This window comes from Stegostoma tigrinum, chromosome 45 (assembly GCF_030684315.1).
Source record: "Stegostoma tigrinum isolate sSteTig4 chromosome 45, sSteTig4.hap1, whole genome shotgun sequence".
Lineage (NCBI taxonomy): Eukaryota > Metazoa > Chordata > Chondrichthyes > Orectolobiformes > Stegostomatidae > Stegostoma > Stegostoma tigrinum.
Window position 1 is genome coordinate 8061991 of NC_081398.1, and position 237888 is coordinate 8299878.

General features: G+C 47.7%; 5 protein-coding genes across 11 annotated transcripts in view; 3 read left to right on the forward strand and 2 right to left on the reverse strand.

Moving 5' to 3' along the window:
* The window catches only part of LOC125448615 (solute carrier family 12 member 9), a 33778-nt gene extending 16164 nt beyond the window's left edge, over positions 1–17614 (forward strand). The window contains 12 exon segments of the mRNA XM_048524021.2: positions 582–634; positions 636–726; positions 4313–4609; positions 6008–6115; positions 7589–7700; positions 8986–9143; positions 10407–10489; positions 11622–11746; positions 13086–13278; positions 14012–14186; positions 15498–15644; positions 16549–17614. Coding sequence (XP_048379978.2) covers positions 582–634; positions 636–726; positions 4313–4609; positions 6008–6115; positions 7589–7700; positions 8986–9143; positions 10407–10489; positions 11622–11746; positions 13086–13278; positions 14012–14186; positions 15498–15644; positions 16549–17357 — 2351 coding nt within the window. The 3' untranslated portion in view covers positions 17358–17614.
* A 6510-nt stretch (positions 17615–24124) lies between these two features.
* On the reverse strand, positions 24125–67941 carry LOC125448700 (ephexin-1-like). The gene is given in 18 exon segments (XM_059642693.1): positions 24125–24978; positions 24980–25000; positions 25002–25093; positions 26709–26813; positions 29857–29948; positions 30046–30198; positions 30760–30914; positions 33097–33189; positions 33714–33788; positions 35068–35197; positions 36240–36392; positions 37094–37254; positions 41250–41503; positions 48674–48729; positions 51922–51982; positions 55234–55947; positions 57288–57879; positions 67488–67941. Coding segments are annotated over 17 exon segments (2937 nt in total). The 5' UTR covers positions 57844–57879; positions 67488–67941; the 3' UTR covers positions 24125–24912.
* hdlbpb (high density lipoprotein binding protein b) lies at positions 67893–186696 on the forward strand. 7 transcript variants are annotated; one of them, XM_048524155.2, is made up of 29 exons: positions 67893–68165; positions 77054–77124; positions 99772–99853; positions 101453–101565; positions 102992–103140; positions 111087–111302; positions 114607–114813; positions 120275–120490; positions 134756–134962; positions 139838–139945; positions 140697–140801; positions 141554–141632; positions 142586–142725; positions 144964–145068; positions 146642–146755; positions 150856–150942; positions 155076–155207; positions 156234–156452; positions 158299–158520; positions 160662–160880; positions 164009–164147; positions 172141–172277; positions 172806–172910; positions 175677–175811; positions 178246–178389; positions 180717–180896; positions 182886–183002; positions 185458–185589; positions 186445–186696. In XM_048524155.2, exons 4-29 carry the CDS (start codon positions 101490–101492, stop codon positions 186535–186537), a joined length of 3783 nt encoding a protein of 1260 aa, XP_048380112.1. In that variant the 5' UTR covers positions 67893–68165; positions 77054–77124; positions 99772–99853; positions 101453–101489; the 3' UTR covers positions 186538–186696. The 7 variants fall into 7 exon arrangements, with proteins under 7 accessions (XP_048380112.1, XP_048380110.1, XP_048380111.1 ...); XM_048524154.2 differs by lacking the exons at positions 67893–68165; positions 77054–77124 and adding exons at positions 83518–83587; positions 96035–96199; XM_048524153.1 differs by lacking the exons at positions 67893–68165; positions 77054–77124 and adding an exon at positions 83486–83587.
* Positions 186697–196613: 9917 nt separating this feature from the next.
* LOC125448666 (uncharacterized protein DDB_G0292642-like) lies at positions 196614–214058 on the reverse strand. The gene is made up of 4 exons (XM_048524095.1): positions 213950–214058; positions 207901–207983; positions 203113–203262; positions 196614–197060 (listed from the first exon to the last, which is right to left on the reverse strand). Exons 1-4 carry the CDS (start codon positions 213987–213989, stop codon positions 196614–196616), a joined length of 720 nt encoding a protein of 239 aa, XP_048380052.1. The 5' UTR covers positions 213990–214058.
* Positions 214059–217553: 3495 nt separating this feature from the next.
* slc25a11 (solute carrier family 25 member 11) lies at positions 217554–237882 on the forward strand. Its single transcript, XM_048524368.2, has 8 exons — positions 217554–217679; positions 225937–226089; positions 227388–227594; positions 230985–231075; positions 235382–235472; positions 235657–235756; positions 236074–236125; positions 236665–237882. The coding sequence occupies exons 1-8, from the start codon at positions 217621–217623 to the stop codon at positions 236818–236820; spliced, it is 909 nt and encodes a 302-aa protein (XP_048380325.1). The 5' UTR covers positions 217554–217620; the 3' UTR covers positions 236821–237882.
* Positions 237883–237888: the final 6 nt, after the last annotated feature.

Below are 237888 nucleotides of genomic sequence, written 5' to 3' on the forward strand. Positions count from 1 at the left end.
CTGTCTCTCACCAGGCAGCTCAGTGGTTTAGCACTGCTGCCTCACGGCGCCAGGGGCCGGGGTTCAGATCTACCCTCGGGGCGACTGTCTTGTCTGCGTGTGAGGTTCGCACATTATCCCAGTGTCTGTGTGGTTTTCCTCCCACGGTCCAAGGATGTGCAGGTTGGGGTGGATTGGATGTTCCAATTTATTGTTTATGAAAGGTATGGAATTAAGAGTCTAATGACGACTGCAAATCTATTGTTGATCTGGTTCACTAAAGTCCTTTAGGGAAGTAAACTGCTGTCCTTACCCAGTCTGGCCTACATGTGACTCCAGACCCACAGCAATATGGTTGACTCTTAATTCCCATCTGCCTAACTAGGGATGAGCGAAAAATGCTGGCCTAGCCAGTGGGCCTCATCTGTGAATGAATCGGGGGCATAAATGGGCCCAGAGGAGCTGAGAACCAATTCTGGTCTGCCATTTTTTTTGTTCTGTCAAAAATATTGACATGAAATGATAACTGTCTCGTTTATCCGTCCCTGTTCTCTCTCATTTGCTCTCGCCAACTCGCTAAATTTCCTTCACGTGGTTCCCAGTTATGATCAGCCGGACGCTGGGCCCGGAGTTTGGGGGCAGCATCGGCCTGATGTTTTTTCCTCGCCAATGTCTGTTCGTGTGCTGTATACATCCTGGGCTTGGTGGAGGCTATTTTGGATGTTTTTGGAGAGCTCCCCAATGCAGGTGAGTCAATGTTGCGTTCCACCACAGCACCCCTGCCCCCCACTTCTCCCCCCCCCCCCCCCCTCCCCCCAAACCTCCCACCATCACCACGGCACAATGCCCCCCCCCCCCCCCCCACAATTTTCCTATGTTGGCAACGTGTTCCAGGCACCCACCACCCTCTGTGTAAAGAACTTTCCACGCATATCTCCCTTAAACGTTCCTCCTCTCACTTTGAACTCATGACCCCTAGTAATTGAGTCCCCCACTCTGGGGGGGAAAAAGCTTCTTGCTATCCACTCTGTCTATACCCCTCATGATTTTGTAGACCTCGATCAGGTCCCCCCTCAATCTCCATATTTCTAATGAAAATAATCCTAATCTATTCAACCTCTCTTCATAGCTAGCGCCCTCCATACCAGGCAACATCCTGGTGAACCTCCTCCGCACCCTCTCCAAAGCATCCACATCCTTTTGGTAATGCAGCGGCCAGAACTGTACACAGTACTCCAAATGTGGCCGATACCAAAGTCCTATACAACTGCAACATGACCTGCCAACTCTTGTACTCAATACCCCACCCAATGAAGGAAAGCATGCCATATGCCTTCTTGACCGCCCTATTGACCTGCGTTGTCACCTTCAGGGAACAATGGACCTGAACACCCAGATCTCTCTGTTCAACAATTTTCCCTAGGACTTGTCCATTTACTGTATAGTTGGCCCTTGAATTTGATCTTCCAAAATGCATCACCTTGCATTTGCCCATATTGAATGCCATCTGCCATATGTGCCCAACTCTCCAGTCTATCTATATTCTGCTGTAATTTCTGACAGTCCCCTTCACTATCAGCTACTCCACCAATCTTAGCGTGATCAGACCACCTAACACCTTCCTCCAGATCATTTACATATATCACAAACAGTGGTCCCAGCACAGATCTCTGTGGAACACCACTGGTCACAGATCTCCAATTTGGGGGACTCAATTACAAGGGGTCATGAGTTCAAAGTGAGAGGAGGAACGTTTAAGGGAGATATGCGTGGAAAGTTCTTTACACAGAGGGTGGTGGGCGCCTGGAACATGTTGCCAGCGGAGGTGGTAGATGCAGACACGTTAGCGTCTCAAGATATATTTGGACAGGTACATGGATGGGCAGGGAGCAAATGGACACAGACCATTGGAAAATAAATGACAGGTTAGACAGAGGATCTTGATCGCAGGCTTGGAGGGCCGAAGGGCCTGTCCCTGTCCTGTAGGTTTCTTTGTTCTAATGATGCCCCTCTTTGCCCCCACCCCCCCGGCCAGCTAATGCTCTTGGCGGGGGGAGAACCTAGACCATATCTCTTGGGAAAACAAAACTTTATAACCTTGATTGTCCCTAGATATTTATCATATTTTAATGGTTATATGATTACTCTCTAACATTGAAACAAAGCAGTTGTTTTTGAGAGCATCGCGCGAGCGACTGAAATACGCTGCCAGATTTGTGTCCATGTTTCTGTCTTGTGTGGGGGGGAGCATGAAACTTTGCACGGTGACAATATGATGATTTAACCATTTCCCAAGTCAAATAGTGATGGGGGCTGAATCTGGTGGAAAGGTTGGGGGAGGAGAGGGGAACAGAGTTTGTGCTGCTTTCTCATGACCGCTGTGACATGGGGAGGATAAATTTTAGTCAATGGCAATTAATGCAGAAAAGTTATGAAATCTAACATTGAACGCATAGATTTGCTGCAAATGGAATGAATGTGTGTAACAGTCTTGGGAGGACAAATATCTAGAGTTTTGAACAGTGGAGGACTTAAATACAGAACCAAAAAAGGAATTGATCTAGGTTGGGGGAAGCATAGATGTGGCAACACTGTTTAGAACCTTGGTCCCTGTGTGTGAAGCATGTGGGGGAGGTGGTTTCTGATGCTTTTAGGAGACTGTGGAAGTTGCTTTACCAAAGCACATGTTTTGCAGGGGAGTGGGTTAGGGTATAAACTTTTTTTGGTTGTCCGAGCTCTCCGTAATGCACCATTTTTGCAGAAGCTACCGATTACAAACCCAGCTGCTTCTGTTTGAAACAATTTTGCAGTATTCTTTCTCTGAAGATTATTGGTGTTTGAGGGATTTTGTGGGCCGGGGGGGGGGGGGGGGTGGGGAGTGGTGAGGGTCAAAGAAATGCAAGCAAATAAACTGCTGTTTCCTTTTCTAAAGCTGGCATTCTTGCATTTTGGTCCTGATGACATTTTATTTTAACCACATTTCTGTTCTAAGTTGCACCTCTGTTTTTGGACCAGTTTCACTAACATTAAAGGAAGCAACGGGAACTCTTGCTCCCCCTGATGGCAATAGGCTGTGCTGCAGGGAGAAGGTGGGGAAAGGGGAATGGTGCCGTTTGCTTGAGGTCAGCTATGATCTTGTGGTAAAGCAACTTCTGACGGGCTGAATGGCCTACTCTTGCTCCTAGTTTAGACTTATGCCTTTTGTATAGGGCTAATCCTTTCAGTGTTAAAAGTTGAGGGAATGAATCGGATCAGTATTTTAAGTTAAAGCAAAAACCTCTCAGCACCACAGTTTAGTCAAACAGGTTTATTTGAAATCACCAGTTTTTGGAGAGCAGCCCCTTTGACAAGTGAAGTGTTTAAGCGAGGTATTGAGGCTTACAGCACAGAAACAGACCCTTTTTTGGTCCAGCCCATCCATGCTGATCAGATATCCTAAATGAATCCAGTCCCATTTGCCAGCATTTGGCCCATATCCCTCTGAACCCTTCCTATTCATGTCCCCATCCAGATGCCTATGTACCAGCCTCCTCCACTTCTTCCTCTTTTTGTGTGTGTCTCCATCTCCTTTTCTCTTAAAGGCAAAAGGTGAAAGATTTTTGTCTCTTGTTTTGAACTCCCCATTCCACCCACCCAGGGCAAAAGATCTATTTGTTGTTCACGTTACCTATGTCCCCCATTACTTTTTTTTCTAAACTCAATAAGGTCACCGCCTGCCCCCACCCACAACCTCCTACACTCCAGTGAGAAGAGTCCCACACACTCCTTTAGAACTCCAGCCCTCCGTTCCTGCTACCCTCACTTCTGAGCTCCCTCCGGCTTAACATCTTTCTATAACTGGGGCGGCCAGAACTGGACACGGTGCTCCAGACGAGGGCCCTCGCCCTCGCCCTGTACAACCTCAACATGACATCCCACCTCCTACACTCCAAAGGTATGAGCAGTGAAGGGAAGCACGCTAAACTGTTAACAGGGCTCAGTGGGGGTTGACCACAGAGAAACCACTTTCCCTAATGGGTAAACTCCAATAGATAGGAAACTCTTTAAAAATTGGAGATGTGAATGCAGGGGCTGATTGGTGTTTCTCCCCCACTCATTATTTGAAGATCATCCAGTGGGAATTAAACTTATTTCTGAGAGGGGAACTTCTTGAGGTTGCTGGCAGGGTGGTGGGCCAGTATGGGTGCACATGATTGGCCTTGGGGAACAGAAGCTGAGCGAAGGCATTCAGTATGAGTATGGTGCTCTTTGGGAGGGGTGAGTTAGATAGGCTCGTTCCTCTTGTCCAGTTCCAAATAACCACCTTTCTGCTCTGTCTTTCCTCTGTCAATAGATGCCCTGTCCAGGGGTATTCATGTGCTCCCACAGAACTACCTCTATGATGTCCTGTACGCCTCCAGCATCCTGCTGCTGTGTCTCCTGGTGTGTCTTGTTGGAGCCCAGATCTACGCCAAGACCAGCTTCCTCATATTTCTGGTGGTGCATGTTGTCCTGGTCACCATTCTAGTCAGTTTCTTCGTGGTGAGCCCCAGGACCGTGGTCATTGTCAGGCAAGTGGGCAACGAGAGCCAGGCCATCTATACCAACTACACTGGCTTCAGCACCGCTACGCTGTGGCAGAACCTCCTGGGTAAGTGCGCAACGTCGCTGTGTGAGAGGTTGTGCTCCTGAAAGGGTTGATGCTGTAGGCTGTGTTAAGCTCCACCCCATCTCGGGCAGAAACAGGACTGTCTCTTTTTAAATCTGCTGTACAGTGTGGAAGCAGGTCACTTCGACAGTCACAAGCATCCCACACACCTGGCCCATCCCTATTACACTGTTTCTCCACCCCCACCCTGGACGCTATGGGACAATTAGCACGGCGATCCGGCCTAACCTGCACATCCTTGGGTGAAACCGTAGCAACCAGAGGAAACTCGTGCAGACTCGGCGTGGGATCTAACCTGGGTCCCTGGCTCTGTGCTAACTGCTGTGTCTCCCCAAATATATATATGCAGTGGAGACAGTCCTGGAGAATGTTTGTTTGTTTGTTTGTTAGTTATTTTTAACCTCGAGTATGGAGGGACTGTTGTAAGGAACCGGTACTCATTAGCATTAGGTCCCCCCAGGATTCTTGGGGTTGTGGGGCCTTGACAGGGTAGGTGTGGAGAGGAGGTGGCATTTCACGCGGGAGGAGTAAATCTGTAGGATTCCTTACTGCAGAGTGTGTGTGGTGTGGGGTTTGGAGGGATATGGTCCAAATACTGGCAAATGGGACCAGATTAATTTGGGATATCAGATTGGCGCAGACTAGTTGGACGGAAGAGAAATGAGACTGACCCTGTGACTGGTCTGGAATGTCTTGGGTAAATTCACTGCCAACAATCCCCTCTCCTGTGTTAGACCAAGTGGAGAAGGGCACCTGCTTGTACCAGTGGAAGAAGATTATCTTCTTGACCAGTAATTAATCACCGTTACACTAGGCCTGAGCTATGTGTTAGTTGTCATGTGTGGTATCAGGCTCAGTTTAAGTGTAAATACACATTCCTGTTAACTGTTTGGACATAACACTTGACCAATTGGATCTTTCCTGAATTAGCTACAGGCAGTCCTCCCATCCCAGGGTCAGTCTGTCCTGCCCTGATGTGTGCTGCGTAAATCTCCTCCTGATATCCATTAACTCCCTTTTTCAGGAATTAAAAATCTCTGGTATGGTATACTCTTTTTTTGTATTGTAATGACTAAGTCAATCTTTCAAAATGGTAACCATGGTGATTTTTGCTCCTGCCCAGGAATGGGAGAAGATGCCTGACTTTTTTGAGGCCTAGCTTTTGATGCAGCCTGGGACTAGATTATCTCCAAGTCCCAGTTGTTTGGGGGAGGGGAGGGGGAAACAGGGCACTGGTGGTGGCAGTGATGAGAATGTTTAGTGACGTGTTGGGAAGGGATGGCAGGGGAATGAAGTGCGTGTGTGAAGACAGTGTTTTGTCTCGAGTAATGTGTGTCTTTTTTGCCTCCCCCCCCCCCCCCCTCCCCCAAAATTCTCCAGATGATTACTCCGTGGACTACACCACCAAGTACATGATGACGTTTGCGACGGTGTTTGCGGTCATGTTTAATGGTTGTACTGGTATCATGGCTGGCTCCAACATGTCTGGTAAACATCGCCCTTTTTATCTCTCTCCTAGTCCAGGGAGCAACCCACTCTCTGGTGTGGGGCAGATACTGTCGCTGAACAAAAGCCCAGCATTCAACCCCCCCACCCCCCACACACGGGGCATTGGTCGGGGGGAGAGGTGGTGTTCAAATCCCAGCGAGCTGACAGGACAAGTTGAATTTGCGCGCTAACAAATCTGAAGCATGGCTTTATCTAACTTTATTTCTTGAAATCGGGATGCATCTCCGCCCCCAGTGGGGAATGTGGCAAGGGATGCAGCTTATCATCACCTGCAAACTGCAGAATTATACAAAACGCATACTGACAGATTGAAGAACAGCTTCTTCCCTGAGATTATCAGACTTCTCATTAGAGAGCTGGTCTTTCTCTGTAGCCGTAAGTCTGTTCTGTTATTTTGTACCTAAGCTATGATTTGTCTGGATAGCACAAAATACTTCTCAGTATGTGACAACCAAATCAAAATCGCACCTTTTCTGTGTAGCTTTTTTAAACTTCTTTTTCTGATCGATGACCGACTTACTGCCCTAATGTTTCTTTCTAATCATTCATGGGATGATGCTGTTGCTGCCCATCCCTAATTGCCCAGAAGGCAGATAGTCAGTCACGTTGCTGTGGGTCTGGAGTCACATGTAGGCCAGATCAGGTAAGATGGCAGTTTCCCTCCCTAAAGGACATTAGTGAACCAGGTGACTTTTTTGACAATGGATTAATGATCATAATTAGACTTGATTCCAAATCTTTTTAATTGAATTCAAATTCCACCCTCGGCCGTGACAGAATTCAAATCCAGAATGTTTCCTGGGTGTCTTGATTTAACGGCCCAGTATTAATAGCACTAGGCTGTTGCCCCCCCCCCCCCCCTTACTAATGTGGGCCACGGGAGTAGGGCGTTCGGCCCCTTTAAGCTTTTTCTGCTGTTCGCTCTCATCGTAGTTAACCATCTACCTTGGCCCTGTTTTCCCACATCCTCCCCAAAGAGGAATGGGCATAGGCCATTCAGCCTGCTCTCCATATCTAGAACTCTGGTTTCCCCATGTACTGTGACTTGAGCCTCTAGCTCCCATTCTGGAGCTGGGGTAACTCCTTTTTTTTTACCAAAGTGGAGAAATTTCTCTTCCTCCTCTGTCCCCTCTCTTCAATTGTGTCCCTGTTTGTGCGGGGCCCTCTCCCCAGAAAGCACCTTCGGAGCCCATGACCCCCATCACTCCCTGACCAACACTGGGGTTGTGCTCGCACACTTTCTAGAGCTGGGTCCCCACCAAAATCTCTTCAGCAACTGGGGACAGACAACAAACGTTGGCCCAGCCAGTGGTACCTACTTCCCTGTGCTTGACAAAGCTGCTCTTATAGGAATTGTGCGCACTTGTGTTCTGATTTTAAGACAGTCCAGTCTCTTAAAAATGACGGCCCATGGCTTGGGGGAGTTCTGTTTACGCCAGTGTCTCATTCCAGGGGACTTGAAAAACCCGAGCTACGCAATTCCCAAAGGCACGATCATTGCTGTCATCTACACATTCCTGGTCTACCTCCTGCTGTTCTTCCTCGTGAGCTTTACCTGCAATAGGTGAGGTCTTGGGCTTTCTGCAGTGGGTGGGGTGGGGTTCTGGGACAATATGTCCCAAGAGGGTCTGTGAGGAGGGTATTGTTGGGAAGTGAGGCAGGAGATTGCCATCGTGCTTTCCCCAGGAATGGGATGGGGCTGGAAAACATGGCTGACCCTTGTAGGTTTTTGGGCATTTACTGGTTACAGCTTCCTTCACTGCCCCTTGAGAAGGTGGGGGTGAGCCACTGCAGTCCACGTGGTGTTAGCAAGGGAATTCCAGGATTTTTGAACCGGAAGGAATGACCGATCTAAGATAACAAAGTGTGGAGCTGGATGAACACAGCAGGCCAAGGAGCATCTCGGGAGCACAAAAGCTGACGTTTCAGGCCTAGACCCTTCATCGGAGAGGGAACCGAAATAAATAGGGAGGGGGGAGGCGGACCGAAGATGGATAGAGGAGAAGACAGGTGGAGAGGAGTGCATAGGTGGGGAGGGGATAGGTCAGTCTGGGGAGGATGGACAGGTCAAGGAGGCGGGATGAGGTTAGGAGGTAGGAAATGGAGGTGCAGCTTGAGGTGAGAGGAGGGGATGGGTGAGAGGAAGAACAAGTTAGGGAGGTGGGGACGAGCTGGGCTGGTTTTGGGATGCAGTGGGGGAAGGGGACGAGCTGGGCTGGTTTTGGGATGCAGTGGGGGAAGGGGAGATTTTGAAGCTTGTGAAGTCCACATTGATACCATTGGGCTGTAGGAATGACCAATCTATTCCCAGGTTGGGATGGGGAGTGGTTTGGAAAGGAACTTGTAGGGTTGGGGGTGGTGGGGGGGGGGGGTTGGGTGCAGTGCTGTTCCCATGCATCTGCTGTTGCCTTCCTTGATGGTGGAGGTAGTGGGTTTGGAAAGTGAATTGCTGAGGCAGTGGTGTCCCAAACCCCTGCTGGAATGATACAGGAACAAAATTAAACAATTGTCCTGTGGCCAGAAGGAAGCTGAACCTTGCTGCTTTTAGCAAACGCTGCCGTGTTCGATTCGAAGTGGAAAATGGGCTCGGGGTGAAAGTGTTTGGATTTGGGAAGCAGGATTTGGGTGGGGCTGTGCTTGGAGACAATGGAGTAAAATCTCCTGTCACAAACAGGGAGGGATGCTTGAGAGCAAGGTGTGCATTTGAGGTGGGGGGGGGGGGGGGGGGAGGGGTGTAATTTTTGACATGGCCCTGGATGCTGTAACTAATCTCCCTTTCTCTCTGCACCACCCCATCTCCTCCCCGCACCCCCCAACTTCTCTCTCTGTTCTCCATCCCCTCTCCTCAGGATGTTGCTGAAAGAGGATTATGCCTTCTTCCGTCAGATCAACATCTGGCCCCCGTTTGTGGTTATCGGTGTGTACGCAGCCTCATTGTCCGCTTCCATGAGCACACTGATCGGTGCCTCACGTATCCTCCACGCCCTGGCCAGGGACGACCTGTTTGGTGAGTTCTCCCCGCCCCCGGCTGTAATACACCGAGATAACAGTTTACCGAATAGCCACCCTCCCACTGGCAGACATGGGGATGCGGTGCACAAATAGTGAGCAACAGGAGGCCACTCAGCCCCTCTAGTCTGCCTGCAACAGTATGACCGAGCTGCGTCTGATCCCCTTCACGTTCCTGTCTATCCCTGACTTTTATCCTCATTATTGAGAATCTCTCTAACCCCTTGTTGCTGAAATATTTGGCATCTGCTGTCCCTTTTTTCTTTTGAGGAAGAGAATCGCAAAATGAACCCTCAAAGGGGAAGAACAAATCCTCAACTGTTTTTTAAACACATGTTTTTAGTTTAAAACGAAACCTGGATTTTTTGCTGTGCTTCAGAATTTTTCTTTGCTTTCCTCTAAAGAAACAGTTGATCCATCCCTGACGCATGATTTAAATTATTGGACCATGAGCGTTAATAAGTCTGTGTGGTTAAATTTGACAGGGTTCAGAGAAGATTTACAAAGGGTGTTGGAGGGTTTGAGCTGCAGGGAGAGGCTGGGGCTATTTTCCATGGAACATCAGGGTTGGGGGGTGGGGGGACCTCTGTAGATCATTATAGAATGAGGGGGCATGGCTAGGGTGAATTTCCCAGGGTAGGGGCACCCTACTAGATACTAGAGGGGCACGGGTTTAAGGTAAGAGGGGAAAGATTTAAGGGACCTGTGGGGCAACTTTTAATAATCAAAGGGTGGTATGTGTATGGCATGAGCTGCCAGAGGAAGTGGTGGAGGATGGTAGTCATGTTTAAGAGATCGGGATGGGGACATGAATAGGAAGGGTTTAGAGGGATATGGGCCAAATGCTGCCAAATGGGATTAGATTAATTTGGGATACATCGGGTCGGTAATGACAAGCTGGACTGAAGGGTCTGTTTCCATGCTGTTTGCCTGTGACACTCTGTGTAGTCCCCCTCTTTGGAAGACAGGAATCTGATTGGTTCCCATGCCAGTCTCTGTCGGTCAGAGGGCGGGACTCAAGCCCTTCTGAGGTTGAGGTCCCACGATGAGCAGTGGTGGAATAGGCCAGGAAAGCCGCCACCCTGGGGATGAGAGGCAGAGGACAATGTTGGGAGCAGGCCTTGGGATTGCCCTGGGGATAGCAAGGCCTCAAACATAGGCCTGAGGGGTGCAAAGATTGAGAAGGCGACTGGATGCACAGGATCCTGTGAGAGCAGCAGAATTTAGGCCAGTAAACCGTGTTTTTTTTTTTTTTGGACAGGTGTAATACTGGCCCCAGCTAAGAAGACATCCAAGTCGGGAAACCCCTGGGTCGCAGTACTCTACACATGGCTAATGGTTCAGGTATGAAGTAGGCACTATGTTTAAAAGGTCTGTGGGACATGAGGAGACCACGCTCTCTCCTGTCCTCCCAACCCTGGGGTGTAATCTGATTTCCATCCTGCACAGCCTAGCAGTTATTTCCTGAAAAAAACATACCACCTGAGAGGCCATGGTATAGATGGAGGCCATTGAGCCCACATCAGTGTTGGCTTTGAGCAAGAGTCCCATTGCCTTGTCTGTCTCCATTTGGTTGGGCGAATAGTTGTGTTCCAGTAGTGACCCCGAAGCCTCTATTGGCACGTTGTCTTGGCGGAACATTCCAGACCCAAACTCTGTGTTTTGGAGACCATTCTTTGCTTCTGTCTGTTTGTTGAAAGCTTTCCCTTTATTTATTTTTCTCTCTTCTCCACCCCAGCCCCCTTCTTCTTCTTCTAGTGCCTTGAGCCTTCTCTCTCAACCTGTGTAGGCCCCGTGATCAAACTCCCCAGCCTTCTCCTTCACTGCAAACTAAAAGGTATTATTACAGCACCCCCCCGCCGCAAACTGAGTCACACTCCCTTGACTTTTTTTAAACTTACTCCTTCCCACCCCCCCACTTTTTTTTTGTGCTCTCGAAAGGCGTCTTATTTTTAAGAATTGTCTCAATGGCACAGAAGGACTGGGCCCAGGCTGCCGCCTCCCTCCTCTTCACCCCTGCCGCCCCCACCCCCCAAAAAAAACCCATTTCAAACCAGTCATTACTGGGAGCTGTCCACAGCCAGGCTCTCTTCGTGGTTTCAATAGAAAGGTCTGGCAGCATCAGGAGGTGGGTGGCTGGAAGTGTTTCGAGTGTGCTAGGCCCCAAGGTTCTGTCATGGCAACCTGGTGCGTGAATGCTTCCTCTTCACCATTAATGCTGATGGCCTCACCACAGCTGTTATGCTTGGTGGGGGGGGTGGTGGTGGAAGTGTGGGGTTGTTCTTGTGCCCCCCCCCCCCTTGCTGTGGTGGGGGCTGGCAGCAAGATGGTGTTGACTTGGGGATGGTTACTGTGTAACCATTTTGTGGGACACCCCCACCTTCTCAAGTGTGTTAACTATTCTTCCAGTTTATTGTCTTTTTTTTCTTTCTCTCTCCCTCCCTCCCCTATTCCTCCGCGGCCCCCCCACCCCCAGTGTGTGCTGTTTGCAGGGAAGCTGAACACAATTGCTGGGGTTGTCACCATCTTCTTCCTAATGGCCTATGCTGCAGTTGACCTTGCCTGCCTGGCCCTGGAATGGGCCTCTGCCCCCAACTTCAGGTAACTTGCCTGCCCATGGTGGGGGAGGAAATGGGCAAGGGAAGCGCGTTGTGTTCAGTTATAACTGCTCGGGAGTTACCATGATGACCACCTCTCCTGGAGAGACGGGCGTGAGGACAAACGAGTGACCGCCTCTGTTTGCACACAACACCACTCTTGGTATAGTGAACAGTGAAGGTGGTTATCTGGGATTACAAATGTTGATCAGTTGGGTCAATGGACTGAGGAGTGGCCGATGGAGTTTGTCTTTTTGGGTAAATGAAGCTTGTTTTACCAAAAATCTAATACGAGGGCAGGACTTGTACAATTAAAAGTAGGGCCTTGGTTAATATTGTAGCACAGAGACCTAATAACTCTGAAGTTTGCATCGCAGGTAGACAGGGTGCTTGAGGCATTTAGCATTTACACCTTCATTTTGCTCAATTACTTTGAGTGTGGGAATTGAGGATGTTATGTTGAGGTTGTACAGGATGTTGGTGAGGCCTCTCCTGGAGCACTGTCCAGTTCTGGTCGCCCAGTTTTCTGAAGGATATTATTAAACTGGAGAGGGCTCAGGAGAGATTCACCAGGATGTTGCTAGGAATGGAGGTGTTGAATTATAAGGAGAGGCTGGATAGACTTGTTTCTCTACAGTGTAGGAAGCTGGTGACCTTCTAGAGGCTTCTACAGTAATAAAGTAAATGGTTGGTGTCTTTACCCCAGGGTGGGGGATTTCAAAATTAGGGTGTGTTCTTGTAGGCTGAGAGGAGAGTCTTTTTTTTTTGAAGAAGACAAGGGGCAAATTTGAGTGGCTCATCTAGAATGAATTTCCAAAGAACTGGTGGACACGGGCGCAGTTACAATGGATAAGTACGGGAATAGGAAAGGTTTGGAGGGATATGGGCCAGGAGCAGGCAGATGGGATGACCTTTGGGATTATGTTTGGCATGGCCTGGTTGGACCAAAGGGTCTGTCCCTGCTGTGTAACTCCCAAAAGGATGAACCCCCACCCTTTTTTGTTTTTTTGCATAAAAATATTCAGTGGGAGAGCATTCCAGAGATTGGTGTCTTGGAGCAAACATTGAAATTTCTGTTTCCACTAGGATATCTCTTTTTAGAGGGTGTCAAGAGAGATGACATTGATATTTTTTCTTTTTAAGCAAACAGCAGGAGGTGTATGGCCTAATGAGGCCTAAATGTCTCCCCCCTCCTCCTCCTCCACCGACTTGAACCCAATGGGGAGCATGTTTTTCTATCAGTGTTTTGTCATGGTGCTAGCTTGCCCCCCCACCGTGCTGTTCTTTTTTCTTTTCTTCCCCTTTCTTTCCCCCCCCCCCCCCCCCCCCCCAAAAATCCTCAGGCCAACTTTCCAGCTCTTCAGTTGGCATACGTGCTTGCTGGGCATCGTTGGCTGCCTGGTGATGATGTTCCTGATCAACCCAGCCTACGCCTCGTGTGGGATCGTCCTCATGCTAATCCTCCTGGTGGTGATCCACTATCGATCTCCTACCAGCAGCTGGGGTTACATCAGTCAGGCCCTCATCTTCCACCAGGTGAGTGCGAGTGCCTCGTTTTTGGTGGGGGGGGGGGGGGGGGTGTGTGGAGCGCAGTCCAGCTTACACAGCAAGATCCCACTGGCAGTGATGCAACGGAGATATGCGGTGTATTTGTTTTGGAGATGTCTGCATCCCTGGTAAGTGCACAACTGGTGTCCCCTGGAGCTAAGGTGGGTCACTGGTCTTTGTTTTTTTTTGAATTTCTCTCTCGCGAGCTGGTGAGAGTTAAGTCTGTTGCAGTGGGTCTGGGACCACCTGCATTGGCTTTCCATCCCAGCCAGTGTCTGTTATTGTAGTCCCCAGTAGGGAGGCCGCCTTCCTATGCTGGGTCTCCCAGTTGAATCTGACTTTCTCCTAATCGTATTTGAGCCCACAGAGACCTCCTGGGGGGTGGCTACTAGTAATGGTAACATCTCCGGACGCCACTTTTTTTCCTCCTTCCCCCTCCCACCCCCAGGACACTGGCGAAATGAAATTTGGGGAGGAATCCCTGTCTTGAGCAAAGGGATCATGCTGCCCCTCTGGGGTGGGGGGTGGGGGTGCGGTGTCTGGAGCAAATGTTGATGTCTTGGTCTGGTCTGGTCTGGTCAGGCCAGGCCTGAGGATTTTTGGCCTGGATTACAAGCTCCAACCAATTGTGACCTTCTGACCTGAGGCCAAACAGGGCAGGAGTTTGCTCAATTACAAGTTTACTCTTTTTTTTTCAATATTCCACCCCCTCCATTTCCAGGTGAGGAAGTATCTGTTACTGTTGGATGTTCGGAAAGAGCACGTCAAGTTCTGGAGGCCTCAGATGCTGCTGATGGTGGCTAATCCCCGGACCAGTGCCCAGCTCATCACCTTCGTCAATGACCTGAAGAAGGGCGGGCTGTTTGTATTGGGGCATGTGCAAGTTGGGGACCTCGGTAAGATGGCATTTCGTTTCCAGTTGGAGCGGGGAGAGGTTGGTTTGAGGTGATGCTTCACGACTGGCTGTCCTGACCGCTCCTCTTGGACTGTGGGTGAAAAGTCAAGCAGGTCTGGCAAATGAACCAAACTGCAGGGAAGGGGGAGGGGGAGGGGGGGGGGTGGTGTGTAGTGTTGGGGAAAATCTGTGGCCTACTTGTAGAGTATTGCTGTGTTTTTTGTTTAGGTTTCCCTGCTGGATTATGTCATGGAGTGGGGCCTCAGGGCTCTGGGTTGGAGGGTTGAGGGGAGGGGAAGCAGGGCCTGTGCTGGGGCCTGGGGCCTCCTATCCGCTCACACCCTGCTGTAGTGACATCTGACAGTTTCAACCAGCTTTAAACAAAACCAGAGAGTTTGTGGAGGGGGGGGGTCCTGTTCCTACAAAGCCAAAAGGTACTGATCAGAGAGATTTTCTCTTAGGACGTGTTGGATTTTTGTCTCGTGACGGCAGTGTATTTTGGGGGGGGGGGGTGTGTGTAACATTCTGGCTTGGCTGCTGACTACCAGTCCCAGGAATGTGATCGAGGTACTGAGTCCTGTAATGTAACACCCCTGGGGGTGGCTTATAAATGAACATTTATTGGTTCGCCCCCTCTTCCCCCTACGACGCAACCACTGAGTTTTCATTTTTAACCCTGTCATGTGGCAGACCAGAAATCTGTGGCCTGTATTTCTGGACCGTACTCTCTTTAATAAATGTGCCTTTCTTGGTCGTCATGCTCTGCTTCGAACCTCCAGAGGTTTTATCATTCTTGGTGTTGCTGTCAAGGCTGTTCGTAATTGGCCCTTTTAAAGTGGCTTGTTTAGCCATTCAAGGGGCAGTTAAGAAGCCCCACCCATAGTGTGTCTGGAGTTACATGTAGACCAGACCAGTTAAGGATGGTAGATTCCTCCCCCTTTCCCTACAACGGCATTAGTGAACCCAATGAGGGTTTTTTAATGACAGTCTATGATTGAGAGCACTCTCAATATCAATTCCAGTTTTAGGAATGGAATACAAATTCCACAATTTTTGGGACTAAGCCAGGGGTCCATGGTTCATTAGCCTGGGCCACTGGGTGATCGCGGCAGTCACATTGCGATAGTGCACGTCTTCCCCTGATGGTTTGTATTAAAATACAAGACTTCTTTTGGATGTTTTAATTGAAGATGGGTTTTTCTATCACATTTTGAGTTGCTTTCTGGGGTGAGTGTTGCCCTAGAGATGTTTACACTCTGAGCTGCTAACTCCTTTTCTTCCTCCTCTCTCCTCCTCCTCCTTTTCCCTCTAGATGCTCTTCCAACTGATCCCATCCAGCCCCAGTACAACTTCTGGCTGAGCCTTGTGGACAAGCTGAATGTGAAAGCGTTTGTGGATCTGACCCTGTCACCGACAGTGCGGCAGGGCGTACAGCATTTACTCCGCATAACCGGCCTGGGTAGGGGTTAAACTCCTCCCTGGGGGGGGGGGCGGGGGTTGATGGGGTATCTGTTTGTGGGAGGGAGGGATCCCAGAATTGACTTTCGAGAAGGTCTTCCGGAGGGCTGAAACACCAGGAATCTGAGGCCACTTCTGGTTCTCTCGCTCTGAGGCTGGCTGTCCTGTCAGAGGACAGATATCTATTAAACCAGAGAGGGTTCAGAAGAGATTTACCAGGATATTGCCAGGACCGGAGGTTTCGAGTTGTAAGGAGAGGCTGGGACTCTTGTTTTCCAATGAAGCATAGGAGGCTGAGGGGTGACCTTTTTTAAACAGAGGCTTATATAATCAGGAGGGCCACAGATAATGTGATTGGCAGGAGTCTTTCCCAATAGGGTGGGGGATTCAAGACTCAGGGTCATGTTTTCAAGGTGAGGAGAGATTTACTAAAGACAAGAGGGGCAACGTGTTTACACAGTAGCTCATGTGTAGAATGATCTTCCAGAGGAAGTGGTGGATGTGGGTACATTTACAATGTTAAAGGTTATATGATAAGTATGTGGATAGAAAAAGTTTGGAGGAATATGGGCCAAACACAGGCAGGTGGGACTAGTTTAGTTTGGGATTATGGTTGGCATCAATTGGTTGGAGTGAAGGGTCTGTTTTCCTTGCTGTGTGACTTGAAATGAGGCCATTCATCCCCTAATCTAATCACTAAGGTGGTCGTGGGTGTAATGACACACTTGGGTGGATAGGAAAGGCTTTGAGGGATATGGGCCAAACAGGAGCAAATAGGGGACTCCTTCCAGTTATGAAACCCAGGTGGCGCGGGTGAGTTGGGCCAAAGGCCCTGCTCCTGGACTGTGTTCCCCTTTAGTTGGGGGGTAGGGTGCTAATGCATGGCTATGTTCTCCCTTTTGCAGGAGGGATGAAGCCCAACACACTGGTGCTGGGATTCTACGACCACTGTGTTCCCGAGGACTACTTCCTGTTGGACCCGGCCTTCAGGGATGCCAAGGAGAAGAACGACCACTTTGGTGTGGACATCGCCTCCCTGCAGGCCCACTTCCCTCCTGTCCGGGACGGGGAGACTCCCAAGAGCCTGACAGAGCAGGAATATGTTGCCATAATCTCAGATGCTCTGAAGATGCAGAAGAACGTGTGCCTGGCACGGTATTTCTTCACCATGGACCGGAAGGTCCTGCTGTCCAAGAAGAGGCTGGAGAGAGTGTCCATCGACGTCTGGCCTCTGAACCTCCTGAGACCCGAGAACACTGACTACGTGGACGTGTGCAGCCTCTTCCTGTTGCAGATGGCCTGCGTCCTGACCATGGTCGTCTCCTGGAAAGCGGCTCGCCTCCGCATCTTCCTGTGCGTCGAGCCCGGAGATGGCAGCTGGGTCCGGAAGGAGGAGAAGCTGCGCAAGCTCCTGGACCAGCTGCGCATCAAGGCCACCATCAAGATTGTCACCTGGGAGGCGGTGGGGCCGACCGCGCAGGCCCTGGCCGCCTCTTCGGCTGACCACGTCTCCGATGGATACCTGCGGGCGGTCAACCGTATGATCCTGGACCAGGGTTTCCACACGGCCGTTCGGTTCCTCTACCTGCCCAGGCCTCCTGCCGAAACCGCCCACTCCCGGCGATACCTGGAGCAGCTGGAAATCTTGACCGAAGGCTTGGGGCCTACACTCCTGATCCACGGCCTAACTCCAGTCACTTGCACTGACCTATAACTGCTGTGCCCTACCAGTCCCCTTTTTAAAAAGAAAAATAACCCTCATGGGCACTGACTCTGAACTCTTTCTGTCCTCACTGTGTGGTCAGTTACAAAAATGTGCCTCGGACACTCTATTTAAAAGGAGAGGGGGAGGGTGGGACTCTTACTTGTTGCTGTTATTTATATTTAAATACCTGAAGAATAGGGTTGGGGTTCAAGGGGGAAACAATTGTGTGTAATTTGGGTTTGCAATGGTTTTTTTCAGAAGGGAGGGTGGGGTTCTAACTTATTAAAATGCTACGCTGTTTATTGTGGTTTTTTCTTTCAAAAGTGATTGTCGGTCTGGGATCTCACTGTGTAGTGACTTGGTGAGGGGTTACCATTGTAATGGGAGCTCAGCCACCTGCTGCCAACACTAGCATCATGTCTCCCACCTCCATGCATGGCCCCTGGAAATAGACCCCCCCCACCAGCAGCAGGATGGCCTGGTTTTTTTTTTGACCTGCGGCCTCCTTTTTTTCACACTCGCTCTCCCACCAATCTGGGTATGGCTTGCTCAGCCTTTTAGAGGCAATCAGGGTGAGCCTGGAGTCACGTGGACCCCATACACCAGGTAAGAACAACAGATTTCTTCCATCTTTATTACGTGAAGGGGAATCCAGTGAACCAGATGGTGTGTATGTGTGATTTGAATCCTGTCCTGGTGTTAAGCAGAAGCCCCCGGTACAGACTGGGAGAGAAAGAGGCCGCTTGGCTGGCCCTGAGTTCACGGCTGACCAACCAGTCGGCCTTGGCGATGAAAGGTGATTGGAAATTGTGGTGGTTACAGTCGCGATCTCGTTGAATGTCCGAGCAGGGTCCTGTGCTGAATCTAACTTTGTAAGCTGGGTTTGACCCAGTCATAGTCATACAGCACAGAAACAGACCCTTTCATCCAACTCGTCCATGCTGATCAGACATCCTAAATTTAATCCAGTCCCATTTGGCCCATATCCCTCTAAACCCATCCAGGTGCCTTTTTAAATGCTGTAACTGTACCAGCCTTCACTGCTTCCAGCAGCTCATCCCCCTACACACACCACCCTCTGCTTGTGTGGAAAAAGTTACCTGTCAGGTTCTCTCTTAAATCTTGCCCTTCTCACCTTAAACCTTATACCCTCCAGTTTTAGATTCCCCTACCCTGGGGAGAGAAAGACCTTAGCTAGTCACTGACCCTCCAACCTTTAAACCTCTGTAAGGTCACCCCTCAGCTTCCGACACTCCAGGGAAAATAGCCCCAGTCTATTCAGCCTCTCCCCATAGCTCAAACCTGGCAACATCCTTGAAAAGGTTCAGAAGAGATTTACAAGTTAACATCCTTCCTACAGCAGGGAGACCAGAACTGAACGCAGTATTCCAAAAGTGGCCCTAACCAATGTCCTGTACAGCTGCAACATGACCCTCCCAACTCCTATACTCAATGCACTGACCAATAAAGACAACTGTATCAAACACTGCCCTGTCTCCCTGCAACTCCACTCTCTAGGAACCAAGAACCTGCACCTCTATTCTTTGTGCAGCAACGTTCCCCAGGACCCTACCATTAAGTGTAAGTCCTACCCTGTTTGCCTTCCCAAAGTGCAACACCTCGCATTTTTTCTAAATTAAACCCCATCTGAGATAACCACCCTTGCTGCCCACTACTCCTGCCAATTCTGGTGCCATCTGCAGACTTGCTAACCATGCCTCATGTCCCATCCAAATCGCTTTACAGAAGTGACAAAAATCAGTGGGGCCCAAAAACTGATCCTTGGGGCATGCTGGTAGTCTCGGGCCTCCAGTTCTAAACGCCACCCTCTGTCTCCTACCTCCAAGCTGAAATCAAGACCCTCTTGAGAGTCGACCCTTTCTGGTTCTGTACAACACACCAGCCACTGAGCAGTTATGTCACCATTCAGAGGTTAATGGATGGGCTTGGCAAACTCCATCTCAAATGTTGGGTGGACATAATCTCACCTATAGTTTTTTTTTGTTTTTTGGCTCACCATTCTGAGGATCCCAGACAATCCTTCCCAATCCCAGATTTCTCCAACACTACTTGCTTAAAGAAAGATGCTCCAGGCTACCACCTTATTTTTTTTTGCCAAGTTGCTATTTTGTAAATTCTTCTGGCTACTTTTTTAGGTTCCCTTTTCATAGTTTGTCCTCCTCATTCATGTGAAAACATGTACAAAATATTCACCTAATGATTTAACTTGCCTACTTTTAAATTATTGTCTTTTTACTTCCACAGTTGCAGTTCCTAGCTATCTGCTGGATTTGTTACTTTAGTTTGCCGTTCTCTCCTGTTAGACCAGGAGCCCTATCATGGTGGTAGACAGATGAGTGTAATATTTTGATTGAGAAGCCTAAATTTTGTGTACAGTCCAGAGAGAAGTGTGGAGCTGGAGGAACACAGCAGACCAGGCAGCATCAGAGGAGCAGGAAAGCTTTTTCTGAAGGATCCCAACCTGAAATGCCATAGTTTTCCTGTTCCTCTGTTGCCTGGCCTGCTGTGTTCCTCCAGCTTCACGCTGTTAGCTCTGACAGTTCTTACTATTGGACTGTTTGTTTATTCAGTTTTTTTTTTGTCATCAGGCAACCCATTAGATCAGAAATTTGAAGGATCAATCTGTTCACTTTTTTAAAATTATGAAAAACTTATGACACTAATATTGCACCCAAAAAATTGGTGTCTAAACATGGTCCACATAGACTAGTTGGACCAAAGGCTCTGTTTCTGTGCTGTGACTAATGCTGAGAGAGCTGTATGTCTGCTTCAGTCCAAGACTGTCTTGAAGTGGGCGTCCTGTAGGTGTTTTGCAATACCTTGTACTTTATTGTTTTTTTTTTAAAACCTGTGCCACAACTGATTACAAGGGCAGGGAGCTCATGTTAGTGTGTAGAATTGAGGCCACAACTAGAGTACTCTGTCCCCACGCTATAGGAAAGATGTGATGGTACTGCAGAGGATATTCACCAGGATGTTGCCCCGGGACGGAATGTTTTCAGTAATGGACAGAATGTATAAGCTTAGGTTTTCTACTTTAGGAGCGGAGAAGGTTGGGGTGGCTCAGAGGTTGGCGGGGGTGGGGGAGCGGTCTCAGAACCTGTATGATAAGTTTTGGTGGATAGGAAGCAGATGTTCCCTGTGGTTGAAATGTCAATCACTTTCAGTGAGGGGTGTGAGGAAATCTGCACTCACCAAGAGGGTGTTAGGAAGTGAAAACGCACTGCCTCTGAGGCTAGTCGAGGCAGAAGGAGTAGTCCTTGGATGAGCACTTGACATCAACATCTTAAAGCTATGGCCCAAGTTGGTACAGACTTGATGGGCCAAAGGATCTTTCGCTGTGTTCTGACTCTAATACACTGCCCAGGTTAGGGTGGGTTGGCAGTGTTAAACTGTCCTGTAGTTCCCAGGGTTATGCAGGCTGTATGCGTTAGCCATGGGAAAAGCAGGGCAACAGGAATAGGCTGGGATACTCTCCCTCAAGGGTTGCTGTACACTGTACAGCTTCAGTGTTTACTGACCAGTTGCCTCTGATACTGCAGTGTCAGAAATACCATCTCCTCACGAGCCTGGGCTTTCTCTGCCACTTCCAGGCAGGTGGCAAAGTTTACCACTTTGCTAGCTTTTGAAAAGCAGGCCCTGGGCGGGAGCCACTTGTTCTTCCTGAGCTCCCTGTATCCAGTAGGGAAACTGACGGTTAGTGTAGTAGGATCTTGCTGTGTGCCTACAAATGAAGGATGGGGTGTCTCTGTTAACTTGCAAAATGTTGAGTGCAGGGGAAGTGCCAGGAATTTTTAATTGAGGCAGGTGCTATATAAATGCTCAACACTTCCTCCCCCCCCCCCCCCCCGATTTGAGGTGCCTCACAACTCATGCAGTTCCACCTGTGCACCAGTGGATGGCGCTGGTTCCTCAAATTGAGCTCCCATGCAACAACAACTTAATATTTGTGTAGTGTTGTTAACACGGAAACCTGTCGAGTTTATGAAATGCATGATCCTGTAAGAATCTTAAAGGACTAAGGTTTACATTGGGTACAGGCTCTGTAATTCCCTAGATGAGAAATTTGCAACTGATGAGAATTGGGGTTATCCAGAGATCTTGGGAGGTTTATAGCCTTCTCTACCTGGGGTGGCACGGTGGCTCAGTGGTTAGCACTGCTGCCTCAGAGCCAGGGACCCAGTTCAATTCCAGCCTTGGGCAGCTGCCTGTGTGGATTCATCCAGGTGCTCTAGTTTCCTCCTGCAGTCCAAAGATGTGCAGATTAGGGTGGATTGGCCTGTAGTGTGCAGGCTTGGTGTGGTAGCCATGGGGAAATGTTGGGGTTTTTGGGATGGGAGGGGGTAGAGTGGGTGGGATGCTGTTCAGAGATTTGGTGTGCTCAGGGCTAAATAGACTGCTCCCACACTGTAGGGATCCTAGATCAGTTTAAGAACAGGAGAGAGAACTTTGGCTCCCAATCAAGCCAGGCTTTCAATTTTTTTTTTAATCTTTGCACTCCAGGCCAAGACACCAGCAACTGAATTTTGAACCAACTCAAGTTTGCAAAGGAATTGGAGTTGAGAAATGTATTTGCAATAGTTAGGTGCAGAAGCAACAAGTGATTTATTTTCTTGAAGCCTGCAGTAGCAGACAAGCTCAGAGTCTAGGTCAGTCTGAACACCAGGTTGTAGTCAAGGTTTATTTGAAATCGCACCAGCTTTTGAAGCCAGCTCCTTTTTTTATTTTGGTTAGGTGAGTGAGAAGAGCACACAGACACAGTTTATAGGCAGAGAAATCAAACGATCATACAGCCAGTGAGTGGAGGATCTGATCGGTCTTTGCAGGTGACCGAGCGTGTTAGACAGTGAAGGAAGTGTCAAAGCTGATTTGCCAGCAAACGGACAGCCTATAACCTGACTAAATGAGGCAGAAGTAATTATGAAAGTTTTTAAAAACAAGGTGGTGCTGGAGACAAACTCAATCACTGGAGTAACATGATTGATTAATCATGTTACTCCAGTGATTGAGTTTAAGTGTCTCCAGCACCACCTTGTTTTTAAATTGCTTCCATAAATACCTCTCTTTTTTAAAATCAGGTTATAGGCCATCCCTCTTAGCTAGTCAGCTGTTCACACTTTTTTTTTTTGGGTCATCTGGCTTTAGAGACTTGTCTGACACTCCTCATCAGTTCTATGATAAAGTATGAACTGTGTGCTGTGCTCCCTCTACACCTGATAATGGAGCTGAGCTTTGGAAGCTGTGGTGATTTCAAATTAAAGCTTTCTGGCCTAGAAGCTGGTGTTGCGAGGACTTGTCCAGCCCAATACCAGTACCCTCTCTCTTTTTTTTTAAAAGAGTCTTTGGTCAGGCACTGGTGTAGAGACAACCTCATTCCTCCCCTTTTTTTTAAATTTAAAAACCAGATTTGGAGTATTGCAGTTCTTCAGGAACAAGAACAAGTTTGCTGGAAAAGCTCAGCAAGCCTGGCAGCAGTGGTGAAGAAGTTGACATTGTGGGTCTGGTGATCCTCCCTCAGAACCAGACCTGAAATGCTAAAATCTGACTGACCCCCCTGCCCCCCTGCCCCCCCCCCCCCCCCCCCCCCCCCCACACCTCAGGTGCTGCCAGACCTGCTGAGTTTTTCCAGCAACTTCTGTTTTTGTTTGTCCCTCCCTCCCTTCTCCTCTTTTCCCTCCCCCCCCCCCCCCTCCACTAGAGTAAGAGATCTTTCTGTCCATTAGTATTTTTGAGTAGTGATACAAAGGGGTAGAGGTTTAAAAGGCATTTAGACAAGCCCCTGAATAGAAGGATGTAGGCAGATGGTTTAGGATCACACTGGGGCTAGCACAGACAGTGGGCTGAAGGGCTTGTCCTGCTCCCATTCCGTTCCTAAAGAAAGTCAGGAAGGTGAGCCCCACTGTCCTACCCTCAAATAAAACTGGTGCATTTTACATACAAGTACAATTCTAGTGCACAGAAAGAGGAGAAATTTCAGGGGGTGCAGATTAGGTGTAAGTCCTTTTAAACTGAGCAGAACAGGTTTAGAAAGTGGTTTAATAATAACTTTTTAGTTATAAATAAGATAGCATCTATATGGTGGAGAGTGTGGAAATATTGTTTTAACCACAGGGGCTTATTGTATCAGTCTGGGTCCTACACATTTTTAAGGGGAAACTGGAATATTGCAGAAGATAGGACTGATCTACAGCTAGGAGAAAGTCCAAAGGTAGGAGGAGTCTGGACACACACAAGTTTGTCTGCTGCATGGTGCAATTGAAAAGACAAGGAGAAACTTTCTCAGCTTGAGTAGTTGGATAGGGGAGCAGGCTGGCTGAGAGTACGGGGGAGGCCAGCTATAAGCAGGAGCAAATATCATGGAATCTTCACTCTGGAAGCAGCCCCTGATGACCCTCTGCAGAGCATCCTACCCAGACTCACTCACTCCTTCCTTTCTTCTCCCCCCCCCCCCCCCACAATCTTACATTTGTCATGGCTAATGCAGTAAGCCTGCGCAATAAGGTAGATCAGCTATGCTAAATTACCTAAACACCATCCCCCCCCCACCCCTTGGGACAGTGGGAGCAAACACAAACTCCACACAGACAGTTGCCTGAGGGTAGAATCGAACCTGGGCCCTCCTGAGAGGTACCAGTGCTAACCCCGGGCCAACCCCCGCTCCAAAAGAAAATAGGGGCAATGTGCATTATAATCTCAACAGGCAGGGTCACAAGCCTGGCACTTGTAGGTGTTTGCACCATTACCATGCCCCACGCACGCTGAGTACAGATAAGTCCCCAAACAGAGTTCCAAGTCTGTCGTCGTCATGGGCAGAAGGAGAGAGCAAGCAATGGCTTATTTAATGTACAATTCTGTTGCTAAGTCTTCCAACTGCTGGGGTTCAGAGCATATTTACTGCCAAATGCCTTTCTTAACAACAAGATATATAAAACACGAGTGAGTGAACAGCACAGGCACCCGTGACACACACACAGCAATCTCAATGCCATGTGTCAAGAGACATTCTGGGACAGTGCAATCCCATGCTTCTTTGCCACCCCACCCCCCATTCCCTGCACCCGCTTCCCGTGTTGACTGCGTCGTCCCCTCAGCTCTTGGAGGAAACCTTTCATTCCAAACGGGGTTCGCTGTCCACATTTTTCACTGCTTCCAAACATGGCCACCAGTGAGAGTGAGAGAGAGAGAGACTTCGCACACCAACCCTCACCACCAGCGGCTACGGGACCTTGCTCTGCATGAATCGAGGCTTCGGCCCTCATCTCAGTTCCAAGTTAAAAGTAACCAAATGGGCATGACATCATCAGAAGTGGCAAAACGGGTTGCGAGGGGGCCAAGAACAAATAGAGGTGAATTTACAGATAGTGTTTGTCCCCTTTCCCCCCCCCACCACACAAGCAGTCCAGAAAGACCAGCACCGTCCCATTTCCTGGTTGCCACGGCTACACTCAGTGGATTGGAGCCTGCCAACAGGCCTCTGCTAGGCCGGAGCGAGGGTGCCACTCACTCTGAGGCCCCTGCCCCACTGCGGCACCGTCCCGGCCTTTCAGACGGAGGTGGTGTTCACCTTGTTGGCTCCCTGGATTTGATGCTGCGCTGCCTGCATGAGGCGGGTAGCGTTCCCTCAGGTTTCGCCCTGCGCACGTGTTCGTTGGTGATCTCCTGCACACTCGCGCTCGGGAACCAGCCTTTCTGCCCAGTCGACAGCTTGCAACCTTCATACCAACCTGGTTTAAAAAAAAGAAACAGCAGCTGAATCATGATGCAGCCATTCAGCCTGTAGGTTGCATGATAGCCCATTGCTGGAACAAATTGCCTTACTCCCTCTCCGCTCCCTACGTCGTCGCAAATCCTCTCCCGTTAAATTTATCTCATTCCCCTTTTCTAAAAGGCATGGAGTGACAGATCCAACAACTAATAAAAAAAAAGACTTATTCCCATACTCACTCACACCCCAACTTGGATCAATTTACAAAAAACTGGCATCCTCTAGAACCTTCCGCCAACTGGAAACGTACAAGTCAGAATAAAAAAAATTCAGGGCGAGATTGTTTGTTTTCCTTTTATATTTACATTAAAAAAAAGCACACACATGAGCCTATTTAAATATTTGAGTTAGGCTGAGGCCTTTATCAGAATCTAAGATATCAGGGTTCAGGGAGCTCAGAAGCAGAAAATAGAGAAATATTTTGGAACTGCAAACAACATAAATAAAGTAACCCCAAATAATGGTACATAGTTTAGCGAGAGGTTTATGGAATTTATTCCTACCTGCCTCTGCACTGGCTTTTACAGCTCACTCTAAACCAACAGTGCACCCTGGTCACAGGATCACTCCTCCAGAAAGCTGTAGCTCAGTCCCCACTGATCAGCGACTGCATTAAAACTAATTCTGTTTGTAGGAGCCCAATGTTACAACCTGTTTTTCTCCTGACCGCCAAGCCTTTTCCCCCCCAAAACCAGAGCACGTGTGCACCGCAAATCGCTTAAATTTTGAACCTTACAAAACTGATATTTAAAGATTCATGAGGAGTGTGTCAGTATTTACAGGGGGGGTCCCTGGGGAGGGGGGAGACGGGTGGGAGTGTGTGTCAGTATTTACATGGGGGGTCCCCGAGGTGGGGGCGGGGGGGGCAAAGTGTGTCTGTATTTACAGGGGTTGTCCCTGAAGGAGGGGGAGGGGGGAGCATGTCAGTATTTACCAGGCGATCTCCCGGGGGGGGGGGTGGGGGGGCACGTGTCAGTACTTACACGGTTGGGGGGGGGGGGGGGGGGGGGGGTTTCTCCCTGAGGTGGTGGGGTGGGGGAAGTGTGTCAGTAATTGCAGGGGGTGGTCCAGGGTTGGGGAGGAGGGGGTGGGGGAGAAAGAGAGTGCTAGTATTTACAGGGGGGTCTCCCGGGGTGGGAGGTGGGTGGGGGAAGTGTGTCAGTATTTATGGGGGGGGGTGGGGTGGGAGTGTGTGTCAGTATTTACATGGGAGGGGGTCTCCCCGGGGGGCAGTGTGTCAGTATTTACATGGGGGGGGGGGTGTCTCCCTGGGGTGGTTGGGGCGGGGGGGGGAGGAGTGTGTCAGTAATTGCAGGTCGCGGGGGGGGGGGGGATATGTCAGTATTTACCCCCCTGTAAATACTTCTTCCCGGAGGGGGGAGTGTGTCAGTATTTACACAGCGGGGGGGTTGTCAGTATTTACAGGGGGTCCGGAAGAGAGTGTGTCAGTTATTTCTGGGGGGGGGGGGGGGGGGGGTCTCCCATGTGGTGGGTGGTTGAATATTTTCCCCGATGTGAATTTGTGGGGGAGAAACAGGAGGAGTCCTGATCAGAAGGATGTGAAGGCATCTCACCCTCTGCTGATTTCCTGGTGACATTGATGATGTCGGCCGGCTCCAGGCTCAGTTCATCTCCCTGCTGGGCCGTGTAGGTGACCAGACACTGCACCTGGGGACAGTCTGTATCCGAGAGGGACAGAGAGACAGACTGTGATGGCGAGCGGCAATCCCCTCGCGACCGCAACATGCCCCTGGTCGCTCCCTGACCGGAGTCCCCCAAAAGGTCCTGCATTCTAGTGTCGCCCAAGAAACGCAGTGACTCAGCGGGCTGTCTACTCTCGTCGTGGACCCCACCATAGGAGCAGGAGTGGGCCATTCAGCCCATTCGACCATTCCATACTAGCATGGAATAATTGAGGGGTCTGGTCTCGGACTTCAACACCACATTCCCACGAGATCAAATATCTTATCGATTCCAGTCTTAAGAGAGATTCAACAACGGTGGATCTTCTGCCCTGTGGTGAGGAGAGATTCCAAACACTCTCCAACCCCTTGAACTTTCTCCTCATCTTAATCCGGGAGCGATCAGCACCCTATCCCTCCACCCCCAGAGTCCTCCAGACCGCGGCAACGACCTCAGTGTCTATCCCATCCCACATTTCCCAGAGATAGTACGAACCGCAGAAGCTGGAGAATCCGAGATACCAAGGTGTAGAGCTGGATGAACACAGCAGGCCAAGCAGCAAAGGAGGAGCAGGTTTGCTGCCGTTTCAGGCCTAGAGCCTTCTTCAGAAATGGGGGAGGGGGAAGGGGGGGGGGCTCTGAAACAAATAGAGGAGGTGGTGATGATAGAAGGTGGATAGAGTGGGAGGAAACGGAGCTGGTAGAGGTGAGTGTAGGTAGGAAGTGGGGGTGGGGGGGTTGGTCAGTTGGGATGGGGGCAGGTAGGTGGGAGAGAAGATGGACAGGTTAGGGAGGCAGGGACGAGCCGGGCTGGTTGTGTGATGCAGTGGGTGGAGGGGAAGAGCTGGGCTGGTTGTGTGGTGCAGTGGGGGGAGGGGACGAACTGGGCTGGTTTCGGGATGCAGTAGGGGAAGGGGAGATTTTGAAGCCGGTGAAGTCCACATTGATACCATTGGGCTGCAGGGTTCCCAAGCGGAATATGAGTTGCTGTTCCTGCAACCTTCGGGTGGCATCATTGTGGCACTGCAGGAGGCCCATGATGGACATGTCATCTAGAGAATGGGAGGGGGAGTGGAAATGGTTTGCGACTGGGAGGTGCAGTTGTTTGTTGCGAACTGAGCGGAGGTGTTCTGCAAAGCGGTCTCCAAGCCTCCGCTTGGTTTCCCCAATGTAGAGGGAGCCACACCGGGTACAATGGATGCAGTATACCACATTGGCAGATGTGCAGGTGAACCTCTGCTTAATGTGGAATGTCATCTTGCGGCCTGGGATGGGGGTGAGGGAGGAGGTGTGGGGGCAAGTGTAGCACTTCCTGCGGTTGCAGGGGAAAGTGCCGGGTGTGTTGGGGAGTGTGGAGCGAACAAGGGAGTCACGGAAAGAGCAGTCCCTCCTAAAGGTGGAGAAGGGTCGGCGTGGAAATATACCTTCGGTAGTGGGGTCGGACTGTAGGTGGCAGAAGTGGTGGAGAATGATACATTGGATCAGGAGGTTGATGAGGTGGTACGTGAGGACTACGTGGAATTCTGTCTTTGTTGTTACAGCGGGGAGGGGGCGTGAGGGCCGAGTTGCGGGAAACGCAAGAGATGCGGTCGAGGGAGTTTTAGACCACTAGAGGTGAAATTGTGGTCCTTGAAAAACGAGGACATCTGGAATGTCTGGGAGTGGAACGGCTCACTTTGGGAGCAGACGCAGCGGAGGCGAAGGAATTAGGAATAGAGGAGGGCATTCTTGCAGGAAGGTGGTGGGAGTCGGTGGCTTGAAATGGATATCAGTTTCCAGGTGGTTGCTGGAGATGGAGACAGAGAGGTGTCAGCGATGGTCCAGGTGAACTTAAGGTTGGGGTGGAAGGTGTTGGTGAAGTGGATGAACTGTTCGAGCTCCTCAGGGGAGCACAAGGTGGTGCCCACGGAGGAAGAGGTGGGGGATGGGGCCAGTGTAGCCGTGGGAGAGGCAATGCCCCATGCATCCCGCATTTCCAAGCTGCCCTTAGGGGTGCATCAGTGCTGCCGAGCGCTCAGTGCTACATCAATGCAGGCCAGCTCTCCCCTCTCCTTTCAGCTGGGCCAGCACTGAACAGCCGTCTGGCAGAAAAACTGGCCAACGCTGCCGGAATTTTACCGCACTGGTGAGACAGCAAGGGGTTAGACAGGCCCGCACAGCCGAAACCGGTCAATTTAAACAGCGCACGGTCCTCTGGGACTGTGTTTGTTAACGGGCAGAGCATAAACTGCACTCACACACAATACAAAACTGACTCAAAACGTCGAAGGTCAGCTGCGACTCTGCAAGTGGGGGCCGAATAATTTTGAGCGGCCCGATAACGGAGCTAGTGACAGAGCTTCAGATAACCCATCGAGCTCATAAAGGCAGCTAATTCGCACAGGATTCTGCAACTGGATAGCACTCACCTGAACCATTCCAACTGTGCCAGAAGCTAAATTAACTACGGTAAAAATCAGTCAGGGTTATCTTATGCGCCATGGTGGCCCAATGGTTAGCACTGCTGCCTCACAGTGCCAGGGACACAGGTTCGATTCCAGCCTCGGGCGACTGTCTGTGTGGAGTTTGCTCATTCTCCCCGTGTCTGCGTGGGTTTCCTCCCACAGTCCAAAGATGTGCAGGCTAGGGTGGATTGGCCGTGCTAAACCGTTTGTAGTGTTCAGGGGTGTGTGGGTTATAGCGGGATGGGTCCGGGTGGGATGCTTCAAGGGGCGGTGTGGACTTGTTGGGCCTGTTTCTGCACTGTAGGGAATCTAATCTAAACAAGGTCCCATTCTCCGCAAATTAAAGGAAAACATTCTGATAGTCGAACCCATTGTTGCAGGAAATTTGTTCCTGGTTCTGGGATTACCGGCGATGTGAAGGTGGATGGGGGTCGATGTACTGTTGGGAGAGCTGAGTGAACACACAAGGGAGTAAAGAATGGGCAGATATGGCAGTGAGAAAGATGGAGAGGGGCTAGGAGAAGCAGCGCTGTGTGAAGATGGACCAAACGGCCCGTTTCCGTGCAAGGAATTCCGCAGCCGTTGGGATCACTTACCCCAACGTTCATAGATTTTGTCGTCGTCGGAATCTTCCAGAAGGTTCTGTTTGCCGGACGTTAACGCATCCATCCAGCGGTGCAGGTCCGAGCTTGGGTGGAAAGTGGGAGCTGCATTAGAATTGGGTCCGAGCTTCCGCAGAGGCAGGAGGAGGAGAGTGACGGAGACTAGGGTTGGGGGGTACTCACTCTGTCGAAGTCTTCAGCAGACGGTCACACTGTTTGCCCTGGTGGTTCTCCAGCAGGACGAGCCTGAAGCAGTTGGCCAACCCAGCTCCCGGGCAATCCTGGACCTCCACAAGCGAGCGATGGGCATGGTCCATCACCTGGTACCGGTCACCGCTGAGCGGAAAAAGAAAAAAAGTGGGCAGGGGGGGTGAAACACAGCTTCATTAGAGCAGCCAAGAAAGACCAGGCCAGAAGATAGTCAACCGAAGGGAGAGAGAGGGCAGAGAGACGGAGAGAGGAGTGAGGGAGCGAGGGCAGAGGGCGAGAGAGAAAGAGAAAGAGCGAGTGAGAGAGAACCAAAACAGAGGAAGGTGATGAGGAGACGGACAGAAGAGATGGTGGGGAGGGGAGGTAGGGACACAGCACCTGCGCGAGAGAGTGCGTGCATCCTGACCCCAGCAAAATTGAAGAGCCAACGGGTCATTACCATCTCGAGTACGGCTGTGGTGATGGTGAGGATGGTATCTGGATGTCTGAGGCTCAGTCAGGCATCTCTAAATGTATCTCCAGTTCCTCTACCCATCATGGCCAGGAGGCACTGATTGAAGGAGAGCCTGTTGGAATTGCTTCCAGCACAGGAGGAGGCCATTTGGCCCATCATATCAATGCGGACCCATTGAAAGAAGACAGCGGCAGGGTCTAGATGCGAGTCTGGGTAAGGTGGGAATTACTGACCTTTTCTTCGTGGTGATGAGCAGAAGGTCGTTGAAGAGGAAGAGGTAGAGAGGCGTGAGCTTGGGTTTCATTGCAAACAGGTTCCCCCTCGAGCCAATCTCCCACAATTCCCCTTGCTTCTCAAGATGGCGGAGCTGAGAGATGATGGGGATAGCCTGGGGGGAGGGAAAAGACATAATGGGGAATGGGAGCAAGAGAGACAGAAACACCATCTAAATGGAACCTACCACTGCAACCACCTGCTTTTAGATAGCGTCTCAAACCTGCCGATTTACAGAACGGCCAGAGACAAAATAGGAGGCCATTTGGCCCTCAGCATGGAGGACTCAGCCTGTCTTCCCTTTGCCACCGATGCCCAGTAGCAGCAGAGTGTACTATCTACAAGATGCACTGCAGAAATTCACCAAAGATCCTTAGACAGCACCTTCCAAACCCACTTCATCTAGAAGGATAAGGGCAGCAGATACATGGGAACACCAGCCCCTGCAAGTTGCCTTCCGAACCAGTCACCATCCTGACTTGGAAACAGACCACTGTTCTGTCAGACAAAATTACTGGGCGGTTACTTAAATGGTGAAAAGTTGCAGCAGCTGCTGTGCAGAGGGACCTGGGTGTCCTTGTGCATGAATCACAAAAAGTTGGTTTGCAGATGCAGCACGTAATGAAGAAGGTAAATGGAATATTGTCCCTCATTGCTAGAGGGAACGAGCGTAAAAACAGGGAGGTTATGCTGCGGCTGTACAGGGAGTTGGTGAGGGCAGTTCTGGAGTACGGTGTACGGTTTTGGTCTCCTTACTTGAGAAAGGATGGACTGGCACTGGGAGGGGATGCAGAAGAGGTTCACCAGGTTGATTCCAGAGTTGAGAGGGTTGGCTTAGAACATAGAACGTAGAACAGTACAGCACAGTACAGGACCTTCGGCCCACGATGTTGTGCCGTGGAATAATCCTAATCCAAAACTAAAATAACCTAACCTACATTCCCCTCAATTTACTGCTGTCCATGTGCACGTCCAGCAGTCGCTTAAACGTCACTAATGACTCTGCTTCCACGACTACCACTGGTAAACTATTCCATGCGCTCACAACTCTCTGGGTGAAGAACCTCCCTCTGACGTCTCCTCTGTACCTTCCTCCTAACATTAAATCTATGACCCAAAGCTTATGAGGAGAGACCGAGTAGACTGGGGCCATACTTTACACTGGAATTTAGAAGAATGAGGAGGGATCTTACAAAAACATATATAAATTATGAAGGGAATGGATAAGATAGAAGCAGGGAGGTTGCTTCCACTGGTGAGTGAAACTAGAACCAGGGGGCATCAACTCAAAATAAGGGGACCAAATTAAGGAGTGAGCTGAGGAGGAACCTCTTACCCAAAGGGTTTTGAATGTGTCAAATTCCTTGTCCAGTGACACAATTCAGGCTCCCTCGTTGTATGTTTTTAAGGCAGAGAGAGATATTTGAACAGTAAAGGGATTAAGGGTTACGGTGAACGGGCAGGTAAGTGGAGCTGAGTCCGTGAAAAGATCAGCCATGATCTTACTGAATGGCAGTGCAGGCTCGAGGGTCCAAATGGCCTACTCCTAATCCCATTTCTTATGACAGGAACTGCCCAGCAACAATGCGGGTGTCTGAATGGATGGTGTTTAGAACATAGAACGTAGAATGGTTCAGCACAGTACAGGCTCTTTGGCCCACAATGTTTTACCCTAATCCTAAGGTCTATCTAACCTCCACCCCTACCTTATACTATCCTCCACATGCCTGTCTAATAGCCTCTTAAATGCCCCTAATGAGGCTGACTCCACTACCCTCTCCAGCAATGCATTCCAAGCCCCGACCACTGAGTAAAGAACCTACCTCTGACGTCTCCCCTATATCTAACTCCACTCACTTTAAAACTATGCCCCCTCGTAATAGCTACCTCCACCCTAGGAAAAAGTCTCTGGCTGTCCACTCTATCTATACCTCTGATCGTTTTGTACACCTGCATCAAGTCACCTCTCATTCTTCGTCATTCTAAAGAGAAAATCCCGAGCTCTCTCAACCTGTCCTAAGACCTTCCCTCCATTCCAGGCAACATCCCAGCAAATCTCCTCTGCACCACTTCCAATGCTTCCACATCTTTCCTGTAATGACGCGGCCAGAACGGGACACATTACTCCAGATGTGGCCGAACCAGGCTTTTGTGTAGCTGGAAAATGCTGGAAAGGGCCAAAGCTCTGATTTTGGAGGATAGGAACAAAACAGTTATTGCAAACTTCAGTGTCCGCCAATCACCAGCTGGCACAGCGAGCAGGTTTACAGTTTAAAATTCTGTCTAAGTTGCAGTACCTTCAGCTTGTCAAATTCCAGTTTCTTTCCGATGTGGATCATTTCCTCCATTTGCTTCATTATCCCAACTTCCCGGTTACATTCTTCAATGATCTGGAAATAGATGCAAGTTGCAACTGAAAGAAAATAGGTCAGGACAGAGATCCCCGCTGCCTGGGTGGCATCCCTGGAAAACTGATTCAAAAACAGCCAGGCTCCCAGAGAAGACCATCACCAGCAAAATGCAACTTGTGATCTGACTGAGAGCAAATGGCACTCCACGAGAGCGAGGGGTGTTGGGTAGATGAGCTTTACTCTATCTAACCCCATGCTGTCCCTGCCCTGTGTGCGTTTGATGGGGGACAGTGTAGAGAGAGCTTTACCCTGTATCTAACCCCATGCTGTCCCTGTCCTGGCAGTGTTTGATGGGGGACAGTGTAGAGGCAGCTTTACTCTGTATCTAACCCTGTCCTGGCAGCGTTTGAGGGGGGGGAAAACAGTGTAGAGGGAGCTTTACCCTGTATCTAACCCCGTGCTGTCCCTGGTTAATGGTAAACAGTGATAGTTTTGGTCTGTGGCCGATCTGATGCGAACTTGTGAGTGTGGTTCTGGGTAGGCACTTTGATGCGTAGCGTTACCTTGGAAACGAGGCCCAATGCTTTAGAGGCAGTTTCCTCATTGACGGACCCGACTTCAGATCTTTGGAGTATATTCTAAAGGAGACAAAAGCATCTGGATCAACACTAAAAATCAAGGAGAGAGAAGCTACATTGGGATAGCGCCTTTCACAACCTCAAGATATATGTGCTTTGTGACCTGCTTCTGGAGTGTAATCACTGCTGTAAGTCAGGAAACACAAGGTAACCACTCTATGCATAGGAAGATCCCGCAAAACCACAACATGAAATTATGGCAACCTGGATAATTCGAATCTACATTTTTTAAAAAAGATAAGTTATTTTTTCATATGATGGGGTCTGTTACTGGGCAAGGTCAGTGTTTCTTGAACATTTCTTAATTCCTCCCGAACTGAGTGGGTTGCTCAGCCATTTCAGCCCCCATTCAACCACAGAGTTTTGGGGCGGCTCAGGGGTTAGCACTGCTGCCTCATGGCGCCAGGGACCTGGGTTCGATCCCACCCTCGGGCGACTGACCATGTGGAGTTTGCACGTTCTCCTAGTGTCTGCGTGGGTTTCCTCCCACAGTCCAAAGATGTGCACGTTAGGGTGGATTGGCCATGGGAAATGCAGAGTTACAGGGATAGAATAGGGGCTGGTGTCTGGGTAGGATGACCTTCAGAGGGGATAGTATGGAGTTGATGGGCTGAATGGCCTGCTTCCACACTGTAGGGATCCTGTGATTTTACTCTTTTATCCCACCCTCTCATTTGCCAAACGTCAGCACCGACTCTGGGAGTCACACACCACAACCCACGAACATCAACTTCATCAATCCTTAGGCCCTCTCCCCAACAACTGTCCCCATCCTCCAGGTCCTCTATTCCCCCGCCTCTGGGCCCTCTGTCACCTCACTCCTCCTATGCTCCCACCCTCTAGGCCCACAGCCCCCACCCTCAGGGCCTCCCTCACCCACCCCACCACAGGTCCTTGTACCCCCCGCCCTCTGGGCCATCTCTCCCCCCACCCTCCAGGCCCTCATTTCTTCCTCCCCTCACCCTCTGGGCCCTCTATCCCACGCCCCCAACCTCTTACCCCGTCCTCCCCTTTCCGCACTCTCTCCCCACCCTGGGGTGTTTCTGGGCCCCACCTCCCCCACCATTTTCACCCCCTTCCACCCCCACCCTCCGGGCCCTCTCTCCCAAGCTCTCATTCCCCTGTGTCCCCCCCCACTCAAAACCCCCTGCACCCTCTCCCCAATCTGGGGCACGTGGGGGCACTCTCTGCTCTTCCCCGGTGCTGAATGGCTCTCCGAGGCCCACAGTGTCAGAGGCGCACCCCCCTCCACCGCCCCAACCCCGAGGCCTGGGCCTACCTCAATCAGCATCTTGATGCGTGTGATTCGCTGGAAAGGCAGCAGCAGGAAGGACATGAGGGGGAGCCTCTGGCACCTCGGCTGCTCCTGGAGACGGACAACGACGGCTGCGAACTGTGCGCTTTCCTCCCTGCGCGGAGAGGGGACAGGGCGAGGGTCACATCATCGTACCACCACCTCCACCCTCCCCACACCAGCCCCAAACCCCAAGAGGGGCGACCCTCCTCGGGGAGCACCATCTCACTCTAAACCTACATTCACCCGGTGACTTCGACACAGGCTCCTCCCACAGTGTCGCCAAGGAAACATCTTAGAGACGAAGATGGCCACCAAGGTGGGTAAAGGGGGAGAACTGGAGCCACTTTAGGGCCCATGCACAGCTGAAGCCATCCGAACTCACCTCGCTGCCTTTCGGAGGAATGATGTGGGTGTCGGCCAATGCTTATTGCCCGCCCCTATTCGCCCAGAGGGCAGTAGGAGTTGACCACATTGGCTTCGAGGCTGTAGTCATGCGTAGGCCCGACCAGGTAAGGATGGCAGCTTTCTCTCCCAAAGATGGTGGTGTCATGGTAACGTCACTGGTCTAGTAATGCACAGACCTCTACCATCTAGGAGGACGAGGGCAGCAGATAATGGGAACGCCACTCCCCATACTTTCCCCTCCAAACCACTTCCACCTCCCCCCCACCCCAAATTGGAAACATATCAGCCATTCCTTCACGGTCACTGGGCCAAAATCCTGAACTCCCTCCCTAACCCCTTGACGTGGGTGACCCTGCACCATACAGAGTCATCCGGCACAGAAACGGACCCTTGAGTCCAACCAGTCGATGCCACCCATAGCCCATAACCCTCCAAACATCTCTTATTCATGTACTTATCCAAATGTCTTTTAAATATTGTAACTGCACCCACATCCGCCACTTCCTCTAAGTTCATTCCACACACGAACCACTCTATGTGTGAAAAGTTTCCCCTCAAGTCTTGTCTTAAAAAAAAATCTGCCTCCTCTCACCTTAAAAACATGTCCACAGTCTCATGGGCTGTAGCAGTTCAAGATGGCGGTTCACCACCGCCTTCTCAAGGGGCAATAGTCCCATCCATAAGATAGAGAAAAAAAAAACTTGGACGGCAAGCAATCGGCGTAGTCAGAAACAGGAACAATATCTTACATCAGTTGGCTGTACTTCTGTTCCTGATAAAGCTGGTTTCGTACGTAGTCCACGTACACCTGGAAATTGTGCTGGGCGTGAAAATAAATAATGTCGCAGACGTCAGTTATCTTTATATTCTCATCCATCCGCTCTTCAAGATCCTTCAGGAAACTTTTTTTTAAGAAACAAAAAAGATACAAGCAAAAAAAAAAATCATCTTCCTTGCAGGTTACTATTTACCAACGCAAGTATCTGGCCAGCTCTAAAGGTCACTTGCAGTTGGCATGGGCCTACTGATCACCATGGCGACAGGGCCTAGATTTGAGGCCTCGCTTAAGGCAGGAGTGCATGAGCCACTGGTGCCCAGGACTTCCATTTTTTTTAAAAAAGAAAACCCACAAAACCTGGAGCTGGCTGGCAATCTCCACGGTGCCAGTTAGGAAGGTCATGACTTCGGAGGGCAAGACGCCGAGTCACACCATTTTCTCCTCCATTCTGCAAGGTCGCAGTGGAGTATTATCCAATTGCAGGATGGTTATGCCAAAGGAGGAGGCCGGTGGACCTTTGCTTACCATTCTGCAAGTACAACTCATCAGATCCCACTCTCCTTGGATCGTACCCCACAACACTGCAAAAGCTCCCCTCAGATACTTAGCCAATTCTCTTTCAGAAGCCATGACCAAACCTGCCCTTGCCACTCTCTCCAGGTAGCTCTTCTCTGATCCCAACTACCTGCTGCGTATGAGGCTTCTCCTTATGCGCCTACACTGCCAGGGACCCTCCGATGTTGCACCCCCTTCAGTGAGGCCTACTAGCGAGGGCAGGCATTGCCCGTGGTGACTGGGGTCATATCTCTGTTGCCTGTACTGTACCTTTCGCTGACTTCTTTCACCCGGGTAATACATGAAAAGAGAGTCTTTTTGTCTCGCAAGATGATGGTCTCGTTCAGGTCCCTGCTGTTCATGAAGTGCTCAATGAGGACATTCAGACTGCGGAGGTAGGAGGCCTCAGATGTGAGGACCTCAAACATACTCTGCAACAAAGCACAAATCACTGAGTCGCCGACCTCACCATAATCCCCCACCTTTAGACCAGAAAACACAGACGTTAGAACACGAAATAAGCCTTTCAGCCCATCAAGTCTGCCCCACAACTGCAACGGGATCATGACTGACCACGTCATCTTCAACTTCCTGCCTTGGTCCCCAAGACTCTCAATTCCCTTACTAATTAAAGATCTGTCTCAATCTTTGAATATACTCAATAACCGAGCCTGTGTGGGAAAGAATTCCACGGATCCACAAGAAATAGGAGCAGGAGTAGACTGCCAGGGCTTGTGGAACATGGTCTGCCATTCTGTAAGCTCATGGCTGATCTTGTCATGGAGTCAGCTCCATGTACCCACCCGCTCACCATAACCCTTAATCCCTTTACTATTCCAAAATCTATCTTTGCCTTAAAAAACATTCAATAAGGAAGCCTCAATTGCGTCACTGGGTGGGGAATTCGACAGATTCACAACCCTTTAGGTGAAGAAGTTCCTCCTCAACTCAGTCCTAAATCCGCTCCCCCCTTATTTTGCCCACCACTGGAAACAACCTCCCTGCTTCTATACTGTCTGTTCCCTTCATAATTTTATAGATGATGTCCCTCTTCTTTTGTCCAAATTTCAGTGAGTAAAGTCCCAGTCCAACTCTCTCAACTTTGAAGTCAACCTGGTGAACCACCTCTGCACCCTCCCAGTGCCAGTTCATCCTTTCTTAAGGAGACCGAAGCTGTACACAGTACTCCAGGTGTGGCCTCAACAGCATCTTGTACAGCTGCAGTTTCCTTCCCATTTTTAAATTCTGTCCCTCTAGCAATGAAGTCCGTCTGAGAGAAGAAATTCCTCCTCATCTCTGACTTAGATTCTAAGATTACATCTCGTCTGACACTCTCCAACAAGGGGGAAATACCCTTTCCACATCTATCTTGCGAAGTCCCCTAAGAATCTGGTACATTTTTATGCCACCTCTTATTTTTCAGAACCCAGAAAAGGAGTACAATTTCAAAATAAATGCCCCATTACCCGCTCCAGGAACACTCAACGCCAAACAAAAAGAGACATGAATGTCCAAAGTTCAGTCCAAGGAGCTGGGTTTAAGAAAAGTCTCAAAAGAATTAGGTTTATTGTCAAGTGAACTCAAGTTGCACGAGATTAGGAGTACAGTGAAAAGTGTATAAAGTTGCCAACACATGGCATCACCTTAAGGATCTAGGTCCAAAAGAAAAAGAGAAAATAAAAGAAAAAAAAAAAGTTACACGTTACTGATGTACACAGAATACGTCAGGAAAATAAGGAATAAAGCTGAAAAGATAGATATTACAGTCTTTCCATAAGGAGAGAGACACAGCTGTTTTGGGATCTGGGGTTAGAATTCCAGAGTTTGGGGCCTCAGGCCCCAAGAGGATACAGAATGAGGGGGCAAGGTGTGATGAGAATTTTTTAAACAAAAAAAAAATCAAAACTCTGCCAAGGACGGTGGTACAGGCAGGTCCGACGGTGGTGGGGGGGCGCTGTGGTTTAAATGGACTTTTCGATAAGCACCTGAATAAAGAAGGAATGGGTGAATATGGACCAAGGACGGTTAGATTAACTTAGTTTGGCATTAGGTTCGGCACAACAAGGTGGGCCGAAGGGCCCGCTGCTGTGCTGTACAGTTCCGTGTTCCTGTTGCCAGGCTGAGAACCAGGTACTAGGGGTCAGCAATGACCAATGAAGTGCAGCCTCCAATTTTAAAGGTTGATCTCCAAACAGAAATAGGCCATTCAGCCCATCCACGCTCTACCTCAACTGACCCCACTTCACACCTCACCTCATCCAAACTTAAGATAACCCTACAGTAAATTCCCCTCCTCCCCAGCTGTAAAATAAACACACCGCACCGTCTCTCTCTCTCTCTCTCTCTCTCTGGCAGCATGGCAGGGCCCCCGCTGGCCGGGAGGGTGCAATTACAGCGTGACCTGTTTACATTGAAAGTTTCCATTATAAAATCTCGGGGACACTGGAACCCGAGGGGGAAACTGGAATGGCAGAAACAAGATTTTGGTTAATGAATAGGTCGACGAAAATCTGAGAGAGGATGACAAACACTGGTTTCCAGCTTTTTTTTTTCCCCTCTCGCATGAATGTCATCTTTTAAAGGATCGTCTCAAAGACTCTCATTTCATTTCGGAACTTTTTAATCCCAAATGCCTAACCTTCATTAACAAAGTAGTCATTCAGACACAAGAGTCATAATAAGCTGTAAACTACAGTAAATCCTTGTTAAAAACAAACTTGTCTTCACTGTTGACCTTTAAACCATACTGTCTGCCAATAAGTACTCTCATGTCCAAAGATCTTTGATTATATTCTCATCGTTATTAAGGTTACAGACTGAAAAACAAACACAGCTCTACAAGAAAGTTGTAGACCAGCTTTGCCTTTACATAGCGCCTTTCACAGTCCGAGAACGTCGCACCGAAGCACCCAACAGCCCTTGCGATGGAGGAAAGGTCATGGGCTGTTGGTGCACAGCAAGAGCCCACTGACAGCTTATCTATTCTCAGGTGCGAGAAGAAAACACGTCAATACTTCGCTCAGGAGAACTCCCTGTGCCCCTCCTCTTCCAAAAAATAATGGTCGTGGGATCTTCCCCATCCACCCCATCAACCAGCCAGGCTCTCATTTTAGGGTCACTCCTGGCACCCTCTGACAGTCCTGTGCCCCCTCGGTGCTATGACGGAACTCTCAGACAGAATGGCGCGTTCAAGCCTTTGGAATGGTGGGGGGGGGGGGGGGGGGGTAAAAATTGTGGCCGGTACAAATGGTCTCAGAGGAAAAGCTGGTGAGCTGAGGAGAGATTAAAATTCTACAGAACGTCATTGCGTGGCTGGTTTATTTCTCCTATGAGCTAAACTCTCGGAGAAATGCCCATTAGAAGTTCACTCGATACGGAGAATGTGCTTCTGGTTTCTCAGGTGGTCCCACTCCGTTTCTTATCCTGGGTCAGGGAACCCGAGGTCGGGCTTGGGGATGCCTTCCCAGAATGGCTACTGCCAACGGGACCTCCTCATGAGTCGGCTCCAGAGGGTTGGGAGGGAAATTCTCTGAAAGGGTTCGTTTAGGACGAAGGCTGGCCAACCAAGCCTGAACACCAGGCAGTGGTAGGCCCAGAGCCTGGGTTCGTGGCAGGTGGTGGAAGGCACTGAACAACGGCAGGCCCAGCGGTAATATGCCTGGAACCTGGAATCTTGGCACTGGTGGTGTCTCCTGACAGTGATGCCTGGAGCCTGGACTCCCAGTGGACCCGATGCTCAGACCAGGGACGCTTAGCAAGTAGGCCCCGAGCCTCGAATCTTGGCGGTGTTGGCAAGATGGCAACGGTAGCAGAACCGGGATGTCCCACAGCATGGTGCTGTTAGCGTTGCTGTTGCCGGAGCGACCACTCCTCGAGGACCAGAGCACCCTGCAGTAGCCCTGAAGCCGTGCTCCGGAGCCCGGTTTGAACAGGGAATGAACTCAAAGTAATTTATTTCTATCCTCGTTGTAACTCAAAATATCTTCAAGGTGTGCGACAGTAAATAAATAAAAACTCAGGCGTGGCCGCACAGCATTGGCACGAGGCACCCTGTAGTCCAATAGCCAGCCACCAGCTAAGATCTGGGCTTCCAGTTACCTGTGGATTTGTGCCTGATATATGTTCCTTGGAGGGAAAGGGAGAAATTGAAGGGGGATAGGCAGTGAAGTGGACATGAAAACTCAATTGGATCAGCCACCAAACGGGAGAGAAATGGAACAGGGAACAGAAGGGGCCGAATGGCCGGCTCCTGTTCCTAATTCCAATAGTAGTTCATTGAGCTGTGCTGCGAAGGGTGAACCCAAGTCCCTGGAGTTTGTGGCTCAGGGTCAGGGATACTCCCCACTGAGCCCCTGACCTCCCCACCCCACTCTCCGCACGCCATGACACAGCAGATCACGTTTGAACGAGAACACCCTCCCCTCACCTCTTGGAGCCGGCATTCCCTCTGGCTCAGCTCGTTCAGAATCCCACTCTCCCGCACCGCATTCAAATTCTGCCACAGGGAACTCCCAGGAGGCTGCAGGCCCGGGGCGTGGAGGGGAGCCGAGTCGCTGTCCGGGGCGAGGGGTATGCTCTCGTACGTGTAATCGTCGCTGGTCTTGCTGGAGTCTCGCATCAGAGTCTGTCGCTTAATTTCCTTTTTGATCACCGTCTCCCGGTACGTTTGGTACAGGGGCTCTGTAACCAGAGGGGGTGAAGGAACTGCGTCAGTTGATGGCGATATTAGAACATAGAACATTACAGTACAGTACAGGCCCTTCGGCCCTCGATGTTGTGCCGACCTGTCATACCGATCTCAAGCCCATCTAACCTACACTATTCCATGTACGTCCATATGCTTATCCAATGACGACTTAAATGTACCTAAAGTTGGAGAATCTACTACCATTGCAGGCAAAGTGTTCCATTCCCTTACTACTCTGAGTAAAGAAACTACCTCTGACATCTGTCCTATATCTTTCACCCCTCAATTTAAAGCTATGCCCCCTCGTGCTTGCCGTCACCGTCCTAGGAAAAAGGCTCTCCCTATCCACCCTATTTAACCCTCTGATTATTTTATGTTTCAATTAAGTCACCTCTCAACCTTCTACTCTCTAATGAAAACAGCCTCAAGTCCCTCAGCCTTTCCTCATAAGACCTTCCCTCCATACCAGGCAACATCCTAGTAAATCTCCTCTGCACCCTTTCCAAAGCTTCCACATCCTTCTTATAATGCGGTGACCAGAACTGTACGCAATACTCCCAAGTGCGGCCGCACCAGAGTTTTGTACAGCTGCAGCTTAACCTCTTGGTTCCGGAACTCGATCCCTCTCTTAATAAAAGCTAAAACACTGTATGCCTTCTTAACAGCCCTGTCAACCTGGGTGGCAACTTTCAAGGATCTGTGTACATGGACACCGAGATCTCTCTGCTCATCTACACTACTAAGAATCTTACCATTAGCCCAGTACTTTGCCTTCCAGTTACTCCTACCAAAGTGCATCACCTCACACTTGTCTGCATTAAACTCCATTTGCCACCTCTCAGCCCAGCTCTGCAGCTTATCTATGTCTCTCTGCAACCTACAGCATCCTTCGTCACTATCCACAACTCCACCGACCTTAGTGTCGTCTGCAAATTTACTAACCCATCCTTCTACGCCCTCATCCAGGTCATTTATAAAAATGACAAACAGCAGTGGACCCAACACCGACCCTTGCGGTATACCACTAGTAACAGGTCTCCAGGATGAACATTTCCCATCAACTACCACCCTCTGTCTTCTTTCAGCAAGCCAATTTCCGATCCAAACTGCTATATCTCCCACAATCCCATTCCTCCGCATTTTGTACAATAGCCTATTGTGGGGGAACCTTATCGAACGCCTTGCTGAAATCCATATACACCACATCAACCGGTTTACTCTCATCTACTCGTTTGGTCACCTTCTCAAAGAACTCAATAAGGTTTCTGAGGCACGACCTTCCCTTCACAAAACTGTGCTGACTATCCCTAATCAATTTATTCTTTTCTAGATGATTATAAATCCTATCCCTTATAACCTTTTCCAACACTTTACCAACAACTGAGGTAAGGCTCACTGGTCTATAATTACCAGGGTGTCTCTATTCCCCTTCTTGAACAGGGGAACCACATGTGCTAATCCTCCAGTCATCTGGCACTATTCCTGTTGACAATGACGAGTTAAAGATCAATGCTAAAGGCTCGGCAATCTCCTCCCTGGCTTCCCAGAGGATCCTAGGATAAATCCCATCCGGCCCAGGGGACTTATCTATCTTCACCCTCTGAAGGATTTCTAATACCTCTTCCTTGTGAACCTCAATCCCACCTAGTCTAGTATCCTGTATCTCAGTATTCTCCTCGACAACATTGTCGTTTTCTAGAGTGAATACTATTGAAAAATATTCATTTAGCGCTTCCCCTATCTCATCTGACTCCACACACAACTTCCCACTACTAACCTTGATTGGGCCTAATCTTACTTTTGTCATTCTTTTATTCCTTAAAATACCTATAGCAAGCCTTAGAGATCCACTCAAACACCAACTACCCCCTCACAACCCAAGCTTCTACAATCTACCCCCAGGAATAGTGTGCCCACCTCCTGCCACACTGAGGCAAGGGGTGTGCCAGTCAGACGCAATGTGACTGAGCCAGCTACAACATCGATTCCTCATGACCTGTTTCCCCAAGCCACCCCCCCCAACTTCTCCGTTAAAAATCCATACAACTGGAGATGAGAATTCCAAACATTAAAGACCCTCCGGAAGTGGGGGAGGGGGTGGTGAGAGGAATACCCTCCTAGAGTACAACCCTGTACTTTGAATCTTATGTCCCCTTGTTTTGAGTCGCTTCACCTGGGGCAACGGCGTTCCGGCCTCTACCCTGCACCCCCTCAAAGTCTTAAGGTTTCAATAACATCACCTCCCATTCTTTAAAACTGCAACAGGAGCGGAGGCCCGACCTGTTGGTCACGTGGAGACTGAGAGCTGACGATAAGAGCCCTACAGCATGGAAACAGGCCCTTCGGCCCAACACATCCATGACGTCTTGTTTCCCCAAGCTGAACTGCTCACACTTGCCAGCATTCAGCCCGTATCCCTCTAAACCCTTCCTTATCCACGTACCCATCTTCTAAATACAATTGTATCAGCCTCCCCCACTTCCTCTGGCAGCTCACTGCTCATCACACACACACTGACACACACCACCCTCTACCTTTTGAAGCTTTCCCCTCTCACCTCAAACCCGTGCCCCTCTAATTTTGGGCTCCCCGACCCTGGGGGGAAAAGACCTTGGCTACTGACCCTATCCACGCCCCTTCGTGGTTTTATAAGAACTTGCTCAGCCCCCGACGCTCCAGGGAGAGTAGCCCCAGGCTATTCAGCCTGAGAGTAACACTTTGAGGTGTTACAGTGAGGCTGGCGCTGATCAGCTGCGACAGGGAACACACACAGAGAGGCGAGAGGCGATGCATTTCGGCAGAAAGATAAGTAGTGGACGCGATGAGATAGCAGTTAGCCATCCACGTGCGACCCTGGGCTGCAATCACACAAGGCCTTGGGCGAGACCACTCCATAAATTGCTAGAAAAGCTCGGGAGCGTCCGAGGAGACGAATCAGAGCTACCATTCCAGGGTCCAGTGACTCTTCCTCCCAACAGACGGTAGCTGGGACAATGTCGGTGGATATGCAGAAGGGAGGGTGGGGTTATGAGCAAAAGATAGGTCGGGGTAGAGCCCAAAAAGACGGAGAGGAACATTTGGGCAGACAAAGGACTGGATACTGATCAACCCAGGAGAACGAGGAGTTGCTCATGGGGATAGTTAGTGGCTAACAAGGGGTTGTGTGTAATAGCAGACTATGGGAATAACAAGAGATAACACAGTGTGGGGATGGATGAACACAGCAGGCCAGGCAGCATCAGAGGAGCAGGAGAACAGATGTTTCGGGTCGAAACCTTTCTGAAGAAGGGTCCCGACCCGAAATGTCAGCTTTCCTGCTTAGCCTGCTGTGTTCCTCCAGCCCCACGCCTTGTTATCTCGGACTCCAGCATTGGCAGTTCCTACTAGTTCTATTAGAACAACAAGGCCTGGTGTGTGGGGTGGGGGGGGGGGGGTGGGACAGCTCAATCCCTAAAGTTGTTGATCTCGATGTAGGGTCTAGATGCTTCCTATGTGCAGTTTTGGTCTCTTCAACTAAAGATGGGTGTTCTGGCCGTAGAGGGAGTGCAGTCAACTGATTCCTGGGTACAGAGGAAGTTCACCAGGTTGTTTCCAGAGTTGAGAGGGTTGGCTTATGAGTAGACCAGGACTATAAATCATTGGAAACCAGAAGAATGAAGGGGGATCTTACAGAAGCATATATAAACTATCAAAAGGAACAGATAAGATAGAAGCAGGGAGATCGTTTCCACTGGCAAGTGAAAGTAGAACTAGGGGGCACAGCCTCAAAATGAGGGGGACAAGATTTAGGACTGAGGTCAGGAGGAACTTCTTCACCCAAAGGGTTGTGAATCTGTGGAATTCCCCACCCAGTGAAGCAGTTGAAGCTACCTCATTGAATGTTTTTAGGGCAGAGATAGATTTTTGAACAGTAAAGGGATTAAGGGTTATGGTGAGCAGGTGAGTAAGTGGATCCCAGTCTATGAGGAGGTCAGCCATGATCTTATTGAATGACAGAGCATTCCTGATGGGCCAAATAGCCAACTCCTGCTCCTGGTTCTCATGTTCGTCCAACAGGCCTGATGCATGAAGAGAGACTGGATTGGTTAGGATTACATTCACGGGATTAAAAACAGAATTTGCTGGAAAAGCTCGGCTGGTCTGGCAGTATCTGTGAAGGAGAAAACAGGGCTAATGTTTGGGGTCCGGTGACCCTTCCTCAGAACCCGAAATGTTAACTCTGTTTTTCTTCCCCCCAGCAACTTTGTTTTTGTTCCTGATTTACAGCATCCGCTGTTCTTTTGGTTTTTATAACCCCTGGAGTCTGGAAGAAGAGGAGATTTAGGGAATATTAGAAACCTATGGGCAGGAGTGAGGCAGGGAAAATGAAGGATGTTCCTGACAACTGGAGGATCCAGAACTGCGGGGTCACAGGCTAAAGGATATAGGTAGCACTGAGAGGAAATGAAGTGAAATATTTTCATTTGGAGTGTGGGAATGCTGTGGAATTCTCTATCACAGAAAGCAACTAAGGCCTAAACATTGAATGTTTTTAACGAGTTAGATATGGAGAGAGCAAATGAGGAAAAAAGCAGAAACAAACAATTAGATGCTAACGAACAGCAGGGCAGGCTTGGAGGGGCCGAACGGCCAATTTTCTCTATGATTCTTCTACGTCGCTGTGACCTGGACCCTCAGAGGGCATGAAAGAAACCAATTCAAGGGGAAGGTTCAAAACTGGAGGAGTACGCTGCAGAGTTCCGAGAGCGAGCGTGCGAGCCCAGCCACAGCCAAATGGTAAATTCATAATAAATCGAGGAGCCCCTGATATTACATGTTTAATAAAACAGGGTAAGGATGGATAGTGAGACAAGGGGACTGACGCTGTATAAACAGGTTCAGAATGAAGTCTGTGGCTGTCAGCTACATTCCAATCCTTATTAAGGACTTAATAAGATTTGTAAAATATTTTTAATCATGCAGTCATGGTCTGGTTGACAGAGTCTCAGGAATGGACAGGTATAGAGAGACTCGCTAGGGAGGGCCTGTGTTGCCTGGGTACAATGGAAAGCGTGGGCCGGAGAAGATTAGAGATGTGCAGACTGACGTGTGATCCGGAACCTTCTGTTAAAGTTCACCTTTGTTTTCTCTTCGCGGAGTCTCATTTCAGAATCGAAGTTTCCAAAATGCCCTGTGCCTCCCTGTTAGCACAAAATGTCATCTCTCACACCCTTAAGCATCTTTTGCACTGAAACCTTTTCTCATCACCGTGGAATCCCTACAACGTGGGAGCAGGCTATTTGGCCCCATCAGGTCCACACCGGCCCTCTGAAGATCCCACACCCAGACCCACACTCCCCCTGCAATCCCCCATGACTCATCCACTTAACCTGCACATACCTGCTCACTATGGGGCAATTTAGCATGGCCGATGCACCCTAACCCGCACATCTTTGGGCTGTGGGAGGAGGCTGGAGCACCCGGAGGAAACCCACACAGACACGGGGAGAACGTGCAAACTCCACACAGACAGTTGCTCAAGGGTGGGATCGAACCCAGGTCCCTGGCTAACTGAGCCACCGTGCCATGCCACATTTTAAAATATTTGTTTTCCTATTCACATAGCTCAAGGTCCCAGATGTTTGGCAAACCACTTACTCAAGATTTCTAAAATCTCACTGCCTGAATACAATTCAATTGAATACAGCCCAGGTACAGGCCCTATGGCCCACAAAGCCTGCACTGATTCCTAAGTCTTATTTAGGCCCGTCACTTACTGCCTCTTGTGCGGTTTCTATCCCTCTTGCTTGCACCCCCTACCCCAGCCCCCATTCTCGTGTCTATCAAGGTATACCTTTAATGTTCCTAATGTGCCTGCCTCCAGTGGCACTGCGTCCCATCACCCTCTGTGTGAAAACATTTCCCTGCAGTCCTCCCCTAAACCTTCCCCCCCACCCCCCACCTTGAATCTGTGCCCTCTTGTCATTGACTCTTCCCCAGGGTGGAAAGAGCCTCTGACTATCCACCACATCCATGCCCCTCCTAATTTTGTAGGCCTTGGCCTCAGTCTTTCCAGCGAAAACAATCCAGGTTTATCCAACCTCTCCCTGATAAAGAAAACCCTCCAGTTCCAGGCAACATCCTGGGAATCCTTCTCTGCACCCTCTCCAAAGCGTGTTTGTGGTAGAGTAGCCATTGGAAATACACGCAACATTCCAGATGTGGCCTGACTAAAGTTCTGTACAGCTGTACACAATTTGCCAACTGTGATATTCAACGCTCCCCTGCCGATGAAGGCAAGCCTGCTAAATTCCTTGAACGCTCATCACCATTTTCAGGGACCTATGCACCTGTACGCCCAGATCCCCTCCGTATCCCATGGGCACCAATGGCCCTCCTGTCCCTCTGCCACTGTCTATACTGCCTCTTCATAGAGCCACTGAAAATAGGCCCAACAGTTGGCCATTTGGCCCTCTGAAACTGCCTCACCAGTCAATGGGATTACGCTGAACATCCAGTGCCAGCTTCCCACTGTCTCCCCTTCAACCAAACCTATTTAAGTCTAACCTCCTTCTTGAAACTCCCTCACACCTCAGATTCTTCAGCTGGTTCTCCTCAAAAATCGGCCTCCTTCCCCCCCACCGCCGATTACTGAACCTCCCATACTCGAACTGGGCGCTTCTCCGTCACCACCTTTTGAACACCTCGATTCAGCCAGGTACGTTGCTCATTGAAAGCAGCATCACAATTAGACAGGGGCAGTTGAGAAAGCACTTGGCTCTTTCGCCTTCGCTGCTCAGACCTTCGAGTCTTGGAGCTGGGACATCGTGTTGTGGTTGTATGGGATGTTGGTGAGGCCTCTTCTGCCAGGATATGGGCCAAACGCAGGAAAACAGGGCTAGTTAAGTTTGGGATTGTGGTTGGTATGGGCTGGTTGGACCGAAGGGTCCCTTTCCATGTTGTATTACTCTACAAGTCTCTCTTTGGCCCTCCCTGATCCAAATAGATGTCGCAGCTTCTCCAAGTCTCTCCTCACATCCCTGATAACACACCAATGTACCCCCACCCTTTCGAGTACAGTGGCCTGGGTTGGTCACAATTCACATACAATTACCCTTAACTATCGCACCGACAAATCACCACCCCTCAGATATACAGCATGGCAATCATTGCTCGATATTTACCGCTTTCAAATTGGGATTCCCAGTTCGTTGTGTTTTGACCGCCGTTCTTCACAGGGCTACGAGAGAGAGAGAGAGAGAGAGATGAAAGAGTTGTCATTAGTAGTTCAGTCTGGCTGGATTATTACAGATCTCCCACAAATGCCCTGTTTAAAGTGAGCGCCCACATCCACAAAATGTTAACACACAGGCAGAGTGTAGATACATACAGGCACAGTTGCATAGCACGGAAACAGACCCTTCAGGCCAGCCCATCCGTGCTGACCAGATTCCCTAAACTAATCTAGTTCCATTTGCCAGCCTTTGGCCCATATCCCTCTAAACCCTTCCTATTCATATCCCCATCCAGATCCCTTTTAAATGCTGTAATTGTACCAGCCACCACCACTTCCTCTGGCAGCTTGTTCCACACACACACCACCCTCTGTGTGAAAATGTTGTCCCTCAGGTCCCTTTTAAATCTTTCCCCTCTCACCTTGATCCCATGGCCTCTAGTTTTAGTCTCCCCTACCCTGGGGGGAAAAGACTTTGTCTATTTACCATATCCAGGCCCCTCATGATTTTACAAACCTCTATGAAGTCACCTCTCAGCCCCCGAGCTCCAGGGAAAACAGCCCCGGCCCATTTAGCATCTTCTGGCAGCTCAAACCCTGCAACCCTGGAAACATCCGGGTCAATCTTTTCTGAACCAACTCTTCATTCTTGCAGCAGGGAGACCAGAATTGAACGCAGTATTCCGGAAGTGGCCCTAATCAATGTCCCGTACAGTTGCAACACGACCTCTCAACGCACTGGCCAATAAAGGCGAACACCGCCTTCATCGTCCTGTCTAACTGTGGCTCCACTTTCAATGAAGTACGAGCCTGCACTCCCATGTCACTTCGTTTGGCAGCGTTCCACAGGACCTTGCCTTTAAGTGTATAAGTCCTGCCCCGATTTGTCTGCTCTCCCTGCTATAGGATGCATGTTGTTAAACTTGAGAGATTTACAAGGACGTTGCCAGGGTTGGAGGGTTTGAGCTACAGAGAGAGGCTGAATGGGCTGGGGCTATTTTCCCTGGAACGTCGGAGGCCGAGTGGTGGCCTTACAGAGATTTATAAAATCACAAGGGGCATGGACATTCTGAATAGTCAGCTAAAACTAGACGGCATTGGTTTAAGGCGAGAGGGGAAAGATTCAAAACATAGAGGAAGGTGTGTGTGCATGGAATGAGCTGCCAGAGGAAGTGGTGGAGGCCGGCACAGTTACAGCATTTAAAAGGCACCTGGATGGGTATATGGATAGGAACGGTTTAGAGGGATATGGGCCAAATGCTGGCAAATGGGACTAGATTAATTTGGAATATCTGGTCGGCGTCCATGGGCTGGACTGAAGGGTCTGTTTCTGTGCTGTATGGCCGATTCCTGGGATAAAGAACTTTGTCTTATGAGTAAAGGCTGAGGTGTTTGGGCAAAACCTCACATCGAAGGGCCATTTCAAAATAATGGGTCTCCCATCTAAGATGGAGATGAGGGGGAATTTCCTCTGTCAGAGAGTTATTAACATTTGGAATTCTCCATTTAATTGGCGAAGGCTTACGGGTGCCAGACAAGGGAGAGGTGTTAAGGCCAGCATCAGATTAGCCATGATCATATTGAATAGTACAATAGGTTTAGGGGCTGAATGGTCTCCTGTTTCTTGTGATCCACATCCTCCATCTTCATCCTCAAGCTGCTAGTTAGCTTCAAATCCTCAACTAAATTGTAATACCCGATAACTTTTTTATCTGAAGAAGGGTCCAGACCCGAAACGTCAGCCTTCCTGCCCCTCTGATGCTGCTTGGCCTGCTGTGTTTATCCAGCTCCACACCTTGTTAACTCTCTCCACACACAGTCCTGCTGTACAGTGAGCATTTTAACGCTTCGCAGATACATGGGAACATCAGCCCCCTGCAAGTTCCCCTCCGAGCCACGCACCACCCTGACTTGGAAAAACATTGGCTGTTCCCTCAGCATCGCTGGGTCAAAATCGTGGATCTCCCTCCCTAACGGCACAGTGCGGGTGTTCCTACACCATACGGACTACATTGGCTCAAGATGGCAGCTTGCCGCCACTTTTTCAAGGGCCAATTAGCGACAGGGCAAAAATACTGGGCCCAGTCGGTGATGCCCAGATCCCCTAAAATAAGTTTTAAAATATTCCTCCTACACTTGGTTCCCCACCCCCCTCAGGTATTTGACTTTGTTTCAACGCCCTTACATGGGCCTTGTATGTATCCAGAATGTCAAGACAACTTGCATTTATATAGCACCACATCTCAAAAGCCCATGAAGTTCTTTTTGAGGTGCTGCAACGTAGGAAAAAAAAAGTGACAGTTCGCTGGCGTACAGCAAGTTCCCACAATCAGCCAGGCATTCGGGTGTGGATGTTAAGCTGATTGAGGGATAGCTTGGCCAGGACACCGTGGGACAAACAGGATCAGCGGGGCATCAGGTCAATGTCTCATCGGATAGACAACGCCTTTAGCCATGCAGCATTCCCTGAGTGCTCGGCTAGGAGCCTCAGCCTGGGACTATCTAACCGGAACCTTCCGATTCAAAAAGGACCAACGATCGTAGGCCTGGCCTACAAGTCTCGATGCACCGTCACTATTCCAGGATTTCCAGGATGGCCGCGGAGCAGGGCGCTTTAGCCAGTGCTTGTCCACTCCATCTGTTACATTTCCTTTCGTGTTTCTTTCATTCTTGGCAACGTCCTCGGCGTCGAATTGGATTCTCACACTCGGCGAGGCGCCCGCCTGACCCAGCATGGTGATCTTTCAGTGGCAGTCTCCCGGCCCGGCCTCCAGACTGGAAATGAGCCCAGAGCGGTCTCCTAGCCTCTAGGGTGAGGCCTGGCACAGCCTGGAATCAAGGCCCAGCACAAACTAGGTTGGAAAGACTTATTCTGAACTTTTTATTTCTCTATTTTCTCAGTTATTCCTTCGATCTGTAACGCTGGACTTTTTCATCTCTTGGTTTTCCTAATTCTGTTTCCTCCTAAGAATGTGTGTGTGTTGAATAATCTGTACCTTGTACCTAAGGCATTGCCCCCATTGGAAAATGTACACTGTACTTGTCCAAGAGCATGTGACAATAAAGCCAATTTGATTCAATTATCAATACTGCAAAAAAAAAATCAGGAAATTTAGCCCGTGGGGAACTGTAGGATGGAGACAGGGCCTTGTAGGAAAGATGCCAATGAGAGGAGAATTGGACAGGAAGGGATCTGACCTGCTCTCAACAATCTCCAGGTGGACCTCATAATCATCGTCTCTTGAAGCATCATCGAGACCTGCCAAAAAGTAACATACAAAATTATTAGTGTTTGACAGACCCCAGCCCCCACCCAACCTCATCCTGATACCAGGGGCCACACGTTTAAGGTTTGGGGGCCGGGGGAAGGGGGAGAGTTTTCTTCAGCATAGAACAGTATATGCTTGGAACACGCTACCAGGGATCACGGTGGAAGCAGATACATTCGGGACATTTAAACGACTCTTGGATAGGCACACGTATGATAGTATAATGCAGGGTAGTTTGATCTTAGAGCAGGATAATAAGGTGGCACTACATCGTGGGCTGAAGGACCTGAACTGTTCTCTGTTTGGATACAAGAGGGGTGTTTAAGAGACTTTTAGATAAGTACATGAACATGCAAGGAATGGAGGGATAATGGACCAAGGGCAGGCAGAGGGGGTTAGTTTCATTTGCTGTCATGTTCGGCACAACATGATGGGCCAAAGGGCCTGTTTCTGTGCTGTACTGTTCAACATAGGCAAATGGGTCACTGACCATCTGTCCTCCATTTGATCTGGGGCTGCCTCGGCCTGGAAGAAGAGCCAGCGTTCCAACTCCTGATCACTGTCCTACAAAAGGTGTGTGCGACAGAGAAACAAGTCTCAGCTGCTGGCTCTTCTTAAAAAAAAAAATCACATGTCTATGGTCTAGGTTTACTGGGGGGGGGGGGGGGGGGTGAGGAGCTAGACCTAACCTTCTCAAGCACAGGGTTGGTGGGGGGGGGGGTGGTGGTGGAGAAAGCAGGGCTCCAAATGGGGTCTCAAGGTGGGGGCGGTAGGCTCCACCACTCTGGTTAATGGCCGCGCGACACACACACACACACACACACACACACACACACACACACACTATTACCCATTGACTTCTCCAAGGTCTCCTGTCCAGTTCTCACCGAGAGGGTCACACATCCCTCCAAGCCTCGAATTGAGGTCACAGTTCAGGGCGGGGGGTGGGGGGGATGCCCTGCGAGATGCGTAACTGATAGTGAGTCAAGCTCCACCCATCTAGACTTCAAAAGGGCCATTCCTGGGGGGAGCTGACCAGTCAGTGCCAATGTCATTTGTAGCTTCACAGTAACATGCATTTACCCATAGGTCAGCGTCAACTCTCAGAGGAACATCTCACAAAAACTTGACCAACTGGATCAGTGGGCCGAAGCGTGGCGGATGGAGTTTAATGTGGAGAAATGCCAGGTTTGCATTTTGGTATAACAAACACGGACAGGATTTATCCAATTAAAACTAGGGCTTGGGCAGCATTGTAGAGACCTAAGGGTTCAGGTACATAATTCTTTGGAAGTCTGCAGCACATGTAGACCGTGAGGGGGTGGGGGTGGGGGGTGCGGTGGTGGTTAAGAACATGTTTAGCATGCCTGCCTTCACTGCTCAGACTGTTGGAGTATAGGAGTTGGGGACGTCACGTTGAGGTAGTACAGGATGTCGGTGAGGTCTGTTCTGGAGCACCGTGTCCAGTTCTGGCCACCCTGTTATAGGAAGGGTATTACTGAGCTGGAGACGGCTTGGAAAAGATTTACCGGGATGTTGCTGAGAATCGAGGGTTTGAGACAGAAGGAGGGGCTGGGACATTTTCACTAGGAGGTTGACGGGTGCCCTTACAGAGGTTTATAAAATCATGAGCAGTATAGATAAGGTGAATGGCAGGTGTCTTCTCCCTAGGGTGAGGGATTTCAAGACCAGCACGCTTATTTTTAAAGCGACAGGTGAAAGATTTAAAAAGGACATGAGGGGCAACATGTTTTTTAAAATAAACAGACTGGTTCGTGTGTGGAACGAACTGCCAGAGGAAGGGGTGGATGTGGACATAGTTACAACAAATGGCAGACATTTGGATAAGATCATGAACCAGGAAGGTTTGCAGGGATATGGCATAAACACAGGCAGATTGGGCTAGTTTATCTGGGATTATGGTCAGCATGGACTGGATGGGCCAAAGGGTCTGCTTCCATGCTGTATGACGCTGATTGAGATTAAGTGTAACTAGCTTCAGAGCAAACCTATTCTATTCAACAAGATCACCCCTACGAACGTCTCATGGCACCTTCCTTTACCATCAACTACCAACAAGGAGGATTGGATGCTGGATAATAGTTAAAAAAGTAACATTCCGTTGTGTATGAAATCAATTAAAAAGAGGGATAATTGGCGGCAGTGAATCTACTCAATGGAACATAGATGATAGCTGTTTTTCACAAGCCCAGTATGTACCACATTGCACTAGATTTCAGAGAGCTCCAGGCAAAACTGGACTGGCTTTTGAAGAGCCCAAACTCACACGGACATCAGCCGCCCACAGGCTCCTTCCCCCATTTAATCGACACTCTCCCGCCTACTGAGGCACAGCAATCAAGTCATCGAGGTGCTACAGGACAGATGGAGGTGAGTGGCCCAAAGCCATCTCTCTGTAGAGCGATCGTAGAACCCCTACAGTGTTGGAGCGGGCCATTTGGCCCGTCGAGTCTACACAGACCTCTTCAAAAAGCAATCCACTCAGACCCCTACCCCTGAATTTCCCATGGCTAGCCCACCTGGCCTGCATGTCCCTGGGCACTATGGGGCTACTTAGCACGGCCAACCCATCCTAACCCACACATCCCTGGACACCAAGGGGCAATTTAGCACGGCCAACCCATGCTAACCCACACATCCCTGGACACCAGGGGGAAATTTAGCACGGCCAACCCATCCTAACCCACACATCCCTGGACACCAGGGGGCAATTTAGCACGGCCAACCTAACCTGCACATCTTTGGACTTGTGGGAGGAAACCCACACAGACATGGGGAGAACATGCAAACTCCCCACAGACATGCTACCCGTGACAGCACGGGATCCCTCCCAAAGTCAAAAGATGTGCGGGTTAGGGTGGATCGGCCGTGCTAAATTACCCATAGCGTCCAGTGATGCGTAGGCCAGGTGGGCTAGCCATGGGAAATGCAGGTATAGGGTAGGAGGGTTGGATTTGGGTGGGATACTCTTTTGGAGGATCGGCGTGGGCTAGATGGGCCAAATAACCTGTTTCCACACAGGAGTGATTCTATTTGCCCACTCACACAAACGGCGAGAGAAGAGGGGATTCAGCGGATACCGAGTTAGACAAAACAACGCGATCGTATGGAACAGACTTGAGGGGCAGAATAGCCTACTCCTGCTTTGGGGGAGGCCAACACCTGCTGTGCAAGAGAGTCGTCACAACGAGGGGAGAAAGTTCCAGAAGCAGGCCCATACCTACGTCGTAAACCTCGTCGTAAACCACGGGCTGGTGCTTGTCCTTGGGGCTGGGGGGTGCGGAACGCGTCACCTTGGGGCTGGGGGGCATCGGTAGGCCGCAGGCCGGCGCGGGCTGGTGGGAGGCAGTCCCCTCCGCCACAGGGAAGTGCTGGTCACCGGTTGGGGGGAGCTGGCGCTTCTGGATGTGGAGGTTCAGTTCGCCCACACACTTGGAGATCTTATCCAGGTCAGACGCTGTGTACCGCTGCTTGAGGACAGCCAGCCTCCGGTGAGGTAACCGCGCAGTCTCGGCAGGGGCCGCAGGTTTGTTCCTACGTGGGGGTTTGGGCACAGCGTTGACTGGGTTGGGCCTAGCTGGCGGCCGGAGGGGCGGCCCGTCCTCCTTAGAGATGGCCTCTGACTCGGGGTGGAGGGAGAAGCCGCTGTTGCTGCCATTTCCCAAAATGGCTGCCGTCTCCAGGGAGGTGGCTTCCTCCTTCACCTCCGCGTCGGTGATGCGCAGGACAAAGCGGAAAGGCCCGTTCCCCGAGGAATCCGAGCCGGAGTGATCCGAACCGTCGGTCTCGTCTTGGCCGCCCAGCAGCGATTTCCAGACCAGCACCATCCCGGGCCTTTTGAGGTGGCACATGCACGGGCAGCCAGACGGGCACTGCCACACGTCCGCTATCTCTCCGGCTGCCAGCAGCCCCATGTCTGTCTCCGTCTCGAGTCCTGCGGGCAAGAGTAAGGGGGGGGGGGGGGGGGGTGGCATGGAATCAGACCTTTAAACCAAAAGGTGCTAGTATGTCCTTTCTCAAGCAAGGAGACAAAAACCGTACACAGTACTCCAGGTGGGGCCTCACCAACTCCCTGTACAGCCGCAGCACAACCTCCCTGTTTTAACGCTCGTTCCCTCTAGCAATGAGGGACAATATTCCATTTGCCTTCTTCATTACTTGCTGCATCTGCAAACCAACTTTTTGATGACAGATGACTTTCACTAAAAGGCAGCAGTGAACCAGACGATTCAACAGCTAACTCCTGGTGTCGAAACTAGGCCATTTGGCCCTTTAAGCCATTCTATCATTCGGAGCATCTAGGAGGTGGAGATTCAGACTTTGAGCCTACTGTACCGTTCAATACAATCACAGCTGATTCATCAAGTTCTGCTTTCTCCCCCTGCACCCTTTGATCCCTTTAGCCCCCAAAACTATATCTCACTCCTTACAAACATTCAATGTTTTGGCCTCAACTGCTTCCTGTTGCACAGAATCCCACAGGCTCCCCACTCTCTGGGTGAAGACATTTCTCCTCAGCTCAGTCCTAAATGGTTGACCCTGTATCCTTTTGAGTGTCACCCTCGCTCTAGACATCCCCCTCCACCCGCCCCCCCCCCTCCCCCGTTATGGGGAACATCATTCCCGTGCGTACTCTGTCCAGTCCTGTTGGAATTTGACAGTTTCTATGAGCCCCCACCCCCCAGGTTATAATTCCTACCAACCTCTTTCATCAGGCAGAAGATACTAAATATGTACCAACAGATTCAAGAGCAGCTTCTTCCCTGCCGTGATTCAATCAAACCAAAATTGATGTAGCTCTGCCCTCCCCCGGTGGGGGAGGCGGGATAAGGGTGGGGGTGAGGGGGAGCAGACAGTTTGGAGAAGGACAGCATGTGGGGGGTGGTGGTGGTTGGGGGAGGGGGGAAGGAGAGACTCGGGGGAGGGTAGCAGAGCATGGAGTCAGGGAAGGACAGCGTGTGGGGAGGGAAGGAGAGCCTGGGAGGGGTTGGGCGGGGGGAGGGAAGGAGAAGAGCTCGGGTGGGTGGGGGAAGGTGGTGAAGGAGAGTGAGGGGGTGGCAGGGAGAACTAGGGGAATAGTGAGCAAGGTGGAGGGCGAGAGGGAGCAAGTGAGTGAGTGAGGGGGAAGCAAGAGAGACTGAGAGGGGATGGAGACACAGCGGGTTGAGGGGGGGTGAGGGGAGGGTTTGTGAGACAAACAGCAAGGAAGAGGGACAGAGAAAGTGAGGAGAGGAGGGACAGGGGGCAAGCGATTACTAACAACATCTCGCGTACCTTGCAAAGTTTCCTGACTCGGATGCAGGTCAGCTGGAGCCTGCCTGGGTACTAGTGGCACCTGACCCCCACCGCCACGGCTCACTGAGTCATCGGTCACGGCTGCCCCCTTCGCCAGGGGCCTCTTCCGGGCCTTGGGCACCGGCCTGGTTACCTCAGGGACCTCCAGCGCGGGTTCTGGCTGCACAGGCGCCCGAACCTGCATCTCCTTGGCTGCTGCCTCCTCGGTCTCCAACAGGCCCGAAGCCTTGTCGAACAACTCCCGCATCTTCCGGACATTTCCGGAGCTGGAGAGGACATCTCCGGCTCCCGCTTCATCCGAGGTTCTCCGCCCGGCAGGGGCCGGGGGGCTGTTCACCCGCACCTCGGTGCCACTCTGCCAGCCATCAGGCCCGGTGGAAGGTTCTAGAATGGCAGAGGCAAGGTGAGCTCCATTCTGCTTCACAGCCCTGTGGGCCAGCACGGGGGGCTTCGGTTTCAAGGGCGGCTTGGGTTGTGGTTTCGTGGCCCCTTTCTGCGTCACCATCTCAGGCGGCTCCTTGACCACAGACGCCATGTTAGAAACGCTGCTCGTCAGCAAATCAAGACGTTACTGAAAAATACAACAAACAAAAAAAAAGGGTCAGATTTATCAACGACAACTCGAAATCCGAAATTCCCCCACCCAACCGCCGCCCCGATCACCTCAATAGGAATCAAAATTTCCAGACTCCAAAACAATTCCTGCTCGCCTCTACATTATCCCAAGATGAGATACCAACGCAACACCCCCCAACCCAAATAAATCCAACAGGCGCACAGTCGCAGTTGTACAGCACAGAAGCCGACCCTTCCGTCCAGTGTGTGCACAGTAAGTATAATTCTACTACCTGACCCAATAGCTTCCTTTTTGTGTGGTTAAAAGAAAATTGAGGAATTGGTTTTAAAAAAGCACATTAAAAGTAGGCCAAGAGGAACAAAGCTGGTGGTCTTTTTGACAGGAAACCAATGGAAAGGCCACGTCAGAAACCCTACGTCAACTGTGCAATAGCTCACACCACACCTTGCTCAGGAGAAACAGGCCATTCAGCCCCTCTGCCTGACATTAGGTTAGGCCACAATTGATCATGACCTTTAACTCCCATCAGTTTGCCTTTACCCAGTAATCCACCCTAACCCGCACATCCCTGGGCACTACGGGACAATTTAGCACGGCCAATCCACCCTAACCTGCACATCCCTGGGCACTACGGGACAATTTAGCACGGCCAATCCACCCTAACCCACACATTCCTGGGCACTATGGGACAATTTAGCACGGCCAACCCACCCTAACCCGCACATCCCTGGGCACTACGGGACAATTTAGCACGGCCAACCCACCCTAACCCGCACATCACTGGGCACTATGGGACAATTTAGCACGGCCAATCCACCCTAACCCACACATCCCTGGGCGCTACGGGGCAATTTAGCACAGCCAACCCACCCTAACCCGCACATCCCTGGGCATTACGGGACAATTTAGCATGGGTGGCCCACCCTAACCCGCACATCCCTGGGCACTATGGGACAATTTAGCAAGGCCAATCCACCCTAACCCGCACACCTTTGGACTGTGGGAGGAAACCGGAACACCCGAAGGAAACTCTTGGAGACGGGGAGAATGTGCAAACTCCACACAGACAGTCGCCCGAGTGTGGCATTGAACCCAGGTCCCTGGCACCATGAGACAGCGGTGCTAACCACTGAGGCCCCGTGCCATCCCTTTGAGCACCCTACTATTCAACTTTTACCGAGGAAGTGTCACCGGACCCGAAACGTAAACTCTGATCTTTCCTTCACAGATGCCGCCAGACCTACTGAGCTTTTCCAGCAACTTCTGTTTTTAGAACATAGAACATAGAACAGTACAGCACAGAACAGGCCCTTCAGCCCACAATGTTGTGCCGACCATTGATCCTCATGTATGCACCCTCAAATTTCTGTGACCATATACATGTCCAGCAGTCTCTTAAATGACCCCAATGACCTTGCTTCCACAACTGCTGCTGGCAACGCATTCCATGCTCTCACAACTCTCTGCGTAAAGAACCTGCCTCTGACATCCCCTCTATACTTTCCACCAACCAGCTTAAAACTATGACCCCTCGTGCTAGCCATTTCTGCCCTGGGAAATAGTCTCTGGCTATCAACTCTATCTATGCCTCTCATTATCTTGTATACCTCAATTAGGTCCCCTCTCCTCCTCCTTTTCTCCAATGAAAAGAGACCGAGCTCAGTCAACGTCTCTTCATAAGATAAGCCCTCCAGTCCAGGCAGCATCCTGGTAAACCTCCTCTGAACCCTCTCCAAAGCATCCACATCTTTCCTATAATAGGGCGCCCATCCGCAGTTCTTTCGGTTTTTATCCAACTTTTAGTCTCTTGCTTAGACAGTCGCCCCCAAAACACACCACCTCACACTTATCAGGATCAAATTTAAATTCAAAATTTAAAATCAAATTCAAGTAGTTTAGTTTGGGATTATGGCCAGCATGGACTGAAGGATCTGTTTCCAAGTTTGATGACTATGAATTCCATTTGTCGCTATTTAGCACACCTGACCAGCCCTGTCCATATCATCTTGTTGTGTTAGACTTTCCTCTGTGCTATTTATCACTCTGCCAATACTCATGTCATTCTCTGAACTTCCTCACCAGACCTGTTACATCCTTGTCCTGGACATTAAATGTTTAATGGCACACTGCACCAGCACCAAACCTTGTGGTACATCACAGGACACGGTCACAAAAACATCTTTCGACCAACTTCCCCCTGCTTCCTCAGCCAATTTTGGATCTACTGGATCCCACAAGCTTCGTCGGTCTGCCGAGATGGGATTTAATTCAACCCAACGGCAACCACTTAACCGAGCAATTGTTAACAAAACCCTTCTCATTCATGAGAGTATCAGAGTCACACAGCACAGAAACAGGCCCTTCGGCCCACGCCAACCATAATGCAGAACCAAACTAGTCCCACCTGCCTGCGTTCAGCCATATCCCTCCAAATTCGTCCTATTTATGTACTGATCCAAATATCTTTTACAAGTTCTAACTGTACCCACTTTCACCACTGCTTCTAGAAGCTCACTCCACACGTGGGCTGCTCTGTTTAAAACAAACAATCACCCCTCATATCTTATTAAAATCTTCCTCCTTCCAGGTTAAAAAATTTAGCCCTTGTCTTGAAATCCCCCACCCTGGGGAAAACACACCTACCGCTCACCTTGTCTGTACCCCTCACGATTTTATGAACCTCTATAAAGGTCATCCCTCAACCTCCTACACTCCAGTGAAAGAAGTTCCAGATTATCCAGCCTCTCCTTATAACTCAAACACTAAAGTCTCTTTCGGAAAGGGTATCTGTGCCAGTTTTACCCTATCCAGACTCCAGGCCCACCGCCAATGTAGTTGGCTCCCAATTGCCCCCTGGGCAACTAGGGATGAGCAATAAATGCCAGCCCAGCCAGCAATGCATCACATCCTGTAAACAAATAATGAAAAACAATTAGCTACTGTGTTTCGCAAGTTAAACAAGATTTCTCTCACTTTAAAAAGACTGAAAATTGTTTTGGGATGCCCCATTAAGAAAGGCATTTCTTTTTTCAAAACAAAGAAGGATACATTTTTGAAATGTTGTCATTTATTCAGAGAGGGGTTGGTTCAGGAGCGGGTGCAAGGGTTAAAGGGAATAACATAAATAGAAAGACATTCATTGCTCAGGCCTTTGAGTACAGGAACAAAAACAAAGTTGCTGGAAAAGCTCAGCAGGTCTGGCAGCATCTGTGAAGGAAAAAACAGTTAACATTTCGGGTCCAGTGACCCTCCCTCAGAACAGTTCTCCATCGCACTGGATTGTAGGCGACTGAGGGGTGACGTTATAGAGGTTTATAAAATCATGAGAGGTGAATGACGGGGGTCTTCTCCCCCGGCTGGGAGAGTCCAAACCAAACGGGATAAGGTGAGAGGCAAAGATATTTAAAAAGGGACCTGAGAGGCAACTGTTTTTACACAGAGGCTGGTTTGTGAGTGGAATGAGCTTCCCGAGGAAATGGCAGGGGCAGGTAAAATTACAACATTTAAAAGACATTTGGATAAGCACATGGATAGGAAGGGTTAAGAGGGATACGGGCCAAATGCTGGCAAATGGGAATAGTTTATTTTGGGAAACTTGGACAAGTTGGGCCGAAGGATCTATTTCCGTGCTTTACGACTTTACGGCTCCAAATGTTTGACAACATGCACAATTAGAATCTTACAATCCCCACAGAAGTGGAAGCAGGCCATTCGGCCCAGTGAGTCCATAGTGACCCTCTGAAGAGTACCCCAAATACACCCACCCAATCCCTGTAATCTTGCATTTCCCCATGGCTAGCCCACCTAGCCTGCACATCCCTGGGCACTACGGGACAATTTAGCACGGCCAATCCATCCTAAGCCTGCACATCCCTGGGCGCTACGGGACAATTTAGCACGGCCAATCCACCCTAAGCCTGCACATCCCTGGGCGCTACGGGACAATTTAGCACGGCCAACCCACCCTAACCCGCACATCCCTGGGCACTATGGAACAATTTAGCACGGCCAACCCACCCTAACCCGCACATTCCTGGGCGCTATGGGACAATTTAACACGGCCAATCCACCCTAAGCCTGCACATCCCTGGGCGCTACGGGGCAATTTAGCACAGCCAACCCACCCTAACCCGCACATCCCTGGGCACTACGGGACAATTTAGCACGGCCAACCCACCCTAACCCGCACATCCCTGGGCACTACGGGACAATTTAGCACGGCCAATCCACCCTAACCCGCACATCCCTGGGCACTACGGGACAATTTAGCACGGCCAACCCACCCTAACCCGCACATCCCTGGGCACTACAGGACAATTTAGCACGGCCAACCCACCCTAACCCGCACATCCCTGGGCACTACGGGACAATTTAGCACGGCCAATCCACCCTAACGCACACATCCCTGGGCACTATGGGACAATTTAGCACAGCCAATCCACCCTAACCCGCACATCCCTGGGCACTATGGGACAATTTAGCACGGCCAACCCACCCTAACCTGCACATCCCTGGACACTATGGGACAATTTAGCACGGCCAATCCACCCTAACCTGCACATCCCTGGACACTATGGGACAATTTAGCACGGCCAACCCACCCTAACCCACACATCCCTGGGCACTATGGGACAATTTAGCACGGCCAATCCACCCTAACCCGCACATCCCTGGGCACTATGGGACAATTTAGCACGGCCAACCCACCCTAACCCGCACATCCTTGGGCCGTGGAGGAAACCGGAGCAAACCCACACCGACACGGGGACAACAAGCAGACTCCGCACAGATACAGTCGCCCGAGGGTGGAATCGAACCCAGGCTGCTGGCAGCAGCGCCAACCACTGAGCCAATTAGCTTCAAACTTGCTCAAGACTTTGTTGTCACCACTTCCTCATGGCTACTGAGCCGCTTTAAGGGACAGGCCTGGCCAATAATTGCAAATGTGCTGCACAATGAAGTTACAGAGCACCTTGAACATCCCACAGCAAACAACCAGATTGCTACAAGAACAAAGTCTGATACTGAGCCACCTCAGTGGGGTGTCGGGATTGTCGGGGGGTGGGGGGGAATGGACTAGAAGCCTCCAGGAGGGGAGGTGAACAAAGTAACCTCAGTGAGGTTTAGGGAGGGAGCACCAGAGCTTGAGGAGGCGATGGCTTCGCAGACCGTCAATCCAGAGCCACAGGTCATGTCCCAGGGACCCTGGCTGTGAATCCTGCTACGGCAGAGGGAAGAATTTGAAATCAATAAAACTCTGCAACTTAGGCGATTGTTGGGAAAAGCCCAGCTGCTTCACTCATGTCCTTTAGGGAAGGAAACTGCCGTCCTTCCCTGGTCTAGCAGATATCGTGCCTTGGCTTCAGACATTCACTGAAACTTTCAACCGCAAAGCCCGATTTGCTTTGGGAGCATTGTGAGCAATCTTTTACAAAAGGAGCTTGCAAAAACACAAGAGGGGCTGTTCCAACTTGTTCTGCGGCTGCAGAGCCGGAGCAACATAGACAGCGTGTGTTTACAGAGCCTCCAGTCTGCATGCATCTTCTCAGGATCGGCTTTCTGACCCTGGCTTCCTGTGTGCCTCGAAAGCGAGACCGTCTGGTTAAACACAGCTCCAGTCGTCTCTCATTTTAATGGCCCTCTGGGACAAGGGCAGCCCACTCGAAGCAGAGATGATGTGCATGGGGATTCAGGAGCGAGCAGGGGCTATTCAGACGAAGAGAACAGCTCTTGCAAAAAGCCAACAGACGCATGACAAACTGACTGTCCTCCTCCTGCACTGGGCACATGGGCAGGACTGGGTAAAATGTGCCATTTGGCACTGAGGACGATGACTGAGCACCATAAAAGGCTTGGTGCTGTTCAGCGAAGAGACAAGATTCCATCGGGGAGGTACTGCTTGAGCAGTTGTCAAACACGTTGCTGCCTGAGCTAGCCTCTGGAAGCCTCATCAACATCAGCAGCTGTCTGAGGTTGAAACTCTGCCAAATCTGAAACCAAATCCCCATCAGAACAGCAAACTGGCTGAGTCACCGTCACAGTCATTCACTGCGAGGTACAACAGTGGTGCATTGCTCCCCGATTCTGCAACAGCGCTTCCCTAATTTCTTTCCAACCGTGAAACTCATGTCATCTGGGCACTAAACTTCTTTGAAATCTCCGTCTCTCTCGCGAGCGGGTTATCAATCACCTGTCCCAATGTCTCCTGACATCTCTCGGTTGTCACATTCTGCTCAATAGCCACTCCTGCACGACGCCAGGCGCTACAGAAATGCAAGTTGTTGAGGTCATTAAAGAAAATGCTCTGGGGTTTTTTTCTTTGAGATGGTGGGTGTTGGGGGGGTGGGGGGGGGAAGAAAGAAGGGCAAATTGACAGGTTATTAAAAATTAAGGGCAGTCACAGGGTACAGAAGAAATAATTTGGCCCACTGTACCTGCACTAGGTCCCTGAATGAAGGGTGCATCTCTGCCTTCTCCCTGTTACTCTGCACATTCCTCCTCCTCCCCAGATAATCACCGAATTCCTCCTTAGATCCCTCAGCTACAAGGTATCCTGGCTTTGAAAGCATTCATCAAATCTCCTCTCGACCTTCCCCAGAGAAACAAACAGAAATTGAGTTGGAGATAATGGGAACTGCAGATGCTGGAGATTCCAAGATAATAAAATGTGAGGCTGGATGAACACAGCAGGCCAAGCAGCATCTCAGGAGCACAAAAGCTGACGCTTCGGGCCTAGACCCTTCATCAGAGAGCATCTGATGAAGGGTCTAGGCCCGAAGCGTCAGAAATTGAGTTGGGCAGGGTTCGGAAGAGATTTGCAAGGATGCTGCCAGGAATGGAGGTTGAAAGCTGGGACGTTTTTCACTAGGGAAGTTAAGGGCTGACCTTATAGAGGTTTATGAAACCATGAGGAGTACAGGTAGTTCTGCTATAAAATCTGTTTTGTTAACGCGAATTGGCTAGAATGCCATTGATGAATAACGGATGCTGTTTGAATAACACAAACTTTCTGCTGAAAAGGTGTAGCAACTTCTCCCAAATACGATTTTCTACAGCACGAGGTCATGCAAGAACGCAACTGTCACGTTGTAGGGGAACTGCCTGTATGAATAAGCTGAGTGGCAGGTGTTTTTTTTCCCCCCTATGGTGGGGGTATTTCAAGGCTAGGGGCCATATTTTAAAGGTGAGAAGGGAAAGATTGCAAAAGGACACGGGGGCAACTTTTGTTTTGTTTTTAAAAGCACAGATGCCGATATTTATCCTGAACGTAGAACATAGAAAAGTACAGCACAGTACAGGCCCTTCGGCCCACGATGTTGTGCCGTGGAATAATCCTAATCCAAAACTAAAATAACCTAAACTACATTCCCCTCAATTCACTGCTGTCCATGTGCATGTCCAGCAGTCGCTTAAACGTCACTAATGACTGCTTCCACGACTACCACTGGCAAACTATTCCATGCGCTCACAACTCTCTGGGTGAAGCACCTCCCTCTGACGTCTCCTCTATACTTTCCTCCTAACACCTTAAAACTATGATGCCTCGTGGCAGTCAATCCTGCCCTGGGGAAAAGTCTCTGGTTATCGACTCTATCCACGCCTCTCTGTACACCCTTACCCTGTACACCTCGATCAGGTCACCTCTCTTTCTCCTTCTCTCCAGAGAGAAAGGTCCGAGCTCAGTCAACCTCTCCTCATAAGACAAGCCATCCAGTCCAGGCAGCATCCTGATAAACCTCCTTTGCACACTCTCCAAAGCCTCCACATCTTTCCTATGACAGGGCGACCAGAACTGGACACAATATTCCAAGTGTGGTCTCACCAGGGTTTTGTAGAGCTGCAGCATAACCTCATGGCTCTTAAACTTGATCCCCCTGTTAATGAAAGCCAAGAGCGAAACAGAGGTGGGCATTCAGCCCATCATACCCGGACTGGCTCTCACAAACGAGTAGTGTACCCAGTGCCTGGTCCCTGTAACTCCTTCCGATTGAGGCCATAGTCCAGCTCCCTCTAACACGGGGCAGCATATTCCAGATCGTGACAACTCACTGCACTCCTGGGGGGGGGGGGCTACATGTAAAGAGGGCCACCCCCCGCGTAAATACTGACACACTCCCGCCCCATGGGGAACACCCCCCCGTGTAAATACTGACACACGCCCGCCCCCCCCCATGTAAATACTGACACACTCTCCCCCCACCATGGGGAACACCCACCTGTAAATACTGACACACTCTTCCCCCCCCCATGGGGAACACACCCCCCGTGTAAATACTGACACACTCCTGCCCCATGGGGAACACCCCCCCCCGTGTAAATACTGACACACTCTCCCCCCCTATGGGGAACACCCCCCCCGTGTAAATACTGACACACTCTCCCCCCCCTATGGGGAACACCCCCCCCGTGTAAATACTGACACACTCTCCCCCCCTATGGGGAACAACCCCCCGTGTAAATACTGACACACTCTCCCCCCCCATGGGGAACACCCCCCCCGTGTAAATACTGACACACTCTCCCCCCCATGGGGAACACCCCCCCGTGTAAATACTGACACACTCCCGCCCCCGTAAATACTGACACACTCCCGCCCCATGGGGAACACCCCCCCGTGTAAATACTGACACCCCCCCCCGTGTAAATACTGACACACTCCCGCCCCATGGGGAACACCCCCCCGTGTAAATACTGACACACTCTTCCCCCCCCCATGGGGAACACCCCCCCCGTGTAAACACTGACACACTCCCCCCCCCATGGGGAACACCCCCACCGTGTAAACACTGACACACTCCCGCCCCCGTAAATACTGACACACTTCCACGGACTTCCTCCAAACCCTGACACTGATTCACGTCCTAACTTGGGTGACTCCACACCAGGGAGACTGTGAAACCGGGAATGCAGGAAATGCAGGAGCGGATATTGGATCATTGAGCCCGTCCTGGAGGCGCCTCACCCTCCTGCTGTGCAATATTCCCAGTTCAGACTACAGCGGCTTGCAAGAGATTTGAGTTCTGGGGAAGGCGAAACACATTTCATCCATTGACTGGGTTGCCCTGCTTAAGCGCACTCCCCACCCTCTGGCAACAGGCTCAAGCTCAGAGGGACCCGGGCTGCTTCCACCCCCAATCCAGTGAGGAGAGTAGGGGTACCCAGGCTATTCGACTGGGGAGGCAACACGCCGCGCAGCTTCTGCCAGCGCTTCCCTCCCACTTCTGGCCTCAATTTTAAGAAGAACCTCTCTCCCATTTCTTTCTCTCTCTATCTGGCTCGTTGAGTCCTCTAACAAGGCTTAAAAAGGAATTGGAAAACGTGGGATTTGCTCCTTCTGTTTATAAAGCATGGTTTAAAAAAAAACCTCTCTACACTCTCCGACACACACCCATACTCTGAGACATGCCCCAAAAGCGTGACCATTGTACACAATCATTCAAAACAAAAAAGTCGAACCTTAACAAATACCTACAGCTCCCTCACACAAACTGCATTAGTTTTTCATTCCCTCCCAGTTTGTTTAAACTCCCCTGCTCTTACAACTATCTGCAAATTTGTTAGCCTCGGAAACAGTTCTGCAAGTCTCAAAGCCATTCGCTTACCTCCAGCACATTTCTTTTTGCAAATAAGTTGCCCCAGCTACCGTTCCGATCAAAGCGTTGGGGGGAGAAGGGGAAATAAAACGAAACATTTCGGAGAAGCAGTCGTGACTTCACGTTTCAATCATATTAAAGTTGAGGGACAATCCTGCAGAAAAACATTGTAACTCTTCGGAGGAGGGAGTTTATGTCTCTCTCTCTCGTTTGAGCAGATTAAAAGCAGGATCTGAAATTCAATATCCAAGGACCACAATCAGAGAGACGTTTGCAACATTACTTTGCCAAATCTGCCCCCACTTCTGAGAGGTGCGTTTAAGGAAACGATACGGCAATGTATTTTGAACATGTGACTCCCTAAACTAAATATTCATTGTCTGAGAGTCAAAGGAAATACGTGGAGAACCCAGGGACAACCCACGGGATCTTTCCCCCTGGCAGCCTTATCAAATTGTGGGAAGGGCTGGTATTGAGCTCAGTTGGGGATTTGTAGCGAATAGGCTGTGTGCTAAGAAAGGAAAGACTCAACAGTTCGACCCTTTCCTTCACAAATGAGAAGTGTTGAGGGATGGGCAGCCGTTCCCTTATCTGGGGAAAGATGGAGTGGTAGCAGGACGCGGTGGCTCGGCGCTTAGCACTGTCCGCCTCATGGCGCTGGGGACCCAGGTTCACTTCTACCCTCAGGTGAGTGTGTGCAGTTCGTTCGTTCTCCCCGTGTCTGGTTTCCTGCAAAGATGTGCAGGTTCGGGTGGACTGGCCGTGCTAAATTTCCCGCAGAGATGTGTAGGCTAGCTAGATTAGCCATGGCAAATGCAGGTTTAGGGGGATAGAGTGAGTCGAGGCAGGATGCTGTTCAGCGGATTGGTATGGGCTGAATGGCCAGCTCCTATGCTTGAGCAATCCAATGAAGGTTCACTTGACTGATCTCAGACATGAAGGGACATGTTTATGAAGGGAGGCCTCTTTATTCGTTATGGGGTGAGGCATCCCACTGGCATTTATTACTCAGAGCAGTTCAGAATCAACCACATTGCTACAGGTCTGGAATCACTTGTAGACTAGACATTAGTGAACCAGATGGGTATTTGTGACAATTAGCATTTGTTCCATCATTAGATTCTTAATTCCAGATATTTTATTGAATTCAAATTCCACCATCTGCGGTAAAGAGAAGGGTCGAGGCCCGAAACGTCAGCTTTCCTGCTCCTCTGATGCTGCTTGCCCTGCTGTGTTCATCCAGCTCTACGCCGTGTTATCTCAGACTCTGCACCATCGGCAGTTCCTATTATCTCTGAGTCGGGTTTTACCCCCATAACAATCTTCGGGGGCTTGGCAGGGGAGATGGGGAGAAGGTGTTTCATCTTGTGGGAGAGTCCAGGACCAAAGACGCATCACCTCAGGGTAGAGTCTCCCAGTGAAGACTCCCAGACATGCGGAGGAATCTCTTCACTGCAGGAAGTGAATGGGTGGAAATCCTTCCCACAGAGCACTGTGGAGGCTGGGGGAGATTTTTAATCAGGAAGGAGGGGAGTGCAGTTGACCACTTGCAGAGCAGTTGTGCTGCCATTAACTGGTGGAACAGACTCAATGGGCCAAATGACCAACTTCTGCTCCTACTAATGTCTCACCATCTTCTGAATTGTGTTGGTGTTTGTGTGTGTGTGAGGGCTGTGCACCTGTAGAAAGGTGTAGGTATTCCTCTCGTGCGGGGGGGGGGGCACAATATAAGGTAGTCAGTGGAAACAGTGCCCCCTGCAGACTCCTGCCCCCACCACTTTCCATCCTGACTTGGAAATATCCAGCAGTGTTAGAATGTTTGATTGGCGAAGGCTTATGGGTGCCAGACAAGGGAGAGGTGTTAAGGCCGTTATCAGATTAGCCATGATCATATTGAATAGTACAATAGGTTTGAGGGGCTGAATGGTCTCCTGTTTCTTTGTGATCCCCATCCGCCATCTTCATCCTCAAGCTGCTAGTTAGCTTCAAATCCTGAACTAAATTGTAATATCTGATAACTTTATCTGAAGAAGGGTCCAGATCCGAAACGTCAGCCTTCTTGCCCCTCTGATGCTGCTTGGCCTGCTGAGTTTATCATGCTCCACACCTTGTTAACTCTCTCCACACACAGCCCTTCTGTACAGTGAGCATTTTAATGCTTTGCAGATACATGGGAACACCAGCCCCCTGCAAGTTCCCCTCCGAGCCACTCACCACCCTGACTTGGAAATATATCGGCCGTTCCTTCAGCATCACCGGGTCAATATCTCGGAACTCCCTCCCTAACAGAACTGTGCATCAACTCACTGCAAGTGACCTGCCGTGGTTCAAGAAAGTTTCAGAAAAGATTTACAAGGATGTTGCTGGGGTTGGAGGGTTTGAGCTCTAGGGAGAGGCTGAATAGGTTGGGGATAATGTGAACTGCAGATGCTGGAGAATCCAAGATAACAAAGAGTGAAGCTGGATGAACACAGCAGGCCAAGCAGCATCTCAGGAGCACAAAAGCTGACGTTTCGGGCCTAGACCCTTCATCTGATGAAGGGTCTAGGCCCAAAACGTCAGCTTTTGTGCTTCTGAGATGCTGCTTGGCCTGCTGTGTTCATCCAGCTTCACTCTTTGTTGTCCTGAATAGACTGGGGCTATTTTCCCCGGAGTGTCGGATTTTGAGGGGTGACCTTATAGAGGTTTATAAAATCATGAGGGGCCTGGATGGGGTGAATAGCTAAGGCCTTTTCCCCCAGGGTAGGGGAGTCCAAACCTAGAGGGGCATAGGTTTAAGATGAGGGGGTAAAGATTTAAAAGGGACCTCAGGGTAACTTTTTCACACAGAGGGTGGTGCGAGTATGGAATGAGCTTCCCAAGGAAATGGTAGAGGCTGGTAAAATTACAATATTTAAAAGTCGTCTGGATGGGTACATGAATAGGAAGGGTTTAGAGGGATATGGGCCAAATGCTGGCAAATGCAACTAGACTAATATAGGCTATCTGATCAGCATGGACGAGTTGGACCAAAGGTATGACCCCACAAATGCCAGTATTATCAACGACACTCAACTCCCACACCAGAATAGGATTCAGAGACAGTAAGAACTGCCGATGCTGGAGTCAGAGACAACACAGCGTGGAGCTGGAGGAACACAGCAGGCCAGGCAGCATCAGTGGAGCAGGAGAGTTGATGTTTTGGGTTGGGACCCTTCATCAGAATAAGTCTGATTTGAGCTGATGTTGGGGTTATCACAGTCTTGTAAAAAGTGGGTGGAAAGACAGGATATGTCACCCTGAGGTGAAAGGAGAGGGAGATATTGGGATGAATGTCGATGTGAATTGTACATAGTGGAAGTGCGAAAGGGCATGGGAGTGCAGGAGGGAATATGGGGAAGCTGGAGTGGGATTAAGTGGAAGAAAACAGGCTGTGACGCAGGGTAGTGATTTTGGGTTGACAGAATGGATCTGACATGGAATGGGCAGCATGTACAGTAACAGACCATTCGGCCCATCAAGTCAATGTTACTGCTTACGTGTTAGATAAATCTCACCCCACCAGCAAATTCCTCTACTAGCCTCTATATGCTGACTGTATGTGATAGAGAAGGTGGTGTAGCGATATTGTCACCGGACTAATCATGGAGAGGCTGGTGCTCCGGGAATTCAAATCCCGTCACAGAATTTAAATTGAACCTCAGCACAGTCAAAGAAATGGGAAGGTCATCATCAGAGATGGCGAACACTGCATTGTCATTGATTGAAGACACACAAACAAATGATTGGAGCTTGGGTCATTTCAGTTCTTTCTTTTGTGCCAAGTAAGAGGGCATTAGGCGAATGATTCCTGATAATTCCTGTTGGCGCTGGAGGGCTACATGACGCAAAGACAGAGTACGAAAGGCCAAGCCAAGGATTGACCCAACTTGCACCCGCCTCTGAGCCCAAGCCAATCAGATTGGGAGCTTTCCCCCACACCAAGGGATGCTGGGAAGGTAGAGCTTCCATCTTGACGACATGGTGGACTGGGGCTCCTGTGCCGGAGCTCGTCTGCTCCATCTGCTTTCTTTGCTTAGTGTTTTTTTTTTAAAGCTTACTCAGATAGGAATGGAGGAGGTGAGGCCCAGACTGGAGGCCGTCGCAGGAAGGCAAGGCCCAGATTGGAGGCCATAGCAGGGAGACAAGTCCTGGACTGAAGGCCATCACGAGGAGGCGAGGCCCTTTGCAGTCTGGAAGCAAAGCCTTGAGTTTAAAAGCCCGGTGCGGTACGGAGGCCCGGGCCCGGTGTGGTATGGAGACTCCTCCCGGTGTGGTATGGAGGCCAGGTACGGAGACTGGGCCCGGTGCGGTATGGAAGCGGGTGAACGGACTGTAAATAGAGTACTTTTTTCTTTTTATCCTTTTGGATTTCTTATTTATTATCTTTCTTTTGCAAATACCTAGGTATCTTGGACCTAAGAAGGGGCTGTAAGTAGTGACATTGCAAACTTTCCACTGCACTCATTCCACGCCATGGGACAGTAAAGTTAATTCAAGCTGAATGGGGCTGAATGGCCTTCTACTGCTCCTGTAAGAAATGAGCAATCTTCCAACTGAAATATTGCTTCATCCAAACAGTATATCAAAAGAGATTAGAAATTACTGATGAATTGTCTAAGGGTTTTGTTTGTGGTTAGTCGGAAGGTTATGCTGTTGAGTAAAAATGGATGTTATACCTCAACAAAGAGGGAGCGTTTTACAAGTATGAGGGATTTCCCAATTGATATGAGAGGAACGTCTTGAGGGGAGCAGCCCTCTGTTGGATCTTTGTGATAAATGGCAGCCTGCTGCCTCTACCCTTGTCACACAAGAAACAAGAGAAGGAGAGGGAAACAGCACAATGCGGAGCTGGAGGAGGAACACCGCAGGCCAGGCAGCATCAGAGGAACAGGAAAGCTGACGTTTTGGGTCGGGACCCTTCTCCATCTGGCTACTCAAGCCTGCTCCATCGTTCAGCAAGATCATGGCCGATCTTTCTCGTGGACTCAGCACCACTTCCCTGCCCACGCATCCTAACCTTTGATTCCTTTGCTTTCCAAAAATCTTTCACGGTACTCCTATTGTTTTGTAACTTGAGCACAAGTGACAATAAACCTAATTCTAATGATAAAATATTCTCGTTCTAATTCTAAAAGCATTCGATGAGGTAGCCTCAGTTGCATCACTGGGCGGGGATTGCACAGATTCACAACCCTTTGGGTGAAGAAGTTCCCCCTCAACTCAGTCCTAAATCTTCTCCTCTTATTATGAGGCTATGCCCCCTGGTTCTAGTTTCATTTACCAGTGGAAACAACCTCCCTGCTTCTATCTTACCTACTTTGTTCATAATTTTATATGTTTCTATAAGATTCCCCCCTCATTCTTCTAAATTCCAGTGAGTACAGCCCCATTCTAATCAATCCCTCCTCATAAGCCAACCCTCTCAACTCTGGAATGAACCTAGTGAACCTCCTTCTGCACACCCCCAGTGCCAGTCCATCCTTTCTCAAATGTCCTGCTTATCCACCGCTGAGACCCTTGTCCATAGTTCTCGTCATGTCCCTCCTTCTGACCACCGTCTTCTCGAGTTCCAGCCTGAATTCTGGGAACTGTATTGCCATTGCTGGATCACAAAAGTCCCAGAATTCCCTTCCTAACAGCAGGCGTCCCTATCTTGCAAGGATTGCGGAGTTATAGGTAAGTAGCTCACCCTCTCCAGGGCGATTAGGGATGTTAGCACTGCCCACATCCCACAGATGGATTAAAAAGAATGTGAACGGCCGCTGGGCCCAGAAATGTCCCCGGTTTGAAAGGGCCATGCCTCTGTCGGCAAAACTTGCACTGGTCTCCGTTTCCAAGAGGGGTCACTGGAGGAGAGGAGACAGCACAGCGTAGAACTGGAGGAACACAGCAGGCCAGGCAGCATCAGAGGAGCAGGAAAGTTAACGTTTCTGGTTGGGTCTTCAGAATTTTCCTGCTCCTCTGACACTGCCTGGCCTGCTGTGCTCCGCCAGCTCCACACTGTGTGCTATCTCTGACTCCAGCATTGGCAGTTCTTACTATCTCTCACCAGAGGAAAGGAACTAAGTAAAGCAAGACTTTACTCTGCAAAACTATTCAGGAAAACGCACAGCGAAGGGGAAAAGACATAGAAAGTGAAAGGAACTGAAGTTATTCTACGAAACAGGTACAGGGCCTCAGTCCTGGGCGAGCAAGGGGCAAGTCCTCGGATAGGCCCAGGCGCTGGAAAGAGTGCAAGTGTCAGCATGGACGGTGGACTGGCGGCAGTGTTCGGACGAGTGCCGGACAGGGAACAGGAAGTATGGAACCCAGCACAACCCCAGGCCCGTGGCTCCAGCTCAGACACAGAGGTGCAGGAGCGGCTAGAGGCCTGTAACCACGATGCAGGAGCCCATCACTGAGACACTGGCCCACGTCAAGCAGTGATTAAAGGAGCAGCAGGAAGTGGAGGGAAAGATGAAAACTCAGTTGCGCTAAAATCTTGCATTACATTCGGCATTTCAATATGACGCCGCAGCGTGGCGATACTTTGCATGTAACGTGAAAAAAACACTTTCTGCTGTAATTTTATATGGGTCTTTATGGCGCATACCAGAGCCCCTCAAAATATTTTTAAGAAAGTCATCTAGACCCTAACTTTTTCTTATTTTCAAGGCAAATGTGAAGTGATGTGTTCCAGCTGCAATGCGACTGGTCAAACTACTCAATGTTTAGCTAAACACTCTAATTAAAATGCAACGAAAGGAAGAAGAACTTAGAATAATACTACTCTATTGGAAAGCTTAACAGAATAATAGGTACGGTACCTATTACTAATTAACCATTCCAATATCGTAACATCCCATACATAAACCGCTTGGTAAAAAGGCAGATTCAGAAAATGGATTTGTCTGATAGGTAGTGAGTGGCAGAGAGGAACCCCAGCTTCTGGCTGTAACTGAAAGAGGGGAAAGGTAGCATTTACTTCCTCAGAACTCCAGCAGCTTCCACCCTGTTTACACTCTGCAACAGCTGCTTAAAGTTAACCCTAAAACCTAGAAATCCTGAATCTCACACCCTGCCAGGCTGCTTCTATTGTTCCAACTTTTTAAATAAAAGAAACCCAAAGCCTCACAAAGCTGTTCAATTTCCAACTAGACAGTTTGTTACCTCTTGTCTTAAAACCTCTCTTTTAAAATAAAGCAGGAGAAACAACACCCCCTTACAGCCACAGCATCGTCACTCATGTGTCAATAAATCTAAATTTAATCTAATCTAATCTAAACTAATCTAACTTGCCCTTTTGCTTGTGACCATTTCAATTAGGAATAGGAGGAGGCCACTCTGCCCCTCAAACCCGCTCTATCCTTGTGTCAGACTGATCCGATGACATCACTTCCTGCCTATGTACACGGTAATTTTCACCACCATGCCTATTGACACCTCTACGTAGCGCCTCTTAAACTCCAGGTTTTTCCTTTTGGTGCTTCTGAAGTGTAGTCGCAATGGGAACAGGAATGTTGATAGCCAACTGCTCGCAGCAAAGACCCATAAACAGGAAGGTGACGACGAGCATGATGTCATTAGGGATAGGAACAGGGCCGGATGATGGTTGCTGAAGGAAGATATTGGCCAAACCAACCTGTACTTCCACGAGACAGTACCTTAGGATCTTTTACATGTACTTGAGATGGTAAATGGTCTCTGCCTAGTTCAGCACTCCCTAATTAACTGCACCAATTGTGTTAACTGAGAGTATCAACTGCGCCTGGAGGACCATCGACTTAGTAAAAGATGCTCTTCGGTTTGCCCAAAACTTCCGGAGCAAGGAGTTGACCCTGACTGAGTGTTGCATACGGATGCATTCCAAGGTCCAGGACAATGTGCCGAGGGGTGTACTAAAACTTTGGGGCAGCTGCTGTCAAAGTGCAGCATGGAAAGACCACCATCTGCGGTCTTCCTGCTGAAGTTAAGTGGGGGTTCATTCTGTTATCGGACCCTCCCAGTACCTCAGGTGTAGGCAAACATAGTCCACCTAGAAACCAATATCCATTTCAAGCCCACCGACTCCCACCCACACTCCTGCAAGAATGCCATCCCCTATTCCCAATTCCTTCGCCTCTGCCGCATCCGCTCCCAGGGTGAGGCATTCCACTCCTGTACATTCCAGATGTCCTCGTTCTTCAAGGACCGCAACTTACCCCACACAGTGGTCGGGAACACCCTGGACCGTGTCTCCCGCATTTCCCACACCTCATCCCTCACCCATCCCCGCAATAGCCGCCCTAAGAGAATCCCCCTTGTCCTCACATACCACCCCACCAATGTCCGGATACAACGTATCATCCTCTGACACTTCCACTATCTACAATCCGACCTCACCATCCAAGACATTTTTCCATCCCAACCCTTGCCTGCCTTCTGGAAAGATCACTCTCTCCGGGACTCCCTTGTCCACTCCACACTCCCCTCCAACCCCACCACACGCGGCACTTTCCCCTGAAACCGCAGGAAGTGCTACACCTGCCCCTACACCTCACCCCCATCCCAGGCCCCAAGATGACTTTCCACATCAAGCAGATGTTGACGGGCACATCTGCCAATGTGGTATACTGCATCCACTGTACCCAGTGTGGCTTCGTCTACATTGGGGAAACCACGTGGAGGCTTGGGGACCGCTTTGCAGAACACCTCCGCTCGGTTCGCAGTAAACAACTGCACCTCCCAGTCGCGAACCATTTCCACTCCCCCTCCCATTCTTTAGATGACATGTCCATCATGGGCCTCCTGCAGTGCCACAATGATGCCACCCAAAGGTTGCAGGAACAGCAACTCATATTCCGCTTGGGAACCCTGCAGCCCAATGGCATCAATGTGGATTTCACCAGCTTCAAACTCTCCCCTCCCCTACCGCATCCCAAAACCAGCCCAGTTCGTCCCCACCTCCCTAACCTGTTCTTCCTCTCACCTATCCCCTCCTCCCACGTCAAGCCGGTCCTCCACTTCCTACCTCCTAACCTCATCCCGCCCCCTTGACCTGTCCGTCCTCGCTGGACTGACCTATCCCCTCCCTACCTCCCCACCTACACTCACCTCTCCAGGCTCCATCCCCCCCCCTTTAACTTGTCTGTCTCCTCTCCACCTATCTTCTCCTGTAGCCATCTTCAGTCCGCCTCCCCCTCTCTCCCTATTTATCTCAGCCCCGTTTTCTGATGAAGGGTCTAGGCCCGAAACGTCAGCTTTTGTGCTCCTGAGATGCTGCTTGGCCTGCTGTGTTCATCCAGCTCCACACTTTGTTATCAGGGATGCCTTTGGTTTGTTTGTTGGATAGAATCAAACTCCAATGTTTGTTTGTTTACTTCATACAGTAATATATAGAAGTGAACTGCTTCAGGGACTATGTATGTGTATAAAGATATATTTTAGAATAAAGTACATTTTTGAAAGTAAACACCCACAATGTAGCAGACAGTGTAAAACCCCTCAGTGGTGTTTACTGTGTCATAAGGAAAGGCCCAGCATTTGCCCATCCCTAATTGCCCCTTGAATGGTGTGATTTGCTCTTCCATTTTCAGATGGCACTCAAGAGTCAACCTCATTGCTGTGGGACTGGAGTCACATGTCGGCCGGACTGGGCAAGGTCCAGGTAAGGCAGATCAGTGAATCAGATGAGTTTTCTCCCGACTGTCGGTGATAGTTCCATGGGTATTATGGACCAGATCAGACCCCCTCAAAATATGTTAAGAAAATAGCCCAGGCCCTAAGGTTTTCTTAAATAAAAACAGAAATTGTTGGGAAAGCTCAGTGTGTCTGGCAGCATCTGTGGAGAGAAATCATAGTTAATGTTTTGTGTCCAATGACCCCTCAGAACTTATTTTAAAGGCAATTGGAAGGTGCTGCTTTCCAGATGCAATTTGATTGGCCAAACTATCAAATTTGAAGCAAGACACTATTTATTCACATGCTCTAGTTAAGATACAACAAAAGAAATAATAAAGAAAATAATTGGCTTTGCTGTAACTCTATTGGAAAGCCTAATAGAGTAATAGATTGTATCAGATATAATAGGAACTGCAGTTGCTGGAGAATCCGAGACAACAAGGTGTAGAGCTGGATGAACACAGCAGCTCAAGCAGCACCATAGGAGCAGGAAAGCTGACGTTTTGAGCCTAGATCCTTCATCCGAAAAAAATGGACCCTTCTACTGAAGGGTCTAGGCCCAAAACGTCACCTTTCCTGCTCCTAAGATGCTGCTTGGCCTGTGGTGTTCATCCAGCTCCACACCTTGTTATCTCAGCGTAATAGATTAGTTAGCAACTAAACAGTAACTGCTCCAATATAGTAATATTCCATAAACACACCCTTGGGAAAAGGCAAATTCAAAAAACAGATTGTCTCACATACAACTCCAGCAGCCTAGGAGGAAGAACATCAAGAGAATGTGCTGAAGCAACAGACCCAGCAACAACTGCAATTGAAAAACTAAGAAACTAAAAATCCTGATTACAGAGTCATACAATATGGTACACAATCCCAAAATAAGCTAGTCCCACATGCCTGCTCCTGGTCCATATCCCTTCAAACCTTTCCTGTTCATGTACTTATCCAAATATTTTTTAAACATTGTAATTGTACTCACATCCATGACTTCCTCAGGAAGTTTATTCCACACATGAACAACTCTGTGTAAAAAATAATTGCCTCTCGTGTCCTTTTTAAAAATTTCGCTCCTGTCATCTTAAAAGTGTGCCCCAAGTCCTGAAATCCCCCCTCCAAGGGAAAAGATTCTAACCATTAACCCTATCTAGACTCCTCATGATTTTATAAACTCTTTAGGTCACCGTTAAACCTCTTATGTTCCAGTGAGAAAAGTCCCAGCATATCCAGTCTTCCTTTGTCGGAGCTTGACCCCACCCATTCAGGCTGCTTCTATTGTTTCAACTTTTTTTAAAAAGGCCTCACAAGCTGTTTACTTTCTTACAGACTGATCATCACCTCTCATTCAATCTCTCTTTATATAAAAAGAGGGGAAAAAATAACCTCTTAAGGCCACAGCATTGTCACATTACTGTGTGCAATTCCAGATGTTTTATTTAGAGTTTAAAACTGCCATGGTGGGATTCGAACCCACGTGGTAAGAGAACAAGCCTGGGCTTCTGGATTATGAGTCCCGTGAGATTAACATGACACCACAGTCACCTACTGTGTGTGAACATCAGAAAAATATTTATGTGCATTGTAATTTAGATTCATGTTGCGCTGTACATTGAGTGAGATGCACTTTGGTGTTAATTTAATGAGTCAACTTGTAGTGCACTGTATGCACTGCCATGCCTTCACAACCCTTTAAAAAAAGAATATTTTTGTGGCATGTAGTGATTGGAACCAGGTTGGCCTCATTCACTTTGAGGTGATTGGTCCAAGTTTAACAACCCGAATCAATCAGGAAATCTTTGGCTGACCAATGTAACCAGGAGACGGACATGACTTGGCATGCCCGTTTTCCAGCGGGCAGTGGGATCCCCAGTGGAGGGCCCTCTACACGGCGGGGGGAGGGGGGGGTCCTCCCTCTTTCCCTCAGGGACCTGGAGTGGAGGGGGTAGCACACTATGGTCCAGTGTAACCACAGATTGCAGTGGACTCCCAGCATAATGGCCTGCTTTTCAGCGCAATAGAAACTGTGGACAATGGATATATTGGGTCTGGGTGCTTGCACTCCCTTTTCTGTAACCTCAAAGACCGCCTTTTGTGTTTCACCCCCGCGCTCCTAATCTTTGGGCACCTGGTAAAGGGTGGGTGGTGTGCAGATCTCCTGGTGGATCTGCTCCTGGGCCTGGCAAGCAGGTTAACATTAACAGGTCCAGGTAGCGGGCTGTGGAGGGGGGTAGTAATGGCCGACTGCCTGCCCCCTTTTCTGTGACTACGTTCGTGGCCGGGTGGCCCTGGAGAAGGAGTGCGCGATCTCCATTAATGCTCTTGATATCTTTCAGGAGAGGTGGGCACTGCGGGGTGTGGGGTACCTTATCTCTCCGCTCCAATTTCATTTTGATTTGATCCCTACCTTCCCCTTCACCTTTTTGTTCACATAGGCATTGCCGCCCCACCCCCGGGTTCTTTAGTCGCCTGAGTATCTTTCCTGGTGGTGGACTATCAATAAAGATATTTGCACACTTGGTGTTTTTACTGTGTCTCACACCTGCAAGTGCACAAAAATAGAAAAAAAAAAAAGAGAAGAAAGATTTAAATAAACACAATAGCTTGGGTTGTGGATGTTGTGGTTGGTTGGCTTGCTGAGCTGGTTGGCTATTCCGCAGACGTTTCATTACCCTGCTGGGTAACCTCATCAGTGCAGCCTCCGATAAAGCGCCAGTGTGTATTCCCGCCTGTCATTTAAACTCTGGTGGTCCGTTGAGCTGGCTTCCGGTTTTCCTTCGCGGTGGAGTACATCTCGGGTCTAGCTCCATTTGTTTGTTGGTGCACTTCTTAGGGAGAACCAGGTCTCTGGGGATTCCCGTGCTTGCCTCTGCTTGGCCTGTCCCAGGATCCTGGTGTTGTCCCAATCCCCAGCTGATGGAGAAATTCCTGAAGAAGGGTCCCGACCCGAAGCGTCGGCTTTCCTGCTCCTCTGATGCTGCCTGGCCTGCTGTGTTCATAGAACATAGAACATAGAACAGTACAGCACAGAACAGGCCCTTCAGCCCACAATGTTGTGCCGACCATTGATCCTCATGTATGCACCCTCAAATTTCTGTGACCATATGCATGTCCAGCAGTCTCTTAAATGTCCCCAATGACCTTGCTTCCACAACTGCTGCTGGCAACGCATTCCATGCTCTCACAACTCTCTGTGTAAAGAACCCGCCTCTGACATCCCCTCTATACCTTCCTCCAACCAGCTTAAAACTATGACCCCTCGTGTTAGCCCTTTCTGCCCTGGGAAATAGTCTCTGGCTATCAACTCTATCTATGCCTCTCATTATCTTGTATACCTCAATTAGGTCCCCTCTCCTCCTCCTTTTCTCCAATGAAAAGAGTCCGAGCTCAGTCAACGTCTCTTCATAAGATAAGCCCTCCAGCCCAGGCAGCATCCTGGTAAACCTCCTCTGAACCCTCTCCAAAGCATCCGCATCTTTCCTATAATAGGGCGACCAGAACTGGATCCAGCTCCACACTGTGTTGAATATAACTAGGAGATTAGAATCCCCCTCAGTTCAGGCAACAGACTTCTGAGCTGGCTGGCCACAGCTAGTGTACTGTGGGAAGAAAAAGAAAGAGAACAAAATAAAAAGGAGAATATTTCCTTTTGGCGAGTATCTCTTTTGGTTGTGTTAAAGCCTTTGAGAATTGCTGCAAAAAACCTCCAGGAGATTAGAATCTCCTTAGTTCAGGGCACCTACTCTGAGCTAGCTGGTCACAGCCTGTATACTGTGCAGTACTAAGTAAAGGGTGACTTGGTGATGGGATACCAGTCTCTGTGCGGTTATTTCATGGAGGAAAAAAACCAAAATTTTAATCAGTGACAACTTCGTTGAGACTTCCCCAAGTGGAGAGAATCGCAGGATTGAATAACTCACAAAATGTCCTGAGGTGATGTGTTATAAAGCCACTTGTAGAAGTGTTAGGTCACAGTTGACAAGAAGCTGAGGTCAGAGATGTAGGTTTTAGGAGTATATTAAAGGAGGGAAATGAGGGAGAGAGAGGTGGAGAGTGGATTGGACCCTCCCGGTCCAGGGGACAGGACACCATCATTAAGAATGGCCGCAGAGTTCCATCTGAGTGCACATTCACGTCCGTTATCGCATCACACCATCCGCAGAGCACAGCCCATGACCTCCAAATACCGGCTGCGGCTCGGGTGCACTGATGGTCCTAATGTCTTTTGCAGGGATATGAGAAGGTGTGGTGTTCCATGAGTTGTTATTGTGGTATGCATGTCTCCTGAAAATGCAGCTCCGGCACCCTCAACCTCCCCCCATCCAGGCCTTCCCCACCCCCATACCCCTCAACCCCACACATACACAAGATACACGCACAGGCACATGCATGCAGCCTCACACACATACACAAGCACACAAAAACACATAGGCACATGCACACAGTCTCCCTCTCTCTCTCTCACATACACAGTCTCACACACACAGAGTCCCTCTCTCACACACAAACAGGCACACATGCATACAGAGTCTCACACACACACACAGGGTCTCTCTCCCTTTCTCACACACACACAAAGAAACACATACACACGAAGACACATAGGCATAAACACACAGTCTCACCCACACAATCTCTCTCTCTCTCACTCACACACTACACACAGTCACACGCAGACACTTAAAAACTGAAAGAACTGCAGATGCTGTAAATCAGGGTCATTAATTGCCCCTACCCCACTCTAAAGTTGACCATCACCAGAGATCTCCAATCTCCAAACACAGACAGACAGAACATCTCACATAGATGGCATCCCAACCCACCACCCCACTCCAAATCTGGCCAACACCATCAACATACCCCCTTTCCGTAACCTCCCCTCCAAAGACAGATAGAGAGAAAGAACATCTCACCCACATGGCATACACCCTTCTCCCAGTTCCCACCACTGCTAAAGTTGACAATTTCCAACAACCACTGCAGCTCCCCCTTCCTCCAAACCGGACTGCTTCCCCATTCTCCCCTGCCCACACACTTCCTGGGCGTGGGCTTCCCAAACTCTTCATTATACTCTCCCTCCCCATAACCCCTGCTGTGACACCCCAACCCCAACCCCAACCAGTAGTATCAGCAATGGCCAGCACCCACCAACTCCACCACCACTCGTCACATTGTGTGCTCTTGGGCCGGCACTTTCTAAACCTTTTTCCTCCCCATGTAACCCCTTACTCCCCATCTTCAGCAATGCTCCCCAGACCCCTACCATTATATGTATAAATCCATCAATTGCCCCCACCTTACTCCAAATTGGCCATCACCAACAATTCCCCCAGTCGACTCCAAAGTTGTCCTCACCATCAACTGCCCCCACTCCAGTCCATAGTTGGCCATCACCAGCAATGTCCTGCCCTGGTTTGCCTTCCCAAAATGCAGCATCCCACATTTATCTGAATTAAATGTACTCTGAGATAATCTTCTTCACTGCCCATTGCACCATCAATTTTGGTACCGCTGCAAAGATACCACACTTCCGGTATTCCTTGAAGATTTTTGAGGCAGATAGATTCCTGTTAGTGAGGTTGGCACGTTGTTGAAGTCGGCAAGAATGAGGAATTAAAATTGTCATCCAATCCAGATCTTATTAAATTTGGGAGCAATGTGGAGACAGCTTACCCCAAGTGCTGACAGATATGTTGGTGTGTTTTCCCGACTGTAGAGACCATAAGCCTGGACATCCCAAAGAAGGGAACTCAGACCCAAGTAGTGAGCGTTTGAGATCATGAGCTCTGACATTTCAATGGTGGAACTCTGCTCTCACAGGACTTCTCCACTTGCCCCTCCCCCACCTTAACACCATTCACCCAGGGAGTGCAACAATCTTCCAGATTCAAGCTGGCACTGCTGTCACAGCATCAGGGACCCAAGATGGATAACTACGGCGTAGAGCTGGATGAATACAGCAGGCCAAGGAGCATCATAGGGGCAGGGAGGCTGACGTTTTGGGCCTAGACCCATCCTGCTCTTATGATGCGGCTTGGCCTGCTGTGCTCATCCAGCTCTATACCTTGTAATCTCGGATTCTCCAGCAACTGCTGTTCCTACTATCTCTTGGATAACTACGGTGTTGGTTCTAGAGGTATGGTGGTGATGGGACAACTTTGGAGTGGGGTGATGGGCAATTGATGGTAATGGCCAACTTTGGAATGGAGGGGGATTGTTGGCGATGGCGAACTTTGGGGTGGGGCTGATGGGCAATTGATGGTGGTGGCCAAGTTTGGAGCGGACTGGGGGCGTGGTTGTTGCTGGCGGAGGGATATGGGGTGTGCGACGTGCTGCGTCATGACGTCGGAGGGGCGGCTGACGGCGGCGGAGTGATCCCCGGTCCGGGGTAGGGGGGCGGGGCGGGAAGGCTCGCGCTCGATGTCGGCTCCAGCTCGACGCGGTGGCGGCGCTCGGTGAGTGGGAACCGCGGGGGGCGCTAGTTAACCCCCTTAACCAGCGACATAACTAGCATAACCAGCAACCCACTTCCTCCTCTTGTTTTTAAATAATAAATCCTCTCACCGGGTACTGGGAGCGCGGTGAAGCTGGTTATTATTGACCATAACCAGATCACCTGGCTGGTTAAGTACTAGTTAAGCGCTAACTAGGGCCTGGGGCCTCACCACCTCACACACACACACACACACACACTCAGTTCAGGGTGGGTTTTGTTTTCAAAACCATTTTTTTCGGTGTGAGGGCGCAGGTCAGCGGACCTCGATTGGTTTTCTCCCCCGCAGCCTGAACGCTAGGCCCCGGGGTCAGGGGAGCAGATCGGGTCGGGGAGGTAGGGGGTTGGAGGTGGATGTTGATACCGTGACCCAGCTGCTCTGCCAGGGAGCAGAGGGGGGATAGTTGTCCTCAAGCCTGTAGCCAGCCACATTCCCAAAACCTAAACTTAACCCATTCCCTTTCTTCCTCACCCCCCCCCCCCCGGCTCCTGCTGGGTTCCAGGTTCATTGCTGCAAATTCAATCAGTTTATCCTCCCAACCCTTTATTGTTCTGCTATCTGCAGGTTTTTTTGGAGTGCGTCGTCAGTCTTGGATGCAGTGTGTGATGATGGTCATCTCCTGGACAGGGTTGCACTCCCCCATTTCCCCCAATCCCTTTCTTTCACCCCTCCCTTTTACGCCCTTGCCATTCCTTCCACCCACAACCCCCTGTTTCCTCCCCACACCCCCCTCCTTTAGCCACCCCTCTCACGTCCCTCCATCTGACACCCCCCCCAATCCCCGTCCCTTCACCCCCCCCCCCCCATCCCCTTCCCTTCACCCCCCCCCCCCCCATCCCCTTCCCTTATTCCCTTCCCCCATTCCCTTCCCCCTTTCCCTACCAGTGCTGGAGGGGCACCCCGGTTAAACATTTTGCCCTTGGTTTAGCATGCTGCATTTTCTCCATCCCCCTGCCTTGCACCCTGTCCCAAGGTGAGGACTGCAGGTCGGGAGTGTTTGCAAAGAAATTTTGTGTGTAAACTGTGATCACGTTGTGTCTGAGACAACAAGGTGTACAGTTGGATGAACACAACAGGCCAAACAGCATCAGAGGAGCTAGCTTGTCTCCTGACCTCATGTCCTTTAAAGGTGTGCCTTTCCTTAAAAAAAGACAAAACGTGCATTTGTACAGCGCCTTTTCCAGTGATCGCAGGGTGCTCCAACTTGTTTTGCAGCAGATGGGGTGCAGTCTCTGCTGTCCACACTGGAATGTGGCAACCCATTTGCATGCTGCAGGATTGGGTGGCTGTGATGGTTTCTTTCTGCCATTGGATAAATATGGTTCCCAAGACATCAGAGTAAACTTGCCCTCTGCTTTTCCACTTGTGGCCATGGGATCCTTCATGTCCAGCTGACTGGCGATGGTTTAACATTACATCTGAATGATAGCACTTCGGACACTACAGCACTGCCACAGTCCTGTAGTCAGAGCGTCAACCCAGACTTTGCAGTTGAGTCTCTGGGACCCACAACCTTCTGACTAGGAGCTGTGAACATGTCTCAGTTGAAGTACAGCTGATCCCAAATCTGTTCTGACTCTGTGCACAGTGGCATTGGCAGATCCCGCTGGCGACCATTGGTGCTGCAAACGGCTCGTGTCGAAAGGGCCACGTTTCATTAAGGACTGCAGTGTGTACCAATGGGCTATTCAACCATACAGGGCATCGTAGCTCATTCTTAACAATGCCCATGCTTGTTTGGTCTCCAGTTGTGTGGAGCAGTGGTTAATGGATTTTTCTTTCATCCTGGAGGAATATTTGTAGTGGAGTTCCCCAGGGGTTGGTGTGGGGAATTCTTGCTCATCATGACATGCATGACTGATGCAGATCTTGGTGCACAGGGCACGATTTCAACATTTGTTTATGTTGCAAAACTTGGAACCTTTAAGAACTGTGGGGACCATAGTGTAAAACTTCGAAAGAACATAGACAGACTGGTTGAATGGGTGGAAAAGTGGCATAAAATTCAGTTAGGAGCTATCAGATTGGAAGGTGCTGTCGGAGGAGGTTGGGTGAGTTAATGGTACTTACTCACTACTGCCACTGAATGTCAGAGGTGGAGGGAGTGGATGTTGAAGGTGAAGGATGAGATGCCAAACAAGCAGGCTGCTTTGCCCTGGATGGTATTGAAGTTCTTGAGTGTTGTTGAAGCAGAACCAGTGCTGCCTATGCAAGATCTTGCGACTCCACTGGGAAGAAAGACGCACTGATGCCAGCGTCCTTGACCAGGCCAACATCCCTGGCGTGGAGGTACTGACCATCCTTGATTGGCTACAGTGGTTTGGGCGTGTCATCTACATGACCAACACAAAACTGTCCAAGCAGGCAAGGCCCAGGTGGTCAGAGGAAGTGCTTCAGGGATACCCTCGAAGCCTCATTGGCGAAGTACGCCATTCCCTCAGACACCTGGGAACCACTGGCCCAAGACCGTCCAAAGTGGATGAGGATAGGTGTCGAGCACCTTGAAACTTGCGGTCAGGGGAAAAAGTGGAAGCAAGGCGAAAACAGCGTAAGGAGCACGCTGTCACACCAATGCCCCTCCTGCGACCGCCACCTGTTCCCCTGTGTAACAGAGCCTGTGGTAGCTGCATTGGTTTGTACAGCCACCAATGGACTCACACTGAGAGTGGGACAGTCATCCTGATCTGTGAGGGACTGCTGATGAATGAATGACTAATCCAGACAAGAAGGGTGCATTGTATCTTGTAGACGGTTGAAAGTTTTTGGGAGTTGGGAGGTGAACTCAGCTTAACAGTGGTTATAGACCCATGACCTGTCTCTCAGTGCTGCAGTACTCTGGGGTGTCAGTGTTCTGTAACACTGCAGCAGTTCAAAATGGATATGGTCTCAGGTATATGCTAGTGTTAACACATACAGAGAAGGCTGCTGATTTGAGAAGATATTGAGACTGAAAGCATCAGATATTCAATCAGACCTGGAACCTGCATGCTTTTTGAGAGCTACAATTCACTGAGGCAGTGGAAAGATTATTCTATCCATAAGTAATCCTTTTAGCACTGTAATTTGCCCACACTGATGCGAATCCCTATCTCAGAGGTTGAATTAGAGTATCCTCTGCAATCATTGATGGTTGCTGCTCGCTACATTATAAGGCTTTCGACAAGAGTTTTGCGAGTGCTTTTACATTTTCTCATTTGCTCTCCATTTGGGAAAAGTTGTCTTCGTAGCATGGGTCGGATGATCATCTCAAAGTCCGTTGGGATCCGTGAAAGTGTCACCACCCTGGAATGGCCTGTACCAGTGTTAAATCAGCTCCGTACCATTTCCAACCCAGCTTGTGTATATTTGCACACCTCCCCACTCCTCCAGCTCTGTGCAGAATCACTGAGAAGTCCCTGATCAGTTAGATTAAAAAAAACACAGGCACTGACAGCAAAAGTAAATAGGAAATCTGTTCATTATAGTTCCTTTTTTTCCATTTTGAGGGCTGCAGTTTCCAGAGCAGAAGCGGGCCATTGGGTCCATCTGCTTAGTGCTGATGTTTATGCTGCACCTGAGCTACGCCCCGTCTTCCTCACCCCTTTTATTCCTCTCTGTCAGCATATCCTTCCTTCCTGCTGTGCGCATTAATCTGGCTCCTCCTTAGAGGCATCTGTGCTCAGCACCTCATCTACTGCTTGTGATGCCACATTCTACAAGAGCAAGAGTTGACGGAGGAAACCTCAACAGATCAGGTGGCATCCATGGAGAGAAGCAGAGTTTACGTTTCTGGTTGATGTCCTTTCAATTTTGCTGTGATGACAGGTCATCAGCTTAAAAATAAATTCTGTTTCTCTTCGCAGATTGAGATTTTCCAGCAATTTTTTTTCCCTCCTAGTTCAGAATTCAAGCATCCGCAGTATTTCTCTTTTAGAATACCTTACAAAATGTGGAATGCTAATCTTCTTAGTCCAAATCTCTCCTGGTTACTAAAACCTTACAGCTATGCAGAAGCAGAATGCCCTCTTTAAATTTGCTTTTGGCATGTTTTGGCTCATATTACAGTGTTTAGTGTCCATTGCTGGTTTCTCTCCTGTTGCACTGATAGTTTGTACTGTTGTACAAGTGAGAACAGGGGCAGCACCAGTGAGAACTTTCATGACCCAGTTGGGTAGTGTGTGATTTTGTAGATATTTTGCCTGCTACCAGTTTATAGATTTGATATTTCATTTCTATCTTGATAAGACCGGTTTTGACTCCTGAATTCCGAGTTACTTGTCCAGTGTCATATACCTCTCTGTACCTGTGCTTCAGAGGTTGGTACTGTCACCTCTGAGTCAGAAGATTGTGTGTTTGAGTCCCATTCCTGGTTAATGCTCTCTTCCAAATGTGTGACCTTGACCCAACTAGAAGGACAGGGACAGCAGATACAAAGGCTGGCTCAGTGGTTGTACTGCCACCTCACAACACCAGGGACCTGGTTTTGATTCCAGCCTCAAGTGACTGTCCGTGTGGAGTTTGCACATTCTCCTCGCGTCTGCCTGGGTTTCCTCTGGGTGCTCTGGTTTCTTCCCACCGTCCAAAGATGTGCAGGTTAAGTGGATTGGCCATGCTAAATTGTCCATGGTGTCCAGGGATGTGCAGGCTGGGTGCGTTGGTTACGGGAAATGCATGGTCACATGAATAGGGTAGGGTGGTGGATCTGGGTAGGCTGCTATTTGGAGGTTTGCTTAAACTCGATGAGCCAAATAGCTTACTTCCTCATTGGAGGGATTCTGTACCAGGAATACCACCCTCCAAGTTCCTCCCCGGGCTATTCCTTCACTTTCACTAGATTGAAATCCTTGAAATCCCTCCCAAACAGCACTGTGGGTGTACCTATGTCCTGGTTCAAGATGGCTGCTCACTACAACTTCTCGAGGACAGGCATGGGCGATAAGCACTAGTGTAGCTAGCGGCACTTACATCCAGTGAAAACAAAACTCCTTGTGCCACTACGAAGGGAGCACCACACTGTCAGAGGTGGTAACATTCTGTGAATCTTTAAACCAAGGTCCCAGTCTTTTTATTTGTTTGTTACACATGAGCATTGCTGGCTGGACCAGCATTTATTCCTTATGCCTAATAGCTCAGGAGACCTTTAGGAGTGAACAACCTTGCTGTGGGTCTAGAATCTCTTATACGCTAGACTTGGCATGGATGGCAGATTTAGGATTATGGTTGGCATGGACTGGTTCAACTGAAGGGTCTCTTTCCATGCTGTATGACCATGACTCTATTTCCTTCCCCAAAGGAGCTTAGTAAACTGGACAAGTTTTATATTACAATTGACAGCAGTTATGTCGTTGTCATTAGTCTTAAATTTTATTCTAGATTGCTGGTTGAATTCAAATTTCACCATCAGCCATGGTGCTATTGGAACCCAGACCTCAAGAATATTAGCCTGGCATTCTCGATTGCTCATCCAGTGTCATTAGCACAGTGTCCCGTCTCCCCATTTGTCCTGTCAGGTGGGTGTAAATGATCTAGCAAACACTTTTTTCAAAGAAGGGCATAGGAGTTGTTCACAATCCTTCACAAAGAAGGATTGTCCAAAGCTTGCTATGTGCAAATAGGTGGTTTCATTTCAAAATTGTAAAAGCACAGAGACACTTTTGGAAGTCCCAAGGCTGTGAAGGATGCTACATAGATGCAAGTTCTTCTTGAGGGAATGCTAACCCTTGTTTCTCTGCCAGCGCCTGTGGATCATGTTGATTTTTGGATGGTGTCTGCTGAAGGCACAGAGTTCAACTTGCTCAAAGAAAGTGCCGAATCTTGGGCTGCTGTCTGTAAATAGATTATTGAAAGTGCTTTTCCTGTCACTGCGATGTCGCTTCTAAGAGTTTGCAGCATGGATACCCAAAGCTCCACTCTCCGGGTTTGAAGGGGTTGCACTGTTAAAGAGGGAACGATTAGGGATGAGAATTTTAAAGATTTTGCTGAGCTGATGTAGGTCAGCAAGCACAAGGGAGAGTGAAGATAGGACAAAGTGATTTGGTACAATTTAGGAAATGGGGGGAGCAGCAGCAGAGTTTTGGATAACCTGATGTTTGCAGGGCAAGGCACGGAGGAGTTGGTGACACAGTGGGTACTGTCACTGGGCTAGTTGTCTAGACTTCCAGGCTAATGTTCTGGAAATCAGAGTTTGAATCACACCATGGTGAAATTTGAATCCAAACAAAGCAGAGAAGATTTGCTAAAACAGTTTGTGTCAAGTTGTAATACTCATTGTAATCGTCCCCGCTCAATTTGTACTACTGAGTTGAACCTTGCACTGATCTGAGATGATGAGGCTTGGGGATCTAACAGTTATTTAAAACTTATTTCTGGGAACAGTTTATGCATTTACTTTTTAGTCATTTGTTTTAATCAAAAACGGACTCAATCTTGATAACAAAGTGCGGAGCTGGATGAACACAGCAGGCTAAGCAGCATCTCAGGAGCACAAAAGCTGACGTTACGGGCCAAGACCCTTCATCAGAGAGGGGCATGGGGAGAGGGTTCTGGAATAAATAGGGAGAGAGGGGGAGGCGGACCGAAGATGGAGAGAAAAGAAGATAGGTGGAGACGACAGTATAGGTAGGGAGGGGATAGGTCAGTCCAGGGAAGACGGACAGGTCAAGGAGGCGGGATGAGGTTAGTAGGTAGGAAATGGAGGTGCGGCTTGAGGTGGGAGGAACGGATAGGTGAGAGGAAGAACAGGTTAGGGAGGCGGGGACAAGCTGGGCTGGTTTTGGGATGCAGTGGGGGGAGAGGACGAGCTGGGCTGGTTTTGGGATGCAGTGAGGGGAAGGGGAGATTTTGAAGCTTGTGAAGTCCACATTGATACCATTGGGCTGCAGGGTTCCCAAGTGGGATATGAGTTGCTGTTCCTGCAACCTTCGGGTGGCATCATTGTGGCACTGCAGGAGGCCCATGTTGGACATGTCGTCTAAGAAATGGGAGGGGGAGTTAAAATGGTTCGCGACTGGGAGGTGTAGTTGTTTATTGAGTCCAGCTGCAACATTGCCTCGTGTTCTTTGAGTGAAATTAGTACAAATTACATTTGTTGTCTTTGGAGTTTGTGTGAATTTCCTGTGACAGATGTTTAAGATGCCATTTAATCGAGAGCTGTGTTCTTCCCTCTTTGTGCATGCTTCCATGCACACCAGTTGTGATCAGATACTTGAGTGAAGTGTTGACCACTGTTTGACAATGGCAGACCTCTCAATGGAGTGTGAAACTGCCCTCATTGAAGTTCTGTATGTAAGGGAAATTCAAGAGGGAATTAAGTACAGATGATTTAAGTACAAATTTCAAATTGTGGAGAAAAGGCAGTAGAGTGGCACTGAGGCATAATCCTGATTCAGAGAGCCAGGTGCAGTCAAGACTGGGCTGAATGGCCTTCACCTGCTTCATAACAATTCTGTGATTCTCTGAATTTCCAGCAAAAATCACTGGAAGAAAGAGAACTGTATGGGACCTTTCATGGCTCCAACCAACCAGTGGAACATAGCACTTAAGAACAGAAAGAGACCATTTGGCCCTTCAAATCAGCTATACCATTCATTAAGATCATGAATGGTTTGGTCTCAGCTCTGTATTTGTATCTGGCCCCCATAACTCTTAACACCTGTGCTCTCAATAATCTGTTGATCTCAACTTTGAATAATCCACTGCCCATGGAGAAGAGAATTCCACACTAAAGTGACCTTTTGAGAGAAAAAAAATTCTTCAGAGGGTGATTTTTTTTATTCTTAAACTATGCCCCCTAGTTTTAATCTTCCTCACCTCCAGAGTACCCACCCTATCCAGTCCCTCAAATCTTGTATGTTGCAACCAGTAAAATAATTACTGAAGTTAACCGTAGTAGCAGAAGAAATGCAGCAATCAATATGCTCGTAGCAGACTCTCACAAAAACAATGCGATATTCACCAGTTAATTTGTTTCAGCAATGTTTGTTGAGTAAGCATTGGTCAGATACCTGTTCTTCAAAAGATTCCCCATTGGATCTTGTGTGCCCGCCAGAGAGGTCAGACTGAGGCCAGGCTTGGTGTGTGTGCTGAAAAGTGGCACTGGTAATGCATCATCATCTCAGTCCTGCTTCAGAGTACTTTTTTGTGGTTTGTGGGATGGGTTTCAACCTGCAGCTTTCCACCTTGGAAGTGACAGTGCTGCCTACTGAACTGCAGCTTAGACTGTGCAATGATGAGGAATGGGTGTTCTGCTAGATTTTTCCTCTGACTCTCTGGAGACCCTCAAGGTTACCGTCGTAATAAAGAGAACATTATATATCAAACCCAGTTGAGGTTATTGAACATACGAGTGTATGAATTAGGAACAGCAGTATGCCCCTTAAAATGCCAGCCCATCCAAATAAAAAACCAGTGGATCTTTTCTGAGGTGTGTAGCCCAGAATTGGGTATCATTTCCGCCACAGGGACCTGACCGAGCTCCTGTAAAACTGAAGCATCACTTGTAATTGTATTTAAGTCTCCGACTTGAGACAAAGGCTTCGCAGGAACAGCTGGTAGCAGTTATCGGAGGGTGAGCATCTGTGAGAGGAAATTAATATATTGCCCGGTCTGCTGCTTACTTTCTTAAACAAAATAGCTCCCCATTTCTTGTTTGCAAGATTCTTGCTGGATATGGTTGATTGGGTTTACAGTGAGGAATAAGCAGTCTGATTTAATCTCTCTAGTGGTATTGAGGTGGTGTGTAGTATCCCTGCTGCTGACATCGGGTGACTCTGCACAAACAAGCTGGAGTGTTCTATTCAGCCAAGTAATTGCCCAACAGGAGCAGGCCATCTGAGCTGTGAAGGCAGGCAGAGAAGCTCTTTGTATTTTTGGCTGCTAACAAGAGGCTGCTTCTGTGATGTATCAGAGCTTTCCTGCCGATTCTGACTTTAAACTGACAAGTAGCGTGTTTTGTTTGTGTCTCGGAGTTGGGGCGGGGTGGGGACTGTGGTAGAGAAGGGACTGGTTTGACAAGGAGTGGTCAGACAGGTTCCCATATCTCCAAAGAAAAGGAGAGATCACTCTGCGGCAGTTGTTATTGGCAGATTAGTAATATGTGCAGATGTTTGTTGGACCGTGACACTCGAGGCTGTTGGTGTGCTGCCCGTGAGCACGGTGATGGATAGATCACATTTTTGCAGCATGTCTATTTGACTCCGGGCCAAGCTTTCAGTGACACATCTGCGGATTTTGTTCTTGTTGCAGCCGGGTGAGAGCTGAGAGGGTGTGGGTGCTGATGATTACAGCTGCTGGTGGGGTTTTTTTGGGTAATAGTTGGATGTCTTTTCTCTTAAAGTGCTGACTGTTAACACTGATATAATGGAGAATGTAGCTGATTAAATTGTCACCTAATTGATGTTTAATATGATTGAATGAGGGGCATCCATTATGTGGGGAAACAGGAGGTGTTAGGCGCAGATTTAAAGTAATTGGAGAATTTTTATAATGTTTTACGTGTGAGTTGTGATCCAGAATGTGCTCCCTACAAGGGTGAAAGGTTGCTGGAAGTTGCTATAATTAGACTGAAAGGGAGAAAGAGTAGGGAGAGGAGAAAATGTGATAATTTGGCTAAAACGAGCCAGCATGGTCTCGATGGGCTGTTTCTGAGCTGTGTCCATCTATGATTCTGAAGTTATGGTACTGATGAGTAAGGGCATTATTTTTGTTACCGGGTGCATCCCCTCTTCTCACCAAGCAGGATTCACCCTCGAAAGCTGCCAGTTAGCTTCAGCTGGATACTGTCAATAAGAATTCTTAGCTCTGATTAAACCCATTGTTTTTAAAATGATAATTCATGTCATTGGATTAATATAACGCTAGTAAACTCCATACAAAATATTTCTATCATGAAACAATAGCTGTAAAGGTCAGAAGGCCTAAATATCCCATATATTATTTCCTAAGCGCTAGATTTTTTTTTTCCCTAGACTACTCCTCTGAATCATTGTCACATTTCTCCAAGTACTGTTAAAAAGTGCACATTCCATTCAGGCTAACCTTATGTGACTTGGTTTCAGATTATATTTCTTAATGCTCCTGTGAGTCTTCTTGGAATTCATAGAATCCCTATGCTGCGGAAGCAGGCCATTCAGTCCCTTGAGTCCACACTGACCCTCTGAAGACCATCCAATCCAAACCTCTGTACTATCCCTGTAACCTTGCATTTGGCTAATCGACTAAACCTACACATCCCTAGAACACTATGGAGCAATTTAGCATGGCCAGTCTGCCTAACCTGCACATCCTTGGAGTGTGGGAGGAAACCACAGCACCCGGAGGAAACCCAGGCTGACATGAGAAGAATGTGTAAATTCCACACAGTGAGTCATCCAAGGTGGAATCGAACCTGGGTCCCTAGTTCTGTGAGGCAGCAATGTTAACCAATAAGCCAATGTGCCATCCCTCTAGATATTATTAAAACATGCACCATCCATTCAAGCCATCCTTATGTGGCACAGTTTCAGATTATGTTTCTTAAAGGTCCTGTGAGGCTTCTGGTGATGTTCTCACTATGTTAAAAATGCTGTTATAATTACAAAGCTGTTTATCTCCAACCAGTGTTATCCCTGTTTCCTCCTGAGGATGCACGCAGCTTTCTGTAGCATGCTTCATCGGCACCTGCAGATTTCTATTTGGTGCCTGGCACTCAGGTGAGCATTGGTCTCCTCTTTAACTTAGTGAGGCATTCTAGGTAAGTCTGTCTTTACCCATATGCTTTCAGCAGGGTAAATGGATAGGCGTTACGATTTGAGAATTGCGGTTATGTTTTGTCTACCCCATTCCTAATCTATTAATTCAGAAAGAATTTGCATTTCATGCCTGACAGAACCTTTCGCACTTTTCAGCAATTGAGGTTGTCTTAAGGCTTTTCTTTGTTAGCTGGTTGTGAATGTCACTGGGCCAGGATTCAATGTCTATTCCTAATTCTCTTGAAGGCTGCTTTCTTAAGCCATACAATCCATGTGGTGTAGGGGTACCCACAGTGCGGGAAAATACCCAGGATTTTGTGCCAGAGACAGTGAAGAAATGGCCAATGTAGTTCTAAGTCAGGATGGTGTGTGGCTTGGAAGGGAGCTTGTGGGTGGGGATGTTCCATGTCTGCCCTTGTCCCTCTGTCTGGTAGTGGCTGTAGGTTTTGAAGGTTCTGTTGAAGGAGTCTTGGTGTGTTGCTGTTGTACATCTTGTAGATGATACACACTGCTGCTATGGAGTGTCCTGGTGGAGGATTGAGTGTTGAAAGTGGTGGATGAGTTGGCAATCAAGTAGGCTGCTTTGCCCGGGATAGTACTGAGCTGGATGAGTATTGTTGGAGCTGCACTCGTCCAGGCAAGTGGAGAGTATTCCATCACACCCCGACTTGTGCCTTGTGGGGTGTCAGGAGATGTGTCACTCACTTGTATTCCCAGCTCCTGACCTGATCCTGCATCCACAGTATTTATGTGGATAGTCAAGTTCAATTTCTGGTCGATGTTGATAGTGGGGTATTCTTGAGCGGTAATGCCATTGTTGTTCAGGCACTGTTGCATTGTGAAAAATCTGCAGTCGATTTGTATGCAGCATGAACAGCAGTGTGGTAGGTGATCTAGTGATGTTGATCGAAGAGAGAAATATTGGCTCAGATACTGCAGGAGAATTGACTTCTTCCTTGTAACGCTGTTTTGGGAGAGATCAATGATACCCCCTCAGCACAGGAAAGCTGACAGAACCTGTGTAACTTTCTCAGTTCAAACTGGCAAGTTTGCGCTTAAAAAAAAAACTTTAACCCAAATGGCAACAGAACCAGTTTTATTTTAAAATCCTGAACGCTTTCATTGAGTGAACTATTATTTAGGACAAAATGTGCTTCTGTTAAACACTCTCCACACTAAGATAGCTCCAAGGTGCAAATATATTGCTCAGGCCCCACCTCATGTCCCATCTGTGCCCCTTAAATTACTTTCTGTAATTCCCTAGCCACAGCCCTTACAAGCTCCCACTGTGCTCCTTTATATTAGAGAGCTATTGCTGAGGGGATCTACCAACTTAGGAGACTTTGCAAGGTGTAGATATGATCTCCAGAGAGGCCATCCTCTGAAGATGCACCTGCAGAGAAAAAGGAACGAGAGAAAAACTTTCATTTGTAAAGTTCTTTCATAGCTTCAATGTCCCAAAATGTTACAGGCAGAAAATGTGTTCAAAGCTGTACTGTAGGATGCACAGCAGGCAGTTTGCAAATGGCAAACTCCTACAAACAGAAGTGGCCAAGTAATTGCTCTGTCAGTGGTATTGTTTTAGGGAAATAATATTGGCTCAGGGCATTGGGAGAAGACCCCCTCAGTGAAATGAAGGACCCTTTATGTCCACCACAGAACGAATGAGCCCTCTTAACATCTTCTCCTCCTCCTCCAACAGTGCATCTTGAGGGGGGCGAGATTGAATTCCATGCTCACATCTTGCAAGTTAACTTGAAACTACAGATCGTCTGGCCCCTGAGATCCTGTTGCAGTAGGCACGGTTATTCCTTGAACAAATAATTATTTATGGAATCTGTTCTTTCATGAGATGTGGGTGTCACTGGTAAGGCCAGTCTTTTTTGCTTATTGTTAATCGCTCTTGATCTGAGTGACTTGTTCAGCCTTTTCATGTTGCTGTTGGTCTGGAGTCACATGGGGGCAAGACCAGATAGGGAGAGCAGATTTGCTTCCCTAATGGGTGTTAGTGAACAGATCGTTTCATGATAATCATTCCTGACCAATTTCAATTCAGGATTTGTTTTTAAATTTAAATTACACCTGCTGCTGTTGAGGGATCTCAACAGACTATTCGTGTGGAACCCTGGATTACTCGTTTAGTGACATTATTACCTCTCCTCTTGCTTATGTGCGATTTTAATTAAAGAGATCCTTATCTGATGTGTTCTGAAAAAGCGCGCAATTAGATTAAGAGAGTAAATACACAGCTGTTCGGAGTAGCAACAGATTTCAGGCCTGTAATCTAATGTATTGGATATTTTACTAACCTTCGATCTTTCTGCAGCTTTAATATTTTGAATTCAAGACAGGATCCATCTAAATGTATATATCATGTTAAAAAATCCAAATTGATTTTTGAAAATGAAAAGCTATAAATCAAAAGAGTTGCTATATTAGAATAATCTGATGCCCTTTGTTTGGGGAAAGCTGTCATCTAACTGATTTATAATTTGAGAGTACTCATCACAGTTCAGATATCCTTTTTCCAGGTGTCAAAAGCATTTACAATATTCGCAGAAGGAGTGGGAAGAGAAATTGGCATATTAGGCTGTTTCTTTCTGACTGAGAGCCAGAAATTTCAATCTCATGATGGAACAATAGGACTCAAGTTGACTTCCAAATGCCCCAGTTATGTGCACATGTTCCGTGTGAACGTGTCAGTGTATTTGTGCGTGCGTGTGTGTATATTCCGCACCTATGTGTCAGTGTGTGTCTGCAACTGCTTGTGTCCCTGCGTGTGACCACGTGTGTGCATACCTCTGTGTGTATCTATATGCGCGTATCTATGCACTTGTGTCAGTGTGTGTGACCATTTGTGTATGTTGTGCATCTTGCACGTTGGTCTGTGCATGTGTGTAGTCAGATGAGTCACTTTTATTGAAAAACTGTTGTCTAAGAGACAAACATAATTTCCTGCTTCCAGTGACTCGTGATTTGATTTGCTGTTGTCCTCTGCATTATATCTCTTTTGGCCCCTCTTTCCATCCCTCTGCCTCTGGTGTCCCTGATGAGCAGCTTGGTGAGGTCACAGAGAGTCAGCTATAAATGGAACAATGTCATAATAATCCCACTTGTCACACATGATGTCATAATTGTATGACAGAGCTAGCTTTGGGATAAGATTTGCTTGATGAAAACCCTTGGGTGACCTACAGTATTCATGGTTAGTACCTTCCATTTGTCTCTCTGTGTCATTGTTCTTACCCAATCACTGACAATTCTTGGAACAAATGCAATTTCCCCTGCAGCCCCCTTCCCCTTGGTTGAATGACTCTTCCTTGAGTCGACTAGAGGCAGCTGCCGTGAGCATGCCATGGGCAAGTGTCCACTCCTGTCACCTCAGCTGCCATTCCAGCTACTTGCAGCAAAGCATAGCAGGGAGGAATAGGCATTGGCTGCTCAGGGGGGTGGTGGGGGGGGGGGGGGGGGGGGGGGGGCGGAGGCAGCATTTGACTGCGCTCAGCCCACCTCATGACACCAAATGTTGTGGATTCAGTTGCTTTGAGTAAGCTATATTAGTCAGCATTGTTCTAAATGGGCCTAAAATATACAGGAAGATTGTGTAGACTGTGGAGCTGAAGGGATAACCAGAACTTTGAAAAGTCAAGAAGGAGTTTTAAATTTATGTTAGGCAACACAGAGTTAAAATCCAGGTCAAGCATGATCTGAATGACTGACCTCTTTGTTCCCATGAGTTGGTTTGGCTCGCTATCACCAGGAGTGACTGAAAAAAACATTAGCAGTATTACATTTAAGGAAAAGCTAAACAAACATATGAGTGTGATAGGAATAGAGGGTTATGCTGAGTTGGAAAAAAGGGGTGGGAGGCAGCTCTAGAGAAGCATGAGCCAATCACATCGGATCAATGTAATTTTTGGGAGATGTGGGTTACAGGGTAGCATTGATGGATCGGATGTACTTCTGTACAGTGTACCTTCTGTACCCGGTTCTAAGCAACTTTGTGAGGCTATCAGGCATCTGTGGGACCTGTTACAGATGGCGCTAAAGAAACCTTGACCTGGTAGTGACAAACAGATGATACTTTGAGAGGAAAACCTTTAGCATTGTTCTTTAAACCTTCACCAGCTCCACGCTTCCTCAAAATCTCTTCTTGTAACATGTAGAAGGTCTGAGGTGTATTTCAGTCCTGTTCAGGAATGACTGTGCATACGTTGTTAAAACAAAAAAGCCACTATATAAATGCAAGTTGTTACAGATTGGTGCAGTTCTGAAAATTTTAGGTCTGTGATTATCATTCACTTGCTGTGTTAATGGTCATTTTACCCACGCCATATATTACTTCATCCATCACCTTCCAAATTCATTCCCTCCACCACCAACCCACTGCCACAAATCAAGGCTTTTCCGACAGCACATTCCAAAATAGTGACTCCGATCACTGAGATGGATAAGTGCAGCGGATACGTGAGAACATGTCCCCTGCAAGTTCCCCCCAAGCCACTTATCATCCTAACTTGGAAATACATCAACTGTTCTTTCACTGTTACTGGGTCAAAATTTTGGAACTCCCTTTTGAATAGCACTGTAGGTGAGTTTTGAGAAGATTTGTAGCTCAGGTTGAGGTTCTGGATGTGAGTTTGCTCGCTGAGCTGGAAGGTTCATTTTCAGACGTTTTGTCACCATTCTAGGTAACGTCATCAGTGAGCCTCCGACGAAGCGCTGGTGTTATGTCCTGCTTTCTATTTATCTGGTTAGGTTTCCTTGGGTTGGTGATGTCATTTCCTGCTCTTTTTCTCAGAGGGTGGTAGATTGATTTGGAGCCAATGTGTCTGTTGATGGAGTTCCGGTTGGAATGCTATGCTTCTAGGAATTCTCGTGCTTGTCTCTGTTTGTTTGGCTTGTCCTAGGGTGGATGTGTTGTCCCAGTCAAAGTGGTGTCCTTCCTTATGCACGAGAATTCCTAGAAGCACGGCATTCCAACTGGAACTCCATCAACAAACACATTGATTTGGAGCCAATCTACCATCCCCTGAGAAAAGGAACAGGAAATGACATCACCAATGCAGGAAATGACATCACCAACCCAAGGAAACCTAAACAGATAAATAGAAAGCGGGCCGTAACACCAGCGCTTCGTCGGAGGCTCACTGATGATGTTACCTAGAATGGTGACAAAACATCTGAAAACTAACCTTCCACCTCAGCGAGCAAACTCACATCCAGCACTGTAGGTGTTTTTACATCACACGGATTTACAGGGACTCCAGAAAGTGGTTCATAACCAACTTTGAAACGGCTGTTAAACATGAGAAACAGTTGCTGAGTTTGTCAGCAGCTGCTCACGTACTGAAGGAGTGAAGTAAACACAGCTCTACCTTTAGTCAGGCAAGGAAGAGTTTTGAGACGAGCATCCAACTCCTTTCTCTTTCTCTTCAGGACCAAAGACATAAAGTCACACTGAAGCGACACCGGTAGCCTTCTTCAGGACGGACTTATCTGGCTTTAGACCATTTTGCAGGTGAGTTGAATTGATATATAGAAGTGAGGGCAAATTAAAGCAATATAGTGGTGACATCAGAACTGAGAGGTTATACTTTAGTCCAGGATTCTTCTCCCTGGACACAAGTCTTTAAAGCAATGGATGTTTAATAGCCTTGAGCTGGAGAAGATGTTCCTATTTGTTTTAGGGGTAACGGGGCAAGAATCAGAAATGTAAGGTAGTAATTAATTCTAGAACTTTAGACAAATGTCTTCCAGAAACTGTTTAGAATGTAGAACTCACTCCCACATCCAGAGGTTGAGGCAAATAGTGTGGATTTCATGACTGCAAAGTCTGATGATACTGTAGCTTTAAAAAGTTATTTTTCTCCATTTTATTTTGAAGAGAGGTTTTTGGGCAAAGGTGGAGAGTACTTTACTGGAACCACCAGAGTAAACAGCTTGTGAGGCCTTGGAGTTGTACCAGTAGAAGCAGCCTGAATGGGTGGGGTCAAACTCCCACAGAGCCAGGATATTTAGCTTTCAGCAATTACTGTTATGGTCTTGATGAAGTGAAAGGTACTTTTTCCACCTTTCTCAGTTATAGCCAAAAGCTGGTGGTACTCTCCCTGTGCAGAAGTTGCATGTGACACAGTTTGTGTTCTGAATTTGCCTTTTCTAAGGGTGTGTTTATGGAATGTTACTATATTGGGACTGTTACTGTATAGTAACTAAGCAATCTATTACTCTGTTAAGTTTTCCAATAATTAAGTTATTCCAAGTTCCTCTTTCTGTTGTTGCATTTTAACTAAAGTGTTCGATTTAATATCGATTAGTTTGACCTATCGAATTGTATCTGGAACACAACACTACCTTTTGAAATAAAAAAACACTATGGTCTAGGTTACCTTCTTAATATATTTTGAGGGGGCTGGGGTCTGGTCCATAACACGTCAGTGTAAATACGTTGGAGGTGGTTCAGAGGGGGTTTACTAGTTTGGGAGCTGGAATGTACAGGTCATCTTCTGAGGAAAGGTTGGATAGAATGCGTTTGTTTTCACTGTAGCAGATTTTGAATGGCCTTGACAAAGTGGACATGGACTTGTGTGGCTGAGTCTAGAGCTAGGGGGTTCACTGTTTTAAAATTAAGGCCCACCCATTTAGGACTGAGATTCTTTTCCCTCTCAGAAGATGTGAAGGCAGTGTCATTAAGTATTTGAATGTAGAGGTAGACAGATTCTTGTCAGGTGGGGGTTGTTCAAAGCTGGTAAGAATGTGGAAACACAAACAGATGAGCCATAATCTTATTGAGTGGTGGTGCAGACTTGAGGGGCTGAATGGCCTATTACTGCTCCTAACTGAAGGAGAAAGAAACAGACAGATGTGTCGGTTATTGCGAGAGGAGGTGGGTACAGTCCGATGTGGAGAGGAAATGCAGGTGTTGATGAGTTGGGCTGATTGGCTTCTTTCTGTCCTCTTGTAACTACTGTCCAAGTTGTGAGAGTCATGTTCTCCTGTCTTGATAGTACCACATGCTCGGAGTTGTCGCGTGGTGATATTACTGCCTAGCCCAGTTGTGCAGTCATGGTGAGCCATAACTGAAGCCCAACCCCCTCTATCTTTTTTTTTGCTGTTTCAGTGGAATATCGGAATCTGTCAAATCTGGGTTTGGAACCATGAGCTCGGTTGCTGTGCTTACACCGGAGAGCTTTGCTGAGCATCGCAGCGGCTTAGGAGACCAGGAGACCAGAGGTGGGTGTCATCTTGCAGTGGACAGCCACCTTTAGCAATACCATGAGAAAAGTGATGCCCCAGGGAAATGCTTGCCCTCCTTTCAGGAGGGAAATCTGCTGTCCTTACCTGGCTTGGCCCACTTGGGACTCCAGACTTTCAACGATACAGCTGCCTCTTAACTGCCAACTGAAAGAGCTTATCAAGCCACTCCGTTCAGGGTTAATGAGGGATGGGAAACAAATGCTACCCTTGCTCAGCATGCTATGAAAGACTAAAGCTTCTTTGGCCTGGTAATAAAGACACAGTCATTAATTTATTTCTGCTTTGCTTCAGGAGATCCCAAATCACTTTATAGCCACTGTTATAGGAAATGCAGTAGCCAATTTGCATGCTGCAAGCTCCTACCAACAGCAAAACGATAATGACCAGCGATGCTGTTTGATGGATAAACATTGGCTCCAGGATGGCCCTTTGCTCTTTTTGAATGCCCTGGGACACTCTATCCCAACTTGAGAGAGCACAGGCAGCCTCAGTTGTGTGTTATATCTGAAAGACAGTGCCACATTCCCTTCGTACCGTACCTGGAGAATGAGTCTGGATTGAGACTCTTCTCTACAGTCTCCTGACTCGGATACAACCTCCCATCACCGCAGGAGGCTCCCAGTTCTATTCCCATCCTGCGCTGAGTTCATGAACCTCACAGGCTGCTGCAGCCCACCATTGGGAAAAGACTGGAGTTGGGTGTTGCGGGGAGGGGTTTGGATGCAGAAGGGTACTCTGCTGGTGTTTTGTTCCGCATCGTTTTCCCATGATCCGTGTTGGTGTACACGTGAGTGTGGCTATCAGGTAAGGGCAGATTTGTGACTCGATGGTGATGCCTTCACAGTCTAGCAGCTTTCCAACACACATTGTCTAGGCTCACGCACTTGGAGTGGACCGTTAGCCAGTTAACGGAGGGCTTCTGGCAATTTTCCAGTGGTACCCTTTAACAGCTTCAGATGAGGAGGGGAGAATGTCGGGACCCAGTTAAGAGACGAGTGGCCCACCTTGTCTCCGGAAGGGAGGGAGAGAGCGTGCCAGTGAAGATGAGAGACCAAGGCCAGCCCACACTGCTCCCTGTGCGCTCCCCCTGGCCACACAGGAACTTTGGCACAACCAGGGGCACCCAAGGCAGGGAAGGATGTGGGATTCCAAGCAGCAGCTGCGGTCCAGCAAGTTCAGTTCTTGACCTCTGTGGTGACCTTAAATGAGGAGGGACCAAAACAATGAGACGTCAAGTGGCTATTGTGAGGTAGGAGCTTTTATTTGCTACGCTAACATTGTGGAGGGAGGGGCAGAGGAAATAGTGCCCCCTACCCCTGTACCAACCATCCCCCTTTAAATGTAGTGCTTATTTGTAGGATTCACTTGCGTTGTGTTGTTGTTGTTGCCTATCTGTTTGCAGGTGGAGTACCTGAGGATGAAGCTTACATCCCCACTTACCTGGAGGCTTTCCCCCCTCTCCCTGAGAAGGGAACACCGGGGGACAAGTCTGGCGAGCCCATTGGAGCATGGAGCAAAATCCGACCAATCAAATCCTCAGTAATCACCCAGGTACGTGAAAGCTGCCAGTTGTGTGTGCTTCACAAAATTAATCTAGGAGTTGGTTTCAGAAGGCCTTGCACCTCCTGACCATCTATTGTGCTGTCAGAGCCATCCCAAGACACTTCTTGGCAAACAAACCATTTTCACTTAGTTCATTTGGCTAAGTTATGATGCAGGGTAATGCTAACAGCATAGGTTCAATTCCCGCACTGACTGAGGTTCCTCACCATGAAGGGCTCTCCTCAACCTCTTCCCTTGCCCAAGGCATGGTGACCCTTCAGTGAAACCATCAATCGTCTCTCCCTAACGAGAGAGACCTGTGGCCCTGTAGGACTACTGCAACTTTCTTTACTGTCGTAAATTTGCAGCAAGATCCCACAAAGAGTGATTTGTTTGTGACTGGATCGTCTAGGTTTTTGCATTCAATGTTGGTTCAGTGTTAACTATAGTTCAGCACTCTGAGGATAACTCCCCCGTTGTTCTTTAAAACGGTGCAGCCATAGGATCTTTTATGTCCACCTGAGAGGACAAATGGGGGTGTCAGTGTAAGATCTCCATTTGGAGAGCCCCTTTGAAGCAGGCATCGAAGTCCAAATTTCTGACTCGGTATGTACATCACCCATAGCTAAACAATTTTTAAGAACAGACAGCACCGAAACAGACCCATCTGAAGGTTCATTTTACCTGTAATCATGGTGACCTACCTCCATGACTTTTCCATAGAGTCAGCTGAATTGGCAGCCACTTTCCGAGGCATTCCTTAAGCTCAGCGGGGCTGCCCTACCTTTATCCTGCTGCTCGGCCATCATCGGTTCCCGGTACCCCAATGTTTCCAATTTAAAATTCTCATCCTCTGGTTTAGCTCTGTCCAAACTCCGTCTCTCCCCGTATCTGTAGCCTTGCACAGCCGTACGATTTGCCAACCATCCTCCAACAACACTTTCTGAACCCTTGACCCCTACCAACCAGAAAGACAAGGAAGCAGACGCACAGGAACAGCATGGTCTGCAAGCTTATGTCATGTATCCCCTCCATCTCCCCTCAAGCCACACGCTGCCCTAGACTGGCCCACCATTGCTGGGTCAAAATCCAACTTCCTCTTTAACAACGTTCTGACTGTATTTAATCCTGTGGATTGCAATGATTTTAAAAAAGAGCAATTAAGGAAAGACAGTAAAGTCTAGCCAACAATGTCAAATGAAGCAGTTGAAAGGAATGCCCCCCCCCCCCATACCAATATATCCATTGCTTTAAGCGTGGCCTCTTGTTTGTTGTTCCAAGTCTGTCTCTTCTTTTATGTCACTGTCAACAGATACCTTCAGCAGTCTTGGTACCGTGTGTTAGAATTTCCTTCCTAAATAATCCTCCTGTCTTTCCAATGTCTGTCATTTAAACATCCCTTCTTTAAGATGGATTTTGGATAAAGGCATTTTGATACATAAGTGCAAGCTATTGCAAGATCCCAGCTTTAATTGTCACTTTGTACTGATGTCACCAAGTCCTCAGAGCCTGTGGACTGTGAAAGGGGTTGGAGCAAAAATCAGTCAGGGTCCCTGCTCCTGACTGCTATCCAGTGACCTAATGGTAGCAAGCATGTCTATTGTTTAAGAAGGGTTGTTCAGAATAAACTACGAAAGAAAAGTGACCCCAAACCTATTGAAATTGTTGGGTACATAGCATTGGATTATTATGCCTGGTTGTTCCCACCCTACCTTGGGGAGGATATCAAACCATGGACACGGTATAGAAGAAGAATATGCAGATAATACTGCAGATGAGTTATGAATTGCAACTCAGAGAGGTGGAGATCTTATTATTATCATTAAAACAGAGCAGAATTTTAAAAATCCATTCAGAGGATCTGGGCATTGGTGGCTAAGCCATCAATTATTTTTCATCTCTAATTGCCCTCCTCGATTTGTCTTTCCAAGCCACAGCAGTTCATTTGGCATGGGGGCCGCCCACAGTGCTGTTAGCAGAGAGTTCTAGGGTTTTGATTCAGTAACAAGTTTAAAAGATGTATTCAGAGGGAATAACACAAACTTTTCACTAGTGGAAACGTTAATAACGAAATGATGTAAATTGAATGTAATTGTTGAAAGGACAAAGGGAGTGTCATACGTAATGATGGCATTGGAGGAAGCCATTTGAGGGAGATGGTAGTGTCGTAGAAATGTCATTGGACGAGTAATCCAGCACCCGAACTAATAGCCCTGGGGACATGGGTTCCGATCTCACCATTTTCTCCTACCATGTATCCCCATGGTGCTTCATGTTTATTTTCCTCAAGTGCCATTTTTGATTTTCTTTTGAAATTGTTCACCATCTCTGCGCCATCCTAGTGACATCAAGTTCCAGGTCATTACAGTTCATTGCTCTCCCTCACGTTCCTTGGCCTTGCTTACTCAACCTTAAATGTGTTTCTCAGTCCTATACCATCAGCTAATGGGAAGAGGTTTCATTTTGTCAACCTTGATGAAAGCTGTTGTAATTTTGTACGTCTCTGTCAGATCGTCAACCCTCCCTGCAAAGATCTCTTTGTTCAGAGGAGAATGATGAAAGTTTCCGACACCTTCCCTTGTACCTATAATCTCTCACATCAGGAACTGTTGAGACCCTAGAGAAAGGTTCACTTGGCTGATTCATGGGATGAAGAGTTTTCTTCCTCATTTAGATGGAGGGGCGTGGAAAGTTTTGATAGATGAGGGATTCAAGGGTTATGTGAGACAGGCAGGAAAGCGGAGTGAAGGCCATACACAGATTTGCCATGATTTTTTGAATGATTTGGGAGCCAAATGTTGTCAACATAAATATAGTCCAGAATAATTTTCAAGAGGGAAGTGGAGAAACAGCACTGGGAATGGCTCATTCAACTTTCCTAAGAGGACGATGGTTCAGAGGGCCAAATGGTTTCGACCTGTGCTGTCAAAGTCTTCATTTGTAATCACGTCGGTTATGGAAAGGGACACTATGCAAATCAGGGCTGCAGCATCGAAAGCCTCTGTTCAGTGCTGTGCTCACAGTGGGATGCAGAGCTACACATTATTAGGGCCCAGTGCTTCCCAGTTTTAAATTGGTTTGAAAACAGTAGGATGCATTTTAAATAAGGGTTTTTTTTAAGTTTCAGTTATGCACTGATTTTTTGTTCACTCCAGGAATTGAGCCAGACTTAAGAATAAAGGGACAGAGGTAGAGAAAACAAAACCATCTGTACTTAATTGGTTTTTACTTTTTGATTCTCATGTTAGAATTGCCAAAGTGTTGTAGAAACTGCTGTGTTTGAGGGGATGGTCAATAATATGATTTCTAGGCATTGATATTTTCAGGAAATAACTTAAATATTGTTAAATTTATGTTCCATTTTCCTTCAGAGGTTAATTTTGAATTTCTCTCTTAAACGTTAATTAAAAGCAAAGTTACAATTGTAAAGCTTTAAGAAAACAGTTCTCGCTGGGAGGTGACCAAATGTTATGATCCTTGCAGTGGCTGATTCCTTTTAAAAAAGGAAAGTCCTGTTCCCGGTGGCCTACTTAAAGAAACATTTTAAACTGCAGAAAAATTTCTTTGTTCAAGCTTTAATGTAATTGACAATTCTCCTGCATGCTTACGTTTTACTCTGTTCCGCAATTTGGCCTGCTTCTCCTGAAGCTGATTCAGAGTGATTCCTTGCTTCTCTTGACATGCTTTCCTGAGCAATCTGCAATCTCTGAATTTTTTTTTAATGGCCTGGCTTGTTCTCTCTGTAGCCAAAGTGAGGCAAATCTTCCAGTCTATACTACGTGCTCACAAACACGGAATCTTCAGTTTAAACATGAGCTCCCACCAGTACTTTTGCATCATGAACCGAAGAGGCTTGCTGTCTCTAAATCTGAATTCTCTCTCTCTCTTTCTTGGATTCCAGCAAACTGCAACTGTCTATAACATTTAATAATATTTTACAGACACATTCTGTATACAGTCCTAAAGTAACGTTCCATGGACGTTCAACTTCCCTGTCAAAAAATGTCCACAGGCACAGCAGATGACACCAAGATTCATGGTATAGTGGACAGCGAAGAAGGTTATCTGGGGATGCAGCGTGATCTTGATTAACTGGGCCAATGGGCTGAGGAGTGGCAGATGGAGTTTTAGATAAATGTAAGGAATTGCATTTTGGTAAGGCAAACTTGGGCAAGGCGTACACATTCAATGATAGGGCCCTGCGGAGTGTTATAGAACAAAGAGATTTGTGCCTACAGTTTCATAGTTTCTTGAAAGTAGAGCCACAGATAGACAGAGTGGTCAAGAACGATTTCAGCATGCTTGCTTTCGTTGGTCAGAGTGTTGAGTACAGGAGTTGGAATGTCCTGATGCAGCTGTACAAGATGTTGGTGAGGCCACATTTGGAGTACTGCATGCAGTTCTGGTCACCCTACTATAGAAAGGATATGATGAAACTAGAAAGTGCAATTTACTGGGATGCTTCCTGGTGTTGAAGATTTGAGATATAGTGAGAGATTGCATAGGCTGGGACTTTTTTTCCTGGAGCATTGGACACTGAATGCTGACTTTATAGAGGTCTGTAAAATTATGAGAGGCATAGATTAGGTACATAGCCAACAGCTTTTCCCCACAGTAAAGGAATCTAAAACTAGAGGAGATAGGTTTGAGGTGAGAGGGGGGAGATACAAAAGAGTCCAGAGGGGTAATTTGTTTCATACAGAGGGTGGTGAGTGTCTGGAATGGGCTGCCAGAGGTAGTGGTGAATGTGAGTACAATTTTGTCATTTAAGAAACATTTAGACAGGGATGGGTAGGATGGATATGGTCCAAACACAGGCAAATGGAACTAATTTTGAACTGTGAAAACTGGGTGGCATGGGCAAGTTGGGCCGAAGGGCCTGTTTTCATGCTGTGGACCTCTATGGCTATAACTTGAATTCCGTGAGCCTTGCTTTCAAATAGAAATGCTAATTACCTGGTCTAATTGGATAGCTCTTTTCAAGAGCTAGCGTTGGTAAATTGCAAAATGGGCTGTGTGGTTGTAGGTCATTTAATGTGATAAGTAAGTCAGCTGTAAAACTGTCACAAAGTAGAGAGAATTACTAAGTGTAACTTCGTTAATTGTCAGTCCAATTTACTGACATTGTGTATTTAAGTAGAGCTGAAACATATAGACAAAAGATTTTGCCGAAGGTGTTTTTCTGTCTTGCACTAACCTGGGTATTTGCAAGAAAACTGATGTTAGGGAGAAGCACAGCATTTTATGAGGAACAAGTGCTGATTGGTTGGCAAGTAGACTGTGAAAGTTGCCTTGGAGAATGTAATGATTTGATGATGACTGAGAATCAACGACAAATCTTTCTATAAATTTAACCCAGGCAGGTTTACTCCGGTCAAGGCATTGCTTCCTAGCTATCTTCCCGCCCTGCAAAATCGCTCTCCTCTCTAAATAGTGAGGACGGTAGCCATACACTGCAGAACAATGACAAAGTGAATTCAATGCAGGAAAGTGAGATAATGCAGTCAGAGAGGGCTAACGAGGCAAAGAATTACACTGAATAGTAGGACCCTGGAGAGAAATGAAGATAAGAGAGGCCTTGGTGTGCTTACCTACAGATCTGGATGGCACAGTGGCTCAATGGTTAGCACGGCTGCCTCACAGCCTCAGGGACCCACATTAGATTCCAGCTTCAGGCGACTGAGTGGAGTTTGCACTTTCTCCCTGTATCTGCATGGGTTTCCTCTGGGTGCTCCGATTTCCTTTCACAGCCTGAAGATGTGCACTTTAGGTGGATTGGCCATCCTAAAATGTCCCCAAGTGTCCAGAGCCATGTATAAGTTAAGTGGATTTGTCATGGGAAATGTAGTGTTCCAGGAATAGGTAGGGTGTTGGACAGGGTGGGATGGTATTTGGAGGGTCACTGTGGACTCGAAGGGCCGAATGGCCTGCTTCCACCATGTAGAGATTGTAATTCCAGTTCTAGATTCCTAAAAATAGTAGGGCAGGTAAAATAGTGATTGAGAAGGCATATGGAATTCCTACCTTTATTGACTGAGGCATAGAATATAAGAGCAAGGAAGAATTGCATAACGTGCTGATTAGGCCACAGATACATTGGAGCTGTCAAAGTTGAGATGGGACCTGGTAGAGATGTTTAAGATAATGAGGAGTTTAGGTGTGGTGTAAGAGAGCACTTTTTCCATTCTAAAAGGGTCCGTACTGGTGGCATAGGGTTAAGACAAGGGATAGAAAATTAATAAGAGAGGAGCATTTTTCTTCATTTAGGTGTTGGGCGTCTGGCAGAGTGGGTAAAGTCAAAAGCCACACTACACCAGGTTATAGTGCAACAGGCTTTTGAATTCACGAGCTTTTGGAGTGCAGCTCCTTCGTCAGGTGGAGTAAAAGGGTGGATGAAACAGAACCTCTTCTAAATTAAGCATTATTCATCTAGTCACTTGTGCTGCCACACTCTCCAGGGCTATAAGCCAAAAGTTGAAAAATAGAGGTTGGTGTAATGAGGTCTTTAAGCAGTGTAGACATGGAGTGCTTCCTTTGTGTACACAAGATCAATAAAGGTTTGCATCCAGTACATGTTTGGTTCACAAAGGGTTACATGTCACACGTCTCTGTTTGTTACAGGGCAAAAGCGTGTGGGCAATGATTTGCAATCTAGGAGCTAGTTTAACAGACACCAGCTGGAACTCAGCAATATACAAGTTATTTTCAAAGGGCTGAATGGTCTACTCCAGTTCCTGAGCCCTGCACAGACTGTTAACTTCTTGTTACCAGTTTTTGCTCAGCGCCCTTTAAGAGTCACGTTGACAGCTAAATGCCAGACAGAAGACCTGGCAGATCCTCCAGCAAAGACTAAGGCACACCGTGGATGCTGATTGATGGGCGGATCTGAGAAAATTATGAACAGTTGGGCAGCATGGTGGCTCAGTGGGTAACACTGCTGTTTCACAGTGCCAGGGACCCGGGTTCGATTCCATGCTTGGGTTATTGTTTGTGTGGAATTTACACATTCTCCCGAGTCTATGTGGGTTTCTTCCGGGTGCTCCAGTTTCCTCCTGCACCCCAAAAATGTGCAGGTTAGGGTGGATTGGCTAACTAAATTGTCCCCTAGTGTCCAGGAATGTGGAAGCCAGCTGGGTTAGCTGTGGGGATTGCAGAGTTATTGGCAAACGGGAGGGTGATGGATCTGGATGAGATGCTCTTAGGAGGGTGTGTGTGGATGCTGTGGGCTGAGTGTCCTGCTTCTACGCTGTACGGATTTTATGATGTTGATGAGGTGGAAATAACTCCTTCCGTCTGAGATCTAAGACTGACACATCCTGTGTCACTGCTGGCTTGGCTTGAGTCTCCCAAAAAGAAAAGAAAACCTTCCAGCGATAAACAGGAAAACCTGTTTATTGTTGACGTCAGTGCTAATAGTGACTCATTTCCATTTGTGCTTTGGACATTTATTTTTGGTGTCTGTCAGGGAGAAGACACCAGGTCATGAGGATTGGTTTCCTTTAAGGCGTCAGCTATAGAATATTGTTTTCATTTGTTCACAGCATGTGAGAGTCACCAGCCAACTAGCATTTACTACCCATCCTTGACATGGTGCTGGTGTGCCACTTGAACCGCCTGTAGTCCATGTGCTATAGATGGTCCCAGTGACAGAAGGAATGTCTGTATACCTCCCAAATAGGGTGGCTTGGAGAAGAACTTGCAGAATTGGTGTTCACATCTACCTTAGCTGCAAAAGATGTGTGAACTAGTTTGGCACTGTCGGTTTCTTGTGCTTGGGGTGGGAGTTGCTATTGACCACATTAGTTGTAAGTTTTAATTCCCAGGCTGTGGACGTTGCTGGGAAGGCCAGTGTTTATTATCCTTCCCAGCTGCTCAGTTGCATCCTGTGGATTACTAGTCTAACACATAGTCAGTAGACAGGAGTGACATTCTTTCTTGGTGTGCCCTCTGCTCAGGTGTTTCATGTCCCTCTGGAGGAGCGCAGGTACAAGGACAACAGTCAGTTTGGTGAAGGCGAGGAGGCGAAGGTGTGCTTGGACATCATGCAGAAGACGGGAGCTCACATTGAGCTCTCTTTGGCCAAAGATCAAGGCCTCTCCATTATGGTGACCGGCAAACTCGACTCTGTCATGAAAGCAAGGAAAGAAATCGTGGCTCGACTTCAGACCCAGGTCGGTCGTCAGGATTAGCACATTATTGTCACAGCGGGAGGTGGGAGGATTTGGCTTTCACCCCGTTTTCATTCCCCTCCACTTTGTGATCAGTTGAGAACCTTCTGCCTCGTAATTGTTTCCATACACAATTTTTTCTGTGTTGAAACATCATGCATTAATTAATCAGCGCGTTTAGTGATTGGAAGTCCACAGTTGCCGAAGTCCCAGAGGACCATAGGCTGCTGTCTCATTCCAGAGATAATGTGTTTAACTTGAGGGTCACCAAGCCTCAGGCGAGGGGGCAAGGTTGAGAAACTAGGGACTTCATGTGACCTCAAGCAATACGGGAATTGAACCCACACTGTTGGCATCACTCTGCATTGCAGACTAGCCCTCCAGACATTAAGTCAACTCAGCAGAGAAAAGCTGTTTCCTGTGGTGGATAGGGTGGGATTCTAGATCAGGAGGCATAGGCGTAAAGTTAGAGGCAGGTCATTCAGAGGTGATAGCAGGAAATGCTGAAAAGAGAATACAAATCTGAAGCACTCACGGTTCAAAAACTGTTGAAGCTCAGGTCAGTTGGAACTTTTGAAACTGGTTCAGACATAGTAGGAACTGCAGATGCTGGAGAATCTGAGATAACAAGGTGTAGAAGGAAGTGCAGGGTCAGATTAAAACAAGTCAGCATGGTTTTAGTAAGGAGAGGTCGTGCCTGACAAACCTGTTAGAATTCTTTGAAGAGGTAACAAGTATGTTAGACCAGGGAAACCCAGTAGATGTTATCTATCTAGACTTCCAAAAGGCCTTTGATACAGTGCCTCACAGGAGGCTGCTGAGCAAGGTGAGAGCCCGTGGTGTTCGAGATGAGTACTGGCTTGAATTGAGGATTGGCTGTCTGACAGAAGGCAGAGAGTTGGGATAAAAGGCTCTTTCTCAGAATAGCAACCGGTGACGAGCGGTGTTCCGCAGGGTTCAGTGTTGGAGCCACAGCTGTTCACCTTTATATATTAATGATCTGGATGAAGGGACTGGGGGCATTCTGGCGAAGTTTGCTGATGATATGAAGATAGGTGGACAGGCAGGTAGTACTGAGGAGGTGGGGAAGCTGCAGAAAGATGTAGACAGTTTAGGAGGGTGGTCAAGGAAATGGCTGATGAAATTCAATGTGAGCAAATGCGAGGTTTTGCACTTTGGAAAAAAGAATACAGGCATGGACTATTTTCTAAATGCTGAGAAAATTCGTAAAGCAGAAGTGCAAAGGGATCTGGGAGTGTTGGTCCAGGATTCTCTAAAGGTTAACTTGCAGGTAGAGTCCATAATTAAGAAAGCGAATGTAATGTTGTCATTTATCTCAAGAGGGTGGAATATAAAAGCAGCGACGTGCTTCTGAGGCTTTATAAGGCTCTAGTTAGGCCCCATTTAGAATACTGTGTCCAATTTTGGGCCCCACACCTCAGGAAGGACATACTAGCCCTGGAGCGTGTCCAGCGGAGATTCACACGGATGATCCCTGGAATGGTAGGTTTAGCGTATGATGAACGGCTAAGGATCCTGGGATTGTCCTCATTAGAGTTTAGAAGGTTGAGGGGAGATCTAATAGAAACTTACAAGATAATGTCTGGTTTAGAAGGGGTGGACGCTGGGAAGTTGTTTCCGTTAGGTGGGGGGACTAGGACTCGTGGGCACAGCCTTAAAATTAGAGGGGGTAAATTTAAAACTGAATTGAGACGACATTTCTTCAGCCAGAGAGTGGTGGGCTTGTGGAATTCATTGCCGCAGAGTGCAGTGGAGCTCGGGACGTTGGATGCCTTCAAGGCAGAGTTTGACAAATTCTTGATCTCAAAAGGAATCAAGGGCTACGGGGAGAGTGCAGGGAAGTGGTGTTGAAATGTCCATCAGCCATGATTTAAATGGTGGAGTGGACATGATGGGCCGAATGGCCTTACTTCCACTCCTATGTCTTATGGTCTTGTAGAACCGGATGAACATAGCAGGCCGAGCAGCATCAGTGGAGCAGGAAGGCTGACGTTTTGGGCTTAGACCCTTCTTCAGAAAATAGATCTGAAGGAGGGTCTAGGCCCGCAACATCAGCTTTCCTGCTCCTCTGATGCTGCTTGGCCTGCTGTGTTCATTCAGCTCTACACCGTGTTATCTCTACTTTTGAAACTGAGATTGATAACAATTTTTTGGGGTGAAAGGAGATACTGCTTTCATCCCTCAGGCAAGTGGATGAAGCATTTGCCTAGAGTATAATTAAATGACAGAGAAGGAACAAGGGATTGAATGGCTCAATCCCAGTCATGTGTTCCAGAGAACCTCAAGGCCCTGCCTCTCCAGGAGATGTTGCTGATACCACTTCGTGTGCAGTCCCTTTGACCAATTTGTCAAGCATAAGACTTCATCAATGGCCAATCTCTGAAGAAGAGCAGAAATGATCTTTGTTGTTTCTGGAGAGGAGAGACTGGATAGGCTGGGACCTTTTCCCCTGGAGCGTAAGAGACTGAGTGGTTTGAGAGGCGTAGATAGCGGACAGCTTTTGCCTATGGGAGGGGAGTCTAAAACTAGAGGGTGTAGGTATAAGATGAGAGAGGAGAGATACAAAAAGCCCAGAGGGGCATTTTTTTTAAATGTCGTGGTTGGTGAGTGTCTGGAATAGGCTGCCAGAGGTCTTGGTGGAGGCAAGTACAATTTTGTCATTTAAGAAACATTTAGACCGGGTATGTGGATGGGATAGGTATGGAGGATATGGGCCAAAAGCAGGCAAACGGGACTAGATTAGTTATGAAAACTGGGCAGCGTGGACAAGTTGAGCAGAATGGCCTGTTTTCATGCTGTAGATCTCAATGACTGTGACATTGGCATGCGAAGTCGGAGCATTAACCTGCAAGAGAGAAACTCCTTGATAGCCTTCTGAAGATGTGATTTAGATGTAACATTTTGGCCAACATCTTATGTACATGGTTGCCATTGCTGATCTGCCAGGCTGGTGAAAGTTATGATCTATTTACAGTTATGCAGTTAGAATTCTTAAATAGGTTAGGTTTCTGTAGACATTATTTTTTGGCAGCTCTGTGTCAGATTACCATTGAAGCTACTATGTAAACATTTAGAATGAAAATATTTTATGTGAACAGTTGCCTTTAATGATGTTGCATTGCACACTGTAGGCACTAGGTTGCTCCACAGAGCATCATTTCTATAATTTCTTGTGTGTAATGGTAGAAACTTTTATACCCATCTACTGACTGTAGACCTCAAATAAAATAAATGTCCTGTCCCAGCTTTCACAGAGTGTATAACCAACTAGCGTTAATTCCCTTAGGCTTCAGCTACTGTCACCATCCCAAAAGAACACCATCGGTTTGTCATTGGCAAGAATGGAGAGAAGCTGCAGGAACTAGAATTGAAGACGGCGACAAAAATCAACATACCCCGCCCCGATGACCCCAGTAACCAGATTAAAATTACAGGGACGAAGGAAGGCATTGAGAAGTCTCGACATGAGATTCTGCTCATTTCTGCAGAGCAGGTATGGCTGCCCACCTAACTTTCCAAAATGAAGTCATATAGAATTGTTTTGGTACGTCCTGAGACTCTTGTAGTTTAGTTTTGTGCCTCTTGTCAATTAAATTGCTATTTTTGTGCCACCAGGAGATACTCTCACTCTCTATCTCTCTCTCTCTCTCTCTCTCCCCCACCGCCCCCCCAACTAGCTCTTTGTAAAATGATACAGGCAGGTTAACTGAGTAGATAATGAGCTGTCAGAGGATAATATGGGGGAACTGTGAGGTTATTTTATTCTGTCGAAAGAATACAAAAGCAGAATAGTTTTAAATAGTGTGAAACGTGCAGACATCTACATTCAGAGGAACTCGAGTGTGCTTGTGAACACCGCACACAGCAAGTTAGCATGCAGGTGCAACATATGACGAAGGCAGATGGTGCATTGACCTTTATTGCAATGGGTTTGAGGTGCAGGCAGAAAGAAATTTTACTACAATGCTTCTTGCTTCTGTGATTCAACATTGTATAGGGATTTATTGCAATAATACCTGAGTGCATTGAGCAAATTCGGTCTGCGTATGTAAGGATTCATGCATTTGGATTGGAAACAGTGCAGCGAAAGGCTCACTGAATTGGTTGTTGGGATGATGAAAGAATTACCCAATTGTAAAAGATGAATGAATGAATTTTGGCATTTAGAAGAATGAGGTTTGATCGCATGAAACAGAAGTGATTCTAAAGGGACTTGACATGATAGACACAGCTGGGGAAGCTAGTACGTGAGCCACAGTCTCAGGAAAAGGGAATAAATATTTGGAACTGAAATGAGAATACAATTTTTCACTTAAAAGGCTGTGAATCTGTGGAATTATTTGCCCTGGAGAGTTATAGATGCTTTATCATTGAATACATAAATAGACATTATAGAGTTGTACAGCACAGAAACGGCCCAACCAGTCCACAGCAACCATGTTGCCAAAGTAAACTACTCTCACCTGCCCGCTCCTGGCCCATATCCCTCCAAACCTTTCCTACTCATGAACTTAGCCAAATGTCTTTTAAATGTTGTAACTGTACCTGCATCCACCCCTTTCTCTGGCAGTTCATTCCACACACAGACCACTCTGTGTCAAAAGAAACAAAAAATTGCCCCTCATGTTCTTTCTAAATCTCTTTCTTCTCCTCAAAAAATGCCCCCTAGTTTTGAAATTCCCCACCCTCGCTATTCACTTTATCTATACCCCTCATGACTTTATAAACCTCAACATGTTCACCCCTCAACCTCCTATGTTCCAGTGGAAAATTTCCCAGTTTTTCCAGTCTTTTACTCATGGAGAATCATGGGATAAGGTGAGCAAATGAGAACATGGAGTTGAGTTGAAGATACAATGTTGGTATTATAAGGGGCAGTGATAGCCTACTGGTATTACCACTGGCTTGTTAATCTAGAGATCCAGGTAAATGCTCTGGGGAACCAGGTTCGAATGAAGAGGGTGGAATTTTTATTCAAAAATCCTGGAATTAAGAGCCATGAACCCATTGCTGATTGTTGGGGAAAGCCCATCTGGTTCACTGAAGTCCTTTAGGGAGGGAAACTGTCATCCTTACCTGGTCTGGTTTACATGTAACTCCAGACCCACAGCCAATGTGGTTGACGCTGAACTACCCTCTGGGGGCAATTAGGGATGGGGAAAAAAATGCTGGCTTAGCCAACAATACCCAAATCCCATGAATGAATTTTAAAAAGTGCAGATTAGATTTGAGGAGCTGAACAGGCAACTCCTGCTCCATTTCTTACATTCTTTGGGAAGACCAAAGCTGATGAGCTCCATTATTTACCACAGATGGCTTTCTGCTTCCTTTGGCCACTGTTGCAGTCTGAGATTGACATTTTTTCAGTTCTGTTTTATCCTTAGATTACCTGCCAGCCCACCATTTAAAACCACCTTCATGCACCTTTTGTGATATCACCTGTTGTTGTTTCTGCCTCAAGCTGACTGCTGTTAGAGCCTTCCTACATGCTTTAGTTACGTCCGGAGGCAACTATTCCCAGTGATCTTGTCCCTGGTCTCCTCTCTTCCCTTCTCCATAAAACATGAGCATATCTAGTGCCCATCCCCTCACGCGCAATATCAGTGTCTCCTGTGTTTGTGAACTGAAGTTGTCAGGCAATAATGCGGAATCAAAAGCCTCAGCCTGCTCTCCAAATCTATCCGCTGCCTCACCTTGTCCCTTTCTCCACCATCTCTACAATCTCCCAGAAGTTCTGTAATCGTTCAGACTGGCCTCTTGCAAAACCCAATGTTTTCACACTCTCATTGAGCATTCTGCCTAAGTTCCAGAACACCCTTCCTAAACTTGTCCACCTCATTGCCTTATAAATCTTCCAACAAACGTGTCTCTTTAACTAATACTTTGATCAGCTGCCCCTAACATATCTCCTTACTTGGCTCAATGCCTGGCAGCATTCCTGTGGAGCAGATTGAGACCTTTTAACCAAAATAAAGGTGAAGTGTGTTGCACCTACCTCTGTGAGTCACACCGATCGATGTTCAAGTCCCACTCGTGGACTTGAGCGTAAAGATTTTTTGCTTTCTGTCCCACGGACACAATGCTGCGCTACCTATCAGCGTTGTGTTGACATGTTAAACTGAAACTTTGCCGTCTCAGGTAGTTGTAAGAGATGGCAGGATGACATGGTGGGAAGGATGACTCATGCTGGCTGTACAGGGATACGTACAGGTTAAGTCAGTGGACAAAGCCTTGGCAGATGGAATATAACGTGGGGAAAATGTATTTTTATGCACTTTGGCAGGAAGACTAGAGGAGTTGAAGATTATTTAAATGGAGGAAGACTGCAGAAAACTACAGCACAGAGGGATTTGGGGATCCTTGTGCATGAATCACAAAAAGTTAGCAGTGAAGTTCAGTAGGTAATATGGAAGGTGAATCAAATGTAAAATTAGCAAGGTCTTACTAAAGGGCAGTAGACATGTCACAGCTAGAACTCAGTGATTGGTTTGTGTCCCCATGTCTAAGGAAAGATATAATGTCATTGGAGACAGTCCAGGTTGGTCCTGGGCATGGAGGGGTTGTCATATGGGGAAGATTGAGTAAAGTGGGCCTGTGTTCAATGGTATTTGAATGAGACGCTAACTTACTGGAACATACAAGATTCTTGGAGGGCTTGACAGTAGCTGTGGTGAGGTTCTTTTACCTTGAAGGAGAGCCTCGGACCAGAGGGCACCATCTCAGAATAAGGGGTCACCCACTTCAGACAGACGAGTTTTTTTTTCCTCTCTCTGATGGTAGTCAGTGTGGAATTCTTTAGCTCAGCGGGTGGCTGAGGCTATGGCTTTAAGTATCTTTAATTCTGAGATAGCATAGCACGCTGACTCAGTGGTTAACGCTGCTGCCCCTCAGCTCCAGGGACCGAGTTCAGTGCCAGCCTCGAGCAACTGTCTGTATGAAGCTTGCCTGTTTTCCCCGTGTCAGTGTGGGTTTCTTCCGGGTACTCCGGTTTCCTCCCACAGTCCGAAGATGTGCAAGTTAGGGTGGATTAGCCATGCAGAATTATCCCACAGTGTTCAGGGTTGTGCAGGCTAGGTGGATTAGCCATGGGAAATATAGGTTGTGTGGGTCTGGATGGGATGTTGTTTGGAGGGTCAGTGTGGACTCAATGGGCTGTTTCCATGCTGTAGGGATACCATGATTCTGTGAGAGAAAGGGGCTTTTAATCAGTAACAGAATTAAGGATTATGGGGAAAAACTGAAGAAAGTGAAGTTGAGTATTATCAGACCAGCAATGGTCTTATGGAATAGTAGAACAGATTTAATGGGCTGAATAAAAACCAAAAGAGCGGCAGATGCTGTAAATCAGGAACAGAAACAGAAGTTTCTGGACAAGCTCAGCAGGCTTGGCAGCATCTGTGAAGAGAAAAATCAGAGTTAGCGTTTTGGGTCTGGTGACCCTTCCTCAGAACTTCTGCTCCTTTGTCTTACGATCTTATAACCACATGCAAACTGGTTTGAGATGTTGTCATTCACACGTATTTGCAATATTTCACCGCTGATGTTAACATTTAAAACCCAATCCAGAAAAATCTCCCACATGGGGTGAAGCCACTTTATACCAGTGTGACTTTGTTTGACAGTAAGGCAAGATGAATCAGTGATGGGACGGAGGAGGCTTATTTGGGCCATAGAGTTCCTAGCATAGCCCAGTTTGAACAAGTGGCTTGTGTCTGTGCTCTAAATTCACCTTGTACAGTAAAGGTTGCAGAAAAGAAGCAGAGATCCCAAACATCACAAAATTGCTCCTTAGTTTTGCAGTACTTGAGCCATACTGAGAGACATCAGAGGGAAGCAGGTCAGCAATTGACTGCTCAGTATTTTATATGTATTTTAACTTGGGAATTATTTAGGGTAAGTAATATATTTTTAAAGAACAGTAGGAATATGAGCACAGGCAGGACTTGAGACATTGATGTAAAGGTGAACTAATTAATTCATGAAACACTACAACGGAGGCAGGGTTGGTTATGTGTAGCAGCTGCAGAGTGTGGGCACCTGTATAATTAAAGTCAAACATGTCTGCTCCTCTAATTTGTACGTTATGAGCGCCTCTACCCATCATGATGACCATGCCTGATGTGATCTTGGCCTTGAATTCCATTTTCTATTCTGTCCTCCAAAATCCATAACTCCCTTGTCAATCAAAAACTTCTTCAGCTCAGCCTTGAATATATTCTATCTGGGGTGGAGAATTCCAAAGCTTAATGATCCTTTATGAAAAGATATTCCTCCTCATGGACAGAATAATACAGCACAGAAACAGACCCTTTGGACCAACCAGCCCATGCTGAATATATTCCCAAACTAAACTAGTCCAGGCCTATATCCCTCCAAACCTTTCCTATCCATGTACTTATCCAAATGTCTTTAAATGTTATCATTGTCCCTGCATCCACCATTTCCTCAGGAAGTTCACTCCACGCACAGACCACCCTCTGTGTAAAAAAAAAAAAAAATTGCCCCCATCTCTCTTTTTTTAAAAAAAAATCTCTCTCTTCTCACCTTAGAAATGTGCCCCCTAGTCTTGAAATCTCCTATCCTAGGGAAAAAACACCTACTATTAACTCCATCAACACCCTTCATTCGGGGAAACATCTTATGTTGAGACTGCCGTCCCTTGTTGTTGATTCCCACATAGGGGAAAATGTCCTAGCGTTTAGGATAACATTACTCAGTTGACTGGTGCAGCATGCTCGAGGGGCCAAATGGCCTACTCCTGCCCCTATTTCTTCTAATCCAAGCCACTTGGAAGCACGAGGGTCCCTGGACCATCTGCACCTTGACTGTGCTTATTTGAGAAGAAAGACTGCACTTTAAATTCTGATCAACAGCAGCGCTGCTGGGAAAATGGTGTTGTTGGCAGGTTAAAAAAACCTCACTTGATTGTGTTGACTTCTTCCCCTTGGTGCTAGGACAAGCGGGCTGTAGAGAGGATAAACCTGGAGAAGGTCTTCCATCCGTTCATTGCTGGGGCTTACAACAAAGTGGTCCAGGAAATCATGCAGGAGACTGGAGCTCGCATCAACATCCCGCCTCCCAGCATCAACAAGGATGAGATCTTCATCACCGGTGAGAAAGAGCCTGTGGCGCAGGCAGGTACCCGAATCAGGAAGATCTACGAAGAGAAGGTTAGACCAGCAATGTCCATATACCAGACAAGTGCGTGTATCTATGTCCTGCATTAGCATTTCATCTCAATCTTGCCAAACTTTTTAAGCCAGTGAAGGGTTTTTTGAAGCATGCTGACCATACTTATAAACCCCATTAACTCACCCTGCTATTGCTGTCTCCCCTAGCACCCTTCATTTCATACTCTGCTGTTCCCTCAGTTCGTGCTGTTCCTCACCCTCACTAACTGCCTCCATCTGGTAATGCCTCTTCACTCACATCCTCAACTAATGCTGTCACTGTCCTTTGTCTCCCTCCATTAATGCTGTCACTCTCCCTTACTCCGTCAGTTAATGATATCTCTCTCAAATTCTCACTCTCCCATTCTCTCTACCCCTCTGTCTGTTCGCGCTCGACGTCCCTCTGTCTCTGTATCTCTCAGTTTGGTTCTTAAGCTCTGACTCTCCCTGAAGGTTTTCCCCACCCTTGAGAGAGGAAGATGGTAAGAAGAGCACATTGTGCCTGGAGAAGAGGTAGACAGATGGCGTCTCCTTGTCACTTCGGTAATTAGGTGCTGGGTGAGAAGGCCCATTGGGTACCTTCTTGATTTGCTGGTCATTGAGACCCTTTCATGGTTAAGTAACAGCTACTAAAGGGCCTTGATTTTCCGCTTGCCCGATTTTGAGAGTGATTGATTGTTAATCTTTGCAATCCTGAAAAAGGGATTAACTCGGGCCTATCTTTGTCCTATCCTTTCAATTGCTGCTCTCTGCAGTTTGTCAGAATTGCAGTGTGCATGTACTTTATTCTGAAGATGCTGGAGAATCCAAGAGCTAAAGTGTAGAGCTGGATGAACACAGCAGGCCAAGCAGCATCTCAGGAGCACAAAAGCTGACGTTTCGGGCCTAGACCCTTCATCAGACGCTCTCTGATGAAGGGTCTAGGCCCGAAACGTCAGCTTTTGTGCTCCTGAGATGCTGCTTGGCCTGCTGTGTTCATCCAGCTCCACACTTTGTTATCTTGGATTCTCCAGCATCTGCAGTTCCCATTATCACTGCAGCAATAAGAGGTTGGGATGGATATCACACCGGGCTAGCTCACTATTTAAAAGAAGTCGAAAGCTCTCAAAGGAGGGTTGCACTTAAAAAGTCCCTGTCGGCATAAAACTTAAGTGAGTGGCTGTGTATGTTGGGATTCTTTTGCTAGGTGAACCTGTGTTGCAAAAGATTGGAGAATGGATGAACGTAGAGGTGAATGGAGTCTTCGTTATAAGATGTGGAGATGGGACCTGCTGTATCAGTGGTGGGGAAAGGGGAGGGGCTGTCAGGAAGTTCTCAAGACATAAGGAAAGTGCATAGGAATAACCTTGAATGTGTAAAACAGGAGTGTAGCTCCGAGAACATGGATGCAGTGCAGGAGGACATTGAATAATCTGACTCGATGTCATGGTGAGTGAATCCTGTCTTCAAATGGCATATCTAAACACGTGCACCGTTGGCGCCACTCAGTGATCAGTTAACCACACTCCCTTCACCTTCTCAGCATCAAGCTATCAATCAGTACTCAACCCTTCAGTTACATGGACACAGCTCACAGCATTGACTTAAGTATGACAGCCACGTCGCCCAAAGATGTTAAGAAGACAGTACCGCACTGACACACTTGCCTGTCATTGCAGGAGAAGATGCTGTTTAACAGGGGCCCGCAAGAGCAAACTGGAGAAGGACAATCACACCTTCATGCTTTAACCGCTGTTGATGAGACAGTCGCGAGAAAGGATATTTCTGAGGCCTGTGGCATTGCTGGAGAAATCAAGGATGAAGGTATCTGTGGACTTAATCCTCCTCCTCTTAACCTGCACCTTTCTTATTGCACAATCTCCTCTGTCCTCTGCAGATATTTAAAGAGACAACGTCTAACTTTGCCTAATCCTCTTTCATTTCAGCTTCCCAGGAACTGGAGCCAGAGGAGGAAGATAGAGCCGACAAGAGAAACAAAGAGACGTCAGCATTCGGTCTTGCTGTCACGACCATCGGCTCAAAGACTGACACAGCACTCCTTTCGGAGGCTTTACTTGAAGTGGGACCTGAGCATGGTGAGATGCTGGCCGCAATTGGGCAGGAAGCAGGGCAGGAGGAGAGGACAGCAGAGGTGCCAGCCTGCTGTAGGGGATGGTCGCATGGTAGCTCTGCCATTGAGCAGCCAGATGAGGACTTTGATGGCCCAGGTTACAGGAGAACGTTGATGGGCATGCACAACCAAATGGTTGCCGCCCTGGAGAGCCTGCTCAACAGTCTGCTTACGATGGCGAGGAGCATGGAGGAGACCAGCTCCAACTTGGCCGACAGTTTTACCCAGAGCCTGGAGAGGGTGGTCACATCCATTAGCACATCTGCGGACCCCACTGTGTCAGAGCATCTGTTGGCTGACATCACAGCTTCCATTACGGCTCAGGCAGCTTCTATCCAAGGTCTGAGCAACGCAGTGGCGGCTCAGACCGCCGCGCTGCAAGCTCAGACGGCTGCCATTGTGGCTCTGGACGCCACTGTTCGCAAGGGCTTCCAGCACGTCACAGCAACTCAACAATCCGCTGTCCAGCAAATCAGGAGGATTGCTGAGGCGCCTCCTTGGGCCAGCAGCAGCAACTCCAACAGCCCCCTCTGCCAGTGCACTTGCCGTTGCCTGTCAGCTGGCTCGCCCAGACTTCCACCATGGGGTGTTCTGAGTCAGACGCTCCAAGGAGCACAGCAGTAAGATGGGCAGTGAAACATATCAAAGACGGTACTCGGGGAAAGTCCAAGTGTGTCTAAATTATTTCTGTCTGCATTATTTAACAAGTACATTTTATAACATTGGATTGGAATATATTTCCTAATATCTGTGGTGTTAGTGAGACAGTCAATAATGAAGGAACTTTAAAGAACATGGGACTGGAGAGGTGAATGGAGAGAGTCATAGCTGAGGCTACTGGTAATGCCCATGACTAATCTGATTGGCACACTCCGAAGGGCAAGCTATATAGTAGGCTGCCATCTTCCTGATCCTTCTCCACTTCCTCGTATTCCTCCTCCTCGCTTTCTTGCCGGATGCTGGGGTAAGGGCTCAGGTTAACCAGGTAGTGCAGTGAGCAGCAGCGTACTGTGAATCTTGACACCTGGCCAAGTGAGCGCTCCAGCGCTACTCCAGAACAGTTAGGGCAGTGTAGGCAGTTATCTAAGGGCATGAATGTTGTGTTCTATAACATCATTGTATGTCCATGTATGTGTGGATTCCTGGCTAGCCAGGCCAGGCAGCCATACGCTTGCCACCCAGACAGCTAACCTTTGATCAGATGGGTCAAAGAGAGGTGGAGCAGATTGCAGAAGAACAAAAGGCCATGGGTGCGGATTGTGGGAATCGACTTCCACAGTACGTTACTGTAGTTGCATACACACTGCACATTGCAGGAAGGAGGTTCCCATTCTGGTGTTGAAAATAACCAAGTAGTTAACAAATACGCAGAATTTGGGGTTTCATCAGTTGATACACACAGTACAAAAGCAGGGAAATTATGCAAAACCATTGTAAAACATTAGTTAGGCCTCATCTTGGAGTGTTGCATCTAGATCTGGTCATCACATTTTTGGAAAGTTACGATGGTCTTTGAGAGGGGATGGGCAAAGTTCTAAGGGTGGAATTTAGCTACATGGTTAGTTTGGAGAAACTGCGAGAAGTTCTCCATGCAGTAAAAGAGATTGATAGGAGAGTTGGTAAAGGTGTACAAGTGGACAAAGGAGAGTGTTTTCCCTTTCGCTGATGGTATACAAATAAGGAGATATGGGTTTAAGATTTGGGCAACAGAAACGAGATTCTCCCAGCACCTCCCACGCAGTGGTCTCAAGTGTATACAAGCACCTCCCACAGATAAGTGCCTCGTGAATTTCCAGACATCAGCTCGTCTCCTTGGTATGAACCTAGATTACATGCTTTAGGCTCCTTGGGTGCGAGTTACAGATTCAATCTTCCAACACAGAGACAAGGGGTGCCCCCACCCCACACCCCTGCTGAGCCATGGCTGATGGTGACACCAGGAAGATGTGACCAAGAAATGATGATCAAATAATGGCAGGTTGCAATAGGAAAGGCACTCTGTGTGTGTGTGTGTGTGTGTGTGTGTGTGTGTGTGTGTGTGTGTGTGTGTGTGTGTGTGTGCGTTAGAGCAGATGATGTTGAGTCTTCCAAATTACTTTTTGAAACAACTTCAATTTCAACGTTTGAAAGTTACTGTAATCCTGGATGCCAGTAAGAAAACAGCAATAAAGCAGCTTACTATTATTTATTAAATAAGTTTGTGTGTTAGATACTGATGTTTGAACATCGTTTAAATATGACAATCCATGTTTTGGAATTTCTTTGTGAAACTGTAATTATTTACATACTCCATAGTCCACTCCTTCATCAGAGCTGCTCCACCCTGCTCTTATTTATTTATTTACTTGTGGGATGTGGCGGGGCCAGCATTTATCACTCATCTCTAATTACCCTTGAGAAGGTGTTAATGAGCTGCCTTCTTGAACTGCTACAGTCAGTGTGTTGTGGGTTAAACCACAGTGCCATTCAGGAGGAAATTCCAGGATTTTGCCCGTAAGGAAGAAGTGCTGGTTGAGGGGTTTGAGATTTTCTGATGTTGGATCCTAGACCATCCTGCAGCACCTGGCAGCCAACGGGATTAGGTTTGGAAGGATGGAGCTCAGAGCCAAAGGTTTTGAGATTCAGGAGAGCAACTGTGAGCAGGAGCCATGGTCCAGAGATGGAGACCAAGAGTTGAACGGGACTGAATGTTGTCTGGGTCTTGTAGTTGGTGGGAGGGGGAAGGGAAGGCAACTCATCACTCCATTGATATGTTTCTGCAATCTATATTGGGGTGCTGTTTTAAAGAGAGAATTTTAGCAAAAAAGCTGAATGCTGTTGTATTTTCACTTCAGAAGGTACAAGGAAATTCAGGGGATTTGCTCCCTTTTAAGGGAGAAAATAGGGAGGCGATGTCCAAGTGGTAATATCTCTGGACTGTTAATCCAGAGACCCAGATAATATTCTGGGGACCTGGATTTGAAAACCGCCACGGGATTTGAATTCAAGAAAGATATCTGGAATTCAGAGTCGAAGTGTGACTGTGAATCCATTGTTGATTGTTGGAAAAACCCATCTGGCTCACTACTGTTTTTTACGGAGGGAAACTGCCATCCTTACCTGGTCTGGCCTACATGTGACTCTAGACCCACAGCAATGTGGTTGACTCTTAACTACCCTCTGGGCAATTAGGGATGGGCAATAAATGCTGCCCAGCCAACAGCGTCCTCATCCCATGAATGAATAAATAAAAAAGTGGCCTCAAAGGGCTAATGCAATTGGTGGCCATTGGACCTGTTCCAGCCGATTCACCTTAAGTCAAAAACTTATATTAATTTCGAACGATTTTTAAACTAGAGCCCTGTAACAATCGGAGGTTCACCAATGAATCCGAATCAGTCTGTTTGCCACTATTTTGTGTAGTTTTGCCCTGTGAGCATACAAATCCTTTTTTGAGCCATGGTAAACAGCTGTGGTGAGGACATTGCTTACCTCTGGGTAAGTAACAGATTTCAAAGGAAGTAATTACAAACCAGCTGTTATGCGATACTTTTTGTGACCTTAGGCCATTCCACAGCATTTTGTGGACAGGGAATGGGTCAATATTTTCAAGGGAGCAATTCTCAAAGTTGGAAATGTGCATTCAAATAGTGTGCAGATAAATTGTTGAAATTATCATGTCTTGAGAATTCTGCCTCCGCCACAAGCTCTCTGGTTGAAGAAACTGAAGCTTCATCCTCAGCCATTTTCTTTGGTAGTGTTTTGGCTAGTGATGTTTTGTCTCCCACTCTGAGGGAATGGGGCAAGGAGACAGGAGCCAGGTCTTTCCGAGCCAGAATGGAGATTGCCGCACTATCAGTGTTAAACGGAACGCCACGCTAGCCAGCTGAGCTAACTGATCGTCCTGAGAGTAGGTGTTTACAAATGAAATGCGGGCTTTCTAGCTACCTACATAACCATACTTAAATTTCGCTTGCTGAAAGCTGGGTGACATTGTTGTATAACCATAAATGTGTGCAGTGCAATCTTGCATTGCTGTCCTGCATATAGGCATGTGCATTCGCGATTTCATCATAAGCACCAACCAATTTCAACATTTTGGCAAACCTAAGTCACTGGATATGCTTCTGCCACATTTACTGAAGTGTTCCTTGTGGTGCCTGCAATTTTCCACAGGATGGCTGGCTGTATATGCATATATGTATGCATGGTGTGGGTGAATGCACAGTTGCACAGGGGAGGCTTATTAACAGAAAACTCCGCTAGGACCTGTGAGGTTATGACACAAACATGTTATATATATACCCAGTGCAAGTTGGAGCTTGGCATTTTAGAAGAACAGTTTAAACAAAAACGCTGGTTCAAAAGAATTTAGTCCAGGAATTCCCAAACAAATTTCACCATTTGTATAGTTGTGTCTGCAAAGGATGCTGTTATGTGATTGTGTCTGTGGAGCCTTGCTACGTAGCTTGGAAACGCAGGCACATCTCAATTAAAAGCAAAGTACTGCCGCTGCTGGAAATCTGAAACAAGCACAGAGAATGTTGGAAAATCTCAGCAGGTCTGGCAGCAGCTGTAGAGAGAGAAACAGAGTTAATGTTTCAAGTTCGTATTACTCTTCTTCAGTTCTGAAGAAACGTTTACTCTGTTTCTCCATAAATACCGCCAGACCTGCTGAGTTCCTTTTGTGTTTGCTTAGCTAGCTGGCTGCTCTGGTTCAGTAGCAAAGTTTGAAGGCAATGGGTTTTATATCCTGTAGATTTTATTATATCATTCCAGTCTTGTGCTTAATGCTTCTGAACCCTGAGGTGATTATTGAATCCCTGCAGTGTTGACGCAGGCCATTTGGCCCATTGAGTTTACTCTGACCCTCTGAAGAGTATCTCATCCAGACCCAAACCTCTACCCTATCTCTGTAACCCTGCATTTCACATGGCCAGTCCATTTAACCTGCACATCTTTGGACTGTGGGAAGAACTGGGGCACCCAGAGGAAACCCACGCAGACATGGGGACAACGTGCAAACTCTACACTGGTGCCCAAGGCTGGAATTGAACTGAGTCCCAGTGCTAGCCACAGAACCACCGTGCTGACCCTTGTTGAACATAACTTAAAAAGATGTTGAAATGCCCGGGGTGGTTTACCACAGAAAGGGCTTGGGACGTTAGAAGAAAGTGATAAATTCAAGCTCCCTTTTGTGTGTTTACGCTTGCCACAACCAGGAGAAATGGACTTACTGTCAGCAGGGGATATGTCTGCGGGTAGTTTGAGTTTAATTACTTTTTCTCACAATATGATGGTGACCACGTGGACTATCAGAGGCACATTTTAGGAATTGATAGATTTTTTTGAGGGCGTGATGATGGGTGGGTGATACTTTATGTTCTGGGCTAATTTATTTGAAACACTGCCCCCTAAAAGTTAGTGACTTAGGATGTCAAAGCCTGGAACAGAACATAACTGAGATTGTGGACAATGGGACCAGGCGTGAGAGACTTCAGTGATAGAATCATAGAGTCATATAGCACAGAAAAAGACTTTTCAGTCCAACCTGTCCATGCTGACCATAATCCCAAACTAAACTAGCTGTCTGTTTTTGGTCCTTATCCTTCCAAACATTTCTTATTTATGAACTTATCCAAATGTCTTTTAAATGTTGTAGCTTTTCCTGCATCCACTTCCTCTCGCAGTTCGTTCTACACGTGAACGACTTTGTTAAAAAGAAAATGCCCCCATGCTTTTTTAAAATGCTTTCTCCTCTCACTTCTTAAAATTCTGTCCCGTAATCTTGAAATCCCAATCATAGCAAAAAAAACACCAACCATTCACTTTATCTACATCTTTCGTGATTTTATAAACCTCTATAAGGCCACCCGTCAACCTCCTATGCTGCAGTGAAGATGTCCCAGCCTATCCAGCCTCTCCTTATAACTCAAGCTCTCCATTCTTGGCAATATCCTGGTAAATTTCTTCAGAACCCTCTCCAGCTTTATCATATCCTCCCTGCAATAGGGAGACCAGAACTGGATGTTACTCCAGAAGACGCCTTTGGCGAGACTGGAGAAACTGGGGTGGTCCTCCTTTTAAAGCCAAAGAAGATTAAGCAGAAATGTAATAAAAGTGTTTGTAACTATGAAGGGGTGTAGGTGGGAAGGACCTGTTGCTGCTGGTCGGAAGATTAAAGGACAGAGTTTTAAAATAACCGTTGAAAGGAGGAGGAATTTTTATTTACGCAGGGAGCAATCCAAATCTGGAATGCACACAAGCTGATTTGTTCACAACTTTTAACAGGGACCAAGATAAGTTAATGCGAAGGAAATTATGCTGAAGTTTGAAGGCAGAAGCAAGGAGACTGGGATAAACTATGTACCTCTTTCACAGATCCAGCTATCATGTCTGCACTCCTAGCATGTAACATCCACGAGTTTTAAAAAAAAGGTCCACCTCAAAGATATTGAGGAGCAGCTGTGTGATAGATTGAAAGGTTTGAATCCAGTTCTTTAGACTTCCAAATGTGAGAGGTATACCTTGTTTTCTTCAACATCACTGGGTTAGGACATTTCAAATAGCTCCATCGTTGTGAACTGCCCACAATCAAATCTATAATATGATAAAAATACACAGTATGGCAAGTAGGAGTGATGTTGGCATACTGCTGATGTCACTGGATTTAAAGATTGGAGCAACTCGGCAGGTCTGGCAGCATCTGTGGAGAGAAATTAGAATTAATGTTTCAGGCCAAGTGACCCTTCCTTAGAACCGATGGCAGTTCGGAAATGTCAGTTTGTGTGCAGAGAATAGGGAGGGGGTAAGGAGTAAACCATAGGTGGGGATAGAGCCCAGAGAGAGAGAGAGAGAGAACAGTTGGACAGACAAAGTGGATAATGATCCAGCTAGAAAAAAAGACCCAGAGCTTCCAGTTGCCTGCCACTTTAAACACCACCCTGTTCCCTAACCCAACACCTCCAGTGATGCTAAGCGCAAGCTGGAAGAATAGCAGCATGGAGCTGGAGGAACACAGCAGACCGGGCAGCATCAGAGGAGCGAGAAAGCAAATTAATGAGAGTAAAGTAGTTGGGACCCTTCTTCAGAAAGAATGGTCCTGACCCGCAACGTCAACTTTCCTGCTCCTCTGATGCTGCTTGGCCTGCTGTGTTCACCCTGCTCTACACCTTGTTATCTCGGATTCTCCAGCATCTGCAGATCCTATTGTCTCAAAACATTGTGTATTTTTAGTCTCTCCACAAAGGCTACCAGAACAATTGAGTCAGAACTGACAAACAGCTCAGCAGACCCATCTGTAGGTCTGCTTGATATTTAATTTTACTCAAACCACAAGAGCCCTCTTGGCCTGCTTTATCAATTTTATCCTCCAGCTGTAAGTGGTGACAGCAGAATCTCATTGTTGAGCGGTGACTGCTTTATTTCCATTAATTTGCACCACATTAAATCTCCAACTCTGCTCTGCAAATGCGCGTGCAATGAGAAACAAAGTTAACATCCAAAAATTTTACACCTGGATTTAAAGAGACCTGTCAAATTGAGTGGGAGTGGAACTGAAGCTGGGTCAATTGCTTGGAAAGCAGCTGTGCTCACCGCTATACCATCATTGCTGTGCAGAAAGCTTTTGGACTCAATATCAAGTTCAACAACTTAAGGGCTTGAGCTCTCCTCTGCCTTTACCCCAATCCCCACACATTAGGCCTTGTATCCCATTGTCTGCTAATGCACACAGCCTACTTCCCGTGGGGGTTTTTGTTTTAAGATATTTACTAATTAACCTGTTCTTCTGAACCCACTCTGGACGCATCTCTGGAGCAGGTGTGATTTGAACCCAGGCCTCCTGGCTCAGAGGTAGTAACACTACTGTTGCACCACCACAGCCTTTTTGTGGGTCTGATTTATATTGGAATCACCGTGATTCTTTTTCTTGTTAGTTATTAACCAGTAAATCACCCTTGTAACGGTGCAGACCATCAGGAGGAGAAGGAGAGGGGTCTAAATCAAAATGGAGTTGGAGGGAGTTAGATGAGGCATTGTATTACCCTGTGGTGCCCACCTCTCCCTAAAGGCGTGAGGAGTATTTATGTATCCAAGGGTGCTTGAGCAGGAACCTAGCTGTGGAAGATGGGTGTGCAATCAGCAAAAATGACCCCCCCCTTTTGTCCCCTTTTTTCTATCTTTTATAATATATATCCAGAAGTCTTCCTAAATGCAACTGAATGTTTTTTTTTCCCTCACAGCATCAATTCACTTTGACGTTTATTTTACTGTCAACCACCACCAGTAAACCCCCATCAGATATTTACAAGCAAAGCCTGTTATATTTAATGCAAAGCATCGAAGGTGAAGGACAGGCAGGGGCGGCAGGAAGAGGTGAAATCAAAATGGAGTCGGAGGAGCAAATAAAGCACTGTATCCCCTATAGTGTCTACCTCCCTCTAAAGGAAGGGTCTACTTTATTGTGTTTTCCTTATTTTCTCATTTATCGTTCTCCTTTTGTAAACTATCACACATAACTGAATGACTTTCCCACCACCAAATCACCATAACTTCCTTTTCTATTAACTTCTACTAAGCATCACTACTATTCACCTATATAGTCTACTGAATATTTACAAGCACAGCCCATTGTAGGCAATGCAAACCATTAAACATGAAGGGAAGGGATTAGGGAGAATCGGTAAGGGCTAAGTCAAAATGGAGGGGAGAAATAAAGCTTGATATCCCTCACAGTGCGCCGCCCCCCCCCCACGTCAAGGTATCAAGAGCGTTGACGGAAACTGCATGGTCCCTTTCCAACACCTGTCTGCTTTAACATTCCCCATCCTATCCAACAATGCCATTGTGCACAACTGATCGAATTTCCCATCACCCAAGTCACCACGATTTTCTTTTTTGCATTGTACCCTTTTAACCTTCCAATAAACCCACCTGTGCAGCCATTTATATATTTAACAAGCAAAACTCATTATGGGCAAGCCATCAAAAGTGGAAGGGGACGTAGCAGGAGAGGGAAGAGACTAAATTAAAATGGACCTGGAGACAGATATAAAGCACTGTATCCTCTGTGGTGCCCACTTCCCTCTCTCTAAAGGCATCAAGAGAGTTGATGGTCACTGCCAAGGACACCTGGGCATGAACAAAGCTTCTATTTCATATTTTGTTTCTAACCAACCTGCTCGGAGATGCCAGCACATATTTCTGGAGGAGATGGGACTCTCCTGGCTAGGAACGCTACCATTGCACTACAACAGCCATCAAGATCCACTTTATCATTCATTGTACTGGGTCCAATCCTCCTCATCCACATCATTAGGCTCCAGTTTCCCAAACAGCAGTCTTTCTAATTTCTGCCAGTCACAGTCTTAACAGCGTTCATTGAAAGACATGACCGCCTGAAACCTCTGGGTCTGCTTTATATTTTCCTGCTCGGAGATGTTATGGTGCATCTGGGGCTCCTGACTCAGAGGTAGGGATGCTACCTGTGTCTGTTTTATCAAGGGCTCAGGTGATGAGTTGCAGTTGGCCTAGCCATTGCCTGTTACCAAGGGAACTCATACTTAATGAGCTCCACAAGGAAATTAATTAGTGATTTCCCATGGGCCTTGTAGGATTATCGCAGTTGGGTTGTTCTCCTTAGAACAGAGAAGGCTGAGGGAGGAACCTAAGTGAGGTGTACAAAGTTGGAAGGGGCAAAGACAGAATAAATATGAAAGAAGTTTTTTCCTTAGTGGAGCAGTCAATAATCAGCAAACATTGATTTTAGGTGTAGGGCAGGAGGTTTAGAGCAGATTTGAGGAAAAGATTTTTCATCCAGAGGGTGGGAATATCTGGAACTCACTTTCTGAAAGGGTGGTAGATGCGGGATCAATAAAAAAAATTAAGTAGTATTTACATGAACATTTGAAACATCATTGCAAGCACGAATTAGACTTAGCTTCATTGTCACATGTACTCAAATGAGTACGATGAAAAGTTTACAAGTTGTCACTTACAGCACCATTGTAGGCACAGAGGTACCTAGGTACAGCTTCTTCAGTTGCAAGATCTTAGGAAATAGAGAAATAAAAAGTCTAACGTTGCAGGTACAAAGGTGTGGACCTAATGCTAGAAAATGAGATTAGGTGTTTGACAACTGACACAGACACAATGCACTGAAGGACCTCTTTCCATGCTGTAAAATTCCTACGTCTTAGGCCATCGAATTGAATTGAATTCAGTTTATTGTCACGTATTCAAGTGAAAAGTTTATGCCACCACTTATGGCACCATCTTAGGTACAGATTCCATTATAGCTCTGGATATGTAGGTTCAATTGGTGTGATTTAACTTTGATGAATTTTTAACTCTGGAATTGATAATAGACTTTCATAGATTGTTGCCAAAAAACAACGGGTTAATTAAGTAACATTTGAGTTTTAAGGAGAGGTTGTAAGGTGAGTTTGGATAGGCTTTTTTTCCTGGAACGTAGGAATCTGACCTCATACAGGTCCATAAAATCATGAAAGGCATGGCTAAGGTGAATAGCCAACAGCTTTCTCCCATAGTAGGGGAGTCTGAAACTAGAGGGCATAGGTTTAAAGTGAGAGGGGAGAGGTACAAAGGATCCAGAGGGGCACCATTTCACACAAAGGGTGGTGAATGTCTGGAACGAGGTTGTGCCAGAGATAGTGGTAGAAACGAGGACAGTTTCATCAATTAGGAAATGTTTAGACAGATATGTGGATGGGATAGGTATGGAGGGATATGGACCAAATGCAGGCAAATGAGACTAGTTTAAAACTGTGAAAACTGGGCAGCATGGACAAGTTGGGCTGAAGGGCCTGTGTCCTCACTGCAGACCTCCACGTCTGTTGAATATCGGCTGGTCTTGGCAACCTGTCATTCCCAGTGCACTCTTAACAGCCTTTGGAACGGCCAAGAATGTCACGCAGTTCAAGGTCTGCTGCCCACGTTCAATTAAAGAAGGAAGCAGGTTAACATTCTCAAGCCAAATGGCATTTGCAAACAAATTGCATATATTCATCCTTGCAAAAGCACCTCCTCACACTTCTACATTCACTGCCCTCGTAGGTAAGACAATTAACCCGCTCTAGTCTGTACAGCAACATCCCACTGCCGGTATGCACCATGTCAGCCTCCAGTTTCCTACATTGCCCATCTGTCATGCAGACCCTCTTATTTTGCCTCCGAATGCCATCTCCCCAGGTTAGTCACAGCTTCCTTACTTGAAGACCATGTACCATGGGATGGAGATGCTGTCCGGGACCCCTGCTCCTAACCACTGATTAATTATTCCCTGCTGAATGTACACATATCCATGTATAGTGTGAGCAGCAAGTCAGGCTGCTACAACCCTCTAATATCTCTGTGCTCATCCAATTCTGGCCTCTCCTTGTCAATTTTTAATCATTTTGCCATTGGTGGCTGTGCTTCCAGCTGCCTGGAGCCCCAAAAGCTCCGAAACTCCCTCCTTGGCATGGTCGCTCAATGGTTAGCACTGCCGTCTCTTAGCGCCAGGCACTAGGGTTCGATTCCAGCCTTGGGTGACTGTCTGGCTGGAGTTTGCACATTCTCCCTGCGCCAGTGTGGATTTCCTCTGGGTGCTCCGGTTTCCTTTGACAGTCCAAAGATGTGTGGGGTAGGTGGATTGGCCGTGTTAAATTGCCTGTAGTGCCCTGGAATGTGCATGATTGGGATGCTGTTCAGAGACTCAGTGTGGACTTGATAGGCCAAATGGCCTGCTTCCACACTGTAGGGATTCTAAACCTTCAGCCAATCCTTTTTTTCTCCTTAAACCACGCGCCTGTGTGAAGTTGGTTGCCTGTCCAAATATCTCCGTTAAGTGCCAAATCTTTATTAATAGCGCTCCTGTGAAACTACATGAGACATGTGCCAAGGATAAAGGTGCTGTATAAATGCAAGTTCTGGATGCTGCACAGTACCTAGTCAGGCCCAGTGAAAGTCAGTGCAGTATGGTACTTCCACTGTACAGACAAGAAAGGTGATTCGGAAAGGCAGAGTGGCAAAACCCCAATCAGCATGGTAGAGCAAATTGCCTCTGCGGGGCCAATTAACAAGCTTTAAAATATTCTCCTGTGTTGAGTTTTTAGCTTGCTTTGTGTTAGGATTGACATGTGGCCAGTTTTCAGCTCACCTCTTCCTGCCCGCAGAAACGGAAAACCACAACAATATCGGTCGAGGTGAAGAAATCTCAGCACAAGTACATCATAGGCCCGAAAGGTAACACTCTGCAGGAAATACTGGACGTGACCGGAGTATCCGTGGAAATGCCATCACTGGAGAGTAGTTCTGAAACCATCATTCTCCGAGGCGAGCCTGACAAACTTGGCCCAGCTCTGACTCAGGTCTACGCTAAGGTAAATGTTCTGATCCCTAATGACATGCTATGACAATATTATGGCTTTAAGAAGTACCCATTTCTGATGATGGGTCTAGGCCTGAAACGGCATGTTCCTGCTCCTAAGATGCTGCTTGGCCTGCTGTGTTCATCCAGCTTCACACTTTGTTGCCTCGTATTTTGTTCTGGTTTCTTTTTAAAGAGAGATTGAGACAGAGGTGGCGAGCAGTCTGCTTCAGGGCCCAGAAATTAAGCAGCTTGTGAAGCCTTGGGTTTTTTTAAAGTTGGAACAATAGAAGCAGCCTGAGTGGCTGGAGTTGAGCTCCCACAGAACCAGGATTTTTAGTTTTAGTTTTACAGCAGCAGTTCCTGGGGCCTTGAAACCAGGTTTGGAAGCTGCAGTACATCTCTCCCTACTACTCTGTCTCCCTCAGAGATCCCTATTGATGCTTTTCCCTTCTTGAACTGAGAATTGCATGTGAAACATTCTATTTTATTGAATTTGCCTATGCCCAGGGTGTGTTTGTGGGATGTTACTATATTGGAACAGTTACTGTTTAGCACTGAAATAATCTATTATTCTGTTAAGCTTTCTAATAGAGATAAGTTATTCCAATTTCTTCTTTCTTTTGTTGTACTTTAACTGTAGTGTATGAATAAAATGTGTTTCGCTTCAAGCCTGATAATTTGACCAATCAAATTGCACCTGGAATGCAACACATGTTTGAAGATAAGAAAAAGTTAGGGCCTGAGCTATCTCATTTTATATTTTGCAAATCAGGTGATTTAAAAAAAAATCCCTTCCCCAGAAATTCTTAGACAATCATTTTGGTTAAACCCTTTCCTAAAGTGCAATTTGAAGACCAAAGTATTGCTACAGCGCTTTGGTGACACCACACCTGGAGTATTGTGCACAGCTTTGGTTCCCATACTTAAGGAAGGATATACTTGGCTTGAAAGTGTTAGAACAGAAATTGGTCCTTGGGATGAGGGGACTGTCTTGCAAAGAATCACAGCGCAACGGTATCACTGCAACGGTAGTAGATTAGCCAACTTTAGGTACATTTAAGTCGTCATTGGATAAGCATATGGACGTACATGGAATAGTGTAGGTTAGATGGGCTTGAGATCGGTATGACAGGTCGGCACAACATTGAGGGCCGAAGGGCCTGTACTGTGCTGTAATGTTCTATGTACAAACTAGCTACCGAGAGTCACGAGCAACTATCACTCATTTCCATACACTCGGACAAAGGATGCCACCAATTCAACTGGCACAACGTAACCATCCTGAGGCAGGTCAGCCAAAGACACGCATGGGAATTCCTAAAAGGCCTGGTACTCAACCCGGAACTCCATCAATAAACATGCGGAAATAGACCCCTTATACCAACCACCACAAAGCAGAACCAGAAATGAGGCCAACCACCATTTCAGACCAGATCACATAAGTAACAGACCAGCAATGCTTCATTCTTCAATAAAGACTCTGAACCACCCTCCAGGAACCCTTTTTCCTGCCTCCAACCTTCCTCTTCCTCTTGGACACCCACTGCCGACCTCTTAACCACCCTGGACCTCTTCATTGCTAACTGCCAACTGGACGTTGATTGCCTCAAATTTTCCACCCCGCTCACCCACTCTAACCCCTCCCCCTCCAAACGTTCTACTCTCTCTGCACCAATCCCCGTTTCACTATCAGACCCTCTGACAAAGGTGGGGCAGTGGTCACCTGGAGGACCATCCTCTATATCGCAGAGGCCGAACGCCAACTCTCCGACACCACGTCATACCTGCCCCTTGACCACAACCCCACTATGGCCCATCAAACCACTGTTTCCCACACGGTCTGTGACCTCATCACTTCCGGTGACCTCCCCTCCATTGTCCCCAGTCTTGTAGTCCCCCAGCCCCGCAATGCCCGGTTCTACCTGCTCCCCAGGATCCACAATTAGGGATCCACATTAGGGATGGGCAAAAAGTGCTGGCCAGCCAGCGACACCCACGTCCCACAAATGAATTTTAAAAAAAAACCACAACAACCCTGGCCGATCCATTGTCCCTGCATGCTCCTGTCCCACCGAACTCCTCTCTTCCTACTTTGACTCCATTCTCTCCCCACCTACATTCGGGACACACATCATGTCCTGCACCTCTTTGGAAACTTCAAGTTCCCTGGCCCCCTACGCTGTATCTTTACTATGAACATTCAATCCCTCTGCATGTCCGTAGCCACCGAGGACGGACTGCAGGCCCTCAGGTCTTTCGCTCCATCAGACCTATCCAGACCCTTCTCCATCTCGCCGACTAGTTCTCACCCTAATGACTTCAATTCTTCCCACTTCTTCCAAATCCAGGGGGTTTGCATGGGACCCAGCTACACCTGCCTGTTTGTCAGTTTATGTCCCTCTTCAGTACGTACACCGGTACTGTTTCCCAACACCTCCACCATTACATTGATGACTGCTTTGGTGCTGCATCCTGTAGCCAGGCTGAGCTGAAGTAGTTCATTGACTTCACTAACAACTTACACCCTGCCCTCAGATTTACTTCTATCTCAGACACCTCCCTCCCCTTTCTTGACCCCCCCCCCGCCCCCGTTTCCATTTCTGCGACAGTTTACGGACCAACATTTAATATAAACCCACCGACTCTAATAGCCACCTAGACTACACCTCTTCCCACCGTGCAAAAACTCCATCTCGTTTTCCCCATTCCTCCACCTCTGTCACATCTGCTCTGACAAGGAGTTATTCCACTCCCAAGCATCGCAAATGTCCACCTTTTTCAAACAGCGCTGCTTTCCGCCCCTCTGTCATCCAGACAGCCCTCCACCATGCCTTCTCCATTCCTCACTCCACACCTCTTAACCACCAACACTCCCTCCAAACATAATAAAAGTAGGGTCCCCCTTGTCCTCACTTTCCACCCCACCAGCCTCGGCATCCAGCATATCAATCTCAAACACTTCTGCCAATTTAGACCCCACCACCTGGAATATCTTCTACTCCCCATCTCTCTCTGCCTTCCGCAAGGACCAGTCCCTTTGCCGCTCCTTAGTTTACACCACACTCCCCACCATCACTCGATCCCGCCCAGTACCTTCCCCTGTAACCGTAACAGATGCAACATCTGCCCACACACCACCTCCCTCACCTCCATTCAGGGCCCTAAACCATCCTCCCAGGTTGAGACAGAGCTTCACCTGCATCTCTTCCAACTTAGTCTATGCATCTAGTGCTCCCAATGTGGTCTTCTCTGTGTTGGTTAGACCAAATGTAGACTAGGTGACCGTTTTGCCAAGCATCTCCACCTGGCCCGTAACACCCAACCTAACCTACAGGTCATCGCCCATTTCAACTCCCCGTCCCATTTACCCTGTGATATGTCCATCCTCAACCTCCTCCTGTGTTGCAGCGACTTGGAATGCAAATTTGAAGAACAGCACCTTATTTTCCGCCTAGGTGGCCTGTAGCCCAAAGGACTCAACATTGAGTTCTCCAATTTCAAATAACCTTCCCACCATCCCCTGGCTCCCTTTCCAACCCCATCTCCTCCCTTCCATTCCACCTTCTGACCCTGCCTTACAGCGACCAATCAGATTCATCCTCCCATTGAACAACCATTTACCACCACCGTTCTGCCTCCATTGGGCTGGCGTTCTCTGGAGTTTTGAAGAGTGAATGGTGATCTAATTGAAACGTGTAAGATTCTGGAGAAGCTTGATCGTGTGGACACTGAGAGATTGTTTCCCCAGGTTGGGGCATCTAGACCACAGGGCCATCGTTCAGAATAAAGGAGCAATCATCTAGAATTGAGTTGACTGTGTGAATTCCTTTTGGGTTCTTGGTCCGAGAGAGTTGGGGATGCTCCATCCTTGAATATATTCAAGGCTAGGATCGACAGACATTTAAGAGATTCAAGAGAGTGAGCAAGAAGGTGGAGTTGGGGCCAAAGGTCAGCTGTGATGTTGAATGGCAGAGCAGGCTCGAGGGGCTGAGTGGCCCATTCCTGCTCCTGTTTCTTTTGTTCAACTCTCAGGATTCTGCCAGTGTCACTCCCTCCCCAGGTGCAGTGAAAGTGATTGCAGAACAGCTTCCCCATCCAGAACTGGAGCAGGGCGATAGAGATCAGAGTATCAACAATGAGGAGAACCATGCTGAGCCCATGCTTCCCCAGTGGCTCGATGCTGCAGGTTGACTTCCATCGTGTAGGTCACAGTCCATTACTTTGATGTAATTGTTGATTTCACCTACAGCTTTGATACTGTGTGTCAGTAGCATTCCAGTGCCTTGGCATTCTGTTCTCCTTGGCGCTATGTTTGATTACTCAGTGTGTTCTCTTAGTTATGCATCAGTATTTGATGCCATGTTACCACCAGTATTGGAGTAGCATTTCATGTAGTGATATGTTTAAATGTAATAACCATGTAATAATATCAATCTCAAACTCCTCAAAACTGTTTGCAACCGTCCTTATTGCATTTCTTCCTATTGCCTTGTCAATGTTTGTAAATTCATGTCAACTTGGCATAATCTTGATTTACCTTCCTGTCCTGTTTCTCATGAGTGGCCTCCAGTGGTGGGGCTAACACCTGTTCCAACAGATTTAAGAACAGCTTCTTCCCCACACATTAGACTTCTGATTTCAAATTTCAAACTTAATGTTGATCTTGCTCCTTGTGAACCTTCTCTGCCACCATAACATTGTATTCCTTGCTCTGTTCTATTACTCTACTGCATTTTGTATAGTATGAACTGCCTGTACTGCATGCAAAACAAAACTTTTCAGTGTACCTAGGTACATGTGACGATAATCAAGCTGGCTTTTTTCTCCATTTTCGCCAGAGCCTTTCATTGACCTGTTTGTGTTCTCTTTCCCCATGGGCTTTAAGGCCAAGAGTGTGATGGTGGCTGAAGTAACCGCGCCGGCTTGGTTACATCGCTTTATCATTGGCAAGAAGGGACAAAACATTGGCCGTATAACCCAGCAACTGCCCAAGGTAAGCACTGGGTCATCATCACAGGGCTTTGCCTCGTCAAGATACTTAGATTTGTATCATGTCTTTAACATAGTGCCTGGACTCTTCTTAGGGAACAACATTTTGACTGGAGCCTCATGGAACCGTATTCAGGCAGGTTTCCAAAAGGGCAGAGTTTAAGGAGCATCATAAAGAGAGAGATGGAGAAGGTTAAGAAGGAAATCCCGGAGCTTAGAGCCCATTTACAGCTGATGGCATGGCCCTCAGATGTGGGGCAGAGGATATTAGGGGGCTGCTCAAGGGGCCAGAATTGGAAGAGGGAGTGTCTGGGAGGTTTGTAGGAGTAAGTAGAAGATAGGGAGACACCTGTAGGAGTGGAAACTTTAATTTCAGAGTTCTCATTACCAGGAGACAGCGTTGCTCAGGGCGAGGAATTCTGAGAGCTCCAATAGGGAGCAGCTGAATTTTGATTGCTTTTCCAGAGGATGGTAGTTGTGACTGGGAGGCAAACAGTCTCCTGAGAACAAAGGCCACGAATGAGGTTCCTAGCAGTGCTTAAGCTGAGGTAGGACAGACCTGGAAGATGGGTTTGGAAGAATGACAGACAGGACCAGGCCCCTGAAAGGAAGCTAATTTTGCATCAGTCAGCTTATCCAATACAAACACAAGTCCATGAATTGAAACAAGGCACATGAGAATCTATGTTGTCATCTTATGACATAGTTGGCAAAAGTAACATGCATCTCTGGGTTATATGACCCGTCTGGTGTAGGTTCACATTGAGTTCACTGATGGTGATGACAAGATCACATTGGAGGGTCCAACAGAGGAAGTGGAGATTGCTCAAACCCAGATCCAAGACATCATCAATGATCTGGTCAGTATTTCGTAGAGCCATAGAGTCATACAGCACGGAAACAGACCCTTTGGTCCAACCAGCCAATGCCGAACATAATCCCAATCTGAACTAGTCCTGTCTACCTGCGCTCGGCCCATATCCCTCCAAAACGTTCCTATTCATGCCCTTGTCCAAATATTGTTTAAATGTTCAACGTATTTGCATCCATCACTTCCTCAGGACGTTTATTCTACGTACGAGCCACTCTCTGTAAAAAAAAAGTTGTCCCTCATGCCTTTTTTAAATCTCTCTCCTCTCACCTTAAAAAAAAATGCCCCTTAGTTTGAAATCCTCCTCCTTAGGGAAATTATACCTGCCATTCACCTTATCTACACCCCTCAACCTCCTACACACCAGTGATAAAAGCCCCAGCCTGTCCAGCCTCTCCTTATAACTCAAACCCTCCAGTCCCATACAACATCCTGGTAAATCTCTTATAATTTTCATTTTGCACATTTTTACCCCCCCCCCCACTGTGTAAAGTGCACTGACATTTCCCTCCGCCCTTCAGCATTTCTTTGTCCAGGTATTTCCTCTCAAAGTCTGAGATGCAGGCCGATCACAGTGACAAACCTGTCCCTCTCCTGCCCCCTTCAACCCTGATGCTGTTGTACCGCAGTCTCTCTTCACCTCCCTGAAGCTGAGCCACATCTGTCGAGGACCTGTCACTGGATAATGAAGCTTTGCAGCTGGTGAGTGATCTTTCTGCTTGTGTTTTGTCTCTCTTTCAGCTGACACGCATGGATTACACAGAGATCACGGTCGAGCAGAAATACCACCGTCATCTAATAGGAAAAAATGGAGCGAATAGTGAGTTTGTGTGAGCGTACCCAGTATAGGCTGAGGGTGCTTACCCTGGTATTCCTCTGGAATCTAACCAACGTCACACAAAGAGACCACTCGGCTCATTGTGCTACTGAAAGAGCGATGTTCCCCTTCACCCTTGTCTCCTTCTACCCATTTGCATTCATCGTTTTGAAATGTTTATCCTCTTTACTTTAAAAATATTCTGCACTCAGGTAGGACATTTCCCTTAGCCAGTGACTATCATAGAATCCCTACAGTATGGAAGCAGGCCATTCGGCCCAACGAATCCACATCAACCTCTCCGAAGAGCATCCCGCCCAGACAACACACCAGCCCTGTAACCCTGCATATCCCATCCCTGGACATTATGGGAAATTTAGTATGACCAATCCACCCTAATCTGCACATCTTTGGACTGTGGGGGGAAACCCACACAGGCACAGGGAGAACATGCAAACTCCACAAGCATCTCATTTGAATCTGCTGTAAGGCATCTTCCATTGGTTCTCTAAGTTCCAATGTCCCCAGCTTCTGCCCGTTGTTACTGCCCTGTCCAGTCTTATCTCCGTTAACCTCTAAGTTGTCTGAGAGTCGCTTACATTTCAGTTAACCAAGTGCCATTTAAGCAGTATTCTAAAGCTCTATGCAACTGCAAATGGGAACTTGCGTAATTAAGGATATTGATAGGTCTTATAGATCTATGACATTCTGCATGTGAAGCCCTCATGTATACAGTTATACCATAACTTGTTTTTTGTTTCTTTTTGTTTTAAACTTGCTTATCGCAATGTATCAGAATCCCACCCCACCATGCTTCCCCCCGCCAACTCCCCCACCCGCCCAGTGGCAAAATATTTTTTTGTGGCCATTTCCAGCGTTCTCTCCTGATGAAAGAAAATGCTGTTACTGCTGAATCTGAAAAATGCTGTACTGTTTTCTGTCACCTCAACCTTTAGTTAATCGGATCAAGGAACAGTACAAAGTGTCAGTGCGCATCCCGCCAGATAATGAGAAGAGCCATCTGATTCGGATCGAAGGAGAGCCACAGGGTGTGCAACTGGCCAAGAAGGAACTACTGGAGATGGCGGTCAGGATGGTAATTGTAGCTCCCTACGTCTATCTCCCCATCTTCATGATACTATCACATTGTTACTGCAGGGGGGGAATTGGTTAGCAACATTTGGCTGGATGGCTGGTTTGCAATGCAGAGTAGCACCAACAATGTAGGTTTGATTCCCACATTGGCTGAGGTTACCATGAAGGACCCTCCTTCTCAATGGCTCCCCTCAGCCAAGGCGTGGTGACCTTCAACCACCAGCTGCTTCTCTGAGTAGAGAACAACCCAATAGTCTGGTGGGATTGTGGTAACTTTATGTTACTGTGTATGGTGGCAGTGAGTTAAAATTCACTTGAAAAGTCCTAGTTGCTGCGGCAAACACGCTTTACATGCATGTCATAGCCTGGAGTGATGAATCGTGATGGTACGTATCCAGCATTCTTCCTGCCACACAACCCACCAGGAATCACTCCTGCTTTTGCCATCTGTCATTGTAAGGGTTTTGCAGTTTGACGGCCAGCCTACTTGGTTGGTTTATTAACATATCTTCCTTGACCGTGAAGTGCTGAATTGGGACTAAGCATCTAGAGCAGGTCTTGAGGCCACAAAGCTGAGGACTACCAGTTGGTTTGATGGTGGCATAATGAAGTATGGAAATAAAGGTAGTGAGTTGAAGTTGAGCCACATGTCAGTCTGGATTGAATTGAATGGTGGGAATAAAAGATTTATAAAAATAGGCTGGGACTTCTTTCACGGGAGTGTAAGAGGTTGAGAGGTGACCTCACTGAGGTCTATAAAATCATGAGGGGTATCGATAAGGGTCTTTTCCCTAGGATGGAGGAGTCCAAAACTGAGGGGCATATTTTTGAAGTGAGAAGAGAAAGATTTAAAAATGACATGAGGAGCAACTTTTTTTTTTACAGAGTGTGGTTTGTATGTGGAGTGAACTGCCAGAGGAAGTGGTGGATGCATGTACACTTACAATGTTTAAAAAACACTTGGATAAGGACATGATAAGAAATATCTGGATTGGATAGGATTGGAGGGATATGGGCCAAACGCTAGCAAGTGAGACTATTTTGGTTTGGGAACATGATCAGCATGGACTGCTTAGACCTGTTTGCATGCTGTATGATCCAATAAAGGATCATAGGCCTGAATAGTTTTCTCCAGCCCCTGAGGCTCTGGTCATTTACAACAACAAATAGGTTAGATAGCTATGAGTCTATCAGAAATGGCAATAACTCAGCTGCTTCTTCATTAATCTCCAGGGGTGATCTGTGGGATGAATACCTTGGCCAACCACACCCTTTATAAGTGAAGTATGGAGGTGATCTAGCAATGCTATTCAAAATGAAGTGTATACTGCTGCTGATTTTCTGGATTAGTAATCCAAAGGCTTTGGAGGCATGAGTTCAAATCTCGTAACTTAAGTTCTCCTTCGTTAGGAGATGGTGGTACGGTGGTAATCCAGAGACCCAGGTTCATTCTCTGGGGCCATGGGTTCAAATCCCATTGTGACAACTGGTAAAATTTCAATTCAGTTCATAAACTGGAATATAAAACTGCTTGCAGTAATTGGTGATCAAGAAGCTATTGTTGTAAATATCCTTTACGAAAGAAAACTTTCCCATCCCTATCTGGTCTAGCCCTAAACGTGACTTCCTTGTGCAGTGACCCAGCAGGCCACTGAATTCAAGAGTAATTAGGGATGTACAACAATTACTGGCTTTACCAACAAAGCTCACATTTTCATGAAAGAATGAAGAATTTTTTAAAAAATGAAATAAATTGGTAATTAAGAGCTGGTCTAGGCAATGGAACTGCCATTGTTGGAGGTACCCATCCAGTTCACTAAAGCTATAAAGTCATGCAGCATGGAAACAGACCCTTTGGTCCAATCAGTCCATGCTGAACATAATCCCAAACTAAACCAGTCCCACTTGCCTGCTCCTGGCCCATATCCCTCCAAACCTTTCCTATTCGTGTACTTACCAAAATCCTTTATCTGCTGTTCTTACCTGGCCTGAGCTACATCCGACTCCAGACCTCTGAAATGGCCAGTCAATTGTGTTCAAAAAGCAGCTCACTACCACCACCACGAGAGAGAGACAGGAGGAGTGAAAACTTAGCACCCAGCTGGCCCTCATCCTCAAGAGTGAATCACAACTGGTCACCTGAGCCATCTGAGAGAGGTCAAGGCTGTTTTCCACCTTCTCATTGCGTTTATGTTGGGTGCGTTTCCAGTGAACGTTTTCCTGTCTCTGTTGCTGTCAGGAGAATGAACGGACCAAGGACTTGATCATTGAGCAACGCTTACACCGATCCATCATTGGCCAGAAGGGAGAGAAGATCAAAGAAGTTCGTGACAAATTCCCTGAGGTAAAAGCACTCCTCCACCACCACTATTCTCCCTGTGCTTACACAGATGGCACAAAGAGTCCATTTGGCATGTTAGTCTTTGCACGAGCTCCCCAATTAGTCCCAAACTCCTTGATCTTTCCTCATAGCCTTGAAGATGTTTCCTTTTCAAATGCTTACCCCATTTTCACTTTTGAAAGTTGCTGTTAAATCTGTTTCTGCACCCCATGTTCAAGAACTCATCAACTCATTGTATTAGAGAATGCTTTCCGTAATTCTGCTTGGTTCCTTCAATTATTTAGTCATGCCCTGTCATCACCAGCCCTCCTGTCAGTGAAAACCATTTCTGTCCATCACTGCTTTCAAAGCCCTCTCCTATTTTGAACGCATCTATTACGTCTCCTTTGATTTTCTATACCTTAAAGCCGGCAATCGCAGCTTCTCCACTTTTCCTGAGTAGTTTAGAGTAGCATTTACTTGCCATTGAACATCCTCACGGAGTTCTGACATGAACTGACACAATCCATGTCGACTAGGCTAGTGTTAGATAGCTTGAGTATAATTAGCTGAGGGCTAATCTAACCTAGTTGTTAGAGATTGTTAAACAGTTTGATATGTTCAGTGAAGAGAAAGAGAGGGAATCAAGGAACACCGGAATGGGAGCTTAGAATTGGAACCTAGCAGTTTAGGGGGTGATGTTGGAAATCAATTGTCCATTCAGAGGGGAAGGGAAATCTATATCACAAATTCTCCTGGCCACACAGCTCGGCTCAGCGGTTAGCACTGCTGCCTCACAGCGCCAGGAATTCAGGTTCAATTCCAGCCTTGGGCAGCTGTCTGTGTGGAGTTTGCACATTTTCCCTGTGTCTGCACGTGTTTCCTCTGGGTGCTCTGGTTTCCTCCCAGAGTCCAAAGATTAGGTGCAGGTTAGGTTGCATTGGCCATGCTAAATTGCCCCACAGTGGCTGGGGATGGTGCACGCAGGGTTACAGGGATAGTGGGTGGGTGGTGGTGAGTCTGAGTGGGACCTCTTTGGAGGGTCGGTGTGCACTCGATGGGCTGACTGGCCTGCTTCCTTACTCTAGGGATTCTACGAAAAGACTTTTGAGACGAGAATCAATAGACTGTTTCAAACCTGAGAGCACTAGAATGTTGTTAAGAAAGGATAATTCAGGATATGGAATCTAGACAGTAGATTGGTATTAAGGTACGCATCGACCACGGTGTTGTTTATTGCAGAACTCGCCTAAGAGGCTGAGTATGTTTCTCCCGTTCCTAAAATAACAGGCTTCAGGAAGTGAATAGTGTCATTCTGATCTTAAGTAACAAGTTTGAGATACTGAATAACCTTCCTGTTCTTGTGTAACACACTAAAGGCAACCTCCTGTTCCTGTGTAGCAGACTGGGGTGGTTGAATTACCTGTTCTTGAGTAACAGGTTGAATTGCTGCCTCAATTCTGAACGAACAGGCTAGATGAACTGAATGGTCCTGCTTCTATGTAGCAATGTTCCCATATTTACTGTTTCCAGAGTAACAAACTATTCTGACTTCCTGAGCCTTCAGAGAAAATTGTAGTTTTTTTTCTCAATCTAGGTGATCATCAACTTCCCGGATCCTGTGCAGAAAAGTGACATTGTTCAGCTGCGTGGCCCCAAGAACGAGGTGGAGAAGTGTGGAAAGTTCCTGCAGAAAGTCATTGCTGACTTGGTAAGTGATGGTGGCGCTCTAGCCGAAACAGTTTCCTGTTGGGTATTACTGTTGTGCCTGCTACAATTGATTGGCGCTTTTGGACAGACCTAAGCCTCTGTCTATTATATAGACCCTGCTGTTTTTTTCTTGCCCTCAACCACAAACACTACACTTCTCCCTTCCTATCCCTTCTCAGGCAGCACCCATCCTAGCTTGCTGGTTGTGAAGAAAGGCCCTAACATCCCATTTGAATCCAGCGGTTCCAAAATGACCCCATTTTAATACTTGAAAATTAATGTGCTCATAGATGCCTTCCAGAGCAAAACAGTGGAATAAATAAAATTTTGTATGCAATTATTAACATTCATGCATTACAGATGATTGTATAATGAAAATTTATGTTTTTTAGTTACTTGGTAAAAAAGAAATTATTTTATGTGCTCACCAAGCTTTTACTCCACCTGAGCCACCCCAGCTCACGGATCTCGCCCAGGAAACAGCAGAAGCATGAGTTACAGTTGCTCAGGTTGGGGACCAGGTCATTACGCAGAATGAATGTTGTGCTCAGAAGGTCAGAGCATAGTACCTGAGGCAGTGCCACCGGGAGCATAATCAGGGCTCAGCTTTGAGACTCAGTGAAACAGCCATGAATGGGAGCTCATTACAGAGATGGAGAGATTAGCAGGGCACGGGTACAGCCAGACATTCCCTGAGTCTTGGTCCTGGTATGGAATGCAGTTTGGGGGAGGAGTGGGGAGGATCCTGCAACCTCATTTGCACTGAGTCATACAGCGTGGAAACAGACCCTTTGGTCCAACTCATCCACACTGTCCATAATCCCAAACTGAAACTAATCCCACTTGACCACTTTTGGCCCATATCCCTCTAATTTTTTCGTATTCATCTACCTGTCCAAACGTCTTTTAAATGTTGTAACTGTACCCACATCTACCACTCCCTCTGACAAATCATTCCACAAACCACCCTCTGTGTGAAAATGTTGCCCCTTAGGTCTCTTTTAAATCATGTTTTCTTGGGACTCACTTCGACTCACAGTTTGGGAAGCACTACGCCAGACCTTAAGTGTGAAAACCTGCCCTGTGTAATTCCTGGGAACTCATTGGGAATTGTGGAAGTGAAAAAGCAGGAAGGCCACACCACATGTGTACACAACCTTGGGTTGGCCCACACTGGGAGTACTGTGCGCTGCAGTGGTTTTCATTTGCAAAAAAACAGGGCAGGGAGGTGCAACACTGATTTACACAGAGGTTAGCAGAAGGCAGAAGGTACATTATCGGGTAAGTCTGAATGGGTTGGGGCTCTTTTCCCATCAAGCTTCATAGCATCACATAGCTAAAGCAAAATATTACAGATGTGAAAGGCACAATCACAATTTAAAAGGCAACTGGATGGGTACATGAATAAAAAAGGTTTAGAGGGATATGGGCCTAAGGCTGGCAAATAGGACTAGATTAATTTAGGATATCTGGTTGGCACGAACAAGTTGGACTGAAGGGTCTGTTTCCATGCTGTACAATCCTATGACTCTTGAAGACTGGAAATAGTAGATTGGGAACCTCTGATTTATTTTTTACTTGATTTATTGTTGCCACATATACCTCGGTACAGTGAAAAGTTTTGTTTTGCGTGCAGTACAGGCAGATCATACCATACAAAGTGCAGTAGGGGAAGAGAACAGAGTGAGGAATACAATGTCACAGCTGCAGAGAAGAGTAAGATCAACATTAAAATTAAAATTTGAGAGATCCATTCAGAACTCTGATAACAGCGAGGAAGAAGCTGTTCTTGAATCTGTTTGTGCGTGTGTTTAAGCTTTTGTATCTTCTTCCCTGTTAAAGGGATTCTACAAATATGTTAAGGATAAAAGAGTAACTAGGGAGAGAATAGGGCCCCTTAAAGATCAGCAAGGCCACCTATGTGTGGAACTGCAGGAGGTGGGGGTGACGCTAAACGAATATCTTGCATCAGTGGTTACTGTGGCAAAGGATATGAAAGATGTAGAACATGGGGAATTAAATAGCGACATCTTTAAAAATGTCCACATTACAGAGGAGGAGGTGCTGGACATTGTAAAATACTTAAAGGTGGATAAATTTCCAGGACCTGATCAGGTGTACGCTAGAACTCTGTGGGAAGCTAGAGAAGTGATTGCAGGGCCGCTTGCTGAGAGATTTGTATCATTAATAACCATAGGTGAGATGCCAGAAGACTGGAGGTTGGCTTAATGTAGTGCCATTATTTAAGAAAGGTGGTAAGGACAAGCCAGGGAACTATAGACATCAGCTTGACATCAGTGGTGGGCACATTGTTGGAGGGGATTCTGAAGGACAGGATTTACATGTATTTGGAAAGACAAGGACTGATTAGTGATACTCTATGACTTTGTGCATGCAAAGTCGTGTCTCACTAACTTGAGTTTTTTGAAGAAGTGACTAAGAGAATTGAAGAAGGCAGAGTGGTGGACATGATCTGTATGGACATCAGTGAGGAATTCAGCAAGGTTCTGCATGGTAGACTGGTTGACAAAGTAGGATCACATGAAATACAGGGAGAGAAAGCCATTTGGATGCGAAATTGGCTCGAAGGTAGGAGACAGAGGGTGGTGATGGAGGGTTGCATTTTGGACTGGAGGCCTGTGGCCAGTGGTGTGCTGCAAGGATCGGTGCTGGGTCCACTTTTTTTTTATCATTTATAGAAATGATTTGGATGTGAAAATAGAGGTATGGTTAGTAAGTTTGTAGATGACACCAAAATGGGAGGTATAGTGGACAATGAGGAAAGTTACCTCAGGTTACAACGCGCCCTTGACCAGATGGACTGTTGGGCCGAGGCGTGGCAGATGGAGTTTTATTTAGATAAATATAAGATGCTCCATTTTGGTAGGGAAAATCAGGGCAGCACTCATACATTTAATGGTAAGGTCCTGGGGAGTGCTGACGAAGAGAGACCATGGAATGCAGGTTCATAGTTACTGGAAAGTGGAGTGGCACGCAGAAATGATAATGAAGAAGGTATTTGATACGCTTGCCTTTATTGGTCAGTGCATTGACTGTAGGAGTTGGGAGGTCATATTGCAGCTGTACAGGACATTAGTGAGGGCTGATTTTGGTATACTGTGTTCAATTCTGGTGTCCCTGCTATCGGAAAGATGTTGTGAAACTTGAAAGTGTTCAGAAGAAGATTTACAAGGATGTTGCCAGGGTTGGAGTGTTTGAGCTGCTGGGACTGTTTTCACTGGAGCATCAGAGTCTGAGGAGTGACCTTGTAGAGGTTTATAAAATCATGAGAGGCATGGATAGGGTGTTTGGCGCAACATTGAGGGCCGAAGGGCCTGTCCTATGCTGTATTGTTCTATGTTCTATGTTCTATGTTCTTTGACTAGACAAGGCCTTTTCCTCCAGGGTGGGGGAGTCCAAAACTAGAGGGCATAGGTTTAAGGTAAGAGGAGAAAGATTTAAAAGGGATCTGAGGGGCAACTTTTTCACACAGAGGGTGGTGCGTGTGTGGAACGAGCTGCCAGAGGAAGCAGTGAAGGCTGGTACAATTACAGCATTTAAAACGCATCTGGATGGGTAATGAACAGGAAGGGTTTAGACGGATATGGGCCAAATGGCACCAGATTTAGTTAGGATATCAGGTCGGTGTGGACGAGTTGGACCAAAGGGATCTGTTTCTGCGCCGTATATCTCTATGACTCTGAGAGGTTGGAAGAGATTATAATTGGGTGGGAAGGGTCTTTGAAGATGTTGGCTACCTTCCTGTGGTAGTGAGAAGTATAGGTGGATTCAGTAGATGTGAAGTTGGCTTTGTGTTATTGACTCTGCTGTGTTCACAACTGTCTCCAGTTTTTTACCGTCCTGGGCAAAGCAGTTGCCATACTATTTCTGAAGACAGAAACAGAATAAATATTTCTGTTTTGATGAGAAGTCCCCAACCTGAATTGTCAACTTTGTTTCTATCTCTCCATGGAATAACTGTTGTAATTGTGAACACGCCAGCTGTTCTGAAAGTGTATCTCAGATAGTGTCGTTCCGCGCCTTGGATAGAAGTTCGTCTTTTGAGCCATTTTTCTTTTCTCTTGATCTTTGCTATCCCAGATTGAGAACAGCTACTCAGTCTCCATCCCCATCTTCAAGCAGTTCCACAAGAACATAATCGGCAAAGGAGGAGCCAACATCAAAAAGGTACAAATCTGACAGGAGTGTGACTGGCGCCAGGTTTCTCCATGGGACTAATTGGATTAGAGCCAGCATGGCCTCAATAGGCCAAATGGTTTCTTTCTGTACTGTCCATGACTATATGACCTGTAGGCTTTTATTCACAGATATACATAGCAAATGTGTACAACTCCCGGCCCAGGAAACAGTTTCAGGCTGTTTCCACGCATAGGAGCTCAGTGACTCCCTGGTTAATGCCCATCATCTGAATATAATTAATGTCAAATTGCGTTGACAGACCACATTCCCCACGTGGGCTGCAGTGTTCAGGAGGAAGATCCAAGATTTCCCCATTATGAGCAACTAACAATGGGGAATAAACAGAATCATGGAGTCCTTAGAGTGCAGAAGCAAGTCATTTGGTCTATTGAGTCCACACCACCTGTCCAAAAAACATCCCACCTTATCCCTCTAACCCTGCGTTTCCCATCGCTAACCCACCTAGCCTGCACATCTCTGGACACTACGGGGTAATTTAGCACGGCCATTCCACCCTAAACTGCACATCTTTGGGCTGTGAGAGGAAACCCACGAAGACACAGAGAAATTGCAATCTCCACACAGACAGGCACTGGAGGGTGGAATTGAATCCTGGTCCCTAGTGCCATAAGGCAGCAGTGCTAACCACTGTGCCACCCCATGTTGAAATAAAAACAGAAATTGCTGGAGCAACGCAGCCAGTCTGGTCGCATCTGTGGAGAGAAAGCAGAGTTAAAGTTTTGAGTCCAGTGACCCTTCTTCAGTTTTTCCAGCCATTTATGTTTTCGTTTCTGATTTCCAGCATCTGCAGTTCTTTGGGTTTTTTGTTTAGGGAGTAAATGTTGCACTTTCTCAGAATGCACACGGCTGTTAATGTTTTTCTTCTGAGAGAAGAAAATAACATCGGATGAATTATTTGCTTCTTGCCTTCCCTACCTGAGGAGCAGTGAAGCCTTTTGAAATGCTCTGCCTCCCAACACCAGAAACCCAAGTTCAATTCCAGCCTTGAGCATCTGTGTGGAGTTTGCATATTCTCCCCACGTCTGCGTGGGTTTCATCTGGGTGCTGAATTTATACAGACAGGAGTCAAATTCAGGGCACATTTCAGTGGTCGGCACCTCTCAAATTACCCTTTGATTTGTTCTTGTAGCCGCCGATAACAGAAGAGAAAAGCAGAAGCTGTGATGGAAAATGTTTTCTTTCTAGAAGAGTAAAACAAAAAAAATTCAGCCCTTTGAGGATTGGAACGAGTTGTTTTGCTGCATTTAAGGGGAAGCTCTGTAAGCTTATGCTGAAAATGTGATGACAGGATTAAGTAAAGGAATGGTGGACAGGGGCTCACAAATTGAACAGAGCATTTTATTTCCATTTAGATTGAGTTATTGTGGTGCCAGTGACTAGAGTTGACCAATTTTACCTGGGGCTTTGCAGAGGAAGGTTCTAATATTGGCATGTGGATATAGGTAGTGGGCACTGTGGTACTCCCCATTCAGTGAATGGTTGGGATGGTTCTGGTCTTATTATTTCAAGGCAGAGATTTCTAAATGTTGAAAGTATCAGAGTGTGGGCAGAGGGCACTGAGGTAGAAGATCAGCCATGATCTTTCCCTCGTAGAATCCCTACAGTGTGGAAGCAGGCCATTTGGCCCATTGAGTCCACACCATCCCTGCGAACAGCATCTTACCCAGACCCCTATCCCTGTGACCCTGCATTTCCCATGGCTAACCTACCTAGCCTGCATATTCATTGTCACTATATTACAGCCAATCCATCCTAACCTGCACATCTTTGGATTATGGGAGGATACCAAAGCACCCAGAGGAAACCCACGCAGACATGGGGAGAATATGCAAACTCCACGCAGTTGCACGAGGCTGGAATTGAACTTAGGTTTCTGGTGTTGTGAGGCAGCAGTGCTAACCACTGAGCCACTCTGCCACCCTTGGTTTAGAGAGTTTGTGTTTCAGATTTCCCTTGCCCTCTGCATGAACAAGTGATTCCCAACATCATCCCAAAACCCGATGCATGGTGGAGCAGAGGCAGTGGGATGAATGGCCTAAATCCTACTCACAGTTTCAAAATAAGGTGTCGACCATTTAAGATATGGAGAGATTTTTCCTTAGAGGTTAATTTGTTTTTTGTAACTCTCCCTCATAAGGCGATAGAAGAAAGTCTTTGAAAATTTTTAAATCAAGGTAGGAACTATTCTTGATAATAAAGTGTGGAGCTGGATGAACACAGCAGGCCAAGCAGCATCTTAGGAGCACAAAAGCTGATGTTTCAGGCCTAGACCCTTCATTGTGCTCCTACGTCAGCTTTTGTGCTCCTAAGATGCTGCTTGGCCTGCCGTGTTCATTCAGCTCCACACTTTGTTATCTTGGATTCTCCAGCATCTGCAGTTCCCATTGTCACTGAGGAACTATTCTTGATCTGTGTGGAACCTGGATGATCACAGCAGGTAAGGCAATATCAGAGGAGCAGGAAGGTCGACGTTTTGGGTCAGAACCCTTCATCAGAACCAGTCCCAAACCGAAACATCGACTTTGCTGCTCCTCTGATGCTGCCGGACCTGCTGTGTTCCTCCAGCTGCACACCATGTTGACTCTGACTCCAGCATCTGCTATCTCTGAATATTCTGGATCAACAATGGTGGGATGGTAAGAGATTATCAGGGGGTAGCTGGCAATGTATAGTTGAGGCAACAATCAGACCAGCCATAATCTTATTGAATCTCAGAACAATTGAGAGCTAAATGGCCAGTTCTTGCTCCTTATTCCTCACCTACCTTGGTTTCGTCCATCAAACAATACAGTGCTTTCCGTCCCAGCAATGCAGGGTTTTTGTCTTTGTGCTGTCTGAGAGTTCACGGCCTGGATGTTGTATGGGGTTGCAGTCCCACCCTTGCGCCTAACCACACCACCCTGCTCGAAATCCAGGGAGGAGTTGGTCCCCAACCCTAACCCTAATCCTGCAAGACCTTCACTCCTTTCTCAGGAGGAAGCCCTTCATTGGATAGCGAGAGCAGACCAGTCAGATGGTAGAAAGCCTTGTAGCCCCAACAGCACCAGGTGGGAATGGTGGCCACTGCTGGAACTACAGTAGGCCCCAACCAGGTGGTTCCAGTTGGAGGGGTATCGCTGGGGTAGGCCCTGGGGTGGGGTGATACTGAGTTCAAGAAGGTCAAAGTGTGGTGTATATGACGGGGAAAATTCCTCCACTGCTGGCCCAGGGGATCCACAGAGGAAGTTCTGCTTAACCCTAACCTGAACAGCTACAACTTCTCATGTGTGCACACAGGGAGTGGGACTGACTGCACTGCTCTGCAGAGAATTGATGGGCCAAATAGCCTCCATTTTCCTTTAACACACCTCCACGTGAGTCTGAAAGGCCTCACTCCCTCCTGCCCTTCCTCTCCTCTGTGACTCCCTTTTGTGGTGTCCTGTCAGTGATTGAATTTCTCACATCTCGGCGACCATGCTAAATGGTGTGAGTGTTACTTGGTCTTTAATGCAAGGGAGATGGAGTATAAAAGTGCAGATGTCTTGCTACGCCCTTACAGTGTAGTGTATTGGCGAGACCACACCGGACTTTTGTGTACAGCTGTGGTCTCCTTACTCAACGAAGAGTAAGGAGTTCCTTATCCCTGGGCTGATTCCTAAGAGAAAGGAGATGTCTTAAGAGGAAAAACTGCGCACATTTGACCTGTACTCATTTGAAGAGTGGGATCATACCAAAACAGAGAATGTTCTGAGGGGGCTTGACAGGGTAAGTACTGAGAAAATGTTTCCCCTTGTAGCATAGCCCAGAACCCTTCAAAATAAAGGGTCTCCCATTTTAGACAGAGATAGGGACCAGTTTCTTCTCTGAGGTTGTTACTGTTTGGAATTCTCTAACCCATAGAGTTGAGGAGGTTGAGTGATGGATTATATTCAAGGCTGAGTCGGAGTGATTATAGATGGATGAAGGAGTCAGAGGGTATGGGTGTGGGAGGCAGGTAGGAAAAGTGGATCGGTCGTGATGTTATGGAATTGATGGAGCAGGTTCGATGGGCCGAATGTTGTCCTCCTGCTCCTGTTTCTTAAGCTGTTATGGTTTCCTCTGACTCTGCCATTCTTTGTCAGATCCGTGAAGAAACAAACACCAAGATTGATCTCCCAACAGAAAACAGCAACTCAGAAGTGATCCTCATCACAGGGAAGAAAGTGAACTGCGAGGCCGCCCGGGATCGAATCCTGGCCATTCAGCGTGAGCTGGTACATCAAGCCAGGGCATTCCTGTCCACTCTTACAGCTTCCCAACCTGTTTTCATTGTGAAGTCTTGAAACGCATTTTGCAGGAAATTGGCAAACACACACACATGGGAAGCATTGGGAGGGAGCTCAGGCACTTGGAGAAGCCTTGAAAGAGCAGGGATCAGGGCTGTAAGGTTTGAGGGAATAACAGGTAGGAGAAGCCGAGACCTCTGGTGGTGCTGCTGAAGAAGGGCAAAGATCAAAGTTGGAGAACCAACAGACATGAGGAGGAGCACCAAGGGGTGGCATAGCATTGGGGTACAGTACTGGTGGGGACAGGCCTGTCAGTATATAATACTGGGGTACAGTACCGGTGGGGGACAGGTCTGTCACTGTATAACACTGGGGTACAGTACCAGTGGAAGACAGGTCTGTCATTGTATAACACTGGGGTACAGTGCTGGTGGGGGACAGGTCTGTCACTGTATAACACTGGGGTACAGTACCGGTGGGGGACAGGTCTGTCACTGTATAACACTGGGGTACAGTACCAGTGGAAGACAGGTCTGTCATTGTATAACACTGGGGTACAGTACCAGTGGGAACAGGTCTGTCCCTGTATAACACTGGGGTACAGTACTGGTGGGGGACAGGCCTGTCAGTATATAATACTGGGGTACAGTACTGGTGGGGACAGGTCTGTCAGTATATAATACTGGGGTACAGTACTGGTGAGGACAGGCCTGTCAGTATATAATACAGGGGTACAGTAACGGTGGGGACAGGCCTGTCAGTATATAATACAGGGGTACAGTACTGGTGAGGACAGGCCTGTCAGTATATAATACTGGGGTACTACAGTACCGGTGAGGACTGGTCTGTCACTGTGCATTTTTGACACGGGTTCTTTATGCAGTAGTTCATTGTGGGAGTCCATGTATTTTTGTGTGTTCATGTTTTGTATCTGTGTGTGCAGGTGTGTCTGTGTGTGTGCACATGTGTACATAGTTGTGTGTCTTTCTTTAATTGCCTTTGTGGTTGCTTTAGGCGAATATCAAGGAGGTGGATGTTTTGATCCCTGCCAAACTGCACAACTCTCTGATTGGTGCTAAGGGGCGTTTGGTCCGGTCGCTCATGGAGGAATGCGGAGGGGTGCACATACATTTCCCTTCTGAAGGCTCAGGCAGTGACAAAGTCACCATCAGAGGCCCTGTCGAGGAAGTGGAGAAAGCAAGGAAACAACTGCTTCATCTGGCTGAGGAGAAGGTATTCCAGTAATATTGCTCATGTACAAGGAACCTTTCACATCCCTACGTGCATTGTAGAAGGGCTGTCCAATAAAATTTGACACTGAGCACTTAAGGATGTAGCGGGACAAAATCTTGAAGGGGCAGTCTGTCTAAAGAAGTGTCTTAAAAGAACGAAGTGACGATATTGAGTAAGGTAGTCTTTATTTTGTTGCTGAGAAATTTCAATTGCTGGGAGCCACAAATGGTGGATGTAAAGAATTGCACGCGGCATCATGAATGATTCATGGGAGCCTTTGTGGCCTGATTCCGTCACAGGTGAAGAAATTAGCGTTGTCCAAACCCACTCCATTCTCAACAACAGAATGTATGCAGCAAAAAGTTTAAAGCAAAAGGAATGGCAAATACAATACTGCAGGAACCAAAAAAAATCTCTGCGAGAGTCCAATTTGCACTAAGCCAGAATTAGATGACTTATCAGCAGCATTAATGTCTTTGTTCAAGTTTTCCATCCACGTTGTGCTGAACCAGTTGTTGACGGCTGAGGGATAATGCACACAGGTCTAGTTATTCCTCCTCCCTTATTACCTTTCCAATCTTTCACCTGGATGAGTGCAGTTCCAACAATACTCATGAAGCTTGGGGAGGCGATTGCCTAGTGGTATCATCGCTGGATGGTTAGTCCAGAGACCCAGATAATGTTCTGGGGACCTGGGTTCAAATCCCACCACAGCAGATGGTGGAATTTGAATTCAATAAATATCTGTAATTAAGAATCTAATGGTGACTGTGAATCCATTGTCGATTGTTGGAAAAACCCATCTGGTTCGCTAATGCCATTTAGAGAAGGAAACTGCCGTCCTTACCTGATCTGGCCTACATGTGACTCCAGATCCACAGCAATGTGGTTGACTCTTAACTGTGCTCTGGGCAATTAGGGATGGGTAATAAGTACTGCCTAGCCAGCGATGCCCACATCCCATGAACGAATTTTTAAAAAAACACTAATCAAGACAAAGCAGCCCACTGGTTTGGTGCCACGTCCGCAAGCATCCACTCACTCCACCGTCCATGCTCAGTAGCAGCAGTGTGTACCATCTACAAGATGCACCGCAGAGATTCTCCAAAGGTCCTCAGACAGCACTTTCCAAACCCATGATACTCCCGTATAGAAGGACTAGGGTAGCAGATATATGTAACACCAGCCCCTTGCAAGTTCCTCTCTGTGCCACTCATCGTTCTGACTTGGAAATATATTGTACTTCCTTCAGTGTTGTAAATCCTGGAATTCCCCTGCTAATGGCATTGTGGACAGCACATGGACTATAGTAGTTCAAGAAGGCAGCTCACCATCACCTTCTGAAGTGCAGCTAGGGACAGGTGATAAATTCTGCTCACACCCCGCAAGCAAATACAACAAATATCAAGACTATATATTCACACTTGTCTCTCGGAACTCATCAAAAAGACTGATTAAAAGTGTATGGCTTCCGTAGTCTTATTAACAGGGGCGTACAGTAGATTGTGGAGAGGCTGCAAAGTAAAACAAAATGATACAGCACTGACCAAGGTCATTCAGCCCATTTTGTCTGTGTCACTTCTGTGGTAGAAGTTTACAATTAATCCTCCCGATGCCATCAGCAAGAGAGGTTTGAGATTAAATATAAACAGGAAGTGCTAGAGAAATCCAGCAGGTTCTGCAGCGAGAGAAACAGAATTCTGCTTCCTTGTCTCTACAGATGCTGCCAGACCTGCTATGTTTCCCTAGCACTTCTGTTTTGTCCTTGACATTTCCTGCATCTGTAGTTCTTCATTTTTATCCTGATTTCAAGTGGTCTGTTCTCGATTCCTTTCCCACCCTGCAGCAAATTAACAACTGTACTGTAGAGCTACACGCCAAACCGGAATACCACAAGTTTCTCATTGGAAGGGGTGGCGGTAACATCCGCAGGGTGAGGGACCGCACGGGAGCCCGCATCATCTTCCCAGCGGCAGACGATAGGGACCAGGAGCTAATCACCATTGTCGGGAAAGAAGAGGCAATAAAGCAGGCGCATAAAGAATTGGAGATTCTTATTAAGAACCTGGTGAGTTCCCTCTGTTAATTGCCCCCACCTCATTGCCAGGAAGGAAGTTGCATTGACGCTGCATTTTATATAATCTTAGGACATCCAAAAGCACCTAAGGGTATAGAGATGCACCGCATTAAAACAGACGCTTCAGTCCAGTTTGTCCATGCTGACCAGATAGCCTAAATTAATCCAGTCCCATTTGCCAGCATTTGGCCCACATCCCTCTAAACCCTTCCTATTCATGTTCCCATCCAGATGCCTCTTTAATGTCGTAATTGTACCAGCCTCCACCACTTCCTCTGGCAGCTCATTCCATACATGCACCACCCTCATAGCCCCTGGCTATTCAGCTTCTTCTTTTAGCTCAAACTCTTCCACCCTGGTAGCATCCTTGTAAATCTTTTCTGAACACTCTCAACTTTCACAACATCTTTACAATTCTCAATCTCAGTCAACATTTCGAGTTCAGCATGACATCTTCAGAACCTGACTCGAACCGTTAACTCTGCTTCTCACTTTACAGGTGCTACCAGACCTGTTGAGTTTCTCCAGCATTCTCTGTGTTTGTTTCAGATTTCCAGCATCCACATTGCTTGCTTTCAACTCAGTCTTCGTTAACTGTTTAAAGTAACACCAGACAAGTAGACTGCAATTGGTCAGGACATTACTATGGGGATGCTGGTGGGGTTGGCTGTCTCAATAAGCCTTTCATGTTGAATATAAATGCAGTGTGTCTACACATTTCATTTGCTTACAAAGAATAATGACCTCTGTGTGCATATATTCAAATGGCATGTGCAAATTAATCATCCTGCGAGCCTGAGTGATAATCTCAACCTGGTTTCCAGTACAGTTCCTAGTTCTGTCAGAATCATTTACTAAATGTTGTCAAACACCGGAACCATATCTGGTGTTGCAAATAATCTTCTGAGTTCCACTGCACAGCTTGGTCGAGCATGGTGCAGATGGTCAGAAGGATGTTTTTTCAGTACAGCTTGCCAAGCACTGGGACACATGGCCTACATAACTGGCATCACACTGCTGCTGAAACTGGTATACCACATTACTGACTTGTATGGTAAGCAAAACATATCTCTGGCTTGACAGCAGCATCCTGTTAGTGGAGAAGACAACTTGTGTATTTGTGGCGGCAGTGCAGTGAAACTTGAAAGGGTGCAAAAAGGATTTACAAGGATGTTGCCGGGTTTGGAGGGTTTGAGCTATAGGGAGAGGCTGAATAGGCTGGGACTATTTTCCCTGGAGCATTAGAAATTGAGGGGTGACTTTATAGAGGTTTATAAGTTCATGAGGGGCTGAAGAGCTGAGGTCTTTTTCCCAGGGTAGGGGAGTCCAAAACTAGAGAGCATAGGTTTAAGGTGAGAGGGGTACGATATAAAAGAGACCCTAAGGGGCGACCTTTTCTCTCAGAGAGTGGTGTGTGTATGGAATGAGCTGCCAGAGGAAGTGGTGGAGGCTGGTACGAAACAACATTCAAAGGGCATATGGATGTGTATATGAATAGGAAGGGTTCAGAGGAATATGGACCAAATGCTGGAAATTGGGACTAGATTAATTTAGGATATCTGGTCGACATGGACACTTTGGACCTAAGGGTCTGTTTCCATGCTCTACGACTCTCTGACTCTATGATTCTATCTCTGTGCCAATCATAGCCTAACCAATCAGCACTGTCTTCTCATACTGCATGGGTTGTTGGTTCCTTTTGAAAGTTGGTTTTCTTGTATTTCATCCTTAAAAGTGGAACACAAACACTGTAAACATCATGTCTCTTTTTAGCATTAGGTTCTGTCCCTACAAGTAATTATTTACATTTCTGTACAAGCAGAAAGATAGTGTTAGGCTGGGCAGCTTATTTTTTGGCAGACATGGACTTAAATTGGCCTCTGTTTACCACATGGGCAGAATTCTGTGTACCCCCTATGCTGGATATGCAGATGTGAGTGGAGAGAGCCCAGTAAAATTCCCCAGTGTAGCCTTTCCAACCAACCGTCCTGAGTTGCCCCAGTTTCACGTGAAGTGCTCAAGAGGCCTGTCCGCCCTGACACCAACATGAGGTCCTCCAAGTGGCTAAGGACTGTTTCCCACCCAGTCTCGGCCTTGAGCGGTTTCCTCATCCTGCAATTCTTTTCCCTCAGGACAATGTGATTGAAGACTTGATGATCGTGGACCCCAGATATCACCGGCACTTCGTGGCGCGCCGGGGGCAGGTGCTACGCGAGATTGCGGAGGAGTATGGCGGTGTGACGGTCAGCTTCCCCCGCACAGGGGTCCAGAGTGACCGAGTGGTGCTAAAAGGGGCAAAGGACTGTGTGGAGGCAGCTAAACGACGAATCCAGGAGATCATCGGAGACCTGGTAAGCAAACAGGAAAGGAAGAGAGATTCCCACAGAAACCGTTCTTTTTTACGAGCTTCATGGTGAGGTTCTGCCTGTTGGGACTCGGGTGCAAAGTCAAGATCCCACACACAGGGACCTGATATGTTATTGGTGGCAAACGCTGGCTGGAAGAACTCCCCCTCTTTCAGGTGGCACCTTGTGATCTGCTGTGCCCAGCAAAATGGGCAACTAGGGGATCAGTTTAACATCTGAAAGGTACCTCGGACAGCGCTGCAGCCCCTCGGTACTGCACGGGTGAGGGGGACTAGCACTTTTCCAGCCCCCCTGTCGGTGAGAGGGTGACACACTGACTTGGCAGAAACGTATCACTGAAGGACGCTGAACTAGAACTTAGGTAGTGGTTTTCAGGATTGAATAATCACAGTATATCCACGTTGCTTTTCCAGCATGGACATGATAGGCCAAATGGCCAGCTTCTGTGGTAACATGGTAGCTCAGTGGTCAGCACTGCTGCTACACAGTGCCAGAAACCTGAGTTTGATTCCAGCCTGAGGCAACTGTCTGCTTGGGGTGTGCACATTCTCCCCATGTCTACATGGGTTTCCTCCCACAGTCCAAAGATATGCAGGTTAGGGTGGATTGGCCGTGCTGACTCGTCCTGTAATGTTCAGAGCTGTGCAGGCTAGGTGGAGTAACTATGGGAAATGGGTGGTTATACAGTGGAGGAGTGGGTCTGGGTGGTGTGCCCTTTAGAGGGTAAGTGTGGATTCAAGTGACCTGCTTCCACACTGCAGGGATTCTGTGATTCTGTCTCACGATGACAATTTCTTCCTCACTATGACTATTTAATTCAAAGTTTGGTCCCTCACCTTCCAAGAGCATTTATTTACTCATGTTTTTGTATGGAATGTGGCACCACTAGTGGTGCTCGCATTTGTTGCCCATCTTTAATTGACCTTTCAGGGCAATTAAGAATTAACCACGTTGCCATGGGTCAGAGGTCACGCAAAGGCCGGACTGAATAAGGGCAGTTCATTTCCTGAATCCCTAAAGGACAATATTGAACCAAATGTATTTTTTATTAAAATTGATGATGGTCACATAGTCACTGTCAGTGAGACTGGCTCTTTAGTGATTACTTAATTGAATTTATCAACTGAATTAAATTTTTTAGCTGCCATTTTGAGATTTGAACCTGTGTCCTCAGAGCAATAGGCTGATCCTTTGGATTTCTTGCTGAGTGAATTATTCCTGAGCCTCATCCTTTTGATGCTGCCTCCCAGTAAAAACAGGAACTGATGTTGGCACATGCCATTCGACAGATTGAAAAAACAGTTGGGATCAGGTGCCAACTGCATGACCCTTCAGGTCAGGAGAGGATATCTTCACAACCAGGCCCAACAGGCAGCAAAGTGAGAAACACAGATGGCTGTGCCTGAAACCTTCATCACAGAAAGTTAACTGACAACAAATAAAATGTAACTGAATGGAAGGCAGGAGCTGAGATAGACGTTCAGCTGCTCCCCCATTCTGGATCATGATTTTTAAGGGGCATTTTTTAATGTGAGAGAAGAAAGATTTAAAAAGGACATGAGGGACACTTTTCTCCCCACACAGTGGTTCGTGTGTGGAGTGAACTTGCATAGGAAGTGTTGGATGCAGGTACAGGTTACAGTGTTTAAAAGACATCAATAAAGTACATGAATAGGAAATGTTTGGAGGGATATGGGCCAAGGGCCTGCACGTGGGACTAGTTTATTTTGGGATTATGGTCAACATAGACTGGTTGGACCAAAGGGTCTTTTTCCGTGCTGTCTGACTCTATGACTGTAACCTTTCTGACATTTTCCTGTGCCATCCCCTTTGCTGTCATTGTGTCTAGAAATCTGTTGTTCTCTGTCTTATCATTTAATAATGATCAAGCCTCCACAGCTGTCTGTGGTAGAGAATTCCAGTGATTCACCACACACTTTGAGTAAAGAAGCTTTTCCTCATCTCAAATAAACACGATATAAATTCCACTATACAAACTCCTACCCTAACTCACAACAAATTCCAGTCACCCCATCGCTGTTCTGTTTACTGATCCACATTGGTTTCTGCTGAACTACACCTCAATTTTAAAATTGTCGCCCTATTTCTCTTTCAAATTTCTTGTTGGCCTGGCTCCTTCCCTCACTGTAAGCTCCTCCAGTTCCACAATCCCCTCAGACTTCTGAGCTCTTCCAAATTCCAACCTATTACACAGGCCCGATTTTTCAGTCGCTCCATCCATGCCTTTGCTTGATTGATTCCGAAACTCTGGAATTCCCTTCCTAAACCTCTCCACATTTCTGTCTGGCTTCAGGTCACTCCTTGAAACCTGCGTCTTTTCGCAAGCATTTGGTCATCTGACCTCAAGTGGGTATATTTTGTTGGAAACACCTTGGGACTTCTACTACATTGCTGCTACACAAATGCATGTTGTTGTCGTTGCAAGTGTCATAGAGTCACACAGCATGGAAACAGACTCTTTAGTCCAACTTGTCCATGCCGACCAAGTTTCCCAAACTAAGCCTGCATTTGACCCATATCCTTCTAAACCTTTCCTATTCATGTACCTGTCCAAATGTTTTTTAAAGCTGTAACTGTACCTGCATCTATCACTTCGTCTGGAAGTTCATACCACATATCAACCACCCTCTGTGTGAAAAAGTTGTCCCACTTTCTCCTCTCACCTTAAAATTATGCTGTCTACTTTTCAAATACTCCACCCTGGGGAACAGACCTTGGCTATTCATTTTATCTATGCCTGTTGTGATTTTATAAACCTTTAAAAGGTCACCTTCAATCTCCTATGCTCCAGTGAAAACAGTCCCAGCTTATCCAGCCTTTCCTTATAACTCAAACCCTTCAGTCCCAGCAACATCCTGGTAATTTTTTTCTGCACCCTCTCCAATTTAATAATATCCTTCCAATAGCAGTGTGACCAGAATTTTACACAGTACCCCAGAAGCACCTTAACTGGATCCTGTAAAATTTAGAACTTGCCCTTCTAATGTAAGGAAACCTCATACTTCAACATATTGAGCCCATTGTATTTACAAGTACTCCTGTAAAACAACCCTTTTGTTTTTTTTAAACCCTTGGCTGTCTATATCTTTTAGGAAGCCCAGGTGACCCTGGAGTGCGTGATCCCACAGCGTTTTCATCGAGCGGTCATGGGACTGAAGGGCTCCAAGGTGCAGCAGATCACCAGGGACTATGACGTGCAGATCAAATTTCCTGAGCGGGATGAGAGTCAAGGTATAGTTCAGATGGATCAAGTAGTCTTCTGCAACCCATGAAATGAAGAGATCTCACATACACGATCTCATTCCTGAGTGTATCTCGCTCAAAGTACTTTTAGAACATAAACATTACAGCACAGTAGAGGCCGTTCGGCCCACGATATTGTGCTGACCTATTATCCTACTAAGATCAAACTACTTTGTATACCCTACATTACACTTTCATCCATGTGTCTATCCAAGAGTCACTTAAAAGTCTCTAAATTATCTGACTACACTATCACTGCCGGCAGCACATGCTGTGCACCTACCACTCTCTGTATAAAGAATCTACCTCTGACATCTCCCTTATACCTTCCTCCAAACACCTTAAAATTACGCTCCCTCATAATAGCTGTTTCCGCCCTAGGATAAAGTCTCTGCCTATCCACTCTGTCTATGTTTCTCACCATCTTATACAGCTGTATCATGTCGCCTCTCATCCTTCTTCACTCCAATGAAGAAGCCCGAGCTCCCTCAACCTTTCCTCATGAGACCTGCCCTGCAGCCAGGCTGCATGCTGGTAAATCTTCTTTGCACCCTCTCTAAAGCTTCTACATCATTCCTATAATGAGGCAACACAATACTCCAAATGTAGTCTCAACAGGGTTTTATAAAGATGCAGCATAACCTCGTGGCTCTTCAACTCAAATCCACTGCCAGTGAAAGCCAACACACCATACGCCTTCTTTACAACCCTATCAACTTGGGTAGCAGCTTTGAGGGATCTGTGGATGTGGATGCCAAGATCCCTCTGTTCCTCCACACTGCCAAGAATCGTGCCATTAACCCTGTATTCTGCATTCAAATTGAACCTTCCAAAGTGAATCACTTCACGCTTTTCTGTGTTGAATTCCATCTGCCACTTCTTTCCAGCTCTGCATTCTGTCATTGTCCCGTTGCAACCTACAACAGCGCTCCATGCTATCCACAACCCCACCAACCTTCGTATCATTGGCAAACTTACCAACCCACCCTTCCACTTCCTCACCCAAGTCATTTATAAAAATCACAAAGAGCAAACTTTTCTCAACTTTGAAAGTCTGTGTGCCAAGCAAAATGTTTTCCCTTATTTTTGTTTTTGTTATATGTGAGATGTGGACATGACTGGCTCGGCCAGCATTTAATACCCTACTCTAATTGCCGTGGAGGTGGGAATGGTGAGCCGTTTTCTTGATCTGCTGTAGTTCGCGTGGTGTAGACACCCACAGTGTGGTTAAGGAGGGCTTTTGACTCAGCAACAGTGAAGGAACAGTGATATAGTTCCAAGTCAGGATGAAGTGGGATTTAGAAAGGAACTTGCAGTGTTGTATGCATCTATTGCCATTGTCTTTCTGGGTTTTGGGGCTTGAGAGATTGGGATATGCTAACAAAGGAGCCTGGGTGAGTTACTGCAGTTTCCATATCTGCCATTGACCAGTGTTTGGTCAGCATTCTGTCATTGTACTTTCTGATGCTTTTTCTTATGGGTTCCTTTGTCCAAATTTTCGTGGACATTCACAGCAAAGAGGGAGGCCATTCACTCTCTACTACCCAAGCTAAACGGCATTTGCATCTTCTAATTTCATTTCTGAAGATAGATTGGAAAAGTTGGGATTGGTTCCCTTAGAGCCAAGAAGTCTAGGATAATGTTCTGGGCACAATGGTTCAAATGCCACCATGGCAGATGGTGAAATTTGAATTCAGTAAGAATCTGGAATAAAAAAAACTAGCCTACTGTCAATAAACTGGTCCACTGTCAATATATGTCCTGTAGGGAGGAAAATCTGCCCATGGTCTGGGCACAGTGGCTCAGTGGTTAGGACTGCTGCCTCACAGGGACCCAGGTTTGATTCCACTCTTATGTGACTGTCTGTGTGGAGTCTGCACATTCTCCCCGTGACTGCGTGGAATTCCTTTGGGTGCTCCGGTTTCCTTCCACAGCCCAGAGATGTGCAGGTTGGGGTGGATTGGCCATGTTAAATTACCCAAAGTGTCCAGGGATATGTAGGCTAGGTGGGTTAGCCATGGAAAATACAGGGTTACAGGGATGGGGTGAGACTGAATGGGATGCTCTCTGGAAGGTCAAGTGTGGACTTGATGGGCTGAATGGCCTGCTTCCACATTGTATGAATTCTGTGTAACTCCAGATTCACAGCGATGTGGTTGACTCTTGTCTGTCCTAGGGGCTCTGAATTGCAAGTCCATTGTCTCTACCACTACATGATTGCCCCTTCTGGGCAACTAGAGATGAAGCAATGAATCCTGGTGTATGGTGACATTGCTGTAGGTCTGGAGTTACAAATAGGCCAGACTGGGTAAAGACAGCACATCTCTGAAAGGATTTTAGTGAACTGGATGGGTTTTTATAGTGGTTTTAGCGAGCTAGCTTTTTATTCCCAATCTGTATTGATTTCAAACTTCACTGTCCACCATGCTGAATATCAAACCCCTATCCCAGAGTGTTAGCTCTGAGCTACTAGTCCAGTGACACTGCATCAACACTAATGCCTCCCCCTGCATTGTACTCAATGGTATAACAACACAGAACTGTGATGCTAGAGGTCTGACTGCTGCCGTTATCGGTGTTGGATTGAGGCATAAGTGTAGTTTGGGAGACTCTTACTCCTTCAAAGAGGACTGTCGGACCACTTACTTCCTGCTGTACAGACAGGGATGGCACATAGCATTTTAGCAGCCTCTCTGACGGTGGAGCCCTTTACTTCCAGCCTGCCCTGAAGTGACAGCCCACATTATATCTTTGGAGAAAGCTCTTGAACTCACGCCGTTGTCAGGTTAAAGCATGAGCATGGCCTACTGAGACAGGACTTGGCAGCTTAGCTGTGTTTGAGACCTAATGGAGCCTGTTTACGCTCCGTAAATAACCTCTGGCTGTGGCAATGGGACTGCTCTCTGGAGGTTGATTTTCCATGCGTTGGTGAGGAGATCAGCCTTATTTAGATGATAGATGTTCATTTAGCGGTTTCAGTAATTATGACACAGGGGACCAGGAATCCAAAGTCTGATACAGCGATGCTGTTGTAGTAAACCGAATGGCTTCACAGCAATGAAAGTGCCAAAGGATGGCAGTAAAATGGTAATTTGGTGGACTGACTGAAGGAGTAGATTTGGACATGTTGAAGAAAGGTTTAGAAAGAGAGACACGGAGACATTTAAACAGGTCTCGCATGTTTGATGACATGGAGGTGGAAAAGGATTCTTTTTACCCTTTTTTTCTACCAGGCTAGAATTTGTTGCCCATTCCTAATTGCCCTTGACCCCAGAACTGGTGAGGCTTTTTCACAGGGCAGTTCTAAGAGCCAGCTGTGGAGTCTGGAGTCACGTGTAGGCCAGACTGGGTGAGGATGGTCGATTTCGTTCCCAAGAGGATGTTGGTGGGTTTTTACAAATCTTTTGCTTGTCATTTATATAAGCGATTTGGACAATATAGGAGGCATGGTTATTAGAAGATTTGGGGATGACAGCTAAATTTGAGGTGCAGTGAACAGTGATGAAGGTTATCTCAAATTACAAAGAGAACTTGATCAATGAGTCACAGAGCTGCGCAGTGACAGATGGAGTTTAATTTGGATAAATGCAAGATATTGTATTTAAAGGCAGGACTTATACAATTAAAAGTAGGGCCTTGGTTAGTGTTGTAGAACTGAGAGACCTAGGAGTTCAAGTACATAATTCTTGGAAGTCTGCGTCACATGTAGAAAGGGTGGTGTAGAAGATGTTTAACACACTTACCCTCATCGCTTAGACCTTCGAGTGTGAGAGTTGAGACTTCATGTTGAGGTTGTACAAGACATTACTGAGACCTCCAGCTCTGGTTGCCCTTTTATGGGAAGGATATTATTAAGCTGGAGACAGTTCAGAAGAGATTTACCAGGATGTCCCTGGGATTGAAGGGTTTGAGTTATAAGGAGAGGCTGGACAGGCTGGGACTCTTTTCTCTGGAATGTAGGAGGTTGAGGGTAACCTTATAGAGATTTATAAAATCATGAGGGGTTTAAATAAGTGAATATCTTTTCTGTAAGGTGGGGGTTTCAAGACTGGGGGCATATTTTTAAGGTGAGAAGAGAAAGATCTAAAGGCATTGGGACAACTTTTTTACACAGAGAATGGCTGTGGAATGAACTTCCAGAGGAAGTGGTGGATGTGGGTACTGTAACATAGTTTAAAGGACATCCTAATGAGTTCACGAATAGGAGAGATTTGGAGGGATATGGGCCAAGCGCAGGCAGGTGGGATTAGTTTGGTTTGAGATTAGTGAGAGAATCCAGCACTAGAAGTTACCATTCAAAAATAACACATCACCTGCTTAAGAGGCACAATTTTTTTCTCCCAGAGGGCTGTGAATTTTTGGAATTCTCTCCTTGTAAAGCAGAGTTTTTGGCTATTTTTGAAGCAGAGTGGGTAGATTTTTGATCAACAAGGGGACGAAAAATTACTGGGGAGTGACCAGATCAGCTGGGATCTTGTTAAATGGCAGAACTAACTCAAGGGGTCAGGTGACCCACTCCTCCTCCTAACTCATATGTTTGTACAAGCTGGGGACTGTTCTCCTCAGGGAAGAGAAGGAAAGGAGATTTAATAGCATTATTCGGAATCATGAAGGTTCAGGACAGAGAATTTCAGGAAAAACTATTTCCATCGGTGAAAGGATCGAACCAGAGAGCACAAATTTAAAATAATTGGCAAAAGAAACAGAGGTGACGCAAGGGAAATCATTTTTTGCAGTGAGTGGTTAACATTGGGAATGCATGGCCTGAGAGTGTAGTGGAAGGCAGTTCAATCAAGGCTTTATAAACATGGAGGTGGGTTACAATATAAAGAGAAAAGATTTGCAGGGCAAAGGAGGAGAGTTGCGACTTGCTGAGACCTTCTTGAAGAGAGTCAGCACAGACAGATGGGTCAGATGATTTGCATTCTTAACACAAAGATTGTTGGTGGGAGTTCTGGCCCAGATAGACACACAGCTGGGCCCAATGTTTCCTTGCAACGTGGGCACAGTTTCAAGGCCGAGAACTGTACATGTGTTTCTTGTTTTCCAGACGTGACTATTCCAGTTCCCTCCTGGCCATCTTCCTGTCTCCCCATCCTACATGTGTAGCATATCATCCTAAACTCTACTGTCCCTGCTCGGACTTACGCTAAATCATTACACCCTGTCCCAACCTAAACAGATTCTGTGTTGAAGCCTCAGTTTCAAAACTCTTAAATCTTGTTTTCGTAATGTCATTCTCTTACCCCCCCCCCAACCACACCCTCTCTCAGAGTTCCCATCTATACAGCCCCATAACACCCACACTCTCTGTGCTCCTCCAACTCTGACCTGTAGCACACCCTGGTTTCCATTGCTCTGACGCTGGTGGCAGTGCCTTTAACTACGTGGGCCCTGAGTTCTGGAATTCCCTTGCTAAACCCCTCTGCCTGTCTCTCTCTCCTCTGAGACGGCCCCTAAAACTTCAGTGATTGAGCAAGTGCCTTCCTATGTTAAAGGTGCTGTGTTAGTGCAAGTTGTCATTTATTAATCAAGAGCAGGATTTTAGCCTGTCCCTAGCCCAGCCTCCCTGGCTAAAATCAACCAGAGTGGAAGTTCCTTGCCTTGAACGTACTAACCTGCGGGTACAAAAGTAGTTCAAAGAACAACAAAAACAGAAATTGCTGGAGAAGCTCAACATGTCTGGCATGTGGAGGGAGAACAGAAGTTAATGTTTTGAGTCTGGTTCTGAAGCAGGGTCCCCTAACTCTGTTTTCTCTCCACAGATGCTGCCAGACCTGACTGAGTTTCTGCAGCAATTTCTGTTTTTGTTCCGGATCTTCGGCATCTGTAGTTGTTTGTTTTATTTTCATTAAAGAACCACAGAATCCCTATAGTGTGGAAGCAGACCATTTTCCCCATCGAGTCCACACTGCCCCTCCAAAGAGCTTCCTACCCAGACCCACTCCAGCTCTTTAACTTTGCATTTCCCATGGCTAACTCACCTGACTTGCACATCTTTGGGCTGAGGGGGCAAACTGGAGCTGCCCGTGGAAACCCATGCAGACACGAGGAAAATGTGCAAACTCCGCACAGTCGCTTGAGGGTGGAATCAAACCTGGGTCCCTCGTGCGCAAGGCAGCAGTACTAACCCCTCAGCCACCGTGCTGCCCCTCAGTATTTTGTTCAGGGACGTTGGAACGCAAAGTAGTGGAGGTGAGTTGCCAGTTATATCCAGGCCTGGCCTAGAGCCCATCTGAAACAACAGTTCAGCTCTGGCTGCCGCACTTCATGAAGGATGTATTGACTGTGCAGGGGTGGAATCACCAGAATGATACCTGGGGGAGTTGAAAGGGTATACTTTAAAGAGGACACGTTATGTAAATGTGGCCTGTGCTCAATCAAGCTTAATGGGTGGCCTGAGAGGTGCAAAGTGTTTGAAAAAGCGAGGAAGGATGAGAGGCTGCTTCCTGTGGCAGGGTGGGAGCCAGATCAAGGGGTTGGGGAGGTGTTGTGGGCTGGGCCTGCATATACTTAAATGTAGAGCTACGGCCATGTCTGGAAACACTCCTCCGCATGAAGGCTGCAGGAGATCTGGACCTTCTGGTCTTCAACAGGCTGCTGGAGGCAGTGATCCAGATGGAGTTTTCAAGGCTACAGTGTTAAGATTTTGTTTTTGGAAAACGTTTTAAGGGAATATAAATCCAAGGCAGAGAAATGGAGCTGATCAGCCATAATTGGAATTGAATGAAAAGAATACTGGCATTTACATAGAGCCCCCTTCAGGGGGACTGTGCATCTCAATGGGCTGTACAACTAATGATTAAATAGCCATTAATCTAGATAAATGTGGGGTGCTGCATTTAGGTAAGGCAAACTAGGACAGGACTTGTACACTATATGGTCCTGGGGGTGTTGCCCTTGACGTGCAGGTTCATAGTTCCAAAAGCAGAATCGGAGGTGGACAGGATGGTGAAGAAGGCGTTTGGTATACTTGCCTTTATTGGTTAATGCATTGAGTGTAGGAGTTAGGATGTCATGTTGCGGTCATTGGTGAGGCTATGTTTGGAATATTGCATTCAATTCTGGTCTCCCTGCTATAGGAAAGATGTTGTGGAACTTGAAGGGATTCAGAAAAGATTTACAAGGATGTTGCCAGGGATGGAGGGTTTGAGCTACAGGGAGAGGCTGAATAGGCTGGGGCTATTTTCCGTGGAGCTTCGGAGGCTGAGGGGTGACCTTATATGGGTTTATAAAATCAGGAGCGGCATGGACAGGGTGAATAGTAATGGTCTTTTCCTTGGGATAGGGGAGTCCAAAACTAGAAAGTATAGGTTTAAGGTGGGAGGGGAGAGAATTAAAAGGGACCTAAGGGGTCTTTTTCACGCAGAGGGTGGTGTGTGTATGGAATGAGCTGCCAGAGGAAGTGGTGGGTTCTGGTACAATTACAATATTTATAAGACATCTGGATGGGTACATGCACAGGAATGGTTTAGAGACATGTGGGCCAAATGCTGGCAAATGGAACTAGATTAATTTAGGATATCAGGTCAGCACGGACAAGTTAGATTATCCATACTGTACAATTCTATGAGTCTACAATTCAACGTTGAATAACTTTGGAAACAAAGCAGCCAATTTGCACATAGCATGATCCCACAAAAAGAAATGTGATAATGGCTAAATGGCCTGTTTTGTGAAGTTGCCTTGAGGTAAATATTGAGATGATACTGTGGGTTCTTTTGCATCTATCCCAGACTGACATGGTGCTTGGAAACACCTCAACTGAGCGACAGTGCATCCAACAGCGTAACACTCTTTCAGGCCAAAGCACCAGCCGTGATGTACATGCTCAACCCTAGGGTGGGACTTGAACCCGCAGCCTTGTAACTCAGAGGCAAGAGTCTCAATGTGCACTGAATGGAGGGTCAGTTTGGTCCTGCAATGCATAGCCCTCTGTGCGTGACCTTCTGACACATGCTGGTTTCTTGCCATTGGGCAGGTCTGGATCTGCACCCTCAGGAAAATGGGGACATGAACTCTGAACTCAGGGAGTCGGAGCACACTCCCAGGAAGTGCGATGTCATCATCATCTCAGGCCGGAAGGAGAAGTGCGAGGCGGCTCGTGAGGCGCTGCTGGTAGGTCAACCACGTATCTCTTAATGGTCCGCAGTTCAGTGTTAACGAGGTAACCTTTCCCAGCCTTGAAGCTGAGCGTTATCCTGGAGCGGCAGTCAGGCTGAGGAAACCTTAATCGTGACCTGTCTGATGCTTTAAGGCTGTAATGCAATTTCTGGGACCTCCCAGCAGGCATGCAGGCTGCTTAATGCCAGAGGTGGATTGACTATGCATAATACTTTTAAAAGGGAGACAGAGTCACCACCAGTGTAGCAGCACCTTCCCCTGTGTAGAGCTTTACTTTCTACCTAACCTGAAGCTGTACCTTACCTGGGAATGTTTGATGGGGACAGAGTAGAGGGAGATATAGTCTGTATCTAACTCTGTGTTGTACCTGTCCTGGGAACGATCAATGTCTCTAAGATAATGTGCTCTATCCTGCAGCACTGGGTCCCCCGATTTGCTGAGCATCAAACGAGTAAAAATAAATGTTATCTGAGTGCAGGAGGGTTGTGCAGATGAAACCTGACCCAGCTTTGTTGTTGCCAGGCCCACGTTCCGATTACTGTCGATGTGGAGGTTCCGTTTGATCTGCATCGGTACATCATCGGGCAGAAAGGCAGCGGCATTCGCAAAATGATGGAGGAGTACGAGGTAAGGATGGGGCAGTCAGGCTGAATGGCCTGTTTTGTGCTATAGATACTATGATACCCTGCATGATTGGGTTTCCTGATAGCAATGGGCCATCGTGCCTGTAATTGTCTCAGACCGTCGCGCCCTGCAGTGTCCTTCACAGATCTGTTCAAATATTGGCTGGGGCATCAAATGTAGAAGCTAGCAAGTTATGTTACAGCTGTACAGAACTTTAGTCAGGCCACATATGGAATGTGGCGTGCAGTTCTGGTCGCCACTCGACCAGAAGGACGTGGATGCTTTGGAGAGGGTGCGGAGAAGGATTCTCAGGATGTTGCCTGGGTCTGGACGGTTTTCATTATGAGCAGAAGTAGGATAAACCCAGATTATTTTCTCTGAAAAGACAGAGGCTGAGGGACGACCTGATTGAGGTCTACAAAATTACAAGATGGGGGGGGGGGGGGGGGGTAGTCTGAGACTTTGGTGGGTGGAAAGGCCAACTACAAGAGGGCACGGGTTCAAGGTGAGATGAGGAAAGTTTAGGGGAGAAATGTTGGAATAATTTTTCACACAGGGAGTGCGTGGGTGCCTGGAATGCACTGCCAGTTGAGTTGGTGGAAGCAGGTATGTTAGCAACGTTTAAGGCGTATCGTGATAAATGTCATGAACAGTAAAAGGAAATCGGTAAAAGGAAAAATTTGGCCTGGTATCAGGTATTTGACTTTGCACAGGAAGGAATCAGATTTATATTTCTGCAGCTCCCTCCCTACCTTTTTGAAGTATAGGCAATGTTATAATCAAAGAGACTGCAGCACTAGCTCCCACAAACAGATATGCTAAACCGGCCACATATTCTGTTAATAGTATCAGTTAAGGGATAACTGTTGACCAGGACATTGTGGGGAGAGCTTCCAAAAAGAAAAAAACCCAAAAAGCACTGGGGAATCTTAACAGGTATGGTAGCACCAGTGGAGAGAGAATTAGAATTAATATCTTGAGTCCAATACAACTTTGCTTCTGTATCCGTGAAAAGTCATATTGGATTTGAATGTCATCTCCGATTCTGTCATTGACTCATCAAGACATGCAGCGCAGAAATAGAAAGTTCAGTCCAACTCATCTACACCAACCATGTCGCCAAATTAAACTAGTCTTCCCAGGTGCCCCCAGAGCTCTTGTGCTTCCCCACGTTTCCTGTTTTAATTGTAGATTTCCAGCATCCCAATTATTTTCCTGTTGTTGTGGTGGTGGGAGACCCCTCCTCTGCTGCACTCTCCTTTTTCGAATGTTCTTTGAAACTGTGCCTCTGCAGGTCCCAGGGGCTCCTTGGTTCAATGTCTCAGCCGATAGACTGCAGCTCAGACAGTGCAGCACTCACGCAGTCCTCCGCTGTTAGCCTGAATCGCTGGCTCAAAACTCTGGAGTCAGAAATGACGAGTTGTACCAAATGAGGCACCGCAGACGCCTGTTTGTGAATAGCCTGTGTGATCTCGCACTTGTGCCTGTAGGTCATGAGGTCTTCCTTTCTGCTGCTGTCCTTTACAGGTGCGCAGCTGTGCCTCCAGCTGTCACTTTGCTGCACAGCAGCTTGTATGCAGATTTTCTGACTGTTCACGCCTGGCAGGAGATTACTCAGCAATCTGCAAGTGCTTTCATGCAGTGGGACAATTCACAATCCCTCCGACCAGCAACCAGTTCGAATGCATGTTGAGTACACTGGGGATAATTGGGATGTTCGTACTCAGGCCGGTCCACATTAACCAGTTGAGTGCCACAGGGATCCATACTGTGTGCTGATCAGTTTATAAAGGGGCAGGATGCATTTTAGCCGAATTTTTCAACAATATAATGATAGGTTGAACAACACATTGCTATGAATGCCCAAGAATCTGCAATAAGATATGGATATCTTAAGTGAGGGATGGTGTGGGGTGTCTAACAATAGGCAGCATGTTGGCTCAGTTGTTAGCACTGCTGCCACAGAGCATCGGGGAATAGGGTTCAATTCCACTGTTGGGTGACTGTCTGTGTGGAGTTTGCATGTTCTCCCTGTGTCTGCATGGGTTTCCTCTCACAGCCCAAAGATGTACAGGTTAGGTGAATTGGCCATGCTAACTTGCCCTTTCGTGTCTGGCGATGTGCAGGCTTAGGTGGGGTAGCCAGGGAAATGCAGTGTTAGAGGAATGGAGTGGGGTTGGGGGTCTGGGTGTGTTGCTCACCGGTAGGGTGGTGTGGACTCGATGGGCCAGCTGGCCTGCTTTCATACTGTAGGGACTCTATGAAAATTAGACAAGTGCAGGATAATGCAGTATATTTGGGTTCATCTACTTTGTACAGAGAAGAGAAAAACGGAATGTTATTTTAGCCAAAACACAGAGAACGTAATAAATATCAAAACAAATCAATTTAAATTGAGCAAGAGGAGGCTATTCAGGCCTGAGGTTTCCTTTGTCATACAGTGAAATCATGAACCACTTCAACATCAGTTTCACATACTATCGCATATATTCCTTGATGCTTTTTAATATCTCAAAATCTTATCAGTCTCAGGGTTGAACTTGCTTAATGACTGAGTTTCCACAGGCTTTGAGAATGCCAAACATCCACATTCCGTTAATTTCACATCTCCCACCCCACCATACTAATGAAACCTGTCCCGGTTTCTCTGCTGATAATGGGCAGTAGGGAGTTTGTTCACTCCAGATCGTTGCACGATTTCCATTACAGGTGTAGCCCTCTTTCCCTCTCTTTCATTCTCTCTCTGTCCCATTCTGTCTCTTCTTTCAGGTGAACATTGCAGTCCCCCCCCCGGAGCAGCAGTCCGATGTTATAAAAATCACCGGCTTGGCGGTGAACCTGGAGCGGGCGCGAGCCGGGATACTGGAGCGGGTCAGGGAGCTGCAGGCGGAGCAAGAGGACAGGGTGAGATTCCCCGGGTATTGCGGGTGGATGACAGTGTGCCGGAGGAGCTCACTGGGTCTGTGGCAGAGTACGCTCGAGGCAACGCTGATTGCATTTCAGGGTTTTGTAGTTTCCCTTTACTTTTCACAGGGGTGTGCATTGCTGGCTGGGTCAGCTTTTCTTTGCCCTTCCATTGTTGCCCTTGAACTGAGTGGCTTCCTCGGCCATTTCAGGAGGACGCTTGAGAGTGAAACACACTGCTGGTGGTTTGGAGTCATGTGTAGCCACGCACCATCTAGACTTAGAACAAAGTCACTGTTCCTGTCACTGGGTCAAAATCCTCCCAAACAATAGCGTGTACAGCACATGGACTGCGGTGGTTTAAGAAAGAGTTCCATCGCTACCTTCTCCAGGGGGATCACTTTGAAACTTACAGACTGCTGAGAAGCCCAGATACAGTAAGTGTAGAGAAGATATTTCCAGAGTCTGGGGCCTGCCTATGTAGGTGTAACAAATGCTGACACTGCACCAGTGCACGGGTTTTAATTGAAAGACTTCCAGCTTTTGCTAATCTCGCTTTCGTTGGGCAGAGTGTGTCAGAATGCTGTGTACAGTTCTTGTCCCCAAGCTCCAGGGGAGGGCATTCTGCTATTATAAGTAGGTAGCCAGATTGCTCTAAAGGTTCGGGGGATTTTGGATTGGGAGGAGTAATCGTGTCAACTGTAAAAGTTTGCACTGGTAAATGGAGGGTTGAGAGGTGCGAAAATGGTTGAATTTAGGATTCTAAAGGCACCAGCTTTGGTTGATGGTGTATCACCCAACTCAGAACGCTGTTCGAAAGGGAAGCCAGGATTAAACTGCAGAAACGATGGCTCAGGTCTGGCAGCCCACTTTGATGCCACGTGCATTGGCTCTGCCTGTGATAGTTGCTGCAGTCGGTCTCCTTCGTGAATGCTCAACCGGGATTTCTGATCCCTGCCTCTGCATTGGTGGGACCACCCACATATCTGGGGGGGGAAGGCCATTAGACATAAGGAGAAATAGACAGAGAGGAAACGCCATCTTTCCCCAACACATGTGTCATTTTGAGGGACATTTTGCAAGGTCTCAAGCTTTTCAGTCGAGAACCAGCTGGTTGGGTTGGGGAGAGGAGCTTGGTGATGGAGTCAGGTTAGTTCTGAAGGGTGATTGAGAACATCAGGAGTGGTGCACAGTTCGGTTAGACTATCCACATCTCTGAAATGGAGTTGATATTGTCATATGAGGAGCAGCTGAGGAGTCTGGGTACCCATTAAGGGGGATGACGGGGATGTACACATGAGGGGGATCACTTTGAAACTTACAGACTGCTGAGGGGCCTAGGTACATGTAGATGTAGAGAGGTTGTTTCCAGAGTCTGGGGCCTGCCTAGTCACAGCATCAGAGTGAAGGGAACTGAGATGCAGATGGATTTCTTCAGCCGGAGAGTGGTGAATCTGTAGGAGTTGGTGGCCTAGTGGGATTATCACCAGACTACTAATCCAGAGACTGATCCCGGAACCCAGGTTCAAATCCCACCGAGGCAGTTAGTGGTATTTTAATTTGGTTAGAAATCTGGAATTAAGAGTTAATGATGAGTGTGAAACTGTTGTTGATCGTCAGAAAATGCATGCTCGCTGGTGGCAGGGAAGAAAACTGCAGTCCTTAGCTGGTATGGCCTACATATGACTCCAGATCTTCAACAGTGTGGTTGACTCTTAACTGCACACTGGGCAATTAGAGATTTCCAATAGATGCAATAGATTTCCAATAGATTTCCAGCCTGTGATGCCCATATCCCGTGAATGAATGAAAAATAACTGTGGAATGCACTGTCACAGAGGGCTGTGGAGGCCAAGTCACTGAGAAGGTAGGTTTTTGATCGGGAAGAGAATAAAGGATTTCAGGGAGAATGGGGCTGAGAAGCATACCGGACATGGACAAATGGCAGAGTTGACATGCTGTCCGAAATGGCCTGATTCCGTTCCTGTATGTTAAGGTCATATGGTATTAATCACCATGGCATTTCCAGGGCAAATAGAAAGCTAAGTCCCACACATCAGGCCCCAGGTCCAAACCTTAGCTCAGTTCTACAGCGGACCGGAGCAGCAGAAAGCAGCCCATTGGAGTTTTGGAACTCCAATGTAGTTTTAGATCATCAGGAATTCTACAAGATTCCCAACTTTGGTTCCAAATTTAACAACACGGAAGAGCTGGAAGATGTGGTTTAATATTTCACCAGGCGGGTGCTAACCTAAGGGTCACCTTTCCTAGCGCCAGGGCGGGAACTTTATTCAGTCAGATGTTCATTAGCTTGATTTCTACCAGAAAAAAAAACATTTGCAATCCAATATAAGAATAAATTTGATCTGCCGTGAGGCTTTTACCCATGTCCTTCTCCAAGTGCAGGTCAGTCATAATGCAGCATTTCTTGCAGGCTTTACGGGGCTTCAAGTTGATCATGTCGGTCGATCCCAAGTACCATCCAAAGATTATCGGAAGGAAAGGAGCTGTCATCTCACAGATTCGGAAAGACCATGATGTTAATATTCAATTCCCTGACAAAGGGGATGAAAATCAGGTAATCCTCATCTTCACTGGTAAGGATTCCACTTGCTACACCAGTGTCTATCGACAGAGGTTTTAACTCCATCCCTCTACAAGTGTAATGGTTTACTTGAACAATCCAGACAAGACCCTTGAGTTGGCACGGCAAACACTCCCATTCCATTAGTCCTAAAGAGGTTGCCAATTTTAAAAATTGAACAGTTTGCAATCTCCCCTGCAAGCCACACACCAGCCTGACTTGAAACCACATCGGCCATTCTGCCACTGTGTCAAAAAACTGGAATCCCTTGCTGCAGGGAGAGGCTGAATAGGCTGGGGCTGAGAGGTGACCTGATAGAAATTTATGAAATCACGAGGGAAATGGATAGGGCGAATAGTCAAGATCTTTTCCCCCAGGGTGGGGAAGTCCAAAACTAGGCGGCATAGGTCTAAGGTGAGCCAGTCGGGGCGGGGGGGGGAGAATTAAAATGAACTTGGGGGGGTAACTTTTTCACGCAGAGGGTGGTGCATGTATGGAATGAGCCACCAGAGGAAGTGGTGGAGGCTGGTACAGTTACAACAATTAACAGGCATCGGGATGGGTACATGAAGAGGAAGGGTTTAGCGGGATATGGGCCGAATGCTGGCAAATGGGACTAGATTAATATGGGATATCTGATCAGCATGGACAAGTTGGACTGAAGGGTCTGTTTTCATGCTGTACAACTCTATGACTGCAGAAATACAATGAAATTTGGTCTCCATGTCGAAGAAAAGATATACTTGTATTGCAGACAGCAATGCGAAAGTTCACTAAATTAATCCCTCGGATGAGGGGATTATCGTTTGATGAGAGGCTGAGTAAGTATGGATGACATTCGCTGGAGTGTGAAAGAGAAGTGAAGCCATTGAAACCAACTAGATTCTGAAAAGAGATAGTAGGAACTGCTGATGCTGGAGAATCTGAGATAACACGGTATGAAGCTGGGTGAAGACAGCAGGAGATCCTTCCTTTATGAAGAAGGGTCCCGACCCGAAACATCAAACCTTCCTGCTCCTCTGATGCTGCTTGGCCTGCTGTGTTCACCCAGCTCCACACCGTGTTATCTCAGATTCTGAAAAGGTTTGATGCTGAGAAATTGTCCCCTCCTGTCTTAGATCTCCTGACCCAGTGGGAAAACAGCCTCAGGATAAGGGGCGGATTGTTGATTATATTTAAGGCATGGGTCAACAGGTTCTCAGAATCTCAGGGAATCGAGGGATATGGAGAGTGGACAGGAAAGTGGAGTTGAAACCCAAGATCAGCCATGATAGTACGGAATGTCTGAGCAGGCTTGAAAAGCTGAATGGTCTACCCCTGCTCCTATTTCTTGTGTTCAAGAAGGTGGCTCACCACTATATTTCGGGGGGCAATTAAGAATGGGCAACAATGCTGGCCCAGCCAACAAATTCTGTGAAAGAATTAAAAAGACAATTCTTGATCAGTGCTGTAACCACTGTCAGCTCATGTGCGTGGATCACATGGTGGCACTCACATCTCTGAGTCACTAGTTCAAGTCTCAGCCTGGACACGGGCGCCAGAACTCTGGGAGAATGCTGCCCAGTTGGCGCTGCAGTCTTTGCAATGAGACTAAGGCCCCATTTCCAGACTCAGGTGGATGTGATAAAAACACACTACCTTTATTTTGAAGAAGGGTGAAGGAGTCTTCTCCAGTGTCCCGGCCAATATTCATCCCTGTCAACATTACAAGCCAATCACACGTTGTCTAGTCATTAACACATTGCTATCAGTGGGAGCTTACTGTGCGCACTTTGCCAACCAGGGCTACGTCTTTTGCATTGCAACATTTCAAAAGTAGTTCCCTGGTTGTAAAGTCACGATAAGCACAGTATAAATGCATATTTTCTTACTTTGAAGTGGCAAGCCAGCTGTTCTTGACAATTTTGCACCTCCTCCAATATGGCGGCCAGGAACACATCTGTAAAAGTCAAGAAGACGTTGGAAGTGTTATTCCTGATCACATTGGGATTGGATGGTGGTTAAAATTGGTCAAAGCCAGCAGTAAGAAGCAGACTACTCACACATCAGCAATGGGTATTTCATGTCACCAGTGCAGTCCACTTTTCCGCGGGAGATCTCTGAACAATGATGCAGACTTTCTATGGAGGGCTGGGAATTTTAAAATTGCTGGACTGAGAGCCAGAGTAGGTCAGTGAGCAGAGCAAGTACTGAGTCGCATTTACCACTGTGTGTGAGAACTTACATAACCATGATCCTGGCTGTGTGCTGGGTTTGTGGACAAAGGAGAGAGTTGACCATCTAGTGTTGACCCTGTCTGTTTATTTGTTGCGTCCTTGCAGGATATGATCTCCATCACAGGCTACGAGAGGAACACTGAATCTGCCAAGGATGCCATCATGAAGATTGTGGCCGACCTGGAGGAGATGGTCAGCGAGGACATCAATCTGGACCACAGGGTTCATGCCCGCATCATCGGGGGCCGGGGAAAGGCCATCCGCAAGATCATGGAGGAGTTCAAGGTGAAGCGGCCACACTCAGTGCACTCTGGGAGGTTGTCTAACTCTAGATTGCTGGTGGCTGAAACCTCGCGTCTGACAGGCCCCTGCTTTTAGCTCGAACTCCTGTCTGCTGTTCACCAGTCTCGCAGTGCTGCTGAAAGTCCTAGACTGTTGGAGGTGACATCTTTCAGCTAAGGCATTAAACTAAGGTCCTGAAGAAACATTTTGTTTTCTCTCAGAGGCCTGAAAGTCTTTGGAATTCCCTTCCTCAAAAGGCAGTGGATGCAGAATCTTTAAGTATTTTTAAGGCAGAGATGGATGTATTCTTGATCGGTAAGGGAATGAAGGATTATCGGGGGTGCGCAGGAAACGTAGAATGGAGGTTAAAATCAGATCTTATTGAATGGCGGAGCAGGTTCCAAGAAGAGCTTACTCTTGTTCCTTGTTTGGACGTTCAACATCTCCTCAAAGGACAATCCCTTTGTCCAAGAAATTGACCCAGTAAATCTTTAAAGTATTGGCAAAGATCTGTAGCTCGGGTTGTGGATGATGATGTTGACTTGCTCACTGAGCTGCCTTGTTTTTGTTCAGACGTTCCGTCACCATTCTAGGTGACATCATCAGTGAAGCCTCTGATGAAGCGATGTTGCTCTACTTTGCTTGGAATTTATACTGTCTGGCCCGTTATGGTGAGTATTGTCATTTCCGGTTTCCAGACAGGAAGGAAGCTGGCCATCAGAATATACGAACATCAGCTAACAGCAAAACGGCACGATGGCCTCTCCTAAATATCTGTACTTTCAGAAAGTGAAGGCTGTCAGTTTAACTGGGACAAGGTAACCGTGGTAGCCCAAGCCAAACATAGACATGCACGGGTTTCCTTGAGGCATGGTTCTCCACCCAAACTTCAATCAACAAACACATAGAATTGGACCTCACATATAAACTATACAGATCAAAACCAGAAATGACAGTACCCACCGTAACAGACCGGACAGTATAAGTTCCAAGCGGATTGGAATAACATCGCTTCATCGGAGGCTCCACTGATAATGTCACCTAGCATGGTGATGGAATGTCTGAACAAAAACTAGGCAGCTCAGCAAGCAAGTCAACAACCTCATAAATCTTTATTGCCCTGCCTATGTGGTAAGTATACGATTCCTTGCTGTTCATCAAAGAATATGCATCTGTAGGATCTGGCATTTTGTAAGCACTTTCCCTTTAACCAGCAAATCCATGGCACGGTGGCTCACTGGTTACCACTGCTCGCTTCACAGCACCAGGGACCCAGGTTTAATTCCAGCCTCAGGTGACTGCCTGTGTGGATTTTGCACATTCTCCCAGTTTCTGTGTGGGTTTCCTCCATGTGCTAACGGTTTCTTCTCACCCTCCAAGTATGTGCAGGTTAAGTGGATTGGCCTAGCTAACTTATTAATGGCATTCAGGGATGTGTAGTCTAGGTGCGTAAGCCATAGTAGATATGTGGGTTTATGGAATATGCTGGGGGTCTGAGTCTGGGTCTTGGTGGGATTCTGTCCAGAGGGTGGGTGCAGATTCGAAGGGCCGAATAGGCTCCTTCCACACTGTAGGGATTTTGTGATGTTCCCCAGGCCAACCAGTTACCAGGACATTAGTCAACAGCCGTCTGGAATGATGCACAGTTTTGGTAAACCTGGTCTAGATGCAGAGAAAGTAGGAACTGCAGCTGCCGGAGAATCTGAGATAACGAGGTGTAGAAGGGTCTAGGCCCGAAACGTCAGCCTTCCCACTCCTCTGATGCTGCTTGGCCTGCTGTGTTCATCTAGCTCTACACTTTGTTATCTTTGGTCTAGATGCAATCAATTTTTATTTTTAAACCATCGAGGGGCATGTTTAGGCCAGATGTGACGGTGCTGTATACGGAAATGTATTGAAACCGCAGCCTTCTGACTCGGAGTGGATGAGAGCATTACCCATGGCTAGATACTTCCTGTATAACGTGCGTCCATTTTTCTGTCCCCTTGCCAGGTTGACATCAGGTTCCCACCACCTGGCTCCGACGACCCAAACCGTGTGACAGTAACCGGGCTCCCTGAGCACGTTGACAATGCCATCGATCATCTGCTCAACCTGGAGGAGGAATATGTAAGTCCCCGCGCCCTTACTGCACCAGCTCGTGAGTAAGGAGAACCAGCGCTCAGGTCAAATAAGGCAAGGCTAACAGAGAGAGGAAGGGCAGGGGTGTGTGCATGTTTACAGGCATAGTAGCACAGTGGTTGTGTTATGTTGTTAAACTTGTGATCCCAAGGTTGGATTGATGACCCAAAGATGTGAGTTCAATACTACCACAGCAGCTGAGGAATTCAAAACGTAAACCGGGAAGTAATAATCCTGTACCAGTAATTGTGACTGCGGTCATTGTTGTTACAAGAGGGATGCTTTTGGTGCTGTAATAATGTCCCTATCTTTGGGCTAAGAGGCCATTAGATGTAACTCCAGGACAGGTGGGACTCGAACTAGGGCCACACACACACACACACACTCTCTCTCTCTCTCTCTCTCTTAGGAGATGTGTCATAATGTGTTCAAACAGGTTGATTAAAAATAATTTCTGTTTTGCAAATCTGCCATTTTTATCCTGGTTGGCTTACTGGTGAGCCTCAGTTACAGCTGAAATGCCCAAGCAACCACTCCTGTCAGAAATATGGGTCTCCACCAATTTCTCAAGTGCAGTTTTACATGCCTTCATATAGACACAGGGACACCACTTAGAGTCTGCACAGTGACAGGAGCAGAAACTAACAAAATTCCACATGTTTTGCGTTAACATTTTAATGATGACTTTATCAAGGGTGGCACAGTGGCTAGCACTGCTGCCTCACAGCACCAGGGACTTGGGTTCAATTCCAGACTCAGTTGGCTGTCTGCGAGGAGTTTGCATAGTGTCTATGTGGGTTTCCTCCCACAGTCCAAAGATGTGCAGGTAAGGTGGGTTAGCCGTGGGAATGCAGCGATAGGGTGGCATGCTTTTCAGGAGGTCAGTGTGGTGTTGATGGGCTGAATGGCCTGCTTCCACACTGCAGGGATTCTGTGACTCACTGATAACATTATGTTGTAAAGAAGTCAAAACTGTGATCATTCAGAAGTTTCCCTAATTTAGTTTTGTTTTAATGAATTCAGATACAAGTATCTTCTTGTGATAATTTGGCAGGTACCACAAACTTGTTTTAACCGACACTTTATGAATCACCACTCTCCGGCAAAAATTACATATCCCAAATACTGTGATGTTTACTGTATTATTCTGTCCTGTCACTATAGTACTTTTAATTTATTTACCTCAACGTAAATTTATTTGTTGTTCAATCAAATGGTCACATGAAACATCAACATTTGATTCAATTTTAAGTCAATTTCTCCTCAAATACTGTGATGTCTGCGTAGTCAGGTGAGGGTGCAAGTCAGAAGGCTGTCTGCCGGTGAGTTTATTTAAAGCAATGATGCATTATACTTTTGGTGAACTATGCCGTAAATAACATGTGACAGTGACAAGTTTACCCCCAGCGTTATGTTTCTGTTGCCCAATGTGTGGTTTTACATTGACTATGTCAACCTCTTGATAATCCCAAATACCTGATCACCTGCATGGCTCCTGGTCCCTAGGTGCCAGGTAATAAAAATGTTTGCTGTATTTGGTTTGCAAATGCTGTTTATGTTGTCTTCAGCTGTTGATGGTTTTTATTTCTGGCAGTTTTTACTGAAAAGGTGATTCAGGTAAAAACTGTTGCTGAGTCCCGAGGTATGCTCTGACTGATCTGAACGTCCGCTCTGTTTTACACACCTTGCGTTTCTGACCCAGACTGCTGCAAGAACCAAGAGCAGGAGTAGTTCCTTTGAATCTGCTCCATCAGATCTAATCTGATCTGACTATGACCTCAACTCTGCTATTCTGCATCCCCCACCACTAACTCGGCCGTGAATGACCCCAGTGTCCAGTGCTCCCTGGGGAGACGAATTCTGATGGCCTTCTGAGCGAAGAAAGAATCACCTCAGCTGGGTAGTTTCTTATTCTTTATTTCATTCACGGGATGTGGGTGTCTGTGGCTAGACCAGCATTGATTGCCCATCCCTGATTGCCCAGAGGGCAGCTAAGAGTCAACCACATCGCTGTTAGGGGAGAGTTCATTGGCTGTGATGCCCTTCAGAGGCATCCTGAGGCAGAAGAGAGTACTATCAAAATGACCTTCATTCTCTCTCATCCCCATTTTGCATTCCCTTTCTCTCGGTCATTTAACTGCACAGATGCTCTCAAACCCCACCGTGGCCATTCAAATTCAGGAAATCAAACTGGAATTGAGAGAAAGCTGGTCTGAGTGTTGATGACCGCCCACCGATAGAGAAGGAAATCTGCAGACCTTGTTCAATCTGGTCTACATGTGGCCCATAGTGATGTGGTTGATTCTTAACTCCCTTCTGAAATGGCCAAGCAGGTTGCTCAGTTGAAGGCCAGCCAGAGACCAAAAGCCATGGAAGAATTAGAAAAGGTCTCTCCTCAATGCCTCTGAACACAGTCCCCTTTCTGGCTCCCTCTGCCATGCAGATGATGGCGATTGTGGAGTCGGAGACAATGGCAGCGTACATGAAGCCCCCGTCCCGGGTGGAGGAAGAGCCCCGCAGCTCGACGAGAGGCTTTGTGGTGAGAGACGCTCCGTGGAACGCCCCCGGCAACAAGGTGAGCGCTCGAACCCGCAGCGAGAGCCACTAGGAACCTTTCGGGCTAGGAGGGGGTCAGGGCCCAGCTCATACTAACCCCCCAACTCCCCATTGTGGGGAGGAGCTCGTGCAGCGGACCTAGTAATCCATAGATGCGAGAAATTAAAATCACTGAATAAATCTGGAATTGTAGAATCCCTACAGTGTGGAAGGACCCCGTCGAATTCACACTGATCCTCCAAAGAGCATCCCACCCAAACCCACCCTGTCCCTGTAAACCTGTATTAACAGTTGGCCAATCCACCTAACCTGCGTGTCTTTGGAGTGTGGGAGGAAGCCAGAGACCCCAAAGGAAACCCATGCAGACAGGGGGAGAACATGCAAACTCCACACAGACAGTCACCCGAGGGTGGAATCGAACATGGGTCCCTGACGCCGTGAAGCAGCACTGCTAACCACTGAGCCACCATGCCACAAAATCGTGAGCTAGTCTCAGGAATAGTGACTGTTCGGGGGGTAAGGTCCCATCTGGTGCACTCATGTCCACTCGGGAAGAAAATCCTCACCCGGTCTTTCCCAACTTCGGACCCAGGGCCAAGTGGCTGACTGTCAGCTGCCCTCTGAAGTGGTAAACCTCTTCATTCGAGGGATGATTAGGGAGGTTGCTAGTACGGTCAACATCTCACATAGGAACCTCTAAGATACCCGAACCGAACATGTTGACTGTTGAGATAACAGTGTGAGCTGGAGGAGCACAGCAGGCCAGGCAGCATCAGAGGAGCTGGAAAGTAGACTGTTTGAAGTGAGTTCTATTAAAGAGTAGCTTCATTGGTGCTGAAATGTGACTCTCTGACTTGGAACTGTCTCCCTGCAGGCCCCAGACGTGAGCAGCGCAGAGGAATTCCCTATGTTTGGAACTGTGGTCGCCCCCAGACAGGCATCCGCCTGGGGCCCAAAGAAATTCTAGGGCCTTGAGCAGTCGGTAACTTTTGAGAAAAGCTTCTTGTCCAGTTAGAGGAAAACAAAAGATTTTTTTTGTGAATCTCAGTGTTCTTTTTCTGAAGCTTTGACTTGTCACAGTTTTCTATAAAAAAAATTGAAATGTCCAGAGGTATTAGCAGCTGTACCACTGTCCTGTGTATAATCTGTTTCAAGAAAGAAAGGCAGAAAGCCATACTTAACTTAGTTTACATGACACCCCTCCCCCTACCCCTACCCCCCTACCTCACAGTCCTCAAGTAGATTTCTCTTCAGGGCTACATGCGACAGAATCTGGGAACTTGTGGTCACAGCAAGACTCAGCTGTTAGCAAGTTTCCGTGCTGACTGATCACCCCATGATGCTGCTTTCTGACTGAGGTATTGGCCAACCTTGTCTCAAGATGGGTTCTCAAGGAATCGGAGCGTCTGTGGGTTTGCAGGCGAGTTAAGAAGCTGACCATCCTTCCTTACATCCCATTCCCTCTCGTGCCTGCTCTCTGGTACCAACTGAATTGTGGCTTTTATCATTATGTTCGCCTTCCAACCTGCGGGGTAGGTCAGTTTCATGAACCTGCCTTATCCATGTCAAGATCACTGTGTCACCTGGGCTCTTCTGAGGCAGTGGGAGGAATTGTTTTTCCTCTCTATCTCTCTCTCTCTTTTATTCTTTGTCTCACTCTTTCTCTCTCACTTTCTCTCATTATCTTTCTCTCCCTCTCATTCTTTGTTGCTATCTCTCTCTCTCATTCTATCTCTCTCTTTCTGTCACCTTCCCCTCTCCTCATTCTTTCTCTCTCTTTCTCATCTTTCTGTCACGCTCTCATTCTTTCTCTCGCTCATTCTCATTCTTTGTCACTCATTCTTTCTCTCGCTCAGTCATTCTTTGTCTCTCTCTTTCTCGTTCTTTCTCTCACCCAGTTTGTCATTTCTTTGTCTCTATCTCTCTCCCATTCTTTCTCTCTCTCTCTCTCAATCTTTCTCTCTCATTCTCTCTCTCTCTCAAGAAGGACCCCATCAACCTTAGTTTTTAGTCTTCATAAAGAAAATACTTAAAGCCACGAGACAGTGATGGTGGAGGTGGGCTGGAGTTGGCAGGAGGGCGATGACAGCTGGAGGTTGTGAACATCTGTGACCCACGAAAGCCAGTTTTTTACTGGACATGAGCAGAATCCACCCACTGTCCAGTGAATCACTGGCCTTAACATTACCTGCAGCACATCTCGGGTGATGTACCTCGAGCAGCGAAGAGATTGACCTCGGCTGATGGTTGGGATATTCCCCACACCACGTCGCCAATTAAAGATGAAGGTGGTGGTGGTTGCCTCGGTTGAGCGTTCTTAATTTATGATTTGTTTTTGCAGCCCAACCCTAATGTTGGGGATGAGTTTACATCTTAAAGGGATGAAACTGAACTGTCCTAAAGGGGAGAGCGAGTCAGAGGAGTTCAGCCTGGGGAGACCTGTCAGAGAAAAAAAGACTGACAACAGTTTATCCATTTTCTCTATTTCACTGTCTTTATCTGTCTGGCTGTCTCTCTCTATCTCTCTCAGTTTCCCTGTCTCTCTATGTCACTCTCTCTCTGAACCTCTCTCCTGCACTCTCTTCCTTATGTTCTCTCTCCCTATTTCTTTCTCACCTTCTCTCTCTTTCTGTCTCCCCCCTTTGTCCATCTTTCTCTCTCTCTTTGTCTGTTCTCTGTCACTTTCTCTCTTTCCCTCTAACCCCCTTCCTCTCTCAGGTTCTCTCTCTATCTCTTTCTTTCTCTCTTGGGCTGTCACTCACCCATCATCCTGTCTCCCTCTCTCTCTCTCTCTCTCATCTCTCACTCTGTGTGTGTGTGTGTGTGTGTGTGTCTGACCCACTCCCCCTCTCTCACTGTCAGTTTCTCCCTCTCTGTCTCTGTTACCCACCCCCCCCAACCCCTCTGTATCTTCTGGGGATCACGCTGTGACTGCTGTCGGTATGCTAGGTGTGCAGGACAGCCTGGGAGCTCAGTTGTGCATGGGGCTGGGAGATGGAGCATCTAGACAGATTACAGGATGTACTTTGCCATAGTCACAGCATGCCTCCTTTGCACTCTAGACACCACTGTTCCTAACGCAGTCACCAGCAAAGGAGAACATGCAACACATCACACCTCCTCACCGTCCTCCCCAGCATCCAATTATGAAATGACTCCAGGCCAACTCCCGCCCCTCCCACCCCCATGCCTCTATCCATGAGTTCAATCCATCTGCGAACCCTCGCTTCCTGAAGAAGGTGCCCTTTCTCTGTCATCAGTATTAGCTGACGCACTCTGCCCAGCTTCTCTTTCAGAAGGACTCTGTCACACAAAGCAGGCTGGGGTGGGTGGTCTGGAATTTGCTCCCTTGCCTTCCTTCCACCCCCACCCCAGAAAAAATGGACACCAGGATTTAGTAGAAAGCATCAAAAATGGTGATTGTTCCATTTTTCGTTGGTTAAAGACAGTACGGAGTCAGGAAAGGGAACTGCTCACCTCACAATGGCAGCACAGGGCTGTAGGGTTGAATGGCCCCCTCCCATCTAGGTCGCTGTTTGTAACAAGGGTCTGACACTACGTTTCTATTTGAGCCTTTCTAAACCCCCCCATATAATGCAGAGTGATAAACTCCCGGCCACCAATGGCAACTTGCAGCCATCACCAGAGGCAAGTGAATCTTGCCCGTTGTGTTAACAGGCTGCTGTTTATTCCCTGTTCTTGGAAGGCTGCGCTGACAGTATTCCCCACACCTACCCCACCACCCCGCCCTTTGCTCGTGTCTATTTCACTGAATCGGTCCTCTGTTCCCAACCTACCCCGCCCTCCCTCAGCAAAACAAATGCTCTGTGGCTGACAGAGGGTTTTTATCCACCATCTGGGCCCTGCACACTGCAGGGCCCAGACACTGCGAGGTCGTTTATTAAGGTGCAAGGAATTCTCCAGTGCCGCCAACCCCATTGGCCAGGGGTTGCATGTAGATACTTGATGACATTGAATTATTGATAATAATATCCCCTATGCTGATTTTGGAGTTTCACTCACAGCTTACGCACAGGGCATGTAAACCACTGGCCCTTGAAGCCGGCCAGCAAACCTGGGAGGCCATTTGGCCCTTTTCTGTAGGTGCTGGCCCTCCAAATGAGCAGTTGTCACCCCATGGCCTCGCTTTTTATCTGTAATCCTGCGCGTCACTCCTGTTCAGTCTCAATTCTTGAGTTAATTGTAAAATCAGCTTCTCAGACTGAGCATATCGCGTTGTGATGAGGCTGTCTAAGTGAAAAGGCAATGTTTGCCCTCCTTCCCTGACTTGGATTGGACGTGTTTAACAGTTTTTTCTCTCGCTCTCTCTCTCTCCTTTTCTCTCTCTGTCTTTCCACCTCAGGTTTTGGCACCTCTTGTTGTGCCAGGTCCATGTTAATCCCCTCTCGCTGCCCAATGCCTGTGTCCCGTGCCCTCCACACCGCGCCGCATGGCATCTGTGATCCCTTGGAGATATTGTGGGCTTGGCCTGGACATGTAACCACATCCTGCAGTTGGTGCTGTCACAGTAAGCACAATAGAGAGCCGAGCCACCACAGAAGGATTCCCCATTAGCCCCTGCAACACCTTCAGGTTCAAAATTGGCACAAAGTCTTATGCCTCATGAGCTAACATCAATTAATGTGCAACCATCTTTCTGGCAGTATTTGCGTTTTCTTTTTAAATGCACAGAAAGTGAAACCGATCTCACTTTTTTTTTGTGTACAATGTCACTGTCAGATTTCTCTCAAGTGGAGGGCTGGCAGGGTACTGTGTGTGTGTGCGACTGCGTGTGTTCAAATGAGAGACCGTGTGCAGGCGTGTGTGTGTATGAACAGACAGCCAAGAATGTGCCCAAGAAGGGTTTTTGGAGACGTCTCAATGAGTATAGAGGCCGTAGCCTCACTCTCCGATCTGGCCGACTGTCCTTCCTTCAGTCCCTCCGTCTCCTTACTGCCTCACACCTCCCTCTTCAGGCTGCCACTCACTGCCAATACCATTGAGAATCTAGCCTCCATTCAGACATGTTGGCCTGTGTGTTTGTTCCAGACTCTTTCTATCCCTTCAGAATGTGAAGCTCTTTGCACGCATAGCAGGCAAGCGCATTGAAGGAGTATTTGAGCCTGACTGTGAAGAGATGTTTGGGCTGTGAAAGGTGGGATTGAGTCCAGACAGAATCTCAACTCCCCCCACCCCCCCACCCCACCTTCCCAGCCCTGACCACCGTGATCTACCTACGTGTGGGACCGCACACTGCTGTCACTCAGAGGGGAAGCGTTGCTCTGAAGCGATGTGATGATCCCAAGGGGCTACGATTGTGGCCACTCTTGATTCTTTCTAGCCAGCAGACTGGCACTGTTGCAGGTTAGGTTATTAGGAAACTTAGAATTTGCCACCCTTCCCTCCCTCATGACCCTTACCTTACCACCTCTTCTTTCTTATTCTCCCTTCCCTCTACCCTTTGCCTATCTCCCCTCCTTGCCTTTCCTTTTCTAGTCTGTTTTCCCATCCTTGTGCATCCTTTCACTCTCCTTCGTTCCCTCTGTTTCTCTCTGTCTCGCCTTTGTCTCTTCTTCCCTTCTTGTTTCTCTCTTCATTTTTTTTCCTTTGCCCCATCCATCTCCCTCCCCCCTCTCTCCTTCCCCCTCACTCTCCTTCCCTCTCTCTTCCTATCTCCTCTCTCTCTCCACTTCTTTCTCTCCCTCTGTCCCTCTCTGTTCTTCCCCTCTTCTTCTGTCTCTCTCTCTCCTTCTTTGTCTCTCCTCTCCCATCTTTCTCCTTTCCCTCTCTCTCTTTCTCCCTCCCCCTCCCTCTATCTTTCCCCTTAGCCTGTCTCTCCGACCTTGTCTTGCCTTTCCTTTCTCCTTCCTTCTCTCTTTCCCCTTCTGTGTCTTTCCCTTTTCTCTGTGTTTCTTTCCCTCCCTCCCTCCTCCTCTCTGTCTCTGTCTCTCCTTCCCCATCCCTTCCTTCCGTCCCTCACCCCTCCCGCTAAAATAACCAGATTTTATTGTGCATTTCTCTTTTTGTAAGAAGTGGCTGAAGATGATCTGTTAGAATGAACGAAACCCAAACGCCACTCTTTTTTTAAAAAAAAGAAAATTTCTAATTAATATTAAATTTAAGCTGGATTTAAATTATTTTAAGAAAGGAACGAGACACTCTCTGATTTAAGTAAAACAAAAGCAGATTAAACTAAGGTGGAGTGTCTCACACCCGACCGGGAAACGGTCCTGTGTGAGGCGGTTAAAATCGGAACCACTGCAAGGAGGAAATTAAGATAAAACACATTGGCCTTAAAAATGATTGAAGAATATGCAAATGTATAGGTCACATGGTGACATTGGACTTTTATAATTCCAAATAAAATGGGATGAGAGAATTGAGGGTCTGTGCCTTATTCAACCTCCATTTGTGTCACCTGACGCAGCTTTCTATTCTTGGCAAATCCCCTCTCAGCATGGGCAGTACCCACCCGGCACTGCCTCCTCCCGTCCCCACCCGGCACTTCCTTCTCCTGTCCCCACCCGCACTGCCTCCTCCCGTCCCCACCCAGCACTGCCGCCTCCCATCCCCACCCGGCACTGCCTCCTCCCATCTCCACCCGCACTGCCTCCTCCCGTCCCCACCCGGCACTGCCTCCTCCCATCCCCACTCGCACTGCCTCCTCCCGTCCCCACCCGGCACTGCCTCCTCCCGTCCCCACCCGGCACTGCCGCCTCCCATCCCCACCCGCACTGCCTCCTCCCGTCCCCACCCGGCACTGCCGCCTCCCATCCCCACCCGGCACTGCCTCCTCCCATCCCCACCCGGCATTGCCCCTTCCCATCCCCACCCGGCATTGCCCCTTCCCATCCCCACCCGGCACTGCCTCCTCCCATTCCCACCCGGCATCGCATCCTCCCATTCCCACCCGGCATCGCTTCCTCCCATCCTCACCCGGCACCGCCTCCTCCCCTCCCCACCCGGCACCGCCTCCTCCCCTCCCCACCCGGCACCGCCTCCTCCCCTCCCCACCCGGCACCGCCTCCTCCCCTCCCCACCCGGCATCGCTTCCTCCCATCCCCACCCGGCACCTCCTCCTCCCATCCCCACCCGGCACCGCCTCCTCCCATTCCCACCCGGCACCGCCTCCTCCCCTCCCCACCCGGCACCGCCTCCTCCCCTCCCCACCCGGCATCGCTTCCTCCCCTCCCCACCCGGCATCGCTTCCTCCCATCCCCACCCGGCACCTCCTCCTCCCATCCCCACCCGGCATCGCCTCCTCCCCTCCCCACCCGGCATCGCTTCCTCCCATCCTCACCCGGCACCGCCTCCTCCCCTCCCCACCCGGCACCGCTTCCTCCCATCCCCACCCGGCACCTCCTCCTCCCATCCCCACCCGGCACCGCCTCCTCCCATTCCCACCCGGCACCGCCTCCTCCCCTCCCCACCCGGCACCGCCTCCTCCCCTCCCCACCCGGCACCGCTTCCTCCCATCCCCACCCGACACCTCCTCCTCCCATCCCCACCTGGCACCGCCTCCTCCCATCCCCACCCGGCACCGCTTTCTCCCCTCCCCACCCGGCACCAACTCCTCCCCTCCCCACCCGGCACTGCTTCCACCCAGCACCGCCTCCTCCCATCCCCACCAGGCACTGCCCCTCCTCCCCTAGCACTGTCGCCTTCTCCCCTTGGCACTGCCTCTCCCACCCACCCTGACACTGTCCTCCCACCCAGCACTGCCCCCTCCTCCCCTTGGCGCTGCCTCCTCCCCTCCCCACAACAGTGCCCCATGTCCTCCCTTCCCTTTCCCTGGTACTGCCCCATCATCCCCTTCCCCTCCCCCTGGCACTGTTCCCTACTGTCTGTTTGTCCCTGCTACTCTCAACCCCCACTGGCACTGCGCCCTCCCCTCCACCATGGCATTGACTACCTCCCTTCCCACAGGCAATGCCCCCTCCCCGGCACTGTCCTCACCCTGCTCTCCCATCCCACAGGACTGCGCCAGTGACAGCTGGGTGAAGTGCTAGCTGCAATTGGACATTTGAAAGTTATGTCACTTCCTTGCTCCATGTCGCATTGACTAGATTTTCCTTTATTCATTCTTGGGGCATGGGCGTTACCGGCTGGGCTAATATTTGTTTCCCATTCCTGATTGTCCTTTGAGATGGTGAGCTGCCGTCTTGAAACACCACAGCGGATTTTATGCCGGTGCTCCCACCACGAGAGGGAATTCCGGGATTTTGACCCAGTGACACTGAATGAACGGCCGATATATTTGCATGGTGAGTGGCTTGAATTTGCAGGGGGTGATGTTCCCAAGTCTGCGTTACCCTTGTCCTTCTCAATGGAAGTGGTCGTGGGCTTGGAAGGAGCTGTCTGAGGGGTCTTTGGTGAATGTCTGCAGCGTATCTTGCAGGTGGTACACACTGCTGTGACTGAGCGTCGATAGTGGAGGGAGTGGATGTGGCGCCACTTGTCCTGGATGGTGTCGAGCTTCTTGAGTGTTATTGGGACTGCCCCTGTCCGGGCAAGTGGGGAGTGTTCTGTCACTTGTGCCTTGTAGATGGTGGACAGGCTCTGGGGAGTCAGGAGGTGAGTTACTCAGTGCAGGATTCCCAGCCTCTGGCCCGTTATTTGTGGGTACGCATATTGAGGTAACCCTTGCTTTGTCTGAACATATGGGCAGCTAACAGCTTTTTGATTGGCTGTTTTACCTTTCTGACTAATTACTCTGTTTTATGTTGCCAGTTACACTGGATGAAATCTTTTCATTATCTGTTTCCACCCTCTTTGCCTTTTGCAGGATGTAGTCTTTCATTATTTAATCTCCACTGGCCTTCGATCTAACACACACCTTTTTATTCCTGCTGTATCCTCACTTCTTCCATTGGCTTGAAAATTGCTACGTCCTCTCAGTTCTGACAGAAGCTCATCCCGCATTGAAGCATTAGCTCTGTGTCGCCTGAATCTTGTTCCAGGGTTTTTATTTTGACTTTGGGATTTCCTGCATTCTGCATAATTTGGTTTCTTTGTCGCTCAAATCCGATAACGTTTTATCAAAGCTTTTCATGTCACGCTGACGAGGGACAATTTGCATGAATGCCAGTAAAAGGCAGACACCAAGATGCAGTCAGAAAGGATACATGCACATACTGTGTTGCACTTTTCAACTCAACAGGACAGGTATAGTTCTCAGAGAGGTGACTTGACCAATCAGTGTAATCCTTCCTGGGTTAAGCTTGGCAGTTAACTATCAATCCTCGTGGACTTTAGCAATTGAATGAACAGTCCCACAGCTCTCTGCTAAAAAGAATGGACAAAGATTGTAATTTATGTCAGTTCCTTTTTCCAAATCTCAATGATTGGACTTTTTTCCAGCTCTTTCACATGATGTGCTGGGCCAGTACTTATTGCCCATCTTTAATTGCCCCCCTTTGGAAGGTGGCCGGTGAGCACCCTTCTTGAACCGCTTCAGTCCAGGGACATCCATGATGCCATTAAGGAGTTCCAGAATTTTAACACTGAAGGAAAAGCGATACAGTCTCAAGTCATGATGTTGTTAGAGACCAAACCAGTCTCCCTCCAAAATATGTTATGAAGACATATTACAGAGATAGCCTAGACTCTAATTTTTATCTTTGTTTGAAAGCAAATATGAGCTGCCATGCTCCAGTATGATTTCATTGGTCCACTACTAACATTTAATCAAAACACTCTACTCTAACAATGCAGTTAAAATGCGACCAACTGAAGAATCAATACAACTTTATTGATATAATCAACAAGATACTGTATTATGTAACCACGAGTCATCAACTGTCCCAACGTAGGCAGCATTTCAGAAACATATGTGCTGTACTGTTCTATGTTCTATGTTCTATGTTCTATACCCTCTGGCAGGAATGGAAAGCAGCAAAACAGTTATAGTTCTCACATCCTGATAAAGGGTGTAAACCTGAAATGTTGACTTTCCTGCTCCTCTGATAATGTGTACCTCCAGCTCCACATTGTATTGAACCTGACTGCAGCATCTGCAGTTCTTGCTATCTCCTGTCCTTCTTCAGTCCAGAAGAATCAATCTGCTCCTTCTCATTTCTAAGAGGAAAGCTCTCTAAGTCTTCAGTGTAGCTGCAGAGAGAATGCTAGCTGTCTGCCTCAGCAGTGAACTGCCAGAAAAAAAATAACTAAAATCAAAATCCCCTAGGTCCATGTAAACCTGATGTCATACACTCATGATTTTTTTTTGTCTTACTCTAACGAGAAAAAAACACACCCCGGGAAAGAATATCAAAAGACAGTTCTGAGGGAGAGAATATAGCAGCCAGTAAAGATTCATTGCTGTCCAACCCTGCTGAGACCCCAGCAACAACTACTGAAAGCTAAACTAAAATTCCCTGGAACTGTGAGAACTTGACCACACCCAGTCAGGCTGCCTCTATTGTTTCAAGTTTAAAATAAAACCCCTTCTCATAGACCACTCCTCACCTGCACCACAATCTCTCTCTAAAAGAAACCAGGAACAAAACACTTCGAGCCACACTAAGCAAAGAAAATAGAGGTGCAGGACCAGGTGATACATTGAGTTCGAAGCATGTGGGATCTACTGGACCCCGTTGTAGTTTCATTGTGACCACATCTGTCGCAAGTGTTGGTTGCTTGAGGAACTGTGGCTCAGAGTTGATGAGCTGGAGTCTGAACTTTGATCCACAATGCATCAAGGAGTGGAGTGTTACCTCGAAGAGAGAAACCCAAGGCTAGTTGCAAACTGCCTACCAGGAGCCAACATTGTTGTGACAGAACCCCTCTGCAGGAGGAACAGGATAGCATGCACCTGTTAAAGGCGTGGAAACATCACAATAGTGAGTGGTCTGGAAGGGGATTTGCAGGTGGGTGGTGTTCCCATGTATCAGCTGTCCTTTCCCTTCTATGTGGCAGTGGTCATGGCTTTGGAAGGTGCTGTCAGAGGAGTCTGGGTGAGTCACTGTAGAGCGTCTTGTAGATTGTCCGCAGTGCCGTGATGGAGGATTAGCGATGGAAGGGGTTTGGCCTATGTTTCCTTGGCTAGTGTTGACTGTCAGAAAACGTCTGCCTGGGCGCCATGGGTTTGACACATTGAGCAACGTGGTACCATTCGCGTTTGGCATTATAGCACGTGGAGCGTTTCTCCAAGCACCGGTAGCAGAAAGAGAGGCCACAGCTCACGCAGTTGATGTACTTGCACCCCTCTGCATGGGAGATCAAGACTTTGCAGCTGGGACATGCCCGGATCATAGGGCAGCCATGGACGGACAGCATTGGGTCGTTGATTGTGGGGCATGACTGCAGCAGTGCCACCAAGCTGCAGTTGTTGTTCTTGCAGGCCTCTCCTTGAGCCAACCTTCTGTTCCTTCTCCTCAGACAGTTCCAGCAGAACCGGTAGGGCTTTCCCATATTCCCTGGGCATGCTGGGCATTCCACAAAAAGCTCCTCTGTGTCCATCCGCTGCACAACGCGATTGCACCTCGGACACTGGCGACAAAAGAGCACGGTTAGTCACCTGCCTCGCTGCACACTGCAACTAGACCCCTGCAATCGATATCATAGTCTGTAATAGAAACCAAAAGAACTGCAGATGCTGTGAATCAGGAACAAAAACAGAAGTTGTGGAAAAGCTCAGCAGGTCCGGCAGCATCTGTGAAATCAGAGTTAACATTTCGCTTCTGGTGACCCTTCCTCACAACTGATGGTAGCAGGGGAGGTTTATATGCAGAAGTTAGAGTGAAAGGAGGGTTTAAGGAGTAAATGAGAGGTGGGATAAAGCCCAGTGAGAGAGAAGAACCATTGGACAGACAAAGGAGTAAATAACCGTCTGGCTAGGAGGGGGAGCAGCTGTTAATGGAAACTGCGAATGGCTAACAATAGGTAGCCTGTAATGGCAGGCTATGTGATAATGAGTCCTGGTGTATGGGTTAGGGGGCTAGGACACAGGAGAGTTCAGGCCTAAAAATTATCAAACTCAATATTGAGCCCAGAGGGCTGCATGGTCCCAAATGGAAAATGAGGTGTTGTTTTTCCACCTTGCACTGAGCTTCATTGGAGCACAGCAGCAAGCCTGAGACAGAGATGTTGGCCAGGGAACAGGGTGGTGTCTTAAAGTGGCAGGCAACAGGAAGCTCAGGGTCTTTTTTGCAAGCAGAACACAGATGTTCCGTAAAGTGGTCACCCAGTGTACACTTCATTTCCCTAGTGTAGAGGAGACCATGTTGTGTGCAGCGAATGCAGTAGGCCAGATTCTGGGAGGTGCAGGTGCAGTGTTGCTTCACCTGGAAGGTACGTTTGGGCCCTTGGATAGTGGGGAGGGGGGTAAATGGGCAGGTGTTACATATTCGCCGGGTACAGGGGAAAGTGCCATAGGGCTGTGGAGAGGAGTGAAGGAAGAGTGGGTGTCCCAGAGGGAATGGTCCCTGCAGAATGTGGACAAGAGAGCGGAGGGAAATATGTGTCTGGTGGTGGCATCTTGCCGGAGGTGGTGGAAATGGCGTCTGCTGATCTTCTGGATGTGGATGCTGGTGGGATGGTAGGTAAGGACAAGAAGAACCCCATCACTGTTGTGGGATGCAAGAGAAGGAGTGAGGGCAGAAGTGCGGGAGATGAGGACCCTGTCGACAATGGAGCTGGGGAATCCTCGGTTGAGGTAGAAGGTGGACATTTCGGAGGCTCTGTTGTTGAAATTTATTCATCTGAACATATGCAATGGAGACGGAGGAACTGAGAGAACGGGATGGAGTCTTTACAGGAAGCAGGGTGTGAGGATGTATAGTCCAGGTAGATGTGGGAGTCAGTGGGTTTGTAATGGATATTAGTGGCCAGTATAGCCCCAGGAATGGAAACAGATATCAAAGGGAAGGGAGGAATCAGAGATAGACCAGGTGAAAGTGAGGGCAGGGTGGAAATTGGAAGTGAAATCGATGAACTTCTCCAAGTCCAGACGAGAGAAGGAAGCAGCACCAATGGTATCATTGATATCCTGGAGGAAGAGTTATGGGTGAGGGCCCAAATAGGACCGGAACAAGGAACGTTCCAAGGACCCATGAAGAGACGGGCATAACTGGGGCCCATGCGGGTACCCGCAGCCACTCTGACCTGAAGAAAATGAGAAGAGTTGAAAGTGAAGTTGTTGAGGGTGAGGATGAGCGGAGGAGAGTGGTGGTGGGTGGGGATGGTTCGGACCTTTGCTCCAGGAAGCAGCAGACAGCCCTGAGACCCTTCTGGTGGGGAATGGATGTGTGATGGGATTACATGTCCGTGGTAAAGAGGAGGTGGCTGGATCCTGCAAACTGGAAATTCCGAAACTGGTGTAAAGCGTCAGAGGAATCACGGATGCACAGCAGGGATTGGACCAGGGGAGAGAAGTCTGAGTCAAGGTAGGAAGAGATGTGTTTTGTGGGGCATGAGCAGACAGAAACAACGGGTCTGCCTGGACATTCCTATTTGTGGATTTTCAGGAGGAGGTAGACTGAGTTGTGCAGGGCTGGAGTGTCGATAAGTAAAACGGGGGAGATCACCAGATGAAGTGAGGTCAGTTACCATTACCATAGTTGATACAGTGGCCTAATGTGCCATGGGGGGGGGGGTTCATGGTCCGGGGAGTATAGGAGGAGGTATCTGAGAGCTGGAGCTCAGCCTCTGCACTGCGGAGGTCAGTGCACCAGACTACAACAGCACCACCTTTATCAGCAGGCTTAATAACAAAGTCAGGGTTAGATCTGAGCACACGGAGTGCAGTCAGTTTGGAGTGAGGTAGCTCGGATTAGGTGAGGGGGGAGGTAGGGAAATTGAGACGGCCAGTGTCCTGTTGACAGTTCTCAGTGAACAGGTTGAGTGCAGAAGGAGGAGTCCAAGGGAGGGATAGTGTTGGAGCTGGGTGAAGGAGTTTGAGGGCAGGGAGGGGGCTCTTGTCCAAAGAAACGAGCGCGGAGGCAAAGATGGCGGAACAAGAGTTTGAAGTCGTGTCGTGCCTGAAATTCGTTAAGGTGGGGCTGCAGAGGAATAAAGCTGAGGCCTTTGCTGAGTACAGAATGTTCAGCATCGGAGCGTGGAATATTAGGAGGGGTGGTGAATACCCGAAAGGAGGTGGGGTTGTGGAAGGGGGTAGGAGAGGATGGTTCCCGAGGACTTATGGTTATCTCTGAGCTGTTGCATCTTGTGGGCCTTGATGCCTGAAAGGGAAAGATAAAGTTTCTTGTTAGCACAACAAATGAGCCGGAGGATGAAGTGGAACTGCGGAGTGGCGCAGCCCTGAGCCAGTGTGTTATGATGCTGTTGGAGAGAAGGGTCGAGAGTATGCATGTGCCGCCACATGGCACTGAGTGTGGACCTCAGGATGTGGCGAGAGCAGCTGTCCATGGAACATTGAGCATCACGGAGATATCTGTGACCCTGGGAGGATTCAAAGCATGAGGGATGAGACTTCAGTTGGAATCCACATGGAGCGAGTCTGAGCTGGAGCAAGTCATTGAGGAAAGAATGATAGAATCTTTACAATGTAGAAAGAGGCCATTCAGCCCATTGAGTTTGCACCCACCCTCTGACGAGCATCTCACCCTCTCTTCATAACCCTGCATTCCCCTATGGCTAAACCACCTAGCTAGCATATCCAGCATGCCCAGTCCACCTAACCTGCACACCATGGAGCCTGAGTTTGATTCTAGTCAGGGGCAACTGTCTATGTAGTTTGCACATTCTCCCTGTGTCTTTTGTGGGTTTCCCGCAGGTGCTCTGGTTTCTTCCCACAGCCTAAAGATGTGCAGTTAGGTGGATTGGCCATGCCAAATTGTGCATAGTGTCCAGTGATGTGCAGTCTAGGAGGATTAGCCACAGGAAATGCAGGGTTGTAGGGATGGGTCTGGATGGAATAATCTTCAGAGGGTAGGTGTGGAATCGCTGGGCTAAATAGCCTTTTTCCAAACTGTAGGGCTTCTATGAAAAAGCATGCAATGTGGCGAAGATTAGTGAGATCATTGGGAAGCCTTTATAAACCAGAAGAGGTTAACTTAAAAAGCAATAAGGCAAGAAAAAATGAAATCTGGGGGTAAAATAGCTGGTAAAATAAAAGAAGACTGAAAGTTTATTTTAGGTATCTAAAAGATAACAGAGAGGTAAGTGTGGACATTGGACTGCTGGAAAGTGAGGCTGGAGAAGTAGCAATGGGGAACAAAGAAATGGCAGAGGAACTGAACAGGTACTTTGCATCAGTCTGTCTGGTGGAAGATACCAGTAGCAAACGTGAACTTTGGCAGAGTCAGGGAGCAGAGATGAGTGTAGTAGCCATCACTAAGGAGGAGGTGCTGGGAAGGCTGAAAGGCCTTAATGTGGATAAATGACCCAGACCAGAGAAACTAGAGTTCTGAAGGAAATAGCTGAGGAGATTGTAGACACCCTGGTGGTGATCTTTCAGGAATCACTGGAGTCGGGGAGGATCTCAAAATGTAACACCTCTGTTTAAATGCAGTGGGCAGGAATCTATAGGCCGGTTATCATGGCCTTGATTGTTCGTGAGATTTTAGAGTCCATGAGATTGCGGAGACTTGGAAGTACGCGGTAAAATAGGGCTGAGTCAGCACGACTTGGTCAAGCATATTTTGGTGTGGAACAGAAATGTCACTTGGGCCAAACGGCCTATTTCTGTGCTGGCATGGGGCACACATTACAACCATTGGCTGTTTGGGTCAAACTACATGTTCCTCTGAGTGTCCATTATAGTACGAACTAAGCCAGGCTAACAATCACGATGTCGCCTGTTAGATGTGAATTTATGGCTGGGCGGTACCTGGTGACCAATGCAGAATGTGCCAGAAACCACCCTCCCAGCCATAAAACTACACAAATTCATAGCGCAGTTCATTTCATGATGGCAATTCAGACACAGTGACCTCTTCTCTGCAAATGAAAGAAATATTCTCCATTTCTTTCTCCATGCCAATGTCAAATCAGAGTCAACTTCTGACTAATCAGTCTCCTTCTCACCTGAAGTCTAAATTGTTGTAACTGTTGGAAATTTGGCGTTCTTGCAATAGTCCTGATGAGTATGAGATGGAAACGTTCAGCTCCAAGTCCCTCAAACTGTAGTAGCCCAAGCCAAACATAGGCATGCACGGGGATTCCTAGAGGCATGGTTCTCCACCCGTAATGCAATCAACAGACACAGAACTGAACCCCATATACAAACTCATAAGATCAAAACTAGAAATGACACTACTCATCATAACGGACCAAACAGTATAAATTTATAAGCGGAGCAGAATAACATCACTTCATCGGAGGGTCCACTGATGATGTTACTTAGCATGGTGACGAAATGTCTGAACGAGAGCAAGCCAGCTTGGCGAGCAAGTCAACGTCACCCACACCCAAACTACAGATCTTTGCCAAAACTTTAAACCAAGTCTGCTTTCCAGAGAGACCACTCTCTCCGTGACTCCCTTATTCGCTCCACACTGCCCTCCAACCCCACCACACTCGGCACCTTCCCCTGCAACCGCAGGAAATGCTACACTTGCCCCCCACACCTCCTCCCTCACCCCCATCCCAGGCTCCAAGATGACTTTCCATATTAAGCAGAGGTTCACCTGCACATCTGCCAATGTGGTATACTGCATCCACTGTACCCGGTGTGGCTTCCTCTACGTTGGGGAAACCAAGCAGAGGCTTGGGGACCGCTTTGTGGAACACCTCCGCTCGGTTCGCAATAAACAACTGCACCTCCCAGTCGCCAACCATTTCAACATCCCCTCCCATTCTTTAGATGACATGTCCATCATGGGCCTCCTGCAGTGCCACAATGATGCCACCCGAAGGTTGTAGGAACAGCAACTCATATTCCGCTTGGGAACCCTGCAGCCCAATGGTATCAATGTGGACTTCACCAGCTTCAAAATCTCCCCTTCCCCCACCGCATCCCAAAACCAGCCCAGTTCGTCCCCTCCCCCACTGCACCACACAACCAGCCCAGCTCTTCCCCTCCACCCACTGCATCCCCAAACCAGTCCAGCCTGTCTCTGCCTCCCTAACCTGTTCTTCCTCGCACCCATCCCTTCCTCCCACCACAAGCCACACCTCCATCTCCTACCTACTACCCTCATCCCACCTCCTTGACCTGTCCGTCTTCCCTGGACTGACCTATCACCTCCCCACCTATACTCTCCTCTCCACCTATCTTCTTTTCTCTCCATCTTCGGTCCGCCTTCCTCTCTCTCCCTATTTATTCCAGACTGTACTGTTCTATGTTCTATGTTCTAACCCTCACCCTATCCCCCTCTCTGATGGTCTAGGCCCGAAACATCAGCTTTTGTGCTCCTGAGATGCTGCTGGGCCTGCTGTGTTCATCCAGCCTCACATTTCATTATCTTTAAACCAAGTCCCTCTTTTTCAGTGATATTTCAGTTCTTCTCATTGTAATTTTCTACAAATCCAAAAGCTAGGATCTGTCTGAACCAGCTCTGTACCATCTGCCTTCACCCTTGGGTTGAGTAAGATCTGAAAATGTGACAAGTTCTTACAGCGTTTGGTTTTCCATTTGTACCTTTTTGCAATATTCGGTGTCCTGCTCCGTCAGTTGAGAGATCTTCTCCTCAAAGAGTCTTTGCTCACTGTCAGGAAAGAGCTCCAGTCTGCGTAGCTCCTGCCAAAGCAACCGCTGCCCACAACAGGGGCAGCTGATGTTGTAGATATTCTGATAAAGTCAAAAGGAACTCTTAGAAGCTTCTTCACCGAAGAAATGGCCCCTGTTTCCTCACAGCCAGCAATCTGCATTTGTACAGTACCTGGAACACTGTGAATCATTCCAAGGCATGTAGGTCAACCGCAGAAGCTGCCCAAGAAGCCGGAATTGGAGGAGCACAGAGATCTCAGAGGGTTTCTGGGCAAGATGAAGTTACAGAGATAGTGGGGGGGGAAATGGCTGGAGGGGGTGACCGATAGGGAGGGGGTGACAGAGATAGGGAGGGGGTGTAGGGACTGGTGAGCTTAATAGTCCAGTCCAAATCAGACAGATTTTTGATTGACGGGAAGGCATGGGTTATGGAGGGACTGGAGGCAGCAAAGTGAAGAGGAGGACACAGTCAGCTCAGCTGGAATGGTATTGAATCACTTGAAGGACCAAATGGCCTACTGCCATCTCCTAATTCTCATCAATGTGCTGAAGAGGATGCCGGGAGATGTGTCTCACTCATGCACATGTCATGTCGATGGGGCATTTTAGATTAACATGTGAGCACAGCCAGGGGCCTCACGGTAAGGGCCCCTCCTGAAGGACTGCACTTCACTGGGACCTGAAGCTGAGCCTGACTTTCTGAAGTTTGACTTGAACTCACAACTGTCTGTATCTGTGGCAAAATATCTACTCACAGAGCTAATTTTTGTGCTCCTGAGATGCTGCTTGGCCTGCTGTGTTCATCCAGCCTCACATTTTATTATCTAAGGTAAGGAAGAAGTTGCGTTTGCTGGAATGAGAATCCAACACCAGGATCCCAATGATCAGTCTTAGTTGGTGTCTGAGTGCTCTCCTGATTCTGATCAGCTTTGCCAGGGTAAATAAAAGTGTATGACTGGTGACTAGTAAAAAAAGTCATCTATTAAAAGTCTTAAATCGCGACCCTTGCCTTGAAAGGTACAAAAAACCCACATTTCCCACATTCTGTTCGTGCTAATGAAATAATGTACTGAGGGTTAAAAATTAAACTGATACACAGTAGATGACTTCAACTTATGATGCAAAATTATTTAGAGTTATGTTCACATTTTCCTAACACAGGAAACGGATAAACAGTCTTTCCACATTGTCTGAGATAACACGGTGTGAAGCTGGATGAACACAACAGGCCAAGCAGCATCAGAGGAGCAGGAAAGCTGATGTTTTGGGTGAGACCCTTGATGCTAATTGGCCTGCTGTGTTCATCCAGTTCTACACCTTGTTATCTCAGATTCTCCAGCATCGGCAGTTCCTACTATCTCTTTCCACATTGTCTATTCAGTTACACGGGAAAGTGAAAATAATAAGCAAAAATAGCAACATTTCAGAGTTCTCAGTTTAGTTTTTTTTTAGATCAACCTGTAGCTTTGAGGTATAGATACAGCGAATAGGAACCATTTCCCCTGGAGCCTCGAAGGTTGAGAGGTGACTCCATAGAGGTTTATACAATCATGAGGGACATGGATACAGTAAATAACCAAGATCTTTTTCTCCAGGGTAGTGGAGTCCAAAACTGGACGGCATATGTTTACGGTGAGAGAGGAAACATTTAAAAGGGACCAGACGGGCAATTTTTACATGCAGAAGGTGGTGTATGTATGAAACAAGCTGCCAGAGGAAGTGGTGGAGGCTGGGAAAGTGACAGCATTGAAAAGGCATCTGGATGGGTACATGAATGGGAAGGGTTTAGAGGGATACGGGCCAAAGGCAGGATAATTGCACTAGTTCGGGTCAGGAAACCTGGTCACCATGGACATGATGGGCTGAACGGCCTGTTTCCATGCTGTATGAGTGTTGGAGCTGGTTGGAGAGAGAACTTTTGGATTGAGACCAGTTTGTCTCCCAAATTACCACAGAGGCTGTTGAAGCTGGGTCATTCAGTAATTTCAAGATTGCAATAGACAGTTTTGTTAATTGGTGAGGGAATCAAAGGTTATGGGGTAAAGGTAGGAAAGTAGAGTTGAGGATTATCAGATCTCATTGAATGGCAGAGTGAACTTGATGGACTGAATGGCCGGCTTCCACTCAGACACCTCGTGGTTGGACAACAGGGGGAGGAGCTGGAAAGTTGCTGCTCTCTGTGCAATCAGAAGCAGAAAGCCATTTGGACCGTCAATGTCTCCAGCCTTGCCCCATTGCCCTGTCATTTTTACCCTTTCCTTCTAGGAAGGAATGCCCCTTGTGAATGTTTGTGTTGAAATTGCTTTCCTTCATGTGGACCAGACTGTGAGAACTCTTAGTGTTTAAGGAGGGAAAAGCACTCCTCACTCCCTCCAACCCAGTTCTTTTCCCAAACTTCCTCCATCGCCTGTTCACCAACTCCTTTGCTATTTGTTACAATTTCTACTTTTCTTGACTTTGAATGCCTCTTTTGAATTTCCCCCAGACCTTCTGTGCTCTATGAGGAACATTAGCTTTCCCAGCTGTTTGGTGTAATACCCCAGGGACTGTTTTTGTAAATCTCCTCACTAACACCTTTTTTTTTAATTTCAAGTTTTTGTATCTGAGATGGCGCCAGGAATTGGCAATTTTGCGTTCTCATGAAACCCAATTCTAATGATCTTCCTAAAATACCGTACACAGAATCCCCACAGTGTGGAAGTGACTCTCTGAAGAGTATCCCATGCAGACTCCCCCATCCCTGTAACCCTGCATTTCCCCATGGCTATAACCCACATAACACGCACATCCCTGGACACTATGGGCAACTTAGCACAGCCAATCCAGCCCAACCTGCACATCTTTGGCCTATGGGAGGAAATCTGGAGCACTGGGAGGAAACCCATGCAGACACGGAGAATGTGCAGACTCCATACAGACAGCCGCCTGAGGATGGGATTGAACCTGGATCCCTGGTGCTGTGAGGCTGCAGTGCTAACCACTGAGCCAATGTGCTGCCCTCTGCAGACACTGTAATCCTGCCTAGGCCTAGCCAGTGCTTTATGATTTATGCAATTTGCAAATATATCATAGTTGGAGCTATAGGGATAAGCTGGGACTACTTTCCCTGGAGCATTGGAGGCTGAGGTCTGACCTTATAGAGGTTTATAAAATCATGAGGGACACGGATAGGGTGAATAGCCAAGGTCTTTCTCCCCAGGGTGGGGGAATCCAAACCTAGAGGGCATAGGTTTAAGGTGAGAGGATAAAGATTTAAAAGGGGCCTGAGGGACAACTTTTTCGCGCAGAGGGTGGTGCGTGTATGGAATGAGCTGCCAGAGGAAGTGTTGGGGGCCGGTACAATTACAATATTTAAAAGGGATCTGGATGGGTACAGGAAGGGTTTAGAGGAAAATGGGCCAAATGCTGGCAAATGGGACTAGGTCAGCTTATGATATCTGATCATTTATGAGTTTGCTGACTTGCTCTCCGAGCTTGTCCTTGTTCAGTTTTTTCATTACCATGCTAGTTGACATCATCAGTGGAGCCTCTGATGAGGCGATGTTATTCTACTTTGCTTGGAATTGATACTGGTGAAATGTCTGAATGAGAACAAGCCAGCTCAGCAAGCAAGTCAACAAACTCACCCACAAACCGAGCTATAGGTCTTTGCCAAAACTTTAAATCCGGTCAATTAAATCAATGATTTGGATGAGAATTCAGGAGGTGTGGTTAGTAAGTTTGCAGATGACACCGAGATTGGTGGTGTAGTGGACAGTGAAGAAGGTTATCTGGGAATGCAGCGTGATTTTGATCAACTGGGCAGGTGGGCTGAGGAATGGCAGATAGGAGTTTAATTTAGATAAAGGTAAGGAGTTGAATTTTGGAAGGCAAACCAGGGCAGGACTTACACAGTCATGGGTAGGGCCCTAAGGAATGTTATAGAACAAAGAGATCTAGGGCTACAGGTTCATAATCTCTTGAAAGTACAGTCACAGGTAGACAGGATGGTCAGAGCGTTGAGTACAGGAGTTGGGATGCCTTGTTGCAACTGTACAAGATGTTGTTGATGCCACATTTGGAGTATAGCGTGCAGTTCTGGTCAGCCTACGATAGAAAAGATATTATTAAACTAAAAAGAGTGCAGAAGTGATTTTCTAGAATGCTTCCCGGACTGGAAGGTTTGAGTTGTAAGGGGAGGTTGGATAGGCTGGGATTTCTTTCCCTGAAGTGTAGGAGACTGAGGGGTGACCTTCCAAGGTGTCTCAAATCATGAGAGACATAGATAAGATAGGTAGCCAACAGCTGTTCCCCTGTGTAGGGAGGTCTAATAGGGATAGCTTTAAGGTGAGAGGGAAGAGATACGAAGGATCCAGGGGTACAATTTGATTCACACCGGGCGTGGTGAGCGTCTGGAATGGGCTGCCAGAGGTAGCGGTAGAAGTGAGTACAATTTTGTCATTTAAGAAACATTTAGACAGGGACATGGATGGGATGGGTGCGGACGGATAAGGACCAAACACAGGCAAATGGGATTAGTTTAATTGGGAAAATGGAGTGGCATGGGCAACTTGGGCCAAAGGATAAGTTCTCATGCTGTAAACCTCTATGACTCTATGGTCACGTGAACAAGTTGGACCAAAGGGTCTGTTTCTGTGCTGTATGACCAGGAGCCAATGAGTCGAATAGTTTCAGATGATTGGAAAGGCAAGAAACATCTTAAGAAACAGAGGTACGCACCAAATCCAGAAGTCTCTTGATGTGTATCTTCATCTGGTTTGTATTCTTGAAGTGCTTGCATATGGTTCTGGTTTGTGAACTCCCTGCCAAAGAGAATATGTTTAGGCACCAACTGCAGCTTGAAACCTCACATCTGTTGAACTGCTAAGAATCAGAGAGCAGGGAAGGAAAGGAGCAAATCTGCCTGGAGGTCTCTGCTGTTCCTTTTTCTGGAGCGGTGATAAGATCCTGCCTTTCAATCCCAGTAAGTAAGTCACTGGTGCTGGGACCTAGACGCATCATCTCAGAATTAGGGGTCGCCTAAGACAGAGGTGAGGAGGTATTTCTTCTCTCAGAGGGGAGTGAATCTGTGGAGTTCCTTGCCACATCAAGCCTGGGCCATTAAGTATACTCAGGGCAGGGACAGATTTTTAATTGGTAACAGACAGCGGGCTATGGGGGACAAAGGTGGGAAAGTAGAGTTGATGGTCAGATCTCATTGAATAGCAGAGCAGACTTGGTGGGTTGAATGGCCTACTTCTGCCACTTCAGCTTCAGGCTGTTTCTCCCATTGCAGTATCAGAGAATGCCATTATAGAGAGATACTTGACTAATAGGGCGCCCAAGGTTAGGAGGTGATCGTTTGGCCATGATTAGACCTTACTGATTGGAGACGCAGACGCGAGGGGCTGTCCCTTCTCCTAATCTGTATGTTCACTGGCCAACATTTCCCTCTGAACTTTGCCATGTCAGCAGTCACTGTGTCATTGTAGATTGTGGCCACTTGGCAGAGCTGTGGTGCAGCTCTCAGGTGAGCTGTCGACATTGTATGTACATCAAAACTGGCACCCCATCCACTGAGCAGTCCAGGAACTGGCATCTGGGAGCTGAAATACATTCCCCCCTTCCTCACCCTCCACTCCCACCCCTGCCCCCACCTCCCCCAGCTGCTTTAGAAACCTTAGATGCTTCAACGCCAGGCCCCTCTCTCACTTTCCTCCTCGGACTCACAAGCAATTAAAGGATTTGAGTCGCAGAATGCATATGTTACAAGAATGTTGCCAGGGAGAGACTGAATAGGCTGGGGCTATTTTCCCTGGAGCGTCGGAGGCTGTGGGGTGACCTACTTATAGAGGTTTATAAAATCATGAGGGGCATGGATAGGATGAATAGTCAAGGTCTTTCTCTCCCCGGGGTGGGGGAGTCCACAACTAGAGGGGCATAGGTTTAAGGTGAGAGGGAAAGATTTAAAAGGGATCTGAGGGACAACATTTTTACACAGAGGGTGGTGCATGTGTGGAATGAGCTGCCAGAGGAAGTGGTGGAGGCTGGTACCGTTACAACATTTAAAAGGCATCTGGATGGATACAGGAAGGGTTGAGAGGGATATGGGCTGGAAAATGGGACTAGATTAATCTACAATGCGGGTAATTCTCCAATAATGCAATAATTGTATTCTTGTGTGACCTTGCACGATAGAAAATAGCCACAGAATATGGCATTACAGGGAAATTGCTATTCTGTACGATAAGAAGTTTGCTTTATCCAAACAGCGTTCACTATTCATCAGCCAATTTGTGTTAATGAAACACGCATTATTTCAGAAATACCAGTATCTGGTTGGCATGGACGAGTTAGACCAAAGGGTTTGTATCCACGCTGTACAGCTGAATGACCATCTGGATGGGTGTATGATAGGAAGGGTTTAGAGGGATTTGGGCCAAATGCTGGCAAATGGCACTAGATTGGTTGAGCATATCTGGTCGGCGTGGATGAGTTGGACTGAAGGGTCTGTTCCTGTGCTGTTTGACTTTATGGCTGGCTACTCAACTTTGAGGGTCACCTCAATGGCACTGATCCGGTCTGAACTTCACATTCCGGTCAGAAGGACTGGGAATTCCCCCAGACGACGTCGGTCTCCTGATATAATTGGGTGAAATGGGAAGGTCCCAGAGTCTTTTTGTATTAAAGGAAGTCCCAGACTTCCCTGACCTCAGAAACACAGGCAGCTCACAGTGGACTGACTGAGTGAAACTGATGGGGGCAGGAGAGTACAGAGAGTGTCTTTGGCCAGTCATACTGTAGACCTGAATGCAGGCCACATGGTGCCCCTACTAAAGCCACAGGTCACTTTCTGAATCGAGCAGGGCAGTTACAACAAAGAGCCCACCACATCACTCTGGGGTCATGCATAGAGTAACGGCAACAGATTTCTCTCCCTAAAGGGTATTGTGAACCCAGATGACGTTTTTACAGCTAGAGTCGATTCCAGCTGTCATGGTCACTCGGAATGGTTTTGTTCCAAATACATGAATCTGATTTCCACCACAGGGATGTGGGATTTGAATCCATCTTCCTGAACGAAGCCTTCATATAAATCTTCGGATTACGGGTCTGGTAAAATTATCACTAAGCCAACAGCTCCCCATAGCAGCATTGAACTATTTCAAGTTTTAGCAAAGATTTGTAGTTCAGGTGTGGGTGAGGTTGTTGACTTGCTCGCCGAGCTGGCTTGTTTTCGTTCAGACGTTTCATCATCATGCTAGATAACATCGTCAGTGAGGCCTCTGATTGAGCGATGTTATTCTACTCCACTTGGAATTTATACTGTCTGATCCACTTTGGTGAGTAGTGTCATTTCTGGTTTTGTTCTGTCTGGGTTTGTTTATGGGGTCCAATTCTATATGTTTGTTGATAGCATTATGGATGGAGAACCGTGTCTCGAGAAATTCCCATGTGTGTCTGTGTTTGGCTTGAGTAACTAGGGTTACATCGTCCCAGTCTATTCGCATCAAAAATCACAGTATCTAAACATGATGGACCAGCAGTGGACTGCAACCCTAAAACAAACCATCACCATCAATCAACACAAGACCAAAACTAAGAAGAGGCACAAACTACACTCACCAAACTGATCCACCACAAAGACTGGGACAACAACAAACTGGGCACATCGATAGGAAACCCACCCAGCCGACAACTCTCAGAAACTGAGAAAGCTGACCTGTTACACGGGCTGAACTGTAACCACACAGATGCAAACAGAACAGACTTCATGGCCACCCCGGAGACTACTTTAAAAGACAACAGACTCACGGATGAAACACAGCAAGCCATCTGACAAACTATAATCACCGTACTGCACAGAAGGAACAAAGGGGACATCCTGAACACATCAGAGAGAAAAAGCACTAGACAAACTTAAAGAAAGACAAGAACATTACAGTCCTAGCAGCAGACAAAGGGTGAATGACCGTCATTATGAACAAACCAGACAATATTAAGGAAGTGCAGGCATTGCTCGCAGATACGGCCACTTACCAACAGGTGGCGATAGCCCCAACATCGCAGTTTGGAAATAAGATCACCCAGACACTGAAACGACTGATGAATGCAGGGCAGATAACCAAAACAGACTTCATGAGAATGAAACCAGAAGGCACAAGCACCCCCGAATCTATGGACTGCCGAAAGTACATAAACCAGACATGCCTCTCAGACCCATTGTTTCCCTGCCAGGCACGCAGTCACACAAACTGGCCAGGGACCTACAACAGAGACTGAAACACCTCGCCGACAGATCACCTCATTCCATCCACTCAATCTAAGAATTCTTCAAGAACATAAAAATTAACAACAATGAGATTACGATATCCTTGGATGTCACAGCTTTCTTCACGTCAATCAACATCCCACGGGCCAGAGACTGTGTCCACACAGGAAGCAGCAATGCAGACTAGCAACTCCATCAGCAAGGACAGTACACTCAAACTACTAGACTTGTGCCTCGCCAGACACTTTGTCTTCACTGATCAAGTATATTAACAGATTAACGTCCATGGGGTCACCCATCTCAGGACCCAATGCAGAGGCAGTCGTGCAAAGACTAGAACACCCTCCCCCACATTCAACCTAAACCGTGGATCTGGTACTTAGACAGCACATTTGTCATTATTAAATGCAACAAATTAGAAGAGACCCACCACCTCATCAGCAACAAAGTGTGGAGCTGGATGAACACAGCAAGGCCAAGCAGCATCTTAGGAGCACAAAAGCTGACGTTTTGGGGCCTAGACCCTTCATCAGAAAACCCGAAACGTCAGCTTTTGTGCTCCTAAGATGCTGCTTGGCCTGCTGTGTTCATCCAGCCCCACACCTTGTTATCTCGGATTCTCCAGCATCTGCAGTTCCCATTACGTCTGACCTCATCAACAACATATTTGCAGGGATTAAACTCACAAGAAGAAAACAACAATCAGCTTCCGTTTCTGGATGTCAGAGTTGAGCGAATGACCAATGGAGAGTTCCAAACCACAGTTTTCAGAAAAGCAACCCACACTGACCAAATCTTCATCTTTCATAGCGTCCACAGACAAAGCTGCATTGGGACACTATTTAAATGGCCCAGGACACACTGCAACACTCCAGTACTACACAGGAAAGAGGAGGTGCACCTGTACAAAATGTTTGCTTTGAACAGATATCCCTGCAACTTCATCCCCAGATGCCAACTAAACAGACAGCAACAGGAGGACACTGTACGTCCTAATGCACTGGCCACACTGCCCTACATCAGGAACATACCAGAGCTGATAACAGGACTGCAAAGTCCACGAGGAATCAGGGTACCCCACAAGCTCACGGGCACCCTATGACAAACACTCACAAGGATTAAAGACCCCATTCCCACAACACACAGAACCAACTTGGTTTACAAAATACCATGCAATGGCTGCCACAAACATTACATTAGACAGACAGGAAGGAAACTTGCCATCAGAATACATGAACATTAACTAGCAACAAAACGGCACGATGAACTCTCCTTAATATCAGTACACTCCAACATCGAAGGCCATCACTTCAACTGGGACAACGTAACCAAGCCAAACATAGACACACACAGGAATTCCTCGAGGCATTGTTCTCCACCCGTAATGCAATCGACAAACACATAGAATTGGACCCGTTATACAAACCCATACCGAACAAAACCAGAAATGACACTGCTTGCCGTAATGGACTGGACAGTATAAATTCCAAGCGGAGTAAAACAATATCGCTTCATTAGAGGCCTCACTGATGATGTTACCCAGCATGGTGACGAAACCGTCTGAATGAGAACGGGCCAGCTTGGCGAGCTAGGAATAGAACTATGAAGCACAGCTAACATATACACAAACACGCACACATGCGCGCACACACATATATATAGACACACGCATCACACATATAGACACACATCATACATATACACACACTGACATGTACACATATGCACATACTCACACACATGCACATACACACATATACACAATTATACACATACATACACACACACACACACACACACACACAGGCATGCATGCACATGGAATTAGAATTGGAACATTGACAGGTCTATGCCCTGCCCATCATGAGCCTGGGTGCACTATACAGCCATGGGGGATATCACAAGCTCACCCCCCCATTCCCCTCAGCTGCATGCCTCCATTTTCAGGAAGGATCACCATGACTAGACCTGGCTGATGCCCATTCTCACCAACATGCCCTTAGACCAACTGCCTGTCCAAAAGAAAAGAACATCCTGGGGCATCAAATGAGGGAACTTCCCCAATAGCCAAAGTTTCCCAAAGTGGGGGTTGGGAGATCAGGTGGGTTCAGGAGCTGAAATCCTGGGGCTGCTGAGATAATCTGAGGCAGTATTGGTCACTGCGGATCGACACCCCAGTATACTTGCCCAGACTTATTTCATTTGATTTATTTATATATTGTTACACATCCCTCATTACAAAACACAAAGTGTCATGTAGTTTTGAACTCTCCAGCGCCATCTTAAAACACAGAAAAATACACCAAAACATCGGACTGTCAGGGCAGAAAAACAAAGGAAGTTTCAAACTTCACAATCCTTCTTATTAAGTCCGCTGTTGTGACTCAATACAGGGACACAGTTGCAAATGGTTTGAGTTTGTGGCTGACAGATTTCTGTTCCGGGCCCATCTTCCTGAGCTGCTGTTGTCTGGAAATGACAAGGCAAAGACTGGGAGACAGGACATAAACCACCTACCTGCCTCATCTTGAGATCGACAGGTGAAATTATCCTCCATTTCTTGGGACCACCCAGCAATTTTCAGCAATTATCACAACCTGCTCCTTTGCTACACAGGCACTCAAACTATGAAAATCCTTGTTTAATTTCACTTTCATTTATACCACTGTTAAGAACCAGCCCAAAAGTGTCACAACCTTCAGAGATTGTCAATATCCAGGCAAGCACCATACCCACACACAACTTTAATAGTCTAATTGTAGATACAATTTCAGGAAATCCCCTCTATAAATTCCTTTGGGACCCCCCTGTAAATACTGACACACTCCCCCCTCCCTCGGGGACCCCCCTGTAAATGCTGACACATCTCCCCCCACCCTCAGGGACCCCCCATGAAATTACTGATACACTTCTCATGTCTTCATCTTCCCTTGCCCCAGTCTCTAACAGCTTCCCCAGGGGACCCCTAGCTGAAGTAAGATAAAACAGTGACATCTCAATATGCAAGATAACAAAGTGTGGAGCTGGATGAACACAGCAGGCCAAGCAGCATCTCAGGAGCACAAAAGCTGACGTTTCGGGCCTAGATCCTTCATCAGAAAAGGGGGATGGGAAGAGGATTCTCAAATAAATAGGGAGAGAGGGGGAGGTGGACTGAAGATGGATAGAGGAGAAGATAGGTGGAGTGTACAGGTGGGGAGGGGATAGGTCAGTCCGGGGAGGATGGACAGGTCAAGGAGGCGGGATGAGGTTAGTAGGTAGGAAATGGAGGTGCGGCTTGAGGTGGGAGGAAGGGATGGGTGAGAGGAAGAACAGGTTAGGGAGGCAGAGACAGGCTGGGCTGGTTTTGGGATGCAGTGGGCGAGGGGCGATTTTGAAGCTGGTGAAGTCCACATTGATACCATTGGGCTGCAGAGTTCCCAAGCGGAATATGAGTTGCTGTTCCTGCAACCTTCGGGTGGCATCATTGTGACACTGCAGGAGGCCCATGATGGACATGTCGTCTGAGGAATGGGAGGGGGAGTTGAAATGGCTTACATCTCAATATGCACATGAGTTGCAAGTTTGGATGTCAGGAAGTGATGGGACTCTGTAGTTGGTTCAGAGATTTACTCAAAACAGCTTTACAGGATTACAGAGGAGCTGGGGTTGGCTTCCTATTGAATGAAGCAATCAGTGTATTTGATGGTGACAGATTATCAAGCAGAATTAATAGAATCTGTTTGCACATGATCGATAATCAGATTCAATTCCAACAACTGATTGACAAAAATAAAAGGAGAAACAAGCAGGAAAAATCTTGGCTATTCACCCTATCCATGTCCCTCGTGATTTTATAACCCTCCATTAGGTCACCCCTCACCCTCTGATACTCCAGGGAAAAAGGGTCCAGTCTATCCAGCCTCCAGGCTTAGTAACATCCTTGTAAATCTTTTCTGAACCCTGTCCAGTTTAATAACATCCTTCCTAAGGCAGGGAGACCAGAATTATACATACTTACCCCAAAAGTGGCCTTACCAATGACTGATACAGCAAGGGAAGTGTGCCAAATGCCTTCTTCACCTCCCTGTTGGCCCATGATGTCACTTTGAACAAACTACCATTGACTGTGGAAGTCCTGCCCTGGTTTATCTCACCAAAATGCGACATCTCGCATTTATCTAAATCAAACTCCATCGTCTCTGGTGATCTGCAGACTCTGCCGTATGGAGGGGGCGCGGTGCTTGGTGGGCCGGATAGATGGGTTTTTGCGAGTTTCAAGCACTCCTTCCATCGCCTCAACTTTGCCTCAATGTGTTTGGTGTCTTTCTGGACAAGCATTTTCTATTTCAGTGTGCCATGAGACAATGGATCCCATGAGTTGAGGGGAGGGTGGGGCATGTCAGCTCTGGTTTTTGTCATGTTGCTGCTGTGGGATCTTGCTGTGTGCACAGTTCCAACCGAAGCATTTAGTTAGTTGTGAATTTCACTGGGACCGAAGTCATCAAAGGCACTTTATAAATGCGGGCCTTTCTTCACAGAGGGCAGGCTCCATCTTTGCCTGTTTAATAATTCATTAATGTCCAAACGGCAATCTTCTGAATAAAGATTTTAAATTAGATGACACAGGAGCAGAAGTAAGCTATTCAGCCCATCCAGTCCGTTCTGCCATTCAATGGCTGCTCTGACTGTCCTCAGCTCCACTTTCCCACCTTTTCCCACAACACTTGATTCCCTTGGCCCGAAACGTCAGCTTTTGTGCTCCTGAGATGCTGCTTGGCCTGCTGTGTTCATCCAGCTCCACACTTTGTTATCTCGGATTCTCGAGCATCTGCAGTTCCCATCATCTCTGATGTATTGCTTGGATATTCTGAATGACCCAGCTTTGACAGCCCTCTGCTATAAAAAATTTCCATAGGTCCCCTACCCTCAGAGTAATTAATCCTCCTCATCTCCGTCTGAAATGGGCAACCCCTAAATACACTTTCTGTGGACTAATTAGATCACATTACCGTCAGATATTCACAAAGTTAGAACATTTTAACCAGGCAGTTGCTACCCTTCAGGTCTCAATCTCAAGATATACATTGATTGATTTATTTATTGGTGCCACATTGAATCCCTACGGTGTGGAGGCAGCCATTCAGCCCACTGAGTCCACACTGACCCTCCAAAGAGCATCCCACTCAAACCCCCCCACCTAAACTATTCCTGTAATCCTGCATTCCTCATGACCAATCCACCCTAACCCGCACGTCCAAGGACACTAAGGGATAATTTTGCACAGCCATTCCACCCTAACCCGTACATATCTGGACTGAGAGAGGAAACCAGAGCACCCGGAGGAAACCCACACAGACACGAGGAGCATGTATAAACCCCAGTCACCTGAGGGTAGAATCAAACGTGTGCCAAGATACAGTGAAAAGTGTTGTTTTGCATGCTGTACAGACAGATTTTCCCATGTCAAGTACATCAGGGTAGCAGAACTCAGTGGTCAACACTACTGCCTCACGGCACCAGGGACCTGCTTCGATTCTAATCTCGGGTGATTATCTGTGTGGCGATTCCACGGTGTGGAGCTGGTGGAACCCAGCAGGCCAGGCAGCATCAGAGGAACAGGAAAGTATCTCTGACTCCAGCACCGGCAGTTCTCACTATCTCTGTGTGGAGTTTGCACGTTCTCCTCATGTTTCCTCCCACAGTCCAAAGTTGTGCAAGTTAGGATGGATTGGCCATGGGAAATGCAGGGTTACAGGGATACGGGGTGGGTAGATTTGGGTGGGATGCACTTGGAGGGTCACTGCAGACTCAATGGCCCGAATGGTGCTTCCACACTTCCACGGCCATACACACAGATATCAGAATAATTTAACAAATTGCCACGTTAATTAAAAATAATTTCCTCTACATTTTCCATATCAAGGTAGTAGCACCAGGTTGAACATATGAATTACAAGTATCAGAATGATCGTTGAGCTCCATTGGCAGGATTGGGACTCGAACCCATGAACTATTGATTGGGAGGTGGCAGCGTTATCCCATTGAACCACAGCACATGATGAGGACTACGCATGTGCGTATAGCGGTGGCTCACGCACCGCCACACGCCAACGCATGCGCAGTACTTCGGCAAGGGGTGAGCGTGAACGTGCACGCTGTTGCTGCCACGCGCACGGCCTTGCTCTGGAGAGTCACCTTGGTGCAAGATGGCGCCGGAGAAAACTTCCCCGAAATCCATCAAATTTCTCTTCGGGGGCCTGGCGGGGTAACGTAACCTGGCATTAAATTAATCGCCACCCTGAAATAATAGCTGCTGGAAACGGAGTTAAAAGAACCGCTTTCTTTCGGTGGAAATCTTGGTTCGCACTTGGCAGCAGCCTGGGCTGATGGCCGACTGGAACCTTTCCCCGAGTTTGTTCCGTTTCCCTGCAAACGCAGCTGGACACTTGCTTTAGCATTTCTTAAGCTGCATGCACTCCTCTCAAACGTTTCACTGTTTTAAGTATAATGAGCGTTTCATTTAATCTGCTTTTGCTTCTGCTATTAGTACAAGGTAATAGCATATAGGGCGATATTTAATTCAGTGTTTATCATGTAAACAAAGGATTTGTGTTTCCATTCAGCTGTTTTCTATGTAATCAACACTTCAGTCTGATTTTTGCATTGCTTTTTATGTACATGTAAAGGATGTACGTTTAAGAATTCGATTTCTGCATGTAAGCCTTAATATGTAAGCATCCCACACACCCTCCTCCTCAAACATCGTCTGCGCCCATTTTTTTTTTTGCAGGGTGTGAGGATCTAAAATTGATCTGTTCTGTCACTTCAGAACCTACAACTCCCCAGTGGAAGAGTGTCATCTTCACTCCTAAGGGACTGTCTGAAATACGCACTGACAATTTTGGGGGACTGTCTCAAGGAGAAGCGAGATGCAGTGACACTTCTGTTTTATTTTAAAATGAATTGCCTTTGTCCTGGTCTCCCAATCTGTTTCTCTGTGCAGCAGAGGTTTTGTGTGAAAATTATTCTATATTAAGGGTGCAATCAAATTTATCTCGCTCCCAGTCTCCTGTTCTAAGGAGCACCTGTTCTGGAAAGGTCAGTTAGTAGGGAAGTGAAAATGTTCAATGCTCCGTACGGTGGCATCTGGAAGTATTTCAGTGAGTTTTGGGCTCAAGACCCACAGACATAAGATACGGCTCACGCTCCAAATTCAGTTAATAGTGTCTCTTTTTGATGAGATATCAGACCGGAGATTCTATTAACCTCTTGAAAAATCTTATACTCTTTCAATCAGAAGACAAAAGTGGGGAGTTCATTTCTTCCCCCGTGTCCTGGGCAAACATTTACCCTCAACAAACATTACTGATGCATGTTATACAAGCATTATATTGTTGATTGTGGACAAATGGACTGCCACATTTCCTATATTAGAACAATGACTATATTTCAACGGAAAAAGCTTTATTAGATATTCAAAGTATATGAAAAATGCAATTTTTTTCCATACGTTTGCACATCTTAGGGAATCAAAATGGTGAGAGATTGGAAGGGGTCAGAGATGATGGGAACTGCAGATGCTGGAGAATCCAAGATAACAAAGTGTAGAGCTGGATGAACACAGCAGGCCAAGCAGCATCTTAGGAGCACAAAAGCTGACGTTTCGGGCCTAGACCCTTCATCAGAAAAGGGGATGGGGAGAGGATTCTGAAATAAATAGGGAGGGGGAGGCGGACTGAAGTTGGATAGAGGAGAAGATAGGTGGTGGGGAGGTAAGGAAGGGAAAGGCCAGTCTGGGGAGGACAGACAGGTCAAGGGGGCAGGATGAGGTTAGTAGGTAGGAAGTGGGGGTGGGGTTTGAGGTAGGAGGCGGGGATAGGTGAGAGGAAGAACAGGTTAGGGAAGCAGAGACAGGCTGGGCTGGTTTTGGGATGCAGTGGGGGGAGGGGAGATTTTGAAGCTGGTGAAGTCCACATTGATACCATTGGGCTGCAGGGCTCCCAAGGGGAATATGAGTTGCTGTTCCTGCAACCTTTGGGTCGCATCATTATGGCACTGCAGGAGGCCCAGGATGGCCATGTCGTCTAAGGAATAGGAGGGGGAGTTGAAATGGTTCGCGACTGGGAAGTGCAGTTGTTTATTGCGAACCGAGTATAGGTGTTCTGCAAAGCGGTCCCCAGCCTCCGCTTGGTTTCCCCGATGTAGAGGCAGCCACACCGTGTACAGTGGACGCAGTATACCACATTGGCGAATGTGCAGGTGAACATCTGCTGGATGTGGACAGTCATCTTGGGGCCTGGGATGGTGGTGAGGGAGGTGATGTGGGGGCAGGTGTAGCACTTCCTGTGGTTGCAGGGGAAAGTGCCGGGTGTGGTGGGGTTGGAGGGGAGTGTGGAGCGGACAAGGGAGTCACGGAGAGAGTGGTCTCTCCGGAAGGCAGACAAGGGTGGGGATGGAAAAATGTCTTTAGTGGTGAGGTCGGATTGTAGATGGCGGAAGTGTCGGAGGATGATGCATTGTATGCGGAGGTTGGTGGTATGGTATGTGAGGATGAGGGGGATTCTCTTTTGGTGGTTTTGTGGGGAGGGAGTGTGAGGGATGAATTGCGGGAAATGCGGGAGACATGGCTGAGGGCGTTATCGACTACTGCAAGGGGGAGGTTGAAGAACAAGTACATCTGGGATGTGTGGGAGTGGAATGCCTCATCCTGGGAGCAGATGCAGTTTAGGTGAAGGAATTGGGAATAGGGGATGGAATTTTTGCAGGGAGGTGGGTGGCAGGAGGTGTATTCCAGGTAGCTGTGGAAGTCTGTGGGCTTGAAATGGACATCAGTTTGTAGGTGGTTGCCTGAGATGGATACAGAAAGGACCAGGAAGGTGAGGGATGTGCTGGAGATGGCCCAGGTGAACTTGAGGTTGGGGTGGGAGGTGTTGGTGAAATGGATGAACTGTTCGAGCTCCTCTTGGGAGCAAGAGGCGGCGCCGAAACAGTCATCAATGTAACGGAGGAAGAGGTGGGGTTTGGGGCCAGTGTAGGTGCAGAAGAGGGCCTGTTCCACGTGACCTACAAAGAGGCAGGCATAGCTTGGGCCCATGCGGGTATCCATGGCCACCCCCTTAGTCTGTAGGAGGTGGGAGGAATTGAAAGAGAAGTTGTTGAGGGTGAGGACGAGTTCGGCTCGGTGGAGGGGGACTGGTCGGGTCTGCACGACAGGAAGAAGTGGAGGGCCTTCCGGCCATCTGCATGGGGAATGCAGCTGTATAGGGACTGGACGTCCATGGTGAAAATGAGGTGTTGGGGACTGGGGAATTGGAAGTTCTGGAGGAGGTGGAGGGTGTGGATGGTGTCACAGACACAGGTGGGGAGTTCCTGGACCAAGGGGGAGAAAATGGAGTCCAGATAGGTGGAGATGAGTTCAGTGGGGCAGGAACAGGCTGAGACGATGGGTCGACCAGGGCAGGCAGGTTTGTGGATTTTGGGAAGGAGATAGAAACAGGCCGTGCGGGGTTGGGGAACAATGAGGTTGGAGGCTGTGGGTGGGAGGTCCCCTGAGGTGATGAGGTCATGAATGGTGTTGGAGATGATGGTTTGGTGCTCGGGGGTGGGGTCATGATCCAGGGGGCGGTAGGATGGTGGTGTCGGAGAGTTGGCATCTGGCCTCAGCGATGTAGAGGTCAGTGCGCCATACTACCACTGCACCACCCTTGTCTGCGGGTTCGATGGTGAGGTTGGGGTTGGAGTGGAAGCTGCATGTTCTGTGGGGAGAGGTTGGAGTGGGTGAGAGGAAGGTATTGGTTTCGAGGGAACCTCTGTCATTTATTCATAAGTCAATGAAAGCTGATATTTCTTTACGGCTGGAAGGTGCAGCGAGTAAATAAGAGGGCAAATGTTCTGTTGGCCCCCATCACAAGAGGATTTGAATGTGGGATTAAAAATGCCTTCAACAAAACTAAAATGCTGGAGAAACTGAGCAGGTCGGGCAGTGCCTGAGAGTTAACTTGCAGTGACTCTTCAGAGCTCAGTAAATGTTTGACAGATGTAATTACATTACAGTACATTGCAGCATGGGAACAGGCCCTTTGGCTTACCAAGCCTGCACTGATTTTCATCCTTATTAAGACCTGCTGTTTGTTGCCCCATGTGCCGTTTCTATCTCTCTGTCCACCTCCTGTCCATGTGTCTATTAAGAAAGGCTTTAAACATTGCTAAAGTACCCACTTCTACCACCCCCACTGTCAGTGTGTTCCAGGCACCTACCACCCTCTGTCCCCGCACTTCTCCCTAAACTTTCCCCTCTCACCTTGAACCTGTGCTCTCTTGCAATTGACCTTTCCACCCTGGGGGAAAGGCCTGTGACTATCCGCTCTATTTACGCCTCGCATAATTTTGTCAACTTCTGTCAGGTCGCCCCTCAGCCTCAGTCTTTCCAGTGAAAACAATCCGAGTTTATCCAACCTCTCTTTGTAACGAAAACCATCCAGACCAAGGCAACATTCCTGAGAAACCTTCTCTGCACCCTCTCCGAAGCACCTTCTCCTTCTGCTAGTGTGGAGACCAGGACAACACGCAGTTTTCCAAAATGTGGCCTAACTAAAGTTTTGTACAGCTGCGGGTGCTGTCGGACTTGGAGTTTCTCCAGCACTTTCGGTATTGATTTCAGATCTTACTACCCTATCCCTACCACGTTGCAATGCTTTGTTTTTATTAGTCAGGATGGCTGGCTCCAACCATATCAAGCCCTTGTGGGGCCACGCAGCTGGAGTAGTTTGAGCGTTGGCGAAGACAGTTGCTGTCAATGATTGTGATAAAAGTCCATCTGATTCACTGATAGCCTTGAAGGAAGGATTTTACTGGGTTCACCCAACTCTCACCTGCCCACTGAAATAGCTCAGTAAGTTTCTCAGTTAACGGCTCATTGAAGGCAGGAGCAAACACTGGCCCTTGCTAGGGCCACCCACATCCCATGGATGGAGAAAAGGACAAAATAGCCTGATCACGTTGGAATAATTGCCTACCAAGTGCTTTGATTCATTTTAACAGTCCTTAATAAAATTACCACCCCCACTCCCAGTCTACAATTCTATGAGCTTATTTGGGTAATTGAGCTGTCTTAAACTGGGAGTTAGTATAGCTGGTGTTTACTCCTACTTTTCCGAATATTCTTCTTCATTTAAATGGCACAGTGGACTTGATGGGCCAAACGGCTTTACTTCCACTCCTATGTCTTATGGTCATATGAGGAGACCAAAACTGAGCACCGTTATCTAACAAGGATGTTGCCAGCATCCCTCGCTGTATAACTGAGGCATCTGATGTTAAAGTGGTCAGTACATTGAGTATGGGAGTTGGGATGGCATGTTGCGGCGGTACAGCTCATTGGTGAGGCCACTTTGGAATACTGCGTTCAATCCTGGTCTCCCTCCTGCAGGGTTCAGAAAAGATATACGAGGCTATTACCGGGATTGGAACGTTTGAGCTATAGGGAGAGGCTGGAGCTTTTTTTTCCCTGGAGCATCAGAGGCTGACAGGTGACCTTATAGAAGTTTATAAAATCACGATGGTCGTGGATAGGGTCAGTAGGCAAGGTCTTTTCCCAGGATGGGCAAGTCCAGTAATAAAGGGCATAGGTTTAAGGTGAGAGGGGAAAGATTTAAAAGGGACCTAAGGGGCACCTTTTTCACGCAGAGTTTGGTGAGCGTGTTGATCGAGCTGCCAGAGGAAGTGGTGGAGGCTGGTACAGTTACAATATTTAAAAGGCATCTGGATGGGGACATGAATAGGAAGAGTTTGGAGGGATATGAGCCAAATGCTGGCAAATGGGACTAGATTAACGTAGGTTACCTGGTCGGCGTGGACGAGTTGGGCCGAAGGGGTCTGTTTCTGTGCTGTATGACTCCACAACTGCCTGAATCCATGTCACAGGTTGAAGTGGTGTCTCTCACTTCATTAGTGACTCGACCATGAGGCTGTTTGCTGAAACAATAGTTTTTGCAATGTTCGCCATGGACCTTGAGAGAATGAGGCATTGAAAAGGTCAGATTTCTGGTATTTAGTTTTCCTCAGTGGAGCATTTAGTATTTAGCAGTTGACTTCACTTTGGCAGCATGCCCATCCCCTGGGGCACTGGTTACTTGCATTGCAGTCAGTTCCATGTTAAACATGGCCTGACGTTGCTCAGGTCTGCCCCCTTCTGGCATTACAGTCTCTACCGCATATGCTGGAGGCACTGAGAAGGGGTAGGATTCATCGGCGTCTGTTATATTTGAGCCATCTTCTTTGAGTTACTGCTTGTCTCCTCTGAAGTCCTTCCCATTTTGCCAGTCTGCTTCCCATTTTCAGAGATCTGCTGTTGACTGGGAGGCAATAGTTGTGCTCAATTCTGCCATCTGCTCCCCCCTGTAATCCTGAGGTCCTCTGAATTCTGCAGCTCCTGTTGTAATTCTTACCTAGCCCCATTTTCCCCTGTCACTCACCACTCTCACTAACCCACATTAGATTTGTTTAAAATTCGCATCTTTGCTTTTACACCCTTCAAAACCCCATCTCTCTGTGTCACATTCAGTCCCAGAACTCTCCAAGGTACTGACATTCCTCTGTTCTGGTGGTAAGGTGTAACGGTGGCAATATCTCCCTCACCATCAGCGAAACGAAACGGCTGGTCATCGACTTTAGGTAACAAGGTGGAGGGCACATTCCTGTCTACACCAGTGGTGCTAAGGTGGAGATGGTCGAGAGGAGTTCCTAGGAGTGACAATCGCCACCAATCCATCCTGGTCCTCCCACATTGACACTGCGGCTGAGAAATTACAGCAATACCCCGACTTCCTCAGAAGGCTAAGGAAATTCCGCCTGTCCGTAAAGATTCTTACAAATCTCTACACATGCACCAGAGAAAGCAGCCTATCTGGATGGATCATGGCTTGGTACCGCAACTGCTCTGCCCTGGACCGTAAGATTCCACAGAAAGTTGGGAACACAGCCCAGTCCATCACACAAGCCAACCCTCCATCCATTGACTCCATCTACACTTCTTGCTGCCTCGGGAAGGCAGCTAGCATAATGAAAGACCCATCCCACCCAAGTTATAATCTCTCCAATCGGCTTCCATCAGGCAGGAGATGTAAAAATTTAAACACACATACCAACAGATTCAAGAACAGCTTCTTCCACGCTATTATCGGGCTTCTCAATTTGAAGTTTGTGCACCTTCTCTGCAGCTGGAACATTGTATTCCTCACTCTGTCCTATTACCGTACTGCACTTTGTATGGTATGATCTTCCTGTACTGCATGCAAAACAAAACTTTTCCCTGTGCTCAGGTACGTGACGATAATAAATCAAATCAAATTTCCAGCCTCCTTAAGCGTCCCGTTTTTATCTCTTCTTCATTGGTGTCCGAGCCATCAGCTGATTGGGCCTTAAGCTGTTGAATTCAGTCCGTACACCTGTCTGCCTCATCTTCCTTTAGAAGACTGACCTTCGTGAGTGAGCTTTCGGTCATTTGCCCTAATATTTCCTTTACGTGGTCTCTTGTCATCTTTCAGTGAACAATCAGATTATGTTTAGCAGATCTGTCTGAAGTTTCTGTCTTCCATTTGTCATTTTATACAAATGATTTGGATGTGAACACAGAAGGTATGCTTAGTGAGTTTGCAGATGACCCCAAAGTTAGAGGCGCAGTGGACGGTGAAGAAGGTTACCCCAGAGTACAATGGGACCTTGATCAGATGGGCCAAGGAGTGGCATGTGGAGTTTAATTTGGATAAATGTGAGGTGTTGCAGTTTGGAAAGACATATCAGGGCAGGACATACGTACTTCATGGTAGGGCAGTATGAATCTATGACCATGACTGTATGATCCCAGGCAGTGGAGAAGTGTCCATGAGCAGCCCATACCTCCTGGGCAAATGCCTCATTCATTGGTGTGTCCAGATTTCCACAGGATCATGACAGGCACCTATTTTCAGTCATAAATCTGCTCTTCAACAATGTGGAGACCAGACAGTTTAGCTCATAATGTGTCTCAAATCCATCTGTGACCAGCTGTCTCTTATCTTGAGGCTGTAAGGTATTAACTCTGAAAAGGGCTGTGACGTTTGTGATCCTGTATTTCGTACACACAAGCAATTCCCACAGACGCAGTTAGGATCTCAGATTTTCTTTTCACTACAAGGCTTAGAACTTGACATCACTTTCCCATAGTCAGGCTAGCCTGGCGTGGCCTTCAGAGGGTCAGTGTGGGCCAAGTAGCCTGTTTCCGCACTGTAGCAATTCTACCAATAAAGCTTCTGTTAGTTTCTTTAGATGAAAGTAGAATTTTGATCATTAGTGTTCGGCTGAGACTCTAATAATCCGACAGAATGCCTCATACAGGAGTGTGTTTCACTGGGCAGCACTGGTATATCTCTTGCTTAAGGTTAAAGTGCCTACACTGCTGTCTCTCACTGTTTCTCTTCCCACCCCTCCCATCCCCCAGCCGGCCTAAAAACCGGAATTCACCAGAATTGTGTTTTATCTTTCAGGATGGGCGCCACCTTCTTTGTCCAGCCCTTGGACCTGGTGAAGAACCGAATGCAGTTGAGTGGCCAAGGGGCAAGGACAAAAGAATACAAGACCAGCTTCCACGCCCTGACCAATATTCTGAAGGCTGAGGGGGTCACCGGAATCTACACAGGGTGAGTAATCCTGCCTTTGAGCACCTAGCTCCGGACTGATTCAGTGCAAGTTAAAATCCCGTTTTCCCCAGATCAGGAGTTGCGACTCTGCCTTATCCCTTTCCTCTTCCCGTTCCATCACAACCGCGCCCGCCCCCCCTCTTCTCCCAGAGTACTGAGGCCAGGTACCCAGACGGAGATCACTTAAACCCCTAGGCATCACCATACAAGCTCCGGGTGTTCCTGGTGTGTGCCACATGGCTACAGCCTGACTTTCCTTTGGCCTAGACAGGGAATCTGCTGTGTCCTATAGAAGTGGCTGCTCTCTGACACAGCACGAGGTGGAACAGGAATCGTTTGATTGTGTGTGCCTCCCATCTTCTGAAGCCATTTGCTCCTAACTCAGTCTGACATTCCTTGCAATTCCAATCACAGATTGCCCTGACCTAAAGCCAGCAGTCTGGATGGGATGCTGTTCGGATGGTCGGAATGGGCTGAATGGTCCTTGGTGAGCAAGAGGCCAAGATATTATCTCTCTCTCCCCAATCCCCCTCCAAAAATGCTTTTTTTTTTTCAGATGTTCTTGAGAGCTGCTTTGCAACATTCTTACCCTCCATGCTGACCGTCTCCTCTGCCATCTTTCACAGAATCCCTACGGTGCAGATGAAGGCCATTCAGCCCATCGAGTCTGCACTGACCCACTAAAGAGAACCCACTCCTACCTGCTCCCCGTAACCCTGCATTTCCCCAGGGCTAACCCACCTACCTGCACACTATGGGACAATTGAGCACGGCCAATCCCCCCCTTGAACACATCTTTAGACCATGGGAGGAAACCGGAGGAAACCCACGCAGACACGGGGGAGAATGTGCAGACTCTACACAGACAGTCACCCGAGGGTGGAATTGAACCTGGCTCCCTGTGAGGCCGTGTTCCAAACACCGAGCCACTGTGTCAAGCCCCTTGATATATAAGTTTGTGAGTCTTGACGCCAGAAGAGGCTTGAGTACAGTGTTGGTGAGAATTTTCCTTTCCAGTCGCGGCCATGTCTTAGCGGTGAAATCGGACAGGTTATGGTGCACTCTGTCTGTTAAAACTGGGGGACAGGGGGAGCCCAGCCTTGTGCACTCTTGTTATGTGAACATCGTCGCTTTGTCTGAGCAGTAACATCAGAACATGCTTGGCTCTCCCGAGCTGTCGTTCTCCTGCACTGCCGCTCTTTCCTCGCTGTGTCTCTCCCGCGCTGCCGCTGTCTCCTGCACTGTTTCTCGCTCTCACTGACTCTCGCCTCCCCCTCCCCGGCCACCACCCGCTGCAGCCTTTCGGCTGGTTTGCTACGACAGGCCACATACACGACGACCCGCCTGGGGATCTACACCGTCCTCTTCGAGAAGCTGACCAAAGCCGACGGGACACCGCCCAACTTCCTCATGAAAGCGCTCATTGGGATGACGGCGGGTGCGATCGGAGCCTTTGTGGGGACGCCGGCCGAGGTTTCCCTCATCAGGATGACTGCTGACGGCAGGTGGGTGCACGCGGCAAAGCAACACAAAATGTGCAGAAAAATCGGGCAGTGTCTTTCAAAGAACAGAGCCAAGGCAGCGTCTCGAGACGCAGGCCTTTCATTGGAGCTTGAAAACTTGGCAAATAGACACTTGGCTGTAGGGGACTTGAGTTTCCCTGCAGAAAGAGATGTGCTATTGTGGCCCTTACATGTTTTATACATCAGGACAGATGCAAGAATGCCAACGAGATCCCCCATTTACACTGCATAAGAAATGTATCAATTAGTTTACTGAGTTGATCCTGATTAGCCGAGGCATTATCATGGAGCAAAGGCTGCAAGGCGAAAATCCTCAGCATGTCTTTTTCTTTGGCAAAAACCTAATGCACAAGGCTCAGAGGAGATCTTCACACTGTTTAAAATCATGATAGGCCAATGAGAAGAAACTGTCTCCACTGATCAAAGGCATAAAGTGTTTGGTGGAATTGCCAGGGACAGTGTGACCTCTGAAGATGATAGAGCAGAGAATCCCATAAGCCCCAAGATTTAGACGATTGAGAGGGTGATCTTCTGTAAGAGAGCTTCGTAGAGTAGGGGAGAAAAAAAAACAGAAATTACTGAGAAAGCTCAGCAGGTCTGGCAGCATCTGTGGAGAGTAATTGGAGTTAACATTTCGGGTCTGGTGACCCTCAGAGGGACGTTGACTCCAGTTTCTCTCCATTGATGCTGCCAGATCTGCTGAGCTTTTCCAGTAATTTCTGTTTTTGTTTCTGATTCCCAGCATCCACAGTCCTTTTAGTTTTTATTTTGATAAGAGTAGATACTGCTTTCCCTGAGCTGGAGTTCACAATCACTGGAGAACATTCAACATTGCAAATTGACCAGAATTGGTGGCACAGTGGGCAGTGAAGAAGTTTTAACTAAGATTACAGCGGAATCTTAATTGATTGGGCCAGTGGGCTGAGAAATGGCAGATGGAAATTTAATTTGGATAAATGTATGGTATTGCATTTTGGTAAAATGAACGTGAGCAGGACTTATACAGTGAATGGGAGGGTCCTGGGGAGTGTTGTCAAACAGAGGGACCTCGGGGTTCAGGTACACAGTTCTTTGAAATTTACGTGACAAATAGACAGGGTGGTTAAGAAGGCATTTAGCTCACTTTGTCTTTCATTGCCCGGACTTTTGAGTATGGGATTTGGGACATTATGTTGAGATTGTCCAGGACATTGGTGAGGCCTCTTCTGGAATACTGTGTCCACTTCTGGTTGCCCAGTTATAGGAAGGATATTATAAAGCTGGAGAGGATTCAGAAAAGATTTACCTGCCAGGAACAGAGGATTTGAGTTATGAAGAGAGGCTGGATAGACTGGGACTCTTTTCACGGGAGCGTGGGAGGCTGAGGGCTGATCTTACAGAAGTTTATAATATTATGAGGGGCACGGCTAGGGTGAGTGGCTAAGATCTTTTTTTCTCTGGGTAGAAGGCATAGGTTTAAGGTGAGAGGGGAAAGGTTCAAAGGGGACCTAAGGGGAATAGGAAAGGTCTATAGGGATGTGGACCAAATGGTGGCAGGTGGGACTAGTTAGTTTGAAAAATGTGGTCAGCTTGGACAAGTTGGACCAAAGGGTCTCTTTCCCTGCTGTGTGGCTCAATGATTTTTTGATACGCTTGGGCATTTAAGGAGTTTTGGAAGGAAAATGGAATTAACAATGGCACCAAATATTTGTTTAACATCAGATGGCAGCAAGGTTGACCGTCTGTGTGGAAGGTCTTAGGTTACAGGCTATGGATGGGCTGGTCACACAGGCAGATCAATAATGAATGGAATTTAACTTTGAGAAGTATGAGGGTGATGCAATTTGGAAGACATAACAGGATAAGGGAGTATCCATTGGCTGGCAGGGCCCTCGGAAGCTCAGAGGAACAGAGGGATCTTGTCCACAGACAAGGTTAGTTCCGCCCGCACACTTGAGGAAGGATGTGATTGCACTGGAGGAGACTCACCAGGATATTACCCTAGTATGGAGCATTTCAGCAAAGGAGAGAGGCTGGATAAGCTCAGGTTGTTTTCTTTGGAGCAGAGAAGGGCCGAGGGCGGGGGGGGGGGGGGGGTGGGGTGGGGGGGGGGTGGGGTGGGGTGGGGGGTGGGGTGGGGTGGGGTGGGGGTGGGGTGGGGGGTGGGGTGGGGTGGGGGGTGGGGGGGGTGGGGGTGGGGGGGGGGGGGGTGGGGGTGGGGGGGTGGGGTGGGGGTGGGGGGTGGGGTGGGGGGGGGGGTGGGGGGGGGGTGGGGGTGGGGGGTGGGGTGGGGGGGGGGTGGGGTGGGGGGGGGTGGGGTGGGGTGGGTGGGGGTGGGGTGGGGTGGGGGGTGGGGTGGGGGGTGGGGTGGGGGTGGGGGGTGGGGGTGGGGGTGTGGGGTGGGGTGGGGGTGTGGGGTGGGGGGTGGGGTGGGGTGGGGTGGGGTGGGGGGGGGGTGGGGGGGGGGGGTGGGGTGGGGGGTGGGGTGGGGTGGGGGTGGGGTGGGTGGGGGTGGGGTGGGGGGGGGTGGGGGTGGGGGGGGGGGGGGGGTGGGGTGGGGGGGCACCTAATAGAGATATGTAAGATTATGAGGAACATGGACAGAAAACAATTGTCTCCTTTCCTCAAGATTGAGGGGCATAATTTTAAGGTGAAAGGCAAGAATGTTTAGCGGGGGACTTGAGGAAATAAAATTTTACCCAGAGGGCAGTAGGAATCTGGGATGCACTGCCTGGGAAAGTAGTTGAGGCAGGAAACCTTGCAAACTTTAAAAAAAAATGCGGAAGTAACATAATATTCAATTGTCATAGCTGGAAAGTGAGATGAGTACAGGTTTAGAATAGTTTTGTCAGTACATACTGGGTCTCTTCTATTGTATAGGATTCTATGATTGTTGCCATTTTCTTTATCCACATCAATATTTTTCCTATCTCTGCCTGCACAAAACCTGTATTTAACTGAGCTGCCACCTTTTTACATGTTCATAGAATCATAGAGGTTCACAGCATAGAAGGAGGTTATTCAGTCATCCAATTAACAAGGGTCTGTCTACAATCCTCCCACATTCCCAGCTTTTAACCCATGGCCCTGGAGGCTATGGTAATGCAAGTGAATCTGTCTCAGTGTTATTTGAATGTTATGAGATTGTGACTCAAACACTCGTTCAGACAGAGCCCCAGATGCCTGTCACCCACTAGCTGATAACATTTCTCCTCAACCCTGCTCTTAGCTTTTTAGCTCTTAAATCTGTGCCCCCTGGTTATTGAGCTCCCCGGTAAAGAAAAGGTGTTTCCTACCCACGCTGTATGTGGCGTTTTATCGGAACCGATTTTGTAGCCGGGGTTTTGTGATGAACAGTGGCCCCGATATGGTAAACTGTTGTTTCTCTTGCAGGCTGCCTGTTGACCAACGGAGAGGATACACAAACGTGTTTAACGCACTAATTCGTATAACTCGTGAAGAGGGGGTCCTCACGCTCTGGCGGGTAAGCTCACAGCAAATATAAGCCGTAACAGATCGACGTTGGATAGAAGTTAAAAAAAAATACAAGTGTAGGCCATTCAGCTGATTGCGCCCACTCCACTGTTAAACATGACTCATACAGCATGGATACAGACCCTTCGGCCCAACCAGTCCATGCCGACCTCTGGCTCAAACTAAACTAGCCCCATCTGCTTGTGCTTGGCCTGTATCCCTCCAGACACATCTTATTCCTGTCCTTATCTAAATGTCTTTTAAATGTTGTAACTGGACCCACATCCATCACTTCCTCTGGAAATTCATTCCGCACATGAACCGCTCTCTGTGTAAAAACAAAATGCTGCTTATGTCTTTTTAAAATCTTTCTCCTGTCACCTTTAAAAATATGACCCCTAGTCCTGAAATCCCCCGCTCTGGGAAAAGACACCTGCCATTCATCTTATCTGTGCCCCTCATTATTTTATAAACCTCTATACGGTCACCCCTCAGGCCCCTGTGCTCCAGTAAAATAAAGTCGCAGCCTCTCCAAGCCTTCCATTCCCAGCAAGAGCCTGGTAAATCTTTTCCGAACCTTCTCCAGCTTAATAACATCCTTCCTATTAACAGGAACTGGAGACAGCTTAAACTCTCTCAGTTCCCTGAGAGACCAAATAGGTATGTACAATGTCAAATATTTTCAGCGATGGAGTATTCACTAAGGAGAGAATTCCCAAAATCCACCACCTGCTGAGGGAAGACATTTCTCCTCCTTGCACTCTGAAATGATTGGCCTGTTATTCTGAGACGGTCCTCTTTCCCCCCCCAACCCCTCGCGTGTTTTAAATTCCCTGACCAGAGCAAACAGCATTGACCATGTCAAACTCCTTCAGAATGTTGTCGGTCTGAATGAGATCCCGTCTCATTCTTCCAAATGCCAGAGGATGTCAGCCCAATTTACACAGCACAGGACAATCTCCGTATCCTGCGGAGCAGCCTAGTGAACTGTTGCTGTTCCACCTCCATTGCAGGTGTAACTTGTTTCAGATGGAGCGCAAAACTTCTTTCAGGTATGGTCTCGCCAAAGTCCTGCACAATTATGGCAAGACTTGTAATCAGAAAGATAAGCAGGGGACCTTGGGGAGAGATGACCGGTGGTGGTTTAACCTGAGGGACACTGTGAGGAGAGAGTTGAGAAGGAACGCCCTTCACAGTAACCTCTGCAGGATGTGGGAATCGAACCGACGCTGCCAGCCAACCAGGCATGCAGCTGACCCCATTGCCACCCCAGCTACAGCAGCCATTAGAGCAGAGCACTTTCCCAGCAGCAGGTATCTCCAGTTTCAGAGGGATCTCTGCAGCGCCCAGTCCCTTTCCAAAGTTGCAGCCATCTGATAGCAGTAGCTGTGGATCACATGCTGGGAAATGGCTTCAGAGTAGATAGGTGCTTGATGGATGCTGCAGACATAATGGGCCAAAGGGCCTATGTTCGTGCTGTAATACTCTATAACTATCTAATTTTGTAGAGACCCTGAATTTGAGGAGGGTTGGAAGAGAGAGACGTACCTCTGTCCCACCCTCAGAGTATCTTACTGAAATAACCATTATTTGGAGGTGCTTTGGAGAGGGTGCAGCAGAGATTTACCAGAATGTTGCCTGGTATGGAAGGCATTAGCTATGAGGAGAAGTTGGAGAAACTTGGGTTGTTCTCACTGAAACGACAGAAGTTGAGAGGCGACCCAATAGAGGTCTACAAGATTACGAAGGGTGTGGACGGTCAGAAGCTTTTTCCCAGGGTGGAAGAGACAGTTACCAGGTGCTAGCCAGAGGTTTAAGGTGGGAGGGGCAAGTTTTAAAGGTGATATACAAGGCAAATTTTTGTTTTACAGAGGGGTGTTGGTGCGTGCCTGGAACTTGCTGCCGGGGGAAGTAGTGGAAGCAGATACAGTAGTGACTTTTAAAGGGTGTCTTGGCAAATACGTGAATAGGATGGGAATAGAGGGATATGGTCCCTGGAGGGGTAGGAGGTTTTGGTTGTGATGGGCAGCATGTCGGTGCAGGCATGGAGAGCCGAAGGGCCTGCTCCTGTGCTGTAATTTTCTTTGTTCTTTGATAGATCAGAGGAGAGAGAGTCGTACGGTACCAAAATAGGCCCTTCAGCAATGCAAGTATGTCTCTGAATACTTCTAAATGTAATGAAGGTTTCTGCCTGGACCAACCATACAGGCAGTAAGGGTGTCTGTATGGAGTTTGCATGTTCTCCCTTATTTACGTGGCATTCCTTTGGTTTCCTCCCACAGTCCAACGATACGCAGGTTAGGGTGGATTGGCTGTGCTACATTGTCCATAGTGTCAATGGATGTTTAGGTAGGTGGGTTAGCAATGGCGAAATGCAAGGTTATAGAGATGGGGTGGAGGGACTGGATCAGAGTGAGATGCTATTCGCAGGGTCGGTATGGACCTGATGGGGTAAATTGCCTGCTTCCACACTCTAGCGATTCTATGATTCAGTGCGTTCCAGATTCCCACCAGCCTCAGAGTGAAAATGGTTTTCCTTGTACTTCCTCTGAACCTCCACCCACTTACCTTAGAACACCCTGGTCCCACCACCAAGGGGCAAAGTTTCTTCCTGTCTGACCCGTCTGTGCCCCTCATGGTTTTATACATCTCGATCAAATCCTGTGTGGACTTTTTGTTTCCCACTCAGTGCTGCTCTCATTTGCAGCTTTGTCTACCAGCGGTGAGGAAAAGTGTGCTCTTGTTCCGTCTCACACTAGCAATCTTCTGAATGTGGTGGTTGTTCTGAAGAAAGCTCACGTACACAGGTGCGCAAACACATCTACACAAACACCTCCACCCACAAAATTGGTAATATGTGGTGGGATGACTGGGGGAAGTGGGCAGTACGATAGAGACATACAGCACAGAAACAGACCCTTTGGTCCTGCCAGTCCATGCTGACCATAATCCCAAACTAAACCAGTCCCACCTGCCTCCACACCTCCCCCCTCACCCCCATCCCAGGCCCCAAGATGACTTTCCATATTAAGCAGAGGTTCACCTGCACATCTGCCAATGTGGTATACTGCATCCACTGTACCCGGTGTGGCTTCCTCTACATTGGGGACACCAAGCGGAGGCTTGGGGGCCGCTTTGCAGAGCACCTCAACTCAGTTTGCAATAAACAACTGCACCTCCCAGTCGCGAACCATTTCCACTCCCCCTCCCATTCTCTAGATGACATGTCCATCATGGGCCTCCTGCACTGCCACAATGATGCCACCCGAAGGTTGCAGGAACAGCAACTCATATTCCGCCTGGGAACCCTGCAGCCATATGGTATCAATGTGGACTTCACCAGCTTCAAACTCTCCCCTCCCCCCACTGCATCCCAAAACCAGCCCAGCACATCCCCTCTGCCCACTGCATCCCAAAACCAGCCCAGCTCATCCCCGCCTGCCTAATCTGTCCTTCCTCTCACCTATCCCCTGCTCCCACCACAAGCTGCGCCCCCATCTCCTACCTACTAACCTCATTCCCACCCCCTTGACCTGTCCGTCCTCCCCGGACTGACCTATCCCCTCAGTACCTCCTAACCTACACTCACCTTTCCTAGCTCCATCCCCGCCTCTTTGACTGGCCTGTCTCCTCTCCACCTAACTGCTCCTCTATCCATCTTCTATCCGCCTCCCCGTCTCTCCCTATTTATTTCAGAACCCCCTTCCCCTTCCCCATTTCTGATGAAGGGTCTAGGCCTGAAACGTCAGCTTTTGTGCTCCTCTGATGCTGCTGGGCCTGCTGCGTTCATTCAGCTCTTGTTATCTCAGTCCCATCAGCCTGTGTTTTGCTGCACAGTTCTGTCTTTACACTCTTTGGAACCCTCTGTGGGTTCACTCCGGTGTGGGCTGGGGGTCCTGCAGTGCAGTGACTCACAGTGTAGGGTGATGGCACTATGCGGTATTTATTCATATTCCAGCACAGAAACAGAGCCCATGTGTCAGAGGTACCATTTTTCGCAGGAGACATTAAACCGAGGGCCGTGTCTACCCTCAGCAGTGAATGTAAAAAAGAGCTGCTTCAAATGGAGCAGGAGAGTTCTCCGTGGAGTCCTGTCACTTGGTCTGAACAGCACACTGTGTGGGAGGTTGCTGTGCGTGAATGAGCTGATCCACTCATGGCACCGTCCATGCTTCACAAATTGCTTCACCGCTCGGCAAATGCTTTGGGGTGCATGGAGGCTGTGGGGAGGTGCTACACAAATGCAAGTTTTTGACGTTGGAGCCAGCTGCTGGGATCTCACTGACAGCTTTTCCTTGCTCGTTGCTGTCTGCCAGGGTTGTGTCCCAACGATGACGCGAGCGGTGGTGGTGAATGCAGCCCAGCTGGCTTCATACTCCCAGTCCAAACAGTTCTTGCTGGGTTTAGGTAAGATCTCTCCATTTCTGGATTCTCCAGCTCATGGTTTAATCTGTCCCCATCACTGTCTGTCTGTCTCCCACCCCCCTCCCCCGGCTCGATCCCAAAGCCTGCAGGCCAGGCAGTCTGTCGCTCAGCTCCCTGTCCATCCGCTTTATCTGATTTGAATTCTGGTATTCTCCTGTGAACACAGGTTACTTCCATGATAACATCCTGTGCCATTTCTGTGCCAGTATGATCAGTGGGCTTGTAACAACTGCAGCCTCCATGCCTGTGGACATCGCGAAAACAAGGTAAGATGGTCAGCTATGTTCTGGGGACTGAATTTTCCTACATGGGGACAGTGTAGGGAAAGCTTTATTTCAGTTTATAAGTGTAGAGGAAGCTTTACTCTGTATCTAACCCCGCGCTGTCCCTGTCCTCGGAATGTTTGATGGGGATATTGTGGAGGGAACTTTGCTTTCTGTTTAAACGAGTAGAGGAAGCTTTATTCGGAAATGAAGTGGCACTAATGCCTGTCCAGTTGAGTGGTACTTGGCCCTTCGTGGCTGCCTGTTGACGTTGAATCTCATTTCACATCGTTAATCACTGCTGCATATTCCCTTCACAGAATTCAGAATATGAAAATGATTGATGGAAAACCCGAATACAGGAATGGATTGGTGAGAAAGCAATGCTGTGAACTGGGAGTTGAGATGGGGTGGGTGCTGTTTTGAGGGCGGGGGTGGTGAGGTGGGGGGTCAGAGGTAAGCTGGGGTTTGAGGGAGGAGCAGTAATGTCAGAGGAGGGAGGGTTGCAAAGTAGAAAGGATAACATGGGACGGAGTGAGGGAGGAGGGGTGGCTCGAGTGGGAATGGAGGGGTAAGAAGGGGTCGAAGGTGGTGGGAGGAGGAGGAAAGCAGGAGGGAGAATGTCCCACCTACCGTACTGTAGCCCGGTGGTGAGGCTGGGAACTCCATACCAGGACCACCTTGACAACCTGTCCCCTTGTCTGACACATGGTGACCGTTGGGTCCAACTCTCCCCACTGGCCGAGTGTCTGTCTCTCTCATTAGAGAGTAGCCGTGTGCTCCTCTGGGAGCTTACCTAGCCTAGTGGTGCACAGTGACATGCCTTTACAGACCATCCTGCATGGGGAAAGAGGGAGCAGAGTCCCTAACTCCTTCCCTGCTGACCTGACTGCTTTTCCCATTTGTCCCAGGATGTCCTTGTCCGAGTGATCCGCAAAGAGGGATTCTTCAGCTTGTGGAAAGGCTTCACTCCGTACTACGCTCGGCTAGGGCCTCACACAGTCCTCACCTTCATATTTCTGGAACAGATGAACAAGTTTTACAAGAAATATTTCCTGGATCAATAAAACGATGGCTCCATTAGGCTCCCCTTGCAAAGGAGTCTGATGTATTAGTGAAAATGAGGAAGGGGGGAGAGAGAGAGAGAGAGACTGATTGTTTGCCAGAAATAGGGCTGGCGGTTTCCCTGACTATAATCTTAGGTGTCGTGTCCTTGTTTTATTTTGACGGACTGTCAGATGTTTATACCCTTCCTCCCGGGTTTCTCTCAGCACTGTACTAGCGTGGGGTTAATTGTCTACCGTTTGCCGGGGAAGAAGCTTGCATAGTTAAGGAACTAATTGAAGATCGCACATTTTGCCACTGAGGACTTTGCTGGCGTAACCATGGGAAGTGCACAAGCCTTCAGCCTGTTTCTCCCCACCTTCGACACGTGCTGTGTTCCCCAGGCACAAAGGGACATTCAGCCTGTTTCTCCCCACCTTCGACACGTGCTGCGTTCCCCAGGCACAAAGGGACATTCAGCCTGTTTCTCCCCACCTTCGACACGTGCTGCGTTCCCCAGGCACAAAGGGACATTCAGCCTGTTTCTCCCCACCTTCGACACGTGCTGCGTTCCCCAAGCACAAAGGGACATTCAGCCTGTTGAGCCCTCCCTCGCCCTTTGTACTTCTGCCATCCATCCTCGTTTTGACAGTCCTCAGTCGACTGCCTCCCCCTTAGGTTGACATCTTCTTTGTTTGAATTGGGGCGGTCTAGGAGAGAGAAGTTCCATTTCTGTTCCCCGTTGTATGAAGAAATCCTTCTGGACTTCATTACCACTGGAACTAATCTGGCTCTGAATATCCACTGCCTGTGCCCCAGATTCTTTGTCCTGGTTTTATCCGCCAGAGGAGACTGGCACATGGGTCAGAAACTGAAAGGTCTTAGAGCAGGAATTACTAGAGGCAGTACATGGTGGAGGGTGGGGGAAACAGAGGGTCTCTCACAAGCATGTTTGAGGTTCTTTCTGCATTCCCCCCCTCCTCAATCTCAGTGACAGCCGTGGGTTTCCCTCCACGCTGGAGTGCCCACCATTGGGAGACAGCACCTTTGTGTTTCTCTGCAGCTGTGCAGGGAGCAGAAAAGTTCGGGTG

Excerpts from the sequence above, each read along its gene's own strand:
- hdlbpb (XM_048524155.2), top strand. The coding sequence starts at position 101,490 with ATGAGCTCGGTTGCTGTGCTTACACCGGAGAGCTTTGCTGAGCATCGC. Across the intron at positions 101,566-102,991 it reads AGGAGACCAGGAGACCAGAG|GTGGAGTACCTGAGGATGAA; the intron begins GTGGGTGTCATC and ends ATCTGTTTGCAG. Across the intron at positions 158,521-160,661 it reads AGATTCTTATTAAGAACCTG|GACAATGTGATTGAAGACTT; the intron begins GTGAGTTCCCTC and ends CTTTTCCCTCAG.
- LOC125448666 (XM_048524095.1), bottom strand. The coding sequence starts at position 213,989 with ATGGAGGATAATTTCACCTGTCGATCTCAAGATGAGGCAG. Across the intron at positions 207,984-213,949 it reads TCGATCTCAAGATGAGGCAG|GGAGTTCACAAACCAGAACC; the intron begins GTAGGTGGTTTA and ends TCTCTTTGGCAG. Across the intron at positions 203,263-207,900 it reads TCAAGAGACTTCTGGATTTG|AATATCTACAACATCAGCTG; the intron begins GTGCGTACCTCT and ends TGACTTTATCAG.
- slc25a11 (XM_048524368.2), top strand. The coding sequence starts at position 217,621 with ATGGCGCCGGAGAAAACTTCCCCGAAATCCATCAAATTTCTCTTCGGG. Across the intron at positions 217,680-225,936 it reads CTCTTCGGGGGCCTGGCGGG|GATGGGCGCCACCTTCTTTG; the intron begins GTAACGTAACCT and ends TTTATCTTTCAG. Across the intron at positions 226,090-227,387 it reads GTCACCGGAATCTACACAGG|CCTTTCGGCTGGTTTGCTAC; the intron begins GTGAGTAATCCT and ends CACCCGCTGCAG.